Source organism: Amia ocellicauda, chromosome 9 (assembly GCF_036373705.1).
Source record: "Amia ocellicauda isolate fAmiCal2 chromosome 9, fAmiCal2.hap1, whole genome shotgun sequence".
Taxonomy (NCBI): Eukaryota; Metazoa; Chordata; class Actinopteri; order Amiiformes; family Amiidae; genus Amia; species Amia ocellicauda.
Window position 1 is genome coordinate 23,627,847 of NC_089858.1, and position 288,358 is coordinate 23,916,204.

Consider the following 288,358-nt stretch of genomic DNA (forward strand, 5'->3'; position numbering starts at 1 on the left):
CTAGTTGAAATTCTATTCTTAATTTTTGCGTAAACTGTATAGTACATCCTGATTTTGCTGTTTAGCTTTTGTTATGGGAACAATATACCCTGAACCTAACCCTATTCCTAACCTTAACCAACTCTGTATTGTCATTCCAGGAATAACAGCAACACAGCAAAATCAGGTTATGCAAACTATAACTCCAAATTAATCCTGGAGAGTTGGCAACTAAAGCTTTACCCCTAGTGGATTGAAAATCACAGCAATTTTCATGTCTGGATCATCTGACAGCAAATTTCTCCATGCAACCTTGCTAGTAAATGTATTTCTCAGGATATTTCCAATTCTGTAACAGGAATGAGATGCAATCCCAGAAACCTGGACTGCTTATGTTGTATCATCCACTCAATGTATAGCTATGCTTTGTGGTACCAGGCAAAAGCAAAGTGTTGAAAGTATTATGCCCACTGTTTTATTTGCTGTGAATCTAAACAAACAACATGGGCTGGATTCCTTGTTTCTCCCACTTAAACCCCTGACTGATTAAATTATGCATTACTGAGCAAAATCTAGTTTTTGTAGGTGACAGACATTTTTAAACATTTGAATAGAAAATTGGAAAATCAGTTATGACACTCTTATGCACAGTGCACAACACAAAGCATTGTATTTCCTCTCTACAATAAGTCACATGTCACATGTCTGTCGACTTGCATTTCGCAACTGAAACAACGACAGCAGCACCCATGTTCAGATTAATAGAGTTCATATATACCTATATATAGCAGACAAGGAACCTAATCATAGTGTAGTGTTCAATCGTCCGTCTAACTAGTTCCTCCTTCTGCCTGGTGTATTATCTCCCCAAAGCTACCTGTGTATTTTCAAGTCTAGATTCCTCATCTGTACATAGTCAGCATGCACTAATCACTAATTCTTCAAATATATTGTTTATTTTTTTCTTATCAGACTACCACAGTCACTTATTGATCGTATACTGATCTTGTAGTTCTTTCTGGCTTACATTTCTTTAACCTCAGAAGGTTGTCTTCAGCTTCTTCTTTTTTCTATACAGTTGTGAAATAAAAAAATAGCATTTTAACACAGAAGCGTCACCATAAAATCCAATCTTGTAAATTCTGGGTTCTCCTTCATGTGTTTCTATTCTGGTCATGAACTTCCTACTCTTAGTGATTTCCACATAAACCTTTTGACAAACACTCCCCAGTGAAGAAATGTTATCGATACAAAGCAATTTCACTTGACTGGCCTGTCTAGAGCCACAGCTGTCATGTTGTACTTTTTAACTTTTGCTGGCTAGAGGACTTACCCCTCCCCCACTATGACAAACACTTAAAGGGTATGAGATGCCATACAAAGCAGATCACAAATTGAGAGGCCAAACTTGCATATATATTCTGTAGGTGTGAGTGGGTGACAGATGTCAACAGGGTATTTTGCAATGATAATACATCATCAACCGAGTTCCCTATGACATATATTAGGGTGCACTGTGCACTGTTCTACATATCTGAACCACGCATTTAACCACGTACTCTCTTGTACTTTTGACCTAAAAGTCAGTCTGCCTATGTGTCTGCAGATGAAGACAGAGAAACAAAGGAAATTACAGGGAAGGAAATAAACTACCACAAAGTATCACTTTCTAAATATATCTGTTTAAAGGTTAGATAAAAAATAACAGAAGCTTATCTCTATACAAAATAATTCTTATGTTTGATAAAATCTTGTACCCTTAACACTTTTTCTCTTCCCCAAAAAGTGCCATTGTAGAGATAACAGTAACACAGTAATTATTTTAAAAATAAGAATTTCACAGTATTTGTCCCTATATCAAATAAAACATTCTCATGAACAGCTTTATAAACAATTATATTTGTGCCACACAAAGTGCAATTTTAGCTTTAACTTTATATTACTTCTTATTTTAAAATATTCTTTAGGATGTATTTACATATATACATTGACACATCAGTCACATAAGTACATCAGGAGGAAAAAATGATTGCATTGTACTTGTGTAACTTAAATAACTTCAAACCAATTTTACTGCTAATTACATTTTGCAACAGCACACCATTTGGTAATCTTGCATATTCTTTGATTGTCAAACAGCAGGCATTCCTCAGGTCACTCCCATATGAAGGTCAGGTCTGTGTTCAACATCTCCTCATCGAAGAAGTCCTCAAAGCGACTGTTCTGTTGCTTCGTGAAAATGTTCTTCCAGTCTCCGATTTTACCTGCAAAGCACACAGCTCTTCAGACCCCTTGACAAAGCCACTACAAGTGCACAGAGAAGATGCTGCAATTGCAGCCTTTGATTTTCACTATGTGCCAGTGAACATCCATGAAAATGCTATACATATTTTTTTTTAACATTAAGCACTATTCTAAAATAATAGTATTTTTTACATAAGCCAAGGCTTACTAAACTGCAGATGTATGTATTCATACTCCCTGTCAACAGAAACTATTTGAACCCTACATACTGATGTTGTTCCCATACCACCAGAAGAGTACTCTCTAAACAGGCCACCTCTAAAGCCATTGCAGTCTGGACGAGTGACATCAGCTAATGCTTGTCCACTGGTTTATACAGCCCTTAAGAGCGCAACAAACACTGCAGTACCAGAGTGAGGGGAGAGGCTCACCTTTCCTCATGAACTGGCCCTTCCTGTGGTCCATGATCTCCTCAGGGATGAGCGTGTAGTTCACCATTTTGTTTTCCTTCATGCTGTTGAAGCTGCAGTGTCTCTGGGTGTTGGTCAGCTCATCTGGCTGCAAGGGAAATTGCAGGAAACTGGACAGCCTTTCCAGAGAGCCTTTAAGGTCCTGTCCAAACAAGAGTGAGAAACTTAGACCCACAGCCAGCAGATCCTGAATCTCCAATCACAATGCGGGCTGTGACACCCCAATGGATATGGATGCCTTACATAATGCCAGGTCAAATCTTAAGCTCAGGTTATTCCTTTATCAGGCATTTGCATTTGATTTTCCACATTAAGTTAAGAAACATGTATTCTAATTCTGTTCTTATTACCATCTGTGTCAAGTTTCATATTACATGTCAAACAGGCTTAGTGCTGTACAGACTCCTTAAAATTATTTAATTTCATTCCAGTATTAATTTCCCTGTACCTTCCACATCTCCTCATAGGCGATGTACAAAAAGTTCAGGTCATTGCTGTGACTGGTCCAGCCCTTCACATGATCAAACCAGGATCCATAATGCACTGTACAAGAAACAATGAGAAAGAGAGCAGGAAACACTAATTAGTGATCAAGCTTGTGGTCTTCATTTAAAGTATTGTACTGCATTGAATATGATAACAGTCCAGAACAACGACTTATGATTGTGCACATAATGTCTAAACTCTTTGAATGGACGCCCGTAAACTCTCAGCTTACCTGTTCCTTCCAAGAAATTGTCCAGGAATTCTTCAAAGGAGCTGGGGTCAGGGAGGAAGTTGGCCATTTTATGGAAGTAATAAAAGGACACAACAACATCTTTTGGATTTCGGGCTACGTAGATAATCTAGAAGGGGGAGAAATACAAACAGCCTGTAAAATGCAGAAATTTACTAATCACACTAATGTTTTCTAGATTGCGTAGAATACAAATAAATGTTGTCTGTATTATGAGAAAGGACACCATCCTTGTTGGATCTACCTCATTCCCAGCAGTGGAAGAAACAGTGTGTTACCTTAGCTTTTGAGCCCTTGAGTGCAGAGGCCAACATGTGATAGGGCAGATGAGTGGTGATGATGCGGGGACTCTGGGAGGCTCCCAGGACCTCGGGGCTATAGAACTGCTCCAGCCAGGGAGCCCGGGACCAGTTGGGAATGTTCTGAGACAGGGTTGGGTCACCTTTACTGTGTATCAGGGTCAAGATCTCCTGCATCCACGTTGTACCTTCATTGAAAGAAAAGGGTCAGGCTTGAGTCATATCTTACTTTTCCTTCTTCCGTTTTAAACCTGGATATTGCACCAAACCAAAGGCCAGTATAAATTAGTGTTTGAAAAAAGCTGTGACTCTGTGACTCTTATCAATAAGATCAATTAAATACTTTCTGTAAAACAGAGAGAGAGAGAGAGATACAGTATCACCCACAATCAGATGGTGTGAAATAACTAAGGTGTGTTAAGTGCTCTGATTCACCCGAATTATGCTTTTGTAGAGTTTCCACTTTGCAGCTGTAATATTTTGCCGTTGCATGCACATTTACAACAGTTTCTGAAAGCAAACTGAGAATAATTATCTAATTAATACTAGGTTCACTGCCTGTGAGGTGGCATTTCCAAACTTAAACACAGAGTATTTCCATTGTTTGGCGAAACAAATGAGGAATAAAACCAGCAACTTTCAATGTGAAATGTTACAGCCAGATAAGAGGACTCTATTACACATATCACACACTAAATCACCATATATTAGAATGGCTGCTGCCTGTGGGACAGCTTAGCACTCAAGGAATGGTGTATGTGTTTCTCACCTGATTTGGGGTAGGTGACAATGACAGTGTCGCTGTCCTGGAAGCGGAAGTTCTGAGCAAAGCCGAGGGACTCCTGAGTGTGCAAGTGTCCCGGGAAGGCGATGTTGTGGCAGTGCTCGGTGACATCCAGTCTGGCCATGGCTGAGTCTGTATCTTCTGCTTTGTCTGCTGTGTCTGTGTGTGAGGTAGTGAGGTCCGTGCAGAGCTTAATAAATGGATACGCGTCAGTATCCTGTGACGGGGAAGGATGTGGTTTCACACGTAGTGTTGATATTTATCAGCAAATTTTGCACATGGGCATATTATTTTAAAATTTAAATATAATACTTTATCTACACACAAACACATATTTATACATACATATATGCACATACGTACATATTTCAATCAAATAAATAATTATTTAATGTATGTTATGTAACTGAGGAAGGAAGTTCTTTTTCAAAAATCATTTATTTTCAAATTTTCATTGTTGATATTTGCCTACAACTTTTAAATGGACTAATCATCTGTAAGCAACTGCATTGCACTTTTATTTAAATCTGTTTAATTCACTAGATATTCAATCTAAGCTACACAATATACAAAGAAGCATTTGGGATGGGAATTATTATTGGAAGAACAGCAGGAAAATATTGTATTAACAGTTATACTGCTACTATGGGATCCAAATATAAGAACGAAATCATGGTAATGATGGGTATTAATATAAATTTATATGACTTTTGTAAGGAAAAGTGACATTTTAGGGAACAGGAACTAGACAAAAAATGTAAGGGGGAAATTAATTGTTTTTCACATGTATTCTACAGCTTCAGTTTATAAGCAGTTTACTTGTGTTAAAAGTCAGTATGAAATAAGATTCGATAGCTAAGTATTGAATTAAAATGCAGCAAGAAAATAAATAAATAATGGTCTCTCTGTATTTTGTCTTGGGGAAAGGTGGCTTTTGTTCTTCTTGAAAAGAGGAGGATCCCAATGTCCGACTGCTCGGATGCAATACCCAAGAATCTCACATCCTATTCTACAGAATTTCGTCACAACTCACTATATTTCAGTAATATATTTCACTGACATTGTCATGTAGGTCTAATCCTTAAACCTGCGTTATGCAATCTCTATAGTAAATCACTATCACTAACACTTGCATGCTTTACTTTTACTTTACTTTTTTTTACTTATTCTCAGCCTAGTGTCACAGTCAACATAGCTTTTTGGAAACTTTTGAAATGAAAAGTAATAACTAACTGAACTGAACTTGAACTGTGTGACCTTGAACTATCATATCATAAAAACTACATGTTCAAGTTAGAAACAATTTGAAATAACAGAATTTTGAAGTAGAATTCAAACGGCAGAAGTATTCATTTATCTGACCCAGTTTCTTAGCAAAAGCAGATGTATTTGATGTTCGCCTCCACAGGAAGTAGGACAGTATTCTTCAGTTTTCACACCATAGAAAACTTGAACTCTTTGACTTAATGGATATTTTACTTTTAGTCATTGTAGCTTTTAAGGTGAATCCCCAAGAGCAAAGAACCATTGTCAGGAAATACCAACCAAACCCAATTCCTATCACACCGTCAAAAAGGAGAATGGAAATTCAGATTTAACAACCATTAATCAAACATTAAAGCATTTCTTGTTCTCAGTCACCTGTTTATATTATGAACTGCAAACCACTGTACTCCCCTGAAGGTTTCTATACGTTTTACCAAGCCTTTAGGGTTTGTTTTGTATAATCAATACCAAATTCTTATATTTCTCAGAACACCTGTGAAGAGAAAACAAAGCCAAATTATAAACAGGGCTTTTTCTTGCATTCTTACTTGAAAATTAATCATCATAGGTTCCATTCCATCCATTTAAAAGCTATATTTAAATTTCTACTGACATCCTGGTGGAAAATTGACACTTTGTTGTAGCATTAATATTTATATTGAGGATAACAGTAAGTATAATGTAAATAGTGAGCAAACAAGAAACAAGACAGTGATCAAAATATTACTTAAAAAGAATGTGTAAAATTACACACCTGTCACTTAAACTGCCATAACAATACAAGGGAAGTATATAGACATGTTTTTGGAAACTTTTTTTTGACCTAGAATAATTGGCCACTCTTCATGTTCCAGAAACATTTGTTTCGAAGAGGCTGGCTCTGTGCTGGGGTCTTCCATTCAATCACACAGTGTTTGGCAGTATGTTAGTTGACACGTAGAAAACGTGTCACTGAAAAGGCCAGACTCTATGTGTGGTGGAACAGGAGGAAATTATGCAATGAGTGGTCAGTCAGTGTACATTAACTGACAAAGGCATGCAGGGGAACTAGTGATTGTGTGGGAACATTCATACAATCAGACAAGACAACTTAAAGGTCTTTGTCTCCTACTCATGTAACTGATTTGAGATAATCTGATCTGTGAAAATTACCTAAAATATTAATCTGTATTCAGGTGTAAAGTGAATGCCCTATAAATCCCCTATAAACAGTGAAGTGTCACGTAATGGGTAGCGTGCCATTTTGCCAAATGGCCAAATGCCAAAACAAGTTTAGTTATAAATCAATAGATTTGAGAATATCCGAAGGCATGAAAATTTCAATTATTATTTGTTGTTTTTGCTTAGATGTATGGATTGGATGGATTATCTATCTCCTGCTTTTCATAGTCCAGCATCCTGCATAACCAAACTAAACAGTACCAGCATCTGGCATCTGGGTCTTAAATTAATCATAATAATATTTAAATAATATTTAAAAAATAATAATCATAATACTTTACAAAATTAAGCTGAAACACATTAAACACTTGCACACATCTGGAATTCCACACGCCTACACACAATGAAACAATGAAGCTGAAAATTTCCTTTGAAACAGAAAAACTGAAAAAAGAAATGTCAAGAATAATTAATTCACAGCATTTACTCCCTCACTAGATGTTATGGAACTCTGCTACAGAGTGTTGTGTTGGGAAAAGTTAATTCATAATAACAGTTTTTCACACAGGAAAACCAACTGTGACACAGCAGTGCTGCAGCAAACAAACACAAATAAAACTGTGTCACTCTGATTTAGCTTTTTCACTAATTCCAATTGAGCAGTGTATCTTAACCAGTGTGCTGTGGCATATTTCTGTGCCTTCAGGAATGACAGGTTTGCCATGGATTTTTAGAAGAAAAATGTCATAAATTACAAAAATAAGAAAGAAAAAAAAAACCTTGCATTTAAGATATATATCTTCCCGACAGAAAGACTGGTGTGCTGCAAAATCATTTCAGTTGTGTACATGTGCCATATTGTATTACATCAATAGGTTGACTACCTAATTTAGACATTGAACTCTTCCTTTCTTCCAGAGATACATATCAACTAACCTAAGACTTAAATAATATTCTGATTTTTTAACTGAACTATGATATTGGATTTCAGGGACAAAGGGAGAGACCTGACAATATTGTATTACATCAATAGGTTACCTACACCCAATTCAGTTAAGTCAATAGAACAGCGCAGCAACCATAACCCATTCGTTTACTGGGGACTCTAACCCAAACCATAGCTCAGACTTAAATTAGGGTTATAACCCTATTCTTATCACTTAACTTTTTTTTTTAATTAAAATTTTTCTGAAATATCCAAATCTTCAGTCAATACAGATATATTGATTAATTACCCAAAAAACTAAGTAATATGCAGGATCTATAAACTGAACTGAGATACTGCATGTCAGTGACAAAAGGAGAAACATGACACTATAAACAATTGTATTCCATCAGTAGGTAATTAATCCCAATTTAGGCCTGAACAATTGTACTTTACAGTTAGGTCCATAAATATTTGGACAGTGACAAAATAGTCCTCATTTTGGCTCTGTACACCACCACAATGGAATTGAAAGTAAACAATCAAGATGTTCTTTAAGTGTAGACATTCGTCTTAAATGTGAGGGTAGTCACATCCAAACTGGGTGGACGGTGTAGGAATTACACCCATTTGTATAGTTGTAATTTTTATGCACCTAACTGTATATATATATATATATATATATATATATATATATATATATATATATATATATATATTTTAACACAGTGTGGGGTAGGGTTATAGAAAGCTAATATATCCCTGCACGTGTCTTTCATTTTGTCTTTCACAAACCCCAGCACTCAACTTCTTGTGGGCTGTCAGCTGACCTACTCCAGCAGTCAGCTGACCCACCACTAGGAACAGGTGTCTCACGGCTGCCTGCATAAAAGGGAGGACTCAAACATTTAGTTCTTTGTCTCATACCAGTTGTGGACAGGGACAAGGAGGGCGGCTGAGTAGCAACGTAACGAAGATGAAGATGAAGATGAAGATGAAGATGAAGATGAAGATGAAGATGAAGATGAAGATGAAAGACAAAGAATCACTGACTTCTGCTCTAAAAGAAAAGCAACCTACTCCTACTTGCAACCACCCATACAACCCGCTGGCACATAACTCAACCCCCCACTGTGCCTCAATTATATATATATATATATATATATATATATATATATATATATATATATATATATAGAGACAGGTGACAATTGAAAAGAAAATTCTGAATAAATGAGTGGAGGAACATAACAAATGCAGAGGTGTACACAATTAAGCAATTAACAGCCTATCATGCTCTGTGGCATGTATAAAAATGCTGAGCAGGCCCAGTTGACCTCAAGTTTGGATCAAGATGGCAAGAGAAAAGGATCTAAGTGACTTTGAAAGAGGGGTCATTATTGGGGCACGAATGGCAGGAGCTTCAGTCACAGAGATGCTCAACTGGCTAATGTTATTCGACAAGTGTGGCGACACCAAGAGAAGAGAACAGGCCTGACTGCTTGACCCCTACAGTGAGGGGGTCCGGAGGCTCTGTTATGCTGTGGGGGGCATTTTCCTGGCATTGTTTGGGTCCACTTATCCCCTTAGAGGGAAGGGTCACTGCAAATCATGACAAAGTTATTCTGAGTGATCACCTTTATCCTATGGTGAAACATTTCTATCCTGATGGGAGTGGTCTCTTCCAGGATGACAATGCCCCATCCACAGGGCACGAGGGCTCACTGAATGGTTTGATGAGTATGAAAATGATGTGAATCATATGCTATGGCCTTCGCAGTCACCAGATCTCAACCCAACTGAACACCTATGGGAGATTTTGGTTAGACAGCGCTCTCCACCACCACCATCTAAACACCAAATGAGGGGATATCTTTTGGAAGAATGGTGTTCATCCCTCCAGTAGAGTCCAGAGACTTGCAGAATCTGTGCCAAGAGCATTGAAGCTGTTCTGGCGGCTCGTGGTGCCCAACACCTTACTGAGACACTTTGTGTTAGTTTTTCCTTTAGTTTGTCACCCGTTTGTATATATACGTAATATCAACATTGTCTGGCCTTCATTCTAATCCTTATCCTTGCTTATGTTCCAGCATATAATTATAGAAAAAAGTATGCAATGCAACATAACATTTTAATTAATAACAACAATTGGAATTTATTTGCAAACAAAAGCCATAGAGATGGTATGATTAATTAGCTGTACAATTAAAGTACTTATCAGCTTCACAAGAATGATGCGGGTGTTTTATTCACTTTATGAAAGCACTGCACCAATGGTGTGTTTTAGGTTTAGTTTTTAATTGTCTCAAAGAAAATTAATTCAATTAAATGTATGCTGGCTGATGCTCTATGCAATGTTACTGATCTGAAAAGATAGGACCGGAAGAACCAGAACAAAATGCAGAGGTAGTCATTGTTACTTTGAAGTCATAAGGTAAAACATAGATACTTCAGCTTTGTCTCACAGACAAGGCAAGGGGAAAACATAGCAGCATGGAATAGTACTGGTCCTTGATCAATCAATACTCTTTATAGATGGAAATATCCTGTTATCAGCTGTATAATACATGACCCCACTCACTGTATGAGAACAGATAGACTGATAAGATATTCTTTCATAAGTTGCGATGGAAATGTCATTTCGGGCATGACACAGCTTCAGAAAAAAACCCTCCTTTTCTCCTTCTTATTAGTTTCCAAGCGTTTCTCTGGTAATTGTTCTATGTATTTTTTTTATATAGATCTTAAAGATTTAGAAAACATTGTCTTAATCCACTCATAGCACTGATGTTTTCAGCGATATGAGAAACAGAACAGCAGAACAGTGCACTGATAATGAAGAACCATGTAATATGCAACAAACAAATGGAAGTATATTAAATCAACCATCAGAGTTGGTGTTTGAACTTCAGTTTTGTTTAATTTGTATTATTACTTTTTTATTTAAAAATCAAATGTCAGCATTTTGAAGTTATGCCGTGAGGACTGCAGACGGAAGAAAATACCATAAAAGGACAGTGAAGGAAATCGATAGGTCACTTATGTGGTTTTCATACGTAATAGGCACAGAAAGCTTGTCTGTTTATCTTTAAAAAAGAGAAGGTTGTATACATGTTATTTAATTTTAACTTACGTTCATGCTTCCTTAATAGAAATAAAATGTGTATGAATGGAAATTATGACTTTCAATGTGGTGAACTATTCTTTTGTATCAGTTCTGTCAACAGAAACACACAAACAAAACAGTTTACCCCAAATGTATTTTATCATTACTGCATTAACACAGAGAATATCTTGGATGTGTTCCCAATAGTTTCCTATCAGAATAAAATGGCATTGCTTTCTGTACACAGCTAAGAGAATAAAGCACAAATTTAAAAAACAAAATGACTAAAGGTGTAAACTAAAGGCAGGCTACAACAAGTAAATAACTAAATAAATCCTAAGCACAGATGTTTCTAGGAACTGTTGAAGCAGGTATGAAGAGATTAAACAAGTTAATTTGTTTATCTATGTGGCATCAGTTATGTTAAACATTAATCCGGACTATGTCCATTTGTACTGGTGTTCAGAAATGGTTCAGTCTTTGGCAGGTTAGAGAGAGGCAAAGACTCAGTAAAACAGACTGGCAAAAGGAGAGAGAAAATAAAGCAGATTGACAAAAGAAAAAAAACAGTTAAAAAGGACAAATAAGGATGTCTTGGCATATAGCTGCACTGTGGTTGTGTTCTGTTGTAATCTTGTGCTCTACAGAGAACTTACGACAAAGAGCATTGACTCTGATGGGGGAAACACCACTTATAGATGGGTAAGTCTTCAGTTACCAACAGTTTTGGCTTCCCCTTCAATGGCATTTTAAAGCATTGCTAAATGTTTTTGACTTAACAACCTCAGTCATATTCTGAAATAGAAAGAAGAAAGGATTTCATTTTTTTATTGTTTTTTGGGAATTTCTTGCAATCAATTTAAGTTTTTTCTCATGCAATTCTCAGGAATTTATCAGGAAAGTTTTTGGTTTTGTAATTTAAAAAAGGGATTACGTTAATTAATGGTCTATTAGCAAACTATTACAGGTTTGATTCAATTGATGAAATTATGTATTTCACATCCGAAAGGTTGGTTTGGTTCAGTTATGAACACAATCTTCGTTTTTTTCTGTCTGACATATGTGGTGTAGAAATGAGTGCTTTGTTTCTCCAACATTTAAATTTTAGACACAATGATCTTCCCTGGCAAATTAGAGGGCTTTTCAACAATGAACTGAACACAGTGGACCTTCACACACTGAATAATACCCACACCAACATTGCCAAAATCAAAGAAGGGAGACTTGCAGCACAGGTACAGATTCACTGAGCCCTTTGAGAATGGATCAGCCTTGAAGTTGAACATTTTGACACCTACCCCTTTGGTAAACCTAACCAGTCAGAACCCAGACCCAGGCTAACACTAGCCTAATATTTAGCGAGAGAAACAGAAGGAACTGACTGGAAGGGTGCACATTTCCAGAGAAATACATGTTTAGTACAATGTCTATTACCACCAACCTATGGCAAGCCAAAGATATCTTTAAATGATTTAGAGATATCTGTAAACCATTTAGAGATATCTAAATAAGGCACTTTGTAAAGATATTTCTAAATGATTTAGAGATATCTTTAAATGATTTAGAGATATCTTTAAATGATTTAGAGATATCTTTAAATATTTGAAGATATCTTTAAATGCATTTAGAGATACCTCTAAATGATAATTTGGCTTGCTATACCAACCTATTGTAGATAGGGTTATGTACTGTAAAACCAATGTACACATTAATTTCTCTCATCTGTATAAGTTAAGATACCAGCTACTACACTCTTCCTGGACAGCAGTATCCAAATCCCTGCTGTGGGTATTGACATGTCTTGTTTTCATTTGTTAATTCTGCACCCTTTAACGTTTCACAGATTGAAAGCTACAAACAGATTTCCCATAGAGGCATACAGCCACACAACTGCACACAGTCCACTTATCTAGAGGAGCCATTTCCCTGACCAGCACTAAACTGTAGCCTTGTCCCACACTTGCAGTTCTGGGTTGCCTATGCACCCTGTGATTCTCAGTACAAGGATGCAGTGAGGTACACCTTGGAGCAGATCGATGTGATACACAGGATGTGCCAGAAATACCCAGAAGACCTCATGTTTGCAGCCAGCAGTGGAGGTGAGCATGGGGAGAAGGCATTTCTTGTTGGGACTGGGTAACAGCTGTGAGATACTGTGGCACAGCAGACAGCGCTGGTGACATTTAACTCATGGTGATCATGAAAAGTAACTGATTGCTGACAGTTAAGAAGAGTAGATTCATGCCAACATTCTGACGTAATGCTGAGCTTCAAATCTTGTAAATGTTCTTGTCCTGGTTTTCATTCATGAAGTCAGTACACTTCATTAACTTTTGTTGTTTAAATATAACAACAGCAAATCTCAAGCTTCTTGTGCGAAAGCAGCAAAAATATGATTAATTATATAATAAGATTTAGGCAAATAAATAAATGTAGCTTTGCTAAGTTTCCAAGCAAATCAACTTAAATTGCAAGAGCCAATTTCAAATAAAGATGCTAAGATTCCTCTTTCTGTTGTTCCCCATCTACAGATATACTGAAGGCCTTCAATCAGAAAAAGATCGCCAGCCTGATTGGAGTGGAGGGCGGTCACTCGATAGACAGCAGTCTGGGAACACTCCGCTTAATGTATCAGCTGGGAGTCCGCTACCTCACTCTTACCCACAGCTGCAACACACCCTGGTGAATATCCGCCCACTCTGCCCCTCACAGCCCCATAAAGAAGAGCAGGGCACACAGTGCTATTTCCACAATTCACGCACTCAGATTTTGCTTTATAATCCGTTACCCCTCTCCCAAACACACACACATTCATCTTTTCTTAAGCAAATCGCTTTCAAAATCTGGCATTGTCTGTTTAATGACAAATAACATTGCACTGCAATTGAATGGCTTTGTTATAGATTCAAACTGTGGCCCTTGTATCTGTAGGGCTAAATATAGTTCAAACCCAGTAGCTATTATGAATTTGTTTTTAAAATGACCTTTGGGACAAAAACTTGTTACAGCAGCAAAACCTTGCTCTCTTCGCTATATGAGTGGGTGTCCCTAAAAAAATCGAGAGAAAAAAATCCCCAGTTTCAGTCAGTGTGTGGGAGAGCATGTTGTGTTGTTTATGTGGGTGACTGCGTGTGTGTGAAAAGGGAGGGGGGTATCTTATTTTCTTTCAATATTTCCAGGGCTGATAATTGGCTTGTAGATGAAGGAAGTCACCCAGCGGAAAACAATGGCTTGTCAAAATTCGGAGAAGTAAGTAAACCGCAGTGAGTAACTATAACATGGTATAAGAACCAAGTATACGGTAACAAGTAAAAAGATTTTAGTCCAATACAAAGTATCTATCATCAATGCTGCTATATTGTATTTTGTATAAATACATTAAAAAAACACACACAAAAAAGGAACAAGGCCACCACACAAATGTTTCCCCTTGCTTACCTAAGCTTTTAATAATTCTAACAAGAACAGCTCCATTGTGATTAATTAATGAAACTACCAAGCTATATAAACCTGGTGCTTCAGCCCGTGACTCAGCCATTAAATACATATCAGAAGACGTGCAGTGAAAAATAGCTGAAGGATGACTGAGAGAAAATACACAGCTAAGACTTATACTAAAAGGAGAAAGCAGTCTAGTGTGAATTCTTCTTTACAATCCTGCCATTTTGAGAACACAGTGGCAAGCAGTGCTGGGTATTAAAACATTTTCACAAAGCCTAAATAGTACATAGCCATTTCCAAATATTGAATAGTTGAAGCCCCCATGGGTTTTAAATCCAGTCCTGTTAGAATCTCTTTTGTTTTCAGCTGCTGTTGTTCTTTACTTATTCATTTAACAGAGACAAATGCAATTAAAGACAGAAGCAATGCCTCATGCTCAGTCTAGCACAATAACATAATTGTCTCTCCTCAGTTCTCTTCAGAAGGCTTTTGTTTTCTTGTTTGGTTGTGTGTTTGACTGCTGTCACATTCTCTTCAGCAAGTGATTAAGGAGATGAACCGTATTGGAATGATGATAGACTTGTCACACGTGTCTGAGAAGGTGATGAACCAGGTTTTGGAGTTATCCGCTGCACCGGTCATCTTCAGTCATTCCTCTGCCTACGCGCTGTGCGAACACAAGCGTAATGTGCCTGACTACCTCCTCCAAAAAGTGGTAAATAACGCCTCCTTACACACATCAACTTCATAGATGCAGTCAGACAAGTAGCTCAGCTAGGGTCTAACTCAATAATCTACACTGTGGTTGGACCTTCTCTCTCCTTAAATTTGACTTTCAAGGCAATTTGACTGGATGGAATATGGGGAAAGGTAAAATCAGGGTGCTTAAGTCTGCTAAGGCTTTGTTTGATCTCAACCAGCTTACATATCTGAAAATGAGTTGGACATGAGAAACTACTAAGAATAAACACACACAAAAGGCATCCAAGCAAGCTACAGGTGTTTTTTAACCAGAAAGAGTGCTGAATAAGTGCATTGTGTTGTATGGAGCCATATAAAAATGCTCCAACAGTAAAACACAGGAGCATACAATGGAACATTTATTGGGAAATATATAGAATGACAGTGCTGCACAACATTACTGTAAAGCATTTCGGAAGGCCTTCAATACCACTATACTTCAAGTCAATATGGGCAGTAGAAGAACTGAACATACTCAGTTGAAACCTGGAAAAATAAATTATAAGAACAATAAAAGCAACCTTTGATATTGATTGTTATATTTAAAGCTGAGTGATAAAAAGGAGAACAATTAGGATGGAACTGTGATTTCTGTCAATCTAGAGAAGAGATTTTAGATCTGAATTCCCCACCCCTTTATTATCTACATGAAATATACCAAATTCATTCAAATAGCCTTTAATAGCACATTATGTAATACCAATAGATTTCCACATACCTTCAGAAGTCCGCATATAAGTTCTCAAGAATATATTTTGTAACCAAGTTCCAGAATTGTGGATGTGTGCAAAGGGTTAAGAATATGTACAGTATGTAGTTCTTTTTAAAACTTGACCAGTTTTATGACTATTCCCTGAAGGACAGGTGCAGCATTTCAAGGTAAACTACTGACTTTCATTACCTGGATATGGATTGTTCTTTTGTTTGGAAGTTTGTGTCCTTGATGGCAGATTGTGTAATTTTGGAGAGTACAGAATACATGTTACGTGTTTTTAATTTAATTTAATTTAATTTTATCTGTTACTTTCTAAACAACTCATGTACACTTTCTTATTTCTGTAAAGGATTAAGAATGTGACTTCCTGTTACTTTCTTATATCAACCCACATTTGTGAGTAATCTTTGCTTCACCCTGGCTTGATGTTTCTTCCAGGCCCATAAGAAAGGCATTGTGATGGTAAACTTTTACAACAACTATATAACCTGCAGTAAGAACACAACGCTATTGGATGTAGCAGGTCAGTGCTGCAGATGCCTCCATTACCAGCACACTGAACAAAAACTGATTGACTGATTTTAAATAATAAAGAGCTTCATTCCACAGTGTGTAATCTTTTTTATATATTTTCTCCGGCTGTTAGATCATTTTGACCACATCAAGAAGGTGGCTGGTTATCAAATTATTGGTTTTGGAGGAGATTATGATGGAGTGAACAGGTGAGATTAATTTTTACTTTCATTTAATTTGAACTGCATTTCTCTCATTATGTGTCCTGTCAGGGTCATGTTTTGGGGACCACCTCCCCTCCACTACTGTAATATTCAATTAATCTTTAGTGTTTTTGGCCTGTATATTTTTATTAACTTATAATGAGCCTGTATATACATTACTTAAATTAACCCAAAATATAAATACGTCCAGATTTTCTTTATCTATGAATTAAGCAAAGTAAAAACAAGAGTAGGAACTACTAACAATCTGAATTTGAAGTTTCTATATATATATTTTGTCTGTGTGTGACAGTACGTTTTGTATAATATTAGATCTGTTAAGTATTATTTAAGTATTATTATTATGATTATTATTATAAATGATTGTACAGTGGAAATAGTGCACCCCCCAGGAATAATTAAGCTGTTTTTACATCTTAACCCCTGTTATAATATGCAAATATGAGCTCAATGAGCAAAGTGTGATAAGAGAATTGTTATACACAACCAATAATTGTCATACTCATCCACGCAATCCCTTGTTCAATGTCCAAGCAGGACCATAAAATTGTCATATGCCTATTGGGACTAAAATGTGTTATATTGTAGGAAAGCATGTAACATGGGAGCAGAATGTGTTTATGCAATCATAAAATGTCATACAGGTGCATATATTAGAGTAACCAGTGATATGGAAACTAGTGGAGTGTCAATCCTTGACAGAATCTATGCTTCCCAGGGTGCCACAGGGCCTGGAAGATGTGTCCAAGTACCCTGACCTGGTCACTGAGCTGCTGAGGCGAAACTGGACAGACCTCGAAATCATGGCTGCCCTTGGGGAAAACCTGCTCCGAGTTTTCAAGGAGGTGGAGAGAGTGAGTCATTGACATGGTTTTACAAACACTAACATACAATTTAGCCTTAGTACTAGTATTATACACAGATTAGCAGATAACTAAATACTGGCCAAGATAAAAAGGTAGCATAAGGAATTGTGGGTCAATTATACTTTATTTTCCAAGTTAAATGGTATGTATGTAAATTGATTCTCATTTTACAAAACAAAAAATAAGTTAGTGCCTTTCTAAAAGACATAAATGGAAGTCAGCCTCCCAATTGGCCCATTCTGCAGTGGAAAGCCCCTTGGGAAAGCCTACTGCGTTACAGTCAGAATGAAGCCTCTTTGTGCAGCTGGTCTATTTGACAGCACTATCCTTCAGAAAGACACTCGCCAAAAATGTGCTTAAATGGCAACACCACAATCAGTACAACAATGAGAGTATTTAATACAATCCTATATGCTTGTAATAAACAGTCAAACAAATGTATCTGCTACAGTACTTACTACAGTTGGCCTGTAGAGTGCTAATGCAAAACATCCAGGAAATGTCCTGACAACAGGCGCATTCACACTGCCATTTCCGATCTGGATCAAATGCTACCGATGCATGTGATCCGGATCTGTATCTCCCTGAGAGATGCATTTGATCCAATCGCCAAGCGTTTACACTGACATTTCTGATCCGGATCAAATGCTACCGATGCATTTGATCCGGATCAGAAATGGCAGTATAAATGCGCCTAATGCAAACCACAAAAGTGACATGAGAATATGATCTATTTCAGTAGTAGCTATGTTTAAATGCTGGGAAATAAGTCATGACAGCAGAGATAATGGGTTATGATGAATTATGGAGCAAAGGGGAGTAAAAAGGCTAATGTAGCATCAGCCCCTTCCACTAAGTGAAAATGAATCGACAAAAAAAGATGTTGATATCTCTCTGTCCCGCAAGGTACGGGACAACTCAGTGCAGCTCCGGCCGGACGACCTCCCCATCCCCAGTGACAAGGTGCAGAACCCCTGCAGGACTCCAGACCAGCCCGTCGGCGCAGGCAGCCCTGTGCCCGTCAGCCCGCTGCTCCCGGCGCTGTCTCTGCTGCTGGCCTTGCTCTGGTGATCCTGGGGGATCGTCCACAATTCAGCCACCTTCACCGACTTCCCTGTCAGACACACTGCCCAGCATCCTGCCTGCCTGCTCTCTGCCACCAGCATTACAGAGATGGGCCAGCAGCAGCGATCAATGCCATATAGCAGTTAACCAATAAAAAGCTAAGAACAATCTAACTTTGTGAGCTGTAGTTCTTGGTTTGCAAAGAAGGGTTAATGTAACGCATTAAAACCTCAGCACCCACCCCTGCCTGTAGGTTTCCTTATGAACAATATAGTGCTAAATATCAAGTTTGAATCATTATAGTTGTCAAAATAATAAGAAAACGTATACCAAGTCCCAAACAGTGCTAAACAAACCACAGAGTTATTGATTCTCAAACTGCAGGACAATGGGGGATGTCCCACAAACACAATAACCACAGGGAAATAACCCTGATTATGTCAAGTGCATACCAAGCATCTTGTTTTGATTCTCTAAAATACTCAAATAGAAAAAAAAAAACCTGCAAAAACAAGATGCTGAGAACAATTGCAACGTGTGAAATAAGCACTGGCCACACAGTTACAATGGAGAGAAAGAGTGAGAGTGAGAGATTGCAGAAATACAAGTATCCTGTAAACTCGGATTACATACAAAACTAGACAAAATCTTGAATTATACAACTATATACTACCTTGAGATATGCCCCAAACAGTACAATATCTTAAAACAGGAATGCATTTTTTACGCAATATCTCCCTCTAGCGCCTGAGCTGGTGAGGTTTTATTATTTAATTTATTATTATTATTTTTTAAGTAAACTAATTAAATAATACTAATATAGCCAAGAGAAAATAAAAGTATGCAAAGACTGTTATATCCTGCTTTCACAACTCACAATAGCAAAATTATAAATATGATTAGGAATAACTTATGCTGTAGGAGGTGTTTGTTTTGACATTTACAGGTCAGTACTGACTCTCTTTGGGTCTTACCATCCATCAGGCGGCGCTGCAACGAAAAGTGAAGGTGTGTAAAAATGACATTGCACTCTGTTTCCTCCCCTAGAGGTCACATGTGCGCTCATCCAGGAAGCTGGAGTGTGTCCGGGGTGACGTCATCCAGGAGCGCCGCTGGGGTTTCGCCTGCTGGGTTGCAGCGAGATGGGCAGAACTTGTCAACCCTGAGTCCTGATTCGATCACAATTTTAATTAAATTAACTTACTAAGAAACAAAAAGCACAGACGGCAGGACCAGAATGACATGGCGAGGTAAGTGAGAAAAGCAGTCTTCATGTCTTATATAGTATAGAGAAAATAAGTCGTGGTGTGCGAGCAAAAAAAATAACAAATGGTCTGCCATGAATGGTCTTGCTTGGCCTTTTTTATTTAGCACCACGGCATTAGAGCCACAATAACTTTATTTTCGTGTTTGCATGTGAAACCAAGAAAACAATACAACCCCCTGGTAATATAAAAGCGGCAAGTTGACATATGCAAATTAAGGTGATTTAATAGCGCGCATATTTGCAGTTTATAAGGAGAAAGTGAGAATATCTGTTACGGTATAGTTGGCAGTTTCCTTACGAATACTGTTTCAGTTATTGAAAATCTCGACTGTGCTATTATTATTATTATGATTTATAGTATAATAGTTATATTGGTGGCAGTCCGTATATAATGAAGTTCATATCGGCTTACTATAACCAATAATATTGTCCCGCCTCTGCACTCAGTTTAATTAATGGTTGCCTTGATTTATTACAGTTATAGTGTGATAGAAAGGACAATCAGTTCTCCTACTTTGCTTTTCTTCTCTGACCCCGAAACTCATAGTCAGCGTCAGTCTCCTCTTTTCAGGAAGGGAGATTCATAGCCGGGTGTGCTGTTAGTCATGAGAAGATGCTGTGTAATGTGTGTGATCATCCTCTGCCGTCAGTCCCTTTGCAGCTTGTCAAGTGTGTATAGCAGCGTGTCATCTCTACAGCCGCCGCTCTGTGATCTCTGCAAGCACAAGAAAAACATCAACAACCTCAATAACAAACCTCATTGTTCATGGATACCCAGTAAACAAACGTTGTCCACACTTGCCAGTTTAGTCAGTAGGCTATTAGACAGATTTATTTTATGGGAAAGTATTGGTTGACAATATGCTTTTTACCTGGCGTTTTGTTTTTTCCTCTGTTATGGATATTTGTAGGATGTTAATTAAATAGATTAAAAGTATCACCTTATTTAGATGTGTAGGGAGCTACATCCCGCATCTATTGCAACTAGGAAGCCCATGACTCACTGTCTTGTTTTGGATTTAGTTGTATTTTTGAGCATGTGAGGGGGGATATTTAGTTTTCTTGCTCTGTTATTGTGCGTTTTTATTTGTTTTCAAAAACTAACCTTTCACAATGTGAATGAACTTGCTGCACTGAATATACAATATTACTGGACACTCCCTGCCTCAGAGTAATTCGTCCAATTTTTAACGGGACAATCACTGACAAATAGTTTACATTATAATAAACTAAATAATACTTTGACCGCTATTCGCAAAGTACAAATCAGACCAGGGTGTGTGTGTTATCAGTATGAAGCTTGTAACTGTATGCAAGTTTTGATCTGACTTGACTTTTCTTGAATTGTTTTGATAGTCAAATTCTGCTTTGAGATGCATTGAAACATATCTGACGTGAAGTGCTGTACATCTGTACATCCTGAATTTGTTGGAACTTTTATCCAACTGAACGTGATCTCTAAATGTTGATCGGTCTGACGTCAGTGCCCATGTTGACAGCCCACTGATTGGCAAGTTGACCATCTTTTGGGAAGGGGAATCATTTACTTCCTCCTTGTCGTCTTGATGATCATCTTTGGCATTTTGACTGCAAAACAATAGGTCGTGAGGAGCTGTACAATCCACACGATGCCTGCCGCTAGCCCTAGTACAGCTGTCAAGCGTCAGACCGACACATGGGGCCGCATATACGTCACTGATCTCGTTTTATCATGCTCCAGTCCCGCCCAGGGTTGACAGATTGGGGGGAAACTGAAGCCATGGGGGGAAAAGGATATGAAACAGGGCTAAATGCCCCCCCCCCCAACCTCACTTCATGAACAACCCCCCACCCCACCCCCAGGACCTCACTTCGCCAGCACCCCTCCCTCCCTTGGACCTTGCGTCAGCAGCACCAACCCCCCCCCCCCCCCCCTCAGACCTTACTTCATCAGCTATGTTTTAAGTACAGTAAGCCATGTTGAGCGTGGTGATATTCACATTGTGGATTATATGCAGGGCTTAACGTTGTCATGTTGTTTGTTAGTACATAAAACATATCCATCCGTGTAGTCAGCCATGTTTGATGAGAATGGAGATAGTACTCCTGATCATCTAGGACAGGGGTCTCCAACCCTTGTTCTGGAGAGCCCCTATCCAGCAGGTTTTGGAGGTCACCCTTCTATCACCAGTGTATAAACACCTGGAAGTATTTCATTCTGATCAGTGAAGCTTTGGTTTGGTAAATTCAGTAATTTAGAAACCATTGGAGGAATGATCTGATTAATACCTGCAGCCTCTCAGAGCAGAGCTTCCTTGGTTGATTTGCTTAATTGATTAATAACTCACATGTGTTCCCTGTATTTAGAAATTGGTGATTTAGGGTGACCTATAAGATTAACTGGATTGGGGCTCTCCAGGACAAGGGTTGGATCATCTCACTGGAATCACCTGACCAGGAGTAAATCTATGGCAGTGGTTTTCAAACCGGTCCTGGAGTACCCCCTACCCTGCTGGTTTTTGTTCCAACTGAGGTCTTAATTGCTTAATTGAATCTAACAAAGCAATATACCATTCAATTAAGTAATTAAGACCTAGGTTTGAACAAAAACCAGCAGGGCAGGGGGTACTCCAGGACTGGTTTGAAAACCCCTGATCTATGGTATGGAAAACATACATACATAAATACATGTATTTCAAAGCCCCTGGGGACAATAATTTAAAGTGATTTTTTTAAAGTTAAGTTTAAAGCACAATATGGTTCTGATCCTAGCAGAGACCTCATGGTGCAAAGGCAACCATCTGATCTGAGGTCAGACGCGCTACATGTTTGAATCATGTCGTGGTCAGTTAATGTGTGTTTTTATTTGAAGAATGACAACCCTTTGCACTTACATCGAAACAAACTGATTTGTCAGTTTTATTTTTCGAAATACGAAAAATGTGCTTAGTACTGAAAACTAATGAGTTATATTCCCAAAAATGTCTAAAACCATTCTTTATTTAATTTATACATTCTAAAACTTGCAGTGCATGCCTTGATGATTGAAATGCATTGAATTAATACTTTAAATTGGTTTTTTTAGTTGTAGGTATCTTGCTACCTATGTGGGAACCTAGAATAATAATGTCATGGTCAGCATTTGAACTTATGATTTTTTTCTGTTAATGTGTGATGGTTCTTATTTCCATTTAATATAATTTATGAAGCCTGTAGCACTTAAAGAAAACATGATTATTCTGTAGCCTAGATTCCCGAAGGCCACTTTCTGTTACTGCATTCTTTGTGCCTTTCTCAGATTTTGATATCTCTGCAAACTGAGGTATGAGACTTCCCTGCTGCACATGTAGCATCTTTAAAATTTCAGAAACATGGAAAATGTATAAAATCAGCAACTGCCTCATTCTGTTAACACGCTTGTTTTAGATTTTCACTAATGTAATTAGCTTGAGAGGAATCGCAGTAGTGTCACGAGACAAGACAAGATAATTAGATCCAAAAGAGAAGATAAAGGGTTCTGAGCATTGAATCATCTGAAAGCCATTACTTTTCCATAAAACTCCTCAGATCCACCAATTTGCAGTGTGTTTTTAGAGGCGAAATAGACTGGTTTGAAAGTTGGGTTTCTTAGTATGCTGATGCTGCCTAGTAGCAGTCACCCAAAGGGGTTAACATGTATGCAGTGGAAGTTGTACTGCAGCACATTTAATAATTTTCTGTTCAATGTAGCTAAACAAAACAAGAAATGCAATTCTTTTGAGTACTGCCTGTAGCAATTTAAGTTATGAATTATTTGGAATTGGCTTAATCAGTTGACCTGAAGAAACCCTATGTTTGAACTAATTAGCTGCAGACTTTGCTTTATAAATATTGTAATTGCTTCCAATATATCAATTGCAATGTACAGATGTAGGGGTTGGGGGGTGGATGTTGTCACGTCAACACTAACAGCATAAATGAGTGTTGCATGTGTTGTTTGTGCTCTTGCCTGTTTTCCCAGACTGAAAGAGAATGGAAAGCACAAATTATAAGACTGTGTCATTTCAAGAGCAGAAGTAAGAGATTCTACATGTGACTTTGTGTAACTCTTAGTTTGCAGCAACATAAGGTGTTATAAGTGCTTTCTACCTGGTTAAAACTGCTATGTGAAACTGCTGTTCCAGAAATTGGCACTTATCAGCTTAATCAGAATCACAGTCTCTCTCTCTTCTTCCTCCTAGATAAGGTGGGTGCTGTCAGCAGGAGGTTCCCAGTGCTGTACCCCGTGGCCCTAACCCCCCTGCTGTCTCGCAGTGCTCCTCGTGCCCGGCAGTGAGAGAGCCTCACTGCACACCTCAGCCCTCAGCCATGAAGCCTGCTCACGAGCGCAACCAGGAGTGCCTGCCCCCTAAGAAGCGGGACCTTCCTCACAACAGCAGCAGCAGTGGGACAGCGGGGGGCACAGGGGCCGGAGGAGGAGGAGGAGGAGGAGGAGGAGGAGGAGGAGGTGGAGGTGGAGGTGGAGGTGGAGGTGGAGGTGCCACAGGTGTAGGAGGAGGAGCACCAGGAGGTGGAGGAGGGGGAGGGGGAGATGAATTGCCCTCCACACGCAGCTCAGGCTCCACAGGAAGCGAGGCCCCAGGGGCAGCCAGCACTGGAGAGTGGATGCGGGTCCAGCCGGGGCTGCATTACAGCGTGGAGACCTCCGAGGGCATGAGCGTTCCCATAGATCAATACGGCATGCTCTATAAAGTAGCCCTGCCTTCCGGCACCTACTCTCCTACCAGCCTGCACCCTGTGTTGAGTCACCTCTCCCCCGCCTACGGTGTCCCCTCCCCACTCCTGCAGCACCCAGGGATCCCCTACTCGCCACTGGGTTACACCCAAATCCCTCACTCTTCCTTGCAGTTCGTCAGTTCCCCATACGCTGTCCCGTACGCGGTCCCGCCTGGCTTCGTCCCCAGTCCCTTAATATCACCCCAGTCGGCCATCCCTCAGCCTCACCACGTTTCCCATCTTGTGCCCTATCCTTCAGTCATACAGGAGGGAGTGGTCTCCCCTCCTCCTCAGCCTCAGACCCCAGTCCACGCTTTCACCAAAGTGGCCTCTGCAGCAGGTGTCCCTGTGGTGCTGTCTTCTGAACAGGCAGCACAGCAGCTTCAGCAGCAGCAACACATGGGGGCCACTGAGATCAGTACCAGGGGAGTGCCAGTCTTCTACCATCACCCAGCCCCCCGAGCTGCGCCAGCTCCCGTGGCGGCCTACAGAGATTCTCGCAGTGCCCAGCAGGAGAGGGAGAAGGAGGTGAACGGAGGACAGGAGGAGCAGGGTAGCCGGGAGCTGCATCCGGACTCTGTCTACTCCCCCAGGAATGTGAGGGTGCTGCATGTGATGCACAGCTCGGCCCCGGCAGATGGCCCAGAGAACAGGCACCATGTAGCCCTGCGGCACGAGGAGAGAGCCTCGCCAGGCCACCGGAGCACCCCCGACACTGACCTAGAGGTAGGTGCCCACGTTCAGTTGTTGGCTGCTTTCTAAATCCTGTTGATTGCATGAGTCCATTTTAATGCTGTACCTTGGACCCCATTCTTCACCATGGGTATACAACCAGAGAGCACTATAATTACGGATTTAACTGATGGAAAAGCAAAGCACTTAGTTTGGTAAGGATAGGGGTGCTTGACCTGCATCCTTCATGGACTTTTTTGTTTTGGAGATTCCAGTGACAATATCTATAGTGTTCCCTGGGAATTCCTATGTGATGAATCTCCTTTCTTACTCTTACTTTCTTGTGTTTTTAGTCACAGAGGAAATTATGGTACTCTGAATAGGCAGTAAAAAATAAATGACATTAATGTTGCCATACTTTATAACAGAGCATTTTGATACAGCATACTGCCTTTTAAGTTATCAATGCAATAAATGTCCCTGACTACAAATAGTTATGCATATTGTTCCAAATCCCGGTTTCTGGAGGTGTATTAAGGAAAAATGCTTTATCACTGTGTTTTCTAAAACTGCAGGAATAAAAATTTCAGTAGCTTTAGAGTTTAATAGATTTGGGTACATGTCTTCATTTTTAGTCTGCTTAATGCATGTTTTATTAAATAGATTATGCATGTCTAATATATCTTGACTGAAATTAAATTTAATAAATCTTCCCTAAGCGATCATGTTCTGATTGTATCACCAAATGGTTAGCAATTTAAATGTATTTTGTTCTTACCAAATAATTATTAAAGACAGCATTTCAGATAACATATCCTAGCTAACATTTCAATTTGACTGAATGACTTCCTTTTTCGCCACACAGTACTATTGCTATAAATGTGAAATGACTGAAGTGACTCAAGCATCAGTCACATTTCCTTCCTTGTTTGCATCTCATTGTGTATTGTTAAGCATTGCACCTCATTAGACTGACAGAGTTGGGAAGGTACAGAGATTACTGTGTGGTGGTCTGGTGCTTACTGTCTGGGGCGGGGGGGGAAGCAGGTTTGTTGGCCAATGTACGAATCCACTTGTTGATATTTTTCATTTATATTTTCCTTTGAAAATTGCTTCATTCTGAAAATTGCTTCTTTTAAAAAAAAAAATATTTACAACAGTTTCTTTGGATACCATTCACATTTATTATTATCTTAAATTAAACAAATTTCTTGCAAATTTACACTTGGAGAAGGTGATATTTGACTTGTTTGCATCAAGATTTAATATTTATTATTTAATAAAAATGTTTTTTGACCGGCAGTGTGAAAACTTGCTTTTTTGCTGTTGTCTTAAGGTGCAGCAGGTGGTGGGGCGTCTGGCATCCCCTAATCAAGGCATGATGGGCAGTCGAAAAGAGGCCTCCTTAGGCCCCCTTAACCTGTCGCAGGGTTCGCACCGGGGCAGGGAGCCCCTGCCAGCAGCTCGTGGAGGGGGCAACATCCGGGAGGAGATGGCCATGCAAACCAGGCCTGTGTATGCAGGGCATACCATGGGGCTGGGTGACTCCACAGCACAACCCAGCCACCATCACCAGCTGGGGCAGCAAGCTCACCATGCTGTGATCCTGGCCAATGGGCAGCCTGTACTTGTGCCTCTGGATCACCATCAGCAGCTACAACAGCAGCACCCAGGCTTACATAACAACAATGTCATCACAGTGACTACGGCATCACCACTTGAATTCTCAAAAGCTTCCGACCCTCCGGCCAGAGCGTGCCTCCCAGAGAGGGCTGGGGTACTGGAGTTTTCAGCCCAACAGCAGCAGCAGCAGCAGCTTCAACCCCCTGTAGTGGTTCAGGCTCCAGCACCTGCCCTTCCACCTCCAGTTCCTACTCCTGTTCCTGCTCACGTTCCTATTCCAGCTCCTGCTACTGCTGCTGCTGCTCCTCCCCATCCCTCTCACTTCATGAAGGGTGCCATCATCCAGCTGGCCACAGGGGAGCTGAAGCGCGTTGAGGACCTGCAGACCCAGGACTTTGTGCGGAGCGCTGAAATGAGTGGCGGCCTGAAGATTGACTCCAGCATGGTGGTGGACATCCGCAAGAGCCAGCAGCGGCCTGGTCTGGTCTCCCTGCACTTCACAGTTGGGGAGCAGCAAAGTAAGGTGACCATAGATGTCCCCCCTGAGCACCCATTCTTTGTTTTTGGCCAGGGCTGGTCCTCCTGCAGCCCTGACCGCACTGTCCAGCTCTACGGGCTGTCCTGCCATCGCCTGCAAGTGGGCGACGTCTGTGTCTCGCTGACCTTGCAGCAGCAGCAGCAGCAGCAGCAGCAACAGCAACAACAACAGGCACAAGCCAGGACCTCCAACACTGCTAACAGCAGTTCTGCAGCTAGTATCACCTCCCAGTCCATGGTACCCCCAGCACCCCAACACCTGAGGGTCCCATCCCAGTTAAGATCAGACAGGACTCACCGGGAGAGGGAGAGGGAGGAGGAGGAGGAGGAGGAGGAGGAGGAGCCCATGCAGGTAGGGGCGATGGGGCTGGGGGATGCAGCCTCCCAGTCAGACAGGACTTCTGCAGAGCAAGCCAGGGGCCAGAGCAGTTATTATTTGCACACGGACAGTCACCCCCGGGCAGGGATAGCAGGGGTGTCATCATCTACGAGCGCAGCTCAGAGGCGTTGGTCAGCGCCCGGCTTCCAAAGATACGGGATAAAGAGTGAGGAGGCGGCCAACCCTTCCTCCTCCAGCTCCTCACGACCTTCCTTCATCCCCCAGGAGGTCAAGCTGTCCATCGAAGGGCGCTCTAATGCGGGGAAGTAGCAGCAACAGCAACAGCAAGAGATTGTCGCAAGAGTGAGTGGCAGAGAGAGAGAGCGTGAATGAGTGAGTGAGAAAGAAGCCTCAGAATGTTTGAGAATTTGCACAAACAAGAAGAATACAACCCCTTTACTCTTAACTCCTTGGTTTCCAATCCTGGTCCCCTGAGGCCACTATCAGTCCAGGGCAGTCTGGTGCTTTGAGTATCCGTGCATACACTCTAGACACGTCTGGCGATCTCACGATGCACAATTAATAAGCAGGGAAAACTTTAAGCAGTGGTGTTCATTTGTGAAGGCCATTTTGGTACAGAGCTGTTCAAAATAGCTCTAGACTGGAATGGCTCTATGAGACCACAAGTGAAGACTACCGATCAAGCTTTCAAGGCTAATTGAAAGTGCACAGGGAGCAGTACAGCTATAAAATCGACCAAAGCCTATTTTAGTTTGCATTCCCCCTACAAATGGGACCCAATCATTTCAAATGTAGTTATAAGGTAGTTGATAATCCCCTGACCTCTGTTTGACCAAAATCATATTTATGAATCTAAGACTGGTGAGAAGTTAAGACTGCAGCAGCCATTCAGAGTACCCAGACTTTTAGTGGTCTATATAGAGTGAGGCTGAAAGCAATGCTGTATTCCCACTTTTTAAATTTTATTTAACGTTACTTTTTTGTGCGTGTTTTTCCCCTTGATCGAGTTTGATTATCATACTGTACAAGTAGAACAGTCCAGCACACAGTGGTTCATCTTCATAATTTTCCTGTTTTATGTTTGCAATCGCCAAAACAACCCCTAAATGTAATGCTTTCTGCATATACCTCTTGGGAGGTCGAGACTCCCAACAGTTGCTTCCTGTATCCTATATCTGCTTCTTGTTCCTGTTTGGTGGTTCTATTTCAAATGGAGTACAATATCTTTCTTGGTGCATCTGAAGAGACTTTGACCCCCACAAAATAACATGGATCAAAGTCCAGGGAACCTTCTGTTTTTCATCTTTAATCCCCCCCACCCCCACCCATCTTGAGATAGATTTTACACTCTGTAACTCTTTCTGTGGCCGTGCCACGGCTTCTGTCTTCTGGGGAAATTCAATTTCCATAGCCCTGGGTTACATTCCAGTGATATTTTAATGTGCTTCACAGAGCCCTGTTGCAGCACACAAATTTACATTGTATTTACAGGCTAAAAGCCTTGAGACCTGCGTCGTGAATGAAAACTGAACCTCGTCAATACCTCGATGACCCTTAATGGAACATTCCTCCACTTGGCTAATGACTGTTTTCTGTTGAGTGTCTTTCTTACGGATGCAGGGTTTTACATTAGTTCTGTCTTTAAACACAGAACGTGAATGGAGTAAAATTAGGCTGGTGGCCTTGTTATATTCCCTCTGCTGAAGTGCTAAGAGTACAAATTAACTGCTTTCACATACCATTCACAGACCCTCCGACTGCCGTGGTTTGTGTTTGTCTGGTTGGAAACCTTGGGGAGAAAAGGACACCACTGGTAACTCCTGTACACTCCTGGATACTCTGTTCCTATTAATCTAAGCAATATCCTACAAAAATGGGTCCCATCTGCCAGTCTTATGATGTTTTTCCTAGTGTTTTTATATTAAGAGTTGATGCACCACTTGCATTGAAGCAAAAGTAACCAATGGCCCAAAACGTTCCTGTAGTTCATGAGCGATGCACAATTTTATTATCTTGTACTTTTATCTTGGATTATTAATTATTTGTTTTTTTACCTTTAATTTATTTTTGAATGTATGTATCTGTGTGTGTGTACACACATATATGTGTGTGTGTATATATGAGATATGTACTAGTGTACTATTGCAAAATCTAAATATACCATATATATACGTGTTATTTTCCTTGGTAAATTATATAAAAATGAAAAAATTGACACACACTATATCTCCTGTTGTAGGTGTTTTAAGGTGTAAGGAACTGCAGATGTGGAAGATGCTATTAAATGTTCAGTAAATTCAGCTCCTCAAATACTTTTTAAGATCCCTGTTGTTTTGTAAAGTGTTGTAAAGCTGGAGTAATTTTTCCATGCTAATATGGGGCACATTGTAAAGAGAACCTTGTATTAAGGAATCAAGTCTGACTTAATAGTAGAGAATTTTTGTTATTATTATTTTTTTGGCGGCCCTCCAATGGACGTCTTGTATTGCACACAAGGAACACAGTTAAACTTGCAGTGTGTATGATTGAAATATATCATCCATAGATAACTGGGAGTAGAACAGTCTTTGCCAAGGGGAATATATATATAATATACTTTATGTTTCTACTACTCTTTGAATATTTATTTGATAAGACTAAAACTGACTTACATGGTTGATGCTGTTTACAAATTTGCAACAAGAAATGCTGCATTCTCCCTCTTTCTACAGTATTTTTTTGTTACCAATATATTTAAACAGACAAAACCAAAAACAAGTGCAATTAGACTGGATGTAAATTTCACAGGGATATTTGTGCGATGCGGAATTCCAAAATAAATGGTCCCAGCATTCCCATTAGTTAAAGTGTAAAACATACAGAATAATAGTTATTTATATATATATATTTTTGTTTTGTTTTGTTTTGTTTGTTTTTTCTCATTGCTGAAAGATTGTGCTGTTTTTCTTGGTTCCACTATTGCATTGTTTCACTTGTCATAAATCAAAGTGGTCATGACCAGAACCACTCTTTAAATGTGTTAGTAGAGTCTACTTCCAAGGGAATCTCCCTCCACTCTTCACAGAGGATTTGTAATATTTAGGACTAGTGGTGGATGTTGTAGGTTACATGGGCAATCTTTACCTTTTATCCTCATTGTCCAATAATGGGGAAAAAAGATAAATTTAATATAATTTCAAGTTCTTAGCATATTTTATTTATAGTTTTTGTCACTTTTTTTAAATTTCTTTATATGTATATATTATCTGAAATGTCCTCATGGTCAAGAATTCAATAAGTCCAGCAAATAAATGCCTATTTTTTTTTTTTTTTAACAGTCTACCATTGTGTCTCTATTGGTCAAAAGGCCCAGTTCCAGTGAGTAAAACATCTTCTGAGTCTGGAAGTGGCTCCAGAAGTTGTCTGTGTTTTGGTTTGTAGCTGAGAAACTTGATATTTTCCCAAGTGAGCAAGTGATTTGTGTAGCAGGTTCCTGAGGCTAAATCAAAGTCTTTTTGTGGCTGTTGTCCATGTGGTACATGTGGATAAGAGAGCGAGGGTAGTTTGGATGTTTTTGTGTTGGGCGTAGAGTTGGAAACTAGCCATAATTTATCTCCACATTGGTTATGACATCAACTCATACATTTTCTTGTAGCGTACCTATTAACTCCCTGTAGAACATAATGATAATTGGGAAAAAATAGCTTTACCACACCACAACAGCAATGTTAGCAGGAATATAATACAGCATGTATTATCTTAGAATTGTCTTTATATCAGCCTTTGGTTAGTTGGAAGTTTATTTCTTTGCTGTATATGGACTGCATTGAACTTAATTCCATTTACCTTATTTAAGTAGCCGATGGTAATAATAGCATTTTAACACAAATATAATCCTTGGAGGAAGTTACTAATTCCCATGTCATTTGTTTAAGCAGATTTACATAAGGAATGAAGCAATTAATTGAAATGTATATGTAGTCTGTTTCACGTCATTATACAATATATACTTTTAAGTCATTTAAATCACGACTGCTAAGCAATACACCTATTACTGTACCCTTCACAATGCTTTAGAAAAAAAATCACTAACTTTAGGTGAAGCTTATTATATGCAGAAAAGACACCTGAAGAATTATGTACTTCAGGGCTTCCATATGTACCTCCACGTAAGGTAAAATTTTATATTAGAAGTTGTTGCAGTCTTTGTACAGTAACGTCACTGTTTGGTACCATGACAGTTGCATGCCCGTATAAGGGAAATTATCATTTAAGGACATTGGTACATTTGGTTTTTACAATTGTGTACAAATACTTCCCTGATATTTCTCACACTTCCCAGACGTGTTTTATTTAGATTGTCAGTGCTATTTTGGGGCGTATTATTACTTTGTTTCGGTGTCACCTTGTTTTCTTATTGCCTGCATCACAGAGAAGTATATAGCATGTTATTTTTATTTTTTTCTTTGATGTGATATTCAAATGTACAGTATATCCTGTAATCACTTGGTTTTCTAATGTTGTGAGCAGAGTCCTTGTTCTCCGGGTCCCCTGAGAGAAGCACTGCAGTAACAGTGAAGCACGCCTTGAACTTTCTCAGGTCTTTGTCATTCTCCAGCATGATCTTCATGAATTGTGTTGCTATTTCTGTGGACCAAAAAAAACAAAAACTAACACACACAAAAAACGCAACCAATGGATTCCATTCCATCTGTTTTTTATACAGAAACTGCATTGAAGGCTTCCCTCTGGTACTCCATGAACTATGAGTAGTTCTCTGTGTGGGCTCTTGCTGTTACTGTTGTGTTACTCCACTTCCACAGTTCTCCCTTTCTTGTGGGCTGGAGGTCTCCACTGCTCCATTCCTGGGGTTTGGTTTTATCTGCACTTCCTCTGGTCTGTCCCTTTTTGGGACATCATTAACAAAAAACTCACAAGAGCTGTTCTTAATAAGCAAATGCATCTCCTTTTTCTCACAATAAGAGGGGGGATATGTCCATGCCAATGCCAAGTTACACGACCTCACTTGATATTGGAGAGCAAATTCTCTCAGGGAATCACCAGTGGGGGTTAAACAAAAACTGAAGAACTTCCTGGATATCCTCCCTACTTTTGCAGCATGTCCACTTTATTTACACAATTCCAACAGCTCCAATTTCCTGCAAACAGGTGCCATCTTAAAATATTTCCAAATTATAATTTTTACTGGGTGTGCATGCATGTGTGACGCATTTAAACCACTGTAGTTCAGTTTCAGTTTTATGTTGCCTTATTCTGGTTTTCTTTGTTTTGCTGATAATGCCATTTGAAAATACCACCTTGAAAAGTACAGCATTCTGACTGAAGGTGGTATACATAATCCTAACCATGTCAACTAAATGGGGTGATTTTATGAGGTTTAATAGTGTAATTACTTTAATATTTCTACAACTACAGTCTAAAGAGGCTTAGACTATGATTGTCTTCATGGGTTTATCCATGACTGTTTGGGGTAAAGTTGGCACCCGTACCAGAAAAGAGGGGAAAAAATCAATTCAGTTACTAGTTTTTCTACTTATATTTGTTTCATTCTTAAGAGCTGTTGGCTGTCAATTCAGCATTGTCCTTCTCGTGTTATCCTGCAGGTTTCTCCAAAACCAAACACTTGCTGACTGATAAATACAGTGATTTGGCTGTGAGTGGTGTCTCTCTCATTTAATGCACAATTTTTATGAAACTAAATGGTGACAGGAACCATTATATTGGGTCAATGAAACTGTTTTTGTTTTTTGTTTAGGGACTTTTGGGGTAGGGTGACAACTATACCTATAAGCTGTTACTGTGGCTTTTTGGATGAAGAGGGAAGCCTGAAATCTGTAGTTTTCTGCAGTGTGTAGCACTAAACACAAGACATCCGCTAAGTAGGTGTTCTGAAACAGTGCACAAACAAAGCAGAAATGTCTGCTAAACTCTCTTTAGCTGCTACCAGCTCCACTACGCAGCAAACTGGAGCGAGGATCCAGTCTCAATCGCCAAGCCATTGTGCTGATGAGAATTTGTTGTGTGGCAGGGCTCCAGAGCCGGCTGTGGTGGGTGTGCAGGTGGTGACCGTAGTAACCGCACTTTGAGGAAACCTGACTCGCCTGTTTCTGTTACTTCTGTTTCTACTTGTTTTATGGAAAAAAAAAAAACTCTGTTGCACTTAAAATTACTAGAATAAAGTAACTTAAGTTACTAGTATTATAAGAACAGATGGTTAAAGGTTTATATATATATATATATATTATATATATATATGTATATATATATATGTGTGTGTGTATATATATATATACGTGTGTATATCATATATATATATATATATATATATGTATGTATATATATATCTATATATATATATGATATACACACGTGTATATCATATATATATATATGTATATAATATGTATGTAATATACACATGCATTCTACATATATAACGTGTATGTGTTTTGCATTGTACCAACCTTGTCAATAATGCCTTAAGAACAGCTACATATGTATATAGAATGACAGGCAAAGGTGACATTTTGTTTTTCTTCCTTTTTTGAAGAGAGGTCAGCAAATTCCTTTCTTAAGCAATGACACAATTGTATTGCTTTGTACATCAGTGGTTGTATTTTACATACCAGATTGGCTGTTTTTTTTATTTGACAGGGAAAGGTGATTACAAATTTGGGTTAAGGAGAAGTGTTTTGTTTCCATTAGAGAAGGTGAGCCATGATTATACTGCTGGTGGTTTGAGTGAACAGTGATGCAATCTTTTATTTAAAATATAAAAATGATATATATGAGTCCTATTCTAATATATGGGGGGCAATTTACAAGGCAAGGATAAAAGGATGAAGTGGGATTTTCTGTTATGTGATGCCATTATTGCTACATTTCGAATATGCAATGATATGCAAAGCTACAAAAATAATGAGGTACAATGCAGATAAGTGAAGATTGTGTTTTTGTTGCCTGTGCTATTTTAAGGCAGTATGAACGCCTCACTGGGACAAAGGTTAGGAAACCCAGAGGCCTGCGAGGCTGAGAGGGCTGTCTGCCCCTGTAGGTGATTTTAGTAGATGCTGTGGAAGTCATGCATGCTGCCATACCTTAATCTGTCCTCAGCAATGTCTGCCAAACATGCCGGTTAGCGGAAAGTAGAGAAGGAAGAGGAGAGGAAATTAAGTGGACTGGAAAGAAAAAGTGATCCAATTGACAAGTCTACAAATGAATCCTATTAACCTATGAATGGGTTGTGGGAGAGGCTTGTGAAGTTTGATATGGCCTATATACTATATCACTAGCAGAATTTAAAATGTCTTGTTTGTATGTGTGTGTGTGTGTATATATATATATATATATATATATATATATATACTGCAAAGCACAGCAGTTTCCTTTTTTCTTGTTCTTGTAGAAGTAGCAGTGTCCACCCTTTTGCAGACAGACTGATTTAAGAGATTGTTTTTGGATTCTGGGAAATGTTCCCTCTTGTAGACATGACAGTGCACAGACAACCAGCAAAAGCATCGTATGGCCAACTCTATCTCATGGAAACAAACCGCTGGGTGAGTAGTTAGATATAATGGTTACTAGATGGTCAGAGATTTAATAAAAACAGGGGTGACAGGGCAGCTAATGGTTGACTGTGTGAATGAGTTGGGGAAATGGTAAAGTTTTAATCATATGTAGTATGAAATCAGACATGTACTTTTGGCACTATGTGACACCGCTTTTAAGTGTCGTATGACTTTTTTTAAATTTTTTTTTTATAAAAACTGCAAAAAAATATGCAATGATGTCGATGTAATATTGAATCCTCAAGTATAATCCAGGTTGTATAAACTTGTATAGTGAGTTTTAATATCTAATGGCCGTACCAATATGTATTAATTCTTATCAGAAGCCTTAGAGTTGTCTACCCAAGTGCTCCCTTTTCTTAGAATTACCCTACACCTACCTGAACTTTCAAAAGCATTAATAACTATATTTTGTTGCGTTTTATTTGTACTTGTTTTGAATAAAAATAGATTTGTACTGTATATTTGTATTTTTTTGTGAACTACTTGGCTACTTTTATTCCTCCCCCCCATGTTTAATTATATGTACATGACACAAAGATATTGTATATTTATTGTTCCAGCTAACCTCTTATGGTACACTGCATTATGTTGGTTCAGTAATCACAGTTTAATATATGTTAACATATAGAATATGACTATGGTGGCTGAGAGTATTTTTTCCTTTTATCTCCAATAAAACCATAAATGATTTACATGAACCAGGATGTTATGTAACCTTGTAGAATTATTGTGTTGAAAAATGTGACCAAATGGATTATTTGACCTATTAGCATTGGCATATAGTCTTCATAATGGACATCTGATTGTGTCGGCAGTGTGTAGATCTAGTATTGTGACTGAGAAAAGGTTGGAAGGTCCCCACAAGTAACACACAGAAACCTTACAAGGCACAGTACTAGAAGAAACTCAAAAGTGTTAATGTTTATTTCGACATTCTATACCTGCTTTCAGTATCATTTGTACATATCTGTTAATCCAGCAACAGAGAATGGATCCCAAACTGACCATTCACAACACATGACACACAACATGACTATCATAAATACAGAGTGTTCCTTTTCAAGTTTCCCCCCCTTTTAATTATTTTTGGCCTTTTAGTTTCTTTTGTAAACATGAACAACCAGAGTGTATCCTGAAAAACTAACCAAAGGCCAATAGTTTTAATTTTACTCTAGAATCAGTTTTCCTTGACAAATAAGAAAACAAAAATGGGCAGGCATATTATTACTTATAGCTCAACACTATCTCATATTTAACAATTCTAAAACAAATGCAGTTTACAACATGCAGTGTTAACCTAAACCAGTCTTGTGTAGCCAGGCCAAGCTTTTTACAAAGCCCCCCCCCCCCCCCCCCCATCTGCAAAGGGCTTATAATAACTGGGTAGAATCAGTATTTCATATAAATATGGAAAATAATTTCACATGGTAATTTAACTTTTTATACTTTTATTCCATGGTTTTTGAAGGATACCACGTTTACTTTAAATTCAGCACCCTAATCAAAGAAAATCTATTACCAAATGCAAAAACTGTTTATACCCGTCATTCATTCCACGATGATGTCAGTATCTCTAGACACTGCCACTCTATAATATACTTACTGCAAGTACAATAATGCATAAAACTGCTTGAATAAATTATACAAGACAAATATTCTGTAAGTGAATAACTATCAGTCTTAGGCCATAGTATGTTAAATATTTATCACCAATTGTTTGCTCAGTCTTTGCTTCTGAATGGAAGTGCATAAACTACAGCCAATTATTGTTCTAAAATCTTTCAATATCGGGTGCATGCTTTGTTTTTCAGTATGGTAATAGAGGCCTTGTTTACAGAAAATGAACCACTTCTCAAATCCAGCCCCCTATAACAAATCCTTGATTAGGGTGCTGAATCAACAGTACAAAGCTATTCTGAGATGCACTGCCTGAGTTGCATGAATTAAGTTTTCTGTCCATTTCACCTTACAATCTGCATAGTTATAGAAAATGTCAATTTTCCATCAGTAGGAATTAACTCCTATTGCATAGCAGTTTGAACTGCTCCAGGTGCCAGGTTAAAAATAAAAACAAAAACAAAAACAAACACGCAAAACTATAAAAATAAAATAAAAGTAATCTTGATACAAGTGTCTAACCTGACTTATTACTTGGAATGGCTCAAACAGAATACCAGTCTTGTTTCCCATCTTGATTAGAGTTCCAGTATAAAAAGATTCCACTATACATGTGTTTTATAGTCTAAATTCATTTCAATTGGGTTACATTAAAATGTAAAAAAGACCCTTTATAATGGATCTTGTGACAAATTTCCTCATCTAAAATATTTGTAGACGGCCTCATCCCTCCAACATAATTTAATAGTGAGAAATGTCTTGTTAATGCATGACTGAGTGTTTCTAATGAATTATGCTGTATTACAATCAAGTGTTACTAATATTTGAAATCAGCATTGGAAAAAGCTAATGTAGCAAAATCTCAACCACAGAACTTTCCAACAAGAAAGGCAAAGCCATCATGCATTTATAAATTACTGGGCTGGGAAAAACCACTTGAATAAATATTATGTTCAAAATATTATATTAATTCTAGGCTGACCACTAGCAAAGACTATTAGCATTTTCAGTTCATGTGACAGGCCCTGCTGTCTCCGAGTACAAGAAAGAGACATACGCATATTATACAGTAATAGCAGAACAAGATATTGAGTTTAGTTGAGGCTCTTCCATACAATTATGCCCCGTTTCCACTGGTCATGTTTAAGTGCACATTGGCCTGTCCGTTTGAGTCCAGGCATCTCTACGGTTGCTGAGGTGCACCTCCACCTGCACCCAAACTAGTTTCAGGAGATACAGTTTCATATATCACACCTGCCGAGTCCCAAACTGGTCTAGGAGACCGTTATATCCAATAATAACTACAATAATGGCCGCTGTAAGAGAGACGGTAGAAACTTTTCCCAAGAAAGAATGTGTGTTTACCTTGTGAAGATGATGAAATTAGAGCACTTATTAATGTATGGTTGGAAAGTGCCATACAGGATGAATTGCTTGGAACAGGAATACATTTACATTTTTTAAAAGATCCTGCTGGAGAAAGCACTGCACCGGACTACAATAGTGCAGTGACAAAATGAAAAAACTAAAAATACAGTACAAAAAGGTTAAAGATGCTAACAACAAAAGTGGTAACTTTTGTTTCAATGCTGTTTGACCTTTGGTGTCTCACATTCACTTCCTGGGGCAGCTGTACCTAACAAAAATATAATGCAATCGCAGGCAGCAGTTTTCAGGTGTATGGGTACGGCACAGACAGAACAAGGTGCACCAAAGCACGGACAGTGGAAACATCACAGTTGCTGAATTCTGCTAACCCTGTGGACCACTTGATGGGCCTAAATTAAAAACCAATTTGCTAAATCAACATTACAGCACGTGACACTTTAGTTTTTAAAGTTTGTAAGTTACAAAGGGAGGATGTCTGACAGGTAAAGAAGGAAATGGTGTGTAAAAGAAAATCAAACCATAGGCTTTTCTCTTTATACACTGAGGCAGACACCTCCATGGTGGCTACCCTAAACCTAGCAGGTTTAATTCCCTGTGTGTGATTTAGTTTTTGTTCATATGCAGAAGTAAGGAAGAAGTAAAATATGGCATAAAGTAACAGACATTAAAGAGGAGAGGGAGGTCACTATGCATTGTAAAAGTGAACAAAATATCTTGAGTCCCAAAGTTATAAATACAGTGAATAATATGGAATTAAAAGGCCTAATGTTCCAAGTGGTCCACAGAGTAGGAAGAATTTAGTTACTGCCAAATCTACCCAGAAAAATACCTGTAGTGTGCAGGAAACAGGTTTGAAAGTGTGACTGTAAATGTGCTATTAACTGGACACATTCAAAACCTATTCCGCTTTTTTTTTTTTTTACAGTACTGTTTTTTACTATATATATTTGTGTGTGTTTATATACACGTGTGTATGTACACACACATACACATTTAAAAAAATCAGACATTATAAAATAAAGGAAATAAAGTATCTCTTCTACATTAGATTCTAGGTTGAGTCCTGGTATTAGGGTGTGTTGGTTAGGTGAGGTGTGGGAGATTGGGGAATGGGGGATGGGTCAGGAGAGACAGAAAAAGTTCTTTGTCAATTCAGAGAGCATGTGTATGCCAGTACCACGATCATTCTCTCTCTCTCTCTACCGGCACACTAATCCTTTATCAGTACAACTATTTGAGTCCAAAATTAGGCCACTAGACAGTGCGAGTACTGCCAGGTCCCATCGCGAGGTAGTAGATTCAGTGGATATGAACTAGCCATTGACCCACATTGGCAGCGTCAGGAGTAGCTGCCAGTAAACTCCAGCCACAGGCCGGCAAATTCTATCAGCAGGGAGGTGACGAGTGAGCCACTTTAACCCATTATCATCACCACTTGTTGATGAACAAACATTTCTTGGACTGTAAGTGTCTATTGTTCAATACTAGTTAAATTAGGTTTTCAATCAATCACTCAGGAAAAAAAGAAGGAACAATACAAAGTCTGTCGAACATGCTGTTTCACATCAGGCATTGGGCTTCTACAACATTCTTCAGTCTCTTGATGCTAAATTCTCCAGACACTCACCCACGGTGACCATTTCTTCTCTCTTTAAAAATAAAAGTGTTCTCAGCTAGCTGAGTCAATTTTCAAACTTTACAACCGTTTGGATACGTTCACTGTTACGATCATGTACTCTACGTTACTCAAATGATGGAGGCTGAGTGGACTGGTGGGTGGGAGAGAGGGACAACAGCAAAGAAGGTACAGTCAAGCCCAGTGGAGATTCGTTTTGCTATGTGAACCCTGACAAGAGAAGCAGAAACTGAACCGGGGGTGACTGGTCTGGCAAAGCGTCTCATGTTGAAGACGCGTGCGTGCTTGAGAGCAGCAGCCTTGGCAGCAGGGAAGAGGGGGAATGGGGCTCGCTAGGGCAGCTTCATGAAGAGGCCGTTGTCCAGGGAGGGGCAGGGCATGGGGAACTGGAACAAGCTCATGTCAGCCGTGAGTGCTGCCATGGCAGCAGGGTCATGCTCGATCTGGTTCCTTAGGCTGGGGTCGATTTTCTCCAGCCTGCGCTTGAGCCGCTTGGCCTCCCTCTCGCGGATGAGCCTGGCCTGCCTCTTCTCGGGTGTCTCGTTGGCCCTCTTCAGACGCATGGCCTCCCGGTCCCGCTGCAGACGCCGTGCCCTCTGCTCCTCTGTCTCCTGCATCCTCTGCAGCCTCTTGGCCTCACGGTCCCGTAGCCTCCTCAGCTCGCGCTCCTCGGGTGTCTCACAGGCCCGCTTGGTCTTCTTGGCCGTGCGCTCACGCTCCAGTCGCTGCATCCGGGCCTCCAGAGGCTCATTCTGCCGGCGGATGGCCCACTTCCTCATGGAGGGTGACTGCGCCTCCACCAGCTGCTGGTAGGCCACGCAACTGTTGCAGACAAGCAGCACCCCGGCTGGGAAGACGGGCATGGGATTGAGAATGTCTGGGAGTGGGGGAAGGGAGCCAGTGGGGGAGCTGAGGCCGTCAGGCAGAGGAGGGAGGGAAGAAGCGGAAGATATGAGGCTATCCGGGAGAGGAGGGAGGGCAGGCCCCGGGCTGGTGCTGGGATTGGAGCTGTTGGAAAGAGGATGTGACATGGAGGAGCCCTGGTCACTGTTGTTGTCCTCCATGTGGCTGGTGTGCAGGAACTCTCGCAGCTTCTCCCTGTGTAGAGAGCAGGAGACGGGTTAAATCACTGAGCAACAGCCACAGCTTGCTCAACTCTACTGAAGAAAACTCATGTCATTTAGGCTCATTAACTCTCCCGAATGAACTTTGATCAACAATTATTTACAACAGTATTTCATGCTTTAGATCACCATATAGACTTCTAAAAGTACTTCAATATGCTGCAGGATTCTCTAGTTTAACCAACACAGCCCTAACAGTAACCTATAAGAGCAGCTCGGTGAGCAGAGGCGGTGTGGCTGTGCAGACACACCTGTTGAAGTTGCTGGTGTCAGTGAAGCGAGCGCCACACACCGCACAGTTCGACAGCCGGTCCTCTGAATGGATGAGGAGGTGCCGTCCCAGGGAGCCAGGCGAGCTCAGGGCACGGCCACACACAGGGCACACATAGCTCTTACTGCTGCTAACCATCGCGGTGTGCTGCAGAGAGAGATTCATTTACAAAGTATATATAAACAAAGGCAAATAAATCTCTGGGTTGTCTTTGAGGCCACCACAATAGCAGACCAGTAAATGTGAACGCTGTTGGCTAAGCCCTAAATCATAAATTATTTACGAAGTAGGTCCTGTGAATTGAGGTTCCATTAAACATCTTGAGTTAAATTTGCCCTTAGTTATACCCTTAAGTGTTCCTTGAGTTCCTTGAGGGTGTTATACAAAGTATGTTAATGCATTGAGTTAAATACATCTCTAAGGGAAAAACTGCTGTACAGACGTGGCCGAAAGTATCAGTACCCTTACTTTTTTTTTTTAACTCAATTTTCTCTGAACAAAATAGAAATTGACAAAAGTAATTGGTACCACCATTCTTTATTTCACATTCAATAGAACAAAAAATTGCTTTTGATTTATGACGTAACATTAATTTAAATAGTAAAACAAATGACAGTGGCACGGACAAAAATATTAGGACCCTTAACCTAATACTTCGTTGCACAGCCTTTAGAGACAATAACTGCAATCAAGTGCTGTCTGTAGCTCTGAATGAGATTTCTACACTTCTCGACTAGTAGTTTGGCCCACTCTTCTTGAGCAAACCACTCCAGTTCTCTCAGGTTTGATGGGTGCCTTTTCTCAACTGCAAGTTACAGCTCAGATGTTCAATGGGATTTAGATCAGGACTCATAGAAGACCACGTTGGAACAGTCCAATGTTTTCTTCTCATCCATTCCTGGGTGCTTTTTGAAGTGTGTTTCGGGTCGTTATCCTACTGGAGGACCCATGACCTGTGACTGAGACTGTTGTGATTTACCAAAAAGCTCTACTTTTGTTTAGTCTGTCCAAAGGACATTCTCCCAGAAGGACTGTGGTTTGTCCACATGCATTTTGGAAAACTCCAGTCTGCCTTTTTGCGTTTCTCTCTTAGAGAGAGGTCTTCTACCATGGAGCCCATTTTCATTCGGATAGCGACGGATGGTGTGACTTGAAACTGTTTCACCTTTGTTTTGAGGTTTTCCTTGGTTCTTTCTCCACCATTCCAACAATCCTTCTCTTCATTCTTGGGTCAATTTCCTCTTGCAGCCACGTCCAGGGATGTTGGCTACAGTCCCATGTGCCTTAGACTTCTTAATAATATTGGCAACAGTGCTCACAGGAACATCAAGCACTTTAGAGATGGTCTTGTAGGACCATGCTTGGCTATTCCCTTCTTTCTAACCTCCTCAGACAACTCTCTGGTTTTCCTTATCTTTTCCATGTTCAGTGTGATACACACAGTGACACAAAACAGCAGAGTGAGTACTTTTCTCCATTTAAACTGGCTGAATGAGTGATAATGTGATTGAAGACACCTGTGATACTAATTAAAAGAGAATGGTCTGGTTGAGGTATCACTACAATACAATTATTTCATATAACTTCTAAAGGGTATAAATAATATTGTCCAGGCCATTTTAGAATGTCTTTATAGTAAGAATTAGTCTCTTTTCAGTTTATTGGCTTTGTTCCACTGCAAACCAAAGACATGCATGTATGGATGACAAAAGATCAACACTTTTCAGGGCGAATGGTGCTTTATTTAAATAAAATGCAAGGGTACCAATACTTTTGGCCATGTCTGTATGTAGCGCAGAGGTTATTTAGGTGTTTTTTGCATCTGACTACTGGTCTTTCTGGCTTTCTGCCTCAAGCATTTACTGTCAGTAAATTATTTCAGTACTTCCCTTTTAGATTACCCATGGTTACTGCCATCCAAGTTGAACATTTTCTTTATTTAGAAACGTTAATATATTCATTTATTTTAATTTTTTGTACCTAGTAACTAAAAAATATTTGAATAAAATTTTAAAAATCACATACATGTTTCTTAAGTCTTTCATGACATAAGAAATACATAGAAATATGTTTAAGATATATACATACACATACAGAATCATTTTGATACAGATCGAAAGCATGTCACTTTTTATGACGAAAAGAATCTGATGTTCTTAGTTTAAAGGACGTGAAAGCCGCAACCAGACAGAGCCTTCCTACCTGGTAGACATGTGCAATGAGCTGCTCAGGACTGCCACACTCCAGCCCACACAGTGGACACAGGTACCCGTTCATCGCATCCCCCTGGTCCTCACACTCCTGTGGGACACAAGAGAAACTCTTTAACCCTGGCACATCTATACATTCAATATACAAGAAAAATCCCAGCGTTTCTGACTACAGTTTTAGTTTAGGCACAAACAACGGTCATGCACAGCGAGTTGTGCCTTGAACAGCGAATCGTTCAATTCAGGGAGGAATCCGTAGCTGCCCCTTAATGACAATCTGCTCATGTCTGCTCACCACACAAGCCCCTTCCTGTAGGTATACCCTGTGCACTGTTATTAAGAATGAACAACGAGGGAAGCAGGTGGGTACTCATGAAGAGATGTCCCGCTGCAGGGACATGCCCAGGTACATCAGATTCATCATCGGGCCCTATTACAATCTATAGAATCTATACTGTCAAAACTGTGGGCATTATTGTACAGCTCAAAAAGCAGTTGTTCAGCTGAACAGTCTAGAAATTACAAATTAATTTTAGATGGTATAATTGCAATTACATTAAAAGATGCAGTTTATGTCAAAAAAAAAAAATTCAATTATTTATTTCCTTCCTTGCTGCACTATACATCAGCTCTATTTGCTGCTGCGACGCTGCACGTTCTGTGCTCGATATTTTCGATGTAAAGTACCTTTTCTTCTTCTTCTCAGAATTTCTGCCAGGAAGAATACAGCGGAAGCCAATTAGCATTGCAAAAGCCAGTAGGAAAAACAGCCTGAGCTAAAACAACAGTGAGATGGGTTTCTTTTCCACCATTTCAGAAGTGCATTTTTAGCTGGGATAGTACTTCACTGTAGCAAAGAATGTGTAGAGAATTGGCTTCTGATTATTTTCTTGTCACATTCCATTCAAATAATGCACCTGTTTTGAGTATTATGGCAAGGTTATACACTCTCTTTATTCCTTTAAAGATACTACATTGCTAGCAGAAACAGGAAACCTAAAACAGGGCAGGATTGAGAAAGCCGCAGGATATAACCAAGAAGAATGATTTGATATCGGCTTTTTAATAATAACTTAGGCAAGGGTCTGCCACTGTAGAGCCAAGGAGGTGCAAGGAGGAGCTCTGAATGAGTGGACTGCTCCTTCACTTATTGAGTTGAGTTGTCATTTCTAATCTCTGATGCTGAAAGCCACCTAAAGCCTGACTCAAGGACAAGAGCCGCCCACCTCCCGACTTAAGTGCTATGTAGTGTAACCCACCACCTGACCGCACATGGATTCGGACACCTGTCCCATGGCGACCTGCACACTAGGTGTGTGGGGAGAAGCTGACCTCTTTCACCTCCCCTTCCGTGGAGGTGCTCTGGCTGTTCTTGGTGCACATCATGCTGTCATCGGCTGAGGTGTTGGAGGACGAGTCTTCCCCCTGGTTGTCCGGATCACTGTCACTGTCCTCTACAAAACAAACACAGCAGCATTTACTGTGCTATGAACAGAGACATTGAAAAGACCGATGGCTGCCTCACAAGATTATTTCTAATGTTTCCTTTTTTTTTTTTTTTCTTTCTTTCTAAAGATCAAAATATTTCCCGAGGAGGAAAGAGAACGCTTAACAATGGTAGACAACTTTCGCGCTCAGCTTCAATCAGTCTGTATTTGTTTGCCTTTACTGTGGAATTTCTTGATCGGCAGTGGAGGGACATGTTAGGGGGAGATCTTCCCATCTGAGCACAGCAGGCTAGACAAGCTGTATCCTGGCACAGCTGGAGGGAAAGCTTACTTTAGAAACATATGTATAAACATATGAATACACAAATACAGTTAAAAAACCTCCATTAGTGCAGCAACACTACATTGTGTGTAACATAACCTCAAGCTGTGCAACAATATAGTATCCTGACACAGAAATGGTCCAGAGTCCAGAAATGAGTCCAGAGAGGTCATGTGTACACCCACAGCAACATCATCATATCATGGCCCATTTGGTACATTATGTACCATGTTGTCGATCTTGCCTGCTCAGCAATGGCAGCTGCAGTAATGAATGGGTGCCTGCAATGTCTAAATATGCCACTGCTGTGCACAGTAGCTCACCTGTCCCACTGTCTTGCTCCTCGGCCTCCTGGGAGTTGTTGCTGTGGCTCTCGCTGTCCTCTGCGAAATCCTCCCTGCTCTCCGTCTCCATAGCGCGCTCGGGGCCAGCCAGCCCTGCTGAGGGGAACGACCCTGAGAACACGGGGACGAAAAATGGTGTTACACACTGTAAGCTAGATGCATCAAAGGTTAAGCGCCCCCACCAGCTTCTTATAAATTCATTGCTTTGTTAAAATCCATAGCTATTTGATCATTTAGGGTATCTGTTTAATCAGCTGGCTTAATTTACTTAAAAAAAAATACAAAAGTGTCTAAAAGTGTTAGCAGTTTCTTTTATTTTTGTTTTGCAGTGTGGCTTGCGTGTGCATGTGTGAGGATGAGGATTTCTCACTGGTCACTTTCTATCTATCACCATGAGTGTGTGAGATTTCTGGAAAAGTTACCTCCCATTCTTTAACTTCACAGATTCTGCTTGTGCCTAAAACTGATGCATATATGAGAACAGTGTGACTCAAATACACAAAGTGCATAGGTGAAACCTACACATCCCAGAAAAAAAGTAGTAACAGGGCAACAACTGATTTCAGGCCTATCCTCCCCCTCAAGGCACACACACACACAGAGACAGGCCTCTCCCAGAGAAAACAACACAGGCCCACTCTCTGCCCCGGAACTTACGCACACACAAACACGATGGCCAATACATGCGTGAGGAGTAATGCACACAATCACACACAACATAGTTGTAACACACATCCAAGGTATATGACATACAAAAACACAGCCTCACACACACGCAGCACAGTGGGAACAAACACAGGACAGCATTGACACTCACTAGAAAATAATTTAAAATGAAAATAAAATTTAAAAAAGCCCAAGCACAGTATTGTGCAACACCCACACACAGCACAATACAAAGCACAGACCATTAACACAAAACACAAATTAAAGCTGAAACACATATACACACACAACAGCACCCTCCCCTCTGGAGAGACAGGAAAAAGAGCACAGCGCAGCACATTATACACACACACTCATACAGACAGACAGACAGACGGACAGAAACAGACGCACACAGACTGGTGATTGGCATGCTGCAGTCCCAGGGGAGGCAGCCTCTCTCTGCACTCCATTCCTTTACCCTAATCCAAGAGAGAGATCCTATCCAGGCCAGCCTGCTCTCTCTCTCTCAATCTATCTATCTATCCCCCCCTTTCAGGGCTGACAGAGACAGTCTCCCTGGGGTTCCTCCCTGTAAGCTGTATTTCCTGCCTGAAATCAGAGCTCCTCTGAGAAACTGCCCCTGACTTCCCCACACACATCTGCATCGCTCTGGTTTCTCATTCCAGGCTGTATTGCAGCACAGGCGAGGGGCTAACCTTGGCCTCCATTCTCCAGAGATTCTCCCGCGCTTCATTTTGAATGGGCACCACACAGATAACTGTAGTTTATGAGGCTCTTCAAGGGATCAGTTGAACGACTTTTTTTTTTTTTTTTTTAAACAGAAGACTAGTTTGGCATGTGTAGACCATTCACTATTCATTATGCTAAATCCTGCATAATAGAATCAATTTAACTAAAAACTATCTTGCAAACTACTGGTACTCTATCTACCATAGGTGACTCCCAACTCTGATTTTAATCTCATGGAAGTGGCCGGATTAATTTTGACATTGCCCTTTTCATTAAAAGATTGTTACTTAAGAAATACATCACAGGCAGATACACTGGGACTGGAGAGAGGGAAGGAGTGCGTGGGTGGGGGGTGGTGTACAGTTGAACAAACCAAAATAAAATGTAAAAAATAAAAAAATACAATAAGACAAAACATAGTCTTCCTTTTCCCTCCCCTTCTTTCTAAATAAAACTTGACACAGCTTTCCTAGATTCGGGCGGCTACAGCAGGGTAGAAATATAAGGAAAATTTCCCAATACATTGTTATTTCTCTCTCTGAAAACAAAACAAAACAAAAAAGAAGCTGCAGTTTGAAATGGGAACAGTAGGCTCTCGTGCTGCACTGAACTACTATAACAAGCTGGTTCAACCACGCACAGCCGGTGATTGATGCGAGTGAGACGCCCATCCCCCACTGCTGCATTCTGTCTGTACATCTGTCTCACTCACCCCTCCCTCCCTCCCTCCCTCCCTGCCTGCCTGCCTGCCACTCTGATGTTATCTCTTTGAGTCTGTGTGTCTGTAGGCAGGAGGTGACGCAGTGTCTGACTGAAGCCAGACAAAGAGACAAACTCATCAGCCAACAGACACAGAAGTGGAAGGGAGGGGGGATGGGGTGTGGGGGGGGTGAAAATAAAAAAATTAAATAAACAAAAGAAAACCAAAACTGAACTCCTGTGGCCGACAACACCAAGCACAACATTGGGAATGTCAGTTTCACTGCAGAATCCCAAGATTCGCTTCGGGATAAGCAATTGAACCCCCTCCCCCCCATATTCAGTTAATCAGCAAAGGCTTTGCTTTTAGAAAACAGAGGGTGTAAAAAAAGAAAAATGGACCAAAAGCAATGTCGTCCAACACTGATTTCCGCCACCCCTTGGCTAATTGTGTTAAAGTGTTTCAATCTAGAACAGGATTCCATGTGTGCTCCTGACTTGTTCCTCTGAAAGTTCCCTTCCCTAAGGAGCTCCTCTCAAATCAAGAGTCTAAAATTATCTCTCCTCTGTCTGAGGACTAATCTACACTGTGAACTGAAAGGTTTACAGAGTTCTAAACAAATGAATTAATTGTGTTTTTCACTAAACAGCAGCATTTCTGACTTTTTTCTGGGGAAAACAAAACTAAGCTGGACAGAACATTTCTTTATGTCACTATCAAACTGTTTAACACCAAGTATGCTTATTAAAAAAGAATAATAATAGTCCTCCAATTATACAGTGGATGTAATAAGCCCAGGGGAAATGAGAAAGGATCTTTCTGTGCAAGTTAGATTTAGGTTTAGTTAGGTTCATCAGAAGATCAGATGCAGCTGACACTGACGATATATTCTCCTGCCGACAAAACCCATAAATTAGAACAGGAGGGATTCTGATAAGCTCTCACTGCAGGGAATCACTCAGTACTTCCGTAAACCAAATGGCCACAACAATAAATACACTATTTGAAAAAGAATGACTAAATACATAAACAAAGACTGAGTTTTGAAATCTGTTTTAACATTTGTCCAACATGGTGAACTTGTTCCATGTAAAAATGCTGTTCTTTAATGGAATAACTATAAAAATATAAAAGAAAACACAGAAAAGATTTACCCTTTAAAAGTATCATTACATAAAACCCAATTGTCAGCTTAGGACAGTCAAAATATAGAAAACCTTGCATGATGGAAATATTTTGCTGCTGGAAGGTCAACAGCCAATTTATATTTTCCATATTATTCCCCCGTGTCTTGTACTGTTCTTTACGCAAATGACAAAAAGAAAAGCTGGGTGTGTTTGTTGGCAAGGGAACGAGGCATGCCAGGGGCATACTGTGAGACAGACAGACAAACAGATCAACAATCTCCGGACAGACTGATATTTGTGCTCCACACACATTGCAAATCATACCCTTGCTTTTATCACACAGATCATTAAAAAATTGCACTACTTTATTTTGATTTTGTTAGGAATAAGCATGAGGCCAAACAACAATGTTTTAAAATAAGAGAAAATGTGTAATCTTTAAACCTTTCCATTGTATTATTTTACAAGGATTTCCAAGTAAACTTTTCATGTCATTCAGTTCATCCGCTTCTTTCTTTGCCTTTATATACACAAATAAATACATGAGCTGGAAGTCTGAAGTCAAAATATATTTCAAAGCCTTTTTTAAAAAACTGTCTATGTTTAGAAAATAAGCCTGCAGCCTCTGCACTCACACTAAAGATTATTTAGCAACACAATCCACTTGTGTGGACTTAAGTGTCCTTTGGCATCTTGCAGCAACTCCCTTGAGATACTGCAGATACGAAGGCTTGGACAGAATTTGTATCAGGAAAGGGATGAAAAGGTACTGAAGGGGTGATTTTAAATAAAAAAATATAATAAGATAAAGTCCCCATTAACAGCAACAACATTGTTAGGCAAAGACAGCATTATAAATGAGACAGGAAGACAATTTAATCATACAAATGAATTAGTCATCACTCATAAGCCATTTGGAGTTCTGCTGCAAGTGACTACCTAGAGCTGCTGGTCATATATAATGACACATTCCCCCTTTTACAACATGCAGAATCATAAGCATGAGATGCCATGATTCATCAACAGACTGGGCATGTCTTCATACACCAGCACTAACTGTGTGACTGTATCCCCTATGAAACACCCACAAAACAACTGCAAATAGCTACAAAGATAAAAATATCCTATCAAGGTAAGTTCTCAAATGGCCTTCCTTGGTAGCCATTTTCCATGCACCTGGAATGGCTGGTATACATGTGAATATGTGGTTCACTTCCCTTTAGCCTTTCACTAGTGAAAGTGTGCATTTCTGATATGTGCGAGCCCAAGCGACCAACCCCTACAATTTAGGTACTCGGGGACTACAGAGATCAGTAGATGTGACATCTTTAAAACATTAACAGTTTCAGACCTGGAAAAAGGTTAAAGTGATTCACTTAAGCAAATAATTAGTTTAAATAAGTAATTAACAGCTTACATGAAAAGAAAACCTGAAAACCCTGAGTGCCTGAAAGACAACTGCTGAAACCGTGGGGCCAGCTTTCTCATTACCTTACAACCCCTTCATCCATTATCCACAGGTATGAACCTCAATCCTGAAGTCTTGACAGAAATGTGTGCATGGTGACTCATGACTGATAACACATTAAATAGCACCGTTTGCTGGTTTGGACCGATATATAACACTCAGAAAGAAAATGCTTCTTAAGTCTCGTTAAAATGCAGCCCTTCACACAGATTAAAATCTAAATTATACTGAAATGATGCACCAAAAATCTGCAGTTTTTTTGTTTTTTTTGGGCCGAGTGGTTGATCAGGCAACGTCACAGCACACTGTCAATGTAAATCATTCTATTGTTTCCAAGACCAATCACAATTTTGAATAACAAATTATTAACTAGCTTTTTGCTTTGCAGCTCACTAGGATTTGTGGGAAGGAACAGACAATGGTCTCAAATATAGTGGGTGTATTTTTTGATGGGCCCTTTCAGTTTAGTAGAATGCATAGGCGGACCAAAACAATGAAACTGGGAATGTTCAATAAATTAAATGTAACTGGACTATCGGTGCTGTGAACGACTTCAGGACATTTAACTAGCCAAGAAAAAGTCAAATCCATTACATATAAATTAAAGATTATAATATGATCACTCTTGAGCATGAAAGGAGGACACAAGACTTAAAATTGAAAAATTAACTGTTGATTTAGATAGGGGTGGGGGTTGATAGTGGTGTCATAATTAGGCCTTCTCTCTTGTGATTCAGTTACTGTATATGACTAGTGCATCAGTCAGCACTGCTGAAGTGAAATTTCGGAGCTGGCTATGCAGTACCTCTGTAGCGATGCAGGTGTGACCTGGATGGCAATGGTGAAGCTAATGTACAATTTAAACAGACAACAATTATTAACAACTAGGGGTATGGTAATAAAATGTTTATTAAGTATTGTATGCAATGTAACCTAATAATTATTTTAAGCACATAACATAGGTACAAGTGAACCAATCTCATGTTTAACAACAAAACAAATAAAAACAAAAAGAAACACTGCAAATTCTACTATAATCCATTTGAATTTCACCTTGTCCTCCCTATTGAACAACACATTGTTTCCTTTGAGCTCTGACGCCAGGCACTATGTAAATTTATTTTCATATATTATTATAGTCAAGAGTCACCATGCACTCAACTCAACTTTGAACCCTGCATTAGCTAACTATGCACCCAGGACAATACCAAATGTTATCCTAAAATAAAAGGTAGTATTTCACAAAAAAACATTATAATGCTAGCAATCACAGAACACATGGTGGACTAAGTATCATCTGATAAAGCAGGCTTAATGATGTGCACATCTTGATAAGGCATCTCTCGTCCAAGGCAGGTCGTGACCAAGGGGTCGAAAAGCGTCCCATCACCATCGGCCACCCAAACTAGCCAGCCACAAGAAAACAGTCCAGCCACCTCTTTTATTTGCAAATGTATCCCTGGATAACAAACTGTGATCAAAGTAGCAGGGTACTGCTTGTACCGGAATCTCGAGTGTTTTATTGACAAAATGAATTAATTATCTCAAGTGTTTTGTTGACAATTATGAATCAATGACGCGAGCTGGAGTTGTCCCGACAGCCACCGAGGCAACAAAAGGTTAAACAGAGATCCATGTTTCGATGCATGTAGTACAGTAAACCTGATTTAAAAGATTGTCCTCCAACCAGCTACCTACCATATGAAAATACGCCAGATTGATGCAGTTTAACCAACAACAGCGAAAAAGGGATTCGCCAGTCCGACACAAGACCCAACTCAACTACAGTGTTGCGTTGCGTTACAAGAACAATCACCCCTAATGCATTATGTTGCCCTACTTGAATTATAACCTGGGTACAATGAAAAATCATTATTACAATACCTGTGATACCTACAATTAACTTTGAAGGGGTTGGTCTGTTTGCGCCTGGACATATTATCCCCTTCTCCCGGCTGAAAAAAACTCGAATCCCCTCCTAGCCCCGACAGATTTGAAGATTTCCTCGAACAAAAATATATTCCTTAAAAAAGCTCCCTTGCAGGGGAGCCAAGCGTAAAAAATGAGCGGAGTAAAAAATAAAAAATAAAAAAAATACCCACAGATGAAAAAATATCTACCCGGGCAGCGATGAAGAATACATTGGTGGACACTCGGGGGATAAAATAAATGAAGAAAAATCGGTTTAAAATAAAAGACGCGTTTCTTCTTCTCCAAAAAATGAATCACATATTTCTTTGATGAAACGTCTCATAAACTACCTACGGTCGGTCCATCTAGACACTTAAAAAACGTTGTGATTTAGGTACAATCCAGCCCCGGGTTGGGATGAGCTACGCCGATCAACCCCGAGTAGCCCCGAATCCGTGTCGCTGTCGCTCTGCCAAAGCACTGCAGAGAGGCACCGCCGACACTCATTCTCACATAGATGGGCCCCGCACAGAGCCGCCGAAAGGCATTGTGGGATGCGCCACAAATCTTCGGAGGACAAATGGTGGTTTCGACTGTGTCCTAGAAGAGTCCATAGGCAAATCGTGTTCCCAGTCGATGTGCTTTAATTCTTCCATTTAATTGTGTGAGATATCCAGTAAGTGAGCTGTAAATGCGGACTGTGTAACACGTGCTTTATATTTTTTTATATCGGTTTAGTAGTATTGCGAAATGAAGGCATTACTCATCAGTAAGTCGAGCTCAGTGTAGGAGAAATGGTGATTGATCTTTTATTAAGTGTATATTTACGTCATGTACTTCTCATTCAAAAACACAGCAAAGCCACACAGGGAATGTGATGTCCTGCATTCTAGTATGATCACACATGCGTGTCACAATAAATGCATACGTGTTTTTCAGATGGGAGTGAGAGTGAAAATGCTGATTTCTACTTTCTGTGCACAACCTTGATTGACACTTGAAATCTGAACTTCAACTGGTTATTGGATATTGTAGGAAAGACGTTTTACGTGAATAATCGTTGTAAAGAAGCTGCCTCTCTATCGAAGGACAGATCAGTTAAGAAAAATAAATCACTTTGTAATAAAAATATGTGCCTATATTTAAATGCTGCTTGTTTGTTTATAAATTCATGATCCTTACCACTAGATGGATCCCTTAACTGTTCAACCTATTTTCCACCTACTCTTTCAGTACATACACCCAAAGGGGGCGCCAAAAGGGCGGTTATCAAAAACATTTCAAATAACTATACTTCTTATATACATAAAATATAGATTTATAATTATGCATTGTATAAATGTCTTATATATATATATATATATATATATATATATATATATATATATATATATTCATAAAAGATAATTTATAAGCTATAGCATGGTAATAAAGTAAATAATTTGGTTTGCTGTTTGAACAATTACTAGAAGCAATGTGATTGTACTTTTTTCTAAACGATGACAGAAAACTCTGATTTCTATGATAAATACCAGAATAAAACAGTTTATATGTTTGGCAAGGATTTTTTTTATGATTTTTGCATTGCAAAGCACACATACATGTCAACTCCAAAACTCTGTGGTTGTAACTTACAATTTGGTCCTTTCCAAATCTCCAACCTGAAGTCACATTGTACCAGGTCCTCTTGCCTTTGTCTAAAAAACAGGAAACAGCACAATACTATCAAACAACAAATGACAAGACAGCTGTCCTAGAACTTTTTAGTCTGTCTTCATTTACTAGAACTATATATCTGTCAGTCTTTCAGTCTGGTAAACATCCAGTTTTTGTTTTACACACTACATTTTCTGATGTATTTGTTGACCAGGGGATGTTATATAGAAATGTCTTTATAAGTAGCACATTCTATATCAACTGGCTTGTTGGAAGTATTATAGCTGAATGAGTTGTAGACTTTAATAAACAATGGCTGATACAAATCCACTGTCGTGGTTGCAGTATTACATATACAATCCTGCTGTGGATCATTAACTCCATTTCTTTATTTAGTGACTTTAACTGTAGCACTTTACAGGAGGTGGGTTGTGATGATAGGTTTCATGGGTGATTTGAAAAGGTTCACTATATGTACATTCATTGTATCTCTTAAGCTTTATTTTCCATACAGTGAGATGTGCATAGACAAAGGAAATGCTAAATGGGGACTTCTTCAAAATTAGATTTTAGTGCAGTGTTTGGAATTATTGTGTTTATTTATTATTATTATTTAGTTATTCAGGAACAAAATATGAACTGGAATGGCTTATTTGCCATTCCACTTAATCCCAGAGGTGTTCTATGGGATTGAGGTCAGCAATGAGTAAACCACTATTTTAGTTTCAACTCTATTTTCCTTGAACCACTCTTAAGAATGACTTTATTTTGCATTTTTTGTAGATATGTGCCCAAATCATAAAATTACATTAATAGTGACAGTGTATTACTGTCTAAACTACATTTAGTTCGCCAAGGTGGCCTTCAGAAATAAAACGCCGTTGTATGACCTCTGGTACAACTCACTACAAACAAAAGGAGACTTGTCTCACCACATTTGTTACTAGAGTGTATGTAAACATTGGAAGAGACAGCTTCTGAACCAAACATGTTTAAAAGCACCTCTTTATTTTAATATACACTACCATTCAAAAGTTTGAGGTCACTTAGAAATTTCCTTTTTTTCCTACATGAAATGAGTTTGAATAGGAAGTATAGCAGAATGAATAGGAAATATAGTCATTCACAAGGTTAGAAATAATGATTTTTATTTGAAATAATAATTGTGTCCTTCAAACTTTGCTTTCATCAAAGAATCCTCCATTTGCAGCAATTACAGCCTTGCAGACTTTTAGCATTCTAGTTGTGAATTTGTTGAGGTAATCTGAAGAGATTTCACCCCATGCTTCCTGAAGCACCTCCCACAAGTTGGATTGGCTTGATGGGCACATCTTTTATACAATACGGTCAAGTTGCTCCCACAACAGCTCAAAAGGTTTGGTGACTGTGCTGACCACTCCATTATAGACAGAATACCAGCTGACTGCTTCTTCCCTAAATAGTTCTTGCATAGTTTGGAGCTGTGCTTTGGGTCATTGTCCTGTTGTAGGAGGAAATTGGCTCCAATCAATGGGCCTCTGTACGCCTATGTAGATATTCCATTACAAATCAGCCATTTCCAGCTACAATAGTCATTTACAACATTAAAAATGTCGAAACTGTATTTCTGATCAATTTGATGTTATTTTAATTGGCCACAAATTTGATTTTCTTTCGAAAACAAGGACTTTTCTAAGTGACCCCAAACTTTTGAACGGTAATGTATATGTTATACCACTGTGTGTGTGTGTGTAAACTTAGTATTGAAAATGGTTTACAATTTACTGTTGAAAGCAAGCTAGTGCCAGCAAATATGTATACATAAAATTGGACGTTTAAGAAATAAATCTAATGAATACAGTTACACTGTACGAATGTATGACCAGAATGTTTTTAAATTCAAATTTATTTTAGCAAAGGCAAGTATGTATTTGTAGAATAACTAACTGCAAGTGACAAGTATGAATGCACCTTTACAGAGATTAAGTCAACTTACTAGAGAATCAATCAGTTAAAATGTGCAGTTTTCAAATGTCTAATCTTGCACTTGACACATTAATTCAATAGTGACTGCAGTGACTTCGTTTTGGGCTAGACAGTTTCGCCTCTCCCAAAGCAGAACCAGTAGAGTGACTCCCTTTAGTAGTGACACGACATAAGTGGTGACGTCATCACTGACTGCCACGAGGTGAAGTCCGAACCGCAGCACTACTCCGATACGGCAGCCTTTAATTGTAACTCCGCCTCACCTATTCGTAAAAGAAAATAGAAATCCGTGCAGACATGTCTGGTCTTACGGTTTCTTAGTATGCAAAGCATCCCTCTGTGCAGGAATTAACTCGCATTACTCCTGTCTTCCACTCGTAATTCAAAGCTTTTGCAACAGGAGATCATTTAAAAATGCAGCGCAACGGAACTAGCACTTATTTTTCCATCCTTAACTTAAGCATATTCCCTGAATTTCATTAACCGCATTTCTTTATTGCTTAAAGAATAGACAATGCACAATTGATAGTACAATGCTGCTTTTAAACCCAGTCACGATTACAAACGATTATCAGAAAGCATACAAGTACCATATCGCAAAGAAAGTTCAATGTCATTTTCACAACCATGCTGCAGTTGAAACATATTTATAAAATACATATTCCCTATGTCATGGTTAACGTTTTAATTATATTATTGATATTGAACATGTATAAACACTTGACATAACCTGGCTTTCAGGCAGCTGGTGGTTCCTGAGAAACTACCTTCCTACGGTAGCCACGTTGGCTCGATTCGGTGTGCACTTTAACTGACGATGCGCACTCTTCGTAGGAGCCCGAATGGCGTCGTTTTCTTGTACTTCTCCCTGGCCCTTCAGGCTTATTATGAGACATTACTCAGTGTAACCCTCCGCCTGCGGTAAGTGCTGAGGCCGGGAGAGCCGCCATTTTGAATGTCAGGTTTGTTCCTCCCTCCGTCGCAAAGAGAGAAGATTCCAGTTTCTTTCTGGTGTCATTACGGCCGGTGAGTATCACCTACACAGGACAGGACCCTAAATATGACATTAAATTCGGGTCATGGTTGTGACGGCCTTGCGTCTCATGACAAACCCGCATTGTGGTAAATAATATCTGCTGTTTTGGGGGGGGGGTAGCACCAGGGGTTGTCTGTCACGGGAAGACAGTGGTGTTAATTTCCCCCCCTGTATTGTATTTGCGATGTTTCAGTGTGTACCGGGTATGTGTTACGCTTAAATGTAATAAGCGATATTTCATTAATGTTTGGTAAGGGCTTAGGTTTGGTCTCCGCAGATCCATTTTTGAATGCTTTTTGAGAAGAGGCCTATTTTGGCAGGCGAACAGTGGAGCAAAGGCAACCTCCTCCTTTCATTAAGTGCAGGCCGAGAGAGGCCTTTAATGGGGTTTAATGTTTAGTGACCACACTACGATCGGAGGTATTTGTTCACTGTATACATATCCTAGACAAAAGTTACCGTAACACACAGGGCCGCAGTGGAATCAAAATGCATTGCACGGCACAGTTTGTGTAGACATTGTCAGCCATGAATAGTTGTGTATTAATACCAATTAAAGTGGATTTCTATTTGTTCATTGAGCACTGCATCTTACACCTTATTAACCGTGTCACCCACATCAGCTCGGCTAACGTCCGAGTGGTTGGCCGGCTAGTTGCAAAAAGGGAGTATAAATAACATTTAAAGAGGAAGGTAGGGTACTGGTGTTACCGTGCACATCACAATTCAGATCCCTATAGTAAGTGGTTTTTAAGACTTACAGGACCTATGCTGAGAGTTAAACAATGTAATATTTTACTTGCAACCCCCTGGAATGGAATTGAAATGCATTGAAATGGTCTTACCCTTTTTAACACGACATAGATGGATCAGACGATCAGGAGGTGGTAGTCCCACGATCTTTATCCATTGTTTTTTAGTAACTTACACACTGTGTATTTTATTTTTAACGCATTCAAAAATGCGTTCTAGATTATACATTTTGTTGCAATACAGTATAATAAGGTGCATAGCAGACCAGACCCAAGGTTTAATTTATAACAACATACCAGACTTTGGTGAATGTTTTTTTTTACCTTAGTTTTTGATCCATCCTTGTTTTCATTCCTTAAGTGAACTAAATATTAGCAGAATGATAAATCAAACGGTGTTAGTATAGCTTGAATGATACCTTAAATATGTCATTAATTCCTGCAGGACTGAAGGTTCCAAAATTAGACTGCACTATTATATATAACTGGTTGGTTTTTATGAATAGAATGATGCAGTCATTTGGTTAAAATGGCATTAGATGGCTCTTAATCGAATCGTTGCATTTAATATTCCTATGTTGCTCTAAAACGAATTGTGGTATTTCTGGCATTCTTGACTTTGAAAGAAGCCTTTCCATTGCCATATAGGAATGTATGATGTTATGAGGAGTTATGAATGACATCCGCTAAAGTCTTCAGTCTAAAATTGAGTATTAACGGTGTTTAATCCTTATTTCAAATACTGGGCATAGTACCATACATTGATACAGACTTGTACTTTCTACACTTTGAAGTGAAACCACAAGGATGCTGCTGGGTTATCAGATACATTTTCTTCCATGGCACCTGAACCGCACATGGAAACATTTCATACAATTATTATCTTCTCTTTACTGGACATTTTGTCATTTGTCTTAAAATGTTAAATTAGTGTTATCCAAATTCATGACTAAATGTTCCATCGCTTTCATGTTTAAAAAAAAAAAAAAAAAAACTAGCTTCTTAGGTTCTTAACGACTTGCAGAAACCATGCTTAGTTTTACACTGTATTTTCTGATCTGAAATGTACTGTTAAATTGTCCATTATTTTTGATCTGTTAAGCCTTTCAATATAAGGAAATGACCGGTGTAGGGGAAGTCAAGGAAATGTATACAAAAATGCATTCTGAAAATGTTGTAGTTTTCATCAACTTACAAAAATAGGAAGTTTATATAGCCAACATATGATGAAAGAATTTCCCAGCATGAAGACGGTTGAACAGAAGCTTTTTGGTTTCATAAGTACTAGTACAGCAGAATGATCTAACCTGTTTCTAAATATTGCAGACTTGTCCTTTCCCAGCCTTTAGCCTATTGTCACTGTCCCACTGTCTATTTCACAGCCACCCTTGTATTATAAGCTGTTCAGAAAGTATTATAGTATTAGTGCATCCAGACCCTACAACTAGCCCTATGCATATTTAGTATTGTAATGGAGAAGCCACAAAGTTCAGATGAAATGAGAATATATCCTGGGCTCACAGTAGGCGTTCTCTTTTTGTGTGTGCTAGCCCTCATGGATTAAAAGCAGAATATTTAAGACTTTGGTCTTATCTCTGAACATCTAAACTGAACAGGAAATTAAACCTTGTTTGAGGAATGACTTGAGCATTCTTATACTATGGGGTGTGTTTACTTTTTAGTCATTCCAGTGACCCAGCCCAAGTGTATGCTTTATTTTTTTAGATCATTACAGAGGTTAAATGCATTTGTTAGTCATTTGCAGTAAGGGTGCCACTGTGTGCAGTTATGTACCTCTGAATTTGAACAATCACTTGGTATTTCCTAACTTGTTTTGTTCAGGATTGTTTTTGTGCAATAAATATATTCATGCTCTCCACGTGGCAGTTGGGGAGGGGCGGTGGAGTTTAGAGTGTAAATACTTTTGACATCATCTTAAACTAATGAATAATAAAATCACAGAAATTGTAATGTAAAGCCATCTTATGGCAAGATTTCGACATATTTAGTTGCTAAACAGTGAAAGAAACAAACTAGGGAAGTTTTACTTAATTTTAGTTTAATTAATGTTGAACCTTGCAATGCTGTGTAATTATGTATGTATTACATGTATGGCTGGGAGGGTAAAGATGTGTTTGCAGCTTTCCAGGACTGATTTCAGTGCAGGGGGTCAGAGAAACAAATTCTTAAGACACTGGTGAAGTATTTACAACCTTTGTCCATATGTTTCTTTTCATTCCAGTTTTCATTTCAATATTTAAATTATTTTCATTTTCTTCTGTGGAACCAGTTTTCCAGCTGGTTACAGTTTTTAAATCAAGTTATAATAACCCGCATTTTCAGTGGTATTATTTATTCAGTGTTGCATGTTTTAATTGTTGTCCAGAAAGCACAGCAGGTGTGAATATTTTTTTTTCAGTGTATAGATACTGCAACAATTCTAAAAATATATAGCACTTCAGAATAATTATGCAAATACTTTGCTCGTGGCATTGTTTAGCAAGCAATGGATACTATAATTTTGCAATATACTAAAGTAGGTAGAAAAGCAGTGTTACCCTGATTAGGTAGAACAATACACCGGTTCCTTTTTCCCCTCCTGCATAGATGGACGTCATAGAGCAGTAAGTGACCGCAAAGTTTTTGTTTGTTTTTTGTTTTGTTTTGTTTTTCTTATTGGTTTTTCTTATCCTCAAGCTGTGGTCATGCTGGCTCGCAGGTGCTTTTCAGTTTTGAGTTTTTCTTTTCACTAAAGACACTTAGTCTACAAAATGTGTTTATAGCAACTATTTCTTGTAGAAATGTAACATTTATTTGAAAACGTTGTAACCTTTTGCTTTTAATGGATTGATTAGTTTTCACTCTTTGCTCAAACACAATTTGTAGTTTACCTTAAGATATGTCATTGTTTACCCTTTTTTGCTCAATCTCTCAGTGCAGGCTTTATCCAGCAGAGCTATCTTTTCCAGCCCAGAAAAAAAAGATTTGAAAGCATGTCTTGACTTTTGAAATCAAATTGGAATGGGTCTTTAGACATTAGTCTGAAAGCAGTGGAGATGGTGAATATGCTTGTAAACTCTGAATATTACAATCTTTGCTTCAAGTAATGCTTGTCATTTCCACTCCAGGTACATGTCTGTTTAATTAGTTGTACTGAATGGACTGAATTTAGGAAAACCTTTTGATTAACTTCAGTTCTTGTAATATGCATATTAATTTTATATATATATATATATATATACACACAGCACTGTGGAAAAATGCTGTAAAGTAAGAATGCTTTCAAAAATAGACATGTTACTAGATTATATTTATCAATTAACTAAATGCAAAGTCACTTCCAGGACTCCTTGTTCTTCTTTACGCTGAAGATAGTTCTTAATGACTGTCGCTGTATGTTTGGGGTTGTTATCATGCTGCAGAATACATTTTGGGCCAATCAGATGGCTTCCTGATGGTATTGCATGATGGATAAGTATCTGCCTGTAATTCACAGCATTGAGGAGACCATTCATTCTGACCAAATCCCCAACTCCATTTGCAGAAATGCAGCCCCAAACTTGCAAGGATCCTCCACCATGCTTCACTGTTGCCTGCAGACACTCATTCGTGCACTGCTCTCCAGCCCTTCGGCAAACAAACTGCCTTCTGCTACAGTCAAATATTTCAAATTTTGACTCATCAGTCCAGAGCACCTGCTGTCATTTTTCTGCACCCCAGTTCCTGTGTTTTTCATGCATAGTTGAGTCGCTTGGCCTTGTTGCCACGTCGGAGGTATGGTTTTTTGGCCGCAGGTCTTCCATGAAGGCCACTTCTGACCAGACTTCTCTGGACAGTAGATGGGTGTACCAGGGTCCCACTGTTTTCTGCCAATTTTAAGCTGATGGCACTGCTGGACATTTTCCGATTGTGAAGGGAAGTAAGCATGATTAGTCTTTCATCTGCTGCAGTAAGTTTTCTTGGCCACTGCATCTACAGTCCTCAACGTTGCCCGTTTCTTTGTGCTTCTTCAAAAGAGCTTGGACAGCGTATCTGGAAACCCCCGTCTGCCTTGAAATGTCTGCCTGGGAGAGACCTTGCTGATGCAGTATAACTACCTTGTGTCTTGTTGCTGTGCTCAGTCTTGCCATGGTGTATGACTTTTGACAGTAAACTGTCTTCAGCAATCTCACCTTGTTAGCTGAGTCTGGCTGTTCCTCACGCAGTTTTATTCCTCATACACAGCTGTTTCTGTTAATTGTGTTTCAACCTACATATTGAATTGATGATCATTAGCACCTGTTTGGTATAATTGTTTAATCATACACCTGACTATATGCCTACAAAATCCCTGACTTTGTGCAAGTGTACCTAGAAGAATTGATGCTTTTCTGAAGGCAAAGAGTGGTCACACCTAATATGGATTTGATTTAGATTTTTCGTCTGTTCACTCACTTTGCATTTAGTTAATTGATTAATATAATCTATTAACATGTCTATTTTTGAAAGCATTCTTACTTTACTGCATTTTTCACACCTGCCTAAAACTTTTGCACAGTACTATATATGCGCTCCTTCTGAATGCATGTTTGTCTTCAGAAGAAGAATTTCAAACCTTTTATTTAACTGATGTTAAATATTTGAACTGTTAAGGTTTAGGAAAGACATTGGAATCGGCTTTATTCTTGTTAGATTGGATTCAGTCTTTTTATTTCTTTACTTATTCACTGCTTTTTTTTATATGTTCATATTTTCACATTTGTTTTAATATTCAAACCTTGTGCTAAACCAGGTGTTTTTGGTAGGTTGTAATAAAGCCTTCCAAGTTTAGTCACTGTTTTTAACCAAGCTCGCTAATGACTTGTGGTTTATGAAATAAAGTCAAGGGTGATTTCACACAAACAAAACCAATTCAATTCTTATGCTCCATTTCTCTATGCTGGATTTGGCATCAAATACAACTGCATTTGCATTTAAATGCAAAATGTGGACATGGTTGCATTTCTCTTGGTATTTGCACATTGTGAACTAGTAGTACTATATTTTTATTTAACATCACAGGATAGCTTCAGAAACATTTTGAATGCCTTTTAAATACAACTTAATAATTCACAGTAGTTGTATTCACCTTTGTGTAAGCTTTATTCACCATGGTGAGACCTATGAGTAATGTTGATGAAGACTATATGTTCAGTGTTTGTGTTGCTATTCTATAAACTATTTCTTCTCGTTCCCTCTGATATTACATTAATAGTACAAATGTTTGCATAGAATAATCAATCAATCAATTACCATTTGGTATCAGTCCTATATTGGCATTTGGGTTTAGTTTTGCAAATGAACATTTATTTGCAAATTCACAATTTCAACATCCTGGCCTTGTGTTCAAATACATTTTAGCCCATGTCTATTTCACACTTTTTAAAACTGTTCAGATGAACGCATTTATTTATTTTACCTCATATGTATTAAACAAACTAAAAGAAAGCTCTGGAACAGATTTAATCAATTAAACTGCAGAACAAATGGTCTTTTAAAATCAGTTGAACTATTAAGTTTAATCATTTATGTGAGAGCATACCACACAGAATAATGGAATGCTTAGAACACGGTTTCTTTATTTGCTTGAGAAGAATCCAGAACCATTATTAAATAGCAAAAGCTGCTTAGTAGCTGACACCTTTAAGGACTTCAGGGAGTTAGTTTGGTTGCTCTGCTTGTTTTTTTAATTATTTTAATTATTCTGTATTTTTATTTTATATATCTATATCTAAAATAATTGTCATTAGAAATGTATATTGTTTTGAATGTGTTTTTCTTTTGATTACTTTTATGCAGATGTACATTTGATGCACAGATGATTTAATAACTTCAGCATTTTGGATACACACTCGTATTTCTCCTGTATGGGAATCTAATACAATAGGACTTCCTCAGGATGTGCCTGTGTACATTTCCACATTGGACTTAAATATGCACAGAAACCACACCTTAAAAATTATTGATCAAGAGTATTTAAATTATTTAGTTTTTATTTTACCTAGTTTGTCATGCTTTGCATTGGGCATGCTTTTCCAATTAATTTCTGTCCCTGTTTCAGAGGATGCCAGCTCCGATTAGACTACGGGAGCTCATCCGGACCATCCGGACAGCTCGGACTCAGGCAGAGGAGAGAGAGATGATCCAGAAAGAATGTGCTGCTATTAGGTCATCTTTCAGAGAAGAGGACAACACATACCGTTGTAGAAATGTTGCTAAGTTACTCTATATGCACATGCTGGGGTACCCAGCACACTTTGGACAGGTAATGTATTTTAAACTAGGCCATCAGTGATCTAATCATAATAAATTCATTATACGACCTTATGTTAAATAGGACAGTTTTTCAGTTTAACTTAAGTGACAGAAGTGTTTTTTTTTTGTTTTTTTTCAGTTGGAGTGCCTGAAACTGATTGCATCTCAGAAGTTTACAGATAAGCGAATAGGGTATTTGGGAGCCATGTTACTACTGGATGAGAGACAAGATGTACATCTATTAATGACAAATTGCATCAAGAAGTAAGAAACTACTTATGTATTTTAAATACATATTCATGAAAGCATGCCTGGTGTAACAGGGCTCTGCTCATTTCATGTATGTCACTCTAGACTTGTTCCCCCACATGAGGTAACTGGCCTTTTGGCACAGTAGGTTGGTCTGTGTCGATCAAACATGGAGGTTCTGTCTGTGTGCTGCAGTATACAATAGATACATTGTGCGTACAGCATGTAACACAGGCATGATGATGAATGTCTCTTGTGAGATTCAAATATTTTGATTGAGACTTGGATAAAAGAAGGTACCTAAAGCTATCCTAAACAGCTGTATATCTTCCCTCATTCTTCAGTGACCTGAACCACAGCACGCAGTATGTCCAAGGTTTGGCATTGTGTACCCTCGGCTGCATGGGCTCATCAGAAATGTGCAGAGATCTGGCAGGGGAAGTGGAAAAGCTACTCAAAACCTCAAATTCCTACTTGAGGAAAAAGGTATTTTTTATTGGTGCTAATGACTTCAATGGACATACAATAGAGCTTAAGTCTAAAATGGGGCCCTACTGATACATTTTTAAATATCACTATTAAATTGTGTTTATTATAATATAACATTTATTTCAGTAGTTAGTCCAGTAACTTTATCCGAGTAATGTTTGATGCTGGTTGACCAAAATGAATAATCCTGAGCTACAGCTTTCAAGGATATTTGTTTATTATGCATAGTGTTTGTATAATATGTGCATTTATTTCACAGAGCTAAGTTCCCTACATACATTTGAAATTGATTTATTTACTAATCACAAGGGTGTGCAGATGAATTCACACCTGTGGCTCTGCTGCTTGGCAGCTCTGGCTTATGAGTATCACTGAATATTGTTAATTCACTCCTAGTCAGTGTTCTCTAGATAAGTACAACATGTTTCAATATAAAAAGACTCCAATGTTTGTGACATTGTAATTTTTCAGGCCGCACTGTGTGCAGTTCATGTAATCAGAAAGGTGCCCGAGCTGATGGAAATGTTCCTCCCAGCTACGAAAAACCTGCTAAGTGAGAAAAACCACGGTAAGATGTCCAGGGAGATGTCTTTTTATAACTCTGAATGCTGTTCACAAGAATAGATATTGTAATTTTGCCTTTTTACCCTACCCAGTGAAGAAATATTAATAGCAGTGGAATACATCACTGGATAATTGCTTTAAAAGTAAAGCTCACATACATCACTTGAAGCTGAGAACCCACAGTTGTTTTTGTTTGTTTGATTCACTGAAATTGTGAAATGGGAAGCATTCGAGCAAAAAACTATACAATGTGTAATAATCTGCAGAATATCATTTGCCTAGGTTATATTTACACTGGTATTGATCTTTCTGGCAATTGCCAATACTATGTAGAATTGACAATTTTCACTACAGAGGTTTTGGCAAACCAAACCCAGAATCTTGCATCTGAGGGGCAATAAAGCAGTAAGAAAATGTTTGCTCTTTTTTTTCTCCTCCTTAAATTCTGATTGACAGCATTAGGGAAATGTAAAGGGCATGTGCCAGAGTTCTGCTTATCTGTTTTTATTTTTAGTTGCAATGCAGTGTCAGTGCAAAAAATCGTTGACACACAGGAAAGATTGAAGTTTAGCAAGCCTCAACGTAAAAATGAAAGTTATCTTGCCAAATTCCATTTGTAATATGGGTATATGATGGGTTTGCACATTGTAGAGTATAATGTAATTGAGCACTTTTTGTCTGAAACTTTTTTTTTTTGTGTAGGTGTGCTCCATACATCAGTTGTTCTTCTTACAGAGATGTGTGAAAGAAGTCCTGACATGTTAGCACACTTCCGAAAGGTATGACACAATAAGACCTTAAACTTAAGTATGTGACTTAACTGTTTTCTTTTAATTATTCCCTCTACATGCCATTTTGAAACTGGGACAAGGTTGCTTCATTTGATAAGTTAATTGATCATAATTGAGGCAATGCATTAATTCTATGCTGCATTAATTGTTGGTGATCATAAAGGAGACCAGTGTACAAAAAATTATCAATCTACGATCATTGATTTTCATTCTCTTTTCAGATGCATAGAGCATTGTATTGAATGGAACTTATTTTGCATTAATTTAAAATGATAGTTTTCTTTCTTTTGGATTTGCTTTGTATTTTCTTAGTTTTAGCTTTAAAATATTATAATAAAGGGCCTTAAGTCTTGTTTTCTTAATTGGAATAGTATCTGCTAAACATTGTCCACTTCATGTGGGATTGGAATTTTCTTTTTTTTGTTTTTGTTTTTTTTTCAACTGGCTGGCAGTAACCCGTGAATCTTCGACCAATGACTTTGGCCTGGTGTCGCCACACTTCATTCATAATCTAAACTTTATTTTAATTTCTCTGAAGAAATGACTTTTTATATCTCTTCCTAACATCTACTTCATATTTTTTCTGTCATTTGTCTGTTACAATTCCTGCATTGTGTTAGAATGAAAAGGTAAGAGTACATTCTGGTTCATAGATGGTGCATGCTCTTACTGAAATAATTTCACATGATCATCATAACTTGTAATTTTGTGTACAAAGTAATGTTTTTGTTTTGTTGTTGGAGATATTTAAATTCAGTTTCCATATCATGGCAGGACTTTTTTTTTGTAAAATGCATTTTTAATGTCGTCCAGTTATCATTGTTAAAGAGATCATAATTTTTTATTTATAGTTATCCATTTTCTCTTGCCATCAGAAGTTGAGAAAAATATTGGGAAGGGACAGCTGTGGTTGTGACGAGTAATAATGAAATATTTAATGCATCCATGATGCTGAATGAGAGTTTTTTTTGTATTTTATGGATGAAAATGTCAAAACTTTTTTTTTTTTTTAACTTTGTAACATAATCGGAAACTTGAAACCATGACACATGGCTGCCACTCTTTCGATCCATTAGGATTAGAAGTAGCTGAATATGCTTGTGAGTCAAAACCTGGGTTATGTATAAACAACAACTGTTTAGTTTTGTTTTAAAAATGGCAAACCAAGAAAAAAGGATGTATAGCTTTATTGCATTGATTGCTTTAAATGTATGCAGAATGTAATGTATATTACACTGAAACACGCATGCATCCGGAAATACTTTTTTCCTTCTTTGACTCATGTATTGCTCGGTCAAATTCAATTTCTCACCAGGAGAAATGGGTAAAAACTGAAGACATTGAGAACACAATCATTATGGACCAATTTCCATTTGTGAGGGATTGTATAAAGCCTTACATCTTCACTTCAGAACAGTGCCTTTCTATGAATTACCTTCCGATACCTTTGTTTAATGGGCACAAAAGTAGGGTTAATCATTTGTGTATTTTTGGTCACTTCAAGTAAATCAGGGTATTGAACACACAACATATGTATATAGTCAATACTTCAGCTGAAGTCTTACCCTCTGATTTTTCATTGGTTTTGTTTTAGCTTGTTCCACAGCTGGTTCGAATCTTAAAGAATCTCATCATGTCAGGATATTCACCAGAACACGATGTGTCTGGAATCAGCGATCCTTTTCTACAGGTTTGGAACTTTCCCTAGTCTTTAATGGTTTTCCAGCATTTACTGCCACAATGCAATTAGTAACAAGTCTGCAATATAATCTATACAGGTGCGGATATTGAGGTTGCTCAGAATTCTGGGGAGGAATGATGATGATTCCAGTGAAGCCATGAATGACATTCTTGCACAGGTGAGATTAAGTTTTTGTTAGTTGTTATAGGCTTTTTTTTTTTTTTACATCGATGAACAGTCAACAAACTTATTTTTAAATTAACTTTTCTCTTTTCAGGTTGCAACCAACACAGAGACTAGTAAAAACGTAGGCAACGCCATACTTTACGAAACTGTTTTGACCATAATGGATATAAAATCAGAAAGTGGGTTAAGGGTGAGTTGATAGGGTTATCAAGTGTTTTTCTTTTGTTTTTTTAAAAACGCCAGAATTATAATTGTGAATTCAAATAATTCCATTCTTTGATTATTACATTCTTTTCTCAATGCAGGTTTTAGCAATTAACATCTTGGGACGCTTCCTTTTAAATAATGACAAAAATATTAGGTAAGTAATCTAAAAATGTGTTACTGTATAATTTACACTTTGTAGCCTTTCAGTCGTTTTCTAACAATTTTCAAATTATCTTCTTTAAAGATATTGTTGGAGGTTTTTGAGTGATATAGTTGTTGCACTAAAATTTTATAGATATGTGGCATTGACATCACTATTGAAGACGGTACAGACGGACCACAATGCAGTGCAGAGGCATCGGAGCACCATTGTGGACTGTTTGAAAGATCTAGATGTGTCCATAAAGCGGTAAGAAAAATGCAGGCAATTAAGTTTTCTATACCTTAATTTATTGAAAATTCTATAAAGTCGAAAACAAACTTCAAAATACAAAACATTTGCCAATTACTAAAAATCTAACTGTTTCACGATCTTTAACAGCCGTGCAATGGAGCTCAGCTTTGCGCTAGTCAATGGGAACAACATTCGAGGAATGATGAAGGAATTGCTTTACTTCCTGGACTCCTGTGATCCGGAGTTCAAAGCAGACTGTGCATCAGGAGTCTTCCTTGCAGCAGAGAAGTAAGGTTTTATTATAAGCTGACAATCAAAACTACATTTACCTGCATCATAACTACCTTTATGACAAAATCATACAGTGTGTTCAATAGCCATGCAGCCCATGATACAGTGAGGGGAAAAAAGTATTTGATCCCCTGCTGATTTTGTATGTTTGCCCACTGACAAAGAAATGATCAGTCTATAATTTTAATGGTAGTTGTATTTTAACAGTGAGAGACAGAATAACAACAAAAAAATCCAGAAAAACGCATTTCAAAAAAGTTATAAATTGATTTGCATGTGAATGAGGGAAATAAGTATTTGACCCCTTCGACTTAGTACTTGGTGGCAAAACCCTTGTTGGCAATCACAGAGGTCAGACGTTTCTTGTAGTTGGCCACCAGGTTTGCAGACATCTCAGGAGGGATTTTGTCCCACTCCTCTTTGCAGATCCTCTCCAAGTCATTAAGGTTTCGAGGCTGACGTTTGGCAACTCGAACCTTCAGCTCCCTCCACAGATTTTCTATGGGATTAAGGTCTGGAGACTGGCTAGGCCCCTCCAGGACCTTAATGTGCTTCTTCTTGAGCCACTCCTTTGTTGCCTTGGCTGTGTGTTTTGGGTCATTGTCATGCTGGAATACCCATCCACGACCCATTTTCAATGCCCTGGCTGAGGGAAGGAGGTTCTCACCCAAGATTTGACGGTACATGGCCCCGTCCATCGTCCCTTTGATGCGGTGCAGTTGTCCTGTCCCCTTAGCAGAAAAACACCCCCAAAGCATAATGTTTCCACCTCCATGTTTGACGGTGGGGATGGTGTTCTTGGGGTCATTCCTCCTCCTCCAAACACGGCGAGTTGAGTTGATGCCAAAGAGCTCGATTTTGGTCTCATCTGACCACAACACTTTCACCCAGTTCTCCTCTGAATCATTCAGATGTTGGTAAACTTCAGACGGACCTATACATGTGCTTTCTTGAGCAGGGGGACCTTGCTGGCGCTGCAGGATTTCAGTCCTTCATGGCATTGTGTGTTACCAATTGTTTTCTTGGTGACTATGGTCCCAGCTGCCTTGAGATCATTAACAAGATCCTCCTGTGTACTTCTGGGCTGATTCCTCACCGTTCTCATGATCATTGAAACTCCACGAGGTGAGATCTTGCATGGAGCCCCAGACCGAGGGAGACTGACAGTTATTTTGTGTTTCTTCCATTTGCGAATAATCGCACCAACTGTTGTCACCTTCTCACCAAGCTGCTTGGCGATGGTCTTGTAGCCCATTCCAGCCTTGTGTAGGTCTACAATCTTGTCCCTGACATCCTTGGACAGATCTTTGGTCTTGGCCATGGTGGAGAGTTTGGAATCTGATTGATTGATTGCTTCTGTGGACAGGTGTCTTTTATACAGGTAACGAGCTGAGATTAGGAGCACTCCCTTTAAGAGAGTGCTCCTAATCTCAGCTCGTTACCTGTATAAAAGACACCTGGGAGCCAGAAATCTTGCTGATTCATACTTATTTCCCTCATTAACATGCAAATCAATTTATAACTTTTTTGAAATGCGTTTGTTGTTATTCTGTCTCTCACTGTTAAAATACACCTACCATTTAAAATTATAGACTGATCATTTCTTTGTCAGTGGGCAAACGTACAAAATCAGCAGGGTATCAAAAATACGTTTTTCCCTCACTGTACGTTAAAACCAATTAACTACTTTTGATCCAACAGACTGCATCAGTGTTGCAAACTTCAACGATAGGCAAATGATGATATTTAGTGCTGTGTGATGAAAAAATGAGTGATCCATCGTCAGAGTTTAAGTCTGTTGACACACTTATTTCTGACAGCATGAACACCAATGGCACGCCAATCTGAACACCTTAAGATTCCTTCAGTGGAAGTGAATTTTTAACATGTGGACATGGCAATCTGTGACGAATCTAATGTTAATATGTCACAGTTGATACAGCCATGATTCTTATTTTTTTTCTTTGCATTACATCGTGGTCATCCTTTATTAATGTACTGTCAACAATGTTTTTATTTTGTCTTTTTTGGTCACAGATACGCACCCTCAAAACGATGGCATATAGACACTATTATGAGGGTCCTTACAACGGTATGAGTTATACAATCTCTTTGTAGTGTTGAACTTATTTTTGATTTAAAGACTGATGTATGCAGGATTTTGTATTGGTAGTCATAACTATTTGCTGAACTCTTACTAAGAGTTATGATGAAATATTGTGGCATTTTAATGGACTAATGGAAAAACATGTTAAAGGTTTCCCTGTTATGATGAACAAGATTGCCAAGGCAGTAGTAGCTGCCTGATTTGCTGTTGAATGATGAAATTTCGAGTGATCCATCGACTGATTTATTAGATGTTGAGTCTTTCGGAACTGACAACAGCTTTTGTCCTGACATCTTTTAGTTCAATCAGAATTTTAAATAAGTCAATGAATGTTCAACATGCTTGGTCATCCCCCCCCCCCAATGTATTCCTGCTTAATTAAAGCCTTAGTAAAATTAACAGATTGCCTTTAATGTAGGCTGGAAGCTACGTAAGGGATGATGCCGTGCCAAACTTGATTCAGCTCATCACCAACAGTGTCGAGATGCATGCCTACACTGTGCAGCGACTTTACAAAGCACTTTTGGAAGATGTCTCTCAGGTGAGCTACCAGCGTGTCTGAAATATGCTAGGTTACAAAAGCTTAAACAAAAATTTTGTACAGTTGCATGCTCACCATTGTAAAATAATTATTACAACATCAGGACAATTAGTAGGATTTTCTTTACAAATGGATTTGCCCAGAAACATACCTCAAATCAGTCACCTAGCAATAATGCAAAGCATCTAATTTTACAAGCAATACAGTTCAAATTTCCAATTGAGATATTGAGAGCCCTCCATAAACTGTATGAAAGCTGAAATAAATGCTCTCCTACAGTCATTGAAATGTTTATCTCCAGGAATTGAATAGAACATTGATTGGTCAATTTGATAAATGTTAAATGCCCAATTTAACAATCACAAATGCACTACATTTTGAATGTAGATTTTTTTTCCTTAAACATTTTGTTTATTCCCCAGCAACCTCTTGTACAAGTGGCCTCCTGGTGTATAGGTGAATATGGAGATCTGTTGGTCTCTGGACACTGTGAAGAAGAGGAACCTATTCAAGTAAATGAACTTATTTTTGAATATACACTCACCTAAAGGATTATTAGGAACACCTGTTCAATTTCTCATTCATGCAATTATCTAACCAACCAATCACATGGCAGTTGCTTCAATGCATTTAGGGGTGTGGTCCTGGTCAAGACAATCTCCTGAACTCCAAACTGAATGTCTGAATGGGAAAGAAAGGCGATTTAAGCAATTTTGAGCGTGGCATGGTTGTTGGTGCCAGACGGGCCAGTCTGAGTATTTCACAATCTGCTCAGTTACTGGGATTTTCACGCACAACCATTTCTAGGGTTTACAAAGAATGGTGTGAAAAGGGAAAAACATCCAGTATGCGGCAGTCCTGTGGGCGAAAATGCCTTGTTGATGCTAGAGGTCAGAGGAGAATGGGCCGACTGATTCAAGCTGATAGAAGAGCAACTTTGACTGAAATAACCACTCGTTACAACCGAGGTATGCAGCAAAGCATTTGTGAAGCCACAACACGTACAACCTTGAGGCGGATGGGCTACAACAGCAGAAGACCCCACCGGGTACCACTCATCTCCACTACAAATAGGAAAAAGAGGCTACAATTTGCACAAGCTCACCAAAATTGGACAGTTGAAGACTGGAAAAATGTTGCCTGGTCTGATGAGTCTCGATTTCTGTTGAGACATTCAGATGGTAGAGTCAGAATTTGGCGTAAACAGAATGAGAACATGGATCCATCATGCCTTGTTACCACTGTGCAGGCTGGTGGTGGTGGTGTAATGGTGTGGGGGATGTTTTCTTGGCACACTTTAGGCCCCTTAGTGCCAATTTGGCATCGTTTAAATGCCACGGCCTACCTGAGCATTGTTTCTGACCATGTCCATCCCTTTATGACCACCATGTACCCATCCTCTGATGGCTACTTCCAGCAGGATAATGCACCATGTCACAAAGGTCCAATCATTTCAAATTGGTTTCTTGAACATGACAATGAGTTCACTGTACTAAACTGGCCCCCACAGTCACCAGATCTCAACCCAATAGAGCATCTTTGGGATGTGGTGGAACGGGAGCTTCGTGCCCTGGATGTGCATCCCACAAATCTCCATCAACTGCAAGATGCTATCCTATCAATATGGGCCAACATTTCTAAAGAATGCTTTCAGCACCTTGTTGAATCAATGCCACGTAGAATTAAGGCAGTTCTGAAGGGGAAAGGGGGTCAAACACAGTATTAGTATGGTGTTCCTAATAATCCTTTAGGTGAGTGTATATCACCAATTGACTTAACATTTGTGTTTAGCAACAAACTTTTTCTGAAGCAAAGCAAAATTTGATTTAATTTTTATTAATTGTAAAAGTAGACAATGTTTACATGTTTGTTTTTGTTTTTGCCCAGGTTTCAGAAGATGAAGTTCTTGATGTTTTAGAAGGTCTGCTGGTGTCTAACTTGTCATCCTCTGTGACCAGGGGTTACTCTCTCACTGCAATCATGAAGCTGTCCACTAGGTTCACCAGCAGTGTGAAGTAAATATGCGTTTTACATTATTTTGTTTGCATAATTATTCAAAATGTCTAACAAGAATCAAAATGAAATATGGACAGTGTGCCTTTTACTAATCTCTATTCAAACTTCTACATAACCCAAATTCCTACTGCAAAGTACTGTAAACCTTAAACCTTATTATAGCCCATCTTGACACAACTGGGGAAAATAACTGGTGGTTGTATACTCCAGTTATACATATTTTAAATGTAGGGTTTATAATGGGACTTATAAACTACACTGCTTCTCTTGTTTCATACATCTGTAGCTGGTCCTTAAGCCTCCAGTGGTTCACAGACCAGCCCTTATTATTCAGTTTCTGTAGTCGGTGTCTGCTGTGAGGTGGTTGGGTACAGTTCTATTAAAAAAAAATTGTAGGATGCACGTGGTGTGCCCCTGAGTGGAGCATGTCCCAGTTACAGAGGGTCTGATTTTTGCGGTGTCCTGTTTTACAGCCGAATCAAGAAGGTTGTGTCCATATACGGCAGCAGCATAGATGTGGAGCTGCAGCAGCGAGCAGTGGAGTACAATGCACTTTTCAAGAAATACGATCACATGAGGTGAGCCTTAAAATAACCACCATATTCTACTGTCCAGTATCGTGATCACTTCTTCACAGCTCTTCAGATGTAGTTTTCTCCTTCCCTTTTGAATAATTGGCATGTATCTATCCGAGTATAGTCCCAAATCAGAAACCACACATAAACAGAATTCCAGATATGTTTCTCATGGTGTAGAGACTGGTTGTTGACTGTAACAGTTTCTTGATGATAGTGTTTTAGAAAAGCAGACGAAGAACAAATATTTTTAGTGTCCCTCCATATGCAATAGATGCTGAGGTAATAAGAACAGTCCGGCCTCCCACTCAAAAATCTCAAAAGGGTTTATTTTTGTTTTTGCAGGTCTGCCTTACTAGAGCGAATGCCCATTATGGAGAAAACTGCAACCAATGGCCCCACAGAGATTGTGCAGACAAACGGGGAGACTGAGCCTTCAGTACTGGACACTAAGCATACACCTGGTGTCACACAGCCAAGCAGCCAGGTAACATCGAGAGAGAGACCTGTAATGAGACCTTGGCCTTGACCTTGGTTTATTAAACACCACTTACCAGCTTTCTCTACTTAAATGAAATATCTTATTATATCTGATTCTCCATGCTGGAGGATTAATAGAAATATTTTTAAATTTTGTACACAGTAGGAGTGTTTTTCCCATGTGGGTTTGTTAGGTTTTCTTATAATTTAGCATGCTGTTCAGAAATATTAAAACAAAAACATTAATTTGAGATATTGATTGTGGGCAAATGATAGGCCTAAGTCTTCTGTATCAATACAAAAGCTGAATATTCTTAGAAAGTAAAGAACCCATCCTATGCCTAATACATACATGACCCCTGCTGGTTAGAAAATGCAAAATGAATTAATTGTTATGCTTGCCTTTTTTTCAAACATGTCCTGCAACAGAGTAATATGTTGGGTTTTTAAGTTATGATTTATACATTTAGTTCTCCATTCTTCTGATGCATGAAAACTATAGTTATTAATCTATATATTTTTTTACATTTTGTATTAGTAAAAGAAGCCTTGTGTAATATTTCTTCACAGTAATCATTTCAGAGTATATTGATATAGTAAATCAATTTAGAAGGTCAGTATCCATAAGTTCAATTTCATTTTTTAGGCTAGTGATTTGTTAGACCTCCTGGGAACAAATGATGTAATACCCGTGATTCAGACTGTTCCGCCAACAAAGCCCGCCTCAGCCGGGGGTGAGCTGCTGGACCTACTTGGTGATCTCTCTCTGTCAGGTAGGATGAACTGCCTCTTAGGACCTCAGCACAACACAATTTGTTTTTTTTTTGCTTTTTTCCCTGCTCCCCTGCCCTCCCTTTGAATCCTCCATCCCCAATTTAAGTTCCATATTTTGAGTGTTGGCTGCAGCAGTGATAGAGACTGTCTTTGATCCATACCCTTGAACTAATCATAAGCACTGCTAAACCTGGCAGTGCAGAGCTCAATAGGAGTGATCCAGGTGTCTGCCTCAGTTGTCACTGGTTCTCACCTTTCAGTCGGGTGCATTTATTACTGTAAGTGGCAGTATCAAGTATGTCTTTTCTTTTGTTTAAAAAAATAAAAATGTGGTGTTTTTAAAAGCATTTGTAATAAGAAATGCCCAGTGTTAAGGTGTTGGGTGGTATTGCATTTTCTGGTAACATTTCACTCTAGAATATTCCAAGTGTGAAAATTTAGAACTTCCTTTAATGTTCCAAAATAGTTTGACTTCTAATCACAAGTTCAATGTCGAAGCAGAGGAAAAATTCCCCTTTTGAGCTACAATGACCCAGTAGCAGTCTGCTGAAGGTCTGGTACAGATGTAACTTTAAATGACACTGCGGTATTCACGTTTGACTGTGTAAGGTTTGAGAAATACGTTGAATGGGATAGTGATATATATGGCTTTCTGTATTTTCTCCCCATATTCCTCTCCTTAAACCTTTTTACCCCCTTGCCCACACAAGGTGGTCCAGCCCCTGCACCTGCCCCTCCCGTCTCCATGTCCCAGCCTCCCTTTTTACTGGATGGCCTAACATCACAGCCACTTTTTAATGACATTGCTACAGGTGAGAGAATACCCCAGCTGTCTGACATTTGTTTTCATTTCAAAGCTAGGTTTGTTTACTGTTAATGTCATACCAACAGCAGATAGATATCCTGCTTTTAAAGGTTGATATCCCCAGTGTGTATTATTGTTGACTGAAAGCTGAGGATGTTTCTACCAGACTGTTCTGTGGCTTGGAGAACACTGATTTAATAAAAAAATTTTAAATCAGATTTACAAAAAACTATATAAAGGCTAATCCAAGTATTCAAATATATAGAAACATGTCCCTAAATCAACAGTGATGCTGCTATTACTTTGTACAGAGAATGTCATTGCAGTTTAAACTGTTTAACCTAAATGTGTCCACTAGGGGTCATTTTTATCTTATTGGCATGGCAATAATGCACCGTCTAATTTTACAAAGCAGTACTTTTTTCAAGTACATGCAGATCGAAGGTTCTATAGAAATACATTGTAATTGTTTTTTATTTTGCTAAGTATGGTACAAAACTTGTTTTCTCATAATATTGTATTTCTTCCATGTAGGTATTCCATCGATGACGGCGTACAATAAAAATGGTCTGAAAATTGAGTTCACATTTGAAAGGTCCAACACAAACCCCAATATAGCAGTCATTACTATTCATGCCTCCAACTCTACTGAGGCTGACATGACAGATTTTGTGTTCCAGGCTGCAGTACCAAAGGTAAGTTTTGTTCACTTGTGAAATTTAAGCATTGATATGAGTTTTAAAGAGTATTAAACTGTTTGTTAGTAATGTAAGATTTGAATTGTGTAGATTTTATTCAGTGTTTGCTACTAGATTAATTACATTTCATAACGTGTGGGATCTATTATCCTGTTGTGTCCAAGCCTGTATTATCTTGTGAAAAATGTACATGAGAGAATAATGAACAACCCTTGTGTTTGATAGACATTCCAGCTGCAGCTCCTCTCCCCCAGCAGTAATATAGTCCCACCACTAAACACAGGAACCGTCACACAGGTCATCAAAGTACTCAACCCACAGAAGGTAAGTGCTCTTGAAGGACTGTTGTCTCATGTATGCAGTCCTATTGGTCCTGTTCAGTTAACCAAATACAACCAAAAACACATTTCACACACTTTTTTTTAGTTTTGTTTATTTAACTCTTTACACTCAGCCCCATTGTTTTCAACCCGCCAGTGGGTTGAAATATATCTCTTAATAATGCTGGCATTATAATAGCCAGAAACATCATTTTTGTATCACCGGATGTTGCTGTGCGGAGATATTGACTTGCAAAATAGGGGAAACATTTACTCGTGTTCTAGAATTGATATTTTTAATACATAAAAACTGAAGGAGTTATGATCATTTACTTTGTATCCAGTTTTCACCCAGTTTGTTTTAAAAGTTGTATTTTGACTAATACTTTAAGGAAAAATTGTAAGAAAAATAAGTTTACATTGACATTTCATACAATCCTAAAATGTCATAATTCATAATTATGGTATTTATCTGGGGTTGGGGGTGGGGGATGTGGTAGTGTTGCAATATAGTGTCTAATCATGATCAACAATGCTGAAACTGATTCTGTAGTTTGTATTCTTTCATTTGAGTGGTCCCACATGCTTGTGGCCCTTATAATGGAGAAATGTCCCTCTTGTGAGTATGTTGTGGTATACATTTTATGTAAACTTCTCTGCATAGGCTAGTTTTTTTTCAAATGCACATTAGTCCTTCATTTCGTATGGTATTTTCACCCAACAACTTCTCCAAATTTCAATATTTCACCAACAAAAAAATTAAAAAAACTATTTCCCATAGACTTAAATGGAGGAAAAAGGTGAAGAAACCTGGTAGTAGAGTAATAGTTTGTCTAATCATGATCAACTATGCAGAATATTATAGCACAGGTTGTCTAGTTTCATTTGATAGGTGTCACGTACCTGTACTCCTTATAATGTCCATATTAAACACCTGTGCATACAAGAAGTCCAACCAGGTGAAAATGGAGTGCAAAGAGTTAATATAGGACAGAAGATTAATACATGTAAGTAGTCATTGTTAAACTGGCGACAGGATCCATAAAAGTGTGACTGAAGATTTTTTAAACATTAGGTTGTAAAAGAAGTTCATTCAGAAATGTCTGAAGATATACAATTTTAAAAATAATGTTTAAGGAATAAAACATGACTTTTCCTTTGTCAGTGTCACTTAGTATTTCTATTTGTGGAAATGTGTTAAGAATGGGGAATTAATCTGAGGTAATTAAATGTATTAGTTCCCCCAGCTGAGCAAGGAAGGCAGTGCTGATGATAGGAAACACTGTCAAGTCCCGTTTGATCTCCAAGCTTAAAGATTTGCTGAAACACTTATTTCCCTTGTCTTGTTTCACAGCAACAGCTTCGAATGCGGATCAAGCTGACGTATACCCAGAAAGGGTCTTCTGTGCAGGACCTGGCAGAGGTCAACAACTTCCCCCCCCAGTCTTGGCAGTGATGACCTGCCTCAATGCTCTTAAAGCCCTACCAAGGGACCTCTGGGGAAAGATCCTCCCTGACTGATCCCTTGTGACATCACTGCAGACTACTTCCCTGGGGTTGCACGGGGACCCAATGGAATCTTTCTGACACAAAACGATGATGATGACAAGAAAATATCTGAAAACAACATATCCATTACTAACTTTTAAATTGGTTTCACCTCCGTCTCTCTGATGCCTGCTTGCAATAGCCACTGCTTCCATCCCCTTTCCATTCACGCACACAACACACTCTCCTTGTACTTCCCTTGTGTTGAAACAGTGCCCCGATATTTGTCATTGTGGGGAAATTCATCCTTCTTAAAGGTGCACCATAGGTGGGAGGCCTTTTTGATGTGAGCAGTCATCCATATTTTGTTTTTATCTAATTCTAGAATTGTAAATGTTTGGGATTTTTTTGAAGCACGTTCATTTTTTATTTTTATTTTGGGGCATTTTGTTTTTCTTCATCTTCAACTGAAATAACTGAAATGCAACATACGTTTGAGAAGGTTTGCACTTTAAACGGCTCTGTCATATGTGCACCGTACTTAATTGAGAAATACAATGAAATATTTGGGATCAGAAAAAGTTATTTTGGAGTGTAGTGGTGTTCATCATTTATCAGTTTGGTGTCTCAAGAAATTAACTTATTTTCTGTAATAAAGATTATCAGCTATTTGGTTCCAACACAGTGTGTTTCATATTAAATGTGGTGGCTCTAGGATTAATGAACTGAGTTGCACTTTTATCGATGTGTTTGGAAGTTGTATGCCCCAAAGATTTTCAGGAAGACCTTATTAAGGTTTGCCAGACCTGTTTGTTGTTGGAATAACATCCTTAGAGCTTTAGTTGCTTAACTATCGAGGAAGAAGGAAGACAAGTAATGCAATCATGTTTGTTTCCTTTCGTTTTAGTGCAAGGCAAGATGAAGAACCCATAGGATATGAATTTCATGAGAAGCCAAAATGAAATGTTCTGGGGAAAAAATCAGTTACTTCAGTTTTTAGGGTTCTTTGGTTGTTTCTTGGGAGAGAGAGCGTTGTGTTGAGTATAAAGCACATTTTCACTACCAGTGGCATGGAATGAAGATACTTGCCATTTTGTGTTACAATTGGCTGTTCGTATTGGCATTACACTGCTGCTTTTTAAGTTGTTGGTGTGTATTATTGTGGTCAACTTAAATGCCTCTTTCTAAGACTAAAATGCTAAAAGTCTCAGTTATAGTAAACTAATTAAACTCTAGTTGTTGAAAATGAAACCTAAATGCAAGGTGCAGACATCAAGTACATGTCTAAGGGCTACGGTGTGAACAGCGGACATTAAATATTTAGTTGACCTGCCTCTTAGGTTTTGTTGTGTTTCTACAAACAAACAGAAAAGACTAAGGTACTCTGCACTGCTTTGTTGAAGAATCAATATTTTTCCCTCCCCCCCCCCCCCGCCAACACCAGGATTCACATGAAGAGCTGTGTTTGTTCTGCTTTGACTCCCTGAGATTTGTATTCTAAGGAATAGGGGTTACTTTTCTAAATCCACATTCAATTCTTTTTTTGGGAAGCAAATCTATAGTGAAATTGATTTGAATGGCTTTAAGGTGCTTTTTCTCTAAATTGCAATTGTGATCTTAAAGGTTTATTTTGTGTATCTGAAATGTTTTAATTACTTTATAAAGTGTAGTGTACATTGGTTTAAAAACTGGCCTCTAAGAACCTGTCAATATTGTTTGAGATATTGCTTTGTCGAGGTTCTGTTTTTTTTTTTTTTTTTTTTTTTTCAAATTTCTTTAAGAGACTGATAAACACCGCAGCTGTGAATAAGGACCAGCTTTTTATTAACTTTGCAAAGACCTCCATTTAGATAGCTTAAGAGTGTAGACTGAGGCTTGTACCTGTCTGCATCCAAGACGTCTTACTAGGTTTGTCCTACTGGCATAGACATAATGTTTGTATATATAGATTGAGCTAATCTTGAATGTAGTGCTTTGCACCTAGTAGTTTTTGTGGGTTATTCACATTTGATTTATTCATCATCTTGTGTGATCTATAAAATAAAATCTCAAATGAAACCAGTTTGGTTTCTGCACTTCACCCCACCCCCTGGCCCATGTGCATCTTAATTCCAGTAGATTAAGCACTTGTCTAGTCCTAAGTGACTTTTAACATGTCCTACAAAAAATGCCTGTTATCAAAGCAATGTGCCTTTACATGAATGAAACCAGATTGGACCCATCCCTCCCTGCCTTCCCTAAGTGGTATATATGCATAGATTTGTGTATATATATGCCTTTGTATTCTATATCCCACCTGTGTAAGACTGAATAGAGAACTTAATCAATGCTGTTGAATCTGAATATTTTGTTGTCTGACTCCAAAACAACTTACAAATAAGGCTCAGAAGTTATTTATCTGCTCACAGATAACTTACCAATTAGACTACAGTTTTTTTTTTTTTTTTTTTCTTTTCTTAGTCTAATATAGAAATTCTTTTTTGACTGCTCTCGAAACTTGAATCTGCCAACCCTCACCCCTTTCGAAGTCCATTGCATCATCTTTTTTGATACATTAGGGTCCTAGGCACATGTACTGCTCTAAATCATGATGTCTTTTTTGGCATTTTGCAAACAAGAAATATCAACTGAATACCTCACAATGTTTTTTCTGGTTTTATTTTAGATCTTTAAACTTTAAAAGTACATGAATTAAGAGTATTATAGGACCATGTAACAATCTTGGGGACATCAGGAGATCTACATTTACATCAGTTGAATACTGTCGATTGTGCTACTGAGTTGTTCTGTTACACTGAGCGTGGTGAAGCCATCAGAATTGGTTTATTGTGTAGGAAAGATGTTTTGCTTTTGCATTTATTATTAACCGCTGTCTTTTTGTGACCAAATCAGAGGTGAGCTGTAGTTTTGGAAATTAAATCCTCTGTAACAATACCGTATGTATATTGAGCAAGAGATGTATGACTTGCTGTTAGAAAAAAAAAAAAATTCACTGAAAAATTTAATGCAATCCTAGGCTTTTTCTGTATATATTGATGGCTCTTTAGATGCATCAGTTGCCCACCACCCTATTTCAAAGCTCAGCATTTCCTTACAAAATCCTCTGTTGAAATTTACATGAGGAGAACTGTTTTAAAACAATTAAAAAAACTACTTCATAGCCAAATCAATTGGCTTTCCCTGCATCCATGTACATTACAAAACAAAATATAGCATCTGCTGCCTGTATATTGTATATAATTGTAAAAAATAAATTGCTAAAATATCCAATTCAAGACCCAGTAAGAGATTAGCTAGGAAAAATAATTGTATACATATATTTAATTATTCTTAGAAGGATAAAAACTAATGAATTCCTCTTTTCCATTGAATTTTAAAAAATCTTTATTTTTTCTCTTATGTAATTTTTTTTTTCTTTCTTTTTAAGTAGGAAGGACTGAAATCTTTCATGAATTAGTCATTTTAAATGTATGTAAATTTGTATCTGGCTTAAATGAAATCATTATCAAGAAGTAACTTTTGTTTTTGGTGATAAAATTGACTGTTGGTGGATGGGATTTTGTGGTTTTTTTTTTGAGGTATGGTTAAAAACAATATAATTATAAGAATTAAAAAAATGCAGGTGATGTACTACTGAGTAGCTTGATCATAGAGCTGTACTATAACACCAGAGACTGCAATCTTTGTTTCAAATTAATTGATTCATCTGTTTACATCCTCTTCAAGGGGAGTGGGCCCCTTGCCAATACACCATAAGCTCCCCTCTGAAATGCACTATATCATATTGCTTCTTCACTTGCTAAGTCCAACAAAACAAATTGGATAGGATTGAGGCTGTTAAATTTTATAGCTAGTTAAAGTTGACATACACGTGGCCTTTTAAGAGACAGGTTAGCTTTCTCTATTTGCAGCTTTTCCATTTCCCAACGTTCAACGTCTTTTATTTATTCTAGATTGGTTTGCTTTTCCAATAGATGTTCCAACTTGCACAAATTACACCATGGTGATACTAGCATGGATGGGAGGAACATTGACTTCTCTGCTGTCTTTCTTTTGATCACCAATTATCCTTGTCTCATTTATTTTTGTGAAATGGACACACACATGCAGAAGGAATGATGAAGCCTGTGATGAGGGGGTGTGGACAGTGTTTGGCATTCAGGCTTAGGTTCCACTACTGTTGCCCTTTACAACACAAACTATGGTGGAAATTCCATACAAAATAAGTTTCAAACTTTTGAATCCCAAACATTATTAAATAACACACCTGTGTATGTAATGAAGAAATTAAACTAAATACTCATACATTTTAGCACCCAGTGGGCATAAATGACAGACTGCAGATATGGCAAGGGGTTTGCTTCCTTTGTGCTCGTTTGTGCCAAGAGCTGTTTCTTAGCAGTTTGTTACGGCATTGAAGTATGGCTATTTTATTTAACAAAAAAAAACATTGGGTTGTGCTTCTGTAGTTAAAAATTGCTTTTGCTTGCTTGACATGGTAATAACCCTCTACCAGTCCTGTTAGCATTTGCATGGGTTCCATCACTGTTGTTCATTGCATTTTTCATAAGTTAGTCTTAATGTGGTTCATAATTAAGGCACACCAAGATGATGGTGGTGGTATCATTGAGGTTAAGAAAAATGGGAGACAGTCTTTCAGTGACATGGCATGCAAAAATCCAATTAAACATCAAAAGGCCCAACCCTGGTGTGATATTATTCTTTCAGATGTCGTAATCCATTGCAAAACCCTGTGCCCTGTACATTTCATTCAGTGATGACTGACTTCATAGTCCCCGACTTTTAGGAAGAGTGATCGTTTGTAAGCTATCTGTACTGACAGCGCTGACACTGCAGCTTTAAATTAATCTCATGGAGGTGTATGAACAGCAGTTGGACCTTTTACTTTTTAAGCCAGCCAGTATAAATTTGTGTGTACCTGTGTGCGTCTTACTCCGCCCCATGCAAGGTAAGACATGGTCATTGGCTGCAATGGTTTCAAATTCTCAGCTTCGGAGCTGCATGTGACAACCAGTGTAAATACTCATTTCTACTCTTTATGTATCTCCTTTTTAAAATGCAAGGGAAAAAAAAGTTTTAAAAAAATAAATACAATAATCAAACCACCACACCTCTTTGCTGATCTGGAACATTAATGTATATGTGAAGAAAAGTTTGGAAGTCTTCAGTTTGAAACCTCTGTAATTAAAAGAAATGGTAGAGTTTTGGGGGAAATAAAAATACTGATAATTGAGCATTCACACCATTCCATTTGATGTGATTGTTTTCTACTCTTTTGTTGGTAATACATGTATGTTATTTTAGTTGTGTGGGAAGGGAGATGTGGGAACCATGGATTTAACCAGTGAGGATTCCCTTCCCTTTCTTCTCATAGAAATAAAGTCAATTTTGTTAATTGCTAGGTGAATCTATATATGAAGTGCCCCCACCCCCACCCTTTATGTATCTCCAGTATACTACCACACAAAATCTAATTGAGAAAAATGATTTAATGAAGTTGTAATTATTCCAGACAAGTTTGACATGTGAAACTGAATTTGAAAGTCCCTTGTCTTAAAGGTAGATGGGAACGTCAGGCTGAAGTAATAATGAAAGGTTGTAAACCATTACATGGGACATTTTAGAATTCTGCTGTGTATTGTCTTCGGGTTGGAAAAATTATGATCAGTGACTAATAAAAAAAAAAAAAAAAAAATCTATAGAATGCCAGTGTTTTGTGTTTATTTGTGTATATGGGAGTATTGAAAACAATCGCAATCGTAACCGATAAGGAGATTTCTTTATCACGTGCTTTACTTTCAATTTTTTTTCATTATTATTCAAGCTCCAAAAATGGTTGCATAGATCAATTAGACATTTATATTTCCAACCTTATATATATAATTAGCAATCTTGCAATTAGTGTTGGTTAATAGCCATGCATTAAAAATCCAGGCATTTGGTTTTATGTGTGGTGTATTTGATCTAAAATGTAGTTGTTTAACGGTTTCCTTTTTCAATATAAATATGTAGAATATAAACAATTATATAATCTTTAGTAAACTACCTGTGAAACACTAGTGTCATTGTCCAGACTACAAGTTGTGACACTTAAGAAATCCATGAGTTCAAAACTTAACTGCAGTATATCCTTGATTTTTTTTTTTCTTTTTTTTTCTTTCTTTCCACACAAATATTTGTAATATGTCAACACAAAGTCTGCCTACCATCGGTTGTTTCCTGTTATTTAATTCAAATATAATTATCTAATTAACTACTGATCAACAAAGAGTTATAAAGAGTTCGTCTTGTACCATTTATTCTGAGTATTTGTAACTATGTATAGTTTTCTCTCTCTTTAAAGATTACATTAACCTGAAAAGAAAAAATCTGTATTACAACCTTAAGGTATGCAGGCCAAAGGTAATTAATTTGAACAGGGAAGAGTATCTAAATTGTTCAGATTGATAAGTGATAACGGACTGACAAAATTTGAGTTGTAAACCTCTTTGGTAACAGTAGTTACCAGGTTAAATGGTTTACAAAAGTTCTATGTGCTGACTTCATAAGAAATTGTGTGGAACTTGTCTATGGCATTTAAAAAAATTATTTACTGTGAAATATGAATCTACAGAAGAGGGAAGGCTATTAGAGAAACCGATTACTTAGTTGATTTATTCAATTTCTTAAAAAAAAAATGCACTAATGAGCTCGCTGAATATTTTTATACCCTGTAAAATTCAGCATTGACAAAAGTTGAAGTAAAATCATAGACAAGACTGTAGTATTACACATCTTTAATTCTTCAGCCTTCGTAAATGTCACTGACTAGACAATGCGGATTTAGCATGTACTTATGCCAGTCAGTGTGTGTGTGTGGTGTATTTTTTGTTTTTTGTTTCACTTAAGAACATATAAGAAAGTTTACAAACGAGAGGAAGCCATTCGACCATGTTCCCAAATGTTCAGCTTCAACCACATTGCTGGGTAGTTAGAACACTTGTAGTGTTCCAGAATGTCCATGAATTGCTGGTACATGGAGAATAACATATGCTCTAGCTTTGTGTGAAAGTGCTTAGTCATGTAGGTATGTCTCTACGGTGGGTCCTCTGGGACAGTGTTTTAGTATTGCTGAGAGCTGTATATTTTAGACCTATGATATAGTCCTATGATTCCCAGTCATTTTTGTATTTCAGAATGCTGTTCAGTTCCTGCTCCAATTTCTAAGCTAATTAGAAAACTAAACAAAATGTGAAAATACAGTAAGTCTAGATGTATACATTATACATTTTACATTTGCAATACCTTGCAATTACAGTAATCATAATAGCTGTGTGATATTTGGATTGGGTGTGGGTATTTTTCTCAATCCGAACATTCCACATTAAGTTAAACCAAGTTTATGAAAAATTAATAACAGAAGTCTTATAGTGAATAGTAGAGAGTGCATAAATTATTAGAATCTCTCAATTCGAGTGAGGCGACCAGCTTAATGATAGTTAACGAACCCTAATGAATAATGCAGTACGCCTGCTCTAGTTGGCTTGAAATCTATGAATAATAAGTGTAGCCCCGCCTTGCTCATGTATATGGATGAAGGCTATCTGACAGCCCGTGATGTTCAGTCTGGTTATGGCGTCTCACCCGAGATGAATGGGATTTTCTCCTCTCCTGCCCAGTGCATGGGAATTTACCAGTACTGAACTGGAGCGTTATTTTCTGCATTTAACGACGCTTTTTAAATGTAAATGGAGGAAGAAGAGAGTCCGGCGGGGGCGGTACCGGGCACAGTACCGGACCGAAACAACCACTGTGGTGGCGAACATAGCGGATCTTATACCGGTGTTCTGCCGGGCACAGAGGTTGGCGAACCGGGCTCGAATCAGTGCGCAGGAGCCGGGTCCCGGGGGACAGGAATCCGGGTTTTGAAGGTACATGACTGAAATAATGCTCTATAATGCAACTCCATATCGGGGAAAAGACAGCACTGTGCACCGCGGTCCAGCGCCAAACCAGGGCCGATTACGTGTTTGATACCCGTTTACCTACTCAGAAGTCCAAGTGATGCGTTCTGTGCTTTCTCTTCATATGGTTTATTGTATGTGTATATTTCGTGTATAATTTCCCTTTCAAAATGTGTTTTATATCTATTTCCGTGCTCTGTCTGTTGCGTGTGCAGCTGTATTATAAGCTAGCGAGCGAGTTGGTCTACCCCGTCTTTGCATGGTGTCGGCTGGACTGGAGCCGCTGCGTTTCACTTAATTCATCACTGTTGCAGTCCAGCCGAAACCTGTTAGATCTGTCTAAATTACTGTCATGTGCGTGTCAACCCTTTCACATTACTCATTGGATTTTAATTATTTTATTTTAGTAAACGCGGTAGCAATTAAGGTCTTGACCCCGATGAAGACTATATACGTCTTAAATTGTAGGTTCCGGTAATACACCAGCTGTGCAAATAGAATTAATATTAATATTATGTCATTCATATAAAAAAACTGTTGACAATCATTGTATGCATATTTGATCTTAAATCGTTTTTTCGTTAAGACTATGGATGTGTAATTTCTGTAGCGTTCGTTTTAATATAGAAACGTTTTTTTTATTTTGATATTTATATATATATTTCCAGATTTAAAGCCAATGCCCTAGCACTCGAAACAGGCAAGGCTGATTAACCCCTTCCTTGCTGTATATTCCTCCACTCTACTTCCGCCATGATGTCATTAATTAACCCATTAGGTATGTGACGTGCCACTCTTTTTAAAGATGCCAGGTTTCGATTAGCTATAATTATTGGGCTCTCTCTCTCTCCTTTGTATTTCTTTTCGGTTTAGTGTTTTTTAGTACTATGCATATATATGTGTGTGTGTGTGTGTGTGTATGTATGTATATATATATATATGTTCACATTTTTGCAAATTGAAAAAGCAAAAACCAATTAGCATTTCCTGTCTAGGTGAGCCTCCGAATGTTGATATTTGACATTACAGTATATTATCACGTAATAGCGGAGCAATATTCATTTTAAAATAAATATAAATGAAATCATTCATAAATGAATAAGTAAATTGACCCCCTATAACAAATACAATTAAAACAATTAAAATTATCGTTTTTTAGCTATAACCTCCCAAAGCACTCCTAACTGTTAACTATAGCTTTATGGAAGCGTTTTAAAGTAAAGCACATAGGATTAGTAAAAGGCCTGATCCATGTGTAGAGCCTGAATATAGTTTAAATACATCAAATTGCTCAGCACATTTGCAATGCAAATCTTCTCGATTTGAAGGATGGATTTCTCAACTCCTCCAGCTCTATAGAAAGGGTTGGGTCATTATATTTTAATAGATGGTGTTCAGGTTCTGTCTTCAGTAGAGGTTTTCTGAAGACCTGTAGATCTGCTGATGTTCTAGAAACAGTTGTGATAAAACAGTGGTGAATTTCATCAGTTGTCAGTACATACCCATTGCACCTAAATGTATTGCACATGAAGTGAGATGCCGCTAGTGCAGGCAGATGGAGTAGGGCATGGAAGTAGCTGGCAATGACTACAGCAGCCTCGGAGGAGGGGCACAGAATCATGGTACAGTAGAATGATTTCATCAGTCTGACTAATGACCTGACACCTCCCCCTTGCAGTCTATCCCAATTCATACACATCATCAAGTGTATATATGTAAGAACCACTCTTGTTATTATTGCAGATAAACAGAGACAATGCAATGTAGGTTGTACTTCTCAGGCTTCGCAGACCCGGGTTATCAAAGTCTTAGCATTGAAGTGAACTTTGCACTGTTTAGTTCAATTGAAAACAACCTGCTGACATTAACCTAGCTACAGATAATTTCGGTGTCTCTTGTTTCAAAAGGGCCAATGACAATCTTTGAAAAGATAGACACAATTAAAAATGGAAAGCTCTAGAAATATTTGTGTCTGACTCTCGTGGGTGTAGTGTTATTTTTTCTGGCCTTCGTCATGTGACCAAATTATCCAATTGGGATAATGTTACGATTGAAAAGTAATATAAATAGTATAAAATGTTTTTTGCCGGAAGGATGCATTTGGCTAATTGTTGTGTGCACAGACAGGTTGATATCATACCTTAACACAAACTGAGATCCATTGATGATTTTAATACTTCTTTATGCCTCCAGTGTCAGAACTGGCCCATAGTGTACAATGATTCTTAATGGCAGAAGCTATTAGTAGAAATGTGTCTGTCAGCAAGTACAGGCTTTCTTTGGTGTGGAACATTAATATCGGGAAAATATATAAGAATACCTGGCAGTCAGTAGAATCTCCTCTGCTGTTTTTGATCTGGCCATTTGCCCAAACTCCACACAACAGGTATTGCTAATGGCTGGGCACATGTGATAACATTGGGCTGAAAGCAATTCTGAAGTGTACAGCTAAGAAAGCCATGCCATTCTATGGAAAGCAGCAACTGTTAATAGTGGTTTAGAGTCCTATGAGAGCCCAAAAGTAAACAACATTTGGACACATTCATTAATCTCTTTACATCAAAATCTCTTTGCACCATACTTTGAATAACAGTATAGGCATAATTGTACAACATAATTACCTTAATGATTCTGTCAAACAGTTGCCTGAGTGTGTTTAGCTTCATTATAAAAAGTAGTTCACAGTCTTGCGTCCAGAAATCTGTTCAAATGATAGCTTTCTAGAATGACCACTGCTAATGCACTGCACTTCTCTTTTTAGTTTAAAATTAAATTAGAGCAAGTAGTGTCTGTGTGATCTTACCCACACTGCCCTGTTCTAGAAGGAATTTCCACGGATGAGAGAGAATTCATTCTACATACTTGCATACATATCTTGTCCGAAGTCTAATGACATTATAACTTAAAATCTGATTAGTATCAGTATACCAGTTCCACACAAATTAACCTGATGATGCTAATGTGTTAAAATATGTGGAAGACAGTTACAGTAACAGTAGCAAACTAGTTTCTCTGTGAATGAATATGTACAGAAGAGAGAATTGGCTTGTTGCAACAGTTTCTATTGCAAGTTTTCACCGAATATTATTATCATTTATTCATATATCTGATGTATAATTGTATAGTTTAACAAAAATAGACCACATCATACAAAAAGATGAAGAGTTCAAGATAAAGACAATATAACAAGGTACAGTATGCATGAGGGGATATGAACAGAATACGATCATAAGAAAGTAACCTGCCAAACCAGCTGTCTTATCACGCCCATCCCCTGAGCCCCTGTGATGTCATCCTCTTCTCCTGTCTCTGTGCCGCAGCGCAACATGAAACGCAACGGGAGCCGGGGCTGCATGACGCGGAGGAGCCGCTTTGGCTCCCGGGAGAGGGAGTGGCTGAAGGGGGACTCCCAGCGGGGTTGTGTGTGCCTGTATGGGGGAGTGGACCCCCCACCCCCCTCCTCAGGACCCCCCTCCTCCACTACCTCACAGCCCGACCTGCGTCTCATCCTCTGCTCCACCAGCACCAGTGCGGAGGAGCTGTGCGCCCAGGGGGACAGCCAGGCCCTCTACCTGCAGCTGCACGGTGACCTACTCAGGTAACACTGCGCAACGCACTGCGCCTCACACACCTCACAGAGATTTCAACCAGGATTTATCTGAATTAAACAATATGGAGAATATAATAGTAGCACTCATAACCAGGGTGTGAAAACATCTGGTTAGTATTGTAGTAAAATGCACACATCTTCATACATGCATACATTTATTTTTGTGGAATGGAAGTGGGAGCAGCATTCCACAATTTGCTATGCTCTGGAAACTACCCACCATAAATAGGTGACCAAAATGATGGAGTCATATGAACAGATTTACTTAAATATAACTTCAGAAAGTAAGAATCGGTATAAGCATTACTACTCCAAATAATAAAGGCCTTGGCTGAAGAAGTGGTCTGATCCTTTTTTTAATGCAACACGCACATTGAACAATAGAGCTACTAGCGGAAGCATTTCCTTGATTCTTTAAATGGGCCAGCATCAGATTCTGATCATTGTGTGCTAATATACCTTTAGAGTAGGAAGGGGCTAGATATACTAACACCTAATAGTTGGATACATTCATCCTTTTTTTTTTTTTTTTCTTTCCAAAGCCAGGTTTAAGAATAATTGTAGATACAATGCTCACTGTCAGGCTGCAGATTTGCACATCATTTAAACCTGTCTTTGACTCAAAACAAAAGCATCTGTTTTAAGGGGTCTGCTAGTGGAGACAGCGATCACTTCCGCTGGCAGTAATCCACGCGAATCCTGTGAGACGTGTGAAGCGATCACTTCTTAGTTGACATCAAACCAGCTGATATGATCCAGGCAATTGCACTCTGTGGTGAAAAGGACTATGGGCTTGATAAACAGAAACAACACTAATGTTAGACGCAACACCAGCACTGTCCGTGGGATACTACTGCTAAGGACAAACTGGATTCCCAAAGCTTACGACATTTACTAGGTTTTTTAAGTCTTTGAGATACCTTAAAAGTGCTGCAAATCTCCTTGACTTTCACATCCATCTCAGTGCTGACTTTACAGTCTCCTGGGTGCATGCTGCTTATGTTAAAAGGCACTGAATAATAAGATTCACCAGTGATTGAGAATGGTCTTGGGGAATGATGCTGGAAATTAAATAATGTAGTACAAATGTTTTTGTCCTCTGAAATGTATTAGCAGTCCTTGAGGATGCTTGAGTCCTTGTGTGGCATAAAAGGTGGTGGGGTGGCAAATTGCCAATTATTAGCAACTGTGAACAGTTAGGGTGTGACTGAAATGGCAGAATTACTGTCAAATATATGGAAACTGTACCTAGTACAGCTCAATGTTTTGTTGTCTTCTCTACTTTGTAAAACTGATGAGTGCAATATCAGAGGTATTCTGTATAGTGGGAGAAATATATTTAAAGGCCAGTTTTGACCTTAATTATAGATGTTGAAGTTTGGAGATGATTTGGAATTAATTATTGCTTTTAATCGGACCCAAACTCAACATTGTATGTCAGTTTATGGTTAGACGTTAATGGCACCATAGAAAAAGCAAATCTGGAATCTCCCTTTCAGATAAGTGATTTATTTCACTCCTTTTACAAGAAAGTAAGTAATGGAGAAAGGATGTTTTTCTTATTTCTTGCTCCATATGGGTCATCTCTGAGCCAGAACTAGTAAACAAGTCCCAGTAATTAATGTCCTTGTGCTTACACCCAGATTTATAATGTAAAGTTATTGCTCTAAAATGTATTTCTGTGAAATGTAATAGGGGGATTCATTTTATTTATGCAGTGCCTGTTTTGGTTTTGCAAAGTGTTCTCTAATATCTACAAAGTACTCTTTTGCCTGAAGCTACTTTGTAAATGACGCTTTGGTCTCAGGGGTGACATCCCCGGTTGACTGCTTCTAAATATTCAATCACTTTAAATTCACTGCAGTGTTCAGAGTTCAGAGAATGTCTTTATTCAGAATGTAACCCCTTCAAGAATATATACCTAGCATTAAAAGTCTCCCCAGGTTTAGACTGTAGTCCTACTGACTTGCTGTGCGTCACAGCTTGCTGGATTCTCAAGCCCTTGTTTGATCCTGGCATTGAGTCTGTTAACAGGATTACCAAGCGGGATAAGGTGAGGCTTTGATCAGGTGTTGAATGGAATTGTCTGACACAAGGCCTTAAGTAGCTGCATGACTGCTAGACTGATTAAAAAAAATAAAAAAAATCTGATTTAATAAGTTCATAGAAGAACTGTCCTAATAAGTCAAAAACATGTAATAGGATTTCAATGAAAAATTGAGTTTTTAAAAAATCAAAATGTTAACATACTGGATGGTGACCAGTGCCAAGCACAAGAAAACAGGCTATGATTGCTTGACTGACTGAACCTTGATATCTGTTAGATTGTTATGAAATGTTCTGAGATTCTTAGAGTAGGATCTTCATGCCAAGCATACAGAAACTCCATGCATGAAAATGCAATTGAAAGTCATTGGGGTAAAATAAATTGGGTCACTTGAATATCTGTCTAACTGAAAGGTTAAACTGTATGGTGTAGTTAATCACGGACATTAAAATCTGGTTTCCTAGTAAACGAGGCATTGAGATGCAGGTTTTATGGTGTACAAAAATAGAATCTTATATTTTTCATATGCATATGTAAATCTGTGCACTTGATGGGTCTCCATTTACGTAGAACAGTAATGCTTTATTTCGGGAATGTTTCCTTGTGTTTGAATATGAATATATCTATTAGCCTTCTGCATTTAAAAAAAAAAATGATAATAAAAACTGGGAAATTTTGTTATGTATTTTTTAGTAAGTGCTCCAAGGATGTTGGCCTTCTTGATTGCGGTGTATGTGAAGTGTCTGCTGCCTTGTCACAGAACATGTTCATTGTTTTTGCAGGAGGCTGGACCCCACTGAGCACCCTCTCCAGATCATTTATGACTACTTGGCGGCAATGGGCTATGACGACCCACTGAGGATACAGAAGGAAGCTGCCAACTCTGACCTCAGCTGTATGATTCGCTTCTACAGTGGTGAGTTCTCGTCACATTCAGTCTCTGAACCATGATACCCTGGTTCATTGCAATGCTGCCCTGCTGTAGCAGAACTGTTGTAGTTGAGTTGTTGCTGGATTCTGTTGTCGTTGTGCTCGAACCCAAAGGACTTTCGAAGCCCCTCAGTCTCGGAGGAGTTCCATTGTTTTTATGTGCCGGTTCCCTCTTCCCTGTGTGTCAGTTTTGCTCTTTTTCTGCAAGTCTATTTTAAAACAATACTTTTAATTTGCCTTGAAGAAAAGAACTTGACTCTACAGGAAATCATTTTCATTAAGTATCCTTTGTAGTGGTCCTTGAAATGCTGGGGCGTGCTAATATCATTTCAAGACTCAATTTTAAGTACGTTTCTACTAATAGCACGCCTTGTAATATATTTTCGTGTTTATTTATATTATCATAAAAGGCTTTATTTGATTTGATTTCATAATTTCAGTGACCGCAGTAATATCAACACAGTAAGATCAATTGGATGGAAAAGTAATTTCGAGTTTGCTGTAATGCATTTGTAGATATACTGAATGTATGTTTTTCACCTATGATTATTCTTCTGTGTCTTTGTATACTTCAAAATCTGAAGAAAGGCACTCCAGTGTATTTAGTTATACAGGGTTTGGTTGCCAATAATCTATGGTCAGGTAAAAAGAAAACTAAAAATGTATTTTGTCAAAATATCTCTATCAGAAGACTGCATATGTTATGAAGGTAGCTGATATTATACAGCAATAAGTCAAACAGCAAAACCCCAGAGGGTCATCATATGGCTCTCTGGGAAGATTTTTCACACAATCAATTAATCTGTGGGGTTGGAATTACTCTGCACAGTTCAAAGTGAAAAACAAAACCGAAGAAAACAAGAATAATCTGCAGAACTAAATGCATTCTCTGAGAGTCAGTGGATGATATAGTGAATTGATGAATGGCTTGCACACATCGCTGTGGTGCAGGTAAGCTCCAGCAGTTAATGATGTAATATAAAGCATCATACATCACATCTACTGGGTGACTGGCGATTTTTCATCTTGTAATGAAAGTGACACTTCTGTAATATTGAAATGTCTGGGAATTATTGGTTGCTCTTTTATGTACCTAAATTGATCATCAAGAACACTTGATGGATTTGTTTATTAAATGCAGATGCCTACTGGGTTTCTTTACAAGGCATTAAAAGCAAAGGGCGAAGAAAAATGGCAAATATTTATTTTCTTGGATGTTTTTTTTGTGCGTCTTTTAAAAAAACGAATTTGTCACTGGGGTGTTCAGAAGTTTTGTCCTGTGTGGCGAGTCTAGTGATCCTCTTAAGAAGCCTGATAGGCTTTGCATGTGAGAAAATGGGACCTGATGTACTACATAACCTTCCTATTAATAACCTAGCCTGTTGCTGAGAGCATATTCTGCCTGCTTCAACTACCCTCTCAGGCTGAGATGCATGCACCTTCCCCTTGCCTGGGTTTCTGTTCCGCTTAAAACCACAGAACTGCACAGTAAGGTTTGGCCTGGCGTTCCACACACACTTCTTCTGTCCCGCTCTGACACCAGCTGCACTGCTACGAAACCACAGCCTTCGAGGGGAAGGATGCTTGTTTCAATAAATGTTCATTTATATTCATTCTTCTTCTTCCAAGATATGAATTATGTTTGACATTACTGAGAGTATCATATAACACGAGAAACTACATTAGACTTTGAATTGGAACTAAATTCAATATTATTATTGACAGTGGGAACACTCAAGTGAAAACGCCCCTGTGTTTTGCAGTGCAGCAGTTTTCCCAGTTCAGCCAGTTGGTCTCTCTTGACTCAGGAGTTGCTGTTGTAAGCTGTGGAAGCCTGTCCCCAGGAGAGTTCCTTCTGTATGAACTCATGGAAATAAAAGGTCCAGGGAAAGTGCTGACTGCAAGTACCTAGCTGCGACTGGCAGCGTTACAAACCAAACCATATATATTCTGATTGGAAAATGCAGCATGGTGGGAAATCATTTCTAAAGGGTTGTCTGATGCATTGATTCCATTAAGCGATTCTCCTGTGAAGAGAAGCGGGACTGTGTCTTGCCCTGGCTTGTGTGATGGCTGCTGGTTCAAATGTACTCCTTCCCCAGAGCTCTCACACCACAGGTGTCCTTCAGCTGTTGCCAGGGGTTACCTTGTGAGCACACCTGTGCTTCTCCTCAGTTTATGTTGTAAACAGCACAAGGGTGTAGGTACTTGCTACTTGCTTGTAGGTTCTCTTGTTTGGGCTCTAAACACAATAACATATTTGGAGATGCATATTTTCCATTATCTTTATATTTTTCCTTTAAGAAGTTGTTATTTCTGTTGTCATTCATCTGTCTTCCTTGTTAGTCAACATACTATGAATTATAATTTTGTATTTGTTTATTTATTAGCTGACTCCCTGACCCTATACCAATGGATAGATCTGTTATCACCTATGTTTTCTGCTTTTCCTATTCTGTCCAACTATTTAGTTAAAGGTTGAAAATGCTGTCATTATTAATAAAGTGCACCATGAGTTCAGAAACACACATTTACCTGAGTTCAGTACATTTGAATATTATACTGTATACTAAAGTAGCGTCTGCATTGTTATTTTTAATTTAAAAAAAATACCAATGCCTATTAAAGAACGGGAAGTTTATAAAAATATTAGTCAAGATGTGGGAGAAAACTAGTTTCAATTACTTCAGTTTAATTAAGTACACAGTTTGGGGGGACCATTTTTTAATTACCTCTAAGGCCATAGTGCAGCCAGCTGTAGTATGTTTCTGAGTCTGTGTTGTTGGACTAGCTCCATTCAGCCTGACAATGGGTTTCTTTCCAAAACAATATCTTTTAACAAAGAAATCTAGCTTTTGGCTGATGTGCTTCTGTTTAAGCTGTGGAATACCTGTGAGATGAGCCAAATGGTTAGAAATGAAAAAGACAATCCCCAGAACCAAACCATGTGGAGATAATACCATTTATTTCCAGTGAACTGCAAGTGATAGGGGAAAGCACCTTATGTATGAGCCATGTCTAAATCTAGTCAGATTTTATTATTTTGTTCTGACAATCACCAACTCCTTCAGCAGTTTTTGTGTTACACATACCAAACTTCCAGAATTTTGGCAATTTCGATTTTCTTTTTCTTTTTTCTTTTTTTGAAATGCTATTGAAAATAATGTTTGAATGTTCAGAACTCCCTGTAATACAATATAATGTATTAGGCTAGATTACAGTGTATCACAGTGCAGTACATTCCCATGGGATACTTGTTGGCTGTCCTGTACCACATTTGATCTGTCTTTCCCTTATTGGGCACATATTTGCATATTAAAAGATTGTGATACAAAAATACCATAGTTATCCTTGGGGACTATTTCCAGTGTATGATCAGTTATTATAACTGTTCAGTTATGGGCAACCATTTATTTTTCTGCCAACCATAAACAAAACAATAGCCTTCTAAAATATAAAGCTTACTTAAAACACCGACATCTTCATAAACTTCTGCCATTCACATTATTTCTCACTAGTGTGTGCATAGATGAATGGAAATTATGGTCATGGGTGTGGATATTAAACGAAATAGATTTCGGCAATTAACAATTCAGCAATTAGTGACAGTTTATTCAAGTACAATTACATGCATACTATTACTAGGACAGAGTTTGGAAACCTGGTCTGCAATATGCCTGCCAACATTATGGAGCCGTGTTGGCAAGTGTGAGTGAATGATTTATCTGTGAGGTTTATGTGGCTGATTATCTGTTTGCTTTCCTTATGTAATACGGTGTTGACTATCTGTGCGATGATGAATCACACGCAGTTTCCCGGTCATTATAGCTCCTATAAAAGCAAGACCTCCCACACCGCTCTTCTTGAAAATACTTGAATTTGTGAGGAATCGATGACGAGGACCTTTTGATTATCTTCCATGCCAGCATTCATCTGCTGTCTGAGCTCGGCCCCCCCTGCCCCAATGTGCAGTGACCTCCACTGTGGTACGGAAAGTGAGGTCAAAAGCAGTGCACTCAGGAGGCAGTCTCAAAAGCAGCCATGCTGTGTTTAGCATACTATTACAGCAGATTGAAGAAACTTTCCAACCACACATCAGGCACTTAAACTGATGTCAAAGATTTTCAGTAGCTATTTATAAAGGAATGTAATTCCATTCTAATTATGCACGATGCCACTCGCGGTCCCCTGTTGAGATCATTTATTTAACATCGTGAAACACTGCATCGATTCATCATTTTCCTTATTCAATGTGAATTGTTATGATTTATAATGACACTTTATACCTCCATTGTGGTGCTTTGTCATGGATTGTAAGGTTTATGTGGTGGGCCGTGTTTTCTGAACATGGGCTACTATGAATGGAGATGCTGCTAACCTGTTTTTTGTGCGCTACACATGAAGATCAGTTACTGTGTACATCTGACAGTGAAATATATACAGAAGATGAGTGTGTTAGATACAGAGAAAGGAGAAATATTATGCTACAAAATAGACAAAACATGCTCATTTTCATTACAAAAAATACTGAAGATCCCTGGTATTCAGTGTACAGTTTCATTTTCTTTTCTTTTGGTTTCAGTATAATTATTATGTTTTGTCTATTTAAGTTGATCTAAAGTAGTGAGCTATAGCAACTGCTTAGTTTTGTCCCTTGTGATTCTTCTCCATATAAAGTGTAGATTTCATGTTCGACTGAATGCAGATGTTCTGTTTTATAATTAGTGATTTATCTTTTAAGGTTTATATTTGGTTATCAAATTACAGTTTTGTAGGTTTGTTTTTGCGTTTTTTACTTTACTAATCTTTAAAGCCTCCAAATCTACTGTTCACAACACAGAAGACAGTCAGTAGTGTTCCAACTTAAACTGAATTCAACTTGCTACTGAATCCTGGACTAGTGCTCTTTTCCTGGTAGTTGTAGACTATGTAGCCTATTTCCTAACACAAGTTAAACATTTATAATGGTACCAGTGGTTTAATCTTCATTGTTTCTTAAATGACATTGACGGGTTAGTGATTAGTGGAAAAAAACCTGTGATTGCTCTTGATGTTTTACAATGCAATCTTTGAACCTTGATACTATACTTATTTTGTTGTTCATTTAAACTTGCTATCAGACGGCTAGTGATCTATTGAATGATAAATTAAACGACACTTTTATGACACTTTCAACATCAGATTATTTTTTGTTATTAACTGGTTTTAAGAGTATATAGCCTATAGCCTGGAATGGGGTGTTTTTTATTTTGTACCAGGAAATGCGATATTGGGTTAAATACCCCTAGTCACCTGCACTGTCATTCCATATGCTTAAGTGATTAAAATGAATGTGGTGGTACACCCAAATATTAGTCAAAGAATAGTAACAGAACGATTAAGTCGGAGAGGGCAGCTTACTTGGGATTTAGGGGTGTAAGGAATTAGTACAAATTTTCCTCCATTTCCGTTGTGATATGTTTGCTCATACTCTGGAATAGTTAATTTGCTGTGTGATTTCATACCAATTATTTCTCTCCCTGAGGAATTCCAGGTGGAGTGGCAAAAACGTCCTTTGAAACTCAGTAGAAAAAGTGTCTACAGCCTATTTTTAAACATTTGTTTCTGTGCAATTGTTTGTTGTTTTTATACTGATGTCTATTACTGAAATATTTTTTATAGACAGAGATACTCAAGGTGTCTATTTATAATATGTCCGCATTTCTTTCTGTTTTCCCTTCTGTGTTCAAGCTAAACATTGCATGGCAAACCTGTATAAACTAATTTCCAATAGTAATTATTTTCTACTAAAATTTCAAAGGGTTTCCCACAGTTTTTTTTTTTTTTTATATATATATATATTAATATAGACCTGACATGCTTTTCTAGGGCATTTTAAATCTGTTACAATCCTTTGCTGCCCCCCTGCAAGTAAACCTAATCCTCTGAGCAATGTAGAATAGATACATATTATTAATTTTGTATTAGAAGTTTAAAAAGTCTCTGTCGGTTGTGGATATTTCTCTCAGTAGGAGGTATGGAAACATTTTCACTGAGGATTGGAAAGGAAATAAATTAATGAGAAGACTGCCAATGCAGACCAGATTGTTGTTCAAAGATTCGGCCTAAGTAAAAGTATTCAAAGTATGTTACTTTGGTTCCATTTTTCAGTAGAAAAACATCAACCACAAAAGGGGTGAAGAAGCGTAATGGGATGGCTCTGTACAGCAACTTCCCCTATCAGCTGTTGAACTGTTCTCAGGATGTTTTACTCATAGACTAGAGCTCGTCAAGGCCAGGTAGAGCATGAAATCAAAGTTACTGTTCCGCTAACACGATGGCATCAAGGCATTATTTCTTCCCCTATCTCTTACTGTTCTTCTGACAAAGTTTAGCTTTAAGTATCATTAAATAAGGTTTACCTATTGCCTTCAAATCCACCAGTTAAGATAGCCTCAAGAGCCTTACAGGGCATCACCTGACTCTGTGTCGGTAAAACTGTGCTGTCAGGCTGCTTGGTGTGTGCAAGAGGAAAAGGTTAGCGAGTGTCATGCTGCCCCCTCCCAGGTGAAAACTGTTGGCTTTAGCCTCGCTTCCTAGATTGTGCCCATGTCAGATCGCATTAGTGAACAAGATTAGGGTCAGGTCAGGGCTAACGTGTGTCTGTTTGGGACTATTTGGCTATAAAATTAAAAATGTGAAGCACTGTATTTTGGCATGGGATATGTTGGATTGGTCGAATACCCTCATAGATACCAGTATGCTTATGGTTTCTTATTATTAGAGACAAAACTAAAAAAAAGCAGTTGTGAAATAGGCTTCTCACTGAGCATTTGTTCTTCATTTGACATTGGGTATGTCCAGTGTGGAAATGTGTGCTGACACACACAATGTCAAACAAGAGACTTGCATTGGTCCATTTAATTTCAAGTGCAAAAATGTGAATAAGAAAGGAAAATGAAGGGGAAAAAAAGGTAACTGAACTGTCAGGGACAAAAGTTAAGCAAGTTAGTGCTCTGCCTGAAACTACATAGAGATCAATTGCTGTTGAACGGAGTAGTTTGTTTTTGTGGGCCCTCTGAATCTTGGGAATTCTCCAGGAACTACACAATAAACAGCATATTTGTTCAAAACACAATAAGCTAATACAAATCACTATTAAAAAGGTCAGTAACCACATGCTCAGCTGTGGTTATTTGTGTATTTGAAACTGATAATCAAAAAAACATTATAACCTTACAAACATTAAAGATTAAAATAAGTCTCAGTACTTAAACAAAAAAAATATACAGCATTTACAGTCTGATGTGAGGTGCTGGTTGTTTAAAACTTGTATAAAATCCTTCCTTGCAGGGGTGGCACACAACACTCTCAGCAAACCATAGTGACATGCATAGGTCATGGTACATAGTGTGTGTATTTCCAGCTCGTCATCATGCAGTAGAACCTGAACTATGGAAAGCTCATTGACATTTCCTTTAGCGATGGTGAAAGGTTATTTGTAAAGAGTCTGCTTTAGACTAGGTTTGAAAAAAAAACATTCTCATTTAGAGTTGAAAAACAAGGAGATTATCATCTGTATCAGTAAACATGTGCGCTGTGAAAGGTGTGTCCTCCACTGGCATCGCGTTGCTGTTCTCCTGTTCAGTCTCTGACAGGCCAGTATTCACCCCTCCACATTCCCAGCATCAATCAGGTAGAGGAGAGGCTAAAAATACTGCAGCCGTGCAGCCGACCCTGGCCCACTTTGCAGCCCAGCTCCGTACCTCTCTGTGCCAGCCACCATACCAAGGAATGGCCTTCAGCAAGGGCAGGCTGGAGAACGAGACAAGAATATTGACTTTCTTTTTCTGTTTATTGTTAGGTAAAGTTGTTCATTGTTAGTTTTACAATCAATTTAATGTCGAACTGGTGTACTGTTCACTTTGGAGTTTTGGCCTTTCGGAACAAGAATAATGTACAGCCTTTTTATTCTCGGTTTAGCTTTAGAAAAACATCATCCATAACTTAAAAACATAAGTATACATCTGCCAGCTTCAGAGAGCATTTAAGGGCAGTATTCAATGTGTCCTTAAGGAAATATATAGCCTTGGCAGCTGAAGCCTTCTATGATAATCAGCCAGAAGAAAGGAGGGAATTTCAGTGTTAGGATTGAACATTGTTCAGTGTTTAATGACAAAATACATCTGGGTAAGAATTTTAATCAAATAAAACATAATTTGAATTTATGAAGTCTTGTAAGATTGTACAGTTATTTTTTAAACCCTGTGAAAGGGGAGGTGGGGGAAGGACATTTCAGCTTTTTGCCCAGAGAGAGAGCATTCACCTTTTCCAACATCATTTCCTGTAATTCCCAGTATGTCTGGGACTTATTCCTTCAAAGTACAGACCGGGACAGATGAGACTGAAGTCTATTCTCCAAGAGTTATCTCTTTACCTTCATGTTTGCACTGGCGATTGCTTTGCATTCATTACACTGACCATTAACCTTTCTAAAGAATTAAAGGAATTCTTACAAATTCTTAAAAGTGATAACATAATTAATTTAAATACAGCATTGGAAAAAAAAAAACATGAATGGAGGTCAATGTGTCTAGGTGTTATATAATAATATTTAAATAACCCTTGTTTACATTAGGTCCAATTCCTGTGGTGCACAGATTGCATCCTTTAATGTCTAAACTTTATATAATATAGGCTAGACGATGGATTGGTAATTATATTATTCAGAAAGTGAAAATTGTGAGCCTTGTGCACTGACGTAGCGATATTTCCTTGTTCCTCTTCACAGAGAAGCCTTTAAGTGCAGACCAACTGGATCGCACTCTGCTCAAAGGTGTGTTCAGCGTGCGCAAGGGCAAGACCCAGCTGCACAAGTGGGCCGAGAGGCAGGTCATCCTGTGTGGCACCTGCCTCATCGTGGCCTCTGTCAAGGACAGTCTCACTGGGAAGATGCACATCCTGCCCCTCGTTGGGGGAAAGGTAAAACAACACCGGGTGTGGGGCATAAGTAGGGCAGAGAGACTTTTTACATGCCTTGTAAACACCGTATTCAATCAAAACTTTGGCCCACTTGCTACGCAAATGACAACCCCGTACATCATAGAAGTTACATTTTTGAATGGAAGAAAGTAGCATTTGACGAAAGCTGAAACCGCAACAGAGTACAGGTTTTTCTAGTTTTCTATTAACTGGTGATTTTAATCCCAGCCAATCTGTTTCAGTATTGATCCTAGCCAACACTGCCAAAGGGAAACAAAAGAATGATAAGATGAAAGTCTAGAAATTACTGGTATGAATCTTGATTTCATCGTTAAGGTACTATGACTAGGGGCAGCCCAAGTATGCCACACATTTGGCTGTATGCCAGCAGTTGATGTCGGCCACAGTTTCCTTGGTTTACCACACAACTGCAAATACTGTTGCTGTGAAATTACAATGATGCTGGTGTGAATTCTGTCACATCCTCCTGCAGTTTGCATAGTAGGCTTGCAGTGTGTAATCGTGTGACAATTTATACTTAAGAGAAAGGGTGGATACATAAACGAAGGTGGCTAGTTAACTTTACAAACTTTACAAAAAATACTTGGCAGGCACTGTAAAAGAAAATGTAAATTAATTCCCTGAAAGCTCAGCTTTTGAGTAATGTTGTTTTTGATATAATGAATAATGGATTAATTAAGTAAAATTTCTATGTTTTTTCCCTTGAGTGAAAAGAGCAATTAGCGATGTTGTGAACAGCAGAAACATTCTACAGCTGTTTCAATAATATATGTGTGCCTTTGCAGTTCAAGTGAAAGGCGTGTGATGTTTTTATTTTAATTGAAAAAGCTGAAGTTTGTATCCAACTATTTAGAAAAGGTCTTTATTCACATACTGATAGTATTATATGAGACGCATATCACTCTGGTGACAATTAAACCCTACTAGAAATGCATTTAAACATATTGTACTAAACATCTTTGTATATTTAAGTCAGTATCCTGCTGAAAATTGAATTGATGAGCTCTATATTTAACACTGAAGTTATCTGAGTACGTGACATCTCACACAGACGTGCAGCTCCGTGGGGTATGAATGGTGCTTCAGAGTGACTCCTGTGTGTTGTGCAGGTGGAGGAGGTGAAGCGGCGGCAGCACTGCCTGATGTTCAGCTCGGCAGGACCTCAGGCTCAGACCTACTTCGTCAACTTCGACACGCTGGCTGACTACCAGAGGTGGCATCGGCAGGCATCCAAAGTGAGTCTGTCCATCTCTGTGCATCTCTACGGGTCTCTCTTTCTGTCTTTGTCTATCTTTGTCCGTTTAGGGTGGAGTCTGGCAAGTCACAAAAATCCCAGTCCCTGTTGCGCCTGGGTTGTCTTTGCTTTTAATAAAGTGGCATTGAGAATTGAAGCTTGCCTCTAAACCCAATCCAAGTCCAGAAGGGTTTATACATTCCTTAATTAAATTCTTTTCTACACATGAAAGAATAATGGTTCCAACCCTTGTGGTTTTCTAATGGGTTTAGAAATTAATCATTTTACTGCTGATGTTGTTTCTCCATTGTAAGCCTTCTGGTTAACTTTGCCAGGGTATTGGTTGTTTTCATTTTCCATTTAATGACCATGCCATGCCATTTCTTCTATAAGTGTGAGTCTCTCCCAAGTGCAGTGATCCTTACTAGCAAGGGAAGACATGACAATTAAGTTTGCAATCCTGTCTTTGGCTAAATAAACAGTTTACAGGGAGCATCTCTGCATGTAAGAGATCAGGCCGCACTGGGACCACCCCCGCAGATCCCTCAAATTGCTTCCCCAGCCTTTAATTCTTCAATTAACACTTGCATATTTTTATGTTTTTGTCTTCAACCTTTTACCTAAGCTTAACAAGCACAAAAATACTACAACAGAAGCCTAAATCGCAGCAAATTCATTGTCAGAAAATGAAAGTCCAATAAGTCAGATCCTGTGGCGGTAGTCAAAGAATTATGCAGCTTCTTTTCAGAGGGCAGAAATGTAGGGATGTGCAAATGTAAGACATCAGACCCAGAACTAAAGGGGTCTGGTGACTTGCAGAGGCAGTAATGGAGGTGGGAGAAAAGGGGATATGTAAAAGCACGGAAAAATGGTGGTAGTTCTCATGCCAGGCCGGACACAATAAAGTCCTTGTGTGCTTTGGCGCTCTGATTCGCCGCAGTCTGCTGCTGCCAGGGGGTGGTGGACTGATGCCAGGGAGCAATACAGAGACTCCTGCCTGGGCACTGCTTCTAATGGACACTTCCACAGAGAAGTCTGCCTGCCTGCTATTGTGGGATCTCTGGGCTTCAGGCGGCTTGATGGGCTTTCAGTAATAAAGGCAACCTTTGAATGCAAGCTAGCAGGAAGTCCTTCTAAACTGCCAGACATTTTGCATCAAGAGGTTTTCTGTTGTGTACAGCATTGTTTTCTTTCCCCTACAGGGTTTTTATATTCTGATAGATGCAATCAGACATAATGGAAAGGAAGGGAAAAATAATACAATGGAATAAACTGCCTAGCACTGCCTCTCCATCTATCGCTCATTGCTTATAGTGCCCCTCATTATCTGGTGATCATCCCATAGTATTATATTTTGCTTGAGACAACATCCATGACTGAGCACTCGCCCTCTCCCAGCTGAAAGTCATATTTCCACACTTTGTCCAATTTCCTCAAAATTCTACAAACAATACCCCCATAATGACAACGTGAAAGACAACGTGCACAGCCATTTTCAGATCTCTCCAGAGATGTTCAATCAGGTTCAAATCTGGCCTCTGGCTGGGCCACTCAAGGACATTCACAGAGTTGTCCTGTAGCCACTCCTTTGTTATCTTGGCTGTGTGCTTAGGGTCGTTGTCCTGTTGGAAGATGAACCTTCACCCCAGTCTGAGGTCCAGAGCGCTCTGGAGCAGGTTTTCATCAAGGATGTCTCTGTACATTGCTGCATTCATCTTTCCCTCGATCCTGACTAGTCTCCCAGTTCCTGCCGCTGAAAAACATCCCCACAGCATGATGCTGCTACCACCATGCTTCACTGTAGGGATGGTATTGGCCAGGTGATGAGCGGTGCCTGGTTTCCTCCAGACATGACGCTTGCCATTCAGGCCAAAGAGTTCAATCTTTGTTTCTCATGTTCTGAGAGACCTTCAGGTGCCTTTTGGCAAACTCCAGGCGGGCTGTCATAGGCCTTTTACTGAGGAGTGGCTTCCCTCTGGCCACTCTTCCATACAGGCCTGATTGGTGGAGTGCTGCAGAGATGGTTGTTCTTCTGGAAGGTTTTCCTCTCTCCACAGAGACACGCTGGGGCTCTGTCAGAGTGACCATCGGGTTCTTGGTCAGCTCCCTGACTAAGGCCCTTCTCCCCCGATCACTCAGTTTGGCCGGGCGGCCAGCTCTAGGAAGAGTCCTGGTGGTTCCAAACTTCTTCCATTTACGGATGATGGAGGCCACTGTGCTCATTGGGACCTTCAATGCTGCAGAAATTTTTCTGTACCCTTCCCCAGATCTGTGCCTCGATACAATCCTGTCTCGGAGGTCTACAGACAATAATTGGACTTCGTGGCTTGGTTTGTGCTCTGATATGCACTGTTAACTGTGGGACCTTATATAGACAGGTGTGTGCCTTTCCAAATCATGTCCAATCGACTGAATTTACCACAGGTGGACTCCAATCAAGTTGTAGAAACATCTCGAGGATGATCAGTGGGAAAAGGATGCACCTGAGCTCAATTTTGAGTGTCATTGCAAAGGCTGTGAATACTTATGTACATGTGCTTTTTTTGTTTTTTATTTTTAATAAATTTGCAAAGATTTCAAACAAACTTCTTTCACATTGTCATTATGGGGTATTGTTTGTAGAATTTTGAGGAAAATAATGTATTTAATCAATTTTGGAATAAGGCTGTAACATAAAATGTGGAAAAAGTGAAGCGCTGTGAATACTTTCCGGATGCACTGTATATGTATTTCCTGTGCACTTCCATTGTTAAAAACATTACAATGCACCAGGCATGTGATTGTGCCTTCTTTTGATCTGAGTGTATATGGTGCTATGTTTTCACATTGTATGCTATACTATTTCCCAGGTGAATGGTATTAGTATTGTCCAGGATTTCAGTAGGTTTAATTTATAATACAATTTAAGCCACAGTCTAATTTATCAGTATATAACTACCTCTGCCTGATTTGAAACACTCCACCTATTAAAGATACTCTAATGTGCTTATAATGTCTTCATATTCTGACTCAGTACACCTCCTCTTTACCTTTGACTTTTTGCCAACTCACAGCCCCATGGCGTTGACTCACCAGATATCAGTGATTTTAACTTACTTTTTTTAGACAGATATTGTTACAGAACCAGAGAAACGCATTAAAATGCATCTTCTCCCTTATACAGCATTTCACCAGATGCATTCAAAGTATTTTATGAATGCATATTTCTTGTGTATTTTTCCATGTTTAATTCTATAGTTATCAAAGCAGATAAAAACGTTTTAGTAATAAGCTACACAAAGTGTATTCTGATAAAGCAATTGTGAATGATTTGTGAGTTTGAGAGGTTTACCAAGTATATCAGAGCTGATAAAATACATTGTATAGGTTACAGAAGGCCTAGTGTGGGGAGAGAAAATAGTTAATCAGAGCTTTTTATCACACACAGTTCCTTAATTCGGGAGTTTTCCAATCACTCATAACTCACTTGTGACATTCCCAGCAGTTAGAAAGTTCAGGAATCCTCAGGAATGCGGAGTCCTGCAGTAAGTAATGTAAACTTGTTGAGTCAGGCATTTTTGGCCTCCATATAATCAAAAGTTTAAATATTAACTGGGTTTGACTTTGATCTGAGCTGTATTGAGGTCAGATGCTGTAAGTATTTAAATCCTGCGATCTACAGGCTGCTGATTAAAGGGCTTTTTTGTGTACAGTTGCCACTGTTACTGTGATTACGAGGGATTATAATGTGTGCTTGGAAGGAGATGGAAAGTTTTTATATATATATATATATATATATATATATATATATATATATATATAGCAGATGATATGATGAAATCACTGTAAGAAAATATACATTAAAAAAGTCTACACTCTCTGAAGGGCTTGCACAAGCAACTTTAAGTGTCTCTGTTTTGTTAAAGGTCACCATAATATTTTCACTGCAGGGACCTAAGGAAATCCAAACCAGGCACATACAATCTTTATTTTTAGCAGTAAATTTTCACTTGTATGAGGAATCCATTTGAATTCCAATATACAGTGAGGGGAAAAAAGTATTTGATCCCCTGCTGATTTTGTACGTTTGCCCACTGACAAAGAAATGATCAGTCTATAATTTTAATGGTAGGTGTATTTTAACAGTGAGAGACAGAATAACAACAAAAAAATCCAGAAAAATGCATTTCAAAAAAGTTATAAATTGATTTGCATGTTAATGAGGGAAATAAGTATTTGACCCCTTCGACTTAGTACTTGGTGGCAAAACCCTTGTTGGCACAGAGGTCAGACGTTTCTTGTAGTTGGCCACCAGGTTTGCACACATCTCAGGAGGGATTTTGTCCCACTCCTCTTTGCAGATCCTCTCCAAGTCATTAAGGTTTCGAGGCTGACGTTTGGCAACTCGAACCTTCAGCTCCCTCCACAGATTTTCTATGGGATTAAGGTCTGGAGACTGACTAGGCCCCTCCAGGACCTTAATGTGCTTCTTCTTGAGCCACTCCTTTGTTGCCTTGGCTGTGTGTTTTGGGTCATTGTCATGCTGGAATACCCATCCACGACCCATTTTCAATGCCCTGGCTGAGGGAAGGAGGTTCTCACCCAAGATTTGACGGTACATGGCCACGTCCATCGTCCCTTTGATGAGGTGCAGTTGTCCCTGTCCCCTTAGCAGAAAAACACCCCCAAAGCATAAGGTTTCCACCTCCATGTTTGACGGTGGGGATGGTGTTCTTGGGGTCATTCCTCCTCCAAACACGGCGAGTTGAGATGATGCCAAAGAGCTTGATTTTGGTCTCATCTGACCACAACACTTTCACCCAGTTCTCCTCTGAACCATTCAGATGTTGGCAAACTTCAGACGGTGCTTTCTTGAGCAGGGGGACCTTGCGGGTGCTGCAGGATTTCAGTCCTTCACGGCATAGTGTGTTACCAATTGTTTTCTTGGTGACTATGGTCCCAGCTGCCTTGAGATCATTAACAAGATCCTCCCGTGTAGTTCTGGGCTGATTCCTCACTGTTCTCATGATCATTTAAACTCCACGAGGTGAGATCTTGCATGGAGCCCCAGACCGAGGGAGACTGACAGTTATTTTGTGTTTCTTCCATTTGCGAATAATCGCACCAACTGTTGTCACCTTCTCACCAAGCTGCTTGGTGATGGTCTTGTAGCCCATTCCAGCCTTGTGTAGGTCTACAATCTTGTCCCTGACATCCTTGGACAGCTCTTTGGTCTTGGCCATGGTGGAGAGTTTGGAATCTGATTGATTGATTGGGGATCAAATACTTATTTCCCTCATTAACATGCAAATCAATTTATAACTTTTTTGAAATGCGTTTTTCTGGATTTTTTTTTTGTTATTCTGTCTCTCACTGTTAAAATACACCTACCATTAAAATTATAGACTGATCATGTCTTTGTCAGTGGGCAAACGTACAAAATCAGCAGGGGATCAAATACTTTTTTTCCCTCACTGTATAGTCCATAGGCGGACTGGCCAATGGGCAATTCTGGCCAATGCCCAAAGGGCTGGACCATTTTTTAGTTTGGGGCGCCGCTCAACTCCTGTGTGGGCCGATCCTCCCATGTGGATTTCAAGACCGCAATTCACTGGCATCCCTTCCCCCCTTCCCCCAGACCACACTTCACCAGCACCAATCACCAACCCCGGATCGCACTTCACCAGCAGCCACCCCCCACGAGTCCAGGGCTGTTTTTTGGTCCCAGTCCACCCCTGATACTATCTATTGTTCTGTTATAGAGCCTATCTATTTATATCTATATATAATAATCTATTTAAAAGAAAAATGCCTATTGCTGTAGGTAATAATATGAAGATGGTGCTGGACTGTGAATACCAGGAAAATGAAGCTCTCCACCTGCACACTGTTTTCGAGGATTGATTATGTGGGTCCTGCCATTTCCCCATTCCTACTGTGCTAGTGATGTGTTGCAGGTGGTGTCTCAGACAGTCAGCCTGGTGGACCTGTCCTGTTACAGCCTGGAGGAAGTGCCCGAGTACCTGTTCTACAGCCAAGACATCACACACCTCAACCTGCGCCACAACTTCCTGAGACTGGAGGGTCCGGGAGGCCTACACAGGCTCAACAGGTGACAGGCTTCATTACTTGGTTATACTACATAGAGACATAAATATTAATCTTGCATAACTCTGTAATGAGTTTATAGGATCGAGTAAACAAACCAGAAATCTATTTGAATGTTGTGCAACCTCCAAATCAAGTATGTTTACAATTCCATTGAATTCTCCCATTTGTTCTGTGTGTTTTTTACTCTATATTTTTACAGGCTTTGTGTGATTTTCAACAGGTTAAAAATGGGTTAAAGAGTACAGGCAGTGTTCCTTGATGCGGAGGGCACAGTAGACCCTTTCTGTTCTCTGGGAAGCTTGGGAGAGAGGGAGGGAGTTCACACTCCACTGCATCTCTCTCTGTCTCTTCTGTATATTTAGTAACGCTCTGTCACAGTCTTGGCAGAGCTGGGAATCCAGGAGGGGGGTGGGGAAGGAGAGAGGGAAACAGCCGCTTCAGATGCAGTATGTGCTGAAGCATATGCTCTGGCTCTGATGCTGTCTAAACATGAGAGAGTGCGAGACAGATGTCCTCACGAGCTGCAGTGCAACACAGTGCACCTTGATGTAATTATGTGACGTTACACCTTCATCAATAGAGATTTGCTGTATTTTGGTACTTAATACTATATTTTTGAATTACAAGAAAAATATGTAAAGCTAAACAAAGTACAAAGTCAAGAAAGTGATTCTAAATTGGGAAAAATGATGAGTCATGTATTTCTTAGTCAAGACTAACAGGGAATGCAGATCTACTGTCTGACTTTCACCTCCTTTACCCCTTAGATTATCTTTCGGTTTAAATTCTCATGGTTTTAAACTTAAAGGGGAAACTCCACCGAAAATACGTATTTTCTTAGGTTATTCTATTAGTAGAAACATATTCTGTGGAGTGAGTTTTTCATGTTCAGCTTATTCTATGTACCGTAAATCAGAGAACGAAAAATATGCCATGAAGTCACCGGGGTGCTAACTCTGAAGCTGCTTTGCTGGGAGTCAATGGGGGAAATCATAAAAGTCACAAAAAATCATAAAACAAAATGCATTTTATGCACGTTCGATGGTCCCATAACCCTATCTTTCCAAAAGTTTTTTGATTGTAGTCCAAAAAAAGTGTATTTACTATTATTTTAAATGATTATTTTAACTGCAGGGGACTGCATTGTAGGCTACTAGTATTTTATTATTCTAATTTGACCAAAAACCTGGCAAAACTGGATTGAAGTACAACATTCCCAAAATGTTTTTGTATGAATCTAATTTCAATGTTTTTAAATCAGTGAATCTCGAAATTATGTGTTTGTATGTATTTTCCTGTTCTTACTCCATGTCCTATATGATGCCATTTTGTTTTCCATGATGCTGCCTGTACTGATATAAAAGGACGGGAAGAGTCCAGGGCTGGTCACAATTAGTGTCTCACAAAGATGATAAGGCTGTTTACGAAGGACTGTATATTTTTCCACCATTCAGCTTTGGGACCTCAGCTTGGGAGTAAATTTTTGGTGACACAGTTGGTAACCATGGCAAATACACAACAGGAAATTACACAGAATACAAATCATGACATGTGACGCTAGAGAGAAAATATACAATGAACCAGTATGAAAGGACACTGGCCATCATCTGTATTTTCAAAAAGTGTTTAATCTACTTTTCTTCAGAAGCATTAGCATACTGGGAAAAGTTTACAAACTATATTTTTTCCTCACACCTGTGTTGGGCTTGTTTTGTTTTTCTTTAGCTATTTTGTCACTTCCTTAAAATATACATTTTTATCTGGTTGCCTCCTCTCTAATATCATATATATATTTGTGTGTGAAACAGGTATATAAAGAAATACAATTGTTTTTCAGTGTTAGCTATTTAAATGTTTTTTTTTAATGTTTTTTTTTTCTCAGATTGTCTCTTAAAATACAGTGTGTATTCACATATATGCTTTATATTAAGTGTTAACTCTTTTAAAATTGGCCTTTTCTGTTGTTGCCCAGGTTTTCACAGTTAAAGACTTTAAATGTCTCCCACAACCGCCTGGGCTTCTTCCCAGAGTCGATATGTGAGATCCTGACGCTAACAGAACTGAACCTGTCTTGCAATGGCATTCACACAGCCCCTGCCCAGATTGGCAATCTGAAAGGGTAAGTCCAACATTTACAAACATTACACTACACAGTTGATAGGTCTTACACATTTCCTTTAAATTATACATTTTGACCATGAAATTGCAGGTAATCACATTAATTGTAACCAAAATGTTTACAATCAGCCTAGTTTTAATAATCATAACCCACAACCCAATAACATGATCATAACCCAATAGACTTGGTGATGTTAAATTAAATGCAAAGGAATTATTTCAGTACCTTCTTGTAAAGCAGGGAAATGGTTTAATAACCATTAGTTTTACTGAGGAATGAGAGATAGTAGGAAACCAAAACAAAATGTCTATACAGTGTATTTCAAATATATGGCCTTTCTGTGTGCTCAGCCTACAGACGCTGTCTTTGGATGGGAATCACTTGAACACTCTGCCTGAGGAGCTGGGTGGCCTTTCACAGCTCTGCAGCCTTGGGCTTTCCTTCAATGACTTCTCCCAGATCCCCTCTGTGCTGGAGAGGCTGACTGCTGTTGATAGGCTGGCCATGGCAGGCAATCAGATGAAGACACTGGACCTTGGGACCCTGAGCAGAATGAGCCACCTCAAGCACATTGACCTAAGGTGAGGGAGACACAGTGCACCATACATCTGCCAACTGAGGCTCCATGGACTCGACTCGCTTTTCAATTAGAAATGTTGTCAGTTTCAGGCATTGTAGAAGATCAACAGCGGAAAGGATAACGTAATAGGTTTCATTTAAATTGAAGAGAAAAGAGAGAAATTAGGGTAGAAAAGAGAACAGAAGAGTTATGAGCAAAGGGTGTGAGCAGACACCAGACATGCAGTTGTCTTTTCACCATCCATCATATAATGTGCTGTAGCTGTACCTAATGTAAGCAGGACTGTTTTCATTTTAATGGTATTTTCATCTAATTTATTGTGACTTTATGAGTCATTAATTGACAAGGATGTTTTCCCTAAAGCCATTTCTGTGGCCTTAATTGGTATTGACTTGGATGCAAATCTCCTTTTTTCTCTGCAGACATAAGCTTGAAAATAATTTAGGTTCAGAATCTCAGGTATTATTTGGGTTTCATGCACCTGTGTTGGATTAAAGCAGATTGGCTAATACAGAGCAGCAGTATTTACTTTATGAAATGCCAAGTCAAAACAAACAATTTGAATTGCTTTACACAAAGTCGAGGTTGCTGTGTCCCTATATTATGTAGCTTTGTTTCTTTGTGTGTTTGTTTAGTTAATTTAAGCTATGCATTTTATGGAACGCTACATTCATGTGCCAGCTTAAAATCTGTTCTGACCCATTAGATCACAGGCTGTTATCAGCTCTTTTTACCCTCAAGCAGCTTTATCCCTGTTGTAAACTGAGGAAATGTCATGAAAACAATCGAAATATGAGTTCTGTTGTAGGCGAGCATTTATTATTATTCATCATTATATTTCTCGGCAGATATCCAGGGAGACTTACAATATATCATATTATTTTTACATACAATTACCTATTTATACAACTAGGTTTTTGTACTGGAGCAATCCAGCTCAAGTGCCTTGCTCAAGGGTACAACAGCAGTGCCACCAACCTAGGATTTAACTCACCACCCTCTGCTCAGGAGTCCAGAGCCCAAACCACTACTCCACAATGCTGCAGGAAGTATAGAAAGCTGCATTATTTAAAAAAAAAAAATATATATATATATATATATATGAATTTCCCCATGTGTGCAGCTCTTGTGTGCTTTATAAGACAGAGCTGTGTTTGATGGCGATGGTTACTGTCCCCCCAGGTTGAACGGGCTGTGCTCAGTGGTGAGTGAGGGGCTAGAGGCAGTGAAGCAGGTCACGCACATGGACCTCCGGGACAATCGTCTCTCCATGCTGGACCTCAGCTCAGCCTGCAGTTTGGAGACCCTGTACTGCCAGCGCAACAGCCTGGGGGCGCTCACGCTCAGCGGCTTCACCCTGAGAGCTCTACATGCCGGCCTCAATGGTGAGTCACTTCTGCACTCACATACCATGAGCACTTGTGAAAGGGGCTGCCATTATTATTATGATTATTATTATTATTATTGTTGTTGTTGTATTGGGAAAGTGAAAGCTGATTAATCATAGCTCAGTTTTGTTATTTTCACTCCATAGCTAGAATGAGTCATTTTAGTTATGATGGTACACAAATTCTATAATTAAACAGTATGTTTGCACTGACTCCACCATAGGCAGAATAAATCTCATTATATATTTAAATGTCAAATGTAACATTTATTGGGTCCAATCTATGCAAATATCTGGTAGGACAATTTCATTCCGATTCAATCTTGTAAACATCACTTTGACTCGATTGATTAGCATTACCCTGCCCTTATAATCAACCTTTTTGTAAAACTGAAGGATGGGGTAGATTGAAAAGCTGTACGATTTGTCATCTTCAGGTCTGAACACCGTTAGTATCTACCCAGTTCCCAATCAGCTGACACACCTGGATCTGTCACGGTGAGTACTTGTTTGATTATTCTGTTCACAGAGGTTTAATCAGGTTTCTTCAGACGCACTTACTCACCACTGCTCAGAATCGCAAGTCACTGTGTTTGCCACGTATGGGTGTAGGAGCTAAAATGTGATTGATCACGTTTCAGAGTAGAAATAATTGCAAAGCCACCTTGTGTCCTCTATTGATTCCTATACACTCTTTGCAAGCAACATCAAGTTCTTCTTTCAGTTCTCTAGTACAGCTTCTGAAGCACCTTGCTCTTCATGTGGTATTTGATTCAGTTGATTCTAATGTTCCACACAATTGAGAACCAGTGATGTTTTTGTATTTGGCTTTGCGTGCTTTGATGGCTGACTGCTCCTTGGTCTCAACAGGAACCTCTTGGAATATCTACCGGACTGGGTGTGTGACACCAGGAAAATAGAGGTGCTGGACATTAGTCACAACCTCCTCTCTGAGCTACCTGCCAGGTAAGCCAGTCTCAATCAATCAATCAATCAATCAATCAATCAATCAATCCATCAAGTCAAACATGTGTGTTCCATCACCCAAGTCTGTTTGAGAGCGTAGGTATCATTGACAACTATAACATCCCCAAGAGGCTCATACCATTATTTCAAAACAGAATTCTCCATAATATCTTCCTAATGCCATTGTTGAGTATTGTTATGATGTCAGTGCTCTCAGAGTAGTCTCATAAGAGCTGGTCTTGCAGATACTGAGGGACTGGTACTGACAAAAGCCATTACCCACTATTATTGTTGGTGTGGAAATCTGATAAGATGTTGAGGAACAGTAACTGACCTTATTCCAGTTTTAGAGCAGCGTACAAGTCTGAATTGGATCATTACTTGCTGCAATTAATTAAATCTGCTTAGCATTCCCACTTGTGATGTTGGCTATTCAGTAGCACATCAAAAGCCTTAAAGAGGTTAATGTTTAAAACAAGGTTAAGGTTCAATAATCAATACCATTACATAATAATGAAAGTAGCTAAACACATTCTCAGTTGCATTTTCAAACATAATGTATGCATTAGAACAAGAATATATATTTTTTAAATGCATCTATATTGCCACAGTTAGTTTTGCAGAAATGTTACCTGTGTTTATTATTATATCATCATTAAATACAAGCAGAGCCGCAAGATGCATACATTTTTCTTAGATATTTTAATGGTCTTGATTGACCTTTTAAGGACAATAAATATGTGCCTGAAATGAAGATACAGAGGTTCAAATCAAGCCATTGCCAACTTTTATTCATCGGAAGCATAAGGATATCAAATTTAATATATGTACAAATTGTTAATCTAGAATATTTTAGAAGTAATGTAGATTTAAACTGGCCCTGCAACACTTACATTTTGAAAAGCCCTGATTCAGAACTGTATATGTTGAATCATAATGTAACTGTCATTGTAAAGTGCTAGAGGCAAACTTTCAGAAACTATTAAAGCATCCTGTGACAAAGATAATGTAACTGTATTAGTCTAAGAACAGGATTCACACTCCTCCCAAGTAACTGTAAAATATCTTACCAAGTGTCTTGACAATAATGTATATTGGTCTTTATGTCCCATGGCTTCTTACAGAGCTGTATTATCAAAGAAGGCGAATGTCAAAATGCTTTACTGTTCTGAAGCTATTCTTAGCACTCCACCAGTAATATGTGAAGTAACATTTAAAGTCTGGCTTTTTCTGGAGAAGCATGAAGCAATGTCAGCATGAAACTAACCAGAAATAACTACAAACAGCAATTCATCTGTGAGATGAAAAAATATTTCCTCTTCCTGGCAGAAGCCAAAGCATTTGTGGCCTGATCCTGTGTCTATAAAGATTACAGTGTCACTGTTCAGAGTGAAAGGGGAATAATTCAGATTATCTGGCTGAATGCAGTTTTTCCATGTCTTTTGTATTACAGAGTCCACATAATTCACTAAATATTAGTGTCAACTAGTTGATGGGTTGGATTTTGATTAAAACTGGTTTACAAACACTACTAAATTGGTATGCAGGTTCAGTGTGCGAAATGTTGAGAAATTGACTTCATAACAGCCAATCCTCATAATTTTACTTGCATTAAGTTTTCCAGCTTCACAAAAGAACAAACACACAGCATGATGTGTCGGTCTCCTTTTCTGTGCTAGGCTTCTCAGCAGCCTGAGTCTCAGGAAACTGCTGGCAGGCTACAATCAGCTCCACAGTCTGCCTGACCTCCTCGACCACATCCCCCTGGAAGCCCTCGACCTTCAGCATAACAAGCTGGGCGAGCTCCCAGAAAGCCTCTTCTACAAGGCCTTAAAGTAGGTCACTCTCTTTCTACTGACAGGTGTTCATATCACTCCAGCTGAGGCTCTCTGGGGCTCTCTCTGGATGTTCAAATGCTGAGCGCTCTTAACTGCTTCAAGGCACCAGCTTTTATTTTATCAAGAGCAAAGCGTAAGGATTTACAGATGTTAAAGAGCAAACAGCAAGGTTTCAAAACATCAGCAGTTAATATATGACCTTTTTGGTTCAATTGTTTAAATATCATCTTGAGTTTTCACTTTTAATTGTTCATACTCTGACAGTATTGTGAAAGCTTACACAACCACAATCAGGATGTCAGCTTGCATTCATGAAGGTTGTCCCTGAGACCGCTGCCTGTCTGAAGTGTCTTGCAGCTGTGGAATAAGGAGCAAATTCGGCCACTGTTATAACAGTTTTTTTTCCAACAGCTCTAAGTGATGTCCGACAGAAAGCTGCTCCTCTTCACAAATATGAGCTGACATTTTGAAGGAGACTATATTTCACTTAAACATTTTACCCTTAAAACTTTGTGAAGATGTGAAAACTGAAGAGCACAATTATAGGCATGCCACTCTTCATACAGTTGAAGCAACACTCAGTGTATAATTCTATATTTGTGGAACCCTGTTATTTGCTCCTTAAGACAGTACCATTAACATTTTAGATCCTGTAGTTCATTATAGCAGTACTCATTGATTTCAGTACTGTAATGCAATACTTTGCAGCCTAAATGTGTATCTCGACTGAAAACTCTCCATTTCCTACCTCAATAAATCACTAGTCTGTCATGAAGCACTCTTGCGCTGATGTAGAGCACTTAGCAGTCTGTCTTGCAGCAGCCAATTATCCTGCTGTGAAATGTATTCCAACTGCACATCCTCTTTTTTCCACAGTCTTTTCAAATGGCTATCCTTAGCTGATTTATTCATATTGATTTTTCTTTTCCATGCCATATGTTGGTGGTGATCTTATTAGAGGCGATTTCTGTGCGTTCTGTTCCAGTCTGAGGTACCTGAACGTTTCGGCCAACTCCTTGGAGACCATTCCCCCCAGCAGCCAATCAGAGGAGAGCCTCAGCACCCTCCAGGAGCTCTACCTCACGGGCAATAATCTGAGTGAGCAGTGCGCCGCCCTGCTGGTGGGACATCAGAATCTCCGCGTGCTGCACATCGCATACAACCAGCTGCTGTCTTTCCCAGCTAGGTAGGGAGCAGGGCCAATTAAACTCCTTCTACAAAATGTAAGCAAATGTGTTCAGATAAAGATTAACCTAAGTGTAATTAAGCCTAATATGACAAAAAAATAAGTAAAGCCAGCAATGTGTTGTCATTCCTCTTCAATAAATACATTCTTTCAGAGAAGAAAGAAAACAAAATAATAATTAGTGTTAGTAATTAGCTCATTTTTAGCATCTATCTGTGCTATGTTGGTTAAAAACATACCTCTGTGTCTGTCTGATTAGGCAAATACACAAAGGATTTTTACAGAACAAATGCTGAAGAAGCACATTTCTAAGCAATTACCATAGATTTAGGTAGATTGTATTTTCTGAGTGTTATTGGTAGAAACATCTCAATTTGAATCTCATTGTAGCCTCTTCTAGACTTTTCTAGGAGCTTCATTCTCTTCCAGCACACGTTACAGTGGATGTTCTACTGTGGCTTGGATAATCAACGCTGGCAGTATTTTTTCAGAGTGTGAATTGAGTCTCCTGTCCACCATTCATTTAGCAAGCTGACAAAGCTCGAGCTACTGGAGGAGCTGAATCTGAGCGGCAACAAGCTGAAGACCATTCCCTCCACTGTGTCCAGCTGTAAGAGACTCCACACCCTGATCGCACACTCCAATTACATCAGCGTCTTCCCAGAGATCCTCAACCTGCCTGAGATCAAGGTTAGTCTGATCGTGGTGTTGTGTAAACACTGAATCGTGAGGAGGATAACTACAGCACTAAAATAACATTTCATATTTCGGACGTTGATTTGTTAGATGACATTTCCTGTCTTGTAGTAATGCAGTTCAGTTTCATGGATGTCGGATGTGGTTGTTTATAGCAGGGTCTGACTGCAGAAGGGATACCTCGGTGTCTGTACTTGTTGGCGTCAGTCTGAGTCGAAGGGAGAGCTCTCTGTGTGACGTATCCTGTCTGTTTCCTTTGTGCACAGCTGGTTGATTTGAGCTGCAATGAGCTGACGGAGATCCTGCTGCCCGACTCACTGCCAACCACCCTGCATGAGTTGGACCTGACTGGCAACACCAACCTCATCCTGGAACACAAGACCCTCAACATCTTCAGGTGAGAGACTCCTGGTGACCTTTTCAGCCCGATATGGATGATTTCCTGACTGTAAAGTGTGAGTTAACCTATGGTGTTTCTCACTCTCTCCAAGTCACATCACCACTCTAAAGCTGGATCAAAAGCCGGCCATGACAGCAGGAGACTCACTGGGATCGTCCACTCTCTGGAACCATGGCTATTCTGAAATGACAGGCCAGAGGAATAAGTAAGTCGCCAGGGGTCCTGGAGAGGCTGGGTGATGGGGAGGGGAGGGGAGAGGATGCAGTTGAAACCCATTTTCAGCAAATCCCTCTGGAATGTGAATGTCTTTGCTGTATAATAATTGCTTCTGTTCTAGAGTTCTGTAAGGAGCCATGGCTGTGTGAGGTGAATGTGTCTGTCAGTCTAACGTGTGGTTCTCTCGGCGGCTGTGTGGCAGGCTGTGCGTCTCAGTGCTGGCAGTGGACCGCTTTGGGGACGGCGTGGAGGCGGCCTACGGGATCTTTGACGGAGACCGCAACGAAGAGGTGTCACGCTTGCTGCAGTGCACCATGGGAGATGTATTGTCCGAAGAGATCCAGCACTCCAGTGTGGACAGCGTCTACATGACCAGCACCTTCCTCACCTCCCATCGGTACAGTGCACCCTCTCCCCACACATGCAGTCGGCACCTTCAGCCACAATCCAGCCTTGGGCTTCATCGATTTCTTTGCTTTATCACCTCAAGCTTTCATTTCCCCCCCGATTCGATGGACTGTGCATTATTTCACAATTTTCTCATTTATTGATTCTGCTTAACAAGTTCAATAAGAAGTAGAAGTAATTTGTACGCTTTGTAAAGATTAGATTCTCATTCGTTATCCTGCACAGACTTTGATGCCACTGCTTAGAGAGTTCTTGCAGAATGTCACAATTTTAATTTGCAATTATATATATATATAAAGTGTCTAAAGAATAATTTGGTCTCTGTTTTTTCCTCATTATTTTGCAATACATTTTCCTTTCTCTCCTGCAGCAAATTGGGGATGGCTGGTCAGAAGCTGGGAGCCTCAGCCGTGCTCTGTTACATCCACCATGACCCGTCTGATCCCAGCAGCTACTTCAGCTTGACCTTGGCCAATGTGGGCACCTGTCAGGCTGTGCTGTGCCGTGATGGTCAGCCCCTGCCACTCTCCAAAGTCTTCAGCCTGGAACAGAGTGCAGAAGAGACAGAGCGAGTCAAAAAGACCAAGGCCATCATCACAGAGGTGCGTGCCCCGATCTGCCAGCCTGTGTGTGTCCTTTGCATGTCTGAGTGAAACAGAGGATGTGCCTGACAAAACTGAATTTCTGTGCCTCATTAAGGAGTTGAGTGCGTGGGGAAGTTGGTAGGTAAACTCAGTACAGAACATTAAGAGTGCCATCCTTTTTCACACACACAATAACGAATGCATTGACTCTGCTAGTATGTGATGAAATACTGGAACACTAGTGCCTGCGAATTGCCTTTACGTGTGCAAAACGACTCACTCTCGCTCTCCCCCACTCTCTCCCGCGTTTTTGTAGGACAACAAGGTGAGTGGTGTCACGTGCTGCTCCCGCCTGCTGGGCTGCTCGTACCTGTCTCCATGGGTCCTCCCCAAACCCTGGGTACGGACAGAGCCCCTGTGTGCTCAGGATGAGTTTCTGATTCTGGGGAACAGGGCCCTGTTTGAGCGGGTCTCCTATCACGAGGCTGTGTGCACCGTGCAGGCAGTCAGAGACCCCAGAGCTGCGGCGAAGAAGCTTTGCACCCTGGCACAGAGCTATGGTGCCCGGGACAACGTGGGGGCTGTGGTGGTGTCACTTCACATTGGTGAGGACAGCTGCACCTGCGAACCTCCACTGGCTAACACGGATGGGAGAGGGTTGGGAACAGGGAGTGTGGTGGGAGGTTACCCCACCTCTGTACCCCTGGGTGACCCTGCCACCCCCTCTTCCAGCAGCGGGATCGCTTCTGAGTTCAACAGCGAGATGTCAGCCTCAGAGGTGGGCAGCGAGGCGGGCTCCACGGCCTCAGACGAGCACCCAGCGTCCGGTCTAGCCTCTCGACCTGAGCGTCGCTGCAGCCTCCACCCAGCAGCCACCCTCTGTGGGATCGGAGGCCCTGGACCCGGAGGGAACAACCCAGGCCTGTTTCAGAGGCAGCCATCCTGTGCCACCTTCTCCAGCAACCAGTCAGACAACGGCCTAGACAGTGACGATGAAGCACCACTAGAGGGTGTCATTACCAATGGGAGTAAGCTGGAGGTGGAAGTGGATATCCACTGCTGTGCTTTCCAGATCCGCTCTGGGCCTCCCGAGGTCCCTCATGAGCATGAGCTCGGTCCAGATCAGAGGGGCCCGGACTTCAGCATGGGTGGCTTCAGAACCAAGATGCGCCGGCAAAACAGTGTGGTGGTGTCGGCCACTAACGGCTGCCTCCTCTCCGTGTGCGGGAAGGAGATCTCGGACCTGAAGAAATCTCCGTCTACTTCCAGCCTCTTTGGGAAGAAGCTATCCAATGGCTCAGTGGTGGCACTGGAAGACAGCCACAATCTCATCGAGGTGGCACTGGAGGCCCCGAAAAAGAAATCGGGCTACTTTGCCGCCCCAGCCCAACAGGATCCTGAGGATCAGCTGGTTGTGCCCCCTAGTTTGGAGCAGGATGTCCGGGAGCAGCTGAGGAACCAGATCCCTAACCCTGGGTTTCCACCCCTGTCCATCCCCGCCGCCACTGCAGACCCTGACTGGGACCACCCCCACCCACCCCAGCTGCCTCACAGGGACCACAACAATGCAGCATTACAGCAGGAAGTGTACGACACTGCACTGTAGAGCTGCCAAGCACAGTCAGGAACTGTTCATTTAGGGATGGGTGAGGCCATGCCATACACGAGTCCAGCTGCTTCTGGCATCTGTGAGTTCTTCTGGCTCAGTTTATTTCTTTTTCTTTTTTCTGTTTGGCCCTCAGTATATTTCATGATACAATTGTTCCAGTGCAGCTGTTTGGCTGGAAAGAGATTTATTCTGTCTGATCTATGTGTCTGAATATCAGACTTCCTACCTTAAGAACATAAATTTGATGTCTTATGTAACAGGACTGGAAAGCAAAATTGCACAAAACGTCACTGAGGACAGGGTCCATAAAGACGCCCAAACTGGAATATCTGCAGCAGAAAAAATAATAATTCTGGCAAACTGTTCATTTTTAGAGTAAGGATATAGCACTAACATAACAGATATCTGTATATTTGCAATTCCTTATTTGGGTAATTTACTTAATCATTTTACGTCTTCATGTGTCATTGTACATTCCTCCTAAGCTGAAGAATCTGTGTCTTGTGGCTCTCTGGTATCAGATAACAATCCTACAGTGAAAAGGCAAAAATGAAACAAAGTGCCTGACGCAGATTATCAAGTCTGTTAGACAAACAGAGATAATTACAGATCACCACCCTGGCCTTGGTTTCCCTGTGAGCATGGAAACAGAAAGGGGAGAGCTATACAACCTGGAGGGTTAGCATTGCTTTACAGTGGCCCCAACCAGTTGACAAGGTCTCAGTGCTGCCCTCTGGGTCTCTGTGTCTCTGTAAAACAGTCTGGCAAGCTGATGATGCAAGAGGCCACACAACTTCAGCACTCCTGCAGCTCGGTGGAGATCAAAATGGGATTTCATTGCAAATCCAATAGAAAACTGAGGGGGGAAAATGCACCTTGACTGAACTGAACATACAGAGCAGGAGAAAATGAATTACCTAGACAAACAAAATACCAAAAGGGATTTAGAAAAGGATCAGTTTATATATACCGACACAGACACACAAATATTCTGCATTTACTAAAGAAAACCAATTTTGCAGTTAACCCCTCTCCCTCCCTTCCAAATTGAGGTGAGGAAGGGCTATGTTTGCCAGGGACAATTCTTAATGCATTCCTACTCTATGTTCATATCTGAAGAATAGTAAAATAAGTAGTCGCTTCAGAACACAGCTGAAAAGTTGAAATACTGACCATGTGACTAGTTTATTGCACTGTTCTGCCTAGGCAATTTAGCAATCGAAGTAATGGATATACCGTGTGTCCTGGGAGAAGCCTGAAGGAATTATCTATGAGGCAATGCAGGCTTAACTATAGGATACTAACTTTACTCTGGTACTTGAATCATGGCACTAGAAGCTTTTAAATATTCAGCTAGACATCATGAGATACAATAATGAAACTAACAAGAAGTTCTATGCCAATATTGAACCTGAGATATTCTCAAAGCATAAATAATATTAAAAGTATACATCTGAGCATATATTTTTTAATGATATAAGAAAGATGTATTAGTTCTGTATGTATATCGTAAAAAGTGTATGTATGTTGACAAAACAATTTTAGCCATGCTGTATGCCTATGTCATGTAGACTAGATAATGTATTCATTTTAATTTAACAGTGAAAGAGTGGGAGAAGATGCAAGCACTGGTTTGTATACAAGAACAAAAAAATAGCAAAATATACTGTGACATAGATATTCCAAATTCCATTGCCAGTTATGGTTTGCACTATATACACCTGCAGGTCTTATACATATGGTATATATGTGTATCTTAACATAAAGATATGATGCAGATTTGCAGACATTAAAGAGAAAAAACAGGCTTTGTGATCTGAAAAATGTAATTGCCATAGAACAGCAGATTGTGTTGCCAGTGACACCAGCTGGTCAGAATGTGGTACTGCAGGGACTTCCCTTCCACGCCATGTTTTGAGGCAATTTGTCATGCGATAATACCCTGAAGTGTTTTCATTCCAAAATATTACAGTATGTGAAGCCATTTATGATTACTCAATGAAAAGCTCAGGCAGGAGTGAGAGAAGAACCATTTTGACATGAATGTATAATATGCAGTTGTGCAGCATAATTCAGTCCTTGAGTTTTGAAGTTGCTGCACTGCAGACTGTAAAACCAGGGATACTAGGAGTGGGCATGGTTTCACATGGTTTACTCACATGTAGTGGGTGGAGGAAAAATAGCTGCTTTGAATGCCAGGTACTGATTCTAAAATGCAACTTATAAAACAGTGACACAGAAAACCATGTAAAAACCACCTTTTAAGGGGATCCATTTCTGCTCTCCTCCTAAATCCCATGAGACATGTTGTCATTGTAGAAAGCTGTTTATCATGAAAGTGGTGGCCACCACACTGCTTCACCACGCCTGTTGTAAGGTAGGAATTTTATCTCCAGAATAAAGCTAAAATGGAGGCTCATTTGGTGTCTAGTAAGACGTAGTAGGGTGTACTAATTAATTTCCATACATAGCATGTTTGGAAGCCTTTGCTGTCTTACAATATGAAGTGTATCTCTTTATCAAAAGTCTCATTTTATGCTGCTCAGTCCTCAATGGGCTTTTCCTTAGTCTTCATCACTGCCTGGTACAGCCCTGCTTGTGTTCTGTGCCCAGATCATTGTGCCATACCAGAAAAAACCCACTGTTCCTTAACTTCTCGTGGTATTTGCTGCACATTGTCAGGACACTAGATCAAAATCTCGCAAACAAAATGATAAACAATAAAAAATGAAGAGATGCCACAAGTTTCAACAGCTAAGATTATGATCTTTCTTGCGGTACACTATGTAACAATTATACAATAACCACAACAAAAACCCTGGCTTAGAACATGCAGATACCATAAGATGGTAAGGGGTTTGGTGGAGGAAAATGCTGTTGTATTTAAATTTAAATAAAATGACTTCAATTTGTGTTCCTGGCTGCCACAGCAAACTGAGCTGTGTAAACTACTGTAGCAACATGAGAGTGTGGCAGTGCTGTTCCGCACTAATACAGGTTGCCATTTATAAAGCCCACAGAGACCTTTGTCATGGCCTTAAACATTTTCACATTAAGATCACTTAATCTGTTGGTTAAAAAAGTCCTTAGGATACTCGAGATAGTGAAGACAAAGAAAATGTTCCAAAGGGAAAAATCTTTACTTATCAGCAGATTTGTTTGTATCAATTAGTTGTTCTTCATATTAAGTTTAAAAACGTTAAAGTTTTGGAATATGAATTTGTATTTTAAGATCCTTGGGTTTTAAAAATGGCATCCTACGTCTGTTGTCCGGGTGAGAAGAGTTTTGCGTAATTCTGTAATTCAAGCCATCAGAGGACATGACTGAGAACAGTGACTTTATTTTTGTTCAATGAGACGATTCACTGTTTGATGAAATCTGTTCCAGAAAGGATCAAACACTGTAGAAGCACTTTGTAAATTAGAAGAAAAAAAACAATACAATAGTCTATATGAAGTATTTATATAAATGCACATTAACTCATAGGTGTTGAGTTGAGATTGTTGTTGTGGCTTTTGTTAGCCACATAGATTTGCTAAATCTTCTCTAAGAGAAAGCAGCCAATCAAAACTTAGTTTTAATGTTGGTTTGCGCCAATATTACCATTGCTTTTCCAGTGTGTGTGTCTGTTTTGGTATAGGGTTGTCTGTGTTAATAATACTATTACAGGCAAAGAGAGATTAAAAAATATGATTGTCAGTAAATCTCATTCTTGCGTTCGATCATTTTCTGTAAGTATAGGAATCAAAATACTACACTGCTTATGGATAGTAAAAGAGAGAAATCATTTGAAGCTAGTGGTTTCTCAGTGCACCTGGCATACATCATGGTCAAGAATGTAGATTCAAAGTGCATCTTCAGGTAGTGTGACCAACCACAGCAATGGCTTTCACAGATCTGTCAACACTGTCCCTGGCAGAATTTGCAGGGGAAAGCCATTAAAAATCGACAAAGTCCTGATGTTTGTGGTTGAGTCCTCAACTTGTACCCATGTATCGATATCTACTTCTATAAGTGCTTGACAACAGAAGTCGGCTAGATAGAAGGTGTGGAATAAACCTAATCCCTTCTGATGACCAAGGTTAACTGTATGCAAGAGAGTAAGCAGTAACACTACATCATCGTTATTATTTGTCAAACAATATATGCAAGATATTTGACTCATTTGTATATAATATTCTGAAGAAACTATGTGTGGCCTAAAAATATGGAGACTTTTTTTCCAGTTAAAAAAAGGATGCATAGCAACGAAACATCAGTATCTGACTGTGTGTGTGTGTGTGTTTGCGTGTGTGCGTGTGTGTGTATATGCTTTAGCACCCTGTCCTGCCATCACGTCACTTTATTGCCAATCTTGCAAACCTTTTTCTGCTACCTGTTCCGGATAACATTGTTTTGAGAAAATAACAATATAAAGAAGGTCTTTTCTCAGATTTTGTCTCCCTATGTTTGGGCCATGGTTCGCCAAGATGGGGTCATGTCTGTATTCTTATTTATGTGCAGTGGTCCATATGCATTAGTGTTGTGAACTACCATCCAAAATGCATTTTAGATAATCAAGAAAATAAACTGCAAAACCTTAGCTGAATATAATTTGCTGTTATGTTTACAGTTAATTCTATACTTTTAATAGTACCAAAAAGTTTACTTTGCATAGTCACAAGACAGAGATACAAAGTAATGTGTAGTATGATGTTGCAGTTTAATACATTAAAACTACGTTGGATGTAGAGGAGCAGGTTAAGCATTAACTGGATGGAAATCTTGATGAAAACCAGGTAAATGTAGAAGTATTTAAATTGATGGAATACAATCTCCCTTTAATTTTAAATGGAAACATATTCTAGGTGGACTGAATATACTACCATAATTTTATGTAAATGGAATACATTTTGTGACATGCAAATATGCACATACCTTTGATATGCATTACTGATTTAATGATAGTCTTTTTTGATGATTTTTTGTTAACTGTTTTTGTTTAACACAGGTGAACATTGTAAATATATGTTCATATATACTGTATGTTTTTTGTTTATCATTTTCCATTTCTCTTTTTTTTAATTGACCTTTCAGATAAAATAATTGCAGTATTATTTTTCATCCTGTATTGTACATATGGAGTATGTCTGATGAATACTCCTGTGTTGAATGAATTGCGTGCAGTTAAGTGCACAAACATGCTTTTAATGTGCAACTGCGAATAATTTGCATAAGATTATGGTAATCTCAAAGGATATAGGAGATGTTTTAAGTGTATAATGTGACCAAAGTAAAAATTGTTTGAATTCATCCTTATTTCTGTATATTTTGTTTTTCTATAGATGCCTAAATATTTTCTCTGTATGCCAAGAAAGTTGAGGTTTATTTTTGTACTTCATTGTTTCATGCGGATTTATAGATCCTTCTCTTCTACAGAATTTCCGTTTTAATTATTACCTAATATTGTCACGCATCTAGGTAACCTGAATTATTTTTCTGTTCTTATACAAATCTAATTATTAATGTATTTAATGTTTCATAGCATGTGACTAATTTGTACAAAATTAATGTGTTATGTTTATAAGGCATTGTTTTAAATATATGGAGCATATACAATATTTTTATGTTTATATTTTAGCATGCAGACTAAAACTGCTAAATATATTACTTCTGGAGATTGTTCTATATTGGATGTAATTAGTTTAGTTTAGGCTATTTTATGTTGTTTTATTTGAAGAAAAAGAAGAACAAAATGGAAATGAGAGCACTTTTGTTGTTCCCCAACCTGGGTTCGACTCCTGTCATTTTCGGGGGAGTACGATGGTTCATAGTTTCACTTGAAATGCTGCTATACAGAAAAGATTTGGGCAGAAAAGGTGTATTTTTGATTAACTTTTCAGCCAAAGTAGCAATAAAAATTTATACTGTGAAAGAACTGTGCACTTCTTTAATACCGGGGCAAGGGAACGTGTGTAGTGTCTGATACAGAGGACTGAGTGGTTAATGACGCTTCTCTAAAGTTATTTTACTACTACTTTGATCTTCAGCCCAGTAGACCAGTGGAGTCATTGCGATCTATAGTACAGAGACGTCTCTATTTCCAGTTGATGCTACTTCACAGCTGACTGTGACTGTGATTGCCCAAGACAAATGAATGCCCTAACAGCCCACAATTTTGAGAGCATGTTTGTGTTTTAATGTCACTCGCCAGCCCAAGGGTCTTAGCGGATTTCATTAACAATTAAGAGTACATAATTAATTAATCAGAAAATAATTGCAGATTCTACATAAAAGATAAATACAAATGTATGAAAGTTCAAACACCTTTTAGAGTATTTAATTAATAGTAAAGCTTGAATCTTCAGATTTTTTTATTTTTATTTTTTACTGGCATGAAGTTTTGTTAAAGGTTAATACCAGCAGTACGATCTGTCTGAATGAGGGGAAGACTTGTTTTTTTTTTTTAAGGAAGCATGAAGTGGTCAGTTTTCCCATTTGTGCCAAATCTAATGCAGAAGCTCATTCAATTTTAAACATTTAAATTAACTGGACCATATCTGGCACAACATAATCCTTATCGGGGGTCCAAATATCAAATTAATATGAGATAGCCATAGTCTTTTTACACCCCCCCCCCGGAATAGAGTAATTTGAAGTGTTACATTATCGAAATGCATTCTTTACAAACTTTGAAATGTTTAAGGAAAAAAGCCATCACAGTCCAATAAAAGTGACAGTGACATGGTGAAACAGAGTGAAACAGCAGAGCTGAAGAGCATGCCCATTGATTCACAACTTGGTCTCGCAGGCTCCTCTACAGCACAGAGCCACCAACCAGCACCACCACAGTGAGTGCCCAAGCCTAGTGCCACGGCTAGCCCTCCATACATGAGAGAAGCCCACAGGAAAGTAATCCGTTGGTTCAGCTCCCTGAACTTGCACAGCTTCTCGGCTTGTGAGGAGTCACCGCAATGCCCAGAGTCAGAGATCCACTGGCAAAATTTGCTGAGCAGGGTGGGGATAGTTCTTTAAAATGAATACTGAGGTGCAGAAAAGTACAGACACATCCACACACTACTAGAAGAAGAGATATACAATGATGGCCTGTGGTAATTTGAAGGCGGCAATGTTGTTTCTTCATAGTTCAATCATGAAAAACAGATATACAGATTTGGCCAGCATTAAGGATATGTTTATATAAAGCACAACAAATTTGATGGGGTTCTGCTTTGAAATTAACTTACAACAATAGTTGTGTTTCAGTAGCAAGTGCGGTCACCAGAGATTTGATAATCTCTTCCTTACGATCACTCAAGCAGATGGTAGCATGCATCGTAAATTCAGCCGACCTCTTCTTGTGCATTTTTGCTCATTAATAAAAAGCGGGTGCTGACACAATTAGAAGTAGAGCAGAGACGACAGGTGAAGACCACATCACATGACACACAGTGGGTTGTTTTCAACATCTTTCTCCAAGGCCACTTCCAGATCCTCATCCTTATGGAACAGGAAATCATTGGTTACATTTTGTGTATTCCTTTTTTGCATTGTGGAATGAAAGAGGCTTCTTAGCTGAATACAGACAGAAAAGTTGCATTTTAACATTATACCCCATGATGGTAATTCAAGCAAAGGAAAATGTGTATTCTTTTTAGGTGCAGACCTCGTTAACCTTTAAGACTCTTCCTTTCAATTTATTCTCCTCTGCTCCCCTAAATTAATAATAAAAACTAACCTTTTTTATGTAACAAAAACTTAAAAATGGCTCCACATTAGCTCAAAGGTGGCCTATATGTTTTCCAAACAAGCCTTTTCTTACAAACTAATAATCTCAAATATTTGGACAGTGACACAATTGTCATCATTTTGGCTCTGTGTGCCACCACAATGGATGTGAAAGGAAACAATCAAGATGTGCTTTAATTTGATGGTGCTTACATCCAAATTGGGTTAACGGTGTAGGAATTACACCCATTTGTATATGTGGTCCCCCAATTGTCACTGTCCCAATATTTATGGACCTAACTGTAAATAAAAGGAAAAAAGCTTCATCATTTTTAATACACTAATCACTCACACCTGCACTACCTCTCAATTAATATAGGAACAATCACCCAATAAATAGTGAAATTAAAAAAATAAATAACAATGGTTCTATAAAGCAAAAAGACAGACAAAATTAAAAATGTCCATGTGGCATTAAAGTGTAAAACCCCTTTACACTTTGGGGAGGATGCATTAGTTGGACCTCCTGTCTTGCTAATGCATATCCTCAATTAGCAAGACAGGACGTCTAACACATCCTCCTCAAACCAGGGGTTTTACCTGTACGGAGACCCTCAATTCCACCAAAAGGTTACAGGTGTGCACATGGAAAATGGAAAACATACATTACATTGGTCAAGTGTGTGAAAAGTATGTAAGAATACTACTATAGACATTCAAATTGCAAGGGTATTTATTTAGTTTAAAAACATTGCAAAAATAATATAAAATCATAGGCTACAGAATTATACTCATTGCAATGAAACCAAACAAATACTACTTTCTGCTGAAATATCTATCATAGAATTTGCAATTTCCCCTGTAATTTTCCTCTGTGTAAAACTTTTACAGCACAGTTACAAAAATACCACAAATTCTTCACATTCTGATATTGGACACTGCATCAAATATAAACAAATCAAAATCTTGAAAGGGAAACTTACATAATATTATGAATAATTACATTTACAAAACGGAAATCTTGTGATTAAATAAAAAAAAAGAAACAAAATGACTTAAATGTTGACGTTAGTGACTGTTCTGGATCTACACACTAGTTTTAATGTAAATATATGGTATATCTCTGCAAAACCCAGTTCCTGATCCTGAAAGGCCACCAGAAGCTTTCATATTAACACACAACCTAATCTTGAATGTCTGTCAACTAGACGTATGCACTAACATTCCACAGCTGCTGTGTAAAATGGAGGAATCCTCTTAAAGTTGCAGATGCTGGGGTGGCTTCTTTTTGAGTTCCCACACCGTCCGGAAAGCTCGGAAGGCCAAGACTGCACTGAGAGGGAAAATCACGGCCCCCAGCACCCCAAAAAGCCCCCCAACGATGTCACCCCCGTTGAGCGTGCAGCCAAAGCCCTGGTGGCCTTTACTCTCATACAGTGTCTGCCTCTCCTTGCAGGTGGGCGAGTCGTAGGCCTGCTGCAGCTTTATGAAGTAAAAGGCGAGCGCGGGCAGGTAGCCCAGGCCGATGAGGGCGTCTAGGATCCCCTCCACCACGAGGACGTGGGGCCAGCGGAAGGGCACCCGCAGCACACCCAGCACCAGCATCAGACAGGCATAACTCATCACCGCTCCCCCAAGCGCCATGCTGGCAACATAAATTGGCAGCTTCAGCTGGTAGAACTGGGCATCCAGCGCCTTCACACGATCTGCCTCTGCACCAGTGAAGGCATTGGCTCCCCCAAAATAGTAGGCGTAAAGGCCCCCCAGGCTGGCCAGGTCTCTATATACCCCTGACGCACTGTAGGATACCCCAACACAGATGATTATGAGCAAGTTCAGCAAGACTTCCATAACATGACATAGGCCTGTACAGCAACACACAGAGAAAAGAGGGAGGGAGAGAGAGAGAAACCGTTTTTCTAGTTAGTTATCCATGCCATGCTATTCAGTATAATGCAAATAGGTCAGCTTTTTTCCTATGGTTGTTTTCTCTGTGGATATAAGGGACTAAAGAATTACATAAAATAATCTTCAGTCCTGTCAAGTTTATGGTGTACATTAGGCACATTTAAAACAAATATAACAATATTGCTAACGTGATAGAAGGCTGATAGATTATGCACAGTGAAGGCACAAACAGAGCGCACTGCACACAAAGACAAAGACTGCTTGTTGGTAATCAGCCCCAGACTGCACAAATAATCGCAGAGAACAAGGTGAGGACTAAATAAGGCCACACTGTTCCCTTAAAAAATTGCTAGAAGGAATTTACAGAACTAACAATTTAACTTTTTTTCGAAAGTTTATACTGTTTTCACTGTGATTGTAGACATGTCTAACAGGCAAGTATCAGTGAGGAACTCCTCAGATTAACACACCAACACACCATTTTCAGAAAGGCCTGGTCACATGACCAACATGCCAAACTAGAAAGACTACATTCCTCTTCCTCTCTCACTCAATCTCACCACAGAGGCCGGATCTGACTGCCTTCCTTAACCCACAGACATATAGAAAGGGGCTATCTTTTTGCACAGAGCAGTTCAATGGCACTGTTGTCAGAGCCCCCCCAGGCACTCCCTCTCCCCGTCTCTGGGGGCTGGCTATACAGGCCATGTAGCACACTGGAGTAACTGTGGTCCCGTTTTCACATGTGGCAAATCAATCTTTTTCTTCTTTGTTTAAAACAAATGTGATTTAATTTAGTTCACATACCAGAACGTTAATGCTCTACATTAAAAAAACATCCGTTAATGCTCTGTTACCAAGTGCTCCCAAACAACAAACATTTACAGAAATCAGCATGTATACAGATCACACTGCAGGTTTTAAGACTGCATTGTTTGCAGTTCTGTACTCCTATGGATGTAATTTTCTTACATATTTACACAGCAGTATTTCAATATACACTTCATTAGGACATTGAAACACTTCCATGATAAATACCACTGTAACTATTATTAGAAAATATCAACCGATCAGAGCATTTTCACCATTAATGCTTTCTTAGTTTTTTTTCTTCCTTGAAAATCATCAAAAACCAGCCATGCTGTTACACTCTACAAAAGAAGTGTCTATTACCTAGAATCTAAAGAGTGACGTTTTATGCTAACAAATCTCGACTACGCCTTACCTCTCCAGGTCAAAATGTATCTGAAGTTGTAGCAGTCGTAAAGCCCATTTGAAGGCTCGGGTTCATATTCAATAATTTCTTCAGGGGGCATCGAGGTATCTTCACTGTACCTGTTGGCAAAGGTAACGGCAATGAACGCTGACTTGATACAAAAAATATCAGAGTCTGACGTACCCCAGCCCAGCAGTGACCTATTCTTAGGAAAAACTAGGACCATCTAATAGGGCTACAGATCGGCAATAAAACAATGCTTATATTTGACCAAATCATAAGCAGACTAAAACATTGTATGTCTTTACAGCAAGTCCCAATCCATAGGACTTACATACTCGTACAAGCTAAAGCATCACTTATGTGCCAAGATTAATCGTATGATGCATAAGAGGGGGTGTGTGGGATCAGGGCAGTAGCTCATCACCTGCCCCCTGGTGTAGACCTAAATACACTCCACCCCTGCTCAGAGGTCTCAACTTCCCACTCTCACTCCGTCCAGATGAGCACGATCCACTAGTGAAGGCCATCATAGAAGAGGCACTGAAAAACTGAATATTGTCTTACATTTCCTCCTTGTAGTGAGCAGGCCGGCCTTTGTGGTGACGAGGCTCTCTGTAGTCATGGGCATCACGGTGAGAGAAAGCTGCCCGATCGTTGCCCCCGTTCCTCTGCCTATCGAGATGGTCACTGTCTATCCGGTCCAGGTACCCAGGGTCCCTCTGGTCTCGGTAGCGCTGGTCTCTTGTGTTCCGAGCTCTGTCCCTGTCCCTTTCCCTGTCCCTGTCTCGATTGCGGTCCCTGTCTCGGTGGTCTTCTCTCTCATCTCTATCCCGGCTGTGGGGCAGATACTCATCCCTTCCGTAATATTTGCCACCTTCTGGCATCTTAGCGTCTTTGTTTTGCGTAGTCCTCACTTAATAACCTGCCTGGAGAGACATAACAAGGTCGAAAACCAATTCACAACTGTAACATAATTTGGCTTAAAAACATATGTAGGTCTATGTGTTTGGATGCCTAGTCTTTATGTGACTTCTTGGACGTTTATGTAGTTTAAAATAGAAATTATACTTATTTGCAGGATTTTAGTTTTAAGTTCTCATTGACCTTATAATAGAAGTTTAGTTTTAAGGTCAATGAGAACTTATAAATTATACTTATTTACAGGATTTTAGTTTTAAGTTCTTATTGACCTTAAAACTAAACTTCTATCATAAGGTCATTAAGAACTTAAAACTAAAATCCTGCAAAATAAGTATAATTTCTATTTTCGTGAGTAAACAGTTAAAAGGTTTCTTAGCTCTTCATGGCCCTGACACAGTTAACAACCCCTTCAGTGTCTATTCCCCTGTACAGGCCCACCTCCCATTTCAGGTGTGTTCAAACAGGTTAGTCATAGTCTAAAAGACCTCTTTTGTAGTAACAATACAACCAACATATGTAAATAAAACATGCGTTGTAGTATGAAACTAATATCTTACCTTGTAAAGTCGGCAAGGCAAGCGCAGCGATGCCATCTCTGGCTCGGATACAAGTGGCACAGATGACCGAAACCCGGCTATTGTGCCTCAAACGAAACCGTTTACGCATGCGTGATCTACCTGTAATCTGCGACGCGAACACGATCAAACAAAACTGTGTTTGACCGCCACTTCAATTCCCATTCCATATATTTAACAAAATAGCGATGCCGTCACACCAGCTTCAATAGGGTTACAATACAACGACTTTGAGGCTTGCAAAACTGAATTGCCAAAAACGAACGATTTATTTATTTTAAACAACCGTTCAAAAAAACAAATGCCACATCTTCAAATGGATTTAAATCACGCTATAACCATTCGGTTTTCTTGTCATCTGTATTTGTCTCAAGCACATTTGCCTGTGAATCCTGCACCGACGCCGGCTCCTCCTCCCTCACCTGAGACAGTGCCTCACAGGCCTGCTTTGGGTTCACTTCATTGGTTTTCATTGCATCATACTGTTAATGGATGTTAATGTTAAATCATTACATTAAAATATTGTCATATGTACCTGAATACATTTATTTTGTTTGTTTACTTCCAGACACTATTGAACATGATTACGTTTAGGTTATATTGAGCTAACTAAAGGTAAGATTCCCCTTAACTAATATTACCCTTTTGCTGACACACACAAAGCACACATGCAACTTGTCCCAGAATCATCAACAACTTAAAAAGTAGTATGAGTGCAATGATCCTAAAGCCCCAAGCAAGAATTACCTGACTTCAGACTCAACAGTGTCTATCTGCCAGCACAGCACCACACCTATATTCTGCAAAACAAATGTATTTCTTCCTCATATTCTGAACCTTCTTGAAGAAACAATAATAAAATAACCACACTGTGTTCATCTTCTGCTGTGCCTGCTGTGTCTGTGTGTGAGGTAGTGAGGTCCGTGCAGAGCTTAATAAATGGATACGTATCAGTATCCTGTGACGGGGGAGGATGTGGTTTCACATGTAGTGTTGATATTTATCAGCAAATTTTGCACATGGGCATATTATTTTAAAATATAATATAATACTTTATCCACACACAAACACATGTTTATACATACATATATGCACATATATACATATTTGAAACAAATACAAACTTATTTCATGTATGTTATGTAACTCACAAAGGATGTTCTTTTTTCTTGTTATACATTTTCAATTTTATATTTCTGATAAGGAAGAAAGGCAAATTAATGATTTGTTCATAATTTTGTTCTATATAGTTGAAGTATATTGATTCATTCTTTTCGAATTTTCATTGCTGATATTTGCCTACAACTTTAAAATGGACTAATCATCTGTGAGCAACTGCATTGCACTTTTAGTTTAACCTTTTTAATTTGATTCCAACTGCTCTGGGGTTCTCTCACTAGATATTCAATCTAAGCTACTCAATATACAAAGAAGCATTTGGGAAGGGAATTATTATTGGAAGAACAGTGGGACATTTTTTTTATTAAAAATTATGCTGCTACTATGGGATCCAAACATAAGGAAGAAATCATTGTGTAATACATGCACCGATCAGCCATAACATTATGACCACCTGCCTAATATTCTGTGGGTCCCCCTTTTGCCGCCAAAACAGCCCTGACCTGTCGAGGCATGGACTCCACTAGACCTCTGAAGGTGTGCTGTGGTATCTGGCACCAAGACGTTCGCAGCAGATCCTTTAAGTCCTGTAAGTTGCGAGGTGGGGCCTCCATGGATCGGACTTGTTCGTCCAGCACATCCCACAGATTCTCGATTGGATTGAGATCTGGGGAATTTGGAGGCCAAGTCAACGCCTTGAACTCGTTGTGTTCCTCAAACCATTCCTGAACCATTGTTGCTTTGTGGCGGGACGCATTATCCTGCTGAAAGAGGCCAATGCCATCAGGGGTCAGCATGGGCACCCTGACTGGTCTGCGGCTACTCAGCCCCACACGCAACAAACTGCGATGCACTGTGTGTTCTGACACCTTTCTATCAGAACCAGCATTAACTTTTTCAGCAATTTGAGCTACAGTAGCTCGTCTGTTGGATCGGACCACACGGGCCAGCCTTCACTCCCCATGTGCATCAATGAGCCTTGACCGCCCATGACCCTGTCACCGCTTTTCCTTCCTTGGACCACTTTTGATAGGTACTGAGCACTGCAGACCGGGAACACCCCACAAGAGCTGCAGTTTTGGAGATGCTCTGACCCAGTCGTCTAGCCATCACAATTTGGCCCTTGTCAAAGTCACTCAGATCCTCACGCTTGCCCATTTTTCCTGCTTCTAACACATCAACTTCGAGGACAAAATGTTCACTTGCTGCTAAATATATCCCACCCACTGACAGGTGCCATGATAATGAGATAATCAGTGTTATTCACTTCACCTGTCAGTGGACGTAATGTTTTGGCTGATTGGTGTATATTAATATTAATTTATATGAATTTTTTAAGATTTAAAAAAAAAGAAAAAAAAGGAAAAGTAACGTTTTAGGGAACAGAAACTAGAAAACAAGGTAAGGGGAAAATTAATTGTTTTTTGCTCGAGAACATGTATTCTACAGCTTCAGTTTATAAGTAGCAATGCCTTTGGTCAAACCCCCAAATATTTGCAGACATGTTTCCTAATCCAAACAGAGCAGCAGAAAGACCCGATACACTCTGATGAAGTTAGACAAAGTGTGCTTGTGTTAAAATTAAGTATGAAATGAGATTCGATATCTAGGTATTGAATTAAGATGCAGCAAGAAAATAGTATTTAATAAATAGGGGTCTCTTTGTTTGTGTATTTTGTCGTTTGTCTGGCTTTTGTTTTTCTTGAAAAGAGGAGGATCCCAAAGTCAGACTGTAACATTGCTCTGATGCAACACTCAAGAATCTCACATCTTATTCTACAGACTTTAATCAGAACTCATTATATTTCAATAATATATTTAATTGACATTGTCATGTGGGTCTAAACCTTAAACCTGCTTTATGTAATCTCTATAGTAAACCACTATCACTAACACCTGAACTCAATGTCATCTATTCTCATCTAGAATTACAGGCCAAATTATGAATAGGGCTTTTTATTTTTTATGTATATATATATATATATATATATATATAAATATGCATTTTCAATTGAAAATAATCATCATAGGTTCCTTTGCATCTATTTAAAAGCAATATTTAAATTTCTACTGACATCCTGGTAGAAAATGGAGACGTAGCATTAGTATTATATTGAGGATAACAGTAAGTAGCTATAATGTTCAATAAACACAGAAAACATACATGGACAGTTTCTTGATATAGTGAATTGCTTGTTCCTTGAACTACAAGAAGAGACACATTGTTGGACCTTTTTTAACTAAATTTCTCTTTAAGGAGTGTTGAACAGTCTGCTTTGCTCTGCTTTGAAGAGAATCTGCAACTGTATATTGTTTTCTCCAAAAAGGTATGCTTCAGATGACTGAGAAGGCATGTCCTGCAAATGTATTAATATCTACAGTATGTTACAAATCATTCAATGTTTCATAGGTTGTATACATTTAATTGCCAGTAAAAACAAAACAAAACAATCAATATAAATAAATATGAAATATTAAAAAAGGCACACAAATGCAGAAAATGCTGGATATATTTTTTTTTGGCAAGCAACATACACCATGATCAAATTTACAGCATATTTTACCCCCAGTTGTTTTCCTTTATTACGCCTCACACCACCATGTTAACACAATCTCACTGGGCATGCGCATTCCTGTCCCGTTTGACGAACGTCCTGGGCAATGCGCGCGCGCCCACGTGTGTCTCCGCCTCTCTGCCAGCGCGCATGCGCGCACCACTGATTCACACACTCGAGCGCGCGCGCAGGCCAGAAGCAAGGCGAGACAAAGATGGCGGCGACGGCGGGGGAAGCGGCGTGATATGCAGGAGGAGGAGAATACTAACGAACATTAAATACCATAAATTTATCATTGGCAGAATATAGATTTTTAAAATGCATCAATAGGACAATTATTTGGTTAATACAACATTCATATTCCAACATATCCCCAAGGAAGGGAAAGTTTAATTTCTTTTTAATTGTAAAAAAGAAAAACTCGCCGGGAGCATGGCCGGTAACCAGGTAAAACTGTTCGTGACTCTGTCCTTCCGTTTCGTGTGGGTTGCTGGGGGTCTTGGGGATTGCACAGTTTATTTTATAGTAATGGTGAGACGTGTACGGTATTTGGTTGTTGCAAAGTGTAGCTGTGTCATTGAGAAGTGCTCAAAACTGCTTGCTGATTTCTCCGAGCACAGGGTCCTTCTTTCCCCATTGAAACACAAGCATGGACGAGGCCCGGAGAGCCTCACTCATTCATAGATTAGACATCCCAAAGAGCGTGGAAAACCCCATGCATTTAAAAATCCGTCGTTCACAGCGGACGGTGACCCCCCAGCAGCATCTCAACAGGTGTCATTTTTTCTGTGCGGACTGTTATGCATTTATTTTATTTTAACAATGTGTTCGGCCCACCTGCACTGCAGCAGGCCTGGCGAGGCGAGTGGTGTTTTCCTCTCAGTGCTTTGAAAACCTGCTGAACCGAGAACTTGCGACAAAGTGAAATACTACTTCGACGAGTATAATGATTTTTTACACACTGATTTATTTCTGCTGAAATCTGTTTTTTAATTGCATTTAAAGTATGAGAGGCTAGACGCGCAGGTGGTCAGTTTATTTCCCATCCCATGCAGTGGGCCTGTTGATTGGGGGCGGTCTTGTTTTTCCCATGTCAGGAGAGCCATTCAAACTCCTCCGGAGCAGAGCTGAGAAATCACTCGTCTCACACGGGTTGCATTTATTTCTCATTGATCACGTATAAGTTCAAATATAACTTAATTAAAGCAGCAGGAGTTCAGAGTGTACTCAGGCCTGTTAGTGACGAAGGATACCCGCCACCTCGCTGGCAATGCATTAATATATTAATACTGAGATGTTATTTGTTTTATTTCTTTTATATTAAGAATCTAAATATTTTGGAAAGTATTTTCAAACTTGTTGCAGCAGCTGTCTCTTTCGCCTGTCCTGGAAGCATGTGTGTACATTGTTCTATTATAATATCAGTTCCTTCACGAAAATTACGTTATGTAAAGCTTGTTTGCATATTGTTAGCAACGGTTTGGTAAAGTTAAAGTTTAATGCCATAGTTAAGCACTTCTGCCGAGTCCTGTCATTATTTCGCCAGTAGGTGTTTGGGGGTTGGGAATTAAACCATTGCAAATAGACAACGAGTGTTGTCGATGGTCAAAAAGTAAACGAACAGCATGAAGCATCGATCCCTTTAATTGGTTCTCATCCAATTTATATAATTGAGACCTGGTTTCTGAGCTTTACTAGTTTAGAAAACGTGCAATCACAGATTACTAAAACTATATAAAATACACAGGGTTCTACATATTGCCAGGGGTACAGACTTGTGCATGGATTGTCCGTTCACTTCCCAATTGATTATATATTTATTTTAAACGAGCTCGTTGCATTGGCTGGCATTTGTAATGAGGGCACTGAAATTCAGCTGAATCATAGGTGCCCATCCCCCTTCCCAGACGCTGATCGCCGTGGCATATTAACTTGTTTAAGGATTTTAGATAGAAAATATTCTTAAAATTCGGTTGCTTACATTTCCATCCGTTTTTTGTTTGATTTTAGCCTTTACCTTGTTTAATACTGTAGTTATTTGTACTGGCAATTATCTGTGTGGATTTGTGAAAAAAGTGAAATCGCTAACTGCAGCACGTTTTCATTCATAAGTGACAGCTCATACTGAAACACGTGAAGCTGTGAGAAACTAAATATCCTTTATATATAAAAAAATAATTAAACTAACCATAGTATATATATTTGGGTTTGTATTGATCTACTGTGCACATGTAGCACTGCACGTCAAAGAAAAATGTCAGTTTGTTTTAAGTAAGCTTTTTTTTTTTTGCAAAACAAATGTGGCAGTTTTCTTGTGCATGATCCAGCACGACACATTTATTGTCCTGAAGTGTCTTGAAGGTCAACCGAAAATCCTTTTGAAAATGCCCTTACTATTTTGTTAGTTTACATGTTGATAATAAATATGGCAACCTCTCACTGGGGAAACAAAATGCTTCTTTTGCATTTGACAACTTCATATCACTCGAAGTATTCAAAATGATGTAGTTTTTGCGGTGACCGCTAGGGTTTCACTCGTGACGTAATACATGCCATGTTTATGTATTGAGCCATCCAAGACTGTCCAGTGTCGCTGGCACAAGAACACTGTATGTATAATTTATTGGTAATTTGTTAGGGGAGAGCTAGCTATATCCCTTATGAAATTAATCCAAAAAATATTAAGTCTGACATGATTGACTTCAAAGGTGATGGTAAAAGTGAGGCAGCCTCATTGTGATGACTAGGTGTAGGAACTTTTTTTTTAATTATTAATAGCATAATGAAGATGAAAGCTCTGGTCGATCAATACTAAACTGTTTAAATGAACACAGGGTTTAAATATTGATTTTGTTTCTTAGAGCTCAGGTAATAGTCTTAAGATCTGCTGTTTGCTTATATAATTTCCCTTCTCAATTAGACCCATTAATAGTCACTTGAACTGCAAGAAACCAATTAACATATAAATGCTCTTAATAGATATCACATTTCATGTCAACAGAATGACCCCCATACCTGAATAATCCTCAACTAAAAACTAATTAGAACGGTTCAAATTTTTTTTTTAACTGAATGTTAGGCAGCTGATTTTGACAATATTTTTCCATATTCCACAAGTTCATGTAGTTCAAGATAAACATCTGACAGTATTTTAGTTATTAACACTGAGCACGACCCAGTTCCAGTCCTCAACACTTTGAAAGGCAAAGAAAATAAGCACACGTCAGCATTAACTTTTAAAGTTTTCCAAAATATTGATGAAATCTTGAGCAATACATTCTAAATGGGCTCCTTTAATTTTTGTGGTATACCCATTGGTTTAACATTTGAAATGAGAGAGTAAGAGGACACAAACTTATTGAGCGCTGCTTTATCATTAGGCAGGGTAGCAAGGGCCGAGTTCATGTAGCAGCCTGTGCTGTTGTGCAACAGTTCCTTTTATGACTCAATAGAAACGTACGTTTTCTAAATGAAGGGAATTTCAACTCTTACATTTTGTTATACTTATTACATGGTTGTTAATGGCCATATATAGATGTTAATTTAGTTTTCTTACTTATTTTTTTGCACACCTGCTTAATTTTTGATCTTTGTTTTATGCATGACTGTACTTAATGTACTTTTTATGTACTTAACTGTATTCTTGCACTTTGTATTGCACTTATGTTGTAAGTCACCCTGGATAAGGGTGTCTGCCAAGAAATAATAATAATGAGTATATTTGCTTTAATATCAAATGCAGTTTGGTGCATGCTCACCATCAGCTCGTTATCTGGGCATTATGACAGCCTTTGATAACTCAACAGGGTTGAAAATATGCAGCCTAGAATTGACCAAGTTAGTGACAATTTGTCAATTTAGACCAGTCTGTCAGTGGTTCTTTGCAGTGGCTTTTTATTGTAGTTGGGCTCTTGAGTGTATTTGGTTAGTGTTGAAAAGTGATGGTCAAGATCCACTGATATGAAAATGTCACAATTTACATAAAGAAAATGTGTGCAGGAAAATGTTTCCATAGGAGCCTAAAGAAAAGTTTGCAGTAAATGTTTGTCCAGTGGCATTCAAAATGCACATAACTGTACTGTTATAAATATTAAGTGTGATTGATGAAGCATTAGTAATCTCTGGGTTAATTTTGTTCACTGGAGGAAATGGTACCAAAAGCTTGTGTGAATCACAATTATCATTACATGTTAATGTAAGTGCTTACATGTTTGTTTTTGCGTATTTCTACATATATAGGTATAAGATATATCTTGATTTATACACTACAAAGTTTGTAGGTTGTGTGTTCACTGTCATGTAACAGCATCATCCAAAGAGCAGTCAAACATTTTCATTACTAAGTTTTGACAATTTATTTCGTAACATTTACAAAATGCTTTAAGGGCTTCTAAAATGCTATCTGTGCCACTATTAATTGACATTCTTTCATGAGGAAATACTATTTCACTAGTCATATTCACTATTGATAATACACTATCATCTGTTTTCAAAGACCTTGTCAGTAGTCAACACTTCTTTACCTAAAATAACATTGGATAGTCCAAGACTAGTGCTAATCTGTGTTTGTGAAACCAGCCCTAAATATTACCATGAATAGAAGAATCTTAAATTATGATAACTCTAAAACTGAATTGGTGCTGTTTGAGATTGATTAAGTATCTGTTAAGGGTAGTGTCAAAGGTGGAGGGAAACTAGTGTAGGCGGATGAATCACTGTTAACAGGGTGATAGTAATACTGGATTAGTGTAATGTCACATGACATGGGGTGCAGTGGACTTAAGAACAAGGACATACCCAGACAGGATCAAAAGATTGCAGCTAAAGGAGGAGAGAACATTGTAGTATTACAGTTATCAGACTTAGTGATAATTAGCATACCTGTTCTTTGCAAAATGAAGGCTGACTTATAATTGTAGGCCTGAATTGCAGACACCCTATATATGAAGACTCCTGATGTTGCTTTAAGAAAAAATCAGGAATACAGTGAAATTGGTATTTTCTTCTGCTTTTGATGCTCCTAGAAGTGTGTGAGATATATATACACTCACCTAAAGGATTATTAGGAACACCTGTTCAATTTCTCATTAATGCAATTATCTAACCAACCAATCACATGGCAGTTGCTTCAATGCATTTAGGGGTGTGGTCCTGGTCAAGACAATCTCCTGAACTCCAAACTGAATGTCTGAATGGGAAAGAAAGGTGATTTAAGCAATTTTGAGCGTGGCATGGTTGTTGGTGCCAGACGGGCCGGTCTGAGTATTTCACAATCTGCTCAGTTACTGGGATTTTCACGCACAACCATTTCTAGGGTTTACAAAGAATGGTGTGAAAAGGGAAAAACATCCAGTATGCGGCAGTCCTGTGGGCGAAAATGCCTCGTTGATGCTAGAGGTCAGAGGAGAATGGGCCGACTGATTCAAGCTGATAGAAGAGCAACTTTGACTGAAATAACCACTCGTTACAACCGAGGTATGCAGCAAAGCATTTGTGAAGCCACAACACGTACAACCTTGAGGCGGATGGGCTACAACAGCAGAAGACCCCACCGGGTACCACTCATCTCCACTACAAATAGGAAAAAGAGGCTACAATTTGCACAAGCTCACCAAAATTGGACAGTTGAAGACTGGAAAAATGTTGCCTGGTCTGATGAGTCTCGATTTCTGTTGAGACATTCAGATGGTAGAGTCAGAATTTGGCGTAAACAGAATGAGAACATGGATCCATCATGCCTTGTTACCACTGTGCAGGCTGGTGGTGGTGGTGTAATGGTGTGGGGGATGTTTTCTTGGCACACTTTAGGCCCCTTAGTGCCAATTGGGCATCGTTTAAATGCCACGGCCTACCTGAGCATTGTTTCTGACCATGTCCATCCCTTTAAGACCACCATGTACCCATCCTCTGATGGCTACTTCCAGCAGGATAATGCACCATGTCACAAAGGTCGAATCATTTCAAATTTGGTTTCTTGAACATGACAATGAGTTCACTGTACTAAACTGGCCCCCACAGTCACCAGATCTCAACCCAATAGAGCATCTTTGGGATGTGGTGGAACGGGAGCTTCGTGCCCTGGATGTGCATCCCACAAATCTCCATCAACTGCAAGATGCTATCCTATCAATATGGGCCAACATTTCTAAAGAATGCTTTCAGCACCTTGTTGAATCAATGCCACGTAGAATTAAGGCAGTTCTGAAGGCGAAAGGGGGTCAAACACAGTATTAGTATGGTGTTCCTAATAATCCTTTAGGTGAGTGTATGTATGTCATCAGACCAGGCAACATTTTTCCAGTCTTCAACTGTCCAATTTTGGTGAGCTTGTGCAAATTGTAGCCTCTTTTTCCTATTTGTAGTGGAGATGAGTGGTACCCGGTGGGGTCTTCTGCTGTTGTAGCCCATCCGCCTCAAGGTTGTACGTGTTGTGGCTTCACAAATGCTTTGCTGCATACCTCGGTTGTAACGAGTGGTTATTTCAGTCAAAGTTGCTCTTCTATCAGCTTGAATCAGTCGGCCCATTCTCCTCTGACCTCTAGCATCAACGAGGCATTTTCGCCCACAGGACTGCCGCATACTGGATGTTTTTCCCTTTTCACACCATTCTTTGTAAACCCTAGAAATGGTTGTGCGTGAAAATCCCAGTAACTGAGCAGATTGTGAAATACTCAGACCGGCCCGTCTGGCACCAACAACCATGCCACGCTCAAAATTGCTTAAATCACCTTTCTTTCCCATTCAGACATTCAGTTTGGAGTTCAGGAGATTGTCTTGACCAGGACCACACCCCTAAATGCATTGAAGCAACTGCCATGTGATTGGTTGGTTAGATAATTGCATTAATGAGAAATTGAACAGGTGTTCCTAATAATCCTTTAGGTGAGTGTGTATGTATGTATGTATGTGTATATATATATATATATATATATATATATATATATATATATATATATATATATATATATATATATATATATATATATATATTTTTTTTTTTAACTAGTGTCTTTGTAGTTCACTTAAAGGTTAACTTAAATGATAGACAGCACTGCCATATTCAGGTTCTTCTCATAAAGCATTGCAAGCAAGTCCACTCAACCTAAGCTATGGCATCTCTCGGTATGTTAAATGTTTTTCATCTTGTGAAGTAGGTTCAGGTTAACACAGCATCTGAAGTCTAATCATAGACAGTTTTATTCTCTTAACTGGAAAAACTGGTTTAGTCATACTTTGAGATTAGATTTTAACAAAGATATGGCTTTCAAATGGTTTGCCTCAACAAGTTTTGTACTGAAGGTAATTGTGTATTTAGGGGAAATTACAATATAGGAATTAGAACATAAGAACATAAAGTTTACAAACGAGAGGTGGCCATTCATCCCATTGTGCTCGTTTGATGTCCATTAATAACATTTTCAGGTTTAAAACACTAAGTCTTTAAATTTGCTTTCCTGAATAATGGAGAAATAAAACCATTAACCTTGGTTTTTGAAATACGTGCAAGTTAACAAAGGTTTTTTTTTAAGATTATGCACTTTTTTCTAGCACGGTCGTTTTTCTACTGTAATATAATATTGGAATCCCCTGTCCCCACCAATGCATTGGACATGAATAATAAAATCTACAATTTTAGAATTTAGTCCTCCCCATATCTATGAGGTATTTCTGCCCTTTTGCCTGGCCTTACATTGATTCAGTAATGTGAAGTGTGTTAATAGAGCAAATTTAAATACAGATGGCTAATTTGCCATAACCCTTACTCCATGAATACTGGGGGAAGCTTAGTATGGTACGTGCGGTATTCTATGTAGAAAACAGCAAAGGGAAATTCTTTCTGTTGTGAGAGTATTAGCTGGCCGGAGGCCATTGGATTATAGCCGTTTGTCACTTTAGTGCCATTTCAGCAGTGTAGGTTCTCATTTCCAAAGAGTTACATATGCTTGAACTGCACTTTCTTTTCTCTTGCCGTGCTTTTCATTTTTGACTGTTAAATTTACAGGGAGGATTAGCTGCCTGGTTTGCCAGCAATTTTCACTATTGCTGTAACCTTCTGCTTCAAAAGTTTCAACACTGACCCTTCCTCAGTAGCAGTGCAACATTTTTATGCACAGTTCAAAATCTATAGTTAATTGCACTAGCAATATTAGAAATAAATCCTATGTATATAATATGTACACACTTACTAATAATGTAATGTGAATATGGTAATCTACTGGCATAATCTTGCTATTGTGCTGAACATACCTGGTGCAGTTTTTCTCCTTTGGGTAAATTCTATAAAGTAACAGTGGCAGGAATAATTATCCCTTAGTGCTGGTCTGTCAGTGTGTGGTAAGTGCAATAGACATTCAGTTATATAGTTAGTGTTGCTGGGATTAAGTTAATTATAGCCAGCAAGGTATAGCACAGATTGTCCACACACAAGGGAGTGGTATCCACTTGCGAACTCCTGTCTGGTCTTCATGTCACTTCATTTAAAACCTGCCAAAGGCAATCAAGATGGATTTGCTGTTTTCATCTTGTTGCAAGTGTTGAAGTGATGGTGATTGATACTGTGGATGGCAGAATAGCTGTGTAAAACAAAATACTCTGTGGGTCTTGACCTTCTCAACGACCAATGGAGTTTAACTATTATGGTGTCATACCGGTCCAACCTGTTTTGGTAGAATCCTCAACATTGCAATATCTTGTCTCCTATATTATTGAAACTGAAGAAAAAAGCTTTTACTAGCCCCTTCTAGGATAGTACCATAGCCCCTACACCCATCTTATTTATAAAATTATATGGAGAAGTTTTAATGTTTTAATTCTCAGCCAGGAGAAATTAAATTTGATGTGACTTGAAAACTCCTAATATATTAGGACATTCAGAAAGTTCCAATATTTCTGGACACTGTCATATTGGTGGCTCATTAGAGTAAAGGTTAAGTGGTATTTTGGTTTAAGCCTGAGTTGTATTCTAGATTACATAATTTAGTAACTAAATTGTACAGACTTGTAACCTGTTGCAGTTGCTTTACATTCCATGCTGTTCAGATTTGATCTGGGAAAAACATATTTAAGAAGGAAGTTGGATCTCATCTGTCAACTCTATTCCTTTCAGTTTACTTAAATGTGTTCTCATACTTGAACTAGTTGGACCTGTTATGCTCCATTTATTTAAAATCTGTGGTTGTTAATTGGACTTAGAAATGTTACTCTCCATCTAAAATGAAAACATTAATAATGAACAGAACATTCTGAATTTTGCCATTTTATATTTACTCATACAGAACCTCATCTCTCATAGTGTATGCAATAGTCTTACCTGATTATATCAAATGTTTGACCCATGCTAATGGCAGAGTACAAATGTACATTTGAGTTAAAAGCAAATATGAAAAGGCAACCTATTACAAGTTTCATGTCTGTTTGCAATTGGGTATTTTCACATACTGTAGACTATTTATAAAACAATACAAATTAAATGTACTGTACTATGCTTACACAGCATCACTCATCAGTATTAAGTTGTCCTTTACATTACAAATGGTTGTTGCAATCCTGTTAAAACAGCCTTGATTTCTTTGAGACGGTCTGATCTTTGCCTCAGGCCAAGTTGATCAATTTATTTATAATGCATGCACCCTGTATCTACTGTCAGCTTCCTATTTTATAGGTGTGATTGTGCAAAAGTTGGTACATTAAACTAATAGTCCATGAAGAAATATTTATATCAAGACAAATGGTATGTTTTTCATAAGACTATTTCTAACAATTACTTTTTTTTTTTCAGTACATCTTTGGGGAGTTCAGCCCTGACGAGTTCAATCAGTTCTTTGTGACTCCCCGCTGTTATGTCGAGGTAAGAAAAACAAAACAAGAAGCGTTTCCTACAATCACTAGTCTTAACTTCAAAGTGCTTAGTTTTAACGCACCATACTCGCACCTCCCCAACTCTTCTTAATGTTCACTGGTTTTACTTAAAATGTTACTCTAGTTCAAAACGTAAACAGTTGGTTATCGGTTTCAAATGTACATGCCTGTTTAAGTGTGATGCTTAAAAACAAATATTAAAGCATACAAAAATAATTACACTCCATATTTCCTCTGGGCCTGTTATTGGTCTGATAGTCTTAAGTGTATTTTTGTGGCTTCTGCTGCATGGCTGAATCTATTATTTGCCCCAGCATAATTCGTGTTTTGTGTTCGCAGTATCCTAATGTTATTTCTGCAGATGTTAATCTAAAAGTAGGTGTACATGAGAAGGTATTTATTACATTTAACAGACCACAGTGCTCTTTACCTTCCCATTATCACTGATGCTCCTTTCCATTGTTGTACCCAAACTGTACCAGGCTGTGGGTGAGCTGTGCAGCCTTGTTGCTACTGAGCCGAGCCCAAACCAGAACCAGCCTGTGAATCTGAAGCCTGGTTTACAAGCCTTTCTACCCCTGGCCAAGCAGGCTGTCATTGGTTTCTTGACAGAACATGATAGGCAGTCAGCTGGAGGAAGGATGCATTTGGAAAAGGCTAGATCTCTGTGCTGCCAGTGGCTGTCGCCACATCTTAGTAATGAGTGGCTAAAAAAGGGGGATGTAAAAGTAATATTTTCAGGAGAAATTATCTGTCTAGGACTGCACCAGTGTATCAGTTGTGTCATCATCTAAGTGACACTACTAAAAGGAGAAATTACACTATCTGCTATTTTTGGTCATTGTAGCCGATTAATGTTTACCGTTCCTAAGGCAGGGTGTCGCATATAATGCTGTGATGCATATACCGTGAGACAATGCATTTGCTGTTGTGTGCAACATGCAATGTCTGGCTGTTCATGTTTCAAAGGGGTGCAGCTTCTAATTATTTTAATGTCCAAAAATAACATGAGAACAGCTGGTTGAAAGCTATGTACTTAAATATTTTCAGAAGTGATAATGGCAGTAAAAACACAATGCATCACCTCAACACATGCCACATACCTGCATACACTGACTACTGATAGAAAAGAGGTACAAAAGGAGAAATCCTGAAGCACTTGCATTATTTCTAAGTTAAAGTATTCCATTTAATGGAATTTATATGGTTGCATAATCTGTTATCTATATCAGCCCAGACAATCCTTATTGGTACACCCCTTGATCTAACCTCTTTCAGGCCTATTACTTAACATTGTTATACACCACAGATTTTAGTATATATTTTTTCAGATGAATTTACATTTAACACTTTTACGTTGTTTTAAATGTTCATAATTTTGTTTTATGCTTGCCTTATAACAAGGAATGGATTATTTAGGTAAAAGGTGCTTGGAATGTAGTGATAAAGCAATGGAGATAAATTAAGCAGAATATTGCACAGATGTTTTACAATATATATATTTTTTTTACAGCTTCCCCCATTCAACGACAAAGTGTCTTGTGTCAGTCAGTCCTCAGGTAAGAGTTGCATTAGGTTAAAATTGGTTTGAAATCAGAAATGTCACTGTGAAAGTCCTCATAGCAGATTTCATACTTGGCAACACAGCCTGTGTCATTCTTGAATTGTTCTGTGATTAAAGAAGTTTAGAAATTAAGATACCCATTGCGTAACATTTGGAGCCAGTCTATTTTGTGTTCCTGATTGTTGTAGTTGTCCTCTAGATAGGATGCACAGAGCCTCCCATTTCTATTTTAAACCCAGAATACATCTTATTGCAATTAAATATGTATTGTTTCCTGGGTAGTCATTTTAAAACTGAAGCGTAACTCGGTAATGTGCAAAGAGGTATAGTAAGTTTCTGAAAGTCATTAAAGAATGTAAGAATTCCCTGGGTTCTGCTTTATGCATTTTGGACCTGACAATTATCGCTTTGGATTTCCCTTTGCAGAAGTTTTGATAGTTCCTACTTTAACCCTCTGATTTTTGTTTATAGGACATTTCCTTTATATTTTTCTTTACTCTGCATATTTATCACAAGTTTGTATTAATTATTTAGGACGTTACTGTACTCCTGCTGTGCCTTTCCTTAAGGAAACGATGAAACTGCAGGTCTGCGGTGAGTTGTGGGTCTGATACAGTGGCCCTTTTTGCTGCAGAATTAAGACCCAGGTCTAAAAGCGGGTGGCTTTTCTAAACTCTTCCTTATATTCTATCTTTGTCTGTAAGTTCTGAAGGGCTTTGCATGCTTAGGTGCCATAACATTTATCATAAAAGCATTCTTTACGATGGTACTGCAGTTCTATTTGGAACTGCGGTTGAATGTTTCACCCTATTGAATGATTTACTGCTACCCAGCTGCTTCTGACCTCTCTCCTGGGTAAGCATGATTTAAAGGGATGCTAACACTTTAGGGTTTTCCCCCGTTTTCAGATTTTGTTTAACCTCTGGTGTAGGGGCTTGAATTTTATTAATGTATTTCAGGGAACTAACAGAGGGAGGGACCTTTAATCTGTGGAAATAGAATAAGTGTCACAAAACTTTCTAACCTTAGGTCTTTTTAAGCTTTTCTTCCGGTATGCTTGTTACCCTTCCCCTTTGCCAAGTGGTCCAGGCTTCTTAGTGAACCCACAGCTGTCAGTGCTTACCTTGATATGCTGGCACACAGACCTTTCTCTTTAGCTTTGGGAAACCAAAGTCTCTCTGAGCTGCACTAACGCTTTCTTTGTGTTCATCTTGACCTTTAGGAATGCATCACCTTGCACTTCTTACCTATCAAGTACACTTATTAATAAATTTAATTCAAATACTGACTATCTTGAGCACAAGCTGAGAATTGTTTTTGTTTGACATTAAAGGGATGTAGATATAACTGTTCAAGTGTTTTCAATAGCACACAATATACTATGAAGCGAGGTTTGTAAAAAAAAAAAAAAAAAAAAAAAAAAGGACATTTTATATTCATATAAAGCCACCCAAGGCATTTGCATTTTAACAAATGCAGAACAGGTTTTTTTTCTGCAAGTATCAAACCTAATATCTAACATGTATTTTCCTCCCCCTGTAACACACAGGAGAGGACTATCAGCACATTGAGTTTGGAGTGGATGAGGTGATTGAATCTGAGCCGGCAGGAGTGAAAGATGCCATGTACAAAGTTTCCAGCACACTGAACCCCCAGGCTCCCGAGTTCATTCTGGGCTGTCAGCCCTCACAGAAAGTCTTGGACAGTTTGCAGGCTGCTGAAGACCGTGAGTTCAACTCCATTGACTGCCAGGACTCAGAACTCCCTTCCTTGGACAGCAGCCGGGCATGCCAGGACATCGATGGTGCTCCAGGCAGCCTTGGTCCACGAGAAAGAAAAAAGAAGAAAAAACGGCCTCCGGGGTATTACAATTACTTGGAAGGGTCCAGCAGCAGCAACAGCAGTGGTGGCGGTGCTCAGGCCCATTCTGACACCCAGATGGTTGTAGGACTGCTGAACGGACATGCTTTAAATGCCCCAGGCATCGGCTCTGAGGAGATGGTAGGGGAGACTGTGTCTGTGTCAGGGGCTGAACTTTCACGTTGTAGCCCTGGCAACAGCACCCCCGCCGCTGTCACTACTGCTTCTATCACATCAGTGTCAGCGGCCAGCAATCAGAGGACTTGTGAAAGCCCTGACGAATCCCCTTTAGACTTCATGAGTGGTGCCACTTCACTATCTGACAGTAACAATGCGGCCTCCTCCTCCTCCTCCTCCTCTTCCTCCTCCTCCTCCTCTTCTCACAGTAGCGGGGTTGCGGAGGGAGGCAGGACTGCTGAGCAGCGGCCCGAGCCCTCTGCTCTAGACAACCCTGAACTACTGCTTAGCGCACGGGACAGTCCCAGTCCCACTTCCTCCCCCTCCTCGACAACAGCATCCCTCCTGCCTGCGTCTTGCGTTGTCGCTACTACTACGAATACTGCTGCTGCTTGTTTGAATGCTGCCAGTCCCCCTGCCACCACCGCAGGGCCTGACGTGGCTCACACTATTACTGCTACTACTGATGAGGATGGTGGTGGTGTTTCAAACGGGGTGGTGGCACCTGAGCCTCACAGCTGTGGGGACGGGCAGAAGGACTCATCTGATAGCACCGAGCCACCAGCGGCCCCTGCCTCCCCTGAGGCTGAGACCAAGCCATCAGGGGAACAGGCCCAGTCCCTCCTTCCAGTGGCCACACTTGTGACTTCTACTGCTGCTGCAGCAGCCAATCCACCCAAATCATGGGCTAGTCTCTTTCACAACTCTAAGCCCTCACTGGGTGGTCCGGTGGCCTATGTGGAAATAAAAAGTGTGCCAGCAGCCACTGTTCCTACCCAGGCTGCAGTTCAGACAGCCGAGAGGTTGGGGGAAGTCAAGGAGGGCCCTGTCCATGTGTCTGAGGATGCCATGGCACCTAAGGTTGCAGGTAGAGTACCATGAGAATGTGGTGTTAATGTGCATAACCCTTGGTCCAATAAATCTCATATCCACTAGGTTGTGCTGTTATGGTATGCATCTTGGAACATCATTGTGTGCACAATTTCTTGACCTTAGATCGTGCTTTGATTGCAGAATGCAACATCGTTGTCGTTGTTGGTTTTTCAGCATTTTAACGTACTTAACCAATTCAAAGCTGTATGTTTCAGTACAAGGCTAACATTATTTCCTGTATATAGATTTGTTTCCTTGTACTGTAGGGCAGGGGGTCTCAACCCTGGTCCTGGAGTCCCCCTACCCTGCTGGTTTATGTTCCAACTCAGCCCTCATTTACTTAATTAAGCCCTTATTTTAAGTAATTTCCTAAATGAGATCCTTTTAATTATTTTAAGCATTAGGGTTTTTAAGTTAAATATAACATTGTATATGAAACCAGCTTTCTGTCAGTTACTCAATTTACAGTCAAAATAGAGCTTGGTTGGAACAAAAACCAGCAGGGTAGTGGGTCCTCCAGAAGCTGGTTTGAGAACCACTGCTGTAGGGTATTCATGAAGTACAGTGGGTTTCAATTTATTTACAAATTTGTGATGTGAATCTTATTGAATGCAAAATATATGAAGTTTTTTGTTTTGTTTTTGGCAAGCAAAATGTTAGAATTAAAAAAATTATACTGGGGTAATGTAAAAATGTTTGACCTAAAGTTTGATAAGATCCCTCTTGATTTGTATTTAGTATGTAATTTGCATTTTATCTTCCAGTGTGTATTGTTAAAGCCCTGTATTAATTAGGTGTGTCTTTGTTCAGCCTTGTTGCAGCAAAGACATGAAAGTACTGCCATGTGACACAAGGTGGTGCTCAAACACGTGTAACATCAGACTTATACGACATATCCTGCAACTTCTCTCTCCTTTTTCCAACACTGCTAAAGCTAATCTTGGTTAGCTCCTTCCCTAAAATTAGATTGTTCCTAATTTAAATTTCACTCGGCAAATAAGATCATGAGAGCTGTAGGCACCACAGAGTATCATTGTCCCCAGTATGATTATAAAATGTTGCTTAAATTAAAATGACCTAATTAGCACTATTGTAGTTAACTAGAGCAGTGGTTCTCAACCTTTCTCAAACCTGCAATTTAATCACAGATTGTATTGCTTTTATGTTGATAAAATTTTGTTTACTAAAAACTGAAAAATAATGTACATTTCAGAGTTACATATTGTGTTACTACACCCTCTCTTAAATTTTAACATCATTAGAAAGCTGAGGGTCTCAGCTTTCGTGGGATACCAAACACTGGGCAAACAAAATAACAGTGAAGAGTACACATGGGATTAAAGAGAAGCACACTGATTTGGTCCCTTATAAGGGTACCAGAGGGGTTTGTCGGCTTTAGGGGTTAAAATTTATTAAAATGATTCCATGATTTCTTTACCTCCAATTGTTTATTTGTTCTATGCGTTAATTTCAGAGTACATTGAGACATTAAACTGCGGAATTAAAAAAAAAAAAAAAAAACAGGAAAAATTGAGGTGTTCTTAAACTTATGACTGGTAGTGTGTGTATATGTGTGTGTATATATATATATATATATATATATATATATATATATATATATATATATATAATGTCTGTGTGTGTGAACACACATAATATATATATATATATATATATATATATATATATATATATATATATATATATATATATATATATATATATATATATATATATATTAGTGTGTGTACACACACTCTACCGGTCAAAGTTTTATATGTGTGTGTGTGTGTGTGTGTGTGTGTATGTATATATACAATGAGGGGAAAAAAGTATTTGATCCCCTGCTGATTTTGTATGTTTGCCCACTGACAAAGAAATGATCAGTCTATAATTTTAATGGTAGGTGTATTTTAACAGTGAGAGAGAGAATAACAACAAAAAAATCCAGAAAAACGCATTTCAAAAAAGTTATAAATTGATTTGCATCTTAATGAGTGATATAAGTATTTGATCCCCTATCAATCAGCAAGATTTCAGGCTACCAGGTGTCTTTTATACAGGTAACGAGCTGAGATTAGAAGCACTCTCTTAAAGGGAGTGCCCCTAAGCTCAGCTCGTTACCTGTATAAAAGACACCTGTCCACAGAAGCAATCAATCAATCAGATTCCAAACTCTCCACCATGGCCAAGACCAAAGAGCTGTCCAAGGATGTCATGGACAAGATTGTAGATCTTCCCAAGGCTGGAATGGGCTACAAGACCATCGCCAAGCAGCTTGGTGAGAAGGTGACAACAGTTGGTGCAATTATTCGCAAATGGAAGAAACCCAAAATAACTGTCAGTCTCCCTCGGTCTGGGGCTCCATGCAAGATCTCACCTCGTGGAGATTCAATGATCATGAGAACGGTGAGGAATCAGCCCAGAACTACACGGGAGGATCACCAAGAAAACAATTGGTAACACACTACGCCGTGAAGGACTGAAATCCTGCAGCGCCCGCAAGGTCCCCTTGCTCAAGAAAGCACATGTTCATTGGCAAACTTCAGACGGGCCTGTACATCTGAATGATTCAGAGGAGAACTGGGTGAAAGTGTTGTGGTCAGATGAGACCAAAATCGAGCTCTTTGGTATCAACTCAACTCGCCATGTTTGGAGGAGGAGGAATGACCACAAGAACACCATCCCCACTGTCAAACATGGAGGGGGAAACATTATGCTTTGGGGGTGTTTTTCTGCTAAGGGGACAGGACAACTGCACCGCATCAAAGGGACGATGGATGGGGCCATGTACCGTCAAATCTTGGGTGAGAACCTCCTTCCCTCAGGCAGGGCATTGAAAATGGGTCGTGGATGGGTATTCCAGCATGACAATGACCCAAAACACACAGCCAAGGCAACAAAGGAGTGTCTCAAGAAGAAGCACATTAAGGTCCTGGAGTGGCCTAGCCAGTCTCCAGACCTTAATCCCATAGAAAATCTGTGGAGGGAGCTGAAGGTTCGAGTTGCCAAACGTCAGCCTCAAAACCTTAATGACTTGGAGAGGATCTGCAAAGAGGAGTGGGACAAAATCCCTCCTGAGATGTGTGCAAACCTGGTGGCCAACTACAAGAAACGTCTGACCTCTGTGATCAAGTACTAAGTCGAAGTGGTCAAATACTTTATTTCCCTCATTAACATGCAAATCAATTTATAACTTTTTTGAAATGCGTTTTTTCTGGATTTTTTGTTGTTATTCTGTCTCTCACTGTTAAAATACACCTACCATTAAAATTATAGACTGATCATTTCTATGTCAGAGGGCAAACGTACAAAATCAGCGGGGGATCAAATACTTTTTCCCTTCACTGTGTGTGTATATATATATATATAATATATATACACACTCACCTAAAGGATTATTAGGAGCACCTGTTCAATTTCTCATTAATGCAATTATCTAACCAACCAATCACATGGCAGTTGCTTCAATGCATTTAGGGGTGTGGTCCTGGTCAAGACAATCTCCTGAACTCCAAACTGAATGTCTGAATGGGAAAGAAAGGTGATTTAAGCAATTTTGAGCGTGGCATGGTTGTTGGTGCCAGACGGGCCGGTCTGAGTATTTCACAATCTGCTCAGTTACTGGGATTTTCACGCACAACCATTTCTAGGGTTTACAAAGAATGGTGTGAAAAAGGAAAAACATCCAGTATGCGGCAGTCCTGTGGGCGAAAATGCCTCGTTGATGCTAGAGGTCAGAGGAGAATGGGCCGACTGATTCAAGCTGATAGAAGAGCAACTTTGACTGAAATAACCACTCGTTACAACCGAGGTATGCAGCAAAGCATTTGTGAAGCCACAACACGTACAACCTTGAGGCGGATGGGCTACAACAGCAGAAGACCCCACCGGGTACCACTCATCTCCACTACAAATAGGAAAAAGAGGCTACAATTTGCACAAGCTCACCAAAATTGGACAGTTGAAGACTGGAAAAATGTTGCCTGGTCTGATGAGTCTCGATTTCTGTTGAGACATTCAGATGGTAGAGTCAGAATTTGGCGTAAACAGAATGAGAACATGGATCCATCATGCCTTGTTACCACTGTGCAGGCTGGTGGTGGTGGTGTAATGATGTGGGGGATGTTTTCTTGGCACACTTTAGGCCCCTTAGTGCCAATTGGGCATCGTTTAAATGCCACGGCCTACCTGAGCATTGTTTCTGACCATGTCCATCCCTTTATGACCACCATGTACCCATCCTCTGATGGCTACTTCCAGCAGGATAATGCACCATGTCACAAAGGTCCAATCATTTCAAATTGGTTTCTTGAACATGACAATGAGTTCACTGTACTAAACTGGCCCCCACAGTCACCAGATCTCAACCCAATAGAGCATCTTTGGGATGTGGTGGAACGGGAGCTTCGTGCCCTGGATGTGCATCCCACAAATCTCCATCAACTGCAAGATGCTATCCTATCAATATGGGCCAACATTTCTAAAGAATGCTTTCAGCACCTTGTTGAATCAATGCCACGTAGAATTAAGGCAGTTCTGAAGGCGAAAGGGGGTCAAACACAGTATTAGTATGGTGTTCCTAATAATCCTTTAGGAGAGTGTATGTGTGTGTGTGTATATATAATATGTATATGTATGTATATATATGTGTGTATATATATATATATATATGTGTGTATATATATATATATATATATATGTATATATATATATATGTGTATATGTATATATATGTATATATATATATATATATGTATATATATATATATGTATGTATATATATATATATATGTATGTATATATGTATATATATATATATGTATGTATACACATACATATATGTATACACATATATACATATATGTATATGTGTCTTTAAATAACTTATTTAAATGGAAAACTGTTTATTAACGTACTGTATGTGCATTAATAGTAATTGAAGATTGAAGTGAAATAAATTAAAAACAATTGGTTGATTAAATACTGTGCGTGCTGCTATTCATAGTCTGTTGTGAAAAGTAAAAAAATAAATACAAAAAATCAGTGCAATACCTGTGCCTGTTTAGTGGCACAGAGGTATTCATTCCTTGGGGGAATTGTTGACAGTGACACTCTGAGTTCCTGTTCTTCAGATTGCAGTCTCTTTGTTTGTTATTGATGTTTTGAGACCTTATTTGCTCACCTGTAACAGTTTGGTTTTAATTTCAGTTTTATTCAACATGGTCTGAGATGTCAGTTTTCTCTCGATTTTTTCACTGTGTTCTCCAGTGAACCGATAATGTGTAGTCATTATCGGCAAATGTTTATCGTAATTTCTTTATTTTGTGAATTTTGAAAAGCGTATATGTATATATATATATTTTTTTTTTTGTAAAAATGGGCTTGTGCCACAGTATATGGTAATGTGCATAACGAGAATCAACACTAACCGAAGCCTACTCGGATGCAGCGTCGCTTTAAAAAATACTTTGTTGGTTTAGAGGGTTTTAGTAAAACATGTTTTATTGGTTTATAAGCCCTATGTTTGTCAATGGTGTGCATTATGAGCAACATTGTATTTGCTAACATTAGTTTACTATTTCAAACGTGAATGGGGGTTTAATTTGACCTCCCTGAAAGGCAAATTAGACTGAAATTTATATTAATGAATGTGATGCAATTTGTAAGTATATATTGTTTTTGATGCTCCGTTTCCCCATAGCTGTCAGTTTTGCATTTTGGTGTTCAGTTTCAAGTAGCATCACTTCTGAGAGATGTGAGCGTTTGTCACAGTCACTTTTGCTCTGGCCTTCGTAAACACACTGCTGGCTAGTTTGTTCAGAGCCCATGATAATACTCTAAAATATTGTATAAATATTGAATATTGTATTGTTTGCTGTTCCTGTTCTTTGCAAGGATGAGGCATTTTACAAACTAAGTTGCATTTTCAGAATACATAGGTTAAGGTCTTTGCAGCCATCCGAAGCCGTTACTTCTGTATGTGTAAAATGTGGTAACACTGATAAGTCTTAAAATAACTCTGTGGGCTGTGACTCATATTTTTAACCTAAGCAGAAAGAACAGTAACTTCCTCAAATTCCTATAGGTTGTGTTTTATAGAGTATGATATTGTGCTTTCACATGTAAAATACTAGAAAAATACAAGTTTAATGTGGTATTAATAACACAAGGGTTCTAGTTGCCAGGTAACCTAAATGCAATGCTTTGGTCTGAACAGGATTCTATAGTGTTGGTTTTGGCCCTTGTTTTATTTATAGTGAGATTGTAGGTGTAAGCTTGACATCATTTTATGGGATCCTTTTTAAGGTCTTTCTTAATGTCAAGAATCAAAACTTTTTTTCCTTGCAGATTCCTGCCAAGTTCTTAAGGTCAGCTTCATAAATAATGCTCTGCTGTTCATCTTATGATTTCAGGTTATTTGTTCCTGGAATTTTCCAACACTATTGTGAACATCTTTGTTGGGTTTGCATTACATAGCAGGAAAGAGGAAAACATGTCCTTTCTCTGCCCAAGTGCTAATTAAAGAGGCTAGCATGCTACTGTTCAGTTAAAGCTTAAGTATAACATAGTAATTTCAGATCTTCATTGCTGTAAAATATTTACTAATTTACTGAATCAAAACTGTATGGTCATTGCATAGCTTGTTTTCCTATTAAACTCAAGAAGCACCATACTATTTATAGGTTACCTGCTTGTGCCTGAAATCTTCCTCAGAATGATTACTGTAATGGGATACCTGTTAAAGGCAATATTTGAGCACTAGACTATATACCTTAAATATTGAAGAAAGCCAAGCCGCTCACTAATGCACCACATCTGCGAATTATGACTATTATAACAGATTGTGGTGCTTCAGAACTTTAACACTGGTGCATTTTGAGTCCTGCATAACTGCTGCAATATAGCCCAATGTGTCTAAATCATAATGGGAAGAACTGCTTTAGTTTTCAAATGGTATTTGACATACCAGAATAACCAAGCAAGCTGTAGGTCAAGGGGTTATTTTACTTACCCTGTATTGTACAGATTATACAGCTTGATTGTACAGTTTTGAAACCTTGAAAGAAGCTTGTTGGTTACAGAATGTGGTTTCCTAATTCTGTAACCAATAGTTTTAACAAAGGGGAGTTCACATGAGGAAATTCATGATTTTGCAAGGATTTAAATACAATGGTTTAGGCTTACACTTTGGTAGACACCTTGTTGCTCATATGTTGCTGATGGTAAAATGCGTAGTTTTTTTGCTCATCTCTTGCATTTCATTATGAATTAAAATGTATGTTTTCATAATTTCTTAATTCCCCAGAGATGATTGAGAATGTGAAGTTGATACACAAACCAGTGTCTTTGCAGCCAAGGGGACTCATCAACAAGGGGAACTGGTGCTATATCAATGCTGTATCCTTTTCTTTTGAAAGATTGAACATCATGGTCAGTGTGTTTTCATAATCCACATGTCCCTGGCAGCTTTAAGTCATGACTGCATTCTGCAACAATCTGTTTTTTAGTGATTCATAATTGAGATGAGTTATGAAATTTAGCCTGAAATTTCTTTTGCATCAGAAAAGGGGTATATAATGTTTTGGTGGTCAAAGTACTGTACCAGGCAGGATGCAAGTTGTAGCCCCCTGTGATTGATAAACAAGTTAATTACATTAGTTGTATTTAGGGATGGGATGTGGTTTATAATTTACACCAAAAAAAAAAAAAAAAATACATTGGTAAACCATATATCGTGGTATAAATCATGTGACAATTCCTTATAAGCCAACTATATTTTATAGAATAAAATAAGCTCAATGTGTTTAATAAGCTATGGAGCTCATTTTATTTTTACAGCTTTAATGGCAGGTAGTGACAGCAGACATAATTTGAGTGTAGGCTGCCCACTTTATTTACCCTTTGCTCAAAAGGATGTTGTATTATTGTATTAATCACCTCCACTTGTAAGTCTTTTAATTAATTTATGTACTGGTTAGTTCACTTTGTACCTTCTATTATACACTTTCTTAATGAGTGTTGATCCTTGACTTGTTACCTCCTAAGACATTGCAGGCTCTGATTGCTTGTCCCCCAATGTTCCATCTGATGAAGTCTATTCCCATGTTCAGTGAGACACAGCGCCCATGCAGTTCAACACCCATGATTGACAACTTGTAAGTACTAAGTGATCATGATTGGTAATTTAAAAAATATATTTTGTGTGTGTGTGTGTATATATATATATATATATATATATATATATATATACATACACACACACACAAACTTATACTGACAGTAATTTAGAATGTTGTGATTTATTGTTGTTATTTGTTATTTATTGATTGATTTGTTGTATTGTCCAGTGATGTATTTGTTTGAATATGCATGGTGTTTTAATGTTTTAATACTAAGTGTTTGCAAAAAAATGGCCCTTTCGGGACATTAAAGAATTTTGCATTGGATAAAGTTTTGTTATAAAGAAACTGAACAGTCTTTATACAAAAAAAAATGGAAATGCTGGAAAGGCACTTTTTTCCTGTCTGCTACAGAAGTTACATTCTGCAGGTGGATGTTGCCTATTTCAGTATATTTTCTTACTTAAATTCTGAGTATTAATCTGTTGTAACTGTTTTTATATTGCAGCGTACGGCTTGTTAATGAATTCAGCAATATGCCTGTACCTTCCAAGGCAAAGCAACAAGGTATGTCTGTAATGTTTATTAAATCAATGTTGTTTAATGCCAGTTTTTATGTTGCGTGTGCTGACATTAAATAAAATGTTTGAAGATGAAAAGGATTAATTTTATTTCTCTTTTAAGCTGCTGGAGAGAAAATAATAAAAGACATTCGACCGGGAGTTCCTTTTGAACCCACCTATATCTACAGACTCCTCACTGTCATCAAGTCAAGCCTCTCAGAGAAGGTAAACTATTGTCAATCCATTCTCACGGCTTTTTCGGGGGTGTTAAATTAATATTAGACACGTTTATACTGAATGCTACTTAAAAAAAAAAACGGCAACAATATTTGAACATCAGGTACTTCAAGTGTTAATTGACTGATTTAGACGTTCTCCTATTGCTGTCGATTTTAAATATTACTAAAATCTTATTGGTAACCTCTCCAATTTATTTTATATATACAAAGGACTTGCATTCCCAGTAAAACTCACTATTCGAAGTAACAAATATCAAGTTTCTTGCATTAACTAAATGTAACTACTATTTTCAGTATTAATACTACATTTTAAAACAAATGTGTACTTGTCTAAGGCATGAACCATACATTTTTGGTTTTAATCCATTGATGTAGCACAGTATAGAGGTTTTCTTTTAATGCAATTTTGTCAATGGGTCATTGTAATCTGGCTTGAGAAATATCACAAGCTTCTGATATCCATTGCAAACATTTCATCAGTCAATTGGGTGATGTTTTACAACATTAGCTACCAGCATAGGCATGCATAGTTGTTTGTCTGGTCCCACATCCTCTTTGCTAGATCCTGCACCAGTCATACGTGCAACAGAAATTGTTCAAATGCTGCTTTATTTTCACACGATTCAGCATCGTAGCAGTTCTGCCACTAGCCACTCTTGCTCACAAAGTTGACATTGCAAATTATGAATAAAAGCAGGTAAGCTATTGGGAAGTGAATATCCACATGATAGATTTAAACAACCTTATGCACTAATTGTATGAGTATTTTGAGCGACAAATCCAATACAAATCCCCCTTGAAAAAGTAAAAAAAGTTTGCAATAACCATTCATAATTTCCAAGTACTGAAATACATTTTTACTAATCAGTTGCTATTGTTTGACTTCTATTTTAAGCTACATTTTGCATAATGAAAGTGTTACTTTAACATTTAAACTATTAACATGCCTAGTCTGTCAATAAGGCAAGATGATCTGTTTCAGTTATGATCCAGCGAGTAAATTTAGCTATGTGAAATGTTTCTCTCGTGTTCGTTTTAAGATTTTTATAAAAAAAAATAAAAAAAGCTGTTTTAGTGTACCTCAAGTCTATATTACAGTATCTCAAAGAACATTGCATCCCAACCATACTGACTTTGTCAATGTTTAAAAACATTCAGCTGCATCATTTGAAACAAACGCCTAGTCCTGCAGCATTTCATTTTTCCGTTCTGTAATTTACACGGCGAACATTCTTTAGCACACCAGAAGAAATCACGCTAATCTTTGTTGATGCACACTGTCTGTACCGGTTCGTTTCACAGGATGTAGAGGGTGCATATTGGCTTAATCAATATCGTAATCAGTCTAGCTTACCCTTGGAAAGATTTGTATCTTCCTGTCTAATTAAAATGCTCATTACCATGTCCTCAGGGCCGTCAAGAGGATGCAGAGGAGTACCTGGGCTTCATTCTCAATGGCCTGCACGAGGAAATGCTGGCGCTAAAGAAACTCATCAATCCACAAGAAGAAAGTAAGTAAATGCCTTTTACACTGCTAGGCAAAGAACCCTTAACGTAAGAACAATGTGTTTGCATGCCTTCGTGGCATTTTCTTATGTGTATGATCTGCAGATGGAGGTGCATCAATTGCATAGTTCACCTGATCCGCATTACTTTTCTGTTTAAAAAAAAAAAAAAAAGTTTCCACTTTAAACGGTCCAGACTCCCAGCCAGGAGCTGAAGAGGAGATGGCAGAGGGTGAGGAGGAAGGCAGTGAGGATGAATGGGAACAAGTTGGACCCCGAAACAAGACTTCCATAACTCGACAAGCAGACTTCATTCGCACCCCCATAACTGACATATTTGGAGGACATATCAGGTGAAAATAACTTTTGTTATTTTGTTTCTGTACACAGAGTAGTGATCTCTGTGTGCTGCCCACCTGCTGAGTCACTTACACTCCTTTCTGTGTTCCAGGTTTTGTGCAAGATATCTGCTTTTGCAATAGATAAAGTATACATGCAAAACAAAAGTTAATTTTAAAACACCTCACTATAAAACAACAAAACAAAAAACATCCAGAGCAACTAATTAAATTATGTTGTTGATGAATTGCAGAACTATAGTACCCTTGCCCTTCCTTGTTTTAGAAAGATACTGGTCTTTCATATGACCGGGGAGCTTGTAGAGTATAGTGCCATCTTTATCTGAGCCTTGATTTCTTTATCTGTGCCCTTGCATAGGCCTCCGCAAGGGGAGCAGCATAAATAGCCATTAGTTTCGTCTGAAGTTGTTTGTGCTGTTATGGCCAGGCAAGGAACTAGAATCAAAAGATGCAATTGAACAGGGATAGAAATTATGTAAAATGTATTATTTGAGGTCACTTCTTGTTTTCTCTTATTCATATGGCATATGTAGTGGACAGTGATTTCCAAGCATACCAAAAGAGATTATTTTCAGAGGAATGCATGAGCTACACTGGAAGCTTAACCATGAAACTACAGCAAAATAAGGCTCAATAAAAGAAACTAAATCTCCAGTGCATCTTTCCAAACATTGCATTATATCCAGATGATTCACAGCCAGCATATAATCAAATTAGAAACGTAATCTGTTTATGCTATAGTTAACACGGTGTAGTAAATTGCTTATTATACGCAGTCTCTTAGAATTTCAAAAACACCTCCTGTAATACAAGCCATGTCAAAACACATTGTCGGGAAGCACTACCCGAGTCTCGTACAAATAATGGATCAGTCACAGTAGCACAAGAAAGCAAGCACATTAAATAGTAATATCATGAATATTTTCACTAGCTCAGACTGATGATCTACTCTATCTGGGTTCAGTATAGTTCTCTCTTGCCATTGCTCTGTAGGCTCTTCTACTGGTAGCACCACTCACTCTGTCCATACCATTTACATGTACAGTAATAGATTCTATGAACTCTAGTGGATACCATAATCATCATAAATAATTATGTACACATGTAAGCATGTAAAATAAACAAAGATGTACAATATTATACGTTCAGCAAAACATGACATTACATGTTTATGCCTCAACCAGAAACTGTAATGCCCATTCCTTAAACGTCAATGGTACCTTCTGACCCCGGTCGCTCTGCCCATGCACAAAAACGAAGGAAGCACGATAAGTCAGCACATATGCTGACGCACGGTTTGATTCTGTATGAGCGCCATACCCGGAAGTCAGAGACAACAAACAAACACCGATTCAAACAGACAGACAGAGCGCTCCACAAATGGATAAGTACAAATAACGAAAGAAACCTTAATGGTTTTGTGTTATCTTTGCGGGGTTATCTGTAAATAGAATACATGTGCGTATTGTGTGGAGGTGTATCACGTGTATGAACTGGGAATTGCTAGCAGAGTGTGCACCCACAACGATTACCTAATGTATGAACCATACTATTAATGTGTATTGATGTTGTGTTGATAATGGTAGGGAAAGTCATGTAAGAGAGCTCTGTCACACATGATCAGCCTTTTTTCAGTATCTCCCATATAGGTAGAGGTGCACATGGAAAAACTGAATTGCATAAACACATTTAGTATTAGTTTCAGCAACAACCAATGCATTTCTGCTGTTACTAGAGTTCATAGTTAGCTTGATGTAAGGTCACTATAGGCAAAATAAATAGGAACTGTTTCCTGTGGTGCTTTGAACCGTGCCAGGTAGTACTGTTTACATCATGTGACTGAGTTTTTTGTTCTCATGTCACTGGATATCAATTTCAATGCTTCAGAGTAAAATGGGTTAGAAATGGCACATTGTGTGAGAATACATTAATGATAGCAGATGGCAATGCTGCTAAATGAAGTTGGACCCCTTCAGCATCATATCCTGCAGTAAGCTGGTAGAAAACTGGAAAGCAGTGGCCGACCAGTGTTTCCACATCTGTCCTCCGGGCCCACGGTAATGAATGCTCCTAAAGGCCTGTTCTGCTATTTAGGTCGGTGGTCTACCAGCAGAGCTCGAAGGAGTCGGCGACCCTGCAGCCTTTCTTTTCTCTACAGCTGGATATCCAGTCGGAGAAGATTCGCACTGTTCAGGAAGCCCTGGAGACCCTTGTGGCCCGCGAGTCTGTTCAAGGATACACCACTAAAACCAAGCAGGAGGTGGGAATCAGGAACTCTCTCTTCCCTCTCGCACCAACTGGGGTGTGTTTGAATCACTTTCTGGGGTGTAAATACTGCTCATTTGTTGGGAAAGGGGTTTTGTTTGTTTTTGTTTACATTGCATGTCTTTAACTTCAATTAAAGCAATAATATACTAGTACAGTCAGTAAAGTATTACTTGAAATGTTTTTAATTTTACTATTAATGCCTCAGTGTAAATTGTTACCACCCCCTCCTGTCCTTACCACTGCCTAGACATGTTGGAAAGAATTTAAGTTGAGAAATGCCTGTCCTATACGGTTGCCCTTAAACCCTTAAAAGAAAAGGCTGAGCGTAGTAGACCCCGTAAGATGTGTATTCAGTGACCACGAACTGAAAAAAAAAAAAAAACAGGGTTTCAAGCTGAACCTAGGCTGTCGTACATTCTTTTATTCTGTCACAGAGATGGAAAACTGTTAATAAATAACTGGAACATCTGTCCACCAGCTGCACAATGTTTGTTTTTTCACTTTTGTTTTAACCTTCACTTTTCTGAGATCATGCCCATTTTCTAGTTTAATTAAAACCCTGGTGATAGGTGTGATATTTTGTATGACTACCATTACATCTGGTTTGCATTGTCCAGGTGATTTCCTAAACTCTTGATCAAGTTGAATTAATGTTCAGATAGCTACAGTCAGGAGGGCCATGGTGATAAATTGCTCAGTTTGGCTGTCTTTTGTAAACTGAGGGTCATTGCAAGTCATCTGCTCTGTAAACAATTAAAAAATAATAATTCCGTCATCTGTAAGCTTAATTAAAACTTACCTTGTGCAGACTTTCTAATTTTGAAATGGTTACATTTTTCTTAAACATTCAAATCTTAAGTTAATACCCATAAATATTAATATTTATTAATCGGCCGGTCAGCTTGAAGCCTGTTTCTACCCTAGACAACTGCTCTAGAAAATGAAGATGTTATGGTCAATTTCATTTCTTTGAGTCTGCATACTGTAGTCCAAACCATTGCTAAATTAAGAGTAGGGAGTATGCTTGAATTTGTTTTTTTTTTTTTTCCCCGTTTTCAGATTGAGATCAGCCGGAGAGTGACTTTAGAAGAGTTGCCTCCTGTCTTGGTCCTGCATCTCAAGAGATTTGTTTATGAGAAAACGGGAGGATGCCAGAAACTGATCAAGAATATTGAGTACCCGGTGGACCTGGAAATCAGTAAAGGTACACTTATCCAGCATTCATTTAGTCACCTTGATTTTCAGTTCAACATACCATAAATAAGATGTGATATTCTACCATGTGCATTAAGATTCATATTCCACTTTTGTTCCCTTAAAATGCTCCCAAAAAACTAAACAATTTGTATTTAACAAGGGATATTTATTTTATTTGTAATGTTGCTTTGAGAATAGAGACTGCTCAATTAAATGAGCAGATTTATGGGCAGTGTCTTGTTTTGCTTTTCTCCTGGATAACTATCCATGTTTTCCATACTCTCAAATGTCCATTCATGTGGTGGAGTAACTTTTTTTTCGTAACATAGTAAAAAAAAACATTGCAGGAATCAAGTTAATTTTACACTACAAAATATTGACTGTAAATCTGATTAGTCCTCTGCCATCACATTCTCTCACATAAGTGACCATATAACAGCAGTAAGTAAAATTGTTTGAGGTTGAGGACACCTTTTCTGCAGTTTAGAAACTCGTCTATTAATAGCTGTTCTGCACAATATTTTCCCCAATTTTTTCATACTCTGAATTACACTTCATTCTTGTTAAAGCTGTATGTTTATAGTATCAATCTGTTTACAGTTGATTATGAACACTATATTCAACATATTTATGTGCAGATTCCTTAGGCAATGTTTTTCTTGTCCTATGAGTCATTCTGCCAGAGTACTGCACATGTTGCTGTCGCTTTTTGTGTATAGAAACTGCACCAATCCTTCTACACTGTCCCAGTGCTGTAGTAAAACGAATCAAATCAAAGCATAGCCATAGGGCTCTATACCTAAAAGCCTTATCCAGTCTTTTGATATTATAGCTCTGTTTAAAGTACTTTTGTTTAGGAAGAGAAACTGCCTTCCAGCATTTTAGTCTACTTGCAAAGACAAAACATAATTTGTTTGTATTCATTTTAATTAAATGCAGTCTTTGTTTTTGAAATGTTTATGCAAAGTTCTTTTATTGCTATCCTCTTTTCTAAAAGTGTGCATGTAACTCTTCCACATGTTTTTATTTTTTCCTTTCCAGATCTCCTTTCTCCAGGGGTGCGGGGCAAAATTTTTAAAGGCCAAAGAACCTACAGGCTCTTTGCAGGTATGCATGTTCTTTAACATTAAAACCCAAAGTCAACTGAGGTATAGTTGTTACTCTATTTTCCCCTTCTCCCTTTTCAAGATCAGTGTGTTGGCTTTGTGGGGGAGATTTACTTTTTAATTAATATTCCCTGATCTTCTTAGCCACATGAATTACACATTTCAAGTGTGAACCGTTATCAGCCTCCAATCTAGTAATCCTGATGTGTAGGAATATTGTGATTGCCAGACTGTAGCATTTTAGCATTTTGCATTCACTCCTCCAGTGCACTGCAAATGGAGTTGCCCCATTATGTCATAAACTTCAGTGGGGGAAAAAAATCATAAGTTAGGCATATTTAGTTTTATACATAATGCTAGTCCAGAGTAGTGTTTCACCTCCATTCCAATACTTTGTCCTAATGTAAATAACAATTGGGCCTTCAGTTAAAGACTTGCAATTACCTGTGCCATCCCATCAAATATGACCTGAAAGTATTTGTATGGAGTGTGATAGTTTTGAAATGCTCAGGTGGTAAAGTTAGGGTCTTGGAATTTTCCTCATGTAAACATTCAGATTTATTGATGTACCTTGGAAGACTGATTTAAATTTCAACAATTTGATGCCAAGTGAATTACAAAACCCCTATAAAATCTTCTGAGAGCTTTTGTATTGACATAAATGCAGTTACTGGTTAAGAGGTCTGATCACAAATGGTTTTGAAGACTCCCAGAGATATCCGTATAAGGAGTTTTACCAAAAGGGAATTTGCATATTAAAACGCATACATAGATCTCACCTGTACTTTTCTGTAGCCAACAGTAAACACTGCCACAAAAAATTATAAAAAGCTCATCTCACAATTTTGCTTTTACTGAAGACAACATGGAGGTTTGATGATTGCATTGGTTGTCTGGCAGGTGACATGGAATTTATTAAATTTAACCTTCAAATAAGCAGTTTAATTTCATGATTAATGCGAATACTTCATACATATTATGTGATAATGGTCTTTAGTGGTCTTTCTATAACAGTGATAGTGTTGGTACAAGGAGAACTCAGCAATGCAGTTGCCTATCATTAAGTTTCTAATTTGTGAAAATGCATGCTTTGAATTATTTAGCTTGATCACAATTAAATTATTTGTTTTTGGCAAGACAGGATTATTTGACAATCTTCTGTGTCGTAACCCTTTAGCAGCCTCAGGGCTGTTGAAAATGAAAAGGCCTGTTGATAATCCTGATTGGCATTATCTTACTGGAGTGCAGTGAGAGATTGTTGCATGTATACTGATGCTATTGAATGCACATGAGATCAGGTCTATTGACAAGAAAAGGAGAACTGAAGGATGAAACAAATCAAATGTATATCTTGACTTGTAAGTCCTATGTTTGAACAGCATTATATTTATTTTGGGTTTGGAGGTTGGAACTTAAATCTAACTATTCTTGAAAGGGTTGTATGGAACACATTTCTCATAACTGTAATAATATATGATGTAATAATTACATCATTATATATGTATTCATGATGTGAAGTTTCTGGCTTTGATTCTGAATGGCTTGTGACAATCAGTCATAATTAACAAAGTATCATTTAACATTTATAGTATAATTTGTCCAAGCAACACTAAACTAGTGCTCAGATCATTCATAATGCAAAAAAAAAGTTTAAATGTAATGTTTGAAGAATAAGCGTGCCTTAATACCTCTGCACTTTTTTTCTTTGAAAACACTTTTACTTGTTCTACACAAACCTCCTTTCTTACCTGTCTGCTTTTTTTAACAGGTCATTCAGCATGTCATTTTCATTAACTAAAAAAGTACCCCCCATTCCCCGTCTCCTTCATGCATGGTTAAATATTGTTTTTTAAACACAGATGCTCTCCTTGAATATGGAGTCTATTGACCTGATTTTCTCGGGAAGTAAATTATCTTCATTATTTTTGTATTAAAGACGCTTCTCATTTTGGATAGTTGACAGTATAGTTACCCTTGGATACAGTAACTAAAATATTCCAGTACATTTTCCAAAATCGTAAGTTAAAGGTCAATTTAATTTTTCTGCACATCTGGTCTGAAGAAAAGGGAGAATCCAATGAGCTTTTTAATTTAAACTCCAGTACAATTTATCTAGTGAGTAGGTTTTTTCCACCCCTAAATTTCCAGTAAGTGAGATTCCAAAAGGTTTTTGTGCTTTTATATTGTACTTTGAACAATATTGAAATATATTGTGAATAAAGGTTTCAAAAACTGTCAATCCTGCTTTAGAATTCAATGATTCAAGGTTTTATGGTGCTTCAGTGCAGTGAACTCATTGTTTTCTGTAGTGATGATTTTCTATTCACTGAGGGCACACTCCTAATTGTGGGATGTGTGTTGTGTAAAGTGTTTTGTACAAGACCAGCAGGCTGCTACTGATCAGCAGACGAGCCACTTGCGCTCCGGCAAAGTAAACCCTGCGCAGCAAGGACTCCGTGCCGCTACACTGCCGGTCAGGGCCGGAGAGATCCTGTGACTTAGTGCAGAAAATTGTGAGCAACGCAATGGCCGTGTCTGCCCAAGTGACAACGCACTGCGGCCCGTAGGCAGCTTTGTTATATAATGCGTTCATGAGTTCCCATGGTAAAGAGCAATAGCCCATCCCCCTTTGGGTAGGATTGTCATCTCGGAAGATGACTCAAGTTTCAGAAACTTCCATGCAGAGCTCTCTTTACAAAACGCACACTTAGCTTGTTTCATGTTTACATGTATTACTGATTTATGTTTGCAACATAATAAGGTGTATTGCCTTATAAATCCTTCCTCTGTGACCTCTATAGGATCAGTTTGTTCTAGCAAAGAAAATATTTGTGATGTTTAAGTCAATTCAAAACACATGTTGATGTAATGTGTCTTATAGTAAAAGATAAAGCACGTTACTTACTTTTGTTACATGACTGCATTTTCGCTTTACCCTCTTCTCTAAATGTTCGTTTGCTAATGAAATTGAGATGCGTCAGATGTCAAGAACATTAGAAGCCTGCACTGTGCTTGTATTATAAACTTTAAGCTCTTTACCAATTTTATTTTTCATGAGATTGTTAAAGCCTTTCTAAGCCTTTGATATCCTTATAGCTATTTCCCTGATTATCAAGGATAACCTGTTGTATATTCATACTATGAAATTGTGCCACTGAAATGTTTTAAGTACATCAGAGCGCTAGAATTGAGCTCCTTAACCAAACTACAGGGCTGCTTACTCAATCTGTTTATGGGGAGAAAAACTGCTTATTGAGCCCCCTGGGCTGTCCAACAGTCTACTCTCGGGTTAGACTGTTCTTTTTCCAGGGGCTTGCCGTAAGTATTTAATTTGTGCTGACTGCAAGACCTAGCAGCCCAATGTCAACACTCTACTGCCCATAGTTGTCTTTGCTAAGCTAACTGGCCATCTGTTACTAGCTGCTCAGTATAATGTACAAATCTGGTATAATGAGGACAATGTAGTGTTAGGCTTGGTATTGCTGTACCTGATCTGAGATTGTAGCTAATTTTGCACTGTCCATCTTGTGCTCAGAAGGCAGATTATTTACTGATTTAATTTTGAGTGCATTACAAATGAGCACTCTGTTCAAATTGAGAACATCTAAAGCCTTTTCCTGAATGTATCCTTGACATGCTCCATGCTTTAACAGGTGCACTCTATGCATTTTAGTTTGAGTGGCCTGTTTCACATCCTCAAATCCATACATCCCACACTAAAAAAAAAAAAATGCAGATCTTAGGGTCATGGATCAGGAACATTGTAACTTAATACTAAATTCGATCAGTCACTTCACCTGACCGTAACATTCCTGTTATAGACCATTCTTGGTTGATTGTTACTTCCTTGGGATATCGGATACTAAAGCACTCATTTTTTCTCTTCACAGTTGTCTATCACCATGGGAACAGCGCTACTGGCGGCCATTACACCACGGACGTCTTCCACATCGGTCTTAATGGCTGGCTGCGCATTGATGACCAGGCAGTGAAGGTGATCAACCAGTACCAGGTGGTGAAGCAGTCGGCAGAACGCACAGCCTATCTCCTGTACTACCGTCGCGTTGACCTGCTGTAGAAATCAGACAACATTCTTTCCAAGAACACTGCCCGACTTCTCTTGCAAGATTTTCCTCCCCCACCCCACTGCTTTTCCAGAGAGTCAGCTTTTCCAACAACTCCTTTATCCTTTTATCTTTTTTGAAAAAATAAAAAAATAAAATAGAAAAAAAAGAAAAAAAAATTGCAAATACTTACTTCAGATGGCTTAATTTTGTCTGCGCAGCATTTGCTTTTAAATGCTGGAAAGAAAGAGACGGTTGGATAAGGGATTGATCGACAACAAGGACAAGAATCTTTATCTCCAGCCTGGTAGATTCTGGGGACACTGTATTAATAAAAGTCAATTTTACCAGTAGAGGCTAATGCTGTAGGACTGGTGGATTTTTATTTTTATTTTTAAACAAAAGGGCGGAGAAGTAAAATCAGTTTTGCCTTTTAGCAAGGGGAGTTGACATTCTAATCAATTTGCAGTTTCCACCTGTTCAGTCTGCCTAGTGCAAAAGATCCCTGCACCAGCAACAAAATTGTGTAGATCTTAATGTATGAATATTTCAGCGCTTTGTTTCCCGACTCCAGAGGCGAGTTGCGTCTTTTCCTCACAACCACTTTTCCCCAGTCCCTTCCTCACCCAACCTCCCTTATGCTTTTTAATCTAGATAACACTTGAGCCATTGATATGAGAGGAGAGATGTTACTGTGTGCTGAAAAAAAAAAAAATGTTTGAGAACCTCTGTGTGGATTCTGGGTGTAGAATTAGTATAAAAATCTAAATAAGTTTTTAAAATGCGCTTTAGGATTTAAAGGCTTATGTGCACGTAAATAAATAAATGTGGACGTGCAGATTCACCATTTTGCAGTTAATGTTTAAAAATTAAAAAAAAGAAAGCTGGGTGATGGTCACTTTATCCTACTCCCTGGGGATTCCTGATTATTGCTTTCTGTGTACACAAGCTGGAGAAATACCAATGAAGATTGAAATATTCCATTACAATGTCTGCCTTTTGTTTACTTTTTTTTTCAATTTTCTTCCCTTAATTCAAAGAATAATTAAATTTTTACCCCTAAATGTCAGTGAAATACATAGATATCTAAAACTATTGCCCATCCACTGACAAAGTTCATGAAATGGGTTGAATTTGTTTCACTCTAGCTTTCCTTTCCTCCGCCATGGAGGTATACAGTTGGCATCTTGATAGTGGAGTTATTATTGATGGGATTCTGCAAGATTAAGGACCCGCAGCACCAGGTTGCTTGATATGTGATGTTCAGGAAGAAGCTGTCACCAGGCTTCACTTCACTGGAAATGATGGGATTGTGGGAGCCTCCTTGCAGCAGTGGGGTTCCCCCAAAACAGGACTTGTGTAACTCCGAAAACAGTTTGACAAAATCCATGATGTGATAAAAGCGCACATAAAGAAATAATTCATATATTGTTTGCTTGTGTTTGAGAGCTTGCTTTTTCATTGATTGTATTAAATTTATCAAGTGAAAAAAATAATCTTAATGGTCTATGATGTCCAGTGAATCTTGCCCAATCATTTTGTTTAAGTTTTATTTTATTTTTTGTGGTCATAACCTTCCCCTCCCTCAATATTTTCCTTTTTCCCCCTTGAGGTAAGCAAGCACAACCATAAATAAAACTGTACAAGTACATTGTTGATCATATTTAATTTTCCAATTTTTGACTAGTCTCTTAAAACCAAATTAGCAATGTTTACATGCAGATCTTCTGAAGTAACTGTACTTACACTAATTGTATGCTGGAAAAGAAAGATTAAGGTAAATGCATAAATTACATTACATCACTGTTTAGTAGTGGGTAGGGCTCTGGACTCATAACTGGAAGGTTGTGGGTTCAAATCCCGGGTGGGACAGTGCTGTTGTACCCTTGAGCAAGGTACTTCACTTAGATTGCTCCAGTAAAATGCCCAGCTGTATAAATGGGTACAAATGTAAGTCGCCCTGGATAAGAGCGTCTGCTAAATGACAAATAATATAAATGCATAACTTGAATAGGTTATTTTAAGTAATATGATCAGAAGTATTGTTCAGCATATCCCATTATAGATAATATATTTTTGAACTACAGTTAATACTTCAGTACATTGTGGTCACTTGTTGAATATCGCATGTTTGTGTATGTCCTTAGCAATCAACTGGAAGTATTGGTTGCTAGACCTACTTGGCCAATAAAGCGAAGTACACACATTTCTGGGAGCAGGTCCTCTGTGAAACTAATGCTTTGAGCAATTCTAATACTGTAATATTTATTCTATGATTACTCAAATCTGAATCTGGGGCAACAGTAAATCGAGACAGATGTGGAAAAAAAAATTGCCAAACCATTTTTGTTTCAGTATTAAAACAGATTTATTAAAATTACAGGAGTGTTTAAGAAGAAAGGAATCGTGTTTAATTTATGCGATTCATGTGAAGCTATTTTGGTAGTCTGTAATTCATTGATTATGTCAAAGTGTAGGCCAATGCAAACTATTGTGGGAAAGCTTTTTGCAAACCCATTTTTCAAATAAATGGTTGGGTTAACTTTAATCCTTATTAAATACAGCTCTGTAATTATATTCAGCCTATGTTTTGTATCTTGCTTTATTACTTAGGTTATACTTTTTCTGAGTCTGATTTACAGGGTATGCCAATATAGACTGCATGACTTGTGACTGCAAACAACTGTTGATCATTGGATACTGCTTTAATAAATAAAACCATTAGGATGAGCTGGAAAAATATTTAGTTTCATTTTATATTTTTAAGCACATCAGTTTAATTTTCTATTTTTCCTTTCAACCAAAGGAAATTTGGTTTCTGCCTTAAATTCTTTCTGCTGGTACTGTGTGTGTGTGTGTGTGTGTGTGTGTGTGTGTGTGTGGGGTGGGGGGGGGGGAGTTTTCCAAATTACATTTGTCACTGCAATTCCTTTATACAGTGACCTCAACATCTGAGTCTAATTATTTCACTTTATTTACATGGTAAGTCTCATGAAGAAAGTATGTGAAGCTTTATCCCAGTGAATGTCAAAATCCAATTTATTGAGTTCAGAGGCGTTGTTTCCTTGTTACTGATATGTGATACAGACCTTGTCAGTATTGATTTGAATTCTTATGGCAAGGTCATTTCCCACACTTTATTACCTGTTGGGTGGGATTGAACATCTTGACCTAATATGAACACGTTCTTCAAATTATTCTGGTCTCATATTGACTATCCAATCATTGAGAGTAAATATACAATTCTTTAGCCTTTTATTTCTGTGGAACTACTGTCATTGATGCATCTATTATCCATGGATTACTGGGGTAAAAATAAGGTTTATCTGATGGTTTGGACTTAGTTTTCCTTCACTTGTAATGACCATGATGCAGGGAAAGAGAAACTTTTAATCTGCTTATGAAGGCTTGTTGCTGTTTTTTTGTTGGCAGGTTACCCTTCACTCTTGGCTATGAACCCATCATTTTCTTCACTACCTTATTTTATATTTCTCCTCAGTCGTGTTCACATTATTTTATGGCTGCCGTTATTTACACTTTTGGCATGGCGCTGTATAATTTGAAAAGAAAAGCTTTGTATGGTTTTGCTTTCAGTCCCCAGGATGCAATTATGTTTAGTACTTTTCTCGTTAATGTCATATCGTAAATACGATTTTGTGTTGCACTTACTGCCTGTGGCTAAATTATACACTTCAGTGGCTCCACGGGACCACCTAAATTCAAAGAGAATTTTGCTTGATCATTTTTTAAATTATTTAAATATAGTTTGTTGATAAAGCAAAGAGATGATATAGACGCTCTGTTTCTTGCCATTGTAGATGACATTTAATATCCAGAAAATTTTCCAGTGGAAGGCAATGAATTCCATAGACATGCTATAATATATACCAGGGTAGCTTACCATGGTCCAGGAGTGCTACATTGTTTTGATTCATCCAAACTTAAGTACTTACTTGATTTAATTATTGGGCTTCATGAGTCAAAATGTTCATGGTGATTGATTTAGATGCCTGTAAAATCTGCAGGATTAAAGCTGAAAAATTATTGGCCACCTCTTGTATATACCTTGGCCTGAGTCATGTTCATCTGAGTAATTTTTTTTTTAATTGGAAAATATAGAGAATTAAATTAAAAGTTTCCCTTTTAATAATTCATGCAATTGTTGCATTTTTTTTTCATCAAGGGTGCTGCAAGTCATAGTTATCACCTGTATATAACTAACAGTGTGGTGACAGTGCTATAGATCAAGCACAATATGATTGATCCAATACTGTTCTTCAGATTTTTAGATTACTTATGATGATGTCCTGGAAATGTATATTCAATTCCTCCACACAAGACTGGAACATTGGCAGCCATAGAAACAGTATTTCTTTGTGTCTGCATCTTTGTGAATCCAGCTTTGGATGCTAATTAAATCCTTTGATCTTTTACCAAGCAAATTGTAGACTAATGGTTGCTTTTGTTTCAAAGATCGGAAATCTGAACAGTGCGGAACAAACTAGTGTCTGCTGTTTTAGGTCTGAGGTTCTTACATTTTTGTTTTTTGCTTTCGTATGCCACTTTGTAATTTACATAATCTTAATTCTTGGAGTACAGGTAGTTGGTAGATGTTAAGTTTCCTGTTGGATTTATATTGTTATTATTTTTATTTCTTGGCAGATGCCCTTATCCAGGGCAACTTACAACATAAGTGCAAAAATACAGAGAAGTACAAGGCATCAATCATTACAAATTCAACTTAATACATTTTACAAATTCCAATTTACAAAAGTACAGTAAGTGAGGTCCTACATCCTGGATGGTGAAAGCTAAGTACTGTCAAGATGTAAGGTTACAGACTAGGGCTACGGGAAAGGGAGCAAGGAGGAAAACAATCAAGAACACGAGGAGCATAATAAGCTGAAGTGCTATCTAGCAGGGATAGAGGACTAATATTACAAGTGCTGTCGGAAGAGATGCGTCTTGAGTAAGCGCCGGAATGAGGTCAAGGACTGCCGATTTGATTTCGGTGGGCAGGTCGTTCCACCACTTAGGGGCCAGGGATGAGAAGGAGCGGCTCTGGAGGAAGGAGAGTGAAGAGGAGGCAGAGTTAGTCTTCTGGCACTGGAGGAGCGCAGTGGTCTGGAGGGGATGTATGGAGAGACGAGTGACTGAAGGTAGCTTGGTGCGGGGTGGTCAAGACAGCGGTAGGTGAGGGTCAAAGTCTTGAACTGAATGCGTGCTGCTTTCGGGAGCCAGTGGAGGGAGCGGAGCAGTGGAGTAGCTTGTGCGAATCGGGGCAGAGAGAATACCAGACGAGCCGCAGAGTTCTGGATGAGCTGGAGCGGCGGGTAGTGGATGCAGGCAGGCCGGCCAGGAGGGAGTTGCAGTAGTCCAGGCGGGAGAGGACCAGTGACTGGACGAGTAGCTGAGGTGAGGAAGGGACGGATCTGACGTATGTTGCTCAGGAAGAATCTGCAGGTGCGTGTCAGCGTGGTGATGTGCTGGGAGAAGGAGAGCGCAGGATCGATGGTGACTCCTGGATTTTTAGCGGAAGAAGGAGGGAGTGTGGTGGATTCCAAGGGGATCGAGATGGGGAGGTCAGCAGAAGGTGAGGAAGAGTTGAGGAGAGGTTGAGCTTGAGGTGGTGCGAGTGCATCCAGGTGGAAATGGCAGACAAGCAGGAAGAGATGAGAGGGTCAGAATAGGGAAAAGACAGGAAGATCTGGGCATCATCAGCGTAGAAGTGGTAGGAGAAGCCATGGGAAGCGATGAGGGGGCCCAGGGAGCGAGTGTAGAGAGAGAACAGGAGCGGGCCCAGGACGGAGCCTTGGGGAACACCTGTGAGGAGAGGTTGGGGGATGGATGAGGAGCCTCGCCATGTAACTTGGTAGGACCGGTCGCTGAGGTAGGAGGAGAACCAGGTGAGAGCAGTCCCAGAGATTCCAAGGTCAGCGAGGCAGGAGAGGAGGATGGAGTGATCGACGGTGTCAAATGCTGCTGTGAGGTCAAGAAGGATGAGGACTGAGGAGAGGGAGGCTGCCCGAGCGCGGCTGAGGGAGTCAGTGACAGCCAGGAGAGCCGTTTCAGTGGAGTGAGCTGTGCGGAAGCCGGATTGCAGAGGATCAAGGAGTGAGTGTTGGGACAGAAAGTCCGAGAGCTGACGGTGGACTGCCCGCTCACGAGTCTTGGAGAGGAAGGGAAGTAGGGAGACAGGGTGGTAGTTCTGAGGAGAGGTGGCATCAAGGGTTGGTTTCTTGAGCAGTGGGATGACAGCAGCTTGTTTAAATGCAGAGGGGAAACAGCCAGAGAGGAGGGAGGAGATGAAAGGGAGAAGATCAGGAGCGGTTGCTTGGAAGAGACGAGAAGGGAGAGGGTCCAGGTCGCATGTTGTGGGTTTGTGACATAGGAGGAGAGCAGAAACTTCAGCATCTGAGAGAGGTGAGAATGAAGAAAAGGAAGCTAGGTTGGTGGGAGGTTTTGGTGTGATGGGAGATGAGGGTGGAATATTGAAGAGCCTGCTGATGTCTGCAATCTTGGAGGAGAAGAAGGAGGCGAAATCATCAGCAGTGAGAAAGGGGGGAGGGGGAGAGGGAGGGGGGGCAAGGAGGGAGGAGAAGGTGGAGAAGAGTTTGCGAGGGTTTTTGCTAGTGGATTCGAAGAGAGATTGGAAGTAAGACTTCTTGGCTGAGGTGAGTGAGGACGAGAATGTGGACAGTAGGGAGCGGTAGAGTTCGAGGGCGGCTGGGAGTTTGGTCCTTTTCCACTTTTGTTCGGCGGCACGCAGACTAGTTCGGGTTGCACGGAGAACAGCAGAGAGCCAAGGCTGAGGAGGGGAGGGACGGGCAGGACGAGACGTGAGAGGACAGAGAGTCAAGGGAGGAGGTGAGGGAGGAGAACAAAGAGGAGGTAGCACAGTTGACAGATAGATTTGAAAAACAATCAATGGAAGGCAAGAGAGTGAGGGCAGTGGAGGCAAGGGTGGAGGGGGAGACGGAGCGGAGATTTTGGCGGAAGGTGACAGAGGGAGTGGGTGGAGAGGGGATGGAGGGAAGGGAAAGGGAGAAGGAAATTAAGTGGTGGTCCGAGATGTCCATGGGTGTCACGGAGAGTGTCGAAGAGGAGCAGCCTCTTGAGAAGATGAGGTCTAGCTGGCGGCCAGCCCTGTGAGTGGGGGGAGATGGGGAGAGAGAGAAGTTAAAGGAGTGAAGGAGAGGAAGAAATCTGGCACAGTGGGAAGGGTTGGAGAGGTGGATGTTGTGCCACAATGGAGTTTCTCACAAGCACCATCAGAGGACTTGGTGCAACCTGACAGGAAATGCAACTTCACTGGAGCAGAGGGCACACCCCTGGCTGACCTTGACACAGGTACCCAGCTTCTGAAGTCTGTCCAGGAATTAAAATTGCCATTGCCTACTCTGGACCAGTGTCTGATTTTTCTGTTGACACAATTTTGGTAATTTATCTGCTCTAAACTGCATTACTGCTTCATGTGTTCCATCTCAATGCTACTTGGATGTGGCAAGGATAGGCAGATACACAATACAGATAGTAGCAGCCCAAATTGTTTCAAATGCAGCACTGTGCCGTCTTATTTTCTTAGTACTCTTGCTTTATTTTTATTTCCTATATCCCTAATATTCTGACAGGTATTCATTAAAGGAAACCAAGGAGAGAGGAGTGTTTGTGTCGAAAGGAAAGCTTAAATGAAGATAGCTGATGTGTAACTGAGAATGTGGTTCTGAAACTCTTCTGTATGACATTTTCATAAAAGCAGGAAAGTAGAATACTTCTTTCTAAGATGTGTATTTGCAGTTGTCCTTTTTCTGTTGTCTCCTTGAGGTCTCTGGCCTGGTGTGTAATTGGTTCCAGGCATTTTCTCTATTTCAGCTTTTTCTTCAGAGCATTCTTTGCAGAGCACAGCGTCAGATATCCTGCAGTCCTTATAGCCCACCAAGCCACCAACCCAGGCAGCTCTGAATTCCTGGCTTATTGCCTAACTTGAAACATCCTCCCAAGAAAACAAATTCAGTGTCCCTGAATAGTTAATGGAAACAAGCAAACCTCACCAATCTGGATTCCTTTTCAAATAAACAGCACTCTATGGCGAGGCCTGAATATTATTTGGGGCCCACAATGAGTTGGTAAGAGCTGAAGTTAGTGTAATTGTTTGAGATTTTGGATGAGGTCTCCAGGCATGAAGACTCCAACTTAACCTTTGAGCTGAAGGCAACTCTTCATGGACTTGTAAACGAGGAGAGCACTGAGCCGATCTTGCTAATTTGTTTCTAACATTCATCATAGAAGCTTAGTCTAAGAATGGTATACATGTGTATGATTTTTGTAGAACCATAGTTTAAATGTAATTAAACAGGACCTGGACTGTTAAGTTTGACTGAACATTTTTAATTTCATATTTTATTCCATATTATCCAGTGATCTGTAAGGTAAAAAAAAATAAGTAACATGACATAGTTTTAACAGCTCTAGTTATTAGTCTTTTCCTGAAACTTTCCTGAGTACTTTATACAGTGATAGCTTTCAGAAAATGGTGCCATCTACTGGCATAACACCATAACGCTCCTGCAAAGATTAATTCCCCAAATGTTACCTTTCTGCAGTGTTTCAGTCCTATTGCATGGTCTGCCAACCAAAATTTTAATTAGTCTCAAATTTCCTTATTTCACTATTTAAATCTGTGTACGTGCAAAAATTATTTAAATGTTGCTTATTTAAACGTAAGTTTGTCTTGCCTGTCAGGACTTGCAAAACAAATGATCCACAAAACAAAGCAAGTTGACTTATATGAAGTGATTTATGTAGTGCTATAAGTCTGTTTAGTTCTTTACTTGTCTGTGTGTGAGGAGACAATCTGAAAGCTTTAAATAAACTCCCATTGTGAAATTCAGAAGGAAATTCAAGCATGTTTTGAAAATGTGGCACAGCATTGAGGAAGGCCTTTAGGCTGCCCTTCTAAGTGCTTTGTCTTCATAAAAGTGAACCATCACATTTGGGATGGAAGCAGCAACTGACACTCCATTATACAGGCTGAGGAGATGTAGTTTATGTAGGAAAAGTGGGATGGAGTCCAAGGTAAACTGTGATCAGTGGTGAGTGGGAGCAAATACTGGAAGAAAAAGACTTCTCAATTTATCCACTGGTGTAGTCTTACTTTTTTCAGAAGCTGTTGAGTGGAGGTCTGTAGTCTGGGTTGGTACGTGGTCTCGATGGGAGAAGTGCTGGTCATGGTTTCTTCACAGATGCACCCCAGCCGCCACCACCTTTTCACTTCAGCCTCAGAAAATTCCATGTGTTTGTGGGTTTTGCCTTTAATAGTTATTTTGATTATAACACTATATTACGACCTATGCATTTGTTACGCATTTCAGCAATGCGCACCCTGTTGCTGTTTATAATTATAGTGCCTTCCCACCCTGAGCTCTGTTTTTATGGGTTTTAATAGGCTTCACCAAGTAACACAGTACTCTAATGATGGCATATGATGGAAACACTTCAGCAGTCTTAGTCACAGCAGTGGTTTTTGAACATGGACTGTGGTGTGGATTTCAGACTCTCTGGGTTGTCTAAATGCTTAGCTATTGTACTGCTGTTTGCAAGTAGGGCAGATCAGTTGCCTGAAAGGAGACGTCTGGACTTACCCATCACACAACAAGAAAGATGGCACCAGAGCAGCAGGGGAAATTTTTATTTGGTTTCCGATTTGCATGTAAAGCATCTGTATGCAGGTGAGGCTTGGTATTTTGGACTTAAACCTATTCCTCCAGTGTTCAGTTCCTCCACATATTCCTCCATCTCCCCTTGTTGGAAATGCATTGGACTGTGTTGAGCTGTCACAATGAAGGCTCGAGTTAGCCTGAGAATTGAACGGGTTTCTCTGTTTATTCATCATACGAGACTGTTGACATTTTTTCACCTCACAACTGCAATGATCTGGCACAACAACAAGACCAGCAGTTTGAGTATTCTGACAAACAAACTGGCCTATGCGCTATGATCCAAGCCCCTTCACCTCCAGGCTGGAGTGTGCTTACTGATTTTGTTAGGCTACTGGTGCCAAGTATCATAAAACTGATGTGATGTTTTGGAGAAGTGAGGAATTCTGAAAAGTCCTTTTTAAATTAATTTCAAAGCAGAACCCCATCAAATTTGTAGTGCTTTATATAAAGATATCCTTAATGCTGGCCAAATCTGTATATCAGTTCTTCATTCATTATGAAGAAAGAACATTGCTGACATGACTGACAATTGCCGCAGGCCATCATTGCACATCTCTTCTAGTAGTGTGTGGATGTGCCTGTGCTTTTTTGCACTCGAGTATTCATTTTAAAGGACTATCCCCAGCCTGGGGCTGAAGACCAAAGTGCAGTTACAAATGTGATCTAAGAACAATGAAGAACTGTGTTATGTTGACACACAAGCAGTAATCAAATTGGCAAGATTTAATGCTAGCTTATGTGACCCCCATCGCTTTGTTTTATTAATTTAGGAAACAACACAATGTAATTCTCAACATTACATTATTATCGGACGTCCTCGACTGGGCAATATATCGCAGTTTTTTTGCATACCCATTTAAACAGCTAGATAATCTACGTGAAATACCATGCTTTACCAAGAGTACAGAGCCCTAACCACTACTCCACAGTGCTACTTATAAAACTGCAAAATGTTCTACTACTACTTCAAAACACCAAAGGAAAGGGCACAAAGTAATGCAGTGCAAAGACATGCGACAAATCATAATACTGAATGATCACAGGTGTTCATTGAAATTCCCATGAAATTCTTTGAAAAGAGCTTCAGAATTTTGCTTTGCATAACGTTGTAAAGAAACCTAAATACAATCAGAAGTCAGGATACAGTTCAAGTCCAAACTTATTCCTATTACGAAAGCAACGTCAAAAACAATTCAAAAGTGTCCGGTAACGATACCCATTCATCTGACGATGCATTGGATCTTTTCAGTCGTAAGTACTTTGCGTCCTTTGGTTGTGTTCTTTTTTTCTGGCCACAATCTTTCGTCACACCACTCGAGTTTTGCCAAGAACATGTTTTTTTCTCCCCTCTCCATCTCCCTCCTCTGCCGGGGTCTGCCGCGGTTATAAAAGGCACCGTTCAGCTTCAACCAAGACCGCCACCAAATACACCACAACTGCAAGTGCGAGTTGGCACTGAGCAAAACGGCTTCGCACAGAGAAGGGGATACATACGCAAACTGGGCAGACTGGGTCCTGGGATCACGGCAGGATACTGTACGGCGGTAAGGAGCTCTTGATTTCAATAGTAAGTCTTCATTACATTGTCTATTATGACCGAGTTACTGCATAGACGTACATTCTTGTCTTGGCATTGATAACTACCTTCTGCAAGGGTTAAGTATATGCAGGTCTATGAATGAAATCACTGTTACATTCCCTTTAGAAATAAACGGCAACTTTAATGTATCCATACCACCTAACGTGTTGATTTGTATTTTATGAGATATGTGTTTGGGGGAAAAAGTAACAAGCAATTAAAATGAGTTCTATAATTCAATTCAACAATTTTAGCAATTATTTTCAAATGTGCACAAACTGCTAAACGCGTTGTGAATGCAGTTGATTTGTTACTACTTGTGGAATTTATGGTTGGATTCTCTCAAACCAGAGAAATATTAAAGAAAAGTTACCTGCATTGTTTCACTACACATTAAGTTATTTGTTCAAAGTTGAGATGGATATAAACATGTATAATATTGGTGGTAATCTAGCCGAGGATCCATAAGACAGTATCTAAAGGGATGGCCAAAGACTGATTGAATTTTCCTTGGACCTGGTGTAAGACTTACAGGGTACACTTTTGTCCAAAAATTGTTGGAGAGGGATTGGAAACGAAATGTGCAGGTTTTGCGTTTATCTGTTGTAAGAATACGGGGCTACAATTTGGCTTTGATGGAGAAATCTGAAGATGGGATGGTTGGATTTGCTATGCCTGCTTTCTTTGGCTGTGTAAACTGCAGGCGTTTCACAGACACTGCCAATAGTAGTTTGGTGAGGTTTTCGCATTGGTTGGAGCAAGAGACAGTTGGAAGATTCATAGTCCAGTAAATCTCCACAGCATTATGTGGTTTGCCATATGAATTAGAATAATGCAGGATTAAAGCGTTATCTGTAGCATGCGACTGTGTTCTGGCACGCACAGGCTGCCGCGGTTATATTGGACCACCTCGGCGCATACATGGCTAATATGAATCTTTAACTAAAAAATAATGATAATCTTTATATAAATAATACAATATATTTCAGAGAAATTTGGAAATTGCAATCTGTGTTGATTGCTATAACAGGAGGCGAAGACGGAGACTCCTGTGCGCAAAGCCGCTGCGTGTTGGAAAGTGTTTACGCGCTGGATTGCTCTCCAACCTGTTGATTCAACACAGCCACGGTGCAGTTTGACATCTCTGCGCAAATTCAGATTGAGATTAGCATCTCTTTTACAAGCCCTGACCAAAAAGTCCTCATACACCAAGTTATACAAACTAAAAGAAACACTTTCTTGATGAATAACTTGAGATGATTTCCCTAATAAGTAGTTTAAGACATGTACACTCTGCGGTCAACAGGCCACCGATCTGGGATTGCAGATCATCATTCTGTACAGAATGGTCAAGTGCTTTTGCAAAATGGTCCATGAAAATGGGGTAGCAGAGCTGAAAGCGCTTTTACCTAAATCAGTTTTTATATTAGGGACGTTATATGAGATACAGTTCTGTGATCTCAATCTATAATGGCAGTTTCTTGGTAGAATGAGTAAGATGCTTATCGTCTTACAGTTAAAAGATGTCCATTCTGCAAACTGATATAATGTGCACTGATGAGTCATTGCGGCCAGTGCTGGGCTGGCTCTTTCTTACCACTGAGTTTGCTCACAGTTGGCAGCTCTCTTATTCAGGAAGACAACGAGACATTTGTTCCAGTGAGAATGCGCAAGTCGACTGAATCTTGTGTAACCGGCTCTTATTAATGGGAGATGGATGCAGTTCAACATTTGAAGTGGCAGTGTGTAGATCATAGCGAGACTAGTTTTTTAAATGCCGGTGTGGCAGAATTTGCAAAGCAGGAGCATGCTATCAACTGTGTAATCCTGTGAACTGCATCAATGAGCAGTTGCCTTATGTGATGTAGGCCTACACTATAGTTAAATTAGATCTTGTAAAACAACCGCATTACACAATAAAGGGAAAAACTAAATCTCTATAAATCTTGAGTGATAATGCATTGCTTCTTGATGTTGGTCAAGGACTCAGTCTTCTCTCTTAGAGGTTTGGTGCCGGCTTGTTGAATACAGGCTTAGCTGGAAATTTGTAGAGAGGAACTCTGATCCTGTTCCAAACAATTGCAACAGCAGTTTGGACTGGGTTCAGAGACAGTCCTATCAAAAAACAACCTATTTTAAGTGGAAGAAAACTGGGAAATGTTAATCGGTCAGTGTTGCAACAGACTGCTGAATTCTTTATTATCAATAATGAGGAGACCTTTAAAAAATAACGAGATCTGTCAGTGACTTCTTTTTAGACAATCCTAATTATTCTACATTGATAACTGCATACTTATTTAAATGAGGGCTAGCCTGACTGACAGCTTTAAATGAAAACTTACTGACTTCTAACTGGTGTCTTTATTTTGATGAAAATCTGTTCCAGTTACCAGACTAGCCCACTAGTGGCTAGTGTTAAAATGACATATTAAAACACTTATTTAGGGCTATTGTCTAGTTGTTTTTTAAACAGCTTTGCTTTGCTTATTTAAGTTTGAATGTGGCGCTCTGAAAAAGTTCCACCCCTCCTTTTGTAGTGAAATGCTAAAGGGCCAGAAGTACTCAGATTAGATCTGAGAATGATACTTCTATTTGTTTTTGTAGGCCCCTTTTGGTCCTAGTAATCTTAACAGTTCAGTTTCAGTCAATTTAAAAAGTTTGGAATACTGAAACATTTTATTTCTTGAACACAATGTTGCCTATGTACATTTCTGCACTTCCAAAATGTCCAAGTTGTCTACAACAAATATTTAAAATTTTCACATAAAATTGATTTAGTTTTCAGAAGGTTTGCAGCACTTTTGTGGCATTTTGCAAACCCTTGTGCTTGTGCTGGAATATTTTGCTCTGAGAAATGGAAAGAGAGAGAGAGAAGGAAGGAAGGAAGGGGACCAGGGGGCGATGTTTGCAGTTCTGATGTTTGCTGGCAAGGCTCTGTGCAGCCTTCTGTTCGCTTCGCTGAAACCTGCTTTGTCAGCCCCCTAAGTTTACAGAATGTCATTTTTCTTCTACAGAGTGTGTATACAGAGCTGACGAGGATAGTGAGTACAGGGTGATCTGTATTCGGGGAGGGGAAAACGGCAAACGAGGGAAGACGGAGAAGGAAAGAGACGTCCAGTGACAGAGCAAGAGATTAATTTTGAAGATGACTGCTGCCATACCCTGGCTCTGTGCCCTCGTCCTGCTGGTCCTTGCTGCCCAGGATGCGACTGCCTTCTACCTGCCTAATATGCAGGAGCTGTTGAAGCGGTACCAGGAGCCTGAGCACAATAATACCACTGGGCACAGCAGATCCCGCCGTGCCATCCAATGGTCTGACCGTGAGGAGATCCTGCAGCTACACAACAAACTGAGGGGCCAGGTGCACCCCTCCGCATCCAACATGGAGTTCATGGTGAGACACCTGACATGTCCTCCTCTTTAGCATTGGATTGGTAGGGAAATCAGATCATGTGACTGCTGATGTTCAGGAGAGAAAATGAAAGTTAAGCCCCAGCAGTAGCAGTGGGTTTAGAAGACAATGAGTGAGGGATCACGGTGAAAGAAAGGAGAGAGAAAGTTTGGTGACCTTGCTAGAAAGACAGTGTGAATTTCAAAACTTCTGCAGAGCTGATGTGTTTGCAGTTGTATGTGTCTCTGAATAGATGTTTGTGTACATATATTTGTGAGTTCTACTTCCTTCATGTAATTCTTAGTAATGTATGGAATATTTTAATATAGTGTTATCCTTTTAATATAATTGTGTATGTTAGTGTTTGATAAACCATGTAATTAATGTATAAAGATGTCTACTAAATTACTCTGTAAGATAAACAATACTACTACAACTACAAATAATTAAATATAACAAACAAATAAATATATATATATATATATATATATATATATTTTTTTTTTTTTCAAACATTCATTGAGAAGACCACTTCAACAGTTACTGAAGCTACTCTGTACAAGACTGTTGGAGTTGTTGGTTCAGTCTTATTAATTGATTCTTTTCACACCCACTGGAGATTTAAAAAAATATTGTAGGCACTGCTAAATTTGCTTCAGCTTTCTGAAGTGGTTCTGAAGTTAATGATATATTAGGGCAATAATTAAAGCAGTTAAAGGCTTCTTGCTGACAGCCACCTAGACGTACTGTAGGATGGAGTGTCGATGAATAAGCGCAGAGCATAGAAGTGCGGTTTGTGGAGGTGTGTGGGTAGGGGAGTGTTACCGGGCCACACTGCCGCCAGCGCAGACAGGAGAGTCCTGCCAGGCCAGAGGGAACAGACGGGGGTTTATGAAGGGAGTGCTGCCTGCACCGGGGTGTCCGCTCACCAGCGTCTGGAGGAGGGGACCACCAAGGCCCTGGAAATTTACTGTGAGGTGCATAACTCCACAGCACGGAGTAGAAAAGCTAATTTCAGCTTCCCTTGCATCTCAGGGACTCTGCTTTGTGTGTGTGTGTGTGTGTGTATGTATATGTATATATATATATATATATATATATATATATATATATTTTGTGGCAGTGTGAGAGGCAAGTCTGTGGTCAGGGCGGGTCTTTCAATGGAGGAGACTACAAAACATCAGCAAGGGGTAGCAAGGTGCACAGGAGGGCGAGAAGACGACGGAGAGAGGCGAGACCGAGAGAGTGGAAGAGCAGGAGAAAGAAGGGATAAGTTCACAGTTGACGGATTCACTGGCTTACGACCCTTTTTCTGGACCTGGACCATTCTCCCTCTTAAACCCCGGACTGTCTGACAACCTCCTGTGCACCTTGCTACCCCCAGCCAAGCATGCACACACAGGTTCGCTTCCTGCTTCCTTTTATAGGGGAAGTGGTGGGCGGGGCTATGGCCATCAGGAGCCCTGCTGGCTTCTGGGGTTTGGAGTCCTGGAGGATAAATAAATAAACCACTGAGACAAATAAGATAACAGCTTTGATTGCCATAGCATTGTTTCAGAGTCCCATTCTACGATTTCTGTCACTTTCCTGGGCTGCAGTCAACTTCTGAGCTTTTTCCATTTTCAGCTCTTTTCCACTAAGCGTTGATTCGATCATCTTTATTGGCTTATGTTTGAAAGGAGAAAGCTGAAATTAACAGAAAAACCAAGGTTCATTAGTGTCACGGGGAAAGCAGCCAAGGACCAATCTGCAGCTGGGGTTATTTCAGGTAGCCGAGTTACTATGAAAAGGACTGATGTTGCCCTGCTTATTTATTTTTATCCTGACTCTTTTCTGTGCTCTGTGCAGGTCTGGGACGATGAGCTGGAGCGCTCTGCCACAGCCTGGGCGGAGATGTGTAACTGGGAGCACGGCCCCAAGGAGTTGCTCCCATTCATCGGGCAGAACCTTGCAGTGCACTGGGGCAGGTGAGGAGCCAGTGAGGGCACACACAGCGGACCGGAGAGGACTGAATGGCACATTTACAATAACTTATCATGTATAGGCGGACCAAACGATTCATGGTTCTTCAGTTGAATGATACATTTTCATCCATCCGGTTGCAGGGAGAGCAACAAAAAAAATTGTCCCTGTATGAACACCCCCTTAACCAATAAATGTTAAGATCACTAAAACCACAGTGGTGATGTCACAAAATCACGACACATAATTAAAAAAAAAATGGCAGTTTGCAGAGAAAGATGTAGGGATGTTCTTCCAGGTACAGCTTTTTTGTTGTTGTCCCTGGAACAAGAGCAACATAGTAAAATCAGGTAGTGCAATCGGCTACACTTGGACATAATGGAGATATATGCATTGCTAAGGATCCTTGGTTGACTGACAGCTCATTAAAAAGTTGCAAATCTAAGAAGTTTCAACCAGGTATAAATGGGGCTGAGTGTAAAGAGTTAATAAACTAGGTGAAAGCTGATGTGTGCAAGGGCATGACAGCTTGGTGAAGTGCAAAAACATTCCCTGTAACACAGACACTATAGTGATTCCATTCAGCATTGAGGGAAATCTAGCAAACAAAGAATGAAAGAGAAGGTAACACAACAAGCATGAAAGTATATGACTGGAAGAGGCATGCCATTTAAACTATTAGCTGTAAAGCTTTGCAGTTTGGTGAAGATGAATTTGTTGCTGATCCTGTCACTTTGCATCAGACTGGTTGATCTGACAAAAGGGCTCTTTATGCATCACAGCTTTTGCAGCAGGTACTATTCTAGGAGTCCACTGGAATTCCCAGAAACCATTTCAGAATGCTAGGTCTGCACTATTTTGTTTGAGAATTCCACCCCGGTGAATACCATAAAAGGCAAAAGCTACAGCTAAATGCAAATATGTCAGTTAAATACGTTGGCCTCCTTGGCAGTTTATAATTCTTCATGGAGGGAGAGAAAAAAAAAATCCTTTGCAGGCATGATACCAGATTAATCAGTGCAGTATACTGAATGTGTTTAAAGCTTATGCAAATAAAACATGATTCTTATAAATATTTATTAATTGGCCTGGCAAAAAGGGGTAGTATTGGAGGGCCAAAGAGAGAGTACGAGTGTTGTTGTTGATCTGTGTGCCGTGGGCTTTTCCAGGTACCGCTCCCCAGCCTATCACGTGCAGGCCTGGTACGATGAAGTGAAAGACTACACCTACCCCTACCCTCAGGAGTGCAACCCCTGGTGTCCAGAACGCTGCTCGGGCCCCATGTGCACACACTACACACAGGTGAGGCACTGAGACAATGGCAGGAAAACGGGCTCCCAGAGGCTTCACTTCTGTGGTTAAAACCCTCTCTTACCAAAGTTTAAACAGCTTAGACCATTTGAAGCCAGAGGATCTGGTGATGAGACTTGCTGTTGTTTGACACTGTCTGTGTAGAACATCGAAAGAAAAACCTGCAGGTTTTGTCCTACCATGAATTTGAAATCAATTGTTTACACTGCAGAAAATACACAACACACTTATTTTCTTCCATCGTGTTTATTTTCAATGATATGTGAAGATCTGGCTGTCTGTTAACCCCCATGTCATTAATGGGACAATATTACAATATTTCCACTTGATATAATCCACCCTGTTGTGTCCTGGTAGTTTGTACATCAGTGCTGTTTGTCTGTTTCCTCTTAAGCAACGGCTTCACACAGAGTGACTAATTAGAAACACGTGTGACTTTCATGTTTGCTAGAACACCAACCTAAGGGGATATTTATATATCCCATATGGGACAGACAAGCTTTACAACCTTTACAAATTGTTTTGAAAAATTCCAGTTGCAAAAGCAGAGACAGAGATAATTGGGTGGCTTCCAAAGACTTGGTAGATACAGGTCTGGCACTTTAAACACAGAGTAGATGCTAACCAGACATTTTCTTCTCCCTGAACTGCCACAGGGGGTGCGTGGATGGTTTTCTGAAAATGCTGAAAGCTGTCCCGAGTCTGTTTTTAAAACCAGGTCGGCAACATCTGGAATTCATTCCAGGACTCGTGGCTCATTTGAATTTGACCTGGATTCCTTTGTTACTGGCATACATGTAGACATCTCCACCCTCCTAATGCTTTATCCCTTTGTTTTCTCTTTGACTCTAATTTCCATATGAATCTTGTACAGTTAGGCTTCGTTCTGTAGTCTTTCAATGTCAAAGATGTACTTTTTCCTCCATTAATGTAACGGTTTGTGGCGCATACAATCTGATCCTGCGTCATTATGTTAAAGAAAAAACATTTTAAGTCAGAACTCATTACCAGAACTGCAGTGCCTTACTCAAATAGCAGTGGATGCTGTAGCTCTAATTGTCAACTCAATTGTTGCACCTTGTCTTTAGCATTATTACCTCATATTGGCTGTGTCACAGATGCAAAGAAAATATTCCTATTCCTAGACAGCTATTTAGGTATGGGATGAAACTGTATCAAGATTAATACAATTTTAGGACAGAAAAAAAAGAAAGCAGGGAAAAGTACACACATGAGACGTGTCCTTTTAAAGCAACCGAATCACCTTGCTGTGTATTTTATGAAAGGCAGCCTCTGTAACTGAAGTGAGAGAGGCAGTCAAGGGCTGCTTCCGGATTGGTCCCCAATGGCAGGAGTCAGACTGCTGTGGTTGTTTGCGCACAGTAGCTGGCTCCCCCCAAAAGCGAGAGACCTCTGTGGAAAGTGCAGCCAATGTTCAGGAGCCTCCTGTGTCTTTCAGCTGCTCTGCTGCCTGTTTGTGAGACTGGACAAGTGTACTGCTGTAGTTTATTGGAGAGCTCTCAATAAACTACAGCGCTCTTCCTATCTTCTCCCCAAAGGCTTTACAGTGCAAAAATGTTCATGTTCTTCGGCTGCCTAGTTCCTCCTTAAAACTGGGCCTCAGATTTATTATATATTTTCAACAAGTCCTACTGGTACAAAACACTGAGGGGAAAAAAAACAAAACTTTTACAGACTGATATTACCACCTATGTGATATTTGGATTTATAACTGTAGTCAAAAGCAGTATGGCAGCAGCTTACTTAAATAGACATGCCTTTTTATATATTTTATTTTCTATCATCCTATTGCACAGTTTTACAGTGCTTGCTAGTGTCCTGATGATTGCATTCCCTTACCGAGGTCTTTTTTTCCAGATGGTCTGGGCCACCACCAACAAAGTGGGCTGTGCAGTAAATGTGTGCAAAAGCATGAGTGTCTGGGGAGATATCTGGGAAAATTCTGTTTACCTTGTCTGCAACTACTCGCCAAAGTAAGAGACTCATCTCACCCCTCTTCTCAGCTACTATACTGCTCCTTTACATCTCTGTCTTCTGTACTAAATATATATGTGTCAGTCATTTAAGGTCTCATGCTTATCCCTCGCCCCCCCCACCCCCAGAGGCAACTGGATCGGAGAAGCCCCCTACCAACATGGAAGGTCTTGCTCTCAGTGTCCCCCGAGCTATGGAGGAGGCTGCAAAGAAAACCTCTGCTACAATGGTAGGTGGTCAAGTCTTGCTGGTCAGAGTCCACACCATGCATTATATTACATTTTAAGCTGATGCTATGGTTGCATCTAGTTTGCTCACTTATGTAGTAAAGACGTAAATTAACATCTCAAGGAAATCCTAGAAGGCAGCCAACAACAAATGGATGATTCACTTAAATGCAAAACGTCAGCTTTGATCACAGCTATAATAATAAATTCCGCCCCCGTTCCCCCTACAGCGGATACACAAGTGCCCCAGCGGCCAGAGACGGAGGACATGAATGAGGTGGAGAAGCCCCAGGTGACTGACGATATCACTGTGTGGGTACAGCCCCGCACACACACGCCCCCCACCAAAACCGGCACCAAGGACACGGGCAACAAATTCATGGGTGAGTGCTCTGAACGAAGGGAACCAGGGGGCTAATCAGGACTCACAGCACCACACATCAAAAGATGGGTTAAAGAGGTTTTATTGTCTGAAGTACAGTGCCTTTTTCCCTTGTGAAAAAAACAACCGAAAACTTTGAAAGTCTTGCACAATTTCAAGCAAGTTATAAAATTTAAAAAGTTAAGAAATATATAAAGTATTGCAGATCAATCAAATGAAGGCATTGTGATCAAAACATATTACCAGTCCTCACCCACATCACAGTCCCATGGTGAAAGCTTTCTAAAATATTACAAATAACAGATTTTTCTTGTTTCTGCATTGCAGCTCAGGTAATCAAATGTGAAACCAAGATGCGAGATAAATGCAAAGGACCTACCTGCAACAGGTATATACAGATTTTTTTTTTTTTAATGTAGGGCTGGGGGAATTAACGCGTTAATCTTTGCGATTAATTTGAAATGTTTAACGCATTAAGAAAAAATAACGCAATTGACACAGCCCTTTTTTTGCCTCTGTTTTAATGACTTTAATGACACAATGTCCAGAAAAAGAGAGCTGCTTTGTCCCCTGATAATGTAAACCGACTGGTCTGTCTCAGTTGCTGGCTTAATGTAAAAGAGTAGACAAAATCTTTGGGTGAAAAAAAAAAATCAACATTCTCATTTTGTTATTCATATTGCAAAGACTTAATGTACCTTTTTGAAATTCAACTGGCACTTTAACATTTTGTTGTTTGATATTGTTGGTGCTTATAAAGAAAGTATTTATTTTGGCCTATTGGCTTACATTCTAAGCTAATCCAGTCTTTTTGATAACCTTGATGGTTTTAATATTCAACTTGCACTTAAACACTTTATTTATAATGTTGCTGCATTCAATATATTTGGGAATGACTACTCTGTAGTTCTGAGGAGAGTCTGTTTACAGTTCACAAGATGTCATTAAAAATATTATTTAAAATAGACTTCCTTTGTGTTGATTAATTTAATTAGGTGATTCTACCGTTTAAATATAGATGATTACAAGCTTGGGGAAAAAATGTGATTAATTGCGATTAATCACAGCAAATTGTGCGATTAATTAGTTAATTTGTTTAATCGGTTCCAAGCCTAAATTTAGAATTACCTCTGAGGTCTACATGTCAGCCTCTCCAATCCTCTTTATTAGCTTGTAGTAGTGACAGACATAAATCCCTGCTGATAACAGTATTGTCCCCCTAGGTACATCTGTCCAGCAAACTGCAGGAATGCAAAAGGCAAAGTCTGGGGGACGCTTTTTTATGATGTGGTGAGTAAGCTCCAGTAATATTGAGTCAGATTGACTACAGTTTAAAATAGTATACAGATGAAGTTTTGGAAGTCTTGTAGATTTATTTTTGTGAGAGATTGAAATGAGATTGAAATAATTTGTAAGCATAATGATGTTTCATTTTTTTAATCTGAAGGAAATATACATGATATGACAGCATAAAAACATTAAGAATTACAGACACACAGACAGGAACTAAACATGATTGCTTATAAGGGTTTCCTGTCCTGTGGCTGTTTCAGCAATCCAGTATCTGCCGTGCTGCACTGCATTATGGAGTGATTGATAACAACGGTGGTTTAGTGGACATCACACGGAAAGACAGACTGCCCTTCTTTGTAAAGTCGACGAAGAATGGAATTGAATCTTTCAGGTGAAGACATCTGCTTCTTGAAAGCTGTGTCCCTTTATACTGTGTGCATTAGATAAAATAATTATTTATACCTCGGTTTGGAATATCAAGAACTTACCATCTTTTATATTTGAAGAAGACTTTGTTTTTAATTGTGAATTTTGATTAAAAATATTAGTTCAGGGCAATGATGTTTATATAGATATAGGGCATATGGAAAAATAAATTGTGTGAAATCAATCTTTGTAACACTATTTTATTTTATTTAATACAGCAAATATAAAACGTCCAATGCATTTATCATCGCAAAAGTTGAAGGTATGAAGAAGCATTTTTTCCTGTGTGATTAAGTGGATGAGATATTTGCTAATAAGTGTAGGTGGATGGATGTGTAGGAGTTTGCATTCTTGAGAACTATGTGCTCCTTTAAGTTTACATTTCAGGTCAGATTTCCTGACACCATTTACCACATTATATTTGTTAAGATTATGTAACCCTAGTGTATTTTGCCTAACTACCATTCACTTAATATGACAAACCTTTTAAGACAATTTTTTAATTAAAGAAGCCTAAAAGGGCATCTACATGATTAGTACTTAGAATGTTAGGTTAATAACTTTTGATGATGTTGATGTGTACCAATGCACTGTGCATTTGTATGGATTCATCATGTAGAGCACTGTAGGTTAATGGAGCAGAAATATATCAAAGGCCTTTGTCTTTGTCCCTTAACTACAGAGCAGTCAATAGATTGCTACGCAACTGTAGCTGAACTGTGTCCATTCAGGAAGCCAGTTGTGCACTGCCCAAGGTGAGTGACCGCATTCTCCTGCCATTCAATATCAGCATCTGGGCCTGTATGAGTCCATCGTGAGAGTACCATTTTAAATTTTGACATAAACCTAGATTTAGATGAAGCTTCGTGGGCTAAGTTGTAATTGGTCTAATGCCCCGTTTCCACTGGCGGACATGTCCAGGTTTTGTGGACGGATAACTCTGCTTCCAGACGTGGCCGTAAGCATCCGTCATGCTCACTAAGGAAATACTTCACTTTTAGGAGCGGAGATGTGTGCTTGACTTGCAGACAGACAGGGAAGAGATCAGCTACATTATGTCGGAAGATATAATCTCTAGTGCCGTGTGGGATCACGAAAAAATTACAGTTTTATTAGCGGCATGGAGTGAATTCCACATATAGAAACAATGAAATGTTTTACTGCTTACAGTTAATCCGAGTATATTAAAAACTTGGATTTCACAGGACCCCGGTGCAGTGCCGTGACTAGTTACAAATAAATTGAAGGATAATAATCGGATCTGTAGCAGCCGATTTTATTAATATTTTATTAACTGGACGGTGTCGTTTTATGAATGGTTTGCAGGTCTGTTGTATAACAGCCCTGCAGAGACAATCAGTATGAAGGCGAACACGATTTAGTTAACGTGTGTCCATTTACAAGTTAAATTAATTAATAAATAATTAAGAGGGACGCTCTTACAGATGCTTAAGCCAGTGGAACCGAGGCAATATATTAAAAAAAATATAGAAACAAGATGAAAACATTTTGCTTTAGGAAATGTTTCGGCTTTCGTAACATATGGGAGAAAACTAAAAGAGTAATTGGCAGTAATTTAGATATTCTTTAAAATAGATTTTAACACATTGTAAGCATTTTATGGCCCATAGTTCATATTCATAAAAACCTGAATGCCATGTTAGCACTGTTTCTGGGTTACTATACATAATATAACATTAGCAGTCCAAGCCTAGGACTAATCAGAGTCTGTGAACCATCCCTCAAACTTTTATATCAAAATTCCCTGCTTATTTTATTTTTTCCTCATAGGTCTTATTAACTTCATTAACAGTAAAGGTTTAAAGAAATTGGGTCACACTGTCTTGTTAGATCCTTTTGGATACAGCTCAGACCTTTCACCATGTGGAGTTATATTAGTGTGTCCAAGGTGAACATCTATCAATTGCTTTTTTGTTGTGAATCTACAGAGTCTACTGCCCAGCAACCTGTAAGGATGAACCCTCATACTGGGCTCCGGTCATTGGCAACAATGTTTACTCAGATGTGAGTATCTGTGTACTTTGAGCACAAAACTTGTATCAGAAATGGTTTCTGTTGTAGCAAGTGAAAGAATGAGCACAAGGCTAAGAAACTGTGGGAAGGCTGATGGCAACATATAGTCGAGTGTGGCGTAGTGTTGAACAAACTGTGGTGAATTCACAGTGCGAGACCAGCAAAGAAGGTGCACACTTAATTCATTAACAGGAGTGGGAAAGAGGCATCGCAGACTTTGCCAGTAATGGTCCTAACAGTATGAACCTAATCCACAGCTGTTTCTCCTTGTCCACATCTACCGAGTCTGAGTCATAGCTGGCAAAATCTGTCATTCTTGTGGGTTCGTTTTACTGACAGGAGAAAGCCTAGTACCCCCAGATAATATTACATGCTGACGTCCTGTGTGCACTTAGCTGTGATGAGAGCATGGTTTACTTTGCTTAGAATCTCCAGAGACTTGAGTGTAAATCCTTAGTGGTATGAAAGGATACAGGGCTTCACAAACAGATGTTTAGAAACTCATCGACTGACGATCTCTGTGGCCTTTGGTGTTTGAGCATTCCTCTGAGAATGCACAGACCATTCCCAGCAGGATGGACACTAGAGATCTCCCAGACAGCTTTAAACAGCCTCATTACTGCTGTTGTGAAAGAAGGGTGAAAAGCACAGAATTCAATAATATACCACTTAATTAAAAGTGGTCGTGCGTAAACCGGCAGGAGAAAAAAAAAAATGTAATACCAAAAGAAACCTTTATCTTATCGCCCTAGATAAGGTAGTGTCTGCCAAGAAATAATTCTCTCCATTGGCTAGTTCTGTTTAGGATGTAGATTATGGGGAATGTGGTTACGAAGGAAGATATAAACAGACAGTTGACCAGACAGTTTCCCCGTGCTGCTATTATTTCCTGCAGCTGATGAGTGAATGGGCAGTCCTTATAACCCCTCCCCAGCCACGGAGAAGCGAATCCCCTATGTTGCCGTTATAAACATCTGAATGTGATGGACCTGGAAAAATAGAGTACTCTATCCAGTATCGCAGAAATGCAAACAACAGTCTCTTTGCTCATGTGATGAAGTGGTTAACAGGGTTTCAGGGGTACCTAGTTACTGAACAGTCTGCATCGTGAATGTGGTAGAAGGTAGGAGCTGATTCTGACAAAACGCTCAACAGCACTTCTAATGAGGCTGCGTCTGCCTGTCTCCCCCTCAGAGCTCTAGTATTTGCCGATCTGCAATCCACGCTGGAGTGATCAAAGCCACGGCCGGCGGCTATGTGGATGTCTTGCCAATAGATAAAAAGAAGAATTATGTGGGGACTCTCAAGAATGGAATCCAGTCTGAAAGGTGCTTTTTTTTTTTCTTATTCATGTTTACTACCATGTGACACCAATCCCATGGTGAAAGCAAAAGTAGGATACGGCAAGTGTCCGAGAACCAAGTCAGGTAATACCCAAGCTTAGCGGTTCACCAAAGCACAGGAAAATTATTTTTATTATAGTATTTCTTGGTGATATCAGTACAATATTTTGATCTTGATCAAGATCTTTCATCAGAACTCATTTTGCAATTTTCAGTTCACTAGAAACAATAAGAACAAAGTACAGTTAAAAGCTGTATTGAAGTTCCCGACCTGCTGTGTAATCATATGCATAAGCACCTGGGCCCACATCCTGTGTGATAGTGTTGCCATAGCATTTGAACTAGAGAAAGAAAGGAATTTGTAGAAAGAACAGAAACAATCTATAAGGAAAAAAGTGTCCAACACTTCTGAAATGAAATGAAATGCTAGATGTTTTATGTTTCACATATAATGAAAGTGAACATTTATCAACAAGGCACTGTGTGTAATCCATCTAGTCACTGGAGGGTGGCAGCCCTATTGATTTTCTGACTTGCTCACAGTACTCTCAGAACATAGTGAAGACTGGAATCTGTAGAACAGCTGAAACCAAACTCTGCAGTCTGGTAATGCTTTAGTGTGACTGACAGAACAGGGCAGTTTTAATAATAGTCTGAATTAAAAACAAACAACCATGCAGCCGTGATGGTAATTGCCGGAAAGGTCTCTTTCCACAAGGAGAAAAGAAAATGACCTACTGTTGAGCCCCCCTCAAACTCCCGATGTGACCTACATACTGTACTCATGCCCTACAATGTTATTACAGACTTATGTCTAGAACTCCTGGCATATTAGTTGGCCGGAGTTAGAATGTGCCAGGGCCTGCCCACTTGGCTTAGCTAACACAGCGGGAGAGAGAGACCCAGGCTTTGTGTACATTGTGACAAACTATTTAAATCAATCCTTAATCTCATTCTCTGTACTGTACTGAATTAGCCACACCACAAATTAGCCATAACTGCTTACATCTGGGTCTTTATGCTGCCTCAGTCAATTGTACTTTTGATATTTCTCATGGTCTCTGCATGAATTCCGTCTATTTTCTGCCTATATACAATTGCGTAAGTGTACAATTTAATGAGACATAAAGAAAGGCAGGGTAATTCATTAGCTGTGCAATAGTTAGTAGTAAAACCCAAGTAACAGTGTGACTGTGTGACAGTGGAGGTGTTGACAGACTGATGCCACACTATTCTGCTAATTCACCACTTAGTTTTCAGTTTAGCCTTGTTATCCTTCTGGCCCTGAGAAAACCCGGTGGGAAAATATTATTTTTCCATTTAGATAAGAGCTTTTTGGCACTGTTGTAATGTTGTGTTAAAATCGAACTGACAAGCCATATTTTATGAAGTAATTCCATTGGGGGTCAACAATCTTGCAAGCATTTATCTCCTAAAGACAATATTCCTAACCTTTGCCCTCTTATCTTTCCTTGTTATAAAACATTGGGTTAAAGTTTAACAAGAGTTGACGTTGACGGGATCCGTCATTTCATCATGCACTTGATTACACAGACAACTTTTTTTGATGTTTTTTGAGAGTGGGTTAGAGCAGCTGCAATAATTTAAACTGATTAAATAGCACTTTGTATAAGGTAATAAAAATAACTGATTCACTAGGCAAGAAAGGAAAGTTTTCAAGTTTTTAATAATTACCAATCAAATGCTAAGCACTTTGTAATTGCCGGTCACCTCTAGCACAAAAAACAATGCTTAAACTCTTCCCATATCTACCATGTAAACCAAATCAAAATAATCAAATTATCCCATGTTATACAAGTTACATGGATATTTGATAACACTTGATACTGTCAGCTGTTGCCAAAGACAGCTCTTAACTGTTGTTTTCTGGTCTGTTTTCCAGTAAGAAAAACCCAGAAGGAAGTTCATTCCGTGTCTTCGCAGTTAGAGAGTGAACCTCCTCCACTGGACCTCAACTCTGCTGGTTCAGGAACACATGGGCTCTCCAGGTCTGGTGCGTGCCCGTAGCTGGCACTATGGCAACATCTGATAACCTACTCTTGAGCATGAAAGTGAACCCCCTTACACCTCAAGCACAGTCATAATAGCAACTAGGAAAAAACAAAACCAAGTCAGTGAAAGAATGGGGCATGTATTTCTCATATGTACTATTTTTCAGTTGTTAATATGTGAGCAACAATGCTGAGTGCTGTATAGTATTATGGGATAATTTTAACAGCAGTGCTGGTTATATATGTCTTGACATGTAGTTTAATGTTATATAATTAAGTTTATTATTATTATTAAAAGAAGCAACTTATTGATCTCCTTACACAGGAATGTACACTCACCTAAAGGATTATTAGGAACACCATACTAATACTGTGTTTGACCCCCTTTCGCCTTCAGAACTGCCTTAATTCTACGTGGCATTGATTCAACAAGGTGCTGAAAGCATTCTTTAGAAATGTTGGCCCATATTGATAGGATAGCATCTTGCAGTTGATGGAGATTTGTGGGATGCACATCCAGGGCACGAAGCTCCCGTTCCACCACATCCCAAAGATGCTCTATTGGGTTGAGATCTGGTGACTGTGGGGGCCAGTTTAGTACAGTGAACTCATTGTCATGTTCAAGAAACCAATTTGAAATGATTGGACCTTTGTGACATGGTGCATTATCCTGCTGGAAGTAGCCATCAGAGGATGGGTACATGGTGGTCTTAAAGGGATGGACATGGTCAGAAACAATGCTCAGGTAGGCCGTGGCATTTAAACGATGCCCAATTGGCACTAAGGGGCCTAAAGTGTGCCAAGAAAACATCCCCCACACCATTACACCACCACCACCAGCCTGCACAGTGGTAACAAGGCATGATGGATCCATGTTCTCATTCTGTTTACGCCAAATTCTGACTCTACCATCTGAATGTCTCAACAGAAATCGAGACTCATCAGACCAGGCAACAGTCTTCAACTGTCCAATTTTGGTGAGCTTGTGCAAATTGTAGCCTCTTTTTCCTATTTGTAGTGGAGATGAGTGGTACCCGGTGGGGTCTTCTGCTGTTGTAGCCCATCCGCCTCAAGGTTGTACGTGTTGTGGCTTCACAAATGCTTTGCTGCATACCTCGGTTGTAACGAGTGGTTATTTCAGTCAAAGTTGCTCTTCTATCAGCTTGAATCAGTCGGCCCATTCTCCTCTGACCTCTAGCATCAACAAGGCATTTTCGCCCACAGGACTGCCGCAAACTGGATGTTTTTCCCTTTTCACACCATTCTTTGTAAACCCTAGAAATGGTTGTGTGTGAAAATCCCAGTAACTGAGCAGATTGTGAAATACTCAGACTGGCCCGTCTGGCACCAACAACCATGCCACGCTCAAAATTGCTTAAATCACCTTTCTTTCCCATTCAGACATTCAGTTTGGAGTTCAGGAGATTGTCTTGACCAGGACCACACCCCTAAATGCATTGAAGCAACTGCCATGTGATTGGTTGGTTAGATAATTGCATTAATGAGAAATTGAACAGGTGTTCCTAATAATCCTTTAGGTGAGTGTATATTGATCGCAATTGCGTTTTTATCTTTGTACAGTGTTTAGTTTTGGGGAACAAAAGCTGTTATATCTCTTTAGTTATTGTTATGTGTTTTATACTGATTGTTGGTGCTTTTCTGGGTTAAGAGTTCTTGATATTTTAGATGAAATTGACACTTTCTGTTACCTGCAATGAATGCCTGTCTTCTATATTTCAAATACAATATTTCCCACCCCACCTACTGATTTACTGCAGACCATTACCTCTGGAGGAACCAGTATGATTTGACTAGGCTGCTTTCTTTACCATTTGGGTTCATAAGTGTTTATCATGAACAGATCTGGTATCTAACATGAGTTGGCCTGCTATAAAAACAACTTGAACTGAACAAAAAATGTGTAACTTTCACAGAGTCAGTATAAAAGAAAATGCAAGCAACAGAATCCACTTTGTGCAAAACGCTGTGTGCCTTTTGTCTTATTTCAATTATCATTGCCAGTTTGCAAAATAGTTTTTGTAACAACATCCTTTTTTTGCCTTAAGCAATAGCCAGCACTCTCTATCTGGCTATTGATCTGAATGCTTTCTCAAGTTGAAAATGGATGCCACCTGATGTTGACCATTTCTGACTAGATGTTTTGCCATTCAAGAATTGGACTTCCACTAATAAATATAACTGTTTACAGGGATATGTGCTAAAGATAAATTAGTGTAAAAAAGTGAGTTACATTTTGTTTTTACCATTACACAAGTATGGATGATTTTAGAGGTATTTTTCAGTCCAGTGTAAGATTTGGCTTGACAACTTATTTTTTATATCACCAGATTAAATAACAGTTCATTTTACTTGGATGTAGTTTTTAAAAGAAACGGCTGCATTTGCATTGAAGGATCACTGTTAAAACCACTTGTACACAATATTGAAATTAAAGACAATCACCTAGCATTTAAGGAATGTAATTGTTTCAATAATGTAAAAAGTCAATGCATGGCCAATGGAGTAGAATGAAAACCTTGTTGAAATGGGGGAATACTGATTCCTCTACGTTTACTTATGATTTTGTAAAAAGTTAATTTGGACAATAGCCACCATTTCCCCCTCTAGTATTGGTTCCTCTCTGCTGCAGTCTGAAGTGCAGTACAGCCTCATATACTTTCTATTTCCTGTCTTCATCTTGCTGCATATTTTGGCTACCTCAGTCATTTCTTTTTTTCTATTTGCAAAATCATGATGGAGATCATTGTATTCAGTCGTTTTGTACAGATGTAGTTTCTTGTGTAAATACTTTTTTAATTTTATTTTTTCAATTTTGCACGCTTTTTCAGTTATAAAAGTTCCTTTCAGAAATGGGTGTGAATGTTTTGTTTTATATGTTTGTTGGTTTTTATACGGGCTGTCAATTTATTTGGTATTGTGCACAATTTGAAAATAAAGAAAGTTAAAAAAAAAAAAAAAATTCTTAGGTCTGTTTCTGTTCATTATTATTATGTCATGCTTAATTTGGTTCCACCTTTGCTTTAATTTTGAATGTTCACAGGTATTAAGATAAAAAAGAATTGTTAATTTTAATGGAATTTAAACAATAAATGATTTTTTGTTTTGTGGATCACAGGTGAAGGATCATGAATCAGATTTTATGTTCCAGTAATATGAATAATTTTCTATTACTAGTATTTAGATTTACACAAATGTGCTTTGTCACAAGGGGTGGGGGCTGGGTGGTCTGTGGAAGTGTTTGCATCGTGGTCCATGGGCCAAAAACATTTGAAAAACACTGCTCCTAAGGTCTTTTTATGTTGGCTAGAGTTGTCATTGACTCTGCAAGCCAAGTGGGTGGTCACATGGTCACACTCAGGAGAAACACTAGTTACTAAGTTAACACTATTCTTTGTAGTTTCCAATCTTGCATTTCAAACAGTAGTATTTTTTTTATTTTATTTTTTTCAGTTTGGGACAACCGTAAATTATCCCTTTCAGATTAAGCATGGATTGAATTTGGATGCATTTGTTTTCATGTTTTTTCATGTTCTTTAAAGCAAACAGTGTGCTCTTGTTTAAAACCCTACTAATGGTGTTTTCCAAGACTTTGTTTAGATAGCAAGATCATATGGATTGTAAACAGTTTATAAACTGACTTATTTCTGCTCCTTCTGGGTGGTTCAGTCTTTCAGATAAGTAGTATAGATGAAGAAATCCCTGTAAAACTAATTGTAAATGATTGTTTATTAAATATTTCTGGCCTTTTTTAATTACATGTATGATAATTTTTTTTGTAGGTGTAGTTTCAAACTGGATTCACAATGATAAAGAAACAAAACAGGTTTTCACCAACACACATGGTTAAAATCCACAGTCCATTCCTTTGTTTTCAGAATACCAGGAGCAGCTATGAACTTGGAGAATGTAGAATGTTTTGGTGCCAGGTTAATTTCCTTGTATTTGTTTTCTGCAAGAATACCGGAGAGATGAAAGTTATCAGTAACTTTAGCCATGTTGAGTGGAGATGACTTGTAACAGTGCAGCTACTTCACATGAAGTCTCAATACCTTCTGAAATCAACATGTAGCACTTGTGAATACAATGGATACTTTTATGCATTTAGGGAGTTTATATTAACCAAACAATCCCTGATGGAGAAAGAGATTGTTAGTACACCAATGCCTTGTTCCCATCTGTCACAGGACACAAGATCAAAGTGAGCTCCTGCTGCTATTTCTATTACAATATGAAAGGGCTCAACACACAAGTTCTGTGGGTACAGGCTGACATGACAGACAACACGCTCTGTTCCAGTTGTCCACATGGAGGAATTCAACCCATGATGCTCACGAGCAGTTTTGAATGTGAGGTATGCAGTAACTTTCTTTCTAAGTCTGATAATTGTTTTCTCCTGCAGGCACAATATGTAATTTAAAAAGATTGACTTCAAAAAGATAAATAACCAAAAGCATAAAAAGTGCATAAAAACCTATGACATTTTCTGTTTTTTTTCTGATAGGGCTTGATGATTTGCTCTAGGGAATAAGGAGAGAGCAAATATGTTATATGTTTTAATGTTAGTATATAATACAGTATAACTCCAGGGAAAAAAAATAGTAAATCAGGTACTCTTAAAACAGGGAGCTGGTTGTTTAGCGTGAAAGCACAGCAGCACAAACTACAAAAGACCAACAGCAACAGAATCACAGCTGGAGAGAAGAGGGTGCCCCAGTCAACACACAGCCAAGATGTATCATGAATTAGCATTGTCAGGGGCTTTCTTGTCTCCCAGATACAGGAGATATACCAGAGAAAGTGAGCTGGCGCAGAAATGAAGATCTGACATACAGTAATTCATCCTTCATATTTACCCAAATACTTTTCATACGATTTTTATTAAATGCAGATGAGCCTGGGCTTAAATACTGTCGTGTGATGTAAAGGTCATCATCTTAGGGGAAAGAAATAGGAAGGTTGGAACGTGTACAGAACGTCTTCAGAAACCGTTTTTTACTGGATGTTGCTGATAGGTGTTTATTTTGGAAAGATTAAGATAACAGTGGAAGTGTTACTCAGCACCCTTGAGGTCCCTCAAAGAGCAGCAAAAGTTCACGTGTACTCAGTCAGCTCATACTTCACGAATGCTACAGTTTAGCTATATCCTGCCTAACTATCATTACTGGCTGTGGAAGCTAAATTTATGAAAATATTTAAAGTGGTACATCTTTGTATTTTTTAAAATCTACTTTACTATATGAATAGTCAACATACTAGTAGACGACTGATTTAAAAACCTCCTGATCATGTAATTTGGGTGTCCCTGTGTGGATTATGTACTGTTCCATATTGTCTAACACTGCTTGTCTTGGTAAAATGTGTTTGTGTATTTACTGAAAAACTACTAATTTCCTTGATTTATATATGTTTTGTGAAGGAGCAACCTAAGAATATGTACTATTATGTATGTGTGTCAGTCAGTCCTTGAAGCCTTCTGGTCCCACCTTCCACAATCCGGCTTTGGATTGAAAAGGTGCTAGCAGCTTGGTTATAGTGTTGCCCTGTCACAAAACTGGCCTGGTAGCTCTATTCTTGGGGTTGCTGTGTCTTGTCTTGGAATGGTATGCGGCTGTGGCCTAGCCTCCCTATCCACAGAATTTGTAAGGAAAGCGCAGAGGGAGGGAAACAAATAGGCTCTGCCAATATCAAGTCATATAGAAATTAATACACTACAACCAACAGTAGGTGTTGCATCCAAAACTGTCTGTTTAAGCAGTAATAATCAACAGAGATGAGTTCAAGAGATTACAGAGTTAAAAGCCAGAAAAATAAAGGACAATTTAATAAATCCTCGTAGTGAGATTATGCAACCATAACAAGAGGTCCAGATGGAAGGAAACTGTTTATCCCATTTTTCTCCCTTTGTGAGTTAGTAGTAACTCACCATGACTCTTCTTTAATGTCCCCTAGTGACTCAGATTCCACAACACGAGTAGTTTGTTCCATTCATCCATAAGCAAGAAGTATAAAGATTTGTCTCTGAAGTTTGTGAATTAAGCTAAGGTCAATTTGTAGTGCATCTTTTTTTTTTGATAATGTAATATTCCAGAGAGGGAGGTTCTGTAGGACAAAAATCTTTCATTTGTCATAATAATCCAAGCCAATCCACCTGGAAAATTCAGAGTTGGCTCAATTTAGCAAATAAATAGTTGGATTAAGTAATTGAGAACTGTAGTAGAACAAACACCAGAAAACCTGGCAGCCTTCTGGGCCCTTGGGCTTCCCACCCCTGCTCCCCTGAGACTCCCTCGCTGTGCACAATGCGTTGGATGGACCTAAGCAGTTGTGTATATTCCATGTTCTTCACTGCACATTCAGGATTTATGTAGTTGGACAATGTGCAAGAAACACAAGTCTACAGGCTACAGTCAGGGCTGTATTACATATATCTTTAAATCGCCATCTGCCTTCAACCTGGAAATCATTTCATGGATTCCTGTAATTAGGTCAGTTAAGTTATTAAACAAACTTAAAAGGAAGCACAAAAACGGATGTCCGTTTTGCCCTCCAGGGCTAGAGCTGGGCACGTTGCTATCTACTACTTCTCCTCTGACTACAGTTAGTAGGGCTTCCCAGCTAATTTGTACTGTACCAAGGGAGAAAAGAGGCAGGCCTAGAGCTGACTTTGGGATCTACTTTTACTTTCACTTTGACAGCCAGTGCTGAATTAAAAGCGTAATGTGTGTGACCAGGCAAATCACTTTGGGGTTTATAGCATGTATTGTGAATCTTCTGTGAGACTTCCCAGTAGGGCTACAACCATGAATAGAGATGTACTCATGGGTAACTGGCCAACTTGTTTTGTGATGGAGTGCATCAAAAAAAAAGTGGAGAAGAGCCAAGCATTGAGAAAGACTCGGACAGACATCAACAGTAATGACTTGGAAACAGTTCTTATCTCATGAAAGGTTTTTGCAGATAAACAGGAAGCTGCCTCAATACTTGTCTGAAATGTAGTAAAATTTGCTACAGAGTGTTTTGGGAACTCTATGGGAACAAATGTTTTTTTTTTTGTTTGTTTCTTTACTGCTGTCTGAGTACAAATACAGCTGTCTCATAGCTAAGACAGGCTTCAAATTATTGCTGGTTTTGTATCTGAGAGGGAGTAGTGAGTTTGGGGCTCTGGGATTTTCAGTGACATTAGGATAGTAAACTGCATAGACACTAAGAGATGACTGGGGTGTAGCCTACATGCCAGGAAAAAAGCTGATTCTGCTATGATAGAAAGAGAACTGTAGTTATTAGATTATTAACCGGTTAGGATTATATATTCCTTATAATTGAAAGGTTTCAGCCTTTTGAGTTGGCTTATGTGCAGTAAATCAATAATCACGAATTACAGTGTATGCAGTGTAAGAATCTTAATAATCATCAAATAGCAGCTTCTAACACTGCAAGCAGACTATACTCCAAAGGTTCATCTGTTTGTTTTGTGGCTTTTTATTACAGTGAGGGAAAAAAGTATTTGATCCCCTGCTGATTTTGTACATTTGCCCACTGACAAAGAAATGATTAGTCTATAATTTTAATGGTAGGTGTATTTTAACAGTGAGAGACAGAATAACAACAAAAAAATCCAGAAAAACGCATTTAAAAAAGTTATAAATTGATTTGCATGTTAATGAGGGAAATAAGTATTTGATCCCCTATCAATCAGCAAGATTAATGGCTCCCAGGTGTCTTTTATACAGGTAACGAGCTGAGATTAGGAGCACTCTCTGTCCACAGAAGCAATCAATCAATCAGATTCCAAACTCTCCACCATGGCCAAGACCAAAGAGCTGTCCAACGATGTCAGGGACAAGATTGTAGATTGTAGACAAGATTGTAGACCTACACAAGGCTGGAATGGGCTACAAGACCATCGCCAAGCAGCTTGGTGAGAAGGTGACAACAGTTGGTGCGATTTTTCGCAAATGGAAGAAACACAAAATAACTGTCAGTCTCCCTCGGTCTGGGGCTCCATGCAAGATTTCACCTCGTGGAGTTTCAATGATCATGAGAACGGTGAGGAATCAGCCCAGAACTACACAGGAGGATCTTGTTAATGATCTCAAGGCAGCTGGGACCATAGTCACCAAGAAAACAATTAGTAACACACTACGCCGTGAAGGACTGAAATCCTGCAGCGCCTCCAAGGTCCCCCTGCTCAAGAAAGCACATGTATAGGCCCGTCTGAAGTTTACCAACATCTGAATGATTCAGAGGAGAACTGGGTGAAAGTGTTGTGGTCAGATGAGACCAAAATCGAGCTCTTTGGCATCAACTCAACTCGCCGTGTTTGGAGGAGGAGGAATGACCCCAAGAACACCATCCCCACCGTCAAACATGGAGGTGGAAACATTATGCTTTGGGGGTGTTTTTCTGCTAAGGGGACAGGACAACTGCACCGCATCAAAGGGACGATGGACGGGGCCATGTACCGTCAAATCTTGGGTGAGAACCTCAGCCAGGGCATTGAAAATGGGTCGTGGATGGGTATTCCAGCATGACAATGACCCAAAACACACAGCCAAGGCAACAAAGGAGTGGCTCAAGAAGAAGCACATTAAGGTCCTGGAGTGGCCTAGCCAGTCTCCAGACCTTAATCCCATAGAAAATCTGTGGAGGGAGCTGAAGGTTCGAGTTGCCAAACATCAGCCTCGAAACCTTAATGACTTGGAGAGGATCTGCAAAGAGGAGTGGGACAAAATCCCTCCTGAGATGTGTGCAAACCTGGTGGCCAACTTCAAGAAACGTCTGACCTCTGTGATTGCCAACAAGGGTTTTGCCACCAAGTACTAAGTCGAAGGGGTCAAATACTTATTTCCCTCATTAACATGCAAATCAATTTATAACTTTTTTGAAATGCGTTTTTCTGGAATTTTTTGTTGTTATTCTGTCTCTCACTGTTAAAATACACCTACCATTAAAATTATAGACTGATCATTTCTTTGTCAGTGGGCAAACGTACAAAATCAGCAGGGGATCAGATACTTTTTTCCCTCACTGTACATGCTCTTTGCAAGGTGCTTTAAGGTGCTTCGTACCAAATATATGTACATTTAATTTCAATACTCTTCACCCGTGTGCAGTAAATCATAAGCTCTAATTCAGACACACCATTACAAAAATCTGCCTGCAAAGTTTTGTTGTACATCTGCAGCACACACCCAACCCAGGTACTATGGCTAATAGTCAGTCATTCCAATGGCTGTAGTGTGTGATGGAGAAGATTCTTCTAATAGATTAAATAAATGCATCTTCATTCCAGGAAAGCCCATAATCACACTGCTCTTCACACCAGTAGACTAGAGTGGGGTTTAGAGTCGACACCATAAGGTCAGACAGGGTTGAAGAAGGAGGGGTCTGAGACACACAGGGGACCCCTAAATAATGTCAGGAGAGGAAGCGGGGAGACCCAGAGGAGTGCTCTGTGCAAGGAGACAGGAGTCACTAGTAAATCATCCGTAAAACTCCTACACAGCTGGGAATACTATGAAAACACCACAGTATCCAGCACAGGGATGCTCAATGGACACTTTTCAATAAACAAAATGCATTTCAAAAAAGACATTCCTTCACCAAGTTTGTCTGCATTCCCTCTAGGCATAACGTTACCTACCATAGAATTTTAGAAAAAAAACACAACACTGTTCTCATGCACAAGGGCTACACATTCACATACATGTTTCTGCTCTTCTCTCCCCTGTCCTTGCCTCTCTGTCTTTTCAAAAGCATGCACAACATGCCAACACACACACAGAAAACTCTAGCCACACAACACAACAACCACAGTTTGCATAATCTGTTTATAATTATTAACAATGTTTAAACAGTTTAACACGATACACACAGACCGCAGTCTGCAAATCCTTGCATGCTTCCAAACTCTACAGACATAACGTGTTTGTTTTTTCTGGTAACTGTGGCTTGACTTTCTTGAGGCAGGGAGGAATTGTCAGGCCTCCTGTTTATTGTACTTTAACATAGATGTTTCTATTGTTTGCTTCATGGAATACGTTTTCTTAGAAATGGGGTTCTGCCTTGGCTAGGATCAAAGCTATTTTGAAAAAGAAGAAAGGCACCCAGTCAATAATAACATGAAATATGAGGTGACCATAATATGATTTATGGAAATTAATACATAGCAGTATGGAGCTGCAAGCTCTAGGATGAATATGATTTTTATGATCAAAGCATGGTAGTACCCTTGGCTTCTTTTGTTCTTTTTATTTTTTGTATGCAGCAATTTTTTTTTTTTACTTTCCAGCTATAATATGTGTGTACTGTACACAAGGTTTCACTATAATGGGCATAACAAAATCCTAGTGGGCTGACAACTTTATCATAAATATATTTATTTGAGATACAGCAATGTAACAGCTATTCTGAAATTTTGACAGTTTATTTTGGTTTAGTGTTTTTTTATTGGGTTAAATGCAAATTCAGTTCAAGAATTGACTGAGTTGAAGTGTCTCATCACTAGGAAAGTCATCACCATTGTCTTGTCTGCACCTGCATCCAGGGGTGGGATTAAAATAAGCTTGAAAATATGTTGTATTCAGTCTTGCATTGTCTCGTGATTATCCTAAGATTATATAGGAACTGTGTAATTAAATTACAATGTCCATTTTATTCCACAGCATCAGAATGGGCCGATTCACTCTTATACAAGAACATCTCTAGCACTACAGTCAAGCTTGCTGATGCTTTGTGAAGTCAGTAGACTCATAAGGTGTCTCTGACCTGCAGTGTATGTGACTGAGTGCACTTGTGGGAGTTCCTGAATGTCAATAATGAGAAAATGCAGACCCACTTGACGTCTCCATGTAGAGACGCTCTCGGTTTTTGATTCTTCACCATTGGCTTCTGGAACAGGATACTTTATAAAAGCAGCACAGGGGATAAAAACACAAATTACACACTGACATGTAAATATTTACAAGTTTATCCATAGTGGGGCCAGTTCACCCTAATAGAACCGTAGTTTACCAAGAAGGAAAACATCCAGAGATGACGGAATCGTGAGATGGAGTGAAAAGGAGCAAAACCATGGGACTACCAACATACACTAAACATGTGTTCTCATCCTTTTCTGTCAATGTCCCATCTTTTAACTTCTCTCCATTCTCCACAGCAGTACCCAGATAAAAGCAGCTTTGTTATCTGACCCATTTCAAAGACACGTTGACATAGAAATGCACTCACAAGTAATAAAAGGCCCCATCACACTGTTCTGCAAAACTTAATCACTGCACTTTGGTTGGGACCATATTGGAGTAATTAAATCTATGAAGGGAATACTACACAAACTGTCTTTGGGGCTTGTGGTCGGTGGGCTAACGTATAGCAATCAGATAAACTCCTGGAATTCTTGTTCAAGTCAAGGAGATGTATAATTTTAGTCACCAGAAAAATAAACAGTACAACTGGCCCTGCATTGATCAGATGTCTACCTACAAAGTTTTTAAAAAACCACAACAAAAAATATACACGCATCCAAAATAAATGTAAAGGTCATATGAATCTAATTAAACACAAGAAAAGCCCTTGTATAATAATTGGAATTGGAAATGAATGGAAGATCTCCAATGGTCAAAAGCAAAGGAGATCATGTGATCTAGCAGAATAAAAGAGCCTAAAAAATAACTCCACTTACCCCTTACGTCAAAGAAAAATTGGAAACACTAATAGAAAGAGCACTGTCGACATGTTGGATGGTGTTCAGAATAGACTATATTCCAGGTTAGTACATCCTGTGGCTTGACAGTCAATTCCCAATCCTTGTTCTACCATTAGACATCCACCTGTGTAAGTGTCTCTTTCAAGGAGCAGATCCTCAAATAGTTGCTATTTAAAAGCAGAACACTTGGATGCAGTCTCTCGTTCTGTTAAATTGACATCCTATTATAATCGGTTTGTCACGGCATGATTTGTTATGCTAAAGTGCATGAGCCACGCGATTTGTCATGGTATCCCACATTAGGTAATCATCACAAATCTCATAAACATTTTTATATTCTATTTTTTAAAATGTGAATCATAACTATAACTTTGATATACTGTCTTAATGTCTTAATGTGAAATGCAAACACAAGGCACTTCTTAGTAATGAGTGAGCTCAAGTATTTACAAAATTAGAATTTTAAATAAAATAATTGAAAACTTTTTTTGTAACCAGATAGCTGGTTGAAGTTTTACTGTTGTTATTAATTAATATTATTAACGAATTATATAAAAAGTGCAAATTAGAGTTAACCACTGGTTATTTGGCTTAAGTCATCTAATGAATTGGTGACTTAATGCAGAATTATATAACATATATATATATTATATAATTCTGCAGTAAGTCAGCAATTCATCAGATGACTTAAGCCAAGATATAATGACTTAATGCATTATATAAAAAGGGCAAATTAGAGTTAACCACTGGTTATTTGGCTTAAGTCATCTGATGAATTGGTGACTTATTGCAGCATTATATAACGTATATATATAGAAGTATTTCTTTTAGTGTTTCCATGTGTTTGAGAGGCAGCAGTAGAATTCCAGTACAGTTAAGCCGTATGGTGATGGAACTTGATCAATCATTACACAGAAACATGGTGGCATTCAGCCATTGACTGCTCACTTCAGGAGTGTAAGAAGTTGATATGTACAAATAAGGAGTGCATAGTTAACATAAGAACTATGCTTTTAATTTCTTAGAAGTCATAATCCTGAATAACACAGAATCATCCAGAAAAAATCCTCATGTAGAGTATATTACAATGATATACTGTGTTATCTGCACTGAAACGTTAATAAGAAAATGGTCCAAACATATGCAACAGATTAACAGTATTTTTGAAAAGGAGTTAAAATATTCGATCACACCTTATATTATGGCATCTATAACAAATTATTTGTAAATAGTTCATGAAAGTTAGGAACCATTCATAATTCTATGTATAAATTATCAATAAACCTTTGTAAGATATAATTCATAATTTATCAAAATATACATTGAAACAAAATGTTTTCTAAGCTTCGACATTTTTATCATACATGATAAAATCATATCTTATAAAGATTTATTGATAATTTATAAATGTATTCATTAATGATTCCAAATGGTTTTATAAACTTTTTACAAATAGTTTATAATGACACCGTAATATAAAGTGTTGCTAAACATTTGTTTTGGCTAGTCACTAAATTATTGGTAGTTTGGCATAAGGGCTTTGGACAAAAATAAGATGTGTGTTCTGTATACCGACTTCTTATACGATACATAATGCTTTAATGCTGGAAGAAATGTCGTAGAAAACCTGTAAGCAGGTTTTGAATTGAGGAGGGGCTGAGGGGGTCCCAATATTTAATTGAATAAAAATATATTTTTTTGTCGAAATTAATGTCCTGACACGAGACGACTTTGTTTTCTTCAGTGACGTTTTAAACGCGCACGTGGGGAGCACGTCAATTCATCCCCATCATGGACTCAGTTTTGAGAATCCGTTACAGCAGCGACTGAGTTCTCGAGTCTCGAGTTTCACCAGCTGAGTGAGTGAAAACAAAATTCTCTGATTTAGGAATGTTTAGACTTTAGTTACTATAACTATCGAATTGTTCACCTTCGTGCTGAACAGCAGCTCGTTTGTAATGTAGCCGCTAGCTGATTTTTTATTTATTTTTATGTTATCTATCAGACAATTGTCTAACGTTACTCTGAAAACATGGTTACATGGAGCAAACTTAGTCATTCTGAATTAAATTATTCAAGTTATTAATTGAAACACTAATCTTTAATTTAATGTCAGCCTATTTGCATGTCGTCTGTTTGCGCTCTGCAAAGAAATGTTTTACCAACTTTTTTTGTTATTGTCGCCTAAACCATATCTTCCTTATTGTATCACTGTGAGATACAGTGAGGGAAAAAAGTATTTGATCCCCTGCTGATTTTGTACGTTTGCCCACTGACAAAGAAATGATCAGTCTATAATTTTAATGGTAGGTGTATTTTAACAGTGAGAGACAGAATAACAACAAAAAAATCCAGAAAAACACATCTCAAAAAAGTTATAAATTGATTTGCATGTTAATGAGGGAAATAAGTATTTGATCCCCTATCAATCAGCAAGATTTCTGGCTCCCAGGTGTCTTTTATACAGATAACGAGCTGAGATTAGGAGCACTCTCTTAAAGGGAGTGCTCCTAATCTCAGCTCGTTACCTGTATAAAAGACACCTGTCCACAGAAGCAATCAATCAATCAGATTCCAAACTCTCCACCATGGCCAAGACCAAAGAGCTGACCAAGGATGTCAGGGACAAGATTGTAGACCTACACAAGGCTGGAATGGGCTACAAGACCATCGCCAAGCAGCTTGGTGAGAAGGTGACAACAGTTGGTGCGATTATTCACAAATGGAAGAAACACAAAATAACTGTCAGTCTCCCTCGGTCTGGGGCTCCATGCAAGATCTCACCTCGTGGAGTTTCAATGATCATGAGAACGGTGAGGAATCAGCCCAGAACTACACGGGAGGATCTTGTTAATGATCTCAAGGCAGCTGGGACCATAGTAACCAAGAAAACAATTGGTAAGACACTACGCCGTGAAGAACTGAAATCCTGCAGCGCCCGCAAGGTCCCCCTGCTCAAGAAAGCACATGTACAGGCCCGTCTGAAGTTTACCAACATCTGAATGATTCAGAGGAGAACTGGGTGAAAGTGTTGTGGTCAGATGAGACCAAAATCGAGCTCTTTGGCATCAACTCAACTCGCTGTATTTGGAGGAGGAGGAATGACCCCAAGAACACCATCCCCACCATCAAACATGGAGGTGGAAACATTATGCTTTGGGGGTGTTTTTCTGCTAAGGGGACAGGACAACTGCACTGCATCAAAGGGACGATGGACGGGGCCATGTACCGTCAAATCTTGGGTGAGAACCTCCTTCCCTCAGCCAGGGCATTGAAAATGGGTCGTGGATGGGTATTCCAGCATGACAATGGCCCAAAACACACAGCCAAGGCAACAAAGGAGTGGCTCAAGAAGAAGCACATTAAGGTCCTGGAGTGGCCTAGCCAGTCTCCAGACCTTAATCCCATAGAAAATCTGTGGAGGGAGCTGAAGGTTTGAGTTGCCAAACATCAGCCTCAAAACCTTAATGACTTGGAGAGGATCTGCAAAGAGGAGTGGGACAAAATCCCTCCTGAGATGTGTGCAAACCTGGTGGCCAACTCCAAGAAACGTCTGACCTCTGTGATTGCCAACAAGGGTTTTGCCACCAAGTACTAAGTCGAAGGGGTCAAATACTTATTTCCCTCATTAACATGCAAATCAATGTATAACTTTTTTGAAATGCATTTTTCTGGATTTTTTTGTTGTTATTCTGTCTCAAACTGTTAAAATACACCTACCATTAAAATAATAGACTGATCATTTCTTTGTCAGTGGGCAAACATACAAAATCAGCAGGGGATCAAATACTTTTTTCCCCCACTGTAAAGGAACATTGAAAACAATTTAAAAAATATATAATTTCTGTCAAAGATTCACAAAATGTAAAATTACACTATATTGCATAAGAAACACAGCTGTGATGTCTCTGCATGTTTTTTCAGCTAGGTCTAGCAGAGGTTAGACAATGGTAACTAGCTAAATATTGAATTGAAAATGCAAATGTCTTCATAGAAATGAATAAGGGAAAGGGAGAGAAGAGGAGGCTGATAAAGGACTTTTTTAAAGGGTAAATATATTGTTTTCTTTTTCAGTTCTGCAGTTTTAAAAAGGTGATTGCACAGTAAATGTTTATATAAGATATGTAATCAAAGCCACATGAAACATACATTTTCTCTGTTCAGTACTGTTTATTGACATAAATGCCCCCCCCTCTTCAGTTGTTTGACCCTAACCCCTATGTTTAGTCCTGGCTTAGGGAGGGACATCATCTGTCAACTGCCAGTAAAACAGGGAGAGAGACACATGCCGAGACAAAAAGGCCACTCTGGGACATGCTGAGCAGTAGCACTTGAACAATTGCTGTTGAAGGGGTGCTGTTGAAACTATCTGAGAAAAAGTTTGTGAACACCACTGAGTTTTGTTTGGGGTTAATGGTTTCATTGAAAACATAGGCTGTTGTGTTTATGTATGGTTATCATTGTAGTTGTTGCTAGTTTAAAGAGAGATTATAAGAGATTTATTAACATATTTATGCCAATAGTCTTTTCTTGAAGGATAATGTCATTACGAAGAAGATAACTTTTTTTTTTGGCAACACCCCCCCAGGATTAGGGGACCCCCCTAAACTCTAACCCAATTCGAACAGTGCATGTATTGGGCTGTTAATTGGGAAATGTGTCAAAATATAGTAAGTATAATTGTCTGGACATTAGAAAAAATTTAATCAAGGATGAAATGTATTTTCTTCAGCACTTTAAAAGGATATTATATTATTGATTTAACTGACGACAAGAGTCCATTAACAATGTCTGTTTGTCCTTTTTTTAAGGAGAACTCTTAATCTGTAGAGGGAAATCTATAGTTTTCTCTGCTGTATGGCAATTTCTAGTTTTAAAAGCTGTGTTCTTCTACACACTTGGCTTTGCATCAAGTGTGGAAATATTTTAATGGATATAAAATAACGGCCTAGTTCGTTTTGGCAAGTAGGCTGTTTAGCTGCCTTGGAAAATGGAGGCGGGCAGCAGAGTGCTCCTGGCTACATGAGACTAACTGAAACAAAATTCTTGACCATGCATTAATGATATAATTATTCCTCGTTTTAAACAAAGCTGTAAAGAGAGTCTCTAGTGGGCTGTGATTCTTGTGTCCTGTGTGGAAGGCACAAAATATATTTGGGCTAAAGACCAACTATTAGAAACAATTATCTCCACTGTTTTTAAGTGTCTGTGAAATTCTAGCTGAACAGAAAACAAGCATAGGTCATAACATTTCAAAATAAGTGATCGGCTTACCAATCGACTTAGCACATGAAGAGATGAGGTGTTTTTTTGTGTGTCAATTGTCTAAATCATTATAAAGAAAGTCTGTTTTTGGTTATTGGAATGTGGAGCCTAGCTAGTGCAAATACATGCCTACTCAGACATTTCATAGGATTCAAGACCTGGAAACATTTCTAATGTAAATGTACCCCAAACAAAACTACCGGATCCAAAAATAACCCCTTTTCCAGTAACAGTATTTAACCAGACAACCATGAAAAGTTAATGGTGGTCTTTGCTAGCTCTACTCTTCTTGTAGCATTGCCCACTAGGCAGATGGCAGCTATAGAAAATCTACTAAAAGTGTTTCTCCAGCACCTTTGAGGAACACCATACCAGATTTTGACATATTAAGATAGGAAAATATTTAATAATAATAAAAAAATCTCAGATAGATGCTGCTTGCTCAGTATGTTTAACAATATGGAAGTTTGTTTATTGTATTTTGTTAAAGTTTACAAAGATCTTGCATTAGAAGATTGCTTTGACAGAGTTTTTAAGCTTTCTTACTGTGCCTTATTTACCTCTGCACTTTTCTGTCTGTGACATACTGAAGCTTTAAATGAGGCGAAACAAGCAGCCATGACTCTGGAAAATATCTTAATCTAAGGTGAAGTTATAGTGTATGTGATAGATCAGTATAAAGTGGTAATAAATGGTCTCCTTCTGTTTTTATCTTTATGTCAGGCTTAATCTAGCTGCTAAAGATGATGGTGTTTAAATAAAGTGCTGGATTCCCTCCAGGTATCTTTAGTAATGTTGTATACAGAAGATGAGGCCCTCTTAGCTGTTGCTCTCCAGGCAGATGTTGTGCTTCATCTCACAGCTGCAGGTTATATTTTCTTTACTTAGGGAACGGGGCACCGAATGGCCAAGAGAACAGATTGATTATGATGATCACTCAGTGTTTGTAATGTTCTATGCAATTCCTTCTCTTTCAGGACCTTCACTGCAAGGAGTTGTTTTTATCAGATATCAACGGTTTGATAAGGTTCCAGAACGTGCTGTGATAAAGGGTCCATTTCCTCCAGTGCGCCTGTTTCCCTCAGACACTTTTTATATGCACATTTATTTGCTCTAGTTAGTCTGCTGTCCCAAGGCTGCCTCGTAAAGTGCCCTCATGGAAAAAATCGATAGTTTCTATTGCAGGGAGAGTTCACTTATTGTTCTCTATCTCTAGAATCATAGGAACGTTAGACACATTTTTTGTTTGTCGGATTCTCACAAATATTTTCCATGGAAATGCTGTTATGTGTTGATACGTGCTCTAAAGAGGCTCTGATTATTCCTGTGTTCTTTATAGAACAGTATCTGGAGGTCTTAGAAAGCAATGTAGCAAAAAAAATTAAGCTTGAGCCATATGTGCAATATATCAATGGACTGTAAATCTTATCTATCCAATCATATCGCTATTTTCCATCAGTGATGCATTGACTTTCATTGGCATCACAACGTATGGTTTTAGACATCCGTGTGAGTTGGGTTCCTAAACCTCTCTGCAGTAGGGTCATGCTATTTTGAAAGCTGCCTCCTCCAGAAACCACACTGGACCCATATGTCATTGATTCAAGTAATTTCAGCACAGAGTTTATCACTAACAGTTTAACAGGGTAATCTTTTAATGAAAATATTGCAGAAGTGCTGTATAACATCCTTGAAATGATTATGTACTTGGTTTCATTGCAACAGAGTAATTTGGTCTGTCCATTGAATACCAGCTGACTCCTATAATTGGTCTTATCTGAGTCGGCTAGAGGACACGTTATTCTTAATATAAATCTGCATCAAAAAGAACACACTGCCAATTTTGAGGGCATTTTTCCATGATTTTTCAAAATATTGTGATGTTGTCTTGGGTTGGCAAGAAGGCAGCCTGCCAATAAATGTCACTCAGTTTGGCCTTTGCAGCTCTGTTAGGAAAACTATTTTGTATTCGCGCGTAACAAGATGAGAGTTTAAAGTGGGTCAGTCTTTCATGTTTTTCTTTGTTGCAGTTCTGGAAATGTCTTTCTTTCCCAGACAAGAAGGTCAAACTCTGTGACATAGTCTGAAATGTATTCTCCAGTCTTTCACTTGGGAAGCAGCATGTGACATGGGAGTGAGTCCCTGTTGGCACCAGCCTCATCTTGGGTACTAGGCTGCTACACCTACTTGAGTAGTTATCTGAATAACCCTCTCTCTGCATTACTGTCTACAGGGTTCTTCACACGTTTACATGCACATGCAATGCAAAGTGCTGAGCTCATGTCTGTTTCTGCTCTGTCTGGAAGGAAGTGAAAGTTGTCAATACTTAAGTGGGCTTGACAATATTTTTTTGCAACTCTACAAAAATGTAAGAGGGTTTCAGATTCTTAAAACCAGAGTGTAGTTCTCAGAATACTTTTTTCCCTTTAATTTCACATTATTTCTGATTACCATGAAGATCTCCAGAGTGGTATATCCCTTTCATAATGTTTATATGTAATTTTTTTCTTTAACAGTTACCAGGATGTTGGACATTGTGGAGCCATCCAATAAGATGTGTGTTTGCTTTGGTAATCATTCAGCCTGTGGACTGCTAGCCGAGGAGTGCCGAGACAATAGGAATCTGAAACTGTGGTCACGGCCCACTTCTTCCAAAACCCCATTTGTTTGGTGGAGTTTGGTGGTTTTTCCTGACGTCTCTTGATGTCCTGTTAGCTTTCAACCATTGGAGCTGTCGTGGCTAACCATCAGTTAATTGTTCTGGTGTTCCAACAAATAAATAAATAAAATCCTTTCTCTTTCGCAAGTGTATCACCGTCCCAGTGCAGCAATGACGTGTAACAGCGCTGTTTGGACATGGTCTGCTGCCTGAGCCAAGAAGCACATTACTGCTCTCATGAGTCTATTCCTAGAGATGATGAGTATGTCAAAAGGGACAGAAGAAGATGTTGTTTTATGCAGACTCAATGTTCTCTTTTTGCATCCTGTTCCCAGTCTAGTTCTGCACTCTAGGCTCCCTCCCAATTTAATTAAAATTAAGATGAATTCGCGATGCACCATTCTTTTTTTCAGGATTAATCAGAAACATTTGCATCAACTTATGTCTTCATAAACGTTCTATGCAGAAGTTACTTCACTGCAGGCTTGATTTACTTTGCCCTTATTCCATTTAAAAGCCTGTCGTATTTTTCCTGCAAGACTGAAATGTCTCACAGGGAATCACTTTAAACTCTGCAGCATATTCACCCCATGAGTTCAGAACAAACCCTGAGACACTCCAGCCCTAGTTCTGCAGGAGTATGCATCTAGAACAACAATATTACATTTTAAACTCCCTTGCCCTGGGGTCTTGAGACTTAACACGGTGTTCCTGTTGTGTTGCAATAAAAATGATGTAAATTGCACAGTACATGTCTGTTTTACGATTTTAGGGTTAGCCTTGGAATGGTAAGATGCACCTTTCTTGTATTCTCCTAGTGAGGAGCTATTGTGTTATCTATAATTGCTGTTTTTTAGTTTATAAAGGAACCAATTTCTGTCCTATAAAAGTGTCATGGTTATATATGTTGTATTTACCTCACATGTGGATCAAACAGCTTGATGGATTAGAGGCCATATGACAGCCTTGTAAAAAGAGAATTCAACGTTTTAAACCACGAATGACGAAAGGTATTCTTCGTCTTGTAAATTGAAGCAGTTGTTTGCTGGGAAGTTGCTTCAAATAGTCTAAATATTTACACTGTATGGCACTGGTCCTTTACTAACAAGGACTTTCGTCCCAGATGTTTGACAGCTTTCTTCTTCTGCCCCTGCACACAGACCCACGCACGCATCATGTCTGCCCTAACCAGCAAATGTACGCACACAGATTCACAACATACTTATTTGAAATTATGCACACATATAATATTTGAATTAGGGATGCTGTTTTAGACAGGATATTGCAGGATGAACTGCCCACTCGGTTTCAATTGAATGTTTCACTTGGGTCTGTGGTTATTTTCCTAATGTGGCCTAATTTTTCTGTCTGCTGGTGTAAGGGAATACGTGTTTAGTCGCTGAGTGGCTGTGATGTGTTGAGAAGCTGTGGGTGGCACCCATGCTAAATTAGGACCTGTGGCTCTGTCAATGTTTGTTGTGCATATTTTCAGCCATATATTGGGACTGACCCAAAGACATCCATAATACACTATAGCAAAAGTAATGGAACATGTCTCCTTCTGTTAGTAATGGGTTGTAGCAGAGGTCAGTTGTTATACTGATTTGCTATACATTTGTTTATTGAAGAGCACTATACCTGCCGGTACATATTGTGATATTTTGGATGACACAATGTGCTGCCCTGATTGATGGAATTTTATGTTGAGAACCCCGTGCAACCATCAACATACAAGCATGTCAAAAAGTTATGAGTAGTATCTGGGATGAATTGGAAATGGTATTCAGTCAGAGACCTACTTCTCTTGCTCCACTATAAACTGCAAGCAGGTAATGTGCTTTTTGTTCTTTAGTCCCAAAAGATCTGGTTGTATTGTGTATGTGTTTGAAGAAGACCAGCCCATAACTGAAGGAACACCGTGGCTGGAGCTGTACTTCCACACATTAAAACACTATCAAAGTTAAAATACATCTGTCTGAGTGACACTTACACACATCTCTTTTTACGTGTGGGACTATGGAGTTTTATTCTAAAATAATAAAATAAATCAACAAAAACATTGCTGCTCAAGATCGCTAGACTGATAGGCACAGAAGAAATTGCTCATTTAGCTTCTACTTTTCAAGAAATTCATCCTTTTTAATTTCTTATTCTCATCTGGTCCCTTGACACCTGTCAGCTCTGCTAACTGCAGTCTTGAATGGCATCGAAAGAGAACTAGAACTGCATATGACATTCCTGTGGCCCTGACTGCCAAAAGCCTGTCAGTCCTTCTCCACTATTAATGAAACCACCAGAAGGGTTTTCTAGAGATCGGGGGAGCAGCAGATGAATACGTTTGCAAAGTGGCTCCATTCCCTGAGCTGAAAAATGTAACAGTGAAGATTTGGGGGTACATTTCTCCTTGCCAGTGGTGGAAATGTGAATATAGCCCAGTAGAAACCTGCCCATTATTGCAGTCTGTAGGAGTGGCATACAATGCACCCACAATGTTGTAGTAGAAATACACCCCACAGCAATTCCCAGCTATTATCTAAAAGCCTTTCTACAACACTAGCCAATCAAACTAGAATTGAAAGCATCTGAAGATACTTTGTCTACATGTGACTGTACTTTCTGTATACATTATTATAGAATATGTGTCATTGTTGATGGTAATATGCAGATTAGTATCAGTTAATTTGAATCAGTGAATTCTCCCCACTCAACTCCTCTAACTGTCTGAGGTTTTCAATACACAAAACAGGGACAGGCAATAATCTAAATCTGTATTTCATCATCATCATCATCAGCCTTTATCAATCCACTGCTGGATGAATGTCTCCCAGAGATGATGTTTCCACTTGTTGTGAAAGGTGTCTCTTTTCCAGGTCACATCAGTTAAGTTGAAAATGTTATCTTCCCATCTTCTATGTTGTCGTTGTCTTCTTGTTATCCCTTCTATAGCTGTTCTTTTTGCAGTGTGTCCGGACTTTTGCCATTTTAATGTTTTCACTCTTTCAGTGATGTCGCACACTTTTCTTTGGTCTTGGATCCATTTATTTGTTGTCTTGTTATTCTAAGCCTACATCTTTCCGTGCTTCTTTGTGTTGTTTACAGTTCCTTTATCATTTTATGCATTTAGAGACCAAGTTTTAGAGACATGGGTGAGCACTGGTAGTATGCATTGATCAAATACTTTTCTACTCAGGCAAATGGAGAGATTGCCTTTCGACAACGTGAATTTGTATTTATATATATATATATATATATATATATATATATACTATATAAAAACTGCTATATCTAAAATCACAGCAGGTACATAACAAATAGTGAACATTTATTCTGTCATAAACAGTGTTGGTGCTACAAAAAAAGGGTGTGTGTATTTTGGTAATACGCCTTTGCAAACCCCCCTATTGTGGGTAATTGTAAATAAGGGTGAAAAGACTAAAGTCATTCACACATCATTGGATCAATTGCAGTGACCATATGGAAGTGTCCTCTCACGCCCCGTGTTGTGCTCACAGTGTTTAGTCTTAATTGTGAAGTATGGCCTGGAATGTGCAATACAAACATCAAAAGGTTGCAACGCAAACTCTGCGGCCTGTGAATGATCCTCGTTGTGCACAAATGGAGAGCAATGTGGAACTGATTGGAGCCGACACCATCCCTGGAAAAGCCCTCTGGGATTAGATTTGAGATAACCTTCTGCTTCAGAGTTAGGATTCCACCCAGTGCTGGGCTGTCAGATGTATTCTTCAAAGCCATTGCTGTGCAACCATCGAGACCCATTACACTTCACTACAGCCTGCCATCCCAGAAAAGAAAGAAAACAGCTTGGATGCCATTGATGCAAAAATAAAATAAAAACAGCACTGATGAAACCTCTATGTTTTTTTTCCTTCAAATTGATCTGCATATTAATGAGCTGGGTTTACTCCACTGTCAGGAGTGGAAAAGCAGTTGCATTCAGCATGATGTATGAACAATCTTGGTAAACCCAAATCTGAACCGTCATTATCAAGGATATCTGATATGCACCGAAAATATAACCAGAGGTCAATTACACTTAGACAAAAAATAAATAGTGGGGAGTTAATTAAGAACAAAACCTGAATTTAATTTAACCTCCTGTCTTATTGTGATTGGTTAACTTCCCAAGCTAATTCCAGAAGGCCTTCAAAATTGAGCTCCAGAGATTCATTACAGTTCCACTTCTTTGAAACATCGGTGGCTACATTCTCTGCTAGGTCTTGTTCATCATTGAGGTCAGAAAGGCTTCACTTATTTGTGGACAAGATTGAGCATATACATATATAATGGATTAACATGTATAGATTTGAGGAGCTACAGACACTGCAGGGAGAGACACGGAAATATTCTGTGGTTGGACTTCTCCCAGACTGACTGAGTGAGCACAAAAGTTGTCTGCATCACATACACATGTATATCAGACAATTCATGGGATAAAACACTCCCAGGGTGACAGCTATTACGTGTAATAGAAATGTGTATGTAATTTCACAAGCCTTTTACTGCAAAATGCATAACCGGTTTTGCATAATTAAAATGTTGGGAACTTTCTGGTTGTATCAGAACACTTCTCATAAATGCCTCGGGTTAAATTACTCAATCGTATGGATTTCTTGCCTATTTCTAGTCAACAAAAGACAGGTTAACCCTTTGTCCTGGAATATAAAAAACATTAAGTTTACAAAAGAGAGGAGGCAATTCGACCCATCGTGCTCGTATGCTGAATTCCATTTGATTCATACTGTGGTCTTTAGTGTGAATTGACAGAAAGCCCTTTGATGAAAGTCTTTTAGCTTCTTCACCTTGCGAACACATGATGTCTGCTATAGTCAAACCACAACCTAACAGTTACCTTTTGAAAAGTGGTGTCAAGTTGGGCCATTAACCCTTGTTCTTTCAGATTTGAACAGGCCTTTAGATACTGACAGATACTGCTTCATTTTGAGCACTGGAATTCCCCTCATTACCTTTACCAAGTGTTTGTTGCCTTGGTTGTTGTTGTTTTATTGCATATGCGCTCTGCTCTGGTCTCAGCCCGATTTGTTTTTAGGGAAATTGATAGGTTGTGTGTGCTGACACTGAGGAAGGTACCATTTTTATATTTGTTGAGTTAAGGCAGTATAAGGTTCATAGTCATGGATGTGAACCACTCTCAGGTGCTCATCCTTGTGACACAGCCTGTAATTTAATATACGAGGAGCAAATCGTGACAATGGCTTTTGACTCACTAACAGTTTTTCTTAAGAAGCACACAAATACATATGTTTTGGTTACATCCCAGCTGCTTGACCTTAAAAACACATTGAACCCCAGTCATTCCCTAATCACCTGACACATACAACCAGCTGTGACAGGACAAATCATGTACCATGTCACACAGGAGACAAACCCTCAGTGCCAAAGTTCAGACACAAAATAGTCCACTTTTAATGAAGATGGCAGCACATGAAATAGTGACTCTTCCAGTTTATTGTGTCATTGATTAGTCAGACTAATATGAAACAGCCACACGCTTCGATATCTTTATCGTCCCTGGGTAGCACTGGTTAGTGTCATGTCTAAATATTCTTCTTTGACAGCTCATGTCTCCGATCCCTGTGGCACCAGTAGCGCTCCATGACAGGGGCCAACTTCTCAGTTCATCTTTATTTCTTGGTATCAGATTTTTGGCAGAGCATAAACTTCATTCTCCTCCCTACTGATCTATCAGACAAAGCCCTGTCAAAGTCTCAAGGATTAGGAGGTTGTATTGGCATGAACTGCTAACAAAATGTTCAGCCAAATTGATTAAGTCTTTTCGGTGGATGGAGCCTGTCCATAACCTTTGATAGAGCCTGTGGCACAGCCTTCAACTGCCATGGTCCCAATTAAATTTATTCTTCACAGAGCAGGTTGATAAAATGTGAACATTATAAGAATGATGCCGGTTACCTTTTATTTTAAAGCATGCACAAATGTTCAATAAGCCTAGATGGTTGGGAACCTTCAAACACACAAAGACAAGCACAAGGCCTTCACATGTATATCAGTTTCAGGTAAGTTCAGTGCTGTCTAATTCAGTCCAGCCTGCCTTTTTATTTGTTGTCTTTCCTATTCAGTTTGGCCACTTCGATTTATATTGTTTTTCATTTTCAGTGGCTGAAGTCTGAGTTCAGTTTTACTGTATTTAAAATGTCAGTCTGTGTGTGAAGAATGAGTCTCCAGTGCCTTTTTGACCTCCTACATGGTAGATCCAATAAAATGACAAATATATATTATTTTATGTTTTACAAAAACACAATTTCTGGTCAGCCACTGGTATTTTTCTATTAGAAAAATGTATTCCTAATGGAAACATTAATTCATAGTTGAAAATGTTTACTGTTATCCAATAAAGACACAAACAAATAATAGTTTTCTTTTGCGAAATTCCAGGAAATATTGATGTTTATACCGTAAGCATTTGACAGCATGTATAAATTACTTGACATCACTAAACAGAAAAAGGTGTCACTTTCATAGCATAATTGGAATGATCTGTCGTGCATTTATGATCCTGATGTAAAAATGTCTGGTTGTGTTCTCGAAGTTGCCAACAACTAACTGATTCAAGATTATCATCCGAAATCTGAGAGTGTTGTTTTGTGATATTGAGATTCAGAACAAAAAAAAGGCACATTCGCAAATGAATGTGCTGCCAAGAAGATTAGCAAACTTTATTGCGTACTGTCGTATTTCTGAATCATTCCAAGGCGATGATTGAGACCTTTGAGCTGAATTCTCGATGCCTCTGAAAACGGGTCATCAGTGAATTACAGTTTTTAGTGTCCTGAAAGTCTGTGAATCGCTGCTGTGATAAATACTGATGTTTTCCAAAGACCTCTGTATAGGGGACTAAATTCCAGTTTATATCTCAAACCACGGGCTCTTAAGTAGGAAAACAAATGTCGTCTCACTGCATATACACATATTCCATATTCCATGTGTATATGCAGTGAGACGACATTTGTTTTCCTACTTAAGAGGTCCAAATCCGGTCCAAATTCAATTAGAAATAATAGGATTTGGCTGGCAAGGTCAAACCCAGGCCATTGTTTTTCCTGATGCTGGACATTCAGACCACTGAGATGGGTGGCAAAGAATGGGTGAAAGTGAAGGGTGTCTCCAGGCATCACCCAACTTGCCACAGGCCTCTCCTGCCTCTACCTCCAGGAGAAGCATCACAAACCTAAAATCACAGCATCCTATTGACAGAAGCCTAGCCTTCAATAACATCATGTAAAGATTGAAGGAAAAGCATGAATGAGTCTGAATTAATTTGGCCAAGTATTATTATTATTATTTATTTATTAGCAGACGGCCTTATCCAAACTACAAAATATGAGCACAATACAAAGTGCAAAAATACAGTGCAGTTCAAGGCATAATACATTTTACAAATTCCAATTTACCCAAGTGTATACAATAAATGAGGTCTTACATCCTGAATTGTAAAAGCCGAGTGCAGACAAGATGTTAGGTCACAGTCAAGCGCCAAGGGAAAGGGAGCATAGGGGAAATCAAAATAATATGAGTACTAGTAACACAAAGAAATAAGTATGATAAAACCTTGTAAAGTGCTATCTTACAGGAGAGTAAATTACTAAATTACAAGTACTGTCTGAAAAGATGTGTTTTGAGTAAGCACCAGAAGGAGGATCACTCAAGCTGTGGATCTGCACCAAGCTGATGTTGTGCTTGAATAGGATCAATATATAGTGACCAAGTTTAAATCGCAACACTTCCCCAATTGTATGTTGGCCCCTATTGGCATGTGACATTGGTAGATAATGACATTGCCAAGACTATGAAAACCTGAATTGGAGTTACTAACAGGCAGGCTGCTTTAGGGACTGTCCCCACTCAGGTCACCTCAAAGCTCTTATCTATATCATGGGCTGAACTGGAAAGGTAAGCTCCTATTGGCAAGAGCAGCTCACTGATGTTCTGACCAGGACTGTGAGCTCGGTGTTTAGATTCCATACACTTCTGCACGTCTCCTAGCATGAAAACACATGCTCATTTAGCTGTAGTGTATTAACAAGTAGTTGAAGAATGGGACACTATGTTACATCAAATCAGATGAATGAAACAGCGGCACTGTCTGGCTTGTGCTGCTGCTGCTAACAACAGCCTTCACACATGGTACTAATTTAATGCCACCCCCTTCCCCTGTACTTTTGAAACAATCGTCAGGAAAGATGCGTCATTGTTGATCAACACTGGTTTAATTGAAAATGTTTCAAAAGGGGCTTAAGCTGAGAGCAAGCGTGAGGAATCGTATATCACACGTTGTTGTAAAGCTTCACAGATTTCAAACCCCTGCGTTATATTAAAATCTGATCAGTTTCAGAGATTTCAAAATGCTCTTCAATGGCTCTTCTGTGGCCATTACAACTCCCAGTATTTAGCTGATCATCAGCATTAGTTTAAGTAATAATAATAATAATAATTAATGATGGAACATTTCAGGGCATTCCACAGTATTGCTCTCTTTACTTGTACAAACTCTTGAGATGCACAGCTAAATATTGTGCTGCCCTGCCCAGCAATACAGGTGTACTTGATAAAAAACCGAAAAACTAAAAAGTATTTAAAAAGAAACCAGTTGAGCAACAAACCCGAGAGACCGGTCCCCTGATGGATCTGTCCACTCTTCTACATTCAGAGGGATTACATCACCGTCATGAGCAGACACACTGTGAACACCGTTACATTTATAGTAACGGGCAGATGTATCAAGATTTGCTTCATATTTTCTGAACCTCGACACCAATGTTTGAGGTTATTAAACCTTACGAGCACAAAAACATCTCAGAAGTACTTTTGTGTGTGACAAATTTCTCTTCCTTTCATAAGAACAGAGGTCAGCTGTGAGAGAGTAGTAGAGTGAATACTCCGCCAGGACTCTGAAATAAACCTGCACAAAATACAACATATGGCTTTCAAAATAAAAATAGTTAAAGCCACATGTTGTCTGTAAAATGTAGATGGGCTATTGAGCCATTTGCAAATTGTGATTTAGCAAAAAGGTGGCCTCTTGTGGCTGGTACTGAGATTGACCTTTAACAATCGTGCAGTAGATAGAGAAAATGGTTGTAAATTCTAGTAATCGATGAGTTGCCAAAAGCTGTTTGACACTATGCAGATGTTTACAGCTGTCCAGTGTTTGGGATGCATGCAATTGGGTTTATTTGTCAAAAATGTTCATAATCTTCACTTCACTTCACCGCTGTCAAATTGATTCACTGAAGCTGAGCCACCACTGTGGAAAATGATCGACATTGTATGATCCAGTTTCACTTTCTAGGGGGTCCAGCTAAAAAGCGAGACACTAACAATACATCATGGAGGTAATACCATACAGCGTGTCATCTTTATTTATTTTTTGGGTCTAGACGTTCTGTGAAACAGGCAAGCTATGTCTCATTGCTGCTTCAATTTTGTGCTGTTTGTTTTTGAAAGCGGAGAGACAAACATGAATTACAACTAACTCAATGTACGGCAGTATCCTTTCATACGCTGGTTTTCCGTTCCATGCTGCAGTATTTCAGAGGAGGTTGTGTTACAAACGCAGACAAACGACTCTGAGGGCAGTAGAGTTAGGAACGAGACATGGGCCAATGCTTTTGAGGAAGGAGAAATTAACTGAAAAACCACAGATTACCCTTATGCAAGTACCCTGGTAAATATACTGTAGGAATTGTGCATACATTAATTGTACATTGGTTTCCTATAGTTTTAACATGCCTTTGCGGTGCTTTACTAAACTCTACAATGAATATACCAGGGTCAACTACTAGAAATAAATCCTAGTATGTCATTGTACACCCATCATCTAGTGACGTATCAGTGGTACCTGTTGAAAACCCTGAGCTTGTCTGAAAAGGGAGTATTTTCACATGTATAATTCAACCATTAATTGGATTACTTCTGTAAGGTAAAGTAAATCACAGAACACATGGAAATAAAACAGGATGCACTCAAGTCCCGGAGAGCTACTGTTCAGCATCTCAGATCTCACTGCTGAGAAGTCTCAGTGGCCCAGCAGACTGTTGTCATATTTGATTTAGTGGAGTGTGTCTGCAGCTCTTTACTCCATCCCTCAGTGTACGATTGCTCACTTCTCAGTCATTTCCTCCTGTCAAACTCTGGGGCATTCCAGAACACCAAGCAGGAACCTTAAGTCTGGATTTTAAAAAGCAGGCAAACACAAAACCCCATTAAATTTCTACTGATTTATACCTGTGTAAAGCATTAAAATAAAGTCTTTAGTGTCCAATTTTGTGAAATCTGTCGTGTTTTAGCCTTCTCTTATCCCGAGACTGACAATTAAAAAAGCTCTGAGCCCTAGCTGTACAGAGATGGGTTTAGATTATGGTTACTATTCTTATTCTTCCTGTTCATTTTCTTGTTTGGTGCTGTATAACACCAATCCAGTAAACTTTGAATATATCTGCCATACACCATTCAAATAATGAATTCATGATTAATTAGCTTAAATACTTGCATCCAAAACTAACAAATGAAAAACCTGACCTAATACTTAAGTAGGGACAGAGAGAGAGAAAGAGAGGAGGAGACTATTTTTGAGTTCCTAGAATGGAAATGTACAAAATTCAGTCAAAGGGATGACTGCTAAAATTAAAATTCAGTGTATCTGTAGGTTTGTGTTTTTTCTGCAACACATCATACTTTTGAGCCGTTTCTTTCATGTGCCATTCCACATACATTTTGAAAATGAATCCATGAAGCTCTGTGGAAAACCCCAGCTGTAACACACTGGGCAAGGAGACAAACCAGCAGAATTATGAAGATGCCAGCTGGAGTTCGTGCAGTGAGGAGAGCCTTCACCAAAGATGTTGAAAAATGACTTTTCAGCACTAATCAGTAGTTCTGTTCATCCGTGAAATAAATGATGGATATTTCCTTGAATCTGTACAGGAGTAATTCTAAGAAACAAAGAAAATTACTCCTTTTTAAATTATGATTAGAACCGGACTCAGTAATGTGCAAATTGGCCGTGGCTCTTGTGCTATGATAACTTCCAGTTTTGTATAATTTTCCAAATATACTGTGATTGATTCTTGAGTACTTCATGTCAACAAAGACGCTTTTGAATTAAAATTGGTGCAGTTAAACTTCTTTAAAAACAACAATACTTATTTAAAGAAATTAATCCTCTCCTGACAACCAACGACTGTCCATCATTAATATTTCCAAAGCAAGGCAATAAAAGTCAGCTTTTATTGCCAGAAGGGCCATATTATGTAGGCTTAAAAACATTTGTTGCATGTTTCGGAGGTGTGCAATCACTAATTTTTCAAATAATGTATAAGTTTGGAAACTGACATTCTAAGGATTATTTACAGTCATGTTTGGACATCGTACTTATTATTATGATTATTGTTGTAGCTGTTATTATTGTTACTAGTAGTAATAGTACTTCAATCAAATTTCCTGGAAAAAAATCAACAACAACAAAGCCATAATAATTATAGTGTTATTAGGCTTTGCTAATTCATGATCAATTGGAAATAAATTAACTAATCATATTAACATTTAAGAAATGTTAGAGATCATACATATCGTGCAAATGTATTTCATAAAACTGAATGTAAACCAGTTTATTATTATCCATCTTATGTTTCAATAAAAAAACAAAAAAGGAAAATCCAAAGAATCTCTCAGCACTACAAATCTTCCCCTTGGATACAATATTGCTGGAAATCGTGTATATTTCCACTTGATGCTTGTATTCATATACAGTTAGTTCCATAAATATTTGGACAGAGACACAATTGTCATTATTGTGGCTCTGTACGCCACCTCAATAGATTTGAAAGGAAACAATCAAGATGTGCTTTAACTGTAGACTTTTGTCTTTAATTTGAGGGTAGTTACATCCAAATTGGGTGAATTAGACCCATTTTTATATGTGGTCCCCACAATTTTAGGGGCTCAATAGCATAATCTACTAGCATAATCATTAATTAATTTGTGAGTTTCAATACTTGGTTGCAAATCCTTTGCAGTCAATGACTGCCTGAAGTCTGGAGCCCACAGACATCAGCAGATGCTGGGTTTCTTCCCTGGTGATGCTCTGCCAGGCCTGCACTGCAGCTGTCTTCAGTTCCTGCTTGTTCTTGGGGTGTTTTGCCTTCAGTTTTGCCTTCAAATGAAATGCATGCTCAGTTGGATTCAGGTCAGGTGATTCAGGTCAGGTGATTGACTTGGCCATTACAGAACATTCCACTTCTTCACCTTAAAAAAGTCGTGGGTTGCTTTCACAGTGTGCTTCTGGTCATTGTCCATCTGCACTGTGAAGCACTATCCAATGAGTTTTGATTAATTTGGGTGAATCTGAGCAGATAATATATCCCTAAACACTTCAGAATTCATCCTGCTGCTTTTGTCAGCAGTCACATCATCAGTAAATACAAGGGAACCAGTTCCCCTGGCAGTCATACATGCCCATGCCATAACATGCTTCACAGATGAGGTGGTATGCTTCGGATCATGAGCAGTTCCTTCCCTCTTCTCTTGCTCTTCTCTTCCTATCATTCTGGTACAAGTTGATCTTTGGCAAACTCTAATCTGGTCTTCCTGTTTCCTGTTTACATTTTGTGGTAAACCCTCTGTATTTACTCTGGTGAAGTCTTCTCTTGATTGTTGACTTTGACACAGATATGCCTACCTCCTGGAGGGTGTTCTTGATCTGGCCAACTGTTGTAAAGGTTTTTTTTTTACATGGGAAATAATTCTTCTGTCATCCACCACAGTTGTTTTCCATGGTATTCCAGGCCTTTTGGTGTTCCTGAGCTCACCAGTGTGTTCTTTCTTTTTAAGAATGTACTCAACAGTTGATTTGGCCACACCTAATGTTTTTGCTATCTTTCTGATTGGTTTGTTTTGATTTCTAAGGCAAAACTGAAGGCAAAACACCCAAAGAACAAGCAGGAACTAAAGACAGTTGCAGTACAGGCCTGTCAGATCATCTCCAGGGAAGAAACCCAGCATCTGGTGATGTCTATGGGTTCCAGACTTCAGGCAGTCATTGACTGCAAAGGATTTGCCACCAAGTATTGAAACTCACAATTTAATTCATGATTATGTTAGTTTGTCCAAATACTTTGAGCCCCTAAAATTGTCAGGGGACCACATATACAAATGAGTGTAATTCCTACACCGTTCACCCAATTTGGATGTAACTACCCTCAAGTGAAAGATGAAAGTCTACACTTAAAGCACATCTTGATTGTTTCCTTTCAAATCCATTGTACAGAGCCAAAATGATGACAATTGTGTCACTGTCCAAATATTTATGGACCTAACTGTACGTATACTTTCTTCCAATCAAGCCTTTTACTAAACAAAGACAATGGACCTGTCATGTTGCCAGCTTCTTGGCTGTTTTTCAAAGAAACTTCAGTTCCAGATTACCGCCTCAATTTATTTCCACAAAAATCTGCTCAATCCATCAAAAATCCATTAATTGTAATGACTTTTTTGGGGGGGAACTATTAAGGGTAAATACTAATACTAAAATCACTGTATTAACTGAAGTGGAAAGGAATAGTTTCAAACTGTTGCCTTAGCCATTCAAAGTGTTGAACAGTGAGATATGGGCCACTGGGGTAAAAAAACTGTATGTCAACAGATGGAAACCTTTAAACAATACCTGCTTAATTGATATTCTAGACTGTTGATTCTGTGGATTTCTTGCCCTTAATAAATTTTTAACTACTTTGGCTACAGTGAGGGAAAAAAGTATTTGATCCCCTGCTGATCTTGTACGTTTGCCCACTGACAAATAAATGATCAGTCTATAATTTTAATGGTAGGTGTATTTTAACAGTGAGAGACAGAATAACAACAAAAAAATCCAGAAAAACACATTTCCAAAAAGTTAAACATTGATTTGCATGTTAATGAGGGAAATAAGTATTTGACCCCTTTGACTTAGTACTTGGTGGCAAAACCCTTGTTGGCAATCACAGAGGTCAGACGTTTCTTGTAGTTGGCCACCAGGTTTGCACACATCTCAGGAGGGATTTTGTCCCACTCCTCTTTGCAGATCCTCTCCAAGTCATTAAGGTTTTGAGGCTGATGTTTGGCAACTCAAACCTTCAGCTCCCTCCACAGATTTTCTATGGGATTAAGGTCTGGAGACTGGCTAGGCCACTCCAGGACCTTAATGTGCTTCTTCTTGAGCCACTCCTTTGTTGCCTTGGCTGTGTGTTTTGGGTCATTGTCATGCTGGAATACCCATCCACGACCCATTTTCAATGCCCTGGCTGAGGGAAGGAGGTTCTCACCCAAGATTTGACGGTACATGGCCCCGTCCATCGTCCGTTTGATGCGGTGCAGTTGTCCTGTCCCCTTAGCAGAAAAACACCCCCAAAGCATAATGTTTCCACCTCCATGTTTGACGGTGGGGATGGTGTTCTTGGGGTCATTCCTCCTCCTCCAAACACGGTGAGATGAGTTGATGCCAAAGAGCTCGATTTTGGTCTCATCTGACCACAGCACTTTCACCCAGTTCTCCTCTGAATCATTCAGATGTTGGCAAACTTCAGACGGGCCTGGACATGTGCTTTCTTGAGCAGGGGGACCTTGCAGGCGCTGCAGGATTTCAGTCCTTCACGGCGTAGTGTCTTACCAATTATTTTCTTGGTGACTATGGTCCCAGCTGCCTTGAGATCATTAACAAGATCCTCCCGTGTAGTTCTGGGCTGATTCCTCACCGTTCTCATGATTATTGGAACTCCACGAGGTGAGATCTTGCATGGAGCCCCAGACCGAGGGAGACTGACAGTTATTTTGTGTTTCTTCCATTTGCGAATAATCGCACCAACTGTTGTCACCTTCTCACCAAGCTGCTTGGCGATGGTCTTGTAGCCCATTCCAGCCTTGTGTAGGTCTACAGTCTTGTCCCTGACATCCTTGGACAGCTCTTTGGTCTTGGCCATGGTGGAGAGTTTGGAATCTGATTGATTGATTGCTTCTGTGGACAGGTGTCTTTTATACAGGTAACGAGCTGAGATTAGGAGCACTCCCTTTAAGAGAGTGCTCCTAATCTCAGCTCGTTACCTGTATAAAAGACACCTGGGAACCAGAAATCTTGCTGATTGATAGGGGATCAAATACTTATTTCCCTCATTAACATCCAAATCAATTTATAACTTTTTTGAAATGCGTTTTTCTGGATTTTGTTGTTGTTATTCTGTCTCTCACTGTTAAAATACACCTACCATTAAAATTATAGACTGATAATTTCTTTGTCAGTGGGCAAACGTACAAAATCAGCAGGGGATCAAATACTTTTTTCCCTCACTCTATGTATTTATTAATGATCAAATCCCAGGAAGATAGTAAACTTTTGGTGATCTTCCAGCCTGCCTTCCCCTGGATGCTGTCAGCGATGTATAATCCATTCATCCAACCAGAGACCAGATTCATTTAGGTTGTTCTTACTATACTTTGCACAGTATTTTGGCTTCACTGTATAATGTAATGCGCTGTCTTTATGCTGTATGCTGTACTTGGCTAACCTACAGCTGACAGAGGTACTGAGCATAGATTACATCCATCTCCCACTGGAGTTGAAATATGTTGTATTTTAAGATGGGCTGCTTTTAGGTAGTTGGATTGCTCAACAATAACTTGGAGTCCTGAGATCACTATATGAAGTGTGTTTTGTTTATATAATTTAATTTGCTATAGCAGCTGTTATCTTCTTTCTAAAAAAAAAAAAAAAAACTGACATTTTATGCTGATTTGGGATTCATAATATAAGAATGAATATGCTGACATGCTGAAGTATGGTTTTTGCCTTTCATTGACCTCCGGATGAGAGAACAGCCTCTGGTTAATGAGTGAGTGTATTCCCTGTCCTGTCTGCTCCTCTCACAATCACAACCACGCCATTCTTTGTAATTACAGCTAACAAGCCCCAGCTGGTTCAATGTCAGGCTGAGCTCTTGAGTCTCTCAGTGAAGGCACCGTGTGCTGGACAAGGAAGTTAGGCTACAGGACTGCACTGCTGTCCTGTCCACAAACATCTCCACGGACTCTGGCTGCACAGCAGTTTTTCTTTTAGCAGCATGCCATAGCGTGACCGTAGTAATGTGTAGGAAAGTCAAATCATGGTAAAGAATAGAGAAGTACAGCAGACCATGACACAATGCATGGTTAAAGCATGGTAAAACTGCAAAATTACTGTAGAAATATTGTATGGTTGAAACTTTAATCTGCTGCTGTACAGCCTTCCATTCCCTCACTGTTGAGAGCAGTAGTAACTCCTTTGTGAGCTGTGTGCGCCCTCTGTTGGCAGTTTTGAAACATTGCAATTAAATATTGAAACTCCATTTATGCATTATTTCATTTACTTCTGATCTGTCTGCGTTATTGAAAATACTGCACTCTTTCCTTGAACATACGCAGCTTTTTGGGTGGTTGCCATTTGCAATGCAATAACTACATTTTAGTGGCGTTTGTGGTTTTGTGCATGTAGGCCTTCACATAAATACCAAAAGCATTCTTGCCAATGCATCAATATAAAACGATCACTACTTTAAATCATTATAGTTTATTTTTGCAAAGAATGTTTATTCTAAACTGAAGTGGGAGACATTTAATTTAGTACATCTTTAAAGAAAAAAAGCCTTTCATGTTGCTATGCTTACATAGAAGTAAAAACAATTTTTAACAAATGATTTGTTAACTGCAGTACAATCAACTGAAACTGAAATACACAGCTCTTGCCAGGATATTGAACTGACAATTTACTGTTTTGTACTTTAGTAACTCCATATCAAGTCTAATGTTTTTGTTAAGTAGTGAATATACATCCGATACACTGCTATTTACAGTCATCATTCAAAAATATAAAATACATTGAATTCAGTTCATAATTAAACAAATCATTATCCCTGTGCTCAGGTGCATTGCTGGTGTGTCTGCTGTCTGGACTTTGTTTCCAGAAGTGGTATCTTTACTTCCCTGTAATTTCAGAGGCAGGTGTGGACTGGTGGCATAGCTAGGCTCTGGCCTTCCTCTCCATGTGTGTACACCTCGGCGCCCATCTGTGAAGGTGGGAGAGCTATCTCTGAAATAGCTGAAAGAAAAACATTAATTATTGAGCTTCCATTTAAATAAGTTTTATAACTGTGAATTAAAACGCAATGTGCACTTATATCTATCTCTATATGTGTAGGTGTTCTAACATCCTTTCAGGCTTGAACTGAATCCGTTGGGGTTTTATAATGTTTTAGGCTCTTTCACTTTGCATGGTTAACAGGTGTTTGATGAATGTGAGTTCTGGCTGATACAGGCACACTTACATTACAGAGATGAGTGAAACTGGGTTACATGTTTAATTAGGGGTTCTTTACCTTTGAAGGCTGATGATGATGATTCATTAAGATCAGGAAGGAGGATTGTCAGGAAGAGAATTAAGAGGTGCATGGTTTAATGGGGCTCTGTCTGAGTCTGTGAACATAATATTCTCATTGGACGGACTGACTACAAAGAGCTGAGAGGGACTTACATGGTGGTACAGGGAGGATTACAGAAGTGAGGTTGCCTGGCAACATCACATGTGCTTCCAGGACATCTTGGGGCAGTGAGGGAGCCCCAGGTGGAAATTCTAGCATGGCTGGCTTGACTCCTGTGCAGAAACAGAGAGGAAACGTCTTTCTGTAAACACATTTTTAAAGCATTTCCTGTTATAGAGCATCATCAGAGAATTACTACAGAGGAGAATCACATAAACATATCCCACAAAAGTCAATCTGTTGTTGAGGCTTTAACACCTGCTCTGCAGGAAAAATGCATTTTGTTTTCCTGACTGTTTACCTAAGAAAAGTCAGTCATACGTCCGTGAGGAAACCTGTTTCTGCACTGAGACAGAGTACAGCATTTAAACTCGGCCCTTCACCTGTTGTGCCTGCCCTGTGTGTTGTATTCCATGTCTAGGTGACATTAGTAATGTTGAAACTGTGGTCATCTTGTGGTTCAGGATGCTGCCTTTTACCAAAAGGTTGCTTACTGAGGCCATGGTTAAGACACACCATGTGTTGCTCTGAGTTATTTGCTTAACCTACTTCTGCTGTGCCATACAGCTGAGATGGGCTCCCAAGGTGCATTGTGTAAGTGGTGAATAACTCGAATGTATTCTGTTAACCAGCCTCAGTGTCCTTGTTATTGCTTCTGCTCCAGGCTCTGTGATGTGTTTGTCAGGAAGGACACTATGTAAATATAGATATGCACAGGATTATGCCGTACCTGCTCCTGCCCTCCCAGCTGTCCCTCCGAGCAGCATCTCCTGCAGCAGGCTGTCGACGCTGGCCTCCCCCAGCAGCCTGGCCAACTGCAGCTGCTCCACCATCTGCCAGGCCACGCTCTGCAGGGGGGGCAGCAGAAGCAGTAGTTCCCCGAAACGGCCACGCTGCTCGCTGGCGGCCTCCTCCAGTAGGACCTGGGCCTGGAACCGCAGCCGTTTCACCACCTGGCCCATCTCTAGCCCTGGACAGTCTGAGAGAGAGAGACAGGGATTGACCTCTGAAAGCATTGATGGGTCATGAATACTGTAGATTGAGAAACAGATAACAGTCTTTCCATTTAAAGGCGATTTTAAAAGCCCATCCCAGAGCCATATGGTCACCCCAGTCAGAGAAGGTAAAGATTACACACCCCTGCTGTGTACTTGAGATGACCTTTAGAATAAAGGACAGAATGTGGGCTTTAATGTTCGAGACACTTCATTGGAATTGGACCTATGAATGCCGTTACAAGAGGATCTAAATTAATCTTGTGCGGTTCACCGATTTATCCCGCACAATGGTTCCATTAATCCAACATTATAATGGTGTAAACAAGTGGAGAAGCTTTACAGCCTGTCACTGCTCAGCATCGGGCTTAAAGGCTACAACAACACTTTGCTATTAATAGAAAAAATCTCAGAAGAAATGGAAACTGCACTGTTAGAGGATTCAAAAGATTTCCAAGCATAGAATTGGAAAAGAAAGTTCCTGGCAGTAAAAATTATATTGTAAAGTGTTTCTAAGCAAAAACAGGGAACTGAGAGAGAGTGGAGGCAGAGGCAGAGGGAGAGAGAAAGACTCCTACACTCTCACTGACCGGGGTCGAAGAAGATGATGGTTTTGAGGCAGGCGAACTCGCTGTTGTTGATTTCCAGCTCTCTCAGTGGCCTGACCAGCTCCTCCAAGATACGAGCCGCCACCCGTGACACCTCAGGCTCTGGCCCGCTAACTGGAATAATGAAGTCATTTCCTAGAGGAAGCAACCGACACTTAGGTTCTGTACAAAAATATAATCAACTTTTGTACTAAATTTTTGGTTTGACTATCAGAATAATTTAGTTAGTGTCACAATCTCCCCTATGTGTCTGCTGTGTATTTGTCCCATGGAAATACTAGATGCAAATTGTTGACCTCATCCATGCAGAGGGAGACATTGAAGCCTGCATACCCAGTAACAGGATGTCATCATAGGGCAGAGACCGGCGAGCCACACCTAGGATCAGGTGCTCCCCAGAATGGGCTCGTAACAGGGCCACCTGCTCACACCAGGGCAGATACACAGTTAGGCAGTAGCATGGACAAGCAATACACACAGAGAGTTACAAAACATGCAGAGAGATACAGATACAGAAGTAAACAGTAATACAGTTAGTAGACCCACAAATATTCTAAAAAGGGAAATGTGCTGTACAGTCACACAGTATAAAGACATCGAGAAACAAGTTACAGAGAGTTATGTAGCTATGGAAAACAAAGGCAGACATCTGTCATGTGTTCGGCAGCAAGCATCTGGTTTGTACCCTGTCGTCCAGTGGGAGCGTGCAGAACGCTGGGATGTGTTTTGCCCACTCCACTAATAGGAGCAGCTGTTGCTTCATGGACTCGCACACATCCACCACACTGGCGATCTTCTTAGGGCCGCTCTCAGTGGCAGGGTGAGGGTTCAGCGGGGAGAACTGCAGAATGTACACATACTGGTTACACAATGCTCCAAAGTAAACATTGCTGTGCAATTTATAAGGAAAACAACCAAAACAAGCCCTAGATAATGTGTCAAAAGCACGTCTGTTTGTCATTATGTGTTTTCTTTTTTGTATTTTTTGTTGTCTTAAGTCAATTACACACAGACTCCAGATCTTAATTTAAACTTTCAAATTAAATGTTCCAAGCTTTTCCTGCTTTTCTAAGAAATGACTGTTGACACGAGCTTCAATGAACCCCCGAGGGAAATGAAAATACCAGGAACTCCTCTTTCAATATGGAAGCCTCAATCACTCATCCCCACTATCTCCTGTGACTTGAAATGAGAGTAGTTTCATGTACTCATGCAAAAATGAATGATAAATCACAACCAATGTTAGTCTTTGCAGGATGAGTCAATTTTGTAAATATTTGAAATGAGTTGAGTGTGGAGGGCAAAAATGTGGCTCATTATAGTGTGAAGTGCTGTAGTTTTGAGATGGTCCTCAGTCAGGTTTACCTGATGAGCCAGAGCCTCTGCTTGCACCAGAACGCTGACTGAGAGAGACCCCGCCTCCCCTCCACCTGCTCTGCGACTGCTAATCCAATCTCTCTCGTTCTGTACAGCTGCACGAAACAGAGCCAGGGAGTGTCAACAAACTAACATCTAGAACATTAAGTGATTGATTCAAACATGCAACACTCTTTTTCACTCAGATTCTTGAGGTTTTACATCTGTAGTTTTTAGCACTAACATTTTCTATTCTGAAAAGCAAACATTTTCTCCCATTTTCTGGCATTATCTGCATATTTAGCAATTCAGGTATGGAAGAGAGATATTTAAGATTTATTTTTTTATCTGGGGAAAAAATTGAAATGAATAGAGTTAGAAATTTTGCACTGGAGCAGAAGGTTTTGAAAATCGATGTGTCAGTAATTTATTATTTGTTTTACTTCATGAAAGAAGCATTTGGCATATTGTACGCATAAGCTTTGGGCAAAAGCAGAAACAAGTGCATTAGGATTGATTTGCTGTACTGACAATGTTTATGAAAGGTCATTTTATTATGCAAACTTGTATTTTGCTTGGACTACAGTTATTTTTCTAAAGTCTGTTGTTTGATGTGTTATTAATAGCAATGATTTTCCCTTAACCTGAAAAAAAATGTTTAAGGAAGTTTATATTGTTTCTTGGGAAACAGGTTGAAAACTGTCCAGCATGTGAAAACATCTTAGTTGCAGCTTCTTCTTTTTTTTTAAGAAAAGCAATTTGGATTCTCTGAATCAATTTCAAGGCTCCATGAAGGCAGGCAACAGGTCGAGTACAATCTGAAACAAATTAGTCACAACTGCAGCACTCTCCCTTGCTAATCTAATCACTATTAATCAAACCAGGGGAATGTAATAGAAACTCAGAAACGGAAAATATCGTTTTGGGTCATGTCACAAACAAGGCCAAGCAGTTATAAAGAGCAGCTCTATTGTAGATTAGAATTTAGATAAACCAAATTCCAAATTGGAATTAAGATCTAAGTACCAAGGTAGTTGCCCATAATAGAGTTAGAAGCTGTTTTCTCCATTTAAAATGCTTAGTATAGGATGTCCTGAGCTGCCAATGATACTACACAACGTGAGAAAATTGGGAAATTCCAGGACATCTGTTAAACATCTTAATCTGTGGATGTGGTGTATTATTTCTGGATGTTTACTTTGCATCCCCTGGTATTATGAATAGCTTTCAGATATTGTGGGACGCCCAGTTATGACACGGGGTAGTGAACACAGCAACACTGATCTCTGAGACACAACATGGTTTAAGCCCCCATTAGCTGGGAAACTAGATACGGTTTTGCCATTTGATACTGTTTTTTCAGCACTGCCTTTTCTAGATGAATGCACATAATTGTCTCTGTTAACAAGACTAGTTTCAGGCCAGTGTTTAGCATGTCTTCCTTTAACCTACAAATATACAGCTCTGGAAAAAATTAAGAGACCACTTAACATTGATTTCTGAACTTGGAGTGGTCTCTTAATTTTTTCCAGAGCTGTATATACTGAACTTAATTCATAACTGATATATAAAAAAACCTCTTAATTATTAAAAGCTATAGTGGGTAAGATATCTGTCACTCCTCCCTCTCCCAGGCAAAGATTCATATGAGACATTATTTCAAAATTCTGAAGCATTAACATTGCTATACTTTTGTTTTCAACCTGTACTGTGTAAGCAGTTTAAATTTAGTTTACAACATAATTTCCACATGACAAACAAATCATTTATTGTTTTCGCAGAGCAATAAATAAGCTATGATTTCAGATAGGAGTGCCTATCTGAAACTTCACTAAGATATTCTGATTGGGCCATTCCCTTCTCCCTCTCTCGCTCAGAAGTTGTGCAATCCTGACCTTTCAATGGCTTCTTATCAGAATGACAACGCAATCTCTTTAACTCTTATAAAGTCATTCTGGCACACTGTATGCGGTGACTTTTTGTGGGATATATTATCCTTGAAGTTTTATCTTATTTCTGAAACTGAATACAGAATGTATAGATTAGTTTAAGAACCACTTTAATGGTATGTTAAAGGGAAACACACTCATTTTTAGTTGACTTTTATTCATTAGGGGATTATATGCATTTTGCTTTAATTGTAGTGTTTCACAGAGGATCATTTGTAAGTGGCTGGAACAGAAGGTCTTTGCTGTAAACTGTGAATTCTGGTCCATACAGTCTGCTATCATTGTAAAACGGCTGGGCACTCACCCTCTTTTTTCATGCCTGCTCTGAAACACTTGCGTAGGCGACAATAGCGACATTGGTTCCTCTTGTCCTTGTCCACAACACACTGCCTGTTGAACCTGGGCACAGAGACACACTACTCAGGCCATAGTCAGAGAACACACTACATGTTTAGTCACACAACCACATTGCCACAGCATTATTGAGCAAGTTATGACCTCAAGCATGGACAAATGGACCCTGTATGTTAGAGATCAATAGAGGAGTAAAAACAGGTAGGAGTACATTTGTAAGAGACTGGGCAATACTGGAAGCACATCTGCCCATTTGTCACAAGAGTGAAGTATTTGACCAATGCATACTACTCGAGCTCACATATCGAACTAAAAAAAACACGCCTGTTGAAGACTGCAGTTTGCCTAACCTGTCATTTATTTGCCAGGTGTCTGTCCATTCATGAAAAGTGTCTAAGCCTTTCATTCCTCATCTGCAAATTTAAATCACTGACAAAGTGCCATTGATATAAAACTGAAAGAGCAATGTGGTTCATTTAGCCAGTGGGAGGAATCTCCCATTATCAGTACATACAAAATGTTGGGTTCTTACAGCTTTTTTGACAGAAAATCTGTTTTATGGAACTCTATGGCAAATGCCTTCTGGAAATCAAAATAATTCATATAATTTGCTCTGCATTACCACTGTATCTTGCTCAAATAAATCTAACAAGTTAGTTAAATAGGACCTGCCTGGCATGAAATCTTTGAAGAATATCCCCAAGAATATGGTTATATTTTAACATCTTCTAGTTTAAATCTAAATCATGTTTCCATAACTTTACATGTAACAGAAGTAAGACTGATTAGTCTGTAGTTACTTGGTGCACTTTTGTTCTGCTCTTTTGTGAATGGGTGTTTTATTAACACATTTTCCAGGTGGTCAGTAAATCTCTGACTTAAGTGCTTGTTGACAGATCCTAAAGATCTATTAATTAATTCCCCCATTTTGTAGAGTAAGCTACAACTGGAAAAAAGTCCCTGTGACTCTTCAGCCCCTGTTGTGACATAATTCAAAGATGAACAATATCCTTCTTGAATTTCTGGTACTAGTTTCCACCTAGTGAATGAGAAATATGAATATATTATACACGCCATCTCCGTTTAATCCTATATAATGAATCCATTGTTATTTCATATCCTATTTTGTAACTTTTCTATCTTAGCCTCTTAGTGTTTCAAAGCACATTTGTAGTTGAGTCTGCAGCACTGTTTTTGTTACATGGGTCATTGTTACTTTTACACACCCTATAAAGAACTTCCTCTCTCCTGACAATTTCCCTGATAGATCCATTAAACCTCTTAGGCCTCGACTTCCTAGACAGTGGTTTGTTTACTGTAGGCATGAATTTGCTCTGAATTGTAATGATCTGTTCTCCACTGATTCCATCTCTATTGGACTCTGTCTGACAATGTGCTTCCCTTAAGCTGGGTCTCATTTGCTTCTAATCAGCCTTCCTGAATGTGTAAACCTTTAATTTAGACTATACCCGTAGTGTTTCAAAATATACTTCAAAAGATGCCTTGTTGTGGTGATAATTGACCAGTGGTTTTCTCACCTGTGTCTGCCTTGCTTCTTTGAAAGCAACAGACCAATGTATAGAACCTCTTCTTTTGGGACGAATGAATCATTACTAACATTTCAGTTTCCGACTTTTACTACCAATCAGTTTATGTTAATGAAGTCGAAGGGTCCCACTTTGTTCTTTCCTCTGCAACATGCATTTCTGATCTCATTGCACATTTAACTTGGATGCTCTCTTCTTCATTGCTCTTTTGAAAACAACTTACTGCCCATTCTAAGTATTTTCTTTAGTGTCCTTGTATGACAAGCCTGTAAGCAATACCCTACATGTTTTTCCTTGAAAACATATACATTGATGCCCAATTATTTAATTACATTACATTCAAAAGGCCTTAAGGTATAAGTGTGTTACCAGTTATTGCATATTTTCTTTGGAAGCTGACATATGGGCATATACAAGCTATATGTACAGTGTAGACATGTTATTTGCACACTGTGTTTCTGTATAAGACATTTTCTTCATAGCTATGTTGCTGGTATGGATGAGGACCTGCTACTGACCTGCAGGTATAGACGTGGTTCTTGCGGACACTCCTCCTGAAGAAACCCTTACAGCCATCACAGCTGGCTGCACCGTAGTGCTTCCCAGTGGCTCGGTCAGCACAGATGGAGCACAGAGACACTGCTTGGCCATTGGATTTGGGCATCAGAGGTATCGGCTCTGGCATCAGGGTATCTGCCAACAAGTAGGTGCAATATTGAAACCCCATTGTTAAACTGCAATGCAAAATAAGTGCCCTCCTAGCCATTGTAGAATTAGACTGGAAGAATTCAAAGGCCATTTACTATACTGTATATGCAAACATGTAGTTCTACAAAAGCCAGGCATACTTCAGAGATGGGCCACTGCTTTTAATTAAAAAGCCAAGGTCTTCTCTTTTGTCTTTATTATGCAGTGGCAGAAACCCCTAAACATTCTGTTTTAAGGAAATTGCTAAGACCAGATTTAATAAATTAATAGATTTTTTTTTTCTTTTTTACTATACAGAGCTGTGAACAAAGGTCTGGTTGTAATGCCCAGTAGTTTCCTTCTAGTTTTAAACTGTTACCGTTATTTCAATTTAAATGCCTTAAATTGTGACTTGTATGTTGTTTTGCTGGTGCAATTGATGATCATCTTTGAAAAGGAATACAATGGGTTTCACACTTCTTTTATAACCTTTTTCAGCCTTCAGTGCATTGGAAGGATCATCTAAATATAATATATACATACACATAATACCACACTGGAACATCACAGAGTACATTTCTAGTGTGAGAAAACAGCATATCTTACAGACCAAAAATTCCTGAGATTGTGGGAGCCAAACTGGCAGCAGTGGCTCAAGCACATGTTCTTTTTGGCTGGTTCTCTCTGGTCTTAAAATGTTTCAGAATAAAATGGTATTTACAAGACACAGTAGACATGTTTTTTTAAATATATAAATCTCTCTCTCTCTCTCTCTCTCTCTCTACATATATATATATATATATGTGTTTGTTTGTGTTTGTGTCTGTTTGTGTATGTTTGCATGTGTCGGAGTGTTTGTGTGTGTCAGAAAATGGCCCACGAGAGACATACCACTTTCCACTGGAAGGACTCTCAGACTGTCAAATTCCAGAAGGCTGTAGGAGGGGTCAAGAGTCATGGTGTAGTCAGCTGTGTTCAGGTCTAGTACAGTCCCAGACAATTTCATGATGCCCCGAAGTTGCTTGGCTGGTACAGTAGACCAAGCCCGTCCGTCCAGTGCACTTCAGAGCACCCTGCTGAAAGAAGCGTACGTTCTGTGGCAGTACAGTAAGCCCTGTCCTGCCTTTTGCTTTTGGAGCTCTCACTGGTGCACCAGCAATGCCAAAGCTCTGCAGAGGACCCAAAGATTCGAAGAGAAACAGAGGTGTCCCCTCTCAAGTCTTCAGTATAAAAAACACCTCTGTTGACTGTTTCTCCTTTCACTCCCCCTCCTCTTGTATTCTTATTTTCTGTTTCTTTTTTCAAACAGTCTTTCCTTTGTCTTCCTCCATTTGTTTTTTCAGTCTCAAGCCCTCAATGACACTATTTCAAGTCTCTTCTCGTTCCAGTCATGTTATTGTTTGAGTCTCACAGTTTATCTTTCTTCATTTCACTGCAAACATTCAAAATCAGTGTTGGTGAGACTTTGGCCCATTCTAGCTACCTATCTGTCGAGCGCGCATGATAGAGAACGAGCAAAAGAGAGAGAGAGAGATATGCCCACCTCATATTTGCTGTAACATCTCTTATCTGTGTACTGACGTATGCAATGAGGGACAATAAAATAGGACAGGGCTCAGCCAGGTAAATATTACACATTCTCATGAAGAAAAACAGCCCATGGAGTTAGATGAAGAGGGGGAGTTCCTGCTGTTGATCAGAAAACTAGTTAGACAAAAAACATCAAATAATCACGTCAAACATTACGTATGGAGTTTACTTTTTTATATTGCTGGAGATGCCTTCTGTTAAAAGTATAGGTTGGTGAGCTCTTTTGAGGAGAAGCATGTGAAAAGTATTTCAGGCCCATGGAACTTTATTAACAATGGGCCATATCGATACAGCCTTTTAACTTTTTGTCACACAAAACTTTTACAATCCTAAATTAACTAAAGTAAACAAAATGCTTATTTGTACATGTATTTTGTACCATTTGGTGTTTGCTTTTCTTGTGTGTGTCTTATTAAAAAGGTGGTAATTTGAACATCACACTACATTTTTATTAGTATGGGCCACTATGTATTATTATCACATCTACAAGAGACCCTTGAGGTCATAATCTGGCAAGACAGGTATTTAAAAAATGTTTGTTTAAAAATGTCTCCATTTACCTGTTGAACTAAGAACAAAAATGTCACTAAGAAAGACAGATTTTCCTAATCAAAGAAAGTGTCTGAGCTTTTGAATCTTCCTGTTGTTGTGTGGCGGTGCTGTGTGTTAGCGGGTCCCTGACTGATTTCCTGAGTGGCTGGCAGTGTGCCTGTGATCCCTTCTCCTGCCAGGGGGAGGGGCTAAACTGATGTCACTGGTCACCTTCGCCCCATGTTCTGGCCTATCTGTTCTTAACTCTTGCCTTGCCACCCTTCTAACACAGACCGTTGACTGATTATCGTGCCACCTCCTCACCTTTTTACTGGTAACCCACATCTTTAGGTAAGGGAGGATACTGTTTTAACGAAGTGGAAATTGTGTAAATAGCCAAGGTTTTAGGTGCCACTACTTTCTGACACAATACAAAGCAACCGTTTTTAGCCTTGAAGTTAGGTTTAATGTTGAACATAGAGAGTGAAACAGAACTGCTACACAAAAGATAAAACCTGCCTTATAGTATGTTTATGGTGGCTAGACACCTACCTCCACAGAAATTGTAGTGCATTCATCGCAATTTCATTTTGGTTTGAAACTATTTTTATACAACTTTGGTCTGTTTGCCAGTTGTACTATAATTGCGTTTTCAGTTAAATATTTGACAATATATAATTATGTATATATATATATTTACAATCTACAGAACCAATAGACCACAATTGATGATTACTTATAATTAATTACAGTCTTTGGACCTTATTTCAACATCCTGAGATATTTATAAATTCAGTTTAGTTCAGAAAAATTCTAAATGGAGGCCAACCCCCACGTCATTTAAATAAACCACTTTAATTTAAATAATGCATACTTCTATAAAGCAATGCTCTTAAGCCTGTACGCAACTGAAGATACTTGGGTTAACATGACATTAAAACACTTTTAAAACCACAAAATAATTTCAGATTTTTTTCTAAATATGTTGCAACACAAGTGTGTGTGTGTCTCTGTGTGCGTGTCAGTGTGTGTGAGCGTGCATGATTTTGTGAATTCTAACAAATTATATGTCAAATAAAATATTAGTTTTTCAGCAATAATATCCATCATCCTTTGAGGTAATCCAATTTCCTCTGTGAACACACACTCTGTGAATGTCATGGGGGGTAGCAGGTCAGTCTACCTCTAGCTGCAGTGCTGGCATCATGGCTTCATTTACTTGACAGATAGTTCATAAAAACCTGTAAATCACTGAAAATGACCGACTGAACCGTATGTTTCCTCACTTGAAGTTACAATATTTCTTGGTGCTGTTCAGTTCTTTCCTTATTTTTTCATTAAGAGGGAAATTCATTTCTAAATTCTGTTTCTTTGTTGTTGAACTTTTTATCCCAAGATTTCAGCCTATTTAAGAGCTCTAAACAACAGGTGCTGGCAAATGTGTTCAGAACAACATGATTTATCAATCACAAAGGATGTCAACTTCAAAATTGAATGTAGCTTCACCTGTGTTTTTCTATTGACCTGCAGCATTTCCCCCTCTTCTGCGTCATGCTTTTAGTCATTTGAATGAGCTATTAAATACATCGAGTATGACCTCGACTATACTTTATTAAGGTCGAGAGTCAATCCCAGCCAATACAAGCATGTTTTTTCAACTCTTTAAAAGTAAAAAATAATAATAATAATAATAATAATAATAATTACATATTCTTCACACAGCTAATGTAAAGCACTTTTTTTGTGAAGAAAAATAAGCCTATTAAAAAGCCAGATTCAAGTAAAATTCATGCAGTAAGGTGAAAGAAAGGAAAAGAAAATTAAACTTTATATATACCGGTGTGTGTGTGTGCGTGTAAATATACACCGATCAGCCATAACATTATGACCAGTGACAGGTGAAGTGAATAACACTGATAATCTCGTTATCATGGCACCTGTCAGTGGGTGGGATATATTAGGCAGCAAGTGCACATTTTGTCCTCAAATTGATGTGTTAGAAGCAGGAAAAATGGGCAAGCGTAAGGATCTGAGCGACTTTGACAACGGCCAAATTGTGATGGCTAGACGACTGGGTCAGAGCATCTCCAAAACTGCAGCTCTTGTGGGGTGTTCCCGGTCTGCAGTGGTCAGTACCTATCAAAAGTGGTCCAAGGAAGGAAAAGCGGTGAACCGGCGACAGGGTCATGGGCGGCCAAGGCTCATTGATGCACGTGGGGAGAAAAGGCTGGCCCGTGTGGTCTGATCCAACAGACCAGCTACTGTAGCTCAAATTGCTGAACAAGTGAATGCTGGTTCTGATAGAAAGGTGTCAGAACACACAGTGCATCACAGTTTGTTGCGTGTGGGGATGCGTAACCGCAGACCAGTCAGGGTTGCCGAAAGCGCCTACATTGGGCACGTGAGCATTAGGACCACGGAGCAATGGAAGAAGGTGGCCTGGTCTGATGAATCACGAGTTCAAGGTGTTGACTTGGCCTCCAAATTCCCCAGATCTCAATCCAATCGAGCATCTGTGGGATGTGCTGGACAAACAAGTCCATGGAGGCCCCACCTCGCAACTTACAGGACTTAAAGGATGTGCTGCTAACATTTGGTGCAAGATCTTTTTTTGGATCTGCATCTTTTTTGTTATTTTGACCAGTTTTCTGCAATGAAATGCTCTAAATGACAATATTTGTATTTGTAATTTGGGAAAAAAGTTGTCAGTAGTTTATAGAATAAAACTAAAATGTTAATTTTACCCAAACACATACCTATACATAGTAAAACCAGAGAAACTGACAATTTTGCAGTGGTCTCTTAATTTTTTCCAGAGCTGTATGTATATTTACGGAAAACAATACACTACTTTTCCAGTAGAGGGAGGCACACTACACTTGATATTCCTAGCTTCCTCGCTCTGAGACTGTATAATTTTTTGTAGCGTGTCTAGATGGTAAATGATATAGCCTTCTTTGATTAAAGAGAAAAAAACATTACAAAATATTCAAACAAACAAACCCAAGCCTAAATAAGATGATAAGGATCTGTATAAGCCACATGTGTTTTGCCCTTGGCTCTTTGTATCAAAGGTCAAGAACACTCAGTGCCCAATGAGGTAAAATACATCATCACACAATTCTTACACCTGCAGAGTGAGAGAGAGACATGGTAACAATGTTCTCCTGCTTAGGAGATAAACATACCTTTTTTTAGGTTTGAAACACGAAGGGCAGGAGCTACAATGCAAACCTTGTATTAACTGTGAAGCTAGAAACTGCAGTAACATATTATTTTATACAAGAAAGGTAATATGGATGGTATTCACATACATTTTTTTTTATTTTAATTAAAAAAAAAAATCTCACTTGAGCACAGTACTGCATGCCCATAGTCCCTGGACATCCAGTGACCAATGGGGGGGACCCAGCCCTGGTGCTGCAGACTGCAGACTCATTATTTCTGTGGTGTTCTCTGAGGCCTTACTGCAAAGGAGACCTTCAGTCACAGTGAGCGACATCCCACTAGAGACGAGTTTAAATCAATGAGGGAAAAATCAAGTGAAGTCCTTCCCAGCTGGTGAGGGCCGCTCTGTAAGCCCCTCCAAGTGGGGGCAGTGCTTTGATTTACACCAGCCTGTCAAAGTTCATCATTATGATCTGCAGCTGGGTGACAATAAACGGGACAGCGGAGACACTAACAGGCAGGGTCACTGGGATTCTGCCGGGGGTGGGGGTTGGGGGGAGAGAGAGAGAGAGAGAGAGAGAGAGAGAGAGAGAGAGAGAGAGAGAGAGAGAGAGAGAGAGAGAGAGAGAGAGAGAGAGAGAGAGAGACAGGAGATGATGTATTTATTTAAAAATATATTTAATTTCGCTGCATTGTTTACCCTGTGGATGCAAAGGCTAGGGACAGGTTTAATGCTAGTGTTGTCACTGTGAGATAGGCCCTGGAGGCAGGTGGCTGGAGTCCAGGGGAGAAGGAGCTAAGAAACTGAGGAGAATTGCCCAACCTCAGGAAGAGAAAAATGACAGGGAGAAATGACCTGACCTTCACTTTTATAGGACTCACTAGAACAGAAACCACCGCTAAAGTCATCTTAATATATAGAGTGAAGTGTACAGAAAGGTAAAGGTGGAAACATCTACTGACTCTGTCTAAGTTCTTTATCTCATTCACACTTGTTTAAGTACTTCCCTTCAAGAATACTCACAAAGGAAATACCGCATGTGGAACAAAACCCCTGCTTTCTTCTACTACCAACAGACGTATATTGAGTCAAGTGTGGACTTTTAAGGCAAATAAGTGAGCAAAACAAACAAACACAAAGACTTGAATAGTCCCAAGAATTCACAACAGAAACCCTGGGGTAAGTATCCTTTTTGTTTTTTCCGCTTCATAAAAAGGTGGACAGGCTAGTGTAAACTAGAACACTGCATACACAAAATGAGTTAAACATGTGAAATGATATTCATGGTATCCTTTTTACTTTTTTGTATTTTAAATATTAAAGTAGGCAAATAATGAAGCTCTTTATATACGGTAAGAGGCAATAAATTAAAAAACACACAGAAGGCAACTAAAGATAGTCTCATAAATATTTATGTATCTTGTGTACAAAATACCTACTGGTGGAACTGTTTTGAAGGTTAATGCCAGATGATATCAAAACATTACTAAAAAAAATGTACCTAGGTAGCGAGAGAGAATAGTCCCTGATAAGCATTAGCTTAGCTCGTGCCACTCTGCCTGAGAAACACAGAGAGGCTGACAGAAGTATTCGTCAGTTGTATGGATGTAAAGTCCACCCTTCCAGTTCCTAGACCTGCCCTCTGTGCTCCTCTGGTTGACCACGTTAACCTGATATGTATCAGATCTCACCTGTTTGATGAATTGATGTAATTAATTCAATATTTCTGGCTATTTAACCCCAGCTCACAACTGTATAGTATGAGCAAACTTGCTGCTTGTAAAAATCTTTCAATCCATTTTGATCTTATTTATATTTTATTCCCACCAAAGAGCCCAAGATGATAATTAAAATAAATAAATGAGGGGCTTTCACACCTCTCTGTTGTCTGAAATTTCACAAGGACCGAAACCTGAGTGGCCTGATGTTAAGAGTGCGACACTGTTCTGTGTGTTCGACCCCTTTGAAAAAACAAAGACCTGTGTGTTCTTGATTAGGAAAAAAAAAAGTCTTTGTAGTTTTCTTCAAAAAATAAAAGGGGGAAAAATAAAAAAAGCAGCTCAAATTGGTTATAAAAGCATGGCAGGCATATGATTTAGTGAGGCAATAAAGAAAGGAAAGGTGCCCATTCATCACAGAGCCGAGCTCACCGGGAGAAGGGCTGTCAGAGACACAGCCAAGTCAAGGAGGCAGGTTGTGAGTGGCTGAAATCAACCAACATGAGCAGCCGATGGCTTTTCCAGAGTGCAAGTCCAAAGAGACACCGGGCCCTCTTCTCACTGCTGTCCACTGTCTATATGAAACTGGGAGAGATACACTGTGGAAACGAATGAACGACTGCAACAAAATTTTGACATCAGTCTTCTGCAGTCTGTGTCATGAATCACACGTGTGCATCTCTCAAGAGCTAGTCTCTGGTCATTTTCTGCAGAAACCGTAACTCAGTTGTTCTAACCTACTGGTGCCCTGCCCACGGTCTTACAGCCATCATAAGTGTATTTCATTACACATGATTCTGTTGCAGGACAGCTTGTGGAAATAAGTGTTGAAGCAATATACTATACATGATTTATCTATTGTGTATGTATATACATGTATGTTTGTGTGTGTGTTCATTTGTATTAAGACCTTAAAAAGACATCTCACTGATCATGAAAACACTGTTATAAAGTTATAAGCAAGTACAAAATATATAATACCTTTAAATATACAGGAAGATACAAGGATATAGCAATTGCAAACAATGGGTTAAAATACTAAACAACAAATACCAATAAAACATGGAAAAGGAGACCTCCAGCACTGTACAATATTGAACAGAGTGCCCTCTTTTCTCTTTTTTAATATGCTGTTAAATTAAGTCACTTTACAATGGTTTATGGGTATATGTTTAATTAATTAATCGATTCGTTTAATTAATGAATTTCATGTTTATGCCCAGTATTTGTAGTTAATCTCTGATATATACACTCAAGTCAATGGTTCGTTGTGGATATTATAACTGCGCACCAATACTTTACTAACCTGTTGCAAGAGGACGTAGGTATTTTATGTGTGTGGTGACGTAGGGAGATGCGAGAACTGTGGGACACGGTAGGAATGAAATGCTATAATGTTTATTATTCATTTTACTTTTCCAATTACAGTTTTTTCTGCAGGTAGAGAGAAGATAAAAAAAATACTAATTCTAGCTGTTGAATATCTAAAGCTTTAGCACTTTTATTGTCGTCCATGCATTTTATGTAATTAGCCTTTATCTTTTATTGAAAGTGTACAAAGCCAGTTTCAGGTAATTGCACAATACAGTAGCGTTACATATTTAGAATAAATACCTCTAAAATTCACTACTGCTCTCACACGTTTTAACGAAAAACACGTTTAATGGCGACTATTCTTAATTGTACCATGAAACTTTATTAAAAAGGTGGCAACAACTGATAGGATTGAAATAAGTCCACTCAGACAGGGGGGCTTGTAACTTCCCCAGGAGAAACAGTTATTAAAAAATGCGAGACTAATATGTGTAGAAATCGGTGTTGCCTTCCTCAAACACTTCCTATGGGCGAGCAGATCCAGTAAGTTTGCACTCAACACACTTATCATGTTTATTTGGACTGAAATGGCCGAAAAAGCACCATCTATGAATTAAGCATTTGGATATCATTATGTGTCAGTTCAGTAAAGTCATATGGACATTAAAAGCTGTTTCAGAGTTATTTTGTCAATTAGCCTTAGTTGTTTATTTTGTAATGTTTTCTTCGTCTTGATGGGAGATACAAATGCTGTCAACGTGGGGAGTGCTGATTGCAACAAAAAAATATCTTGCTCGCAAACAGTGATATTTCCCATATGTAACTTGCTTTAAGGGTGCAGAGTTACACTGCCACGGGATGTGTCATGCTAAATGTTATGCCAGTGCTGTTCATTAACTTCACAATTGTCAGATGACAATATAAGTAGAATACAAGCTGCTAAGAGTTTAGATACATTTTGCACATTTTCACAGTTTCTGCACATTTCCTCTGACACACACACACATTGTTTGGCTTCACAGTAACTCTCAGTTGGCTTTATGCTTGAAAGATTGTTTCTTTTCAAATATCTATAAAAGATTCCACCTCGTAAGTACTGGCCTCTGAATTTGTTTTCTCTGCAATGTAACACTGACAATGTCAGATTTAATAGTGTGTACCTTTCGATATTTTTAGTTTTGTTTGGTAACCTTTGATGTGTGTTCCAAAATATTAAGGTGTAATAATGGATCCCACTGATATTTTTTCTGGAAGGCTGCACGACTGTCCTGGGAAGTTGGAAAATAAGTTTTAAAAGCAATTGCATTATAGTTACTACAGTTTCTTTACTGTGAAAGTGTTTGACACCTCGCTCAGCTGCACAACTGAATACTTACTGCTAATAAAAAGAAAAACATTTCACAGACTTCTCAGAAGAATGATAAAAGCTCTTTCAATCCAAGGCCTTCTATGAACTGTTTTTAATTAAAACCACTTGTTCTTGAACTTGTACTTAATGTTTCCCATTAGTCATGTTTGAGGGATTACAGACATTTTCAATGAAAGTCAAGGATTAAATTGAAAACGCAGATGTGAGAACAATGCAGCTTGTTTTATTGCGATCACGGTCGCTTAGTAATTATGAAAAATTAACCAGATATGACAAGGTTTCCTAATTCCTTCTGCAATTAAAGCTGACTTCTCATGGAAAAAAAACAAAAAACACATTTAGTAGCAGTGGCCTGGGTTAGGGGACTGTTCAGTTCAGTTTTTTTTTTTTCAGAAAGCGAGTTTGCTGCTGCTTAATTTATTATGAAGCACATACATCAAGGGTTGGAGTTATTTAAAACTTTCTGAACGATGACAGATGCATGGTATTGTAAATGCATTTATACTTGCATACAGGAAGAGCAGGTATGACCAAAGTACATAGAACTTACTTCACAAAGGTTCAATGAAACAACTGTATTAATTAGAGGGAAGGTAATACCATAAATACATAAACAAATACAATGACATATGTAGACTGTTCAGAAATACAGTAAACAAATGTGTGGAACAAAAAATTATTCTACAATGCAGCAAGTACAAGGTAGTAGCATCACAGGTACTGGTTTGATTAACATCACTCTCTGCCAAGGTAAATCTTTCTTCCCCCATGTGTGCTCTTTGAGAATGCTATGTTAAACTCTGACCTTCCAATTGCCCCTGGCCCCCCGCCACTCAACATTCGAAAGTGTTTTGTAGAAAAGGGTGGGGATTAGTGTTTCTGGCATCCCATTGCTAAAGAGTGCCCCCATCAGGTGTGAGCATGTTATACACATTCACATATACTGATCTCTTCACTCTACACATGTAGGCGATTTATATTCAGCTCCATATTATAATGTATTATTTCAGCCATTACTATTTCAGTGATTTTTAAAGCCTGTATGTGAAATATAGTGGGTAAAAGACAACATTAGTAGTGAATGAACATTTTTGGAAACTTTCTCCTGCTTTCGTAAAATGTTGTTGAATTAGAGATTGTGAGGGTTGTGCAATATGAGAAGAGCTATTCAGTGTCCTACCGAAATTGACTCAATTCTTTGGAAAATGCTTTGCAAAGCTAAAGTTGTCTGATTTAAACTCTCTGAAACATATAGAGGAGGTTTGGTAATCTGCAGTATGGCTGAGAGATATTCTTGTCTATTTTGTATTTGCAGAAAAACTATAGCTGCCGAGTCAGGGCAAACTGAGGACAACACAAAAAAACAGAAGTGGGGAGAAATGGCACTGCCCACAGGCTTTGGATAAAGGTATGAAACTAATTATTTTTTAGTTATTGAGATTAGGGCATATTTATGTGGCATTACAGTAAAGTGGACTGTTTAATGAAATTTGCAGAAAGCACATATAGTTGGGAGAAAATGGAGGCAGACTTGATGAGCACTGACCCTGCTCTTTTGGCAAGGTTTTCTCAAACCATCAGTTTTTAATGCCTGCCGTTCTGAGTGAACCGTGTTTGAGATATATTTACACTTTAAAGTGAACTTTTAACCTTTGAAAGCAATCAAATAATATTTATAAATAGGGATATTAGTGGAGGCAGTTTCATTGTCAACATTGTGTACACATTTAGAAAATGCGTTTTGTGCTATTGTTGTGGATAGGGGATAACTCTGTATTGATGTGCACCCCCTCACACACACACACACACGCACAATGTGTATAGTCTGTGTGTGTGTGTGTGTGTGTGTTGGGGAGGGGGTTGTGTCCCTGTGGTTCTGCTGCCAATGGCTGCAGGCGTCTCCTCATTGTTGGCACATTAATTGGTTGCTTTAGTTTAGTCTATTGGGTGTGAGGAGCTGCATTGAGAGGGAGATCTAATGTTACTGAAGGTATTCCGCTGAGGTTGAAGGGGGTGAAGAATGTGGAATTGATTTTTTTTAATTATATCATACTATATTAAGCGTTACAATAGTGAGCGTTCAGATGGCAGGCAAGAATGAGGACTGAGTAGCAAGGCCCCCTTCTCCTCCTGAGCCAGAATGATTATTGTACTGCGTGAATGTGTAACTGCCGATTCCCGAGACCCACTTACAACTAAGATGTGGCTTCTCAATGTGGTCTATCCCAATGAGTGAAATCTGAAATAAATAAAAGAATGAATATGGCTGCTCTCTACTGTACCCTTGCTCCCTGGCTCTTTGTTAAAACCCTATCTCTGCTGCTCCGTTGCCCCCAGCTACATTAAATCCCATTAAATTCACCTTCATTAAAAAAGCCCTCTTCTCCTCACAGCAGTCCTAAAGCAGGGCTCTCAAGGACAGCCCAGTAATGAGGGTGGAGTGTATTTAACCTTGAAGAATAAAACAGGTTTTCATTTCCAAATCAATAACTTATGGTTTAAAATGACGGCTAGGTCCTGGCTATAATTTTCAGGCATTAATTGCATGGATTATGTTTCTGCTGCAAAACTGTAATACCAAAAAGGCATTTAACAGTAAGCTGGAGTGTACATTTAGTGGGGGTTTTGCTTACACACTAGGGGAATTGACAGCTTGCCATTTTTTTGCATCAGTGAGTCTGTATGTATGTATGTATGTATACAGGTCTGTGAATACTGAATGCTGTACTGGATGATGAGCACTGTCATACAGGATACAGTGCGGTTGTTAAATTTGGAAAATTCGGTAATGAATGCAGTTTTATAAAGTAGTGTCCCGGGCAATGTATTACATTATTTCATTTCTTGCAGTTACACAGTTGTTATGGCAAATCTATATAGTAACTCATGATAAAATGCAATTTGTAAGGAAAAACAATCATACCAATATTACAAGTTCACATTCTGGTGGTCTGTTTTGACCGGACTCAGGAAAGTTAGGCTAGTCTGTGAGGAGGAGGAATAGACTTTATCTGAAAGAAGTAGAGCACTTGTAATGATATTGAATTGAAACGAAAAAGCTCAGCTGCAGAAAATGGCAGTTCATTTCAAAGTATTACTGTACCACTACACAATATAATTTTTTTATAGTGGAAGTTCTGGCATTGTGTGATTGTGTAGAAAGCATTAATTTGTCCTGTGGTGATGATTTCTGTTCGACATGTTCATAATGTGAAATATTGGATCACATCCTGAGGGGGACGATCACAGAGGCTTAATTTTTTAATCAAATCCCCTCTTAAATTGGCTTTATTAAATTACACTGCTTACACTCTGGGAGTACGCCACCAGTCGAATCGCTGCACTGAAAGGGAGCGTCGTGGGATAATTAAATAAAATTAATAAAAACCTTCCGCAAGCTCAAAGCGAGAAGAAGCTGAGACACCCGTTGGCAATATTTCTGACTTAAGCTTGCTATTATTTCTATTTTATTTCAGCGCTGGGGAAATTTGTTGTGTTGTGGTTTAGGTAGGAGGGGAACAGACAATGGCTGTGATAAACTGGGTTTGTTTTGGTGTGCTATTTGTGTCATAGTTGTACAGCTCACTACCCCTGGAACGAATCCACAAATCCAGCGCTGCTTTACTTTTATGTCTGGGCACATTTTTTTTCTAAATAGTTTCTCATTTTTGCCTTGGGTTATTTGTTGAAAAACTGGGTATCTAGAGTTTTATTTGCCATATTCACTTACCTACTGCATGGCAGATTTTATACCTAGGGCCGAAGAGAGAGGCAAATGCGTGAAAGAATCGGCACTACTTGTCTTTCTTTGTATTGCTGCTGCTTTATCTTGAATAATTTTCCCGAGGACAGATGGATTCGGGACAGTGCCATTGCCTTGGAGAAAGCCAGAACTCACTTTGTTGCTTTTCTTTATGTAGTTTATCTTTTTCTGTTTCTTTTTAGAAATTTGTCCTTTCTAAATGTATTGTTTTTTGAGACTCTTAATGTTGAATACCAAGCATTGTAGCTATTTTGTGAATAATAATGAAGCAAATGTTTTTGGATTAAACAGATACCAGCTATCAAGTAAATGGTATGTAGTAAATGGATCTTGCACATGTCTAACTGTAGGAAAAGTAACTATTAGTATATTTGACATGATTTTGAATTGTTTAATATTATACCTTAATTATGATTGATTTCTTCCAGACTGCCCACAAGAATAACCTGTGTGTAAAATCTAGAGCCACGAGCTTCTCGTATGGATGTGGGTGGTCATAAGCGGTACTGGCCATTGTCAAAGGGAGGTTAGGTCTGTAAGTCAGGCAAGGATGTGGTTTGTAAATATGTGTGGTGGCTGTCTAGATGTAGGTCCACTGTGTGATAACAAAGAATGTAAACAGACTCTTTGCACAGTCTGAGTGCACAGTTGGGCTCAAAAAGTGAAGGACATTTGGTTATTTTTTTGTTTCTGTTATTGCAAAATTGGGGCATTTTTGAAAAGTTGTAATTTCATAAAGGTCTTTCCTTTATGTTGCCAAAGGACATGCCTGCATGCCTGCCATGCCTGTTTAGGTCACATGTACACCAGAATAAATTACATGTGTGGAAACTGCACTACTACTTTCATGTGACATTTTCTAAACACTTTATAAATGTACGAGGCAATCTGATGTCACGAGAATATTTTATGAGCTTTCTCCTGATTTTTATTTTTCATTTGTTTATTTAAATTTGCAATTTTTAGCATTGTTACAAGTGCTACATGAACAGTTAGCTGTAGTTAAAATTGTGATGTATTTACTTTTTATCATTTAAGATGACAAACAGCATGCAAACAGCAAAAACTCTTTCAGTTGAGATTCATATATTTATATAAACATACACATGTATACACAACTGCCTGGCAAACATTTTTGATCATCGGGAATTTAATTTAACCAGTGTTGTTCAACCAAAAATAAAAAATGTGTTGTGTTTCCAGAGTACCTTGCTTGGGATTTGACTCCTGTTGTAGAGGTGTAATATACTCTGCTAGTTGATTCCCAACACCCCTGGCAATGCCAATGAACAGCCATCATCAATACCATGACACTACAGCCAGACGTATTCTGTGAAACAGAATTACTGCAAAATAAAGCTCTGTCTTACTGAGGGAGTTCAATTGGAACATATGCCCTTGGAAAATTGCAGACATTCCTTGTTTTATTGTTGCTTGAGTTAAAGGTTTTTGGTGCTGTTTATGGAAGGAGAGAGTGGCTCGGTATTTGGCACCCTCTGTGTGTGCAAGAGGCTTAATTGAGCATGTAATGTGGCTAATTGGAGGGTGATGTATTGCCATTGTTGGGAAAATATTGTATAGTCACATTTGTCTTCCTTCAAGGGAAATGACACTGACGTTTCTTGCTGCCCGGAAAGCGTCTTTTGTTTGTTATTTCAGGGATGTGGGGTGGCTTTTCAGCTTTTTGTACAGCATGACTCCCACACTGTGTTCCCAGTGCCCCTCCAGCTCTCCAGAAACATGTCACCAGCCCTGCTGTTTTGTTTAACTTGCCTCAAACCTTTCACATGATCGTCTATACATTGGGTGGTATTTACGGTTATTAATAGACTAATCAGGGGCCCCAAGTTATTCATAGGGGTATTGCTTTAGTCTGTTTCATCCAGAGACCAGGGATTTTGATGCATCTTGGATCTAAAGCCAGTTTGGTGTTCTTTAATTAATCTGTATTAGAGTAAATTAACACGTGGCATCTCAACTGTCACTTAGGGAGAAACCATAACTATTCATGAGAATAAAGGGCATAGGACTTTGACAGAATGGTTTGAGGTCATGTAACCTGGTGCTGTAGGACTTTGGAAGTGTTTATTATAAAGCTTGGTGTATGGTATTTGCAAATAGTTAGGGTATTTGTGGGCTTGTGGTCAAAGCTGACAGAAGGGGAGGTGTTGTAACACAGTAACAGCTGAGACAGATTGGGCCTTTGGTAGAAGAACTTGCCTTGTTAGAAACATATATAAAAGCACTTATGTCCAGGTAGACATGACTGTGTTGCATGTCGAGGCAGTTAGGAGTTTCAGTAGTTTTGAAGATTATTTTTATTTTATTTTAAACGATTATACTGGCATATATCATATGAAAGAATTAAAGCCAAATGAAAGTGGCTGCAGTTTGGTTTTGAAGGGGCTGTGCAGGGTGGAGTAAGAGCTAGCTCTGGCTGCAGCAGGGTCTTGTTTGAATTAGTTTACGGCGGCGAAATGAAAGTGCCCCGCTGTGAAGTGAAGGGCCCTGCTCCCAGGCCTTTTCATCCTATCTCTCCCTGAAAGGCATATTTATATCTTCCAGACTAGTAATTAATCACTCCATGGCTTTTTGGGGTGGTGGTGGTGGTGGTGGTGGTGGGGGTGCACGGGTGGGGGTGGTATGTGCATTTCATAGATCTCTTTGTCCTGCCAAAAGCCACAGAGCATAACCACAATTAAAACACTGATTTAATTTATTGCAATGAGGCACGAGATGCTGGCTGTGAGGCTCGAAGGTCCAGAAGCTCCAATTTTATACTCTTAAATGGAAATGTACATGTTTCTGTTGCTATATTTTGTAAAGGATTGCTAGTTTTCATTGTGAACTTTTCAGAGGGGGAAAAATGCATTTTTATGTCATCGGTCACCTCAGTAGCTGACTAATGTTATATATAGGCCTCTTGAAGCTGCATTTCTTTAGGGTTCTATACAGTATTATAATAATCAAGAAAGGTGTTTGCTCAGTATTGTGCAGAATTGATCTAAGACACATCAACTGATTCTCCTTTTAACTACATTAGGCCAGAACCTATTCAGCATGGCACATGAAGAGGCCCAGAAAACCTGTCAGGTGCAGTTAGCTTAGAAAGTTAGTGTCCTTTGTTGCCTCTAATTAAGAAACTAATCCCATTTTATTTCATAGGTTTAAGTGGAGATCCCACAAAAAAGGCTGATCTTGTGGGACTTAGTGCATCGAAGGGGAATGGAAATACAGCATTAACACCTGCTCAAAAAATGCATTTTACGTGTTATGGTAATGGCCAATTTATGTTATGCATGGTAAAGAATTCTTTCCCTTATTCATTGTTTAAAAATGTTGATTGCTCCCACTAGGGCAGCACTGTGTATGCCTGTCACAATGTATATGGTTACTTTTCACTGACTGCAATGTGAACTTTTAGTTTCCTATATAAATAACAAACTTAATTTTAATAGTCTCCAGGGAGTCCAAGAGTGTTGACACTCAGAATAGAACTACAGATATTCAGACCCCATTTAGGAAGAATGTGAGTGAAAGCTGCCCCAATGGCCTGCCATCTACGTTGAAACCAACCTGAAGAACAGGAACAGTGTGCCAAGGCTCATATGACCTGACAATAAATCACCATCTATTGGCCTTTATTATTAAGCATATAATCATGCTCTTCACATATCAAACACAGTAGAAGCGGGCATTTAATACTTTCCCCAAATGTTTCTGGCAGTTGGACTGTTTGGGAGCTGTGTTTCATTCTGACACATTATCTACACATTTGAACAATTCCAGATATATTTATAGTTCTCAAAGGCTGTCCCCCCTTCCCCCCCCCCAAAAAAAAAACAGTAAAAGGAATCACACTTGTTTTGAGAGAGAGTATGTGTGTGTATCTGTGTGTGTGAGAGAGCGAGAGAGTGATTCTTGGGTTGGGAGAGAAATGGTAGATTCTTTAACTGTGTACAGTGTATAACCTCCCAGCTGAATCGATCATTACACTATTTAAGTGTTTAAGTAAAAACGACAAAATTACAAAATTAAACAGTGGGTCAAAATGCTTACATTGAAAATATGTCTGATAGTTTTCTTAAGTCAAACGCCAGAGAAGCCAAGTCATACCCACTGACCGATGATACATGGCTTGTGGTGTTCAAATGACATAACACTACGATCTCAAGCGTGGCGTTTGACACAGAATGAACAGTCACTTTATGAAAGCCTCACAGACAGTAGAGGAAATAAAATGTTATGATCTGCAATGAGAGTCCAGAGCTTGATTTAAAGTGATAAAAATAAGTATTTAAAAAGAAAGGGGGAAAAAAAGGACTCTTCTCCAGTCCTGGGAATGAGCCAGGAAAAATTATAATTGTCATGTAAAATAAACTCAGAATATCATTATTACAGCGGCCCATGTTATTTCCAATAACAATCTGACTTTTTATTTAGTCTGTTACAAATCTATAATTTACATTGAAAATAGTGCCTGTGTTTGAAGACGCTGGCCAAGCAAAGCAGCTCAGAAGTGAACAGCTGTGGGTAATTAGAGCAGGCTTTCAGATGGCCGGGGATTTAAAGTAAACATGGACCCTTTCCATAGTCAACAACATTTACAAATGTATAAGAAGGAAGCTACTGAATTTCTGAAGAATGTGCAGCAAGGATGGAAACCGTAGAAGCATGAAGCCAGCAGATGGCGATAATTAAATCCACACCGTGTAGATAACAGGACTGTGGGGTTATTCTTTTGACAGCAGACCCAGAAGCACTTGAAGGGCCACTGGAATATTGTCCTGGGTTACTGCGGATGAGTGTGGATTCATCCTTCACACTGAAATGCCTTGTAGAATGGTGTAATTCATTTTAGGAAACAATTTCCTTTTCCTCCCCTTTCTCTCAGTCTAGGATTTGTTCAATTTTAGCTCAATGCTTGCTCACAACTGAAGCATGTAAAACTGAAATCATCAACAACTATAAAGCAATTTGAACCTTCAGGATTCCTCTTGAATTTTTAGGTTCTGAACCATCAGAATTTATGGCAGCAAAAGCTTTGTTATGGAATATGATAGTAAAATAGCTTTGAACTATGACTCAGTTCCACCTGGAATTAACACAAGAGAACTCAAAACTTTTTGTGTTTCAGGGATTTGGCCTAAAGTCTTAAGAAATCCTGAGCTGTATTTTAAATCTGAGTAATTTCACGAGTAAAACTATAGATTGCTGGCAGTTGGAGAACAACAAGAGTATGTTCTAGTGATGTCTTATTTTGGTGTCAGAGTGTTCTTTTAACATTTCTGAAAGTTTGAACTGTTAGGATTGATGACAGATCATACCAAAGGAGAAAAATCTAGCACTGTCCACTTGGCTGCTAATGGGAAACATTCCATTAGAAAGTGTAATTAAAAAAACAACAAAAAACAAGTTTTAAATGAATATCCTTTAGTATAATTCCACATAAGAACATTGTAAACCAATATGTAGATGCATAACTCAAATAACTGAATTAATGGATCTCACTTAAATATTTATTAATTATTGTTATATTAACCTTATCTCCATATGCGATAGCAAATTTATTGTTAGGAATATACCTAATGTATAGATCAAGGTCTACTACAGCCATAGCTATCTACCTAGTCAACAAGACAATCTGACTGATAACATCCTCCTTTGTAAATTTGAAGAAGTGATTCAAGAAGAGATCAACAACATCTTAACGTTCCTTGCTTGCCCTCATGTCAAGACCAGTATAAGAGGTATGTGAAGTGTCTGACAGAAATGCCAGAGTAAGAAATGGAACAGTAAGAAGCTATTCTGTAGGCTGCTGGAATTTAAAATATACAGTCTATTCCTTTCCATGGCATTTCAAACCCAAATATTAGCATATTGGCAGGACAGTCTGTCTGAGATAGCGTCGTTTTAATGGCTTCCCTTGTTGTAGCAATTGTTTTAAAGTAAGGCTGAGATGGAATTCAACCACAATTATTTTCCCCCCGGCAGTCTTAACAATGATAACAATAGTATTAATAAGGCTAATGTTATAAATTAAAACCAGGCCTATGACAGATTTGGAAGAAGGTATTGTATTCAACTAATGAAAACATGAGTATGTCAAGGCTTAGTGCAGACTTATTTATTTTTTAAGTTGGACATAATTCCAGAATAATGACGCTTACTGTTTTTTTGTTTTTTTTGTTTAACCCTCTTGCCTAAAGACCATTTTACTTTCTACTGGAAACTTAATCATTGCTTCATTCATTTTTGTGTACTGGATCTGTTCAAATCATACTAGATATGTTAAACAGTCACTAATACGCATACATAATCCAATAAAAGAAATGTAGGCCTATGTGGTACCCACTTAGATGACCTACTCTTGGAAATCAGTTTTGGAGTAAAGTTAACACGTTAGCTTTCCTACATGTACAAGATCCCCTAACATGACATATTTAACGTCTAAGACATATCAAGTTTTTATCTGAGGAAAATATATTTTTTGCATGGCTGGGTATTAAAAATATGTTTTATGATACTGGTGTTCTTTAATGTGCATCACAGTAATGCTAATTCTATTATTTTGTGGCCTAATATGTAGGCATCAAGCCATGATATAATGTTCAATTTACATTTCCGATGTAATTTCTGTGTTGCATAGCTGTTGTTAAGCATTAGTCTAATATATAGCACACAGGAACTTGGTAATAATTAACTGATTAACTAATTGTATATCATCACATTCAGAACCACAGCCTCAAATTCACTGTCACAAGAAATTAAGAAATGTTAAAGCACCGAAGATAATTAAAAATTGGTTTCTGTAGATCTTCATTGCTTCATAGGGAAGTTTGTGGAGTTGGTTAGACAGTGGGATTGTGGTAATATAATCAATATCCATCTCCATATAGATCAGAAATGAATATTGTGGTACTTATTTTATATATTTGCATTGCGTATTTTGTTTTGTTTAAGGTGTCGTGGTCCATTGGAGTTTAAGGACCCTATATGTTGTATTCATAGCATTCAATTACATATGTAGCTCAAATTTATATAATGTTGCAGTTTATAGGCTGTTTTTTGAAGAAGTAAGAGATCAAGGTATTTCAGAGTCACAATTTGTATGATTCCCTGCTGCGTGGGTGTGTCTGCTTGCTTATCCCAGAAACTGAAAGTTGAGCAGTTTTATGACTTAATGACTCCTGTCAAGTCCATTTAGGAGAGAGGGATGAATGTTGCCAGCTGTGTGCACCTAGGTGAACCCTTTATTTCTAGCATGTTCAGAAGTCTTTACCCTAGACTTCTTCCAGCGTCTTCATGACAGCAAAGTTCTGTTTGTCTGCAATCATCTGTTCCTAAGTTTAAGCAGAGTTCCATGTGCCTGGATAGGAAACTTTGTTTGAGCTGCAAGTCAGCAAGGAGGATAGGCGAATGATGGGTTTAATTGGCTCACTGATATTTTGCGGTTTGAGGTTTGTTGGATGAAGTGTAGAGGACAGTCATGTATCTCCAGCCCTCCCAATACATACACACAGTACTGCAGTGAGGTGAAATTCTAACGTGGCATTCCCCATCATCTCCAGAAACAGAGCAAAAATGGAATCAGACATTTCATTATGAGAGAATGCAGGAACACAGCAAAAACATTGTTACCAGGTCAGACATTTAAACCATTTTGTGTTATTTAAAACACTCCTGTCAAGTAGAGGCTGAAAGGGGCCTTTAGTTTTAAAGTTTAAATTTTTGAAGTGTTCTACCTTTTGATGTTCACCCTTCCTTCTTCGCGTGCTGGCCTGAAGGATATTTAATATCACTGCTGCAAATTTCCAGTTAGGAGTCATTTTAACTTAGCATCTGTCAAAGGAACAGACGCTTAAATACATTGGTCGCAGATAAGCAACCAGAAAATGAAGCTACATTAATCAGAGCACCTTTAGTTAAGTTCCATCTGTCCACTCTGAATCCAGGGTTCAAACGGATGAAGCTCTGCGGTTCCATTCTCATTAAAGCATCACAAAAACACTGTCAAACTTCAAACAAGCTAATTTCTCAGAGTTGCTTTCTCCTGGGCTGCATGTACACTCCACCAATATCTTTGGCAACATGACCATGATTGTTTTGATTTTGGAATTCATTTATATTTTATTTATTAATCTTTAGGGGAATAGGGCCAGACACATTCCCCACTTTCATTCTCAGGAGCTCTGAGTAAAGAGGAGTCTTTCAACTGTGCATTGTATCCCCGGTGTCTCCAGATCAAAGATCCCCCTTATATTACTACAGGGTGTAAGGGGAACTTTTATCAAGATACACAGTCCGAGGCTATGTTAGATTTTTGCGAAAGCCATGAAAGAGCATGCATTAGACAAAGCCTGACGGGAGCAGTCAATGTTTATTGTGATAGACCAGGCTAAATTGTTGAACCATTTCAACTTTTATTTCAAGCAACAAAAACACGGCTTGTACTGCAGCTAGTATTATGAACAAACTTATCCCAGACTGACGGCTGACTTGCAGTATGGCAAACAATACCTACAGCGGTGAATTCTTAATACACTTACTTATTGTCGCGAACACTTGTTGTTGCTACTGTATGATACATTTTTGTAGAAGTCTAGATCTTAGACCCATTTAATATTTTAGACCTTTTAATGTAAAACACATAAACAGTCTCTGGTGGACAGAGAACTAGTACAAAGTAGACATTTTGTGACAATTTGTACAAATGATTATGTGTGTTCTTTCAGTTTTTCACATGTAAAATTATACAAATGATTCCTGTAAACACTACTACTGTAAAAATATGTAAGAAAACGTAACATCCCCTCCTGAGCTCTCTGTCTCTGTCTCTCTCCCCACCTGTGTTGGGGCACGCCTGCAGGAGGTGAAGACTGGTTGCGTGCTTAGAGAGTCTCAGACATTATCTTCAGGGAGAAATAAACAACACATTAGTTCCAGGTCGGCTTGGAACTGTATTAAACAGAAGAGCGTAGTGGAGAGGTTAGGGGAAGTCCAGCCCGGGAAAGAGAGCTGGGGATTATTAGTGGATAGGGACTCATATTATACCTTCAGTTCTTTTTCTAGGCAAATTCCACTCTCTTTACCATTCTAACTGCTTCTCTTGCCATATGCTGCAAATTAACTGCCTACTTGTTCCCCCTTTCTTCTACAAAGGCAGTGAAATATGTTTCGAGGCCAGGTTCAAAAACATGTTCAGTTATGTCTTCGGTGACTGCAAACAGAAAGGCATGGCTTTTAGTCGATTGGAAAAAACAAGAACATTATTTTTATTTTTTTATTTGTGCTTGTTTAGCACTCAAATCTGCTTTCATATTAATGCATCTCATCAAACATTATGGGGTTTTATGTAATGTATTTTAGCATGCTGACATTTAATTAATGGAAGAAGGGCTCCTTTGTAGGAAGCCAGTTTTATGTTGTTTTGTTTTGTGAATGCTGACCAAAGACCACTTTATATTTTTGTTGTCAATGTTGGGATGAACCAGATTAGTATAATTTATACATGATGCCCTTGTTACTAACATTCGAATAGTGAGACTCTCAGTTTAAGGTTCACGCCAGAATATATGTAAGGTTAACTGCATTCGTACCACAGTGCATATCTACTAATGTGGCAGAAGAAAGCTGTTTGAGTACCATGTGCTCTCCAATGTGCACTTTCTCCTGAGTTCAGTGTTTAAAGGAATTCTGGGATGTTCTTCTCAAATGCTGTTAAACTGGAAACACAATGGTTCTGGCGAAAGCGACGGTTAGTTAATGGAACTCCACGAGAGAAGAAGAGGCTGGAGTGTTTGATCTGAAAGTAGCTGTTTTGTCATTATTGACTTTGAAGTAAGATGGGGTGTTAAATAACCAGGAAATGGGCAGCAGTTACGATTTGAGAACACTGCAACTTTCCCCTGGCCGGCATTTACTGTAGAGGACTGCAGCAGAGACGCATTTTCTCTAACAGTGGAGCTGAACTGGAATGGACTGTCAGGGTTCATTAGTGAAATCTGTCTCATTTAAGAGTATTTGGAAGCATTTTAAATCCAGTTTCCATTACCTTACTTTTATTAGCTTTAGGGCCATTACTGCTCCTGTCCCAGTCACCGGACACCCGGAGTACTTGCTTCTGATGTGTGTGAGGAATGAGGAAGCCTCTGATTCAGATCATACCCTGCTGAATTAACTCTGGTTTCAGGCCCTGTCTCTCCCCTCCCACCCTCTCTGGATCAGCCACAGCCATTTTAAACTGCTCCTCATGCGTTCTTGCAGAATCGGCTATAGAATCCCCATTAAATAACTTTTAACACTAGGTTAAAACATAGGCTTACCTGCATGCAAACTGTACTGATTAGGGATGGTCTCCTCTTGTACGTTTTGTGTTTTGTTGGTTATTTCATTTCATGGGTTCTTGAGTTACTCTTTACCATGTCTCTTGTAAGCATTTGTATTGAAGATACTGCACAAAACATGGTGAGGTCTTTTTAGATTTTATTTACTTTTCTAAATAAACTGGGAATTCAAAGGGATATACACTCACCTAAAGGATTATTAGGAACACCTGTTCAATTTCTCATTAATGCAATTATCTAACCAACCAATCACATGGCAGTTGCTTCAATGCATTTAGGGGTGTGGTCCTGGTCAAGACAATCTCCTGAACTCCAAACTGAATGTCTGAATGGGAAAGATAGGTGATTTAAGCAATTTTGAGCGTGGCATGGTTGTTGGTGACAGACGGGCCGGTCTGAGTATTTCACAATCTGCTCAGTTACTGGGATTTTCACGCACAATCATTTCTAGGGTTTACAAAGAATGGTGTGAAAAGGGAAAAACATCAAGTATGCGGCAGTCCTGTGGGCGAAAATGCCTTGTTGATGCTAGAGGTCAGAGGAGAATGGGCCGACTGATTCAAGCTGATAGAAGAGCAACTTTGACTGAAATAACCACTCGTTACAACCGAGGTATGCAGCAAAGCATTTGTGAAGCCACAACACGTACAACCTTGAGGCGGATGGGCTACAACAGCAGAAGACCCCACCGGGTACCACTCATCTCCACTACAAATAGGAAAAAGAGGCTACAATTTGCACAAGCTCACCAAAATTGGACAGTTGAAGACTGGAAAAATGTTGCCTGGTCTGATGAGTCTCGATTTCTGTTGAGACATTCAGATGGTACAGTCAGAATTTGGCGTAAACAGAATGAGAACATGGATCCATGGTGGTGGTGCAATGCTGTGGGGGATGTTTTCTTGGCACACTTTAGGCCCCTTAGTGCCAATTGGGCATCGTTTAAATGCCACGGCCTACCTGAGCATTGTTTCTGACCATGTCCATCCCTTTATGACCACCATGTACCCATCTTCTGATGTCTACTTCCAGCAGGATAATGCACCATGTCACAAAGGTCGAATCATTTCAAATTGGTTTCTTGAACATGACAATGAGTTCACTGTACTAAACTGGCCCCCACAGTCACCAGATCTCAACCCAATAGAGCATCTTTGGGATGTGGTGGAACGGGAGCTTCGTGCCCTGGATGTGCATCCCACAAATCTCCATCAACTGCAAGATGCTATCCTACCAATATGGGCCAACATTTCTAAAGAATGCTTTCAGCACCTTGTTGAATCAATGCCACGTAGAATTAAGGCAGTTCTGAAGGCGAAAGGGGGTCAAACACAGTATTAGTATGGTGTTCCTAATAATCCTTTAGGTGAGTGTATATGGGTGATTTTTGTTTTAAGAAATTCAGAAGGTTCAGCAGCAATGATGTATATTCCACTGCTTACAGAATAATCCAATTATGAGAAAGATCTTAATAAGAATACACCAAAACTGACACAATATTAAACCCAATAAGGTATTAAGAAATTCATACAAAATGATTTACTGATAAGAATGTAGGATTTTTTTTAACAATTTGAAAGGCTTGCTGATGAAGTGAGTGAGACACTGAAGAGAGAGTATGGTGGCTCTGTAATCTTCACCCCACGACCTCAGAATTCCATTTCAGGCGAAATCAGAATGGAGCCGATAAAATGACATTTCTTTAATACAGCCACAGCGGGGTAATAAAATCTGCCGGTCGAGGGTTCCTCAGTGGCTGCGACAAGCGTGCACGAGAGAGATGGGAACGAAGGGGTGAAAGGCCAGGTGTCTGCCACAGAATTTAATTAGGGAGACGGAAGGCTTTGTCCGTGATACTGTTGCTTCGGGCGTTCTTTAATTGTCGTTGGTCCCCCTTCCCCGCATCATCAATATTCATCCTTTTGCAGTGTCGCATTGCTGAGAGATGTCTTTCCTTCATTCCTCCACACACAAGGCTCTGTCTGCCCTTCCTTTAATCTCCAGCTTTCCATTGCATTTTAAGACAATCGTTTGAGTAAATAGTGATGTTAAATCATTTTGCACTGTTAGATAATAAAAAAAAGTTATAATTTTTTGTTATAATTCAGAGTTATTCATTGTTATAATTCAGAGAGTTATAGCTATATAAATCCTCTCTAGGCTTCTAGTCAATCCCAGACTGTGATTATAAACAAACAAAAAAACTATGAGGGTTTTTACCCAGCAACCTGAACACAATCAATGTATTTATTATTTATTATTAAATAAATGTATTATCAATGAATTAACTCTACTGCCATGTTAACAAAAATTGACAGAAATAAGGACAAATACTATGAACAGTAAATAAATAAACTAATAAACTAAACAGACAAACTAATAATAAGAAGGCCTTTAATACAATTAATCTTCAAAGGAGCAGGTCTTTTGAGTGCCCCAAGCAGTTGTCATTAAGTGTATCCCGGAAAGGTCAGGCAACTGAGAGAAAGGCTGATTGTGCTTCAGGGCTTATTTTCCAAACCAGTCTCTTCATTTTTCAATGCACTTGAAAGGTGCTGGCTTTGATAGAAGAGACAACAAAGTGTTTGGTTGACAGTGCAGGTTCATCAGTGATCTTCTCCACACTGTCCCAACACCTCAGACAGACCACACCCCAACTGTGCTGTGGACGATCCTGCCCTTGACATTTGGCATTTGATCTCATGTCTACCAGTCTTTGTTCCTGATTGTGATTGAAATTGTGTGGCTTTTTTTCCTTCAGAAGATCTATAGTAAAGTGGACACCTTTAAAGTTGTTTAACCTGTGACGTGAATGGGCTCTGAACTCACGCCGTGTGAACTTGAACAGCATTGGGACTTCATGGTTACAAACTCCCATAAGTATATTGTTTTGTGTTGAATTCATCTAACTAGAGTGTGCTTGCTTGGTGTGTCTCAAGGTATTTACAAACAGGACTGCATGAATAGACTCATGACTTTAATCTCTCTCTAATCAGGTTGTCAGATATTTATTGTGAATAATACTGTTTTTGTGAATACAAGTTGCAATGAGGAAGATGAGGGGTGGGGGGGGGTGGAAACAAATCATTGCTGTATTTTCTATTCATTAGAAGATGAGTTTGAATAAGACAGTTAATATGAAAGATTTTGAGATCTATCATGAACTGATTAATAATGTAATGAAATTCAGTAGGGATTTTTGATTCATTATATTGATAAATTAAGTGTATTTCGTACGTAATTAAGTTTTAAATTCCTGCCACTTACAGAACGGTGTTACAAAATAAGTTAATAAAAAAAAGAATTGCTCTGGTGAAAGAAGTAAATTGCTTTTAAAAAAGCCTTTTTTTTCTCCAGGCTTGTGCTTTATCAGCATCATTTAGCCCAGCTACCAGCAAGAGAAAAAAAATTAAAAAGTTGAGATTAGCCTGTGCAATAATACTGCCCATCTCTCATTAAAACTGTAATCGTGCGTAAAATGAGATTGATGGAAATTTATCTAAAAGGTCAAGGAAAGGGAATTTTCTAGGCTGACACAGGATTTAATGGACAGGATTTTAATTTAGCCGCTTCACACAACACCAGGAGAAGGAAAATCCCCCCAGGCACCCTGAGTCTCTCATCTGCCTGTTTCCTCTCCACTCTCACTGCCAGCTCTCTGTCAAGCACACGTGGAACTCAACCACCAGTACATACACAGTACATCAAAACATGGCTCTGTCACATGCACATGGAACACACCAAAGCACACCCAGACACACAGGTGCAAACCCAATTGATTTGATCCTGTTGAAACCAGGGGGCATACTGACTTTCAGCTGTGTGTTATATCAGTTGCAAAAATTGCGTTTTATAGCATTTGTACACCGTGTAAAGTCTGAATTACCCAAGGAGATTATCATGTTATTTGCATTTGAAGTAAGACGGTTGATGTTGTCACCAGAGGCCACATTAAGTGATTTTAACTTTATTTAAAAGGTCTGCCTCTATCTGTAATTTTCTGTGATGCTGCCAATGATTGCTTCAAAATTATTATTTTTTGCTCAATATCTGTTACAGCATCCTAACTCCTGTTTTACCATGTATGTCATTTAAAAAGTAAATGATGAGTTTGAGTAGACCTCTTATCACAGGTCTTTGATTCTACAGTTCAAGGTGACTTGTACATAAACTGCAGCTAACTTTCAAATACAAATTTCATAAGTCAGTATTTTGATGTACTGGTTTGTTGAAGATGGATGCAAGACTACTGTAAATCCCTTTCTGCAAGAGGGAAACCATGACCACTCTTCTGGAGGGTTTCAAACCAAGCAAGTATTAATGTGTGGTGGTATTACTATTTAATGGAAGTTACATGAGTATATTTCCTTAAGTTGGTGGGAAAAAGCAAAGGAAAGCATTGACTTCAGCATGGTGAAGGTCTGTTTTTGCAATAACCAAATAGAGGAGGCAATAGTTCAGGAGTGCCAAGGTCTCCCAATAAAAAGACAAGGTCACAAACAGTTACTGCCTTCTCTCAGTGTTATTTATACAATCTTACGGCTGGGAATGTTATTATTCTGAACTGGGAAACATAATTCGTTTAGGATTTGCAAAGCATTCGTTCCACTGAAGAGTTTGTTCTTTGTTTTTGTTTTTCAACACAAAATTCTAAAACCAAACTAGACAAAGTTTAGTTCTACTTTTGCCTCGTGATGATATCTTATTTATATTCTCTTAACTATTTAAGTCTCCCATAGTACTTGTAATTTTGTAGCACACACAGGCAAGATTATAAATAATGTATATGGATAAAATAAATGCAGCATGAGTAAGAGGTGTGGTAAGGAAGGGAGGAAAGAACAAAATGGTTTCTAATATCATAATCTGCTGTTGAGCTCTGTAACATTTTTCTTCAGTTTTCATTCACTCAAAATTTAACAGCCACTCCACAATTATTATTATTATTATTATTATTATTATTATTATTATTATTATTATTATTATTATTATTATTATTATTATTATTATAATAAGTTATGAAGTTATGTTTAGAAAGAGAACATCTTTGCTTGATTTCCTTTCTCGTTACTGTGTACATTATCACATTGAGAGTCATTTTGATTTTTCTCTTCCTTCAAATTAAATAGTCTTTTTAACAATGTTTAGAAGGCTGGAAGTATATTTTTAATGCAAAATGTTAAGATGGCAATAGAGGTCATCACTTGGTTTTTGTTTTTCCATTTTGTCATTCTGCAAGTGCCACCCCCCCTCTCATCCACTCTTTCTGCCCCTCTGAATGTGTGGCCTGTCAGAGGTGTGTATCAATGGCCTGCTGTTTTAAAGGTTGATTTCAAATTTGGTTGAAAGCCTGACGGTTGAAGCGATAGCTTTGATTGATTGTTGCGCCATTGATCTAATTTCGAAGCCTTTGAATTACTTTCCTTTTCCATTTTTTTTTTCCCAGCCAGTGAATAAACCTAATTTCCTTGCGCCACATGCAGGGACAGGTCTGCACTAGTCGAGGAAGCTGAGTAAATAAATAAATAAATAAATACGTGAAACAGGCTGTTCACAGCGCTCCTGGATTTTTATAGACTGGATCAATTAAATTTGTGTTATTTGGAACGGTAGGGCACTGTAACTCAATAAGAGGTAATGCAGTTGAAAATGTTTCTCACTGTGTATCCATTAGGCAGGAGAACATTACTGAGGGGGTATTAACATGCAAGGATTAAGAAGACACAAGCCGAGTCTGAACCAATTATAATCACGAACAACTTTGCAGATGAGGGCAGGCCATTCTCACAGCACGAGGCCCAGGCAAATCCAGCCTTCCGTGTAGGTCACAATATTGAGGTATTTGATGGATGCTTTAACCTCTGTATGGGCACGGCAACACAACTTTGTTTTTCTTCACATGCAGCTGTTTGAATTAGTTGATTTTAGCATCTATATAATACTAATACTGTGCTAGTATTTTTATGTCTTTTGTAAAAGATAAGGGAGTCCTTCACATTAATTAAATGATTTTAAACTGAGGATTAATATATCAGGAGAACATCTTTGAAAAGATTTGTGTTTTCTATGTCTTTGTCAATGGAAGCTAGTTCTAAGGGTTTTCCTCAGTGGATGGAAAAGCGAGGAAGTAAAGTTGAGATGGTCACCTGAAAACCTAACACTGTTTTATACTCCACACATATTATGTAGGCTATTAGGTTTAATAAGACTAATCTTTTTAAAAGGTACTTGCTAGGTTGCAACCTGTACTTTGTTGGCTTGACTTCTTGGTACTTCATACGCAATGTGAAAATATTTCATTTATGTGCTGCTTTTTACTTTCCAAAATGTGTATTTTAAACATAAGGAGGCAGCATGTGTTGTCCTGTTTGTAAGGTAAAAGAACAGCACATCAAGATGACAGTTTGACTTTGATGTTTCTCCTGATATTTGTATTAAAGCAAGGTTTTGAGTTTTGCAGTTGACCTGCTACATCTTGTGATATTCTATTTCTCAAGAATCCTTCGGGGTCTTGTCAGTGTCAGGTGACAGAGGGGGAATGGGATTTCCAAATGCTCCTAGCAAATTCAGCCTCACTGCAGTGCCTTGATGCCCTCCCTGCAGCTGTGTTTCCCTCCCCAGGTCACCTGTATGTATTCTTTCTGTCAAAAGAGCGAGTGATCATAATGAGGAGAAATCAGCCCCATATGGAGACATGATTGGCATATTTGTTTTCCCTTCTTCGTTTCTTTTTTCATTACTTTCTTTTTCTTTTCTTTTGTATTTTAATATCCTCCCTGTGTGACACAGAATTGACCTAATTTGGGGCCTGGGAATGTGTCTACCCTGGTACTGACTATGGAAATGTCACGGGATATGAAAATGTACTGTGACGTTTGCTGCCTGAGGAAAGCTAACAAGGTCCTGCATCCCACCCGAACACCCCCCCCCCACAACACAATTACACGCTGCAGTCTAATTGAGAGCCCTGGTCTGCTCAATCAGGCATGCCAACACTGGCAAGAAGTGGCAGGGCTGGTTGCTCCAAGCTGTGGCTTAGCTGGTGCCCCGCATTAATAGTACGGTCCTTGCTTCCAGACCAGTTTCTGTTATATAATCCGTAAAATACATTTGTTCAATTAATTAACATAGTCAACTAAACAAAATCAGATCAGACATGAGATGTTTCAGTTTCGTCCTACTTTGCATTAGCTCTCGGCCTTTGGTTTTCTTTTCAGCTCAATCCAAGATGATATCTTCTATACACACTGGATGGCTAGGGCTGAGCAAACTTTTAAAAAGCTCTGCTAAAATATCAGAATAAGTTTTTCCTGTCTTGTTTGCGAATATGGTTAGAGCTGAACTGAGCTGAACATTAAACAGTTATTCTTCTGCAGTGATCCGTAGAAACAAACACCCAACAAGCTTAGATTGAGTGGTTAGCCCCCAAATATAGAATGGGATTGTGCAAAAGATCACCACTGCAATTGTATTACCTGCATGCACTTTAAGGGTCAACTAAACAGTAGTTCCATCCATTTTCCTTTTCAGTATTAATTGTGGCTTTTCTATAAGTTCAGTGCTAAGAAGCAACCCTCAAGACTCTGTCTCACTGTCTACATTTTATTTGTATGACATTCATTGTCAGAAAGCATAATACAACTCCCTCAGGTGATCATCTTGAAACATTGGTGACATTATTTATTAATCATAATAAGGTAATGCATTGCATTATTTAATAAAGCAAACAAACAATACATAATCTTAACACTAATAAGGGAAGTACTTTTGTTAATTATTTTTTGAAGAAATACTATTCAGTTGACGTTTAAACAGTTCTTGCATAGATTATATTTTTCATACTGAAACATTAATTACTAAATAATCTATATTAATTTGAAAACATTTTATTACATAAACCCTATGAGAGAACAGTAGATTGTTTAACTGAGCCATATGTGTTATATTAACTATCTGAGAACAATGTTAAATGCCTACTGTGGAAGAAAAATCTTTATCCTAAATCAGGGGTTCCCAATGTCTGTGTGAAGGGAGAGGTTTTAGGGCCGCACTTACACTATTTGCTCATCTACAAGTTACAGCAGCCGGTTGGTTATGAGACCAGACTTAAAATTTTTGATGGTGTCAAGTAAGCATTTTTCCTGCAATCTACATGTTGACACATTCTGGTAAAACGTAGATTTGTGCAGAGTATGCTGTAAGAATATTGAATAGAAGTGTAGTTGCACATTTTAAAATTATGATTTAATTAACTTTGCTATAACATATTACCCTTGCTATAACTTATTAAGCAATTAATAATGCAGTGCAAAAACATACAGAGTGTAAAGATTATGGGTTCTGTAGTGAATCTGAAATGTATTAATTACGTTGTTTTGCTTATTTTTATATAAATATGTTGTTGAAGTACAATTTCACATATGCACTTTTGGTTATCCAGTCTTTTATGGAAACTAGGGTTGTGCATGGTATCATAAAGTTACACACTCACTCAAGCAAAAAACAACAAACTTTTCTTGTTTTATCTAAGGGTGTATTGATCTCATGTCAGTTAGATTTGCTTTATGGCTTGCTGTGCTTTAATATACAGAATATCTTATGTGCTTTCTTTGTATTTCAAAAAGGCTGTGACGTTAAGACTGTACCTTTGTCTCATATTCCATGCAGGAATATAACCAAGAAGCCTGCCAGCACTACCTGTGTAATTCTCACTACAAAGCAGAACTTCAGCAAAGACCATCAGTGAAAATAGCTTTTTTCTGCACTGGTTACTTCTGCTGGATTCTGACTAATGTTGAGGTTAGAAACCATGTAATTACGTTAGTAATTTTTAATAGTGATATGTTTTTATTTTTCTCTTTGTTGTACTATTATGAAATTTTACATTTTAGAAAAGCTATTGATTACAAAAATATGGGTAACTATGAAATTTGAACCTACACTAAATCTGGAACATGTAGAACACCAGCTGATAGAATTCAAATAAATAGCATGTAACTGGATCTAGACACTCTTTTGCTATGATCTATTTATGTGAGTAATGTTTGTGTCTTCATGTTTTTTGTGTCTGTGAATGCATGATGTTTGAGAATAAGACTTTGTTTACAGAAATAAAATACTTGTAGTTAAAAAGGTACTAAGGAACTGACCAGAGGTTCAATTTTTCTAACCTCCACAAGAAAACAGCACGGTGTCTAAATCTCCTGCCTGGTGTACACAACCCGTGAGGCATGTTTACTGGGTATATTGCTGAACAGAAACAGTCTTTTATTTGTTTGTGGATTGAAAGGAGATTTAAAATGGCACTCAGGTGACGGGCTAGCAAAATCACCAGGCCTGTCTCCGTGAGCATCCTGTAAAACGGAGACTGAAATTAGTCAGGAAAGTATTAAAATATTGATGGCCCCTTTCTGTGTCCATCCCTGGCCCATTCATTATTCATTTTACCTTGAAGGTAGCATATGAGATGGCCCTCATTTCATCCTGGCCTCTGCTCAGCCAGATATTTGCTTTTTTCTTTGGTATTTAGATTCTGGTCAGCTCTGCTGACATTTTGCTCTGCACTAGCTTTGGTAATTCATGGACAGACCTTTCCTTTTGAATGTTTTATTTTTTTATTTTCAAGGGTTTTTATTGAATAAGTCAACACATGCAGCAGGTGTGTGTGTGTGTGTGCACGGTCTGTCTGTGCCTGTGTGTAGGATACTGTGAGTCTGCTGGTAGCTCCACTGCTAACAGAACCGACACCATTAGCCAGGGACTCCCTCAACATTATAGATATTATGCAAAGGAAAGCACAAGATAAAAAAACATAATGTATTACTTAAATCCCTGAAATTATTTTATTTATTATTGTCTTTTTGGATTTGGATTGGATTTGTTAGAGTTTGCAGAGAAAAACACCAGTGTCACAATCCTGTTTACTCTCATAAAGTGTGTGCTGTGCAGGTCTCTCTGAGATCTGAGTGCCAAGCTGTTAGTTGATTCATAGTTCACTGCAGAGAAAGCCAAACCTAACAAGCTGACCAGAATTACTTTTTACATTTATTTTATTTCATACAGAATCTTACTATATATTCACCTTTTCCATTATTAACAACTCCACAACGTACAAGCATCATGTAGATGCAGAAGGTGAGTCTGCTGTTTTGTCCCCCACTGCGTGTTTTTAAGGGCCATCAGAATTCTCTTCAGACTTTTAAAAACGTGAATTTCCATGGAGAACTCACTACAACATTTTTTTTTAACAAATGGATGTCAGCCTATGAATTGGGAGAATGCCACTGTGGGGTTTGAAAAGGGTGGGTTATGGGCTTCAAAGACCTTGCATTAATCCTTAAAAACCCCAGTGAGCAGAACATATACGGGTTTTGCTCACAAAGATCAATTTTGTTGGTTTATTTCACGAGATTAGAAAAAAACCACCCCAAATAATATCCTTCTTTAAATACTTTAAAAGACAAGTATGTTAAACCATCTGTAGTTTCACATGCTCAATCACATAATAATCAGTAATATCAAATACAAATTAGAATGATGTTTTTATTGATATGTAGATACAAAATCTGAAATAAACAGTAAAAGCTGAATGTCTCACTGTGTTATTATAAATAAATGAAAAAGAAAAAGGCAAATGTGCCTGGAGTGAATTGGCTACTTGAAGATTCTTAAGCATTTTTTAAATATTACTAGTAATATAAATAGTGTCATTGGGATATATTAATTACTGCCAAATGTGTGTGTGTGTGTGTGTGTGTGTGTGTGTGTATATATATATATATATATATACACACACACATACAGCTCTGTAAAAAATTAAGAGACCACTGCAGATTTTTCTTAAATCAGCATCTCTACATGTATGGCAGCCATTCCATTCCATTCATATTTTTATTTGGAATTGGGCAGAAATGTTGTCAGTAGTTTATAGAATAAAACAAAAATGTTCATTTTACCCAAACACATACCTATAAATAGTCAAACCAGAGAAACTGATAATTTTGCAGTGGTCTCTTAATTGTTTTCCAGATATATACACAAATATACACATAATTTAAAAAGAAGACTGACAAAGTTGTCTATATACAATCTCAAACTTCTTGATTCAAAGGTGTTATATATATTTTTATTCCGTCTATTTTATTTACACCATAATGCAACATCTTGAAACTTCACACAGCAGGGAAAGGATCTTTAAACACACCGAAATATTTCATGTTCCATCACAGAATACATTAAACATGTTGGTACGTTTCAAGTGTATTTTCCCTTGTGTGTAAATTGTTGTTCTGGTAAACTAAAGTGAAGGAAAGTGCTTTGACAGATGAAAGGATACATAGGGGTATCAAAGGGTTTGCTTCAGACAGAATCCAGTGAAGCTGATTTCTGGAGTTTTTAATGCTGCACACACACAAAAAACAGAAGTGAGTGAAGGAGCTGCTCAGAAGGACTAGACAGTTGATTCATTCCCATCTTTGTTAATGTGTGGGTCACAGAGTCAGATTAAAGGGGGAAAATGGTATTTGGTTACCAGTCATTATGGCATGTTTGTGTTGATGGTGTTCCTCGTGTATTTTCTGCACAGTAATAGCACCCCGTTCCTCAATTAACAGCCATTTCACACTTACATCAAAAGCAAAATGAAATGCTTCAGAATTTTACATTGTTTAAAATTTCCCATGAATTCCACACATATCTGAGCATTGGAAGAAAAATGAAGGAAACTGAGACCTGTAGCCAGCAATGCAACTTTCTTAATCTGCACTGTTAACATGTGCATATTTGCCTTTTTTTGTTAGTTTAAGCCTTGAATTTACATTGTGTTTGTATCTAGGAAGTGTAGATTCTCAACCAGCCTATAACTATGAAATGTGTATCTCATTCCAGTGTGTGCTGATCACCCTCAAATGCAAACAGTATCAAGGCACAGCATTTTTCTGCTGCATTTCTGAACAAGCAGTCTGAATTCAAAACATCTGTAGCCCATTAAACTAAATGAAATCACTGGTATTTTCCAAATGCATTCAATATTTAAAACTGTTAATAAATCTTTGGATGAGCGTAACGGAAAGGAAAAGGTCTTGCATTTTTTTACAACAAGTGTTTCATACAGTTGATTTCAGCCTGGCATTGAGATTCACTTCCCTCTCTTGATGAGTGTATTTATTTGAGTTGATATTGTCTAGAGATTTGTTTATATTAAAAATATTGGAAATATTAGACTACCATTCTAGCTAACAAAGCTGTGCGAGTGGTCTAGTCAGAAGCATTCTTTGTAACAATGAAGAGAAGTTACTTGAAATGTTCAGATGTTCTCTCATGTTGAGTTTAGCAGCAGGCATATCATTTCATTTAATATTGTCAATAGCCTACAGAAAGTCTGCAGCATTGGGGAGGAATTGTCAGTCAGAGTCCAGTAAGATAGGCCTGATATTAGATTGTGCTTTTTATGTTATAATGTAAATATTTTGTTCAGTTTTAAGTATAGTGCACAATTTGATATGCAGACATTGTCTAGAAAGACAACCCTCATCTATCTGTGGAGAAAAGGTGCTACAGAACCTGAGATTCCCAGTTTGTCCTGCAGAGGGTGATGTTGTCCTGAAAATAGTCCAGACAGTTGCTATCATCTCAAGGCTATTCTGTTCAATCCCCAGTGTGGGGTCTGTTGCAGATAATAGTTTAATCTTGCTCTTCTATATATATTATTTATATTTATGAATTTAAGATGCAAGTGTTGGAGCTAAATATGGGTGTAACAATATTCAATACATAAATGTTCTATTTCTGTCCAAACCTTTTTACCTGTCAAGGTTCTTGGCATGAGCTGCCAATAGTTTTTTAAGTAGTAGATTCATGTAATCATCACTGTTGCACACAAATAGAAATAATATATAAATATTTTCCCCTAGAATTTCACATGAAGAAAGAATCTGCAACAGTAACTAAAACCTATACAGGGAAGAGACTGTGTTTCTATTCCTTTTTGGAAACAGTCAGTATTTTAGTAATTTCCTAATATGTTGGCCAAATTAGGTAACAATCTAATATGCCATTTCTTATGTGTTTCATTCAGTATCCATGGCTTTGTCCTAGAAAAATGGGGGCAGGGTCATTTAGTTGTCATTTCAGACAAAAAGTACTACGTGACTAACAATAAAAGGATACATTCATATATTACAGTGTAATAAGTGACAATTTCCTCTAAGTAATCAGATGTAGACAAAAGAACATATGAGGGAGAGATTCCCTAATCTGCTTTTCTTTAATCACTGCCCAAACAACTGTAATAAACTTAATTCATACAGAGCATGACGGAGAAAGAGACCCAAACAAGCGTCACTCATCCCTAAGTTTGTGTCAGTAGTATACCTTTGAAATCTTTTGGCCTATTTGCTTTGATATATCAAGTGCCAACAACATCGTATGACCTTTCAGGAAAAGAGTTAGGGCTGGTGGTAGGCATGACTAAAGCTGGAAGCAATGAAACCAATATTGTATTAATAAAATACATTCTAACACACACAAGGGTTTTTGTTAATAATATTTTCCAAATCCCCATTTCCTTTTTTATTCTTCAGTATTTCTGACAGTATTGATCCCATGTAACTTTACTTATATGGACTTAATCTAGTCATAATAATTGCATAAAAGGACAAACAAAATGTAATAGTGTATGCCAATATGTTTAGTATGCAGTGTGACAGAAGTAAGGAAATAAACTCTGTACGTTATCGGACACATTTAAACACTGTTTTTTGATTACTTGCTGGTGATAGCATGAGGGACAGTGGAAAATAATCTCTTTAAGCACCGCTGCAGAATAGGGCCGAACAAAGGAGAATAAGAGAGGAATGATGAAACAGATTATATTATTATATCCTTTTCATTGCCATAAATGATGTCCAGTCATGAATAAATAAATAAATAAATAAATACATCTGAAAAATAAAATCTAGAAAAGTAAATCTATCTGGAAGAGCAGACAGTGCCAGAACAGTTCTAGTGGCCTGGCTCCCGCCGTCTGGCTGTGAATAAATTTGTCGACATTTTGCGGTGAGTCTGCGGCGCTGCGGAGAGGAGATAGTTAACACCCTGCTGCTGCAGAGCTACTCGCTCACTCGACTATGAAGACACTTCATCTTCCCTGACAGTCTGACCACTGCTGCCTATTCTGATGCGTTCAGCATACCTTCATTGCATCATAAATAAATCAGAGAAATTACTACCCCCCCTCCCCCACCCTTTTCCTTTTTCCAGGGCAGAATAAGCAATATGAAAATAGGAAATGGCGCACAGTGATGTGTATGCATGTGTCAGTGATTGTAACTGCCTCAGTTGTGTTAGCCGTTAGTGCGGAGCCAAAAAAAAAAAAAACTTGCCGCTTTTAAATTTATCTGAAAGAAAAATCATATTACTCTTTAATTGCATTCAGCTTTTATTATGACATTATCAGCAGCACTTTTTAATTTAAATGTTATTGGTGTGAATAATTTCCCAATTAAGCTACATAGAGGATGTACCTAACAAAATGCATTGAGAAAAAAGAAAAGGAATCGTGTGTCAGCGCTCGATGCAGTGCGACATGCCCTGTTATTTAGATCTGTACCGGCATTATGCTTTAATGACACAGCTTCAGACATGTACAGTATGTGTATTGGGGGTGGGGTGGGGGATATTCTTTAGTAGGGAAGAAGAGAAGAGAGAATGATTGTCGAGACGCCTCCCCCCAAACCCCCCCTTCCACCACCACGGGTAGCCTCAATCCTTGTGTTCGTCCACTGCCAACCAATTACCTTGCAACCCTGCCCTTATCCCAGGCACACGCATGATATTGTTGCATGATGGAGTTTTTGTATATTGAATTCCATCTCCTGGAGAGATAAAGGCTGTAGGAACAGGGCTCTGCCGCTGCGTTAGATAAGTGTTGCTCACAAACCGCTCCTCTCTGCTTCTTGTGACACTGATTGTAGAGAAAAGAGACATGGGGGTGGTGAGGATAGAGAGAGAGAGGAGGAGGGGGGGGTGCAATTTTTTCCCCCTTTTAATTTGCTCTTAAACCGAGAGAAGATTGGAGTCTTCTGAAAAAATAAAGTAGCTGTATGCTCGTGTTTTTTCACACTTGCTTACGTTATTTAAGCCAGACTGATTTGATCCTTTGCACTCGTTGTCTTGAGCTTTGAAATTGCCTTTCTTTCCAAGATTCGGCACAATTTTGAAATGAATTCTTGAATGCCCTCGGAACAACAGTTATTGTGTAGATTATTATTATTTTTTCAAATTTATCTCCTGCTCCAAATACCTGAGCCAATTTGTAAGGTGTTTGGTAGGTAGTCCTATGCTTTCTCCATTTCCGGGATCAGTGGTCATCATTAGTCACTGTCTGCTGCACCGGGGATAAAGAGCAGGCGCCGTGTTTCAGACAGAACGGTGTCGACTGTGATGGGGGATGTTTTTGAGTGATGGACTTGTTTCCACATCTCCAATTTCCCCAGCCTTTGGGAATGCAAAAAAGATCACCACCAACCAAATGTGCCCCACAAGATATCTGTATTTATATTTTTTATTTGTTTCACCTAGTCTGTGATTTGTTGCTACAGAAGCAAAGGTAAACTGATGTTGTCTAACTATCCACAAAGTGAAAACTGTCCATACAGGTCCTTCCCCACCCCTCCACCCCCATTTTCTTCTATGGAAATCTTCAACCCCTGAGGGTAGTGGAGTACAAGGGCTAAGCAGAAATTACAGATGTTTCTAGTCAGCCATAGCTATGCTGCTAGTTGAACACTAATCATTATAATTGGTGAAAAGGGTAGAAATTGAAATTCACATAACTGTATTCCTCTGTCACAAAAGGGAGCTTACCCAGAGGAGGGACCTTTTTATTATGGTGTAGCTGGCATGAAGCGGTGGTCCCAGTTTGAGGGAGAACCTGGTTTGAAAGATCAAGTGAGTGAGGCCAAGGTGAGCTAGGCCAGCTGTCCTGCCACCCAGGCAGTTTGCTTATGGGAGGAACTGGGAGGCAGCCTCCTGGCAGCCACAATGGTCAAACTGCCAGACAGGTACAAATGGGATCTGCAACATTTACAGAGATCAGCACTGTTCTTGTACATACAAAAACAATGCTGATCTATGTATCTATACATGTATGTATGTATGTATGTATGTATGTATGTATGTATGTATGTTTTTATGTATATATTTGAAAACAATCAAAAACAGCTGTCCAGGGAATAACATTTCTCATAGTGAAGTTTTCTACACAGGAAAGAAAGTTAGCTTGTGGGCTGTAAAACTCACACACACGCACACATACACACACACACACACACACACACACACACACACACATAGACACACACACCACCCTCTGGTGCTTTGGGCTCCTCATTCTGTAGTAAAGCCTGGAAAACAAGGCAAGCCCTGGAGCAGCATGGTAAAGCAGAGTGACAACAGTGAGAGATCGCCTTTAAAGTGGGGAAAGTCATGGGAAGCGGCGTCAGTTTGTTTGCAGAATCAGTTTACATTGATGGGAATAAACAGGTAGAAGCCCTCACACACTTCTGAGCACATACACTTTGCCAAATAAATTTATGTAGCACATACTATAAAAGATCATGTCTGCATTTCATCGCCTCCTAACTTTAAATGATGGTTATTAGACAATGCTCAAAAGACAGAATTCAGACTGACAGCTTTAGAAAAAGTATCTGCATGTTTGTTTTGTGTATTTTTTCAAACTTTCTTTCCCAAGAGGGACTGAATTAAAGTGAAGCAGGAGAGAAGGTATGAAATGTCTGAAGTAAGTGACAAATAATCAGAAAATCTGTAAAAGTGTGATACTGGCACTTTAAAGAAAACATTGTATGGGCAGAAACGCACTCATACTCCATGCACACCTGGAACAGATAAAGGGTCTTTCATGTTTTTCAGGCTATACTGAGGTCAGGTACTAGTGGGGAAGAGAATGAGTTTACAAGGAAAGAGCAAAGCTATGGAAGAAATGAAATGAAATTGTATACTGTTTGTGATCACCAGGTGTTGGTAAAAAGAGCCATTCTAATTACATTGAACATTTCTTCAGAGTTTTTTTTTCCAGTTTATTTTATCAACCTGTTGATGCTTTTGCTGGAAGAAATAGGAAAACGTACTGGAAAACGAAATGCTCATTTAAAAACACACAGAGAAACATATGGAAAGCTGAGCATGCAACAAAAAATACAAACAAACATAAAAAGCCCCAGGTAAAAAGGTAAACCTGTTTGTCAACAAATATGTTCATCTTTTCATCCACAATGATATTCCATAAATGTGATGATTCGAAACCAGCACTAAAAAGCTTCTCTCTTTTATGATGAAGATTATAGCATTAGAATGTTATAACCCTAAAATGTTGGGTTATATGTTCAATTCGAATGCTCATTATAACAAGGAAAAACAGACAAACTATTATACATATACATTATTTCTATTCATTTATAATGTGACTTTTATCATAAGAAAACCCAAAGTTTTGAAGCGTTCTCTATATTTGTTTCCTCATCCTTTCACTGAGTGACTGTTCTGCAGGTGGCTACATCTGTTAAGCTGTGATTTCCTCTTGTAAAGTGCCTAGTGTTGCCTTGGAATGAAATTGTGCTATGTGTAATGAATTTGTTGTTGTTGTTTTTGGCAGAGCTATAGATGGTAAGCCTTTTCAGAAGCCCCAGAAACTGGGAGATCCTGTAGAAAGCAGACGAAGTGCCAATGCAGGGTCTGAGCCATTTGTTTCCTCATCACTTGATTTCAAATGCATCTCAAAAATCTTTAATCCTTTTTGTTTTTTTAATTAATTCAATGTTTTATAGTGCACAGGAGTTATATCTGTGAGTTCTCCAGTAGTAGAAGAATCCAGTCTGCCTGACATGTTTATTATGTTATTTATTTATTTATTTTTAACTGACGTCTCTCTTTGCCATCTGACTTCTTGTAAACTTTTCAATGTGGGTATAATTCAGCGTAAAATTACCTACAATTTATTGCCCTTCTGAAAGAAAAAAAAATGTCTTTGGGCGTTTAAATCAATGAGATAATTTAAAAGAATTCAGTGGAGTGTTTTTGCTCAGCCAGAGATGCTGCAGTTAGGGTAATTCCGTAATGGCAGGGGACAAGGCCTGCGATATCTACCGCTCTATCTGTCACAGATCAATGTTTTACAACAGCACTGTTTAACTCTTCCTGTGCCACTGTCCCCAGCTGTCGCTCTCCCTTACAAGGCTGTTCACAGGGACTTTAGTGTAGTGGAGTCATCAGGAGCAGCTTTTAAGGCAGGAAGAGTTGCAAGTTTAGTTAATGAGTTCATCCACGTGCCCTTCACCTGACTGTGTTCCACTGAGCCCTCATCCTCAAACCTCTCACTTGTGGCCTAGGTACCTTCAGTGCAGCTACTGCACACACTGATTTGGTTTTGGTTTGAAGAAGAGATGCAAGAGCAAGGGCCTTTTAATTCCTCATCTAGATGAAGTCCTGGCAAATTATATATAAAGTACTTTTTTGCATTTAGAAATGTGAATTCTTCACAGTTCTATAAATCTTTATTCGACAGACTAAAAGCTCACCTTATAGTGGATCACTTCGATGTGTGTGGACAGAGTTGTCCTGTGCAGACATGTACGAGAAGGTGGGGGACTCATCTTTGTGGTATTTCCTGTGGGGTTGAAGCTGAGTTTGTGTGAAATATTACAGGTTTAGCTGCGAGCTACAATTTATTGTGTATAAAAAGATCTCATTGTGGCTGACGGATTGGCACCAACAGCAATCACTTGTTTCTGATTTATTAGATAGCCAAGGAAATTAATTTCATTCCAAAATGCATGGTCGGAAATTAGATCGAGAAATTTTCTGAAAGAATCTGCGATTGTTTTCCACATCGTCCCTCCGGAGGTACTGATAACCGCTGATCTTCTGAGCATTATTAATGAAAAACTTATTTTCTATATAAATAGAAAAGCTGTTCTACCAAAGCTGTAATTAACTTTGCTATCTCTAAATCCTAAACCTCTTCTTAACCACCGATTAGCATTCTCCAAAACCTTCTTCTCAGCTACCCAACTTCAATAACATTCACTCTGCTGTCCAGCACAGTGCCATCAGAAAAACTCAAACCCTGTGCATTCTGTATGAAGCTTTGACCTCTGACTTACTCAAAAGTAATTTCTGAACTGCATCTACATAGGCATATATGCTGGGCTGCTCAAATCTGATATTTCACACATTGAAGTCCTCTGCTTTTCCCTACTGCTGCTGTCATAAGCCTTCCACATTGTGACACACCATACTCCAGACATTGAGCCATTTCCACAGTGTCTGGTTTAGTTTGTAGCATTACAGCGAAAGTGACTATTCAACACTGAATCGGCGAAGTAGAAAAGCTCAGCAGCCATTTTACTGAATGCATAATCTTCTTGAATACAGTGTGTACTAACAAAGACTTTAGTTGTCCTCCTGGTCATTTTTTGAGGTCAGGTGGGAGGAGATAATGTGTATTTGAAAACAGTCCATCTGGAAAAATGTCTCCCTCCAAAGGAAAAACTCCTGTGTCTGTGTATGGTTTTTTAAAGAAATGAATTCACTCCTGAGGTTATATAGCGTAAATGATTATCTATACCGCACAGACTATGTATATAGGAAGATGGATAAGTTCTTATTATTGCCTATGTAAAGCATGCTCTTTTGTTGAAGCGTTATTCTGTGGCATTCCTTGGTATGCCTGGGGTGGCAGGAATGCAAAAGTTTGTGAAGCTTTAAGGTGTTAAGGATATGAGGCAAGACGGTTTTTCCCAGCCTTTTCCTCCTGCTCCACTTCGTACAGGCAGGCAGGCAGGCAGGCACACAAGCAGCTGCTGAAATGGGATTACTTTCCTACCTCATAACCTATCAGCTGGCTGATCAGAAATTCATATTGCAGCCCATCTATTTCACCGCTCAGCAAGGTTGTGTGATTGAATTTAAATAAGCAAATGGCAAGATGAGGCTTCTTTGACATTCCCTGTCTCCCTCCCTGTCTCCCTCCCACCATACACACAGACATACACACACACATCCATGCACATACACACACATGAACATGCCTACCCCCCCTTATCCCCCCTTACACACACACACACTCACGCAGACACACACACACACACATCCAGTCTAATATGATATTTGATTGTTTTCTCTTTTGTTCTCTATCTTTTGCTCACTATCTCTTTCATTTCTCTCTCCATCAAGCCTGTGCCTCCATTTTCTCAGAGTAGCATGCAAATTGGAAGAAACAGTGATCGGAACTTATTACAAAATGGAGCCTAGCTTGGAAAAGAGTGCGTCTGTAAGGGAACGAGATTGGGAGGGGGTGAAGGGGGGAGTAGACAGCAGGAGAATGTCGCTCCGTGCTGGGGATGGGAAAATTAGATTTATTTTTTCATGGGGGTGGAGGGGGGGTGGGTGAGGGTTGATGATGGTGGTGTCTTGGTGTGTTTTTTTGATTTGGAGGGAAGAAAATGAAAATGATTTGTGAATAGCTTTTGCGCTTTACCGTTCCATCTCTCTCTGTCTGTCTATCTCCCTGGCTCACCCTCCTGATTTTTATCTGCCCTCCCTGGCCCCTAATCATCGTCTCAACCCAAGGTTGCACTGCGTCTGGGCATTTAATCAGACGGCAAAAGTTAGGAAAAGCATTTTGCTTGAATTTGTTGTGCTCCTCATCACCGTATTACATGCTCCCTTTTTCACTGCATTATGAATTCATGCTTTTGTCCGGTCCATTCAAGACACTTCAATTTGATAAATGAACGTGACCTTGAAATAGATCTCTTGGATTATAATAATTATGACCCTTTTTTATTTTATATTAAGAGCATTCAGTGTAGGGTTCTCCTGATCTATTGCATCCCTGCCCTGTACAAATAAGAATTGCAAAATCTACAATTAATTT

General features: G+C 39.0%; 10 protein-coding genes and 2 non-coding genes across 19 annotated transcripts; 8 read left to right on the forward strand and 4 right to left on the reverse strand.

Moving 5' to 3' along the window:
• Positions 1-913: 913 nt before the first annotated feature.
• On the reverse strand, positions 914-4,673 carry sult5a1 (sulfotransferase family 5A, member 1). Its single transcript, XM_066713775.1, has 6 exons — positions 4,498-4,673; positions 3,708-3,916; positions 3,412-3,538; positions 3,142-3,236; positions 2,655-2,835; positions 914-2,243 (listed from the first exon to the last, which is right to left on the reverse strand). Exons 1-6 carry the CDS (start codon positions 4,634-4,636, stop codon positions 2,134-2,136), a joined length of 861 nt encoding a protein of 286 aa, XP_066569872.1. The 5' UTR covers positions 4,637-4,673; the 3' UTR covers positions 914-2,133.
• Positions 4,674-11,451: 6,778 nt separating this feature from the next.
• On the forward strand, positions 11,452-18,708 carry dpep1 (dipeptidase 1). The gene is made up of 10 exons (XM_066713776.1): positions 11,452-11,672; positions 12,079-12,205; positions 12,937-13,069; positions 13,502-13,652; positions 14,150-14,219; positions 14,950-15,126; positions 16,306-16,390; positions 16,514-16,589; positions 17,323-17,458; positions 18,377-18,708. Exons 1-10 carry the CDS (start codon positions 11,560-11,562, stop codon positions 18,539-18,541), a joined length of 1,233 nt encoding a protein of 410 aa, XP_066569873.1. The 5' UTR covers positions 11,452-11,559; the 3' UTR covers positions 18,542-18,708.
• A 940-nt stretch (positions 18,709-19,648) lies between these two features.
• atxn1l (ataxin 1-like) lies at positions 19,649-35,738 on the forward strand. The gene is made up of 4 exons (XM_066713780.1): positions 19,649-19,785; positions 24,002-24,279; positions 24,328-25,262; positions 26,545-35,738. The coding sequence occupies exons 2-4, from the start codon at positions 24,129-24,131 to the stop codon at positions 28,015-28,017; spliced, it is 2,559 nt and encodes an 852-aa protein (XP_066569877.1). The 5' UTR covers positions 19,649-19,785; positions 24,002-24,128; the 3' UTR covers positions 28,018-35,738.
• A 3,343-nt stretch (positions 35,739-39,081) lies between these two features.
• Positions 39,082-54,288, reverse strand: znf821 (zinc finger protein 821). Of its 3 annotated transcripts, none has more exons than XM_066713779.1 (6): positions 53,880-54,288; positions 45,620-45,751; positions 44,859-44,980; positions 43,519-43,617; positions 41,297-41,463; positions 39,082-41,019 (listed from the first exon to the last, which is right to left on the reverse strand). In XM_066713779.1, exons 2-6 carry the CDS (start codon positions 45,708-45,710, stop codon positions 40,254-40,256), a joined length of 1,245 nt encoding a protein of 414 aa, XP_066569876.1. In that variant the 5' UTR covers positions 45,711-45,751; positions 53,880-54,288; the 3' UTR covers positions 39,082-40,253. The 3 variants fall into 3 exon arrangements, with proteins under 3 accessions (XP_066569876.1, XP_066569874.1, XP_066569875.1); XM_066713777.1 differs by lacking the exon at positions 53,880-54,288 and adding an exon at positions 52,231-52,721; XM_066713778.1 differs by lacking the exon at positions 53,880-54,288 and adding an exon at positions 52,218-52,721.
• Positions 54,289-56,801: 2,513 nt separating this feature from the next.
• Positions 56,802-83,285, forward strand: ap1g1 (adaptor related protein complex 1 subunit gamma 1). Its single transcript, XM_066713781.1, has 23 exons — positions 56,802-56,891; positions 63,733-63,936; positions 64,066-64,190; positions 64,520-64,661; positions 65,136-65,232; positions 65,931-66,007; positions 67,614-67,709; positions 67,798-67,878; positions 67,978-68,076; positions 68,192-68,247; positions 68,389-68,502; positions 68,635-68,775; positions 70,816-70,870; positions 71,304-71,426; positions 71,849-71,938; positions 73,314-73,441; positions 73,916-74,020; positions 74,363-74,504; positions 75,144-75,270; positions 75,982-76,083; positions 76,611-76,771; positions 77,000-77,098; positions 78,449-83,285. Exons 2-23 carry the CDS (start codon positions 63,736-63,738, stop codon positions 78,548-78,550), a joined length of 2,463 nt encoding a protein of 820 aa, XP_066569878.1. The 5' UTR covers positions 56,802-56,891; positions 63,733-63,735; the 3' UTR covers positions 78,551-83,285.
• Positions 70,525-70,604, forward strand: LOC136759524 (small nucleolar RNA SNORD71). The gene has a single exon (XR_010820047.1). It is a non-coding gene; the product is annotated as a small nucleolar RNA SNORD71 (small nucleolar RNA).
• LOC136759523 (small nucleolar RNA SNORD71) lies at positions 71,087-71,166 on the forward strand. The gene has a single exon (XR_010820046.1). It is a non-coding gene; the product is annotated as a small nucleolar RNA SNORD71 (small nucleolar RNA).
• A 2,937-nt stretch (positions 83,286-86,222) lies between the features above and the next one.
• On the forward strand, positions 86,223-127,346 carry phlpp2 (PH domain and leucine rich repeat protein phosphatase 2). The gene is made up of 19 exons (XM_066713782.1): positions 86,223-86,513; positions 89,867-90,144; positions 92,986-93,119; positions 101,904-102,094; positions 103,225-103,350; positions 109,286-109,440; positions 111,412-111,558; positions 111,909-112,139; positions 113,321-113,523; positions 113,963-114,023; positions 114,396-114,491; positions 116,171-116,326; positions 117,315-117,515; positions 118,043-118,205; positions 118,478-118,608; positions 118,703-118,816; positions 119,030-119,224; positions 119,606-119,837; positions 120,136-127,346. Exons 1-19 carry the CDS (start codon positions 86,331-86,333, stop codon positions 121,423-121,425), a joined length of 4,287 nt encoding a protein of 1,428 aa, XP_066569879.1. The 5' UTR covers positions 86,223-86,330; the 3' UTR covers positions 121,426-127,346.
• Positions 127,347-129,851: 2,505 nt separating this feature from the next.
• Positions 129,852-134,658, reverse strand: marveld3 (MARVEL domain containing 3). The gene is made up of 4 exons (XM_066713783.1): positions 133,742-134,658; positions 132,828-133,189; positions 132,270-132,379; positions 129,852-131,001 (listed from the first exon to the last, which is right to left on the reverse strand). The coding sequence occupies exons 2-4, from the start codon at positions 133,145-133,147 to the stop codon at positions 130,394-130,396; spliced, it is 1,038 nt and encodes a 345-aa protein (XP_066569880.1). The 5' UTR covers positions 133,148-133,189; positions 133,742-134,658; the 3' UTR covers positions 129,852-130,393.
• A 2,971-nt stretch (positions 134,659-137,629) lies between these two features.
• On the forward strand, positions 137,630-173,919 carry usp10 (ubiquitin specific peptidase 10). 5 transcript variants are annotated; one of them, XM_066713784.1, is made up of 15 exons: positions 137,630-137,880; positions 147,212-147,280; positions 148,805-148,850; positions 149,390-149,449; positions 150,405-151,760; positions 159,075-159,166; positions 159,815-159,924; positions 160,397-160,455; positions 160,573-160,676; positions 162,102-162,201; positions 162,371-162,548; positions 164,649-164,856; positions 165,882-166,026; positions 167,061-167,126; positions 171,016-173,919. In XM_066713784.1, exons 1-15 carry the CDS (start codon positions 137,866-137,868, stop codon positions 171,201-171,203), a joined length of 2,796 nt encoding a protein of 931 aa, XP_066569881.1. In that variant the 5' UTR covers positions 137,630-137,865; the 3' UTR covers positions 171,204-173,919. The 5 variants fall into 5 exon arrangements, with proteins under 5 accessions (XP_066569881.1, XP_066569883.1, XP_066569882.1 ...); XM_066713786.1 differs by having other exon boundaries at positions 164,649-164,814; XM_066713785.1 differs by having other exon boundaries at positions 162,392-162,548.
• Positions 173,920-182,125: 8,206 nt separating this feature from the next.
• On the forward strand, positions 182,126-201,837 carry crispld2 (cysteine-rich secretory protein LCCL domain containing 2). Of its 2 annotated transcripts, none has more exons than XM_066713790.1 (15): positions 182,126-182,475; positions 185,502-185,881; positions 187,727-187,845; positions 189,010-189,142; positions 191,030-191,145; positions 191,275-191,375; positions 191,604-191,756; positions 192,083-192,143; positions 192,979-193,045; positions 193,309-193,439; positions 193,693-193,736; positions 194,157-194,229; positions 195,424-195,499; positions 196,703-196,836; positions 198,755-201,837. In XM_066713790.1, exons 2-15 carry the CDS (start codon positions 185,633-185,635, stop codon positions 198,804-198,806), a joined length of 1,509 nt encoding a protein of 502 aa, XP_066569887.1. In that variant the 5' UTR covers positions 182,126-182,475; positions 185,502-185,632; the 3' UTR covers positions 198,807-201,837. The 2 variants fall into 2 exon arrangements, with proteins under 2 accessions (XP_066569887.1, XP_066569888.1); XM_066713791.1 differs by having other exon boundaries at positions 182,126-182,452.
• A 33,286-nt stretch (positions 201,838-235,123) lies between these two features.
• On the reverse strand, positions 235,124-245,130 carry hnf4b (hepatic nuclear factor 4, beta). The gene is made up of 10 exons (XM_066713792.1): positions 244,494-245,130; positions 243,434-243,608; positions 241,319-241,413; positions 239,075-239,181; positions 238,395-238,550; positions 238,043-238,130; positions 237,692-237,844; positions 236,837-237,085; positions 236,100-236,219; positions 235,124-235,667 (listed from the first exon to the last, which is right to left on the reverse strand). Exons 1-10 carry the CDS (start codon positions 244,606-244,608, stop codon positions 235,561-235,563), a joined length of 1,365 nt encoding a protein of 454 aa, XP_066569889.1. The 5' UTR covers positions 244,609-245,130; the 3' UTR covers positions 235,124-235,560.
• Positions 245,131-288,358: the final 43,228 nt, after the last annotated feature.

What these genes read in the sequence shown, in the direction of transcription:
- sult5a1 (XM_066713775.1), bottom strand. Translation starts at nt 4,636, where the DNA reads ATGGCCAGACTGGATGTCACCGAGCACTGCCACAACATCGCCTTCCCG. An exon ending in TCAAGGGCTCAAAAGCTAAG is followed by an intron (nt 3,539 to 3,707) that starts GTAACACACTGT and finishes TCCCCCTTCTAG; the next exon opens with ATTATCTACGTAGCCCGAAA. An exon ending in CAATTTCTTGGAAGGAACAG is followed by an intron (nt 3,237 to 3,411) that starts GTAAGCTGAGAG and finishes TTTCTTGTACAG; the next exon opens with TGCATTATGGATCCTGGTTT.
- ap1g1 (XM_066713781.1), top strand. Translation starts at nt 63,736, where the DNA reads ATGCCAGCTCCGATTAGACTACGGGAGCTCATCCGGACCATCCGGACA. An exon ending in ATGACAAATTGCATCAAGAA is followed by an intron (nt 64,191 to 64,519) that starts GTAAGAAACTAC and finishes CTCATTCTTCAG; the next exon opens with TGACCTGAACCACAGCACGC. An exon ending in TCACACAGCCAAGCAGCCAG is followed by an intron (nt 74,505 to 75,143) that starts GTAACATCGAGA and finishes TTCATTTTTTAG; the next exon opens with GCTAGTGATTTGTTAGACCT.
- marveld3 (XM_066713783.1), bottom strand. Translation starts at nt 133,147, where the DNA reads ATGCCAGAAGGTGGCAAATATTACGGAAGGGATGAGTATCTGCCCCAC. An exon ending in GCTCACTACAAGGAGGAAAT is followed by an intron (nt 132,380 to 132,827) that starts GTAAGACAATAT and finishes CTTTGCCAACAG; the next exon opens with GTACAGTGAAGATACCTCGA. An exon ending in ATACATTTTGACCTGGAGAG is followed by an intron (nt 131,002 to 132,269) that starts GTAAGGCGTAGT and finishes GTTGCTGTACAG; the next exon opens with GCCTATGTCATGTTATGGAA.
- usp10 (XM_066713784.1), top strand. An exon ending in CTCCCCGCTGTTATGTCGAG is followed by an intron (nt 147,281 to 148,804) that starts GTAAGAAAAACA and finishes TTTTTTTTACAG; the next exon opens with CTTCCCCCATTCAACGACAA. An exon ending in TTCCAAGGCAAAGCAACAAG is followed by an intron (nt 160,456 to 160,572) that starts GTATGTCTGTAA and finishes TTCTCTTTTAAG; the next exon opens with CTGCTGGAGAGAAAATAATA.
- atxn1l (XM_066713780.1), top strand. Translation starts at nt 24,129, where the DNA reads ATGAAGCCTGCTCACGAGCGCAACCAGGAGTGCCTGCCCCCTAAGAAG. An exon ending in AGGAGGAGGTGGAGGTGGAG is followed by an intron (nt 24,280 to 24,327) that starts GTGGAGGTGGAG and finishes GAGGAGCACCAG; the next exon opens with GAGGTGGAGGAGGGGGAGGG. An exon ending in CCCCCGACACTGACCTAGAG is followed by an intron (nt 25,263 to 26,544) that starts GTAGGTGCCCAC and finishes TGTTGTCTTAAG; the next exon opens with GTGCAGCAGGTGGTGGGGCG.
- crispld2 (XM_066713790.1), top strand. Translation starts at nt 185,633, where the DNA reads ATGACTGCTGCCATACCCTGGCTCTGTGCCCTCGTCCTGCTGGTCCTT. An exon ending in CTTGCAGTGCACTGGGGCAG is followed by an intron (nt 187,846 to 189,009) that starts GTGAGGAGCCAG and finishes GGGCTTTTCCAG; the next exon opens with GTACCGCTCCCCAGCCTATC. An exon ending in AATGGAATTGAATCTTTCAG is followed by an intron (nt 193,440 to 193,692) that starts GTGAAGACATCT and finishes TATTTAATACAG; the next exon opens with CAAATATAAAACGTCCAATG.
- phlpp2 (XM_066713782.1), top strand. Translation starts at nt 86,331, where the DNA reads ATGGAGGAAGAAGAGAGTCCGGCGGGGGCGGTACCGGGCACAGTACCG. An exon ending in GGCCTACACAGGCTCAACAG is followed by an intron (nt 109,441 to 111,411) that starts GTGACAGGCTTC and finishes GTTGTTGCCCAG; the next exon opens with GTTTTCACAGTTAAAGACTT. An exon ending in CTGCTGTCTTTCCCAGCTAG is followed by an intron (nt 117,516 to 118,042) that starts GTAGGGAGCAGG and finishes CCATTCATTTAG; the next exon opens with CAAGCTGACAAAGCTCGAGC.
- hnf4b (XM_066713792.1), bottom strand. Translation starts at nt 244,608, where the DNA reads ATGAAATTGTCTGGGACTGTACTAGACCTGAACACAGCTGACTACACC. An exon ending in CAGAGGCTCTGGCTCATCAG is followed by an intron (nt 238,551 to 239,074) that starts GTAAACCTGACT and finishes TACATTCTGCAG; the next exon opens with TTCTCCCCGCTGAACCCTCA. An exon ending in CGCTCCCACTGGACGACAGG is followed by an intron (nt 238,131 to 238,394) that starts GTACAAACCAGA and finishes TGGTGTGAGCAG; the next exon opens with GTGGCCCTGTTACGAGCCCA.
- znf821 (XM_066713777.1), bottom strand. Translation starts at nt 52,270, where the DNA reads ATGTCCAGGCGCAAACAGACCAACCCCTTCAAAGTTAATT. An exon ending in GGAGCAAGACAGTGGGACAG is followed by an intron (nt 44,981 to 45,619) that starts GTGAGCTACTGT and finishes TTTGTTTTGTAG; the next exon opens with AGGACAGTGACAGTGATCCG. An exon ending in CGGAAGGGGAGGTGAAAGAG is followed by an intron (nt 43,618 to 44,858) that starts GTCAGCTTCTCC and finishes TGTGTCCCACAG; the next exon opens with GAGTGTGAGGACCAGGGGGA.
- dpep1 (XM_066713776.1), top strand. Translation starts at nt 11,560, where the DNA reads ATGTCTTGGCATATAGCTGCACTGTGGTTGTGTTCTGTTGTAATCTTG. An exon ending in GTTTGCAGCCAGCAGTGGAG is followed by an intron (nt 13,070 to 13,501) that starts GTGAGCATGGGG and finishes CCCCATCTACAG; the next exon opens with ATATACTGAAGGCCTTCAAT. An exon ending in ACTACCTCCTCCAAAAAGTG is followed by an intron (nt 15,127 to 16,305) that starts GTAAATAACGCC and finishes TGTTTCTTCCAG; the next exon opens with GCCCATAAGAAAGGCATTGT.